Consider the following 288358-nt stretch of genomic DNA (forward strand, 5'->3'; position numbering starts at 1 on the left):
GCTGAAAGAGATTAAAGAAGACATAAATGGAAAGATGTTCCATATTCATGGATTGGAGGACTTAATATTATTAAGATGTCAATACTACCCAAAATAATCTATAGACTGAATGCAATCTTGATCAAAATTCCAACAGCCTTCTTTACAGAAATGGAAAAACCAATTATATGGAATGGCAAAAGGCTCTAAATAGCTAAAGCAATGTTGAAAGAGAAGAACAAAGTAGGAGGAATGACATTTTCTAATTTTAGAACATATTTTACAGCTACACTAATCAAAACAGCCTGGTATTGGCATAACAATAGACATAGACAAATGGAATAGAACTGAGAGTCCAGAAATAAACCCACACATCTACGGTCAACTGACTTTTGAAAACGGTGCTAAGTCCATCCATAAGGGAAAGAAGGGTCTCTTCAATAGGGGTGTTGGGAAAATTGGATTTCATGTAAAAAAAGGAAACAGGATACATACCTCACACCATACACAAAAATATATTCAAAATGGATTAAAGACCTAAATGTGCAAATTAAAATCATAAAATTCTTAGTAGAACAAGCAGGGACAAATCTGTCAGGGCTAGCTTTTAACAATCGATTATCTAATACAATAACAAAAGCACAGACATCAAAAGATAAAATAAATATATGGAACCTCATAAAAATTAAAAAATTTGTTCATCAAAAGACTCCACCAAAAAAGTGAAAAGACAAGCTAATGACTGGGAGACTATCTTCAGAAACCATATATCTGATAAGAATCTAACAACCAAAATGTACATAAAACTTTGACAACAAAAAGACAAACCAATCATAAAATGGGCAAAGAACTTGAATAGACACTGCACCAAAGAAGACATACAAATGGCCAACAAACATACGAAAAGATGCCCAACATCATTAGCCGTCAGAGAGATGCAAATCAAAACCATAATGAGATACCATTTCACTAGCCCTAGGATGGCCAAGATTTAAAAAAAAAAACAACAGAAAACAACAAATGTTGGTAAGGACGTGGGAAAATTGGAACCCTTATCCTTTGCTGGTGGAAATGTAAAATGGAATAGCCATTTTGGTAAACAGTGAGGTAGTGTTCAAAAAACTAAAAATAGAGCTACCATATGACCCAACAATTCCACTCCTAGGTATATACCCAAAAGACTTGACAGCAGAGACTCAAATAGAGACTTGCACACCGGTGTTCACTTCAGCACTGGTCACAACAGCCAAAAGGTAGAAACTACCTAAATGCCCATCGGCAGATGAATGGATAAACAAAATCTGGCACATATATACAACGGAATACTACTAGGCCAGTAAGAGAAACGGGGTCTTGATACATATGGATGTAGCTTGAAGACATTATGCTGAATGAAATAAGTCAATCACAAAAGGACAAATATTCTATGACTTCACTTACATAAAAAGACAAGAAAAGGCAAATGTATAGAGACCAAAGTTTATTAGTGGTTTCCAGGGGCGGGAGGGAGGAGGAAGGGAGAGCTTTTGCTTACGGAATACTAACTTTTGGTTTACAGTGATGGAAAAATCACATTGGTTAAGGGTAGGGTTGCACAGCCCAATAATGTAATTGCTGTCAGTAAGTTGTATACCTGTAAAAAGTTGAATTGGCAGAAGTGTGATAGATACATTTACAACAATGACAAAAAAATCAAGTAGCTGCTGAGGCCGCTTGTGTACAACCAAACACCTCATGGGATTTGTTTCCTTGGTTTGGGGGTTTAGGGTCAAGGTTTCCTTTGACATCCCAGTTAATGGGCCTTATAACATATTTAGTGCTTTTGTTCTACTTCTTAGCTCATTGCCTGGGGTCTTAAAAGCTTGCAAGCAGCCATCCAAGGCACAACAGTTAGTCTCTGTTTGCCTAGAGCAACAGGGGAAGAAGGAGAGTCAGGAATAGAAGGATGTGGAATGTGTGGCTAATTGCCTCCGTGAACAACTGTCTCCCTTGTCATGAGACCAGAAGAACTGGCTGGTGCCAGCTACTATTACTGAACATTTTGATCAAAGGTTCTATAGAAAAATCCCAAACAAAAGGGGGAAAATGCAGAACAGAATTTCAAATCCTCATGGCCTCCAGACTTCCCGAAGCCTGAAGGTTGGATGAACCCTTGAAACTATTGCCCTGAGGTAATCTTTAAATCTTAAACCAAAAATAACCTCTGAAGTCTCCTTAAAACTAAATGATAGTTTAGCTTAACTAATAAAAAAGTTCTGCCTTGAGTATTATGCTCTTTTAAGAACTATTTATATGGGATCAAATTGATAACAGCAACTCAAAAGACTAGATGGGAACCTTAGGGGCAGTGAATTTATGTTAACGGGGGAGGAACAACTCAGAAAAGGAGGGTGAGAATGGTTGTACAACTGGATGAATGAAATCAATGTCACTAAATGGTATGTGAGGGAACTGTTAAACAGGTATATTTTTTGCTGTGTATATACTCAACGACAACAAAATAAATAAAATTAAAAAAAATACACCTCTAGTACTTTCACAGTTTTGTTTTTCAGTTTTAAATTTCTGTTCCATCTTTTTTTCCTGCAAAAAGCTGGGCAATTGTCCCAATACCATTTATTATTCTTTCCCCTGCAAACCTGAAATACCATCTTTATCATGATGCCTGCAAGTTATTCTCAAACAGTAGAGCAACAAACATTTATAATACGTATGTGTGTCTATGGATCCAGACAAAACGAGCGTGGGGAAATGTCAGCACTGTTGACTCAAGGTAGTGCGATGGATATCATTACAATCTTCCAACTTTGCTGCATGCTCGGAAATCTTTATAATAAAATTCTGTTTAAAAAAATCTAAAAGAAATGTGAGAACGCAGGTTAGGTCCCCACTTTCAAAATGAATGGTTAAACAAAAAGTTTTTTAAGGGCAGAACAGCCACGCTGTGGCCAGGGGGAGCTGAGCCCAGACAAGTCCAGGGTCTGTCTAAGAGGGGTCGGGCCTTGGCGAAGACAGCGAGGAACATTTGAAGGGCTTTAGGCAGGGGGTGGGGTGGAGGGGCTGCATTCTAGAAAGATGGCTCTGGGCCTAGTGCCTGGAATACAGATTGGAAAGACCACTGAGGACTAGATCTGTTAGGATGCCATCCCAACTTTGCAGACGAGGCGTGCCTTGGCGTGTGGAGAAGAGATCCGAGGTCAAATCAACAGGTTTTGTGGATATGGGTATGGAAGAGGGGCTCCTAGATTCCCAGCTTGAATGATTGGTGCCATTTACCTGGGGAAGAAATGCAGCAAGAACAGGTTTTGACCCTGTTGCCATTGATAAGCAGGTGGGCGTGTGCAGGTGGCTGCTGGGGGCCCTGTCAGGGACAGAGCTGTGGCTTTAGGGGCGGAGGTAATGAAGGTAGGGAAATGGCTGAGGCCACTGCAGGAGCCGGCAGCGGTGTACACCGCCCACCTCTCCCCTGCAGGAGCCGGCAGCGGTGTACACCGCTCACCCCTCCCCTGCAGGAGCCAGCAGCGGTGTACACCGCTCACCCCTCCCCTGCAGCAGCTGGCAGTGGTGTACACCGCTCACCTCTCCCCTGCAGTTGCTGGGCCACGGCTCACCCACCTTTGTCCCTCCCATCTTGCTGAGCCAGGGCCCCTGTACTGGTCAACAAGCGTTGGTAGAACCAAATTAATTGGCCCTGAGTAGCACAGATCGCTATGAGTCGGAATCGACTCAACGGCACTGGATTTTTTTTTTTTTGTAGCACAGACAGTCCTCTTCTCAGGAAGCCTTAACCCGTTGCCGTCGAGTTGATTCCGATTCATAGAGACCCTATAGGACAGAGTAGAACCGCCCCGTAGAGTTTCCAAGGAGCGCCTGGTGGATTTGAACTGCTGACCTTGTGGTTAGCAGCTGTGGCACTTAACCACTACACCACCAGGGTTTCCTCAGGAAGCGTAAGGGGTAGAAAAGGCAGAAGAAAGAAAAGAAGGTGGGGAGCGTAGGAGAGGGTAAAAGAGGAGGAAGAGGAATAGGAGGAGAAGGAGGAAGGGAAAGGGTAAAACAGCGAAGAGCAGCATGGGGGGTGGGGGGCCGGATCGTGGCCCCAGACCCTGCTGCCCACGGGGCATCTGTGCCCACAGGGCCCGGCTCCCTTCCCAGCACATTCAGGGATGTCTTTTTCTTTTTGGTGCATTTCCAAGTTCCAGAGCAGCTCCGAATTGTTCAGTAGGTAAGAGGTTTTGGATTTTTATTCCTTTCTTCCTAATTACAAGGCCCGTGAGAACAGTAGCAGCTGCCATCTGCAGTGTTCATCATCCTGCTGCAACAGGGAAAATGAGTCATTTTAGCATAAAACGTAGAACCGCCATGAAATCCAAATTGCAGTCAGTTGACAAGAATGATAACGTTTGCAGAAAGGCTCCTCTGGGAGGGCCTGGAGGGCAGGAGAGGAGAGGCTGCGTCACAGCCCAGCTGGGTCTGAAGGCCAGTTGCCGGCATGTGGGGCTGACACCCTTCTCGGGGGCCACGCTGAGGCTGTGTCTTATCTTGCTCATGAACATAAAATGAGACTGAGAAAGTAGAAAGGTGGGGAGCGCTCTGCAAATAACACAGTCACCATTCAACAGACTATCCGCTGAGTAGGCAGAACTCTTGCCAGGCTGGTTGACTGACTGTGTTTGGGAGGAGAAACTTCTCACGCTCTCGGGAAACCAGATATTTTCTTAAAGGGGCCACCAACAATACCCTGGTCATTCCACAAACACCCACGTGGGCCTTCTGTCCAGGCCATAATCACAGGTACAGGGAAATGAACGTTCTGCAGCAGGAGGTGTCAGCTGATACCAGTTATTCAAATAAGGTCAAACGGCGATAAGGAGTGCAGATGCCAATTGCCCCTAACACACCTTTTGGCTTTAATAACTTGTCATTACTTGCATGCAAAAGCTAAACGCATTTAGGTTCTAAGTTCTTCCTGCAGGCTAGAGAAGACAGTGATAAGAGACCAGACCCTTGGGGTCATTCCAACAGAAGGCATATGTGGGACTTCTCTTGGTGGGCAGGTGCAGAAGGGCATGGCAAGTTATAATGTGGCCAGGTGCCCAAAGCCTTCCTGTCTGCCCAGCAAGCCACAGCTCCCAGACCCTGCTCCCTCTGGGGTCTAGGCACTCGGCAGTGCTTCTGTTTTAATGGTCACTGTCACAAAGGCTGGCGTTCCTGAGTTTTCATCAAGCCAGCGATGGAGAAGGTGGAAATGCGGTTTAGTGCCCTGGGTGCGTAGAAGCTAAGGTCCCTCAGCAATTTGACCCATCTAGGTGGTACAAATAGTTCATGAGCTTGGCTGTTAACCAACAGGTTGGAGATTTGAGTCCACCCAGAGGCATCTCAGAAGAAAGGCCTGGCAATCTACCGTAGTCCTCTTATCGGTGGGAGATACGTTCCAAGATGCCTCGTGGATGCCTGAAACCTTGGACAGTACCGAACCCTATATATCCAAAACCCATTGCCATCAGGTTAATTCTGACTCTTAGCAACCCTATAGGACAGAGTAGAACTGCCCCCTAGGGTTTCTAAAGAGTGCCTGGTGGATTCGAACTGCCAACCTTTTGGTGAGCAGCTGAACTCTTAACCACTATGCCACCAGGGTTTCGGGGCAGATTAACCAGTAAGCATGATAGGCACTAGCTCACATCTCTGATGTGGTGAAAAACAGTTGAAACTGTGCAATTAGTAAGTAAACACAATTAACCCTGTGCGTGCCTTGCTTACTGGGTAATCCGTCCCTGCCTACCTATATGTTTTGTTCTATACATATAGATCTGTGATAAAGTTTAATTTATAAATTTGGCACAGTAAGAAATAAACAATAACTAACAATAAAATGGAACAATTATAACAATATACTGTAGTAAGTTATGGGAATGTGGTGCCCAGGCAGGATGGAGGTGGACGGGTGAGATCTCATCACTCTAACATATTCGGACCGCAGTTGACCACAGGTAACTGAAACTGCGGGTAGCGAAGCCGGAGACAAGGGGGACTACTGTATTTCTGAAAAATCAGCCATTGAAAAAAACCTCTGGAGCACAGTTCCGTTCTGACACACATGGGGTCGCTATGAGTCTGAATTGATTCAACAGCAACTGCTTTGGTGTGGTCTTGCCACACCCAGGACATGCCCTTGCAGAGCAGGACAGACTGCTGCAGCCCAGGGCAAAGTCCCTTCCATCCTGGCAGCTTGTCAGGAATGAGCTGTGGCAGGGAGGCTGTTGGGAAAAAAGGACCCACCAATTTCCCCAGATAGCCTTCACTTGGCCAAAGGTCACAAGGAAACAAGAGCTGACATTCCAATCTGCCCTGAAGCAAAATCAGAGGTCTGGGGCTTATCTTGCCCAAGTGAAACTCACACACAGCCCTTCAAGGGGAAGAATTTTTATGAGTTGGTTGAAATTTCCTGGAAAGGGGCCTGTGCCATGTCAGTCTGCACTGGGCTTGTCCCCAGCCGCTTCCCAGAGCACTGAACACGGTGGGGTGGGCCGGGGACCCTGGTGTGGGGTAATCAATACCTACTGGTCATGACAGGCTCCACTGAGGCACCTCAAGAAAGTGTGTATAGTCCACTCACATCTGGGTCCTCGGCAGGGTGGGGTCGGTATGGGTAGGTGGACGGTGTGGGAGGCGTGTTCTGGGCCACAGTCCTGGAGACCAGGCACTGGAGACCGGGCGCATTGGAGGTGGCACAGTCACACAGCCCCAACGAAGAGCAGGTGTGCCTGCCCAGTGTCTGGGAAGAATCCTGGGAGCAAGGTGGTCTCTGCCCCCAAATAAGGTCAAGAAATAAGTGAATGAGTCCAAACCTCCCATAACCACCACCCACATTTAGTGAAACCGAGCATGTCCCTGGAGCCCCTGAGTGATGCAAATGGTTAACACGCTTAGCAGCTAACTGAAAGTTTGGAGGTTTGAGTCCATCCAGAGGCACCTTGGAAGAAAGGCCTGGAGATCTACTTCTGAAAAATCAACCATTGAAAACCATAAAAAACCCAACCCAAACCCGCTGTTGTTGAGTCGATTCCGACTCACAGTGATAGGGAGTAGTTTTACTCTGACACACGAGGCGTTGCCGTGAGTTGAAGTTGCCATGATTTGAGGACAACTGTTTCTTGTTTTTGAGCACATCCCTGGGGTCCAAGTGTTCTCCTCTCTCCTTGGACAAAGTGTACCTTAATGCTTCCTCCACAGTCCAATCGAGACGATTTAGAAGAAACTGGTGCAAAAATAAGAATGCACTTGAAAAGGGAGCTGCGCCTGACCTCGGGGGCTGTTTCCGCAGCCCAGCAGGTGGCTGTTTCAGATAGCTTTCTGACCCTGCCACCTTGGCGTCGCAATGTCCTGGCTTTGCTCCTCTCAACTCTTGGCCCTGCAGGTCATGGCCTCAAACTTGCAAGAAAACCATTGCAGCACCTGGTCTCACTTCTTCGAAGAGGCAGTCATAAACATTCTTTGAGGGGCTCTGGAGTTTGAGGAGGCCTCTGAGGAAGGGCCTCCACCTGGGCTTGTTGGCTTTGTTCACCTGCTGCCTCGAACGCCTGGCGTGTCCCCATTCAGTCTGCATACATGGGGCCCAGGGCAGCTGTAGAGTTCTTCCAGGAGGAAGGCTGAGCCCAGTGCTCTCTGCTGTGAAGGCAATGCAGACGGCACGAGTAGTGAGCCTGCAAGGCAGCAGTTCCCCCACATAAAACAGCTACCAACTAAGGGGTGGCGATGCTAGTGTCTCCTGAGACCAGGTCCTGTCCTAAGCACTCCTCGTGTGACAGCTCAACCAGACCTCACAACTCCTGAAGTAGACGTCACCACCACCACCAACAGGACCCTACAGATGGGGGAGCTGAGGCGGGCAGGAGGAAGTGGTAGAGCTGGGGCCCTGCTCAGCCTATCTCCCAGGTTTGGGATCAGTGTCCAGAGGATCCTCTCTGGGGCAAGCAGGGTGGTCTGTGGGGCACTTCTGGGTCAAGAAGTGGGGGAATCGGCTCCCCATGCCAGCCCAGCCCTGTGCTGCCAGGCCCTTTATGTCCAGATGGTGGGGAGTGTAGCGTGGCCACGAGCCGCCTGCCCAGCCTACAGCACCCCTCCTCATACCCACTATGCACCCTGGAATGAGGAGGAGTCGTCCAGGGGTGCTCAGGTCTCCAGGCCCTCGGCTCCCTGTCACCCTGAGCAGTGACTTCCTCCTCCCATCCAGTGGATGACTCAGTGACCAGGTCTTCCACCCCTTTCTCCCTCATGGTCTCTTAGTATGCACTTGGGGAACCTGATGTCGCTACAGAGACTCCAACAGACACAGACCCTTCCTGCGCTTCTACCTGGGCATGTCAGACGTTGGTGAAGTCCTGCTCCCACCACAAAGCTGCCACCCCCTGCGAATGGGGGCAGCGTAGGGAGTGGTCCTGGCTCCACCTGGGGCTCACTCACTCTGGGACCAGGAAATTGTGGTTCAAGTCTTACCCTGACTCAGTTTCCCTGCCCTATGACACATGTGCTTCTGCAACCATGGTCTAACTGCCTTTTTTGAGCAGAACACTGGCCCAGGAGTCAGGGGATCCTGGTTCCCTGCCCTGGCTCTGCCCAGCTCCATGTACGAGTCAGGCATGTAGCTCTCTGCACCTCCGTTTCTCTTTAAATGGATCCTGAGACTGGGCTGGGGTCTCCAGTTGGCATTCCTGGGCTGAACCCAGCAGGGATCTGCCTTTTTTAAGGAAGCTAGAGGAAGGTGCTCCCCCAGGGCACCTCAGCCTCACGACTCCAAGGTGGGCAGCATCCACAGCACCTCTCGGCACTCCACATTCTGTGCTTGGGGTTGCCACTGTTTGCTGCCGGGTCACAGGTGGGTGCCCCAGGAATGCTTCTGAACTGGACCATGCATAGAATGTATAATGAATAATAATTTTTAGTATTCTATTTACCCACTGGGCAACTGGACTCACTACTGTTAAAACCCAACCCTGGCCTGAGCAACTGGTCCAGATGAAATGACACGAAAGACACATGGCAAATGCAAGTCTATTCTGGATCCTGAACCATAAGGGAGAATGCTATGAAGAACAAATAGAATATGAATAGTAGATTAGATATATGTATGTAAAATTTTCTGAGGTTGGACCTCTGGAGTGAGGAACTTGGCCAAACCTCTCCGGAAAAGGTAACAATAAAACTGGACATTGTCAAAAACAACCATTTCAGGACTTAGGAAATCAGCCAAAGGTATACAATAAATTGAGACATGTTTATTCAAGAAAAAGATCTTGAGTAAAGAAAAGTAGGAGTCTGTGGCTTTTTTGCCTATGACTTCTCATCTCTCTCCCCAACTCCCAGCTCTCTTTTTCTACTAGGGGGTGAGGCAAACCATGAAAACCAACAGCTTTGCTGCCAGATGGCACTGACTGGATCTGAAGTGCAAACGATAGCGATCTTGGGGAACACCAATGTTATAGCTAGCTCAAGGTTGCAGTTCTAAGTGGGCAAAATCAGACTAGCCAGGAACTTAACAAAGAGAAGTCAGGGAATGAGCGTGGCCTTGATAAAATCCCTGGAGGTCAGGAAGGCTAGGTGAACGAGCAAGGTTCTACATATGCCCAGGAGAGGCTGGAGAGGCCCTGAGCTATCTACATGTCCCTGGCTGAATGTGCGGCCTCGCACTTGCACAGAGGAGAACCAAGATTCAACAAAAAGCAAGAGCCGAGCATATCTGTAAACTGCCAGAATTTTTTACTGCATTCCCAAACCCACACACAAATCCACCGAAAAACACTGGAAGCCTTAGTGGCTCAAGGTGTTTGAGCACAACATCTGACCAGTCATTGAGTGACCACTAAGCTATGCTGACTCTGGGGCAACTCCTAGAGAGTCATCCTTGAAAACAAAAACAACAACACTAATTTAAAAAATGAAAAGGAACAACTGAGCAGAGACACTAGTGGCTGCAAACTATGACTGAGACAGATGCCATACGATTTTTTTCAGGGAAGTCACTAAACAAAACTACAGCAACAACCCTCTGGGTGTAAGGGGGTGGATCAGAATCCAGAGTTGCTACAACACATTATTCAAAAGGTCTAGTTTTCAACAAAAAATTACGAGACATGCAAACAAACAGGAACCTGTGACCCATACTCAGGTAAGGGAAAAGCAGTCAACAGAAACTGTCTCTAAGGGGGTCCAGATGTTGGATTGATCAGAGACTTTTATATGTATATATGTTCAAAGGCCTAAAAGGAAAAAACATATACAAACATTGACCAAAAGAGAGGTGGAACAGCCCTACTAACATCAAAATAGACTTTAAGACAAAAAATATTGCTAGAGACAAAGAGGGACACTTTATAATGGTCATAAGGAAGATGAGACAACTATAAACATATATGTTCCTAACAACAGAGCTCCAAAACCCAAAACTGACAGAATAAGGGAGAAATATATTATTTAAAAAAAATTGTTGGAGACTTCAATACCCCACTCAATAATAATTAAGAAAACTAGATAGAAAATAGGCAAGGATATAGAAGATCTGAACAACGCTATCAACAAACTTGACTCATCTGTAACCTAAAGAACACTCCACCAAACAACAATAGAACACATATTCTTCATGGAACACTCTCAGGATAGACCATATGCTAGGCCATAAAACCAGTCTCAAAAAAGTAAAAGGACTGAAACCATACAAGTCTGTTCTCTGATAAGAATGGAATTAGACATCAACAACAGAAACACGGGACAGCCTCAAGTATTTGGAAATTAAATAATACACTTCTAAATAATTCATGGCTTAGAAAATCACAAGGAATATTGGGAAATATTTGAACTGAATAAAAATAAAAACACATTAGAGTTTACAGGATGCAATAAAGCAATGTTTAGACAGAAATTTATAGCTTTGTAGCTTTACGATGCCTATTAGAAAAGGTCTCCTACCATCAACGACCGCCCTGACAGGTAACATGAGTCCCTGATGGAACTGGACAAAAGTGTGGTGCAGGACTCAAGTTTCACGTAAAAAGACCAGACTTAATGGTCTGATTGAGGCTGGAGTGATCCCAGAAGCCATGGCCTGGGATGCTCTGTTAACCCAGGACTAAAACCACTCCCGAAGCCCACTCTTCAGAAAGATTAGGCTGGACTATACAACATAAAATAATATTCCTGAAAAGTGTGCTTCTTAGTTCAAGCAGATACACGAGACCAAATGGGCGGCTCCTGTCTGGAGGCAGGACGAGAAAGCAGGAAGGGACAGAAGCTGGCTGAATGGACATAAGAAACCTGGGTGGAAAGGGGGAGTGTGCTGTCACATTATAGGGATTACAACTAATGTCACATAACAGTATGTGTATACATTTTTGTAGAAGAGATTAACTTGAACTGTAAACTTTCCCCTAAAGCACAATTAAAAAAAAAAAAAAAGATCTTAAAGCAGTAACCTAAGCTTCCTCCTCTAAAAACTAGAAGAGCAAACTAAGCCCAAAGCAAACAGAAGGAAGGAAACAATCAAGATGGGGCAGAAATTCATGCAATAGAAAACAAAACCAACACAGAAAATGAATGACACCAAAGTTCACTCTCTGAAAAATGTCTGAGGTTCTTAACTGTGCTGTGGTTATGTAAGAGAATAGAGGAATACCCTTGCTCTTAGGAAATACGCATCATGTCTGCACCTCAAATAGTTCTGAGAACATTTTCCTTCCTTTCATGTATCTGTCTAGAGCGTGAGCACCTGTGGAAAAATGCTAACACACAGGGAGAATGAGTAAAGTGTGTAAAACAATGGTCTGCATTATTCTGGCAACTGCTCTGTGTTGCTCTTGGAAGTTTTTTGTTGGTGGGAAAATATTCAAAAAAACAAAAACCCCCCCGCCTGCCCTGGGGGTGCCAGGCACCAAGTTGTTGGGCTCTGGTGGGCTGGAGACTGTGCTGTCGACCCTGGGTGACCTTGTGGCCACAAAAGCCCGGTTCTCCCAGTGAAGAGCCCCTTGGTTCTGTAACTGACCCCCTCATGTGCACTGTTCCTCCTGGTTGCACTCTGGACCAACATCCTGCACAAACCTACTGTCTCCTGGCATCTGCCCTGGGTCTCCTGGGTCCTCCGCTCCTGGGAGGACTAAAAAGGCACTTCAACAGGACCCCATCCATGATGTTTCCTTGGAAAACCGGCAGCGTATTAAAAGACCAAACCTAACCTGCTGCCATCGAGTTGATTCTGACTGAGTATAATAAACCAAAAAAACGAAACCCAACTCATAGCGATCCTATAGGACAGAGTGAAACTGCCCCACGGAGTTTCCGAGGAGCACCTGGCGGATTAGAACTGGCCGACCCTTGGGTTAGCAGCTGTAGCACTTGACCACTGCGCCACCAGGGTTTCCTGAGTATATGCCATCATAAATCAACAAGCTGCTGCTGATTCTGACTCATGGTGATCCCACGTGTGTCAGAGTAGAACGCTGCTCCACAGAGTTTTTAATGGCTCATTTTTCAGAAGCAGATCACCAGGTCTTTCTTCCAAGTTGCCTCTGGGTGGACTCAACTCTCTAGCCTTTTGGTTGGCAGCCAAGTGTGTTAACTGCACCGCCCAGCGACTCAGTTGGCACATCTGCGGGGCAGGTCCCAAGGTTTGAAAAGAACACGTCAGCTATGCTTACTTGAAATATTAATAAAGAACAAAATTTAAAACTTAGCTTGTCCCCCAGACTGGGCGCCCTTAGACAGCAGCGATGGGGGAATGTGGGCCCCAGCTCCACAGGCACTAAAAGCTACAGAAGAGCCTCCACTGGGGGTTACCCTTCCTCCTGGATCCTCCCGGGACTGCTGCATTACAGGTCCTGTTCCAAATAACAGTCTGCTAGCAATGTCAACTTCACTTTTTAAAAAATTGCTTGGTTTTAAATGTCCCTGTTCTTAGCCAATCCCTACTGCTTCCCACCCACACTCCAATTTCTGCCCAGTGGGTGCTGTGATGGGCCCTTCATGAAGGTCTCAGGCTTTTTCTTTACACAATATGGAAGAGACTCATTATTAGAGAGGCTGGGAGAAACTCCTGAATTTCCCTCTAGCAACCTGAAGCAGTAAGTTAGTCTTGTGTCTCAGTGTCTTACACATTCAAACACTGTGGTTCCAGCTGAAGGATCCCACCGTCCTCTCCTCTGATGCCAGTCTCTGCCATGCACCAGTTCCCGAGCACTAAAGGGCCGTTAGTGTAAACTCTGTGCTTCTTTCCTCCAACATTAAACATTAATCAGCGTGTTGACTGCATGTGTTTTCCTCCTTCATCAGTTCCTAAGGGGTAAAGATTTATGCCAGAATTTTCACTGCCTTCAAAAAACCAGTCTGTGATAATCAAGGCTCCCAACACACAACAACAGGCACCTCTGCATCCACCTGGCCATGACTTCTCCAGGCTAGCGCAGGAGGGCTGCTCCACACCACAGCTAGCGCCTGTGTTCCACTAGCTGCCCTTCTCAGGTGAACCACGTGAAATCGTGGTGACACATCCCCCAGCCTGGAATTCTTCTCGCAGGCACCTGAGTTTCCAAGGCAACTGGAGAACACAATCCCTAATGGCAGCGTGTACTGCGAATAGGCAGTGCCAAAACATAGTCGGCGCATCACAATCAGCTAGATTTCTTCTCTGAGCACCTCTGTCAACTTCTCATTAACCTGGGTGACCATCCACGATTGGGAGAAAACAAGCTCTTGGGTGCACTTTAACAGCAATTTTAAAGCTATAGTAAAAAAAAAAAAAAAAATTCAAACATTTAAAGTTTTATTCTTTAAGTTTTAAATTAGAAATTCTCTAAGATATACCTTCTCACAGACTTCTAAAACGCACTGGTATTTTTTTTAAAGGTGTGTCTTGGTTCTGTCAACTGGTCCGAACGGGAAGCACACACACAGGGTGAATAAAGCAGTTGAATCAAAAAATGCCATTACCTGAGCTTCCTTTTACCATGACCCACATTTATTAGAGCAAGATGATTCTGTTCAAGTCAGACCATCTCCCAAAGTTCAGCACACATGGTAAGCGGACTTCTCGGCACTGCATCTAGGGTAACCTGAGAACGCGCAGAGTGACCATTCAGCTTCTGTAGCACAGACCGAGCCTCCCCAGGGACTTGTCTTGGGACGTGCCGAGCTCACAGCCTCCTGGTTTGTACTGCCGCAAACAAACGCTGGCTTCCTTCTGCTCCAGGAAGTGGTTTCCAATCTGTGAGCCGAGGAAAAGCAAAAAGACTTTGCTCCCCACTTCCCATCTGCCTGCATTTACTGCCACGCTACTTACTGGTCAACGGCATCCCAGTCTAGACTGCAGCCCCTGCATCTCATTTTGGGTCATCTCCACTTGTACAGTGCCCTCATGTGTTTTGCACTAAGTGAACATTTGCTAAGAAACCAAAAGGAGTCAGCTCAAGTAATCCAAGCGGGGACTCACTAGGTTTTCTATTATACCTACACTGGTAGTACAGAGAAAGGGCAAAAACGGGCTTCTGCCACTAGAACTTGGCAATCGCAGTTATTTCACTGGGCATGCTGCGTATGCGGGAAAATGGTCTGAGAGAACAGATGCCCTCATCCTGTCAACATTAAAAAGCAGTACATTTATATAAAATCTTGCCCAGAATCCATGCTATCTAGTGAAAAGCAGGTAGATAAAAATAACAGACTTGCAAAGTTATGGTCCTTTCACTAGTTTATTTATTTGGGAACATCATGTCTTGTTTGGGCCTTATAAATCTGTGTGTTTTATAATAAGGACACGTTTAAAATAGACTAAATGAATCACAACATAAACCTTGTATTACAAATTCATCTATAGACATAAATATCAAACCTAAAACTAAAAAACTTCTGGAAGAAAACAGGAGAAAAATCTTTGTGCCTTGGATTAAGAAAAGATTTCTTAGATACAAACCAAAAGCACGACCTACAAAAGAACTGATAAACTGAACTTCATAAAACTTAATAACTCCTGCTCTTTGAAACACACTATTTAAGAAAAGGAATAGATTGGGAGAAAATATCTGTAAATTGCATACCTAACAAAATGAGTTTGCATCCACAATGTATAAAGAACTCTCAAAACTCGGTAATAAGAAAACAAATCGCCCAATTAAAAAACTGGGGAAAGATTTGAATTGATACTTTACCAAAGATAAAACCAGTTAAGTGGGTGGCAAATAAAGGAAAAGATGCTTATCATTAGTCATTACCCAGAAACCCAGTGCCGTCGAGTTGATTCCGATTCATAGCGACCCTATAGGACAGAGTAGAATTGCCCCGTAGAGCTTCCACGGAGCGCCTGGCGGATTTCAGATCAAAACCACAAGGAGACTGCATATCAGAATGGCTAAAATAAAAAACACTGACAATACCAAGTGTGGGTGAGGTGGAGCAACCGCAACCCTCAAACTGCTGCTGAGAGTGCAAAGTGGTATAGCTACTTTGGGAAACAAGCTGGCAGTTTTTTGTAAAGTTAAATACACACTTACCACAGAACCAACAATCTAATTTACAGGTATTTAATCAAGTGAAATATAAACTAATCTTCACACAAAAACCTGTGCGTGAATGTTTACAGCAGCTTTACTAGTAAATCTTCAAAACTCAGCAGCTCCCCAAACGTTCCCCACGTGGGGAATGGACAACAAACTTTGGTATAGCCACGCAATGGGATACTACTCAGCAATAAAAAAGGACTAACTATTGGTACTTGCAACATCATGAATGAATCTCGAATTATGCTAAATGAAAGAAAGAATTCAGATTCAAAGGCTATATATTGTATGATTCCATTTATGTGACATCCTTGAAAAGGCAAAACTTTAAGGACACAAAAGAGGGCAATGCTTGCCAGAGGCTGGGGCAAGGACTGAATATAAAGCTTTGGGCAGAAGGGAATTTTGGGGCCCAATGAAACTAGTCTACATTTTGACTGTGGTAATGACCACGCGTTTGTCAAAACCGGCAGAACTATAAACTAAAAACGGTAACTTCTACTGCATACAAATTTTAACTTAATAAAAAACAAATAAAATACACTAAATCCACAAAGATGTTCACTAAAGCACTACAGCAGTGATGTGTCAGTAACAGTGGTGGGTAAGACAATGTGACAATCATGAGGGAATATTTACAAACCCAAACACCAAACCCGCTGCCGTTGAGTCGATTCCAACTCATAGCGATGGTACTGGACACACCAGAACTGCCCCATAGGGTTTCCAAGGAGCAGCTGGTGGATTCGAACGGCCAATCTTTTCGTTAGCCGCCTCAGCTCTTCGCCATTTAGTCACTAAAAACCATTTTCTCTCCCCAGATGTAGTGAGACATGAGTAAAAAACCTATGATACGCTTTTGAGGAAATAAAAGAATACAAAATAATACACAAACTGGTCTTAGGGAACGCAAACACATCAATATAGGCATATGCGTATCCATCTATGTAGCAGAAAGAATACATGCTATAGTTCTGCCTGCTTCTTCTTCCTATTGTCTCAAGGCTTCACTGCTACGTCATTCTAATCAGTACTGCCCGCACACTGACCACGGCGAACAGTCAGCATCAGCAGGACCAGGCCTGACGTGGCAGCAGGGGCCCGGGGTGATGAGGATTAGTGTGCAGAATTTTTAACCAGGATTATCAAGTTGCGTGACATTAGAAATTGAGGGCAGTATTTTCTGAAACAGACCAAACCAGTGCTTTATTTTAAAAACTTTTATTCTGCAGATTTAGAAATTTGAGATTTTTAATAACAGCAAAAGAAATTCAGTCACACCTAATGATTGATTAACAGAATGTAGTGGCATGTTATCTAAACAGACACCGTGCTGATGTGCCATAATAAATTGTCTATTAGTAAAAAAATACACTTTAGGGCACAGCATTGTATCACAAATTACAGTAGGGATACTTTGCAAGAATTTAATCAAACTAGAGAATTCTGAGTAACTGTATCTTTTAAATGCAGCACTTAAAAATGTAACAACTCTGTGCATTCTTTTTCTTAAAAAAATGACCTTGTGTGTCATAGAAATGCTGCTTTATTGCTGCAGAGGTCAAAGTTCAAGGCTCAAGAGGTACAGGAGAGAATACAAAGGTAGCCTTAAGAAACTTAGTTTTGTTTATGTATAAAAAAGGTAAAGTTTATAAAAGTTAATTTACAAACCAAGAACAAAAGTGGTATGCACGCATTATGTACAAGCATCCTTAAAACATGGAAATTTTCAAGTGCATAGCCAAAAAGAACAGAAAACAACCACTAACTCTTGCCAAAAAAAAAAAAAAAAACCTTCCCAAATCACACCATTATTTCTCTTGGTGATTACACATTTCTGAAACCACCAAAGACACAATTTATCACTTACTCAATCTTTTTTCATGATACAGTATTTAGTTGCGCATAAAAGCCATCAAAACGTAGTAATACACAGCGAGAATGATCTAAGAATCACACACATGAGGGTAAGGCATTCCTGCTGGTTAGTACGTCTGTGGTGATATGGTGAACTCACAGATCCAAAGAGGCCACGGAACCGGTCGCACATGCTTTGGTGTCCTTCCCTAAGAAAAATGTATTTCCATATACAGTAATTGTCTTCATTTGACACACACACGAAGCTATAAATCCCCCTTGCTGTACATTTCTGTTAAATCCACTACACTGGTTATATATTCCAGGTGCATTTTAAAAATGTGTGCATATTACCTCATGCATAATAAAATGTATATGCCAGGCCAGGGTCATCCTAAGGTTTAAAACTGTATAGTCTGGAAACAATAGAACTCAAATGCACCCTATTTACTGGCTGGTAATTTAACGGAAACCAATAGGTGAAGTTAGCAGTGACCATAAAAAAGTACAAAAATAATTACAAAGCAAAACAGCTTTGAAACTCTAGCCACTCAATACCAACAGCTCTCCACTCACAAACATGCAGTTTGTGGCGTGTTTTCTGACCACAGTTCAGGGGCATGCTCACTAACCTTCATCAGTTCAAACAAAATGCTTAACACTAAGAAGCTGCTATCAATTCTAAGAAAAGTGTAATACTTGATAGAGTGGTTCCATTTAGATTTAGTAAGTTTAACCCAGTTTCACATTATTTCATCAAGCTTCTATATTTTAAGAATTAAAAGTGGTCAATCAGGACAGAAACACAGTTTGCTCCAACAAGGTAATTTGGATCTCCAGGAAGACACTTGTTCTGCCAGGTTTTAGGATCACCTGTGAGAGAGAAGGAAGTTGGTGTTATTTACAGTTGGCTAAGTCACTATAATGCTTTGCAATCACAGGGCAAACGTAAATGCATGTATTTAGGTATAATTTTCTTCTGTTTTGTTCAGCATACTGCACTTGTATCAAAACTCTCAGTGCTCTATTTCCATGCTGTCTCAGACCTGTATTTTGTTCATCTTGTTTTCAAGTTCATCTCCTTTTAAAAAATGAATTAAAAGTGGGAAGACCATACGCCTGGGACAGTCCCAGTTTGTCCCTGAGTCCACATAATTATTAACAGTACCTTCTTTAACTTTCACAAGTCTGGGAAGTAATTATACGATCACACACTTGACTGAGTATGAAGACACAGTCTCACTCAACTACAGGCCAACGAATGAAACCTCTCAAGTTCCACAGACAATCCTGAAGCCCCTTCTCCCTGACAAAAAAAAATCAGTTCAGACTGGGCCACAGCTCCTCAGCCCTGCCTGTAAACAAAATATTCACAGAGCTTACCAGGAAGCCTGAAGTGGGCTCGGCACTAGGTTTTTTTTTTTTTTTTTTTTTCTCTCCTTAATTGTGCTTTAGGTGGAAGTTTACAACTCAATTTCTCACTTAAAAATTTATACACGTATTGTTTTTTGACATTGGTGGCAATTACCACAACGTGGCAGCACACTCCCCCTTTCCATCCCAGATTCCCTGTGTCCATTCCTTCAGTTCCTGTCCCTTCCTGCACTTTGGACAGGAGCTGCCCATTTGGTCTCATATATTTGATTGAACTAAGAAGCAAGCTCCTCATGTGTGCTATTTTTTATTTTATAGGCCCATCCAATCTTTGTCTGAAAAGTGGGCTTCAGGATGGTTGCAGCTCCGGGTTAGCAGAGCATCTGGGGGCCAGTCTTGGGGGTTCTTCCAGTCTGTCAAATCAGTAAGTCTTGTTTTTTTAAGTGAATTTGAATTCTGTTTTACATTCTCCTCCTGCCCTGTCTGGGACTCTCTGTTGTGATCCCTGTCAGAGCAGTCACTGGTGGTAGCCGGGCACCATCTAGTTCTTCTGGTGTCAGACTGGTGGAGTTTCTGGTTCATGCGATCCTTCAGTCCTTTGGGCTAACATTTTCCTTGTCTTTGCTTGTCTTCATTTCCCTTTGCTCCGAGTGGGATGGAACCAATAGATGTATCTTAGATGGCCACTCAAAGGCTTTTAAGACCCCAGACGCTACTCACCCAAGTGGAATGCAGGACATTTTCTTTATAAGCTATGTCATGTCTATTGATCTAGACGCTCCCTGAGACTACGGTCCCCAGGCCCCAGTCCCTCTAAGTGTTTGGATGTGTCTAGGAAGCGTCTATGCTTTTGTTTTGGTCCAACTGTGCTGACTTCCCCTATATCGTGTGCTGTCCTTCCCTTCACCAAAGCTGACACTTGTCTACCGTCAAATTAGTGATTGCCCCACCTCTCTCTCTCCACCCTCATAACCATCAAAGATTATGCTTTTTTTTCTGTGTAAACCTCTTCTTGAGTTAATAGTGGTCTCATACAATATTTGTCCTTTTGTGACTGACTTATTTCACTCGCCTTAATGCCCTCCAGATTCATTCATGTTGTGAGATGTTTTGCAGACTCATCACTGTTCTTTATCGTTGCGTAGTACTCCATTGTATCTATGTCCTATAATTTGTTTTTCCATTTATCTGTTGCTGGGCACCTAGGTTGTTCGCTCCTTTTTGCTACTGTGAATACTGCTGCAGTGAACATGGGTGTGCATATGTTTTATTTGTGTGACAGCTCTTATTTCTGTAAGGTGTATTTCTAGGAGTGGGACTGCTGGATTGTGTGGTATTTTGATTTGTTTCCTGTTTTACATTCCCACCAGCACTGCATAAGAGTTCCAATCTCCCTGCAACCTCTCCAACATTTGTTATTTTGTGTTTTTTGGATTAGTGCCAGTATCATCAGGGTGAGATCGTGGCATCTCAATGTAGTTTTGATTTGTGTTTCTCTAACAGCTAATGATCACAAGCATTTCTTCATTTATCTGTTAGTCACCGGAATGTCTTCTTTGGTCAAGTGGCTGTTCATATCCTCTGCTCGTTTTTTTTTTTTTATAACTTTTATTAAGCTTCAAGTGAACGTTTACAAATCCAATCAGTCTGTCACATATAAGTTTACATACATCTCACTCCCTACTCCCACTTGTTCTCCCCCTCTTGAGTCAGCCCTTTCAGTCTCTCCTTTCGTGACAATTTTGCCGGCTTCCCTCTCTCTCTATCCTCCAATCCCCTCTCCAGACAAGAGTTGCCAACACAATCTCAAGTGTCCACCTGATATAATTAGCTCACTCTTCATCAGCGTCTCTCTCCCACCCACTGACCAGTCCCTTTCATGTCTGATGAGTTGTCTTCGGGGATGGTTCCTGTCCTGTGCCAACAGAAGGTCTGGGGAGCATGGCCGCCAGGATTCCTCTAGTCTCAGTCAGACCATTAAGTTTGGTCTTTTTATGAGAATTTGGGGTCTATATGCCACTGATCTCCTGCTCCCTCAGGGGTCCTCTGCTGTGCTCCCTGTCAGGGCAGTCATCGATTGTGGCCGGGCACCAACTAGTTCTTCTGGTCTCAGGATGATGTAGGTCTCTGGTTCATGTGGCCCTTTCTGTCTCTTGGGCTCTTAGTTGTCGTGTGGCCTTGGTGTTCTTCATTTTCCTTTGCTCCAGGTGGGTTGAGACCAATTGCTGCATCTTAGATGGCCGCTTGTTAGCATTTAAGACCCCAGACACCACATTTCAAAGTGGGATGCAGAATGATTTCATAATAGAATTATTTTGCCAATTGACTTAGAAGTCCCCGCAAACCATGTTCCCCAGACGCCCGCATTTGCTCCGCTGACCTTTGAAGCATTCATTTTATCCCGGAAACTTCTTTGCTTTTGGTCCAGTCCAATTGAGCTGACCTTCCATGTATTGAGTGTTGTCTTTCCCTTCACCTAAAGCAGTTCTTATCTACTGATTAATCAGTACAAAACCTTCTCCCTCCTTCCCTCCCTCCCCCTGTCGTAACCACAAAAGTATGTGTTCTTCTCAGGTTTACTATTTCTCAAGATTTTATAATAGTGGTCTTATACAATATTTGTCCTTTTGCCTCTGACTCATTTCGCTCAGCATAATGCCTTCCAGGTTCCTCCATGTTTATGAAATGTTTCACAGATTCGTCACTGTTCTTTATCGATGCGTAGTATTCCATTGTGTGAATATACCACAATTTATTTACCCATTCATCCGTTGATGGACACCTTGGTTGCTTCCAACTTTTTGCTATTGTAAACAGAGCTGCAATAAACATGGGTGTGCATATATCTGTTTGTGTGAAGGCTCTTGTATCTCTAGGGTATATTCCGACGAGTGGGATTTCTGGGTTGTATGGTAGTTCTATTTCTAACTGTTTAATATAACGCCAGATAGATTTCCAAAGTGGTTGTACCATTTTACATTCCCACCAGCAGTGTATGAGAGTTCCAATCTCTCCGCAGCCTCTCCAACATTTATTATTTTGTGTTTTTTGGATTAATGCCAGCCTTGCTGGTGTGAGATGAAATCTCATCGTAGTTTTAATTTGCATTTCTCTAATGGCTAATGATCGAGAGCATTTTCTCATGTATCTGTTGGCTGCCTGAATATCTTCTTCAGTGAAATGTGTGTTCATATCCTTTGCCCACTTTTTGATTGGGTTGTTTGTCTTTTTGTGGTTGAGTTTCGACAGAATCATGTAGATTTTAGAGATCAGGCGCTGGTCGGAGATGTCATAGCTGAAAATTCTTTCCCAATCTGTAGGTGGTCTTTTTACTCTTTTGGAGAAGTCTTTAGATGAGCATAGGTGTTTGATTTTTAGGAGCTCCCAGTTATTGGGTTTCTCTTCATCATTTTTGGTAATGTTTTGTATTCTGTTTATATCTTGTATTAGCTCTGCCCGTTTTTTAACTGGATTACTTGTGTTTTTATTGTTGAGGTATTGCAGTATTTTGTAGGCTTTAGAGAGTAGAACCTTATCAGATATGTTGTAGCCAACCATTTTTCCCAGTCTGTAGGTTCACTCTTTTGGTGAGGTCTTTTGATGAGTGTTTAACTTTCAGGAGCCCCCAGTTATCTAGTTTCTCTTCCGGTGTTTGTGTGTTGTTAGCTATGGTTTGTATACTATTTATGGGACACTGGGGTTTTCAACAAGCTCTCGATAATTGAGATTTGCAGGGTGAGGTATGTACCCCTGGTAAACCCAAAATCAAACCTGTTGTCACTGATTCGAATCTGACTTATGACAACCCCACGTGTGCCAGGGTAGAACTGTTCCATAGGGTTTTCTGGGCTGTGATCTTTGTGGCAGCAGATCACCAGGCCCTTCTATGTGGCACTGCTGGATGGGTTTGAACCACCAACCTACTGGTTAGAAGTGCAAAGTGTCTGCAACACCCAGGGACCTTGGAACCCCTGGTCGTGAACACTAAAAGCGAACACTGAAAGATGGGTTAAGTGTATGTCTCTGTGGTGCCCAAGGAAGGTGACAGTCAAAGCTGCCAATTTCTGCCTCCCTTATAGCACTAGTTCTCAACCAGAGGTGAGTCTGCCCCTAACTCATGTTAGATGTTGTTGCTTGTCACATATTATACCTAGCGGGGAGAAGGCCAGGGATGCTACTAAAACATCCCACAATGCATGGTACGAGACCATACGACAGGAAATTATCCAGCCAAAACATTAAATGTATTAAGGTTGAGAAACTCTACCCACAATAAGCTAGATATCATCCAAGTGCAGGTATCTGGGTTCAAGAGCACTTCACAATGGGCTCAGCAGTTCAAAAAACTGATTTCATACACACACACACACGTACATGGGTTATGCGATCCTCTAAACTCTTAACAAATTTTTTAGGCAAAAATATAGAGCTATGACACTCTTTGGAAGAAAAAAGGCTGAAGTTGCTTTCTAAAATAGTAATTTTTGGTTGGATTAAGTCAGTGGCTATCAAAAATCTATACTGAGTTTTTGAATTGAAATGTACAGCAGTAAAGCAATTTAAAGCCATACAGGATTATATAATTTTCTTTTCTGGGTGAATATACTTAAACACAAAGAAGTTGTTTCAATCTAACAAACCAACTTATGTTCTGTGGCATAAGACACTGGAGGTAAGTGGAGAAATAATTTATGCTTCGTGTAATATCTGAAAAAAGTCACTTATGAAACAGGTAACTATATTAAACAGTTATTTTAAGAACCCTGCAAAAACACCTTCATAAAGCAAAAATTCACCCATCCTAATTTGGCTTAGAGGACAATCTAACCTCATACTTCCACCTGACTTTCAGAATACACATTTTAAATGGAGTTTTATTAATGTTAATTCACCAAACTAGGCCAATAAAATATTTCTCAATAGAGTCTGAGGAGAAAACCTGACCCTATAGGACAGAGCAAAACTGCCCCATAGAGTTTCCAGGGAGACCTGGTGGATTCAAACTGCCAACCTTTTGGTTAGCAGCTGTAGCTCTCAACCACTACGCTATCAGGGTTTTCCCTTTAATATCAAGTGTGTTAAAATTGATTTATTAACTTTTTCCAGAAAATGGGGTGCTTGTGAATATGAGAAAATGTGAAGTGTGTGTGTGTGTGTACTCCCCCAGTCCCCGGCCCCTCTTCTTGGGCAGTATGCTCCTATAATCTTTACACCACTGAACTTTCTTTCACACTGTACTGAAGTAAAATTGCATAATGTACATTTGGATTATCAAAAATTCAGAAGTAGTACTTTAAATTCCTATTTTCCTGTATCAGGTTCTCTTCAAGTAATCTACATCAATGATACAGAAGTTTCAACTGGTTATTGACTTAGTCACCCAAGGAAGTGGCAAATATGAAAATATAATGGAAGTTTTGAAAATTATGATCTTACGAGCAAAAAGTCATTAAAAAAAAGTGAGTAATAGAAGTTATTTAGAGTTTTACATTGAAAAACCATGGCCAAGTATGATCACAGTGGAAGAACTTTTGTCTTTCACGTTTCTCTGGTATTTATACCTCGTAGATTAAGAAATTATTAAAACAAAAACCAAAAATTACTATATAAAGGAATCAAATCGTTTTAGTAAAAAGATGAAAATGCCTCTGTGTAGGGCAGTATCAATTCTCCCAATGCATCCTGAAAATATAGGAAGAACAAACAATTTTGTTAAACACCAACCTTTGGCCAAATTATCAATTTTTAAAAGGTAGAAGCTTCTCTACCTGTCGACATTAACTTACAACAAGCAGCACGAATGAATCTGAAAACACTGGTGATGCCCACGAGGCCACGGGAACAGAGGTAGAGATCTGCTAACCAGCAGCACCAGCAGCTGCATCAGCCCAGGTCTTAATCAACGACAGCACCCAAAGCCCCAAAGGACAGAGTGAAGACAGCATACCCGACGAGGAGTTGGATGATTTTAGAGCAAAAGACCAACCGTCAGGAGTCATGGACGCACAGTGTGGTAAGCGCAGCTCCACTGGTTTCAGGAACTTGAGGCCATGGGGCCCACACATCACTAAGGGGCTCAGCAGTGTCTCACCTGGAATCACAGAAAGGGATGGAGGGTGAGAAGATGAGAAGGTGAGATGGTGAGCCTCCTTCTAGACCCAAGTTCTCCTCACCCCTCTTTTCTAGTCATGGGCTTTAAAGCCAAATGGGTTAGTTCCCTAGAGCTGCATTGTCTAATAAAAATACAACGTGAGCCACATACGTAATTTTAAATTTTCTAGTAGCCAGATTAAAAAATAAACAGGTGAAATTAACCTTAATATTTTATTTAACCAAGTATATCTAAGACATTATCATTTCAACTTGTAATCAATATACTAAATCTTTGAAACCAGTGTGTGTTTTACACTTCCAGGACATTTTCATTTCAAAATAGTCACATTTCAAGGGCTCAACAGCCACATGCAGCTATAGCTACTATATTCAATCACACAAGGCTACAGCATAAAACATAAAACAACTATACTTTTTACAAATGTTACTCCTATTTTCCATTTTTAATGTTTTCTTTGCTACAGATTTGGTTCATGGAATTAATGCATGGTCACTAGTCAGTCCTGCTTGTTTTTAATACAGGATATTCCAAAATCACAGCAGAGAATCTGATGTTAGTAATCTGGCAACACGTAAGAAAATGAGCTAATATATTTAAGGAAGCAAAGTGCTGCAAAAAGATTCTAAAAAAGCAACTGTAACATGGTTCGTTCTAATATCATCTTGGTAGACTGAGGAAGCCTACAGAAGACGCCGCCATTCGTAGGCTCCTTAAGCACCTCAGGGACACACACTGTGATATCCTCCAAGGATATTTCACTCACTCGGCTGAGTATTCACTAGCACGAGGTCCCAGGATGATAAATAAGACAGCACCTGTTTAAGAGGCTTACATTCCTCAACCAGGTGACTTAACTAACCCGCCCCTAGAGATGGAAGGGCTGGCTGATTCTAGAGACCAATTTGGCCAAATTATGCCAAGATGTGAAGCAGGCCTAATGGCATTGCCTAAGGTGGCTTTTAATCTCCCACTTAAAATATAGCACAATGTGGGGAAAAACTACCATGTTAATCTCGACCACCAAGGCTTTAACTGCTGAACGCCCCCTTCACCCCGTAATAGCCATCTCCGGGGTCCCTCGCCCTCACCACCGCTCGGGAAATTCTGACACAAACAGTCGTGTGAGGTGCCCCCCGAGGGAAGGAAACATGCTGTGGTTGTCAGTGTGGACAGGTCACTAGAGAATCCTCAAGGAGCCCTGCTGGTGCGATGGTTAAAGTGGTCAATTGCTAACTGAAAGGTCAGCAGTTCAAAGCTTCTAGTGGCTCTGCAGAAGACAGATGTGGCAACCCTGGAAACCTGTGGGGTCACCATGAATTGGAATTGACTTGATCACAGTGGGTGGTGGGAGAGAATCCTCTTAGCTGATCATTATAAACTTTGAAAACACAGATAGGACAACTCTTAAGTTATTAAACTAAGCAGAAAAATTAACACATTTACCTTTCTCTTTATCTAAAGGTGGGAGGATGCTGTTGTCTCGGCAGACCTTGAAATAGATTTCCTGCTCAATTCCCTCGGGAATGGCTCCTTGCGGGATAATTATACTAACACCAGTTTCTATGGAGCTCAACACCCCACCGTTGCTGTTAAATATGCCTCGGGCTGTGGCCACCACAGTATGGCCGTCCTCATCTTCATCCTCTTCCACAGCTGAAGGGCTGAAGAGTTAAAAAATGGCTGTTAATTCCTACTGATACACAGGAGCTCTCCCTTTCATTACTATTTTAAAAGGCAGTTTCGTTTTTATTTCTCCAAACAATCAAGAAATTACTTACTTCAACAAGATAGTTTTTAGCAACAGCTTTTACTCACAGGGATAACAACTAAAAGCATATTCTTCTCACAGAAATCAATTTCATTTTTGAAAGAAACTAACCAAGTTATCTTCACTATTGATTTTCTGCAACTTGAACGTATAAAACCTGACTCCTTGTGCACCCAACAACTACAGTTCATTGGTTTGAAGAAGCACATTTTGACATCCATGAAACTGACAGAGTCACGGTTCAGTTGATAACATCTTTCCTCCTTAGTGATATATAAGACAGGGTAACTGACGGCTTCTTAGACCTGGAAGAACACACTGATGAGGTTCTGCACCTCCTGAGGATTTTAAGTGTGTACACTGATTTGCTGCTGCAGGGAGGAAACTGCTCCTTCTAGGGCAGGCACCACTGGGGCTCTGCAGATACCATTCCACCCTGCCTGACAAAGATCTCAGTTCTTCCATCAGTTAAGCCGATGGATTTCCCTGGCACTGCCTGAGTACCAAAGGCCCATGCTGGCAAAGGCAAGGCTTCCACAGTCCAATGAGGCAAAGACTTTGGTGTGAGTACACACCAAACACCCATGAAAAAAGACAGTATGTGAACTCAGAACACAAAGAATACCAAAGCCAAAGGGAATGTGGTACCGACAACTGCTGCAAAAGTAAGGATATTACCCATGGAAGATTTCTTGAAGTAAAGTTTTGAGCCAGGACTTAAAGGTGAGCAGAAAGATGGACCATCGAAATAGAAGCATGTGAAAGGTAGCCAAGCCTTCATTCCAGCATGTTAGGACCGACAGGGACGGACACTTGTGACAACGGCAGGGAGTGGAGATCATCACCTGACATAGTGATGCCATGTAACCCCTACACAGGAGGGTCCGTTGCTCCACTCCTGCTAACTTGTGATGCTCACATAGACGGAGGTAGCAAACTAACAGGGCTGTCCTTTCTCCTGGGAAGCAGCCCTGGTGGCCCTCAGTTCTATCTGCAAGTGCTTCTATTTCAGTTGTGGTTTGAAAACGTAACTGCAGTTAGGAGATTGAGGTATGCTTATATGAGGCCAGAGTGGGCCTGGTCCATCCCTCTTGAATGACACGACAGAAAAGGGTACAAGAAGTGTGGTTCCAAATGGGCTCACTTTGTCTTGATAGCTCAGCCATCTGTTTTTCAACAGCCATTTTGAGGTCATTACATCATTTCCTTTCAACATCACCGTTGAACAAATAGTGGATGAGGGACATAGACAGGTATGTTTCCGAGATAGTCTCCAAACGTACCTCACCAGTCACAGGTTAACTGGGAAGCCATGGTGGGTTAAGGTTATGGGCTCTGAGGTCAAATGACCTGGGTCTACATCTACTCCCTCACCCTAGTGTGTGACCCTGGGCAAACTGCTCAGTGTCATTCAACCTCAGCTTTCAGTAAAATGGGGGATAATGACAATAGCTACCAACAATACACGACTGTTAGCTTTTATTTCTCATTAATATTATCTTGTGTTCTTGCAGAACTTTCTTGTTAATGGCATTTATTGCCACATTTTGGATAACATTCTGTTCAGCTTAAAGCTACAGCTAAAATTATCAAGTCCCAAGCCATATAAACTACATCAAACTCACACAAGACAGAGCACACAGCCAGTGTCTGAGAGTATGGCAAACTCTTACCTGACAGGAACAGCTTGAGGCACTGTGCTGGTGCTGTGTATCTGATATTTGGGCTTTTCTGCATGGATGGAGAAGGTTTCCACTCCACTGTCAAACTCAGGAGGCTGTGCTGAAGAACTGTGTGCTTTCAGAACGGTCTTTGGAGAAGTGGGGGCTTTTGAAGATAAGTCTGGTTTGTGTGCAGTTTCACTTGGCAAAAGATTGTGATTGAATTTAGGGCTTTCAAACTTGCGTTCAAACGGCCTAGCAGAACTCGTATAAGGTTTTGGTGTGAATCGATTGTATGCTGGAGTGACTGTTTTCTGAGTCTGTTCAGCTCCATTAACTGGAGCTTTATCTGGGAAACTTTTCGGGGGAAAGAAAGTAGTCTGAACAGTATCTTCTCTGTTTGATGGTCTGAAAGTTGCTGGCTTATTCTGCGATGGAGGTGGGTCTGGTTTTGACACTACAGAATTCTGAAAATCCAATGACACTGAATTACCTGAAAAACAAACATATAGCAGCATTTAAAATACTTTCAAAGTTTTAACAGTCCTTCTGGCATCTCTCCCATCTCAACTTGCCCTAGTGTCAGAGTTGAGGCCCAGGTCTAGGTCGCCACTGTCACAGGGTGGCTCTTAAACCCTGGTGGCTGTGTGTGATGTCGAGGGACCAGGAGGCAGTGTGGACACATATGCAGCTATTACTGTACCCTGCTGCCTTAGAGTCAGGGCCATGCTGCTAAAGGTCCTGGCCCCCAGAGACTGAGGAGCAACCCCTCTTTGACAAATCAGAAATCAGAAAAAGAATGACAAATTCAACTGCAGTTTAAGAAAAAAAAATCAGTACTACAAAACTCCCCATAATCAAAGTAAAAAACCACGGATTGGGAGAAGACATTTATGACACGTACAGCCGATAAAGAAGTAACATCTAAAACATACAAAGAACATCCACACATCTATAAGAAAAAGTCAACCTAAGAGCAAGACAGGTGAAGACATGAACAGGTAAAACAGAAGTGAAATCTAGAAGGCCCAGTAACCATGTAAGATACTCAACCTCACCATCAGTTAGGAAAACGCAAAACAAAAACAAAGAACATGAAAGACCATTTCACAGACATTAGATATTGGCAAAATTTTTAAAAAATTTTATGATACCAAAATCGGTGAGGATGCGAAACCGCAGAAACTGGTGTACTGCTGGTGGCGGGTCGAATGCGACCGACGGGATGTGAAGAGGGAGCCTGTTCCAGCTTTCTTTTATGAAAGTAGCACAATCTTGGTATCAAAACCAGACAAGGGCATTGTAAGAAAATCCCTTGAGAGCACAGTAATATAACCTACCACATTAACAGAATAAAGGAGAAAAATCATACGGTCTTCTTACATGCAGAAAACGCATTTCGCAAAATGCTTTCAACAAATCGGAAGAGAAGGGAAATCCTAAACATGATAAAAGGCATCTCCAAAAAACTTACAACTAACATCACAAAGGTCAAACGTTAAGAATCATCTCTCCTTTATGATCAGGAACCAGACAAAAATATCTGCTCTCATTATTTCACAACAATAAGTGGACTAAAGTAAGAAAAAGGAATAAAGACGGAAAAATAAGAATGAAAACGCTCTTTATCTGCAGATGTAATCCTATACGAACAAAATTCTAGCATAAAGTAACATCCATCTACAATTACAAGTTGTCCGGTTGAAGACTTACATATCCTAGAATTTGACTCATACACAAATACCATTGAAGTACTGTTTGCAGTAGCAAAATATGTGCCAAAAGGGAAATGGTTAAACAAATTATGGTAATTATTTTTAGAGTAAAATGTTATACAGCTATTACAATGAATAACCTTAAGCTATATGCTATCTACCTTGCTGAGATGTTGCAAAGGAACGTAAATGCAAATAAAAAGCAAAGTTGTGAAGGGACACATTTTATGTGAAACTTTAAAGCATGCAAAACGAACTTAACGTGATATAAAAACATACACGGGATAACAAATACAAGAGTTAAGGTAGTGGTCACCTCTGGAGAGGGAAGACAGGAAAAAGACAGGATTAGAGAGAGACATACGGGGGATTTAAAATAAAAAAAAAAAGAGAGGCAAATCAGCAAAGCTCCATGTGGGATTCAGGAAGGCTTTATGTTTTCTTCTATGCTTTTTCGTGTTATGAAATATTTCATAATTACTAAAAAAGATTCCATTCATGAAGAGAAAGAAAAAATTCATTTTTAGAGAAAAATTTCTTCTTTTGGAAACGTCATTCATTGCAACAAGTGGGAAGGAAGAAGACTTTCTTCTGTCAGACGCATCATTCTCTTCCTGCACGTAGCTTTGCCACATCCATCAGAGAAGATGGAATGCGGCGACAGTGGTTTTGTAAGTCACCGTTCAGTATTCAGGTTCAGATGTATTGGTAAACAAATACTACTAGAAGATTTAGACTGGCGTAAAATTGGGCTATGTTAATAAAACAGATTAAAAATCTAGCTAAAATATTCGTCTCACACAATGGCCACAGTCATCAAGACTGGAATCGTACTTTTAACAAAGCACTATTTTTCACTGTTCCCAAGCTAAAAGCTTCCAGTGTGGGTTTATGTATAAACTATTTTGCTTAATAATGACAAGAATTTATTAGTTTCCTAACTATGACTCTGCTGTAACCTGTGAACTGTACCTTCCCCATGGGCTCCCTTGGAATGTGTGTGGAGGGCCAGAGAAGCGCTGGTGGCAGGCTGAGCAGGCTGGCTGTACTGGGAGGGCAGTGGAGGAGGAGGAGGGGTCTGGGCTGGGTCGTATCGTTTCTCCCCAAATGACCTATCCGCAGCATCAGCTTCAGTAGGCTTTCCCCTGTTGAAAAATAAAGGGAAAAAAATGCCAACACTTGAAAACGCACTCACTATACAGAGCATGTTCTCATTCCTTCAAGTACCCCTAACTTCTAAAATATCTAGAAATTTCACGATACATTTTTATGAGTATGGGTACTCTACCAAAATATACAAATTCAACCATTCATCAGCACAAGAAATGTCAAGACAGCACAGATACTTTAAAAACATTATAAAACATCCAGAAGATGGCAACCAACAGGCAGATGAAATTTTGGGTATACTCATAATATTCAATTGTACTGTTTACCAAAAAATTGTAATGGTTGGTAGGTTTAAGAAAGTCTTGCAAATATTTTGAAAAATACTGGCCAAATCTTCCTTGGACCCACTCTGATTTATCAGGTACAAAGCTTGGCTTCTGGCACACTCAGAACACCTTAAGAAACAAATGGAATAGGCCAAGGGCTGGCAGACTTTATCAGTGAAGGGCTAGACAGTAAATATTTTCAGCTTTGTGGGCCATACGGTCTGTCACAACAATTCACCTCTGCTGTTACAGCACGAAAGCAGCCACAGGCATGCTGCCAATGAGTGGGCATGCCATGTTCCACTAACACCACAAAAACTGGACATCTTTGACTTTAAAATTTGCCCTTGATTTACCAGATTTTTTTTTTAAATGATTTTTACAGTAGCAGATATTGTGTTATTTTACAAGGCTCATTTAAGTCAAATTGGGCCATGTGTGCTTTTTTTTTTCAAATTGTCAATTGTGAATATGTAATACATAAAATTCACACAAAAGAAATCTTTTAAATAGACCCATAATTGCAACAATGCCATCTAAACCTTACTGCAGAGCCAAAGCGTAACTGGCTTTATGTGCACAAACAGTAACATACACTGGAGCACACTTTCACTTCCACAGAGACTTCTGTTGAAGAAGTCTAGTCTTACGATTAACTTTGAAACTACGCTGTTATCTTGCTTTGGGGCACTGAGACTAAGTCCCTGAAAACGACATTAAAACCTGAAAGTGCACATAATGCCAATGACACGGTGAGGGACACCTTAGGGAACAACCTCACATTAACGCCAGTCTTACCACTTGATGTTCCTTTTCAAGTAGTCATAGCTAGTGTAAGAGCCGAGCGCTCTAGGGGATGGCAAAGCAAGCGCGATAGAAAAATGAAAGAAAATGGTCAATCTACTTAAGCAAATTTACAAGCAAATGGAACTCAAATATTTTAAAATATCAACCAAAAAATACACATGCACCAATTCAGCACAATTTGTTCTATAAAAGAAAATATCACCACTCCTCAAGTAACAAGAATTACCAATAAATTACAACACAGTAACTTATGTCCTGCCTGCCTGCCCGCCTGCCCGCCCGCCCGCCTGCCTGCCCGCCCTCCCACCTGCCTGCCCGCCCGCCCGCCTGCCCGCCTGCCCGCCCCGCCTGCCCGCCTACCTGCCTGCCTGCCCGCCTACCTGCCTGCCCGCCCTCCTGCCCGCCTGCCTACCTGCCCTCCTGCTCGCCTGCCCGCCTACCCGCCTGCCTGCCCGCCTGTCTGCCCGCCTACCTGCCCGCCCGCCTACCCGCCTGCCCGCCTACCTGCCTGCCTGCCCGCCTACCTGCCTGCCCGCCCTCCTGCCCGCCTGCCTGCCCTCCTGCTCGCCTGCCCGCCTACCCGCCTGTCTGCCCGCCTACCTGCCCTCCTGCCTGCCTACCCGCCTGCCCGCCTGTCCGCCCGCCCACCTGCCCGCCCGCCTACCTGCCTGCCTGCCCGCCTGCCTGCCTGCCCACTCACTATGTATTTTTACTGCTGTTCCAGTGGACAGCTAGGGCTTTGAGCTTCACCCCTCCTCTTCCACTTCTGCCCACTTCTGTTGTAGCTGGTGAGCAAAAAATAAAATCAAGGAGATGTAACAAAGCAGCAGGTTCTGAACAAGGTAGTGTCATGTTCCATTATAAGAAAAAGGCTGGGTAAAAGAAATTCTCTAAGTGAAGACACAGCCAGAAATGATACAAGGCCTCACGCCCATACTCCACAACAGCTATACCGGTCCCCTAGTAGGGTAATGATGGATCTGCAGATGGAAACATGCATGACCGTGACTACCCCTAGGTTCCCTTCTAGCAAGACCTTATCCATCCCAAGTCACAGGCTAAGCCCTGTGGTGGGGGGAGCCCTATCTGCAATGCTGCCCTGCTTCACTTTCATAGTATCTACCCTAATAACATCACATGCACACAAAAACAACCTAACACGAATCCTACACTTGGTTCTTATTAGGCTAAGAACCACCACTATTTATGTACTGTGAGACCTGCAAGTCTCATGGCGAGATGAGAATTGAGAGTTAAGACACCCTGGTGACAAAAAATCCCTAGTTGCCTTGACGAAGTCTACTGCCATCTGGTCTGGGACATGTGTGCAAGGTGGTCTTCTAGCCCTGCATCAGATCTAAGAGTGGCTAACTCACTGCGGAGGTGAAGGTTTGAGCTATCACATAACTTCCCCCACTCTCATCCAGCTCTATGGAACTGTAAGACGAGACGGTATTTGTTTGCTTTCTGGGGTGTCTGCCCTATACTAACAAAGACATGTTACCTCTCTAATTCCTACTATTCTCGTGGCCTATTTTTAAGTGGAATACAAGTACATATCATCTGAAAGAGAATTATTTTGCTGTTTCTATATTTTACTGAAGGAAATAAAGGATTGTAGGCAGTCTCTTGGTGATAACCAAACACAGTAAATGTTTCTGAAATGTAGAACAAAGAAAGCCCCATGTTTTAAACTGCCTTCCAGGTGCTGAAGTTGTATTAGTTGAAGAAGAGATTGAAATAGTATCAAAGGGGAAGGCTGGTACAGAAACGACTTCCCTCTTGGACAGTCATCTTCTATGACCCTCATTCTCCCTTCCAACTCTTTAACAATTAAACATCTAAATGGGGAAATGCAGCATAATTATGAAGAGCTTTAATTCATACTACAAAGAATTAAAGTATGTATTAGTATCCAGCCCAAGTTATACTTCTCTGACTCCTACAACACTGAAGACAGTGAGCAGGACAATTAACCTGAGCTCTGAGTGAATTCACAGACCGATGTGACCTACTGCTTGCACAGGCAGTGCTCCTGTATAACTTGCACCCAGCCAGCACTGGCTCCTTCTAGAGCTGGGTGAAGGGAAAGGAGGCAGCGGATGCACCCAGTGCACTGTGCTCTGGGCTGAGCTTCATTCAGTCAGGCGGCTAACAGCTCAGCTGCTAACCAAAAGGTCAGCAGTTCAAATCCACCAGCTGCTCCTTGGAAATCCTATGGGGCGGTTCTACTCTGTCCTATAGGGTCGCCATGAGTCAGATTCGACTTGACGCCGACAGGTTTGGTTTTTTGGTTACCATGTTTAGGACAGCAGTGGTGGCCCAATGACAGAATTCTCACCTTCCTTATGGGAGACCAGATTCAATTCCTGGCCAATGCAACTCATGCGTAACCACCACCCACCTGTCAGTGGAGACTTGGGTGTTACTAAGATGCTGGACAGGTTTCCGTACAGCTTCCACACTAACACACTAAGAAAAAAGGCCTGGAGATCTGTTCTGAATGAAAAAATTCCATGGGTCACAACGGTCCAATCCTATCGTGCATGGGGTCACTGTGAGTTGGGGGCCCACTCCACAGAGCTAACAAAAACACCATAGACCCCGTCTAAAAGTGATAAATCACAAGTTATTAACTCATCTTCTGAGAAAATGAAATTAACACAAAAATAGCTTTTCAGTTAATTTTCTGAAAAAAATTTTTACTTACTTTTTAGACCTAAATGTATTCTTTTAGGTTTGTATTTTATTTACTAAGTATGTAAACACATATAAATTACATCTCCTTAAACTACACCCCTGGACCTTCTTCTGACAGGACTGAATGTGTTTAGTTGTTGTTGTTAGGTGCCGTCGAGTCAGTTTCGACTCATAGCGGCCCTATGCACAACAGAACGAAACACTGCCCGGTCCTGCGCCATCCTTACAATCGTTGTTATGCTTGAGCTCATTGTAGCAATCACTGTGTCAATTCACCTTGTTGAGGGTCTTCCTCTTTTCCGCTGACCCTGTACTCTGCCAAGCGTGATGTCCTTCTCCAGGGACTGATCCCTCCTGACAACATGTCCAAAGTATGTAAGACGCAGTCTCGCCATCCTTTCCTCTAAGAAGCATTCTGGCCGCACTTCTTCCAAAACAGATTTGTTCGTTCTTTTGGCAGTCCGTGGTATATTCAATATTCTTCGCCAACACCGCAATTCAAAAGCGTCAACTCTTCTTCCGTCTTCCTTATTCATTGTCCAGCTTTCACATGCATATGATGTGATTGAAAATACCATGGCTTGGGTCAGGCGCACCTTAGTCTCCGGGGTGACTTCTTTGCTCTTCAACACTTTGAAGAGGTCCTTTGCAGCAGATTTGCCCAATGCCATGCGTCTTCAGTGGCATAAGTAAAAGTGACTGTTAAAGGGCATAGCCTTCTACCTTACTAAAGGTGAGCTCTGAAGGACCGGGGCCTAGCTCACTCAGTCGTGGCACTCGAAGACTCTCATGGGTGCCTCTCCAGCACTGTGTTGAGGGAGGTTCACAATAATATTATAGAAGCCACTCTACATGGACACAATCCCGACTGCAATGCTCAGGTTTACATTTGTATTTCTCATAAACTGCTTTCTTCTAGACACAGGAGAGACTGAAACGGGCTGACAATAGAAAAAATGTTTTAAGCCTTCACTTCAAATGATATCTCAGAGAAAATAGTGGCAATTAAAGTTAGGTTTGCATCCCACTTTGGCAAGTGGATTCTGGGGTCTTAAAGGCTAGCAAGCGCCCATCTAAGATGCATCAATTGGTCTCAACCCACCCGGAGCAAAGGAGAACGAAGACCATCAAAGGCACAAGGAATATATGGGCCCAAGAAAGAAAGGAACACATAAACCAGAGACTCCATCAGCCTGAGACTGGAAGAACTAGATGGTGCCCAGCTACCACCAATGACTGCTCTGAAAGGGAACACAACAGACTCCCTGATGGAACAGGAGAAAAGTGGGGTGCAGAGCTTAAATTCTAGTAAAAAGACCAGACTTAACAGTGTGACTGAGACTGGAGGGACCCCAGAGATCATGGTCCCCGGACTCTCTGTTAGCCCAAAACTAAAACCATTCTCAAAGCCAATTCTTCAGACAAAGATTCGACTGGACTATTAGACATAAAATGATACTGGTGAGGAGTGTGCGCCTTAGCTCAAGTAGACACATGAGACTATGTGGGCAGCTCCTGCCTGGAGGTGAGATGAGAAGGCAGAAAGGGACAGGAGCTGGTTGAGTGGACACATGAGATTCAGGGCAGAGAGGAGGAGTGTGCTGTCACATCGTAGGGAGAGCAACTAGGGTCACCTAACAAGGTGACTATAGGTTTCTGTATGAGAAACTGACTTGAATTGTAAACTTTCACTTAAAGCACGATTAAAAAAAAAAAAAAAAGTAGCCTTGCCCCAACCCATGGCAACCCTAGGGGGAAGAAAAATTTTTGGTTTTTAGTGTCAGAAGTTTTAAAGTATATACAGTAAGAATTTTCACTTGATAGTAAATGATGAGAGGTAATTATGCTCACATAATTCTTAGCATCTAATCCAGTAAAAACCTGCATGGTTTAAAAGTGTAAAACTTGACATAAAAATGAGGGGTGATGGCTTTCTGATGTGTCACCTTGGCTAGGCTGAACTACAGTCCCTGGTTATTCTATCACAGACCTAGGTGCTGGCCTGAAGGGATTTCCCAAACACAGCTCAAGGCCCAGGTCAACTGACTCTAAGTTAATCAGAAGACAGGCTATCTACGGCCTAACCTAAGCAGATGAATGCTTTTGAAAAGAACTCAGGATATACCTGAGCTCAGAGATTCTCAAATAGCTCTAAGTCTTCCCTCCTGACTACCTGCTCTACGGACTTTGAGCTTACTTTGCCAGCCCCCACAATTGTGTAAACCAGTATCTTGTAAAAAAAAAAATCCGTATGTGTTTTTCATTCTCGTGGGTTTTGCTGGGGGCATATACCCACTTGTGTCAGTGTCGGTTTGTAACCCACTGTCAGGACCAAACTGTTATCAATTAGGGTTTTACCAGAGAAGCAAGACCAGTAGAAGAGACAAACCTATACAAGCACAGGTGGGTTCATACCCCAACAAAACCCACAAGAACGAAAAACACACACACAAGAAACAGACAGGCAAGCAAACACAGGAAGCAGTACACAACAGTGAAAAAGTCTGGAGTCAAGAAATCTGGGGTGTAGTCCTAGACCTGCCCGTCACTTCACTTCACTGGATTGTGGTTTCCTCACCTATAAAACTCCATCAGAAATCTCTGAAGCCCCCTTAAACTCCAATAATAAAGACAAGCTCTTTCTTGCCTTGAAAACATTTCTGACTGACATGAGACCTCTGCAGCTAAGCAGCTTGCTAGATTAAAAACTAGAATTAATCCTACATTTTGAGAGGGAGAGAAAAAAAACCTCTCTAGTCTTCCCCCTCAAACAATGTCTACCTCACACCTCTGTTTTTAGATTTAAGGAAAAAAAAGAGGAGCCAGAGGAAAAGAACCATCATTAAACGTGCTGTACAAATGGGGAAAGCTTTGATGATTCAGCTAAAAATCAGTCCACACTTTACTTTCAGTTTGAACATCTTTTCTAATGTAAATTAAAACTCTGTATCTCTCATATCAGATTTTAAGAACAAAAACAAACACACATCCCAGACCTAGAAAGTATATACGATGCTGAACCACTACAGCCAAGAGAAATCACGTACTGTACTTTAGTACTGCCTTTTAAAATATACTGAGCTTCACATGATTAACTCCATTTCATGCAATCAAATCTTTATGTTTTGTCTTATTTTTAAAAATAAGGCTTAGGTGAAATAACATACTTGGAAGAGTAACTAGAGAAATTTGGTTGACTCTGAGAATGAACAGGCTTGGCAGGCTCTGGGAGATGGCCAGCAGGAATGTGTGCAGAGGGTTTGCTCTCAAAACTTCTTCGGTCAAAGTATGAGAGCTGTTTTCGATAATATTCCTCATCTTCCTCAGGGTCGTAATGATTTGAACGAACAATATCTTCAGGCAGCTTCGGCTGAGGTTTCTGAGGCTCTGGGATCCTGGCAGAGAAAGAGTGAGAAACGGAACTACTTAGATGTTAATTTTACAAAGAAAATGGAATATATAAATATTATCTTGACCTTGTTGCTGCTGGCTACCATGATTGTTCAAGACCTAGCGGAGCTGTCCAGCGATTAAAGTGGACGCCCCGAAACCCATGTCCTCATATGTGATACTCAAAAGGAAGCCTCCTTGCACCTCACCAGTCCACTAACACAGTGTAAGATCTTGGTGCTTATCTGGAGCAGGTTAACTAGTGGCTGACAGGTCAGCTCCAACTCGTGACCCCGTGGGTGTCACAGCAGAGCTGTGCTCCATGGGATTGGCAATGGTGAATTTTTCAGAAGTAGATCACCTGGCCTTTCTTCCGAGGTGCCTGTGGATGGAGTCAAACTACCCACCTTTTGATTACCAACTGAGCACATTAAGCATTTGCAACACTCAGGAACTCCAGAGCAGGGAAACCAAAAAAAAAAAAAAAAAAACCAAACCCATTCCCATCCAGTCGATTCCGACTCACTGAGACCCTATAGGACAGCGTAGAATTGCCTCATAGGATTTCCAAGGAGCATCTGGTGGATTCGAACTGCTGACCTTTTGGTTAACAGCCAACGTCTTAACCACTGTGCCACCAGGGCTCCGCAGCAGGTTAGAAATGGTTAAGTAGGAAGAGAGAAGGGAATGTGGTGGAGAGCTTCTAGCAGCACATACCAGCAGTGTCAGCAACGAGGAATAATTGACAGGAATTAAGAACTTTACAAAAGGAGAGTAATCCAGGATCAATAAGTGATCCTGACATGAGCAGACAGCTCTACGCAGTCCAAAGTGCAAGACGGCACAGGAAGCAGGGCAGAAAAGAGAACCAGTCATTAAACAAGTACATACATGGCTATCTGTGCATGCTCTACTTGGTAAATTTCAGAAAATCTGCATCACAAAGGATAAAAAAATGGGTTTCACACCCAAAAGGGGAGGGGGGGTGCCGAAGTTTCAGTTATTATAAAAGTTTATTTCGCACAGAATGGCTCGTTTGCTAATGATACTGGCTAAGGGAGACACCACAGTCGTTTATGTTTTCATGAAAAGCACCAGAGTCATTAAAATGAGAAGAAAAACTTAAATGCAGATAGTAGTTTGTTGCTGTTGTTGTTAAGAGCTGCTGAGTTGTTTCCAACTCATAGCAACCCTGTGGGACAGAGTAGAACTGTGCCATAGGGTTTCCAAGGAGTGGCTGGTGGATTTGAACTGCTGAACTGTTGGTTAGCAGCCCAGCTCTTACCCACTACAAGACCAGGGCTCCAGAGAGCAGTGGCTCCTCCATAGTGCAGGCACAGGTGTATGTCCTTGGCTGACTGTGCTGATGTGCTCGGCACAGAGACAAGCATGTGGAGCACGCTCACGACACGATTTATCTTAACCAATTTGAGCCTGTTTCCTTGCCCCTAAAAACTAGGATTTCACATGTCTCAAAACATTTTTACAACTCAAAACACAGTACAAATGTTAGGGGCTTACAATTTTTTAGTCATTTGCTAGGAAAATCTTTTTGAAAGATTTGTTTTCTGAAGGCTTAACAAAGGTTTGCTACAGAAGGTAAAGCCTTCCACTTTTCCTTCTAGGGCCTCTGTTTTAATCAATTAATTAGGACAGTGGGCAAACAATTCTCTTCCTTTCCATACATCTCAACTAACAGAGTGAGAGGCTTTCTCACTGACTAATGAGGTCACGTCCCCAAGTCAGCTGCATGCCACCAAACGCCTCTGTAAATCACCATCAAGCACACCCACCTGTAGAGTGTTTTGTCATGCTCACTGAATTGATTCTGCGGAGTGGACTTAGGACCAATGATGGGAGGCCCCGCAGGTTTCGATGCTACTTCTGGAGGCTGCAGAAAAATAAGACAAACATGCCTCAGGAGCCAGGCTACATTTAAGAGGGCAGGAGAGAGCTAAGAAGCTCTCTGAGCTACTCTTCACTCAACGTCGCTTCTGCATCCAAGAACGGAAGCCATATTTACCTTAAAGCTGGCTGTGTCGTTTACGTCCTTCTTACTCTCTAACGATGCGGACCTCTTGTTTTCAAACATTTTAACCCTAGTGAGCACAGACTGTGGTTTCATTGCTGGATCTTCCTCTTCTTCAGTCAGAGCTGGGGGTGGAGGCAGCGGTTTGGTATTTTGAGGCGGAACTTCTGGCTTATGTTGGGATGAAGGCATTAGAGGAGGGACAATTGCAGCACCATGGAGAGGCTCATACTGGCCTGCTTTGGAGGTAAATCCTTGCGATGGTACTTGCTCGTAACTTCGTGGGTACTGGTCAAAATACTGCTTGGGCTCTGAAGACTTAGGGCCTGCTGAAGGATAGGGCTGTGCTTCTGGTCTGTACCTGCCATGCACGTCATACCCAGGAGTTGGCTGCTCTTCATGTCGGAGGGTAGGAGTTCTAGGTGGCTGTTCATAGCGTGGCCTACTGTCGTAAGACAGAGGAGCCGGTTCTTCAAAACGTGGAAAATACCCTCGTTCTGCGGACTCTTCAGGATGCTGTCTGGAGTCAAGGTCTCGAGGATGCTGATTATCAAAAGAAGGTCGAGGTTGGTAGGGCTGTTTGTCATCATAATATGACCACTGTTCTTCATATGTAGGGACTCGATCTTCATACCGCAGACGATGGTCATAGTTTCGAGAAAACTGGTCCGTGTAGCTCGAGGTGTCATATCTGTACGGGGGCTGCTCCAGGTCTCTGCTGGCTTGTTTCTCTACATAGGGGAGCTGGGGCTCATAGCTCAGATTAGTCTCTTTGTCTGGTCTTGGCCCTGGGTGACCAACAGCTGACTGCTTCAAAACATGATTCTGTCTCATTATTTCCTCAGGATATGGATCCTTTCTATACGCCTGTATAAAAAAATCCATGTTTAAGTATAAATGCTTGTTTTTAAACTCTGTGTTATTAGATAAGCCTATGATTTAATACGTAAAAATGGTATATTCTACCATTTATTGCCAGGAGAGACCAGATTAGTGAAGAAAGCTAGTTTAGGTGAGAGCTCAAAGTTTATAATGCAGGTAGGTGCTTTATGTTTTAGCATGTACTAAATGAAAGTGAGTTAAAGATAATTAATTACTAAATTTAGAAAAATTACTGCACTGAGCTATTGATTCCATTTGATTTTGACAATGAAAATAAAAATCACAAAAAAAAACTTATGGACACCAAAATTTATAGAAATAATGTTTATGATGGATTTCAACTACAATTAAGAAATTCTGGAAGATACGGAAAACCAAAATTAACAGCTATGAAATAAAAAATATGAAGCACAAATCCCAATTAAAAGGCCTCTTAAATAATCAGTAGACCATGGAAGCCATGCAAACTACAAAACTGACATGATTTGTACCGATTCGAAAGCATTATGATACATAAGCCCACAGTAAAGAAGCAAAAGGCACGCTTAAAGGGTAAAGCAAAAATGATCATGTGCTAGACTGACGGAGAGCGACAATGAGTGCGGCACTGCAGCACAGGTACCTTTGCTGGGTCTACATGCGACGACAATGGTGCTTCTTGATCCCTGAGCATTATGTGAGCTGCCTCAGTGCTTGGTGTTCTTAAAGAATCAGCTTGTGGTGAGGGAGAGGCGGAAGGAGCTGGGGTGGGCTCCTCCAGTTGTACATTAGTTAAATGCACACTGTGATTAACAGCTGAGGTTGATGATGCTGGGTTTGTTTCAGGCGAAAGGTAAGGGACTGGAGATGAGGCTTCTGCTGTCTGTGAAGTGTTTAAAATATTTTAAACATAGTGTTTCTGTTTACTGCTAACTTCCCACTTCAAATTCTAGTGGTTGGTAGGCATACATTTTAAGTGGGCTGAGTAACAAGACTATGACCTCAGGTCCTAAATTTTTTTAAAACTCCAGTATATACTGCTGTGTAAATGAACGCACAAAGTTTAGAATTAAGTCCTTGGTATTCTCAAATTGAAATTCCAAATTAATTCTTAATACGAAGAAAGGACAAAATATATTCTTTAACTTAATCACCACACTCTGAAGTTTAACAATGCACCTCTAACTACGAAACGCCGAGTGCTTGCTGCTTACCTGTTGAGAGGCTGTTTTAAATCCAGGGGAGTCTATTCTATGAATTGGTTGTGGCTGCGCTTGTGGTGAGTAAGGAGGATATGTTTGGTTTTCAGGATGCAGTCCAGAGGAGTCCTCTCTTACAGGCTCAGAGGACCGTGTAATGGCAGACTCCGGTGGAGTCCCAACCTCATCATTAAGGGTTTCATCTAGTTCTTGATCAGTGTAGGCCCCGCCTTCTGTATCTGTGTCTTCATAGTCAGAAGTGTGTCTACTGTCCGTGCTATACATTGAGTATTCGCTACCTGGGGCTGACAGGTAGGACAGACGATCGTCATGCAAATCAAGGTCATCACTTGTAGCACCATCCGCCTGGGTCAAATAAAAGTAAATTAAGAATTTTATTCAGTAGTTCTTTAAGAGATGGCCTATATTTTACAAGGGAGATTGAAAAGGGAGAAACCACATCTATTTCCTTCAAATTTACGGCGAGGAAAGGTCAAGAAGATTGTACAGGCACACATGCAGACACACAGAGCATCCCTCGAGATCTGGAGGGCTTGGATGAATGAGATGTCGGCTGGCTGGCCAGAACAAAGCTGGAACTCTGGGGCCCAGCCCCAGAAGACAATGAAGGAGCCTGGCACCACGTAGGTTTATCAAACCTAACCACAAGCTTCTCAGCCCAAAGCCAGAAGAGGGAGAATGCTACCAAACCAAGCTCACAGAGACAAAGGCACACTGACAGAACAGCGCATGTGAGAATAACTACAAAAATAAAAGCCACAGTTTCAGCTGAATAAGATCTAATAGATATATATTTAGAAAACAATTTTTTTTTAAAAAGTTGACATTTGGCCCTAAATCTTTTATAAAACACAACGGGAAAGCATCACCTAAGCAGTGGTTGCCCCATTAAAAACTAGAAGGATTTTCTTCTTTGTGATTTTTCACAGGGTAGTATCCAATGGATGGAGAGAGGAAAACACAGTGATGCTTCTCTTTTACAAGTAAACAAGAGCTGAGTTAGTTTCTACTAGTCTCTGCTGACCCTTTTCGGAGTAGACCACAAAGAAAAGGAGAAGTATTTGAGGGAACTATAATGCTGAGATCAACAGGTGGTCAGTGGGTATTAATCTGGAACTAGTGCCTGGATTACACACAATAGTCCCTGAAGATCTTGCCTGGACACTGTGTCCAGTCTGGCCCGAGAACGGAAGTATCTGGAACCCAGAGGTCAGAAAATACCTCTTCCATTCAGCATCCGCTGAAGGACACACATCAGGCTCTTGTTCTCCAAACAGATGCGCTGCTATTCAGTAGCAGGCTTGTTGTGGCTCTGTAGGTCTGCTGTACCAGGAACATGTTTCTTGGGAGTTGTATCACCTGAGTGGAGCTTTCCAAGCATTCTCTTGCCTGGCTCTGTCAGTGCCTGGCCCTGAACACTGACTGCCATCCTGATACAGAAGACTAGTCTATGTCAAGCCTCCCTATGGTTCCAGCTTTCAAAAGAGCACCTGCTGGCTGAGAAAGTGAGAATCCCAGGGCTTTGCCTTATGTTAGTCAGATCAGTGTTTCTCATGCTGAAATTTCAATGGCTTCTAAACTCTGTGATGCCTACTGCAGAAGGAAATCTTCTGGCTATCTACTCTCGTTTTTAAAACCTGCCAGAGCCTGAAGTCTAGGACCAGGGAAATATTTACGACCTTAGGGAAGAATAAGCTTGGAACTCACTAATCCTCCTAGCTTTTGCACTTGGTATGAAATGCAGAAGTGAGCATGAACCATGTGCTGCTTTGCAGCAGGAAATGACATATGCCTACATGCTAACAAAGTCTTAAGATGACTCCTCTTGGCTTAGTAGGGAACACACAAGATGGTACCAGATATTGCAAAAAGGAACTCTTCCTAGCAGTAAGGTCAAAGTAGTTAGGTCAGGGAAGTCAATGTGAAATGAAGTGGTTTTAAAGTATATATTCTGATAAATATAGCTGAATGGGGGGGGGGATATCAAGCTTGATTTAAATTATAATGACTTTTTCTAAATTATAAAATGCATCCTCTATCTACATAATAAATGACCTATTTTTCCTCACATAAAAAGCCAGGTGAGTTAGACCTTTATTTAAAAATCCAAGCAAAGAAAGGAAGCATACAATAATATCACAAAGAAGAATTACAGAAAATTAAGATTTATGGACTTAAGAAAAAAAATCTCTTGGATACGAAGACAAGTATACTTTGTGCATTCTGGAAAAACATTTTTATAGACTAATTTCACTTTAAGAATTATCAGTGCAAGCTATTAACATCCTACCTGACAAAGGATGCTAACAGAACTGTGTTGTCACAGAAGATTAGTATGACATAATAGTAAGAAGACTGCAATCCTTTGTATCTAATGCCGCAAGATTAAAAATTAGTAACAGTTAATGTGCTGCTGTAAAGTGGTATAGTGGTTTTTTTTCCACCTTCATTTTTCTACCATGTGTCCCAGCTAACATGTCAATTATTCAAAGTGGTCTTATGATCTCATATGCATGGTGCGTGCCCCAGACCGGTACTGATGAGAACAACCACAGTGTGACACATGGATACAGATGAGACCAGGTGACTACCTCTGGGTGTCAGCGTTCTAACTTCTCGTCTTGCAGAGACTGTGTGTCTTCTGGGCAATGGGCACAGCGGCCCTAAGCATGCAGCATGCATGGCCAGAACAGCTGTAGCCATAGCCAAGCAGAGTGAAGTAGGGGCCATGCAGGGGCAAAACACAACAGAAACCAAACCAATAAGGACACACAAAAAACAAAGAAAAAAAAAACAAAACAAGAGGTATTCTCAATCTTCCCTAACAATCCAAACTTGACAATTCTGCTCTGGTCTGGAGAAGAGCAAAGACACAAAAAGAAAAGGTTCCTTCAACTGTTACTGTGAAAAAGTATTAGTCCTCCCAACAAAATAAACAGAACTTTCCCATCAAAAACTGCTGCAAAACCAGAAAAACCGATCATAGAAAATATTTATTTCAAGACTGGACATTTGGATATACATAATATCAAAATTCAATGCCAGAAAGGATCTATCACATTACCCCACATTTCCCAATGTGTTGGAATAATGTTGACAGGTGCCAAGTGAAAGAAAAAAATGTCTGGTTAAGAACTTGGGGAAATACTGGGTTAAACAAAGTAGGTTCTTTTTTTTTTACCTACAAGATTTCTCAGAGCCTTTAATATGCTGGTGGACACTGGGACATCCTGAGAGGGGCTATGGTTTACAGTAGTTTCTACAAGTACTTGCCTTCAGAGTACCTTCTTCTCAAAGCAAGTCCCGAATCTAGTGTGCTGAGGACAACGCTTTAGGAAACACTCATGTAGCCCATCCAATGCCCCTCATCTTCAGAAAGCTGAAGGAGGAACTGAAGCCCAGGTTCAAGGCCATTCCTCAGTCAGCTGGAGGCAGAGTCAGAACTCAGCACCGTTCTTTTCACTTTAATTTGAGAATTCTTTTTTTCTTCGCTTTGATTTTATTTGTTTTGTTGTTGAGAATATACACAGCAGAACACACACCCATTCAACAGTTTCTACGTGTACAATTCAGTAACGTTCTCTGAGTTGCGCAACCATACTCACCCTCCTTTTCTGAACTGTTCCTCCCCCAGTGACACAGGCTCGTTGCCCACCAGCTTCCTATCTACCTTTCCAGTTGCTCCTATCCACCTGATCCCATATAAACAGTTCTTAAAAGCGAACAGCGCTCAAGGCAGACATTCTTTACCTAGTTAAGCTGAGCTACTGTTTGGTTTTAAGAAAACTTCAGGGGATACTTTTGGTTTAAGATTTAGAGATTATCTCAGGGCAGTAGTTCAAGGGGCTCATCCAACCTTCAGGACTCCAGAAAATTATCTGAGAATTCTTTAAAACAGCATCATACTGAGTGGTAATTCAAAAGGTATGGAAATTTAGGAATCTCCTACTACCAAAAACAACTTTCACAACCCCTATATATACAAACTATAAAAACCTAAAAGTTAACTTTCTCAAAATTAATATGGTAATCCAACTGGAAAACAATGGTAAGTCAAAGGCATCTCTGATTGGCTACATAATCTACTAACAGGTCAAAAAAGTAACAGAAAATTTCTTACCTTTCCCTCAGAAACCCATACCAGCTGGTTCTGTTGTTGCTGAATTGCTTCTTTTAGTGCACCATACCAACCATCATTCATTGAATTTAAATTAATTGTAGCTAAAAATAAAATAAACAATGTAGTTTCATGGTTAGAACTCTGCCCAAAGTCAGGAAAATTCACTCAAACTCACTTAGAACCCAATCGCTACTCAAATTATTTGAAAGATGGCGTTTGCATACACAAATCTTTGAGATCTCTATTTTTGTCCTGTATATTTTCTTTCAACCAAATAACAGCTGTTGATACAACAGGAAGCTGTCCAGACAGAAGTCACAGAAGTTTTAGTACTTGACAATACAACATTCTGCCAACATTTTAAGCTCAGAGACCTTTAATACACTCACTTGTAAAAAGATGATGATTATTTTTACGAAGTTTATGAGACCGCTCATATAACTTCCTGGCACTTTTCCGTGACTCTGGACATAATCTCATTCTCATCGTTTTCACACCTTGCTTAGAATCAGGGTTAAGGAACACGACTATTGGGTACCACTGGGCATAATTCAAACGGTCAACTGCATTTGGTGTTACATCTAATAAAGCGTGCTTGTCCTGGAGACAGAAAGAACAAAATCAATACACAAGGACACAAGATATGGCTAATTTGTGAAGAATCATCACCTTCAGAAAAGAAGTCATAGACTATACTACATTCAACTGGTAAATGGACTTTTAACAAATGTATGATCTGTCTCAGGAAATTTGAGAAACATCAGAAGTTAATGCAATAGAATTTCTAGCCTAATTAAAATACTTATTTTTTAACTAGCTCACTTTTAAAGACTTATACCCAATACTTGCAAGCTTATGGTATTATCTGTGTTCAGTCAGGGATAAATTACGTATCACAATGTAATGTCCCTGACATAATCCTGTAGATTAACGGCACATTCCCTACGCACGTAAACACTGAAGGACAACCCGAACTGTTCTGATGTAAATGCAGTCTTTTAGTATTGAACACTGTAATTTTTTGTGGTAATGAGAAAGATCATCTTTTGATGCATTTAATAACTTTCCCTCAGAAGTGATTATGATAATACCTTTCAGTAAGGGCTTAATTTTCTTATGGTATACCAGTAACCATCACAGAAAAACTACCTTCTACTTTCAAATTAACCAAATCCCATTCCACTCAAAAACACAACATTCACAGCTTATAAAGAAACAGGCTAACTGTTAATAACTTACTTGATCAATTATTTGCTTTATTGTATGAAGGCGAATAATGCCTGAGCTACGTTGGTCAGTTCCAGCATCTCGTGGTTCACTTTCTAGTCATGAAGTCAGGACAAAAACAAAACATTCAATTTCCACTGGTTAGATCAAGTTTTCTCAACACCACGTAATCTATTGTTGTGGGAAGCTGCTCTGTGAATCAGTGGATGTTGGCAGCATCCCTGGCCTCTACCCACCAGTTGCCTGTAGCACCTTTTTCCCCACCATTTCCCCATTTATGACAAACAAAAATGTCTCCAGGTGTGGCCGAATGTCCCCTAGGGAACAGACCACCCTGGCTGAAAACATGGGGTCAGATCAATACTTCCCAATGGAAATGGGGCTGAAATTAGGAAGAGACAAGTAAGGCATCTACCTCAGGCACAAAATTTAAAGGGAGAGGTGCCCCCAAAAACTTCAGTAAGCAAGCAACATTTTGATACAATATCTTTTTTTTTAAGTCAAAATTAATGCAAAAAATACATGATGAAGACATAACAAAATTTTACATAAAGACAAGAGCAGTAAGTGGAACTTGACTGAAAATTATTTAAGATTATCATAAGGTCAAGAGAAACTGTCAAATATGGCAATTTTCTCAATTAAAAACAAGACAGAGAAGTAGATTTTGAAAATATTATTGGTGAGTTTGCTTCATTAAAGTCAGAAAAGTAAAGTTATAACAAACTGTGAGTTGGGAAGAAGTTAAATATTTAAACTTAAAATAACTGAGTTTTAATACACCTATTTTTCATTTTGCCAATATTCCAAACTAATGTTCTGAAAAGAAAAAAATCACCATTAAACAAATACATAAATATATGCATACTTGGATATGCATCTTCTCTTTTGCCTGAGGCTCCAATATGGCCTGGCATGGCACTACCTCTCAACCTTTTCCACACTGGGATATACAAGGAAAATGTTACTTGTTTGGCATGGCTGCTTCTGGTCAGTGGCCCACCGAGCCAGTAAGGGCTAAGGAGAGCAATACCTTGGCACACTCATAACCCAGTAGTCGGAAATATCACTAATGTGTAACTGTGAGGCAGCTCTGCGTGGCCTGGCAGTCATTCCCTCCCTGTGCTTGTACAATGAGCCACCTGCAGCATATGAGTGGCTTCCAGCCAAGAATCTCTGAAGTCAAATTTACGTGAAGTTCTTCAATGAAAAGGCACAGCAATGTCTGTGACTCTCAGATGGGCTTGGTGTTTCAGATTAGACAAAGGCAGAGGCTTGGAAGGAAAAGTCACAGTGAAGAACCAGAAAAATGATTTCAGAGAGTGAGACTACTGCAAGACTAAGCTCCACAGGCGAGGAGGGCAGAATTTCACATTTGGTGGACATAGTGGAGTTAAGAGATCAGCTGGGAGTTTTGGTTGGAGAAAATGTTACCAATTCCTAACTCAAAAGACTCCCATTACACTCAAAGAGAACATGTAACTATGCTACCTGAATACCTTTGAAAACAGCCAGCCTCAAGAGTAAACCAGGTTAAACATACTTATTATCTTTTAGGAAACCCTGGTGGTATAGTGGTTAAGAGCTACATCTGCTAACCAAAAGGTTGGCAGTTCGAATCCACCAGATGCTCCCTCAAATCTCTATGGGGCGGTTCTACTTTGTCCTACAGGGTCACTATGAGTCAGAATCAACTCGACAGCAGTGGTTTTTTTTTAATATTATCTTTTAAGAACGAGCTCTGTAAGTCTTTGCATTAGCTTTTCCTAAATTTAAAAACTTTAAGATTGGTTACAGGTGGGGGATCACCGTCAACTTCTTTAGGTGGAATGTTATCTACCACCGGTGAATAAAAAAGACTTCTTCCAAAAAACCAACAAACTGATCAGGGAAACAAACAGTTTCTAATCTGCTCCAATTTTACTATCATTTGTTTTTAAGTCTTCTGATTTCAGAAAACAAATATCCTCATTCAGTGTCACCAGCAATCAAATAAAAAGCAATATAAAAATAAGGTGATTCTCTGATCCTTTATGAGCACTTCCGTACAAGTGGTCCCCAGCTTACGATGTACTCGAGTTAACATGAACGGCACTGACAACCACCTCTTTATTGTAGACCTTGGCACTAGTACCATGTACTGCACAGTGTTGCATAATCTGCTGATGTTCTCAGATGCTCACTCGCAGATGTTCAATGTTACAAGATTTATAAAGACACTTATTGTAATAATAAAAGGCGGTAATAATGAAATCTAAAAAAAAAAAAAGGTATTCCACTTAAGTCAGAATCCACTTATGACGGAGTTGTTGGAACGGAACCCTGTTGTAAGTCGGAACTCCCTATAGTTTAAAATGTTAACAGGGTCTCTTATGTGCCAGTGGGAACAATAACAACAACAACAAAAATGCACAAGCCTCTGGAAAACAGTAACAATTACACATATCAGCAGGCTTAAAAAATGTTTTTATCTTACGTTTCATCCTTTCCTATCTGGGGGAATTTAGTCTAAGAAAAGTATCATAAATATGGGAAAAGCTACATTCTTGAGTATTTAAACTATTTAGGAAACAAGGCAGAGCATAAACAAGCAAATAAAACGGACAGATTTCTGCAGCCCTTGTAGTAGTAAATTTGAATTTGAAACTATATGAACAACAGAAGGCTAATCAAGCCACAAACCAACTGCAGAATATGTAATATAACGAAAACATGCTATTACCTATTAGGAAAGAAAGCAGGGTATGAACTTTCCTAAAGAGCATAAATAGAACTTTACAAAAATATATTTACAAAGGGTGGAAAGAATGGAAGACACAATGGGGTAAATTTTAGGGTGATAATGATATACTCCAATTAATTTTCTCACTTTTCCAAACAGAGAATGTTATTTTTCTGATTAGATCAGCAGTTTTGAGATTTTACATGTAATTTAAAGCAAGCCAACGTGGTTATAACTAAGTTTGTACATTTATATTATCACGATACCCTCACTAATGAAACAATACAATTAAAGAATCAGCAAGCAAAATCTGTTACACAAATAAATGGCACATTAACGCCAACTTCCTATAAACGTCTGCAATGGTAATAACTGGGAGCTGAATCATGCTTTTACTACTCTTTTTACATATTTATTTCCAACTGTTAGCTTAATGACTAAAGGCATTGGATTGAAGCCAGAAAGGGTTGAGTTCAAACCCAAGTTTTATCGCTCATTAGCTAGGTGTCATCATCAAGAAAAGTTTAAACTAAAGAAGTTGGTGGTGATCCCAGCCACAAAAACCTAAGGTTGGGTTTGCTCATCTTCAACACGGATATCATAATACTTAACACTCCATGGTGTTACTGTGCTAACCAGTTTTCATATGAAGCCAAGAGTTTCATAAATGGTGACTCTTCTTCTTATTAAAGGGAACCGGTAGACAAGGACACGATCGTTCAAGTTTCCCCCCAAATTAAACGCATAGAGTAAAATGCAAATTTTCCCTTACCGAAACCTTTGTTTTTATTAAATGACTGGATGGTACCCATCCTTTAAAGGAGTAACTGATAACGAAACACCCTCAACCTCATCTTAAGTCAGTCGTGGGGCTACTTACTTGCAATCTGATAAATATCTGGTTCTTCTCTTGCCAGTTTTTCTCTGGCAACATCAGCTATTGGTCCAAAGATGGTTACAGGTCTCAGAAATCCAGCTGGGGAGAAATTCAAATGAAAAGTAGCATAGTTCATACTTTTTTCCTCCTCAAACATATTGACATAAAAGGTATTGGGTTACTCTGTAGAAAATAAACTACCTTCTCGAAGAACAACTCTTTCATAAGCTGGAAACTTTGTCTGAACTGGCTGGGCAGACAAATCCTCTCTGCTTTTTCGAAGATTTCTCTTGGAGCTGCGAAGACCTCGGAATCTCCAGAAGTCAGCACGGTCTCCTCCTGCTGTTTTTGGAAGTGTGTACTGTACACTGGCTAACTGCTCAGCTCTGTGTAAGAAAAGACAAAAATCAAGTAAGGGTATTTAAAAACAAAATAGAAAAGACGCACAATGAAATAAAATGTGAAATACTGGATATAAGTTTAAGTCTTAATGGTTAAAATTAAGAGGACTTTGTACAACTAAGTAAGTTATAGGTATGGCAAACAGAATAAAAAAAAATAATTACTTTTATCACCAAATTTCCCAATTTGACTGAAATCTTCTCTCATTGCTTAATTCATTCTATGGCAAGTATGCAAATATTCATACCTGTTCTTATTAGGGATGATGCCTCGTTCTACTTCCTTATGATTTTTGCCAATTCGAATAGCAAGCCAGGAGCCCAGTTTTCCGTTGTACAAGGTATCCACGACACGGAACACTTCTCCTTTGTTAAAACTAAGTCCGTAGGGAGATTCCTTTTCATATTCAAAATGGGTTCTAATATAGAAAGAATCTCCTACATCTGATTCTACAATGCGACGATAAACTAAAAGGAATCACAACAGAATATCAATAGCTAGGGCGATAAGAAATTAATTTGAAGAGAATACACTATGTGAAGATGCTGTTAACATTAGCAACAAAAACAATAATATTAACAAATGCTGAATTATTGTATGTTGGGTACTGTACTGAGTATTTTATCTCAATTACTCATCACCATGACCTCATAAAATGGGAACTCTTAGCACCTCCATTTTGCAAATAGGGAAATCAATGCAGAAACAGATCAAGTAATTTGTCCAAGGCCACATACCTGCATCCTATTTATTAAATCTAGTTTAATTTAGCTGCAAATGTTACAGACATTTCCATTTTTTAAATGAGTGTCTCTCAGATAGGGGCAATTCTACATCTGCCCCAGCAGACATTTAACAATACCTAGAGACATTTTTGGTTGTTACAACTGTGTGTGTGTAGGGGGGTGTGCTACCGGCACCTAGTGGGAAGAGGCCGGAGATGCTGCAAAACATCCTACAACACACAGGACAGTCCCCACCACAAAGGATTATAGGACCCAAAATGTCAATGATGCCACTGTTGAGAACACCTGTTCTAAATGAATGGCATACCTGCTTTATCACAGAGACAATCAGTCATTCTCTTGAATTAATGCTAACAAACATCTGGATGTACTACTTCGAAAACAACAGTACAAAATTTGGAAGCTACCCATATACAATTTTGTATGGTTTGATGGCTAATAAACAAACAGGATTTGTTTAATAACCTGTAAAGGGTAGGATGTTTCACTTAAATCAGAATGTCATAAAGGCTGGTCCTGTTAATGTGCTCTGCTAATAAACACAGTATAAAGCTGTGTGCCCCTTCATGTCTTAAAATAAAAAAAAAAGAACTGAGATTAACACATTCATTTCAACTTTGAGTGATTTACTAAAAAATGTGAAATAAATTCCTATGTAGGCCTTCCAATTCCTACAGGTTCTTGTCTCCATTTCTGACAATGTCTCACCGTCCTTCTTCTTCTGAGCCAATATGGTCACTTCTTCTCCTTTAGGGAGGTCGAGGAGGAAAAGAACAGCTTCTTCTCTTATGATGTTTGTGAAATCTACATTGTTTACCTGTTAAAATAGATTTCTGAAATTACTCTCAGCTGTGTTTTAAGACTATAAAACTATTAACCTACACAGGAAACAAATATTCTCCCCTGATTAATGTGCTCACTGCTAACTAACTGAAAGGCTGGTGGTTCGAGTCCACCCAGAGGTGCCTCAGGAGAAAGGCCTGGCGGTCTGCCTCTGGAAACCAGCCCCTGAGAGCTCCGTGGGACTCGGTTCTGCTCTGACACACAGGGTCGCCACGGGTCGGTCGGCTTGACGGCAGCTGGTTTACCCAATCTGAAAACATCACACATTTAAAAACAACATCCTTTACTTTGGAGAAACAAGTATACTCTAAGCAGAAAGTGAGCAGAAGAGAGAGTGAGGGTGTAAATCCACTTAAAGAGCGTTCACAACGCGTCACGACACTGAGGATCACACTGTAAAATCTAAACGAGGCCAGAAAAGACAATCTCCAATTCCAAATACTTATTACTATTGCAAGATCTCTGGCCTTCAAATTTTAAATTATAAATTCATATGAATGTACAATAGAGCCCTTAGAGCCTTTCACAGGTCTACCTTTCACCGGTCTCTGAGAAAGAAATAAAAGGGAAACGATAAAAAAAAAAAAAAGAGAGATCAGGTATGCACTGTGGCTTCCCTGTAACAGCATCTGTGTGATGCAGGCTCAACGTCTGCCAAGTCAATATTTACTTATACTAGAAACTCCTAACTTCCAAGAGGCAACTTGGCAAAATGTCACCAGTGGCTGTGCAATATTACAGATGTATTTTCTTCCACCTTAAAAAAAAAAAAAAAAAATTAAAGAACATGCACTATACTTTTATAATATGAAATAAAACTGAACTGTGAAGAAGTATTATTTTAAAATAAGGTGTGCCCCAATTAATAAGAGAATAACCGCTTGCCATTGAGTTGACTGAGGCTCAAGGCAACCCTGTGTGTGTCAGGGTAGACCTGTGCTCCATAGGGTTTTCAATGGCTGATTTCTCACAATTAGATTGCCTGTCAGGCCTTTCTTCTGAGGCACAGCTGGGTGGACTCAATGTGTTAACTGTTTGCACCACCCAGGGGCTAGTAAGAGAACAGGCCTCTTTAATTTCCTTGATATGGTGAACATTATTACACAGGTTAGTGTTTAAACGGGTTTTGACTTCACTGGATTGAGAAAAACTTAAGTATCATCAGGAAGAATCACAATGCAATGTCAGGTGGAAATCAGTAAGTCAGAAATGATACTCTGACTTTTTGACATGCTAAGTTTGCAGAAAAAGGAAGAGGACCAATGAAAATGGCCACAGGGGGCTGGCATTGTCTGATGATGCCCAGGGAATAGGTGAGATTGAAAAGATTGTGACTGGGAGTTACTCACTGTGTCACCAAGTCTGACATGAAGGCTGCAGAAGAGAAACGGAGAGCTACTGACATTTCCCAAGCTTTACAAGAATCAGTAAAGAAGGCAGGAAACCAAAAAGCAAACCAGACCCATTGCCACTGAGCTGATTTCGACCCTGTAGGACAGAGCAGAACTGCCCCATAGGGTGGGTCTCCAAGGCTGTGATCCTTACAGAGCAGACTGCCGGTATCTTCATCCTGCAGAGCTGCTGGCAGGCTCAAACCACTGACCTTTCAGTTAGCAGTCAAGCACTTTAACTGCAGCACCAGCAGTGCTCCTTAAAGAAGGCAGAAGACGGCTAAAAAGGCTGAAGAAGTATGGCAGTGTTACGGAATTTTAGGAAGAAAGCACTCCAAGAAGGATTATTTAAGAGGGTCAAAATGCTGCTGCGAAATAAAGCAGACTGAGGGCTGAGGCTGGTTCCAGGTCAAAAACAACTTAGGAAAATTCAGATACAGCAGCAGTTCAAGTGGAAGCCAGACTGTAAGACTTAGTAACAATGACTGAAAAGAAAGCAGAGAAGGAACTTAACTGTACTTCCAACAAACTCAACAGCAAATGGAAAGAAGAGTACAAGACAGAGATGTGCTAGAGGAGAGGGAAAGAGAGAAGGATCGGCAAAGCAGCGAGTCTGGAGCAGACAGGAGACTGAATTCAGGACATGGGCAGGAGGTAGGCTGAACGCAGAAAGAGAGGAGGACAGAGGTGGCAGAGACCCTTGGAGGTGGAGAGGTACAGTAAATGCAGGAACTCGCACCTGATAAATCTAATCTTGTGATGAAAATAGGACAAAGTTTACCTGCCAGAAATTACAGAGGAGTCTAGATATTTTAGAAGAAAAGTAAGAGACAGATACTGCTTACAGCCAGAAAGATCTCAGTGGTAGACGGCATCTAAACCAAACTTCCCTGGGTGAGGTGACTCTTCTAACTGTGTCTGTCTCTTGTGGGGTACAAAGCTTTAAAAAGTCAGGGCAGCTTACATTATGTGCCTGATATAAATCTTGTGTCCTTGCCCCTGAGCTGTTACGTAGGGTGAAGGTGGTCCAGAGGGCTGTGCGGACTGCTGAAAACACTACTCCCACGGGAAAGGAACATCTGATGTTGTCCTGCTGATACCCTGTGGCCCATGACAGACTCTTGCCAGTCTAAACATTTAATTGAACTCTGAGAGACTACCTGGTGGCTATGACAGGGATCTAAGACTTACTTTCTTGTAGATTCTATAAATACCAGTGGCTAAAATAAAACCAAAGCATCGCATCACACTGTGGTACTAACACATAACAAAGCAGTACCCATATCATACCCATTGTCGTGGAGTGGATTCTGACTCATGGTGACCCTGCAGAACAGAGTAGAACTGCCCCATAGGGTTTCCAAGGCTGTAAATCTTTATGGAAGCAGACTGCCACATCTTTTTCCCGTGGAGCAGCTGGTGGGTTTGAACCGTCGACCTTTCAGTTAGCAGTGAGTGCTTTAACCACTGCGCCAGCAGGGCTCGTTAATAAAAGAGTACATAAGAGCAAAGGCAGGAATGGATGGTAACAAGCCCAATACAAACAAGATCTGACAGGTATTTCATCTGAATGATTAGCGTAGCCTCTAATTACAATGACACAATCTAATGACAAGGATCGATTTGCCGTAACTGGTGCTTTTTCATGGAGATCCGAGCACTGTCCAACTTGCATGAGTGAATGTGCTGACATACCCTGAGAATTTGATCACCTTCTTCTAGGCCTTCTTTCGCTGCAGGGCTATCTTCTAGAACTCCAGCCACAAATATTCCGACATCATTTCCACCAGCCAGCCGCAAACCCACACTATCTCCTTTTCTGAATTTTACCAATTTCATACTGGGCCTGTTAAAATAGATTACTTGATTTGAAACAGTTAAAAGAAGCTTGAAAAGTTATAGCAAAATTCTGCAATGAAAACCATATTCAGAATGAAATAAAGTTCCCTCATCTCTAAAATTTCTCACACAGCACCACTCATTTACTCAATAAAACTTAGTGTTAGAATTCAAAATTGCACTTTATTTTCTGATGAATAAATTAATCTTGGAAAATCCAAATGAAACAGATATTTTGAAGTACTGCTTTACATAACTAATTTATAAAATTACTTTTTAACAACACTTTCCCAACTTTCAGAGTCTTAGATACACGCATTCCCAATGGTTACCAAAAAAAAAAAAAAAAACTTCCACTTTTTTCACCCCAGTTCAAACCATTATCGCTTCTATTAAATAACTGAGAAGTCCCTTTTACAAACACAGAAACTGAGACATAAATTGACTAGTTTTCCTAATACAGGACAGTCAAAACCAGACTCCAAGTAGTGTAACCACTATCAAGAAACAGTGGTTTTTAAGCTTGGCAGTTGGTGAATTCTTTCAGTAGTTCACACAGATCACTTACTCTGCTGCCCCTTTGAACTATAAAACAAAAACCTGGTAATACTGTTATCTGGGTAAACAACAGAAAAATCATACCAAATTTTTGTTAAATTTGCACTTTAAATTAGTTGCTGACACCCTTTCAACACCTGTACCCAATTCCATAGCGCTTCACTTAAGTCAAATTTTCTCAGACCAGTCTGGACCATTGCACTCAGCCTTCCTAGATAAGCCCCATTCTTGCGAGAGAGAAGGGAAAGGAGTCAGCCTGTGCTGAGCCCTGCGACGCTAAGACAAATACGGAAGGATGCCTAAGAAGACTGGCTGGTCAAAACAGATCAAAATGACAGATTATCCTTGATATCTCCCTTGCAGGTTTTCACAACTGTCCTGCAGTCCTGGCCTAGAAGACTTAACTAACTCTTTTACACAGTTTGACATGAGGTGTAGAAAAAGTTCCCTTTCCTCTTAATTCACTGAGTAATAAATAATAAGCAAGTTATTAAAAACTAGTAGAAAATAACTAAAAAACACACAACAAATAAAAGAATGAGTTGGGGGATGAGAGATTTCTATTGTTTTTGAACCAACTTGTCAAGGATCGCCTTAGCTTTATCAATTCATACAGTATTCACTCGTGATCATGTTTCCTCACCTGGAGGCTGCATTAAGCTAGACCTAAAAGTAACAGCCAGTAGATCAGACACAGCCACACACTGTCAGGGATGGTGGCTTCCCTGGCCCCTCCCTAAAACAATTTACCAGCTTTACCAAGGCAGGTGTGAGCTCCTTGGTAGTAGTAGTATCCTACTTCTCTGCCTGAGCCAAGAGCCTTCTCACAAGTTCTTCTCCGACATCAACTGTACAGATAAGCCCTCTGCAACAACACTTCCTCAAAGTCCTTAAGACTCCAGGTCCTGGGAAGTCCTCTTCCAGACCTGACCAATCTGCTGTGTTTTAAAAACTAAAAATAGTTTACTGTAGTCTGCACCCTTTAGCGAAAGTCAGCTTTTTAAAACCACTGTCAGAGGGCAGTTTCAGGACAAATCTCATGAAGGTGTCAAATGCCCTAGAAGAAAGACATTTTATACTTTGCCCTATCTGCATCACACAGCTACTTCCAACAGCAAAAAATAAACCCACCACTTCTGCCTCAAATCCACTCACTGCATTTGAATCAAACCTTTCTGGCTCAGCTACTAATCCCACCCACATTATCAAATTTTTGGTATTTTATTCTTCTGTTGTCACGATTGGGAGTGCTACTGACACCTACTGGGGAGATGCCAGGGATGCTGCTAAACATGGCACATTGCACAAGACAACCCCTCAGCAGTTACCTGGCTCAAAATGTCAACAGTTCGGAGGTTAAGGAACCCTGATCTAGAAAGATTTTTTTTTTAATGCTAGGGCATTAGACAGCCTGTGCAAATTCTGGTGTCTAAACAGAAAAGAACATTTTATTTTTGTAATTCCTGATCTAAAAACTAGGCAGGAGACAGGTGTAAAGTGGTGGGAAAGAACTAAACATCCAAGAAGTTTCTTTGTTTTTCTCTAATCTCCAACTGACTCCAGCATGTGAATAAGACTGTTAAATTAAAAAAATGAAATAGCCTAATCATAGTATTATGTGGCATATGCTATAAAAAAGAATATGCAATATGGTTCATAATTCCCACTCTAAATGACGCTTAATAACGGACACACAAGACAACATAACTTAAACCCTATTACCGAAGAATCCCGTCTTCATGAGCTGAGTTTGGGAGGACACCGTCAGATGGGCTGACAGGCAAATCCACGTCTGGCTGTCCCACTTGAGCATACACAGGTTTTGGTTCTAAAAGAAAGAACATTTAGACTGTGCAGGACTCATTTCACAAAAAATGGAATGATAATGTAAGCAATGACTACAATAAATGGATAGTAAAAGGGTTACAAAACATACGTAAGATTCAACAGTAAAAATATAAGTTCAGAGACCTGGTAAGGAACATACATGTATTTGTTAGTATTCGCTTACACGTCATTCTGAAGTGTTTATAACACAGGAAGAGAGGCACCCCTGCATGGCTCTCTTATGGCTGCCAAAGTAGCTTTTTTCTTCATTGTGGTAAAAAAAAAAAAAAAAAGTCCACACTTCTGCCACTAAACAAGTCTTAAGACAGAAGATTTGAGAGAAGGAACTGAGAGGCAGTGTAAAAAAAACCTCCAGGCCTTTCAGGCAACAGGGTGTTGGAACATCGCAGATTCTTATGTCTGCTTCCCATATACAGCTCTACAAGGTATACTTTACGTGAAAGTACTTTAAAGAGGTAAGGCGTCTTTTGTTCTTAAGTGTCTTAAGCCAATCTAATGTTTCTCTTTAACGAGCAGTGCTGCAAAACAACCTTATTTATTGTGCATAGCTATTAATGATGAATAATTACTGTCTTGAAAATAAAGAAAAACATTCATGAAAGCCTCCTGACCAATGCCAACCTTCCACCCATATGGAAAATGCTGGAAGGTAATAAAGTCTGTAAATCCTGACAATTAACGTTAACTAGTCTGACAGCAAATGTTTTTTGAACTTAGCATTTTGCCATGCTTACCTGGAAGAGTGGGTGCTTGTTTTTCATTTCTTTCAACTGTAACTTCTTCTACTGTTTTAGGTGTGTGATCGTCTACATGCTTTACAGGAGTCGAGACAGCCCCAGGCTTAGGAGTTCTCTCTTCCTCTCTGCTCCGCAGACTATATGTTATTAAAATACAAAATCAGAGGCATAAAGATGATCTGAAAATCCTTTGTAACAGTACAAGAACAGCCAACTTTGAAAAACATTAAGATGCTTGCTGTACCAGATATCAATACATGATAAAAACCTAGTAATTAAAGCTAGAGTGGTACTGCCACAGAAACAAATCAATGTATCAAACCTGAAAATAGGGAAATATACCCACAGTAGCCAAGTGTATTATGGAAGTGGCATTCCAAAACTGTCAGAAAAGGACACACTAACAAATGGTGCTAGGATAACTGTCCACAAATTTAGAAAAATTAGATCCTACACACATCAAGGAAACCCTGGTGGGGTAGTGGTTACGTGCTACAGCTGCTAACCAAGAGGTCAGCAGTTTGAATCTGCCAGGCGCTCCCTGACAACTATCGGGCAGTTCTACTCTATCCTATAGGGTCACTATGAGTCAGAATCGACTCAGCAGCAGTGGGTTTTCTGGTTTTTGGTTATGCGTTATCAATGACAAAAATGGATTTCAGATGGAATAAGGGCCTACAACATAAAATATTTTTTTAAAAGTCTGCATCATTGAGGAGCCCTGGTGGTGCAGTGGTAGGAGTCTGGCTGCTAACCAAATGTTGGCAATTCGAATCCATCATCCTTAGAAATCCTACAGGCAGTTCTACTGTGTCCTATAGGTCGCTAAGAGTTGGAATCAACTTGATGCCAACGGGTTTGGTTTATTTTTGTATATCACTGAGGGTATGAAAGGTCTTTTAAATAAGACCTAGTATACAAAAATTGTAATACATAACAAATACAATTATATAAAAATACACAAAGTTAAAAGATATACAAATAATTAGAAAAATGTATGTATTGGGTTGGACCAAATGAAATAGTTTTTTAGTTCATACAATTGCATATAAGCAATTTCATACGGTTCAACCTAACATATAATAAGAGTTCAATATAAAAATACGTACTGACATAAGCACACACAGAGTTTGGTATTTTGAATACATAAAGAACTACAAACCAATTTTAGAAAGACAACTCGAGAAAAATGACTAAATGCTAGGAATAGGCAATTCACCAAAAAGGATGTACAAATAGACAACGAACCTATGAAAACACATTCGACCTCACCAGTAACTGGGGACATACAAACTAAAATAACTACACATCATCTCATCACTCATGAGAACCTGTAGGTAACAGCATCAACTGTAGGGGAGGAGAAGGGTAAACTGACACTCATAAAACAGTGGTAAAAATGAATGTAATCAGTAGTAACTCATCTGAGGACAGTATGGGAGTTACTTATCGAAACAAAAAATGCAAATATGTAATACCCAGTATTTCCACTTCTAGAGTTATCCTAGAGAAATACTTACATATGTGTCCGAGAAGATATTTACTAGGACATTCATTCCAATATCTTTTTAATAACAACAAAAAAATACAACTATATGTTTACGAACAGTTTTCCCAGAAAAATGTAAATTATAAAAGCTGAGTCAAGGCAATACATATTAAAAAAAAGAAGAGGCCAATAAGAAATACCTGAAATAAGAAGGCTAATTCAAGACCCAGTATTTTAAAAGGTATCATGTAGATAGTATTAGAGCTGAATTCTCCCGAACTCTGAGAAACAAGATAATGTTTCTTCAATTATTCTACACCATAGAAGAATACAGAAAGCCAATTAAATTTTAAAGAACTTTTTATCATGAATAATTCCAAACACTGAATTCTAAACACTAGCTAAGCAAACACAGTCGTTACTAGAAGATAAATGTATCATGGCCACAAGTCAGGTTATTTCAAGAGTGCGAGGCTGGTCCATCATGAAGAAGCCGATTCAAATAATTCATTATAACACCCAATTATACAAAAAATGTCAATATCAAACATGCATCTGAGAGAAAAGTTCAGCCACCACTGTTAATATGAACTACAAATAAAGCAGCTACTCATGAATCTGACTATTTTCCAGAAACCAAACCTCAACATTAAATAACGAAATGCTGGATGTACGGACATTAAAATCAGCAACAACACTACCGCCATGCCCGCAGCACCGTTACGCACCACTGTTGTGACTATGCAGGCAATGCGATCATAACAGGCATAAAATATTGGGAAAAATGTTAAGGCCTGTAAGAGACTACCAAAAAACCTACGTGAATTAACAGAATTTTGACTGCATTAAAAAGGCAATAGACTTTTCTCCATATCAACAATCAGACGGAAATGAAAAGGAAACAAATGCTAATGATGACAGTATTAAAAATCACGAAACTCCCTAGAGAAAATTTCTCTAATTTTAGATCACAGTGACCTTCACAGGCCAAACAGAAATTCAGAAGGCATAAACGAATACTCGACTAAATAAAAATGTTTCAATTGCTTAGGAAAAGACATCTCAGACTTATATTTGCTCCATACTTGCCAAAAGTAGTACTACAAATTGATGAAAAAGATGAACAATCCAAAAGAAAAATGAGCCATGGAAATGACCCAGGCAATTTACTGCAGAACAACTCCAAATGGCCAATAACTGTATGAAAAAATACTCAGCTCCACTAGTCATCAGGAAAATGTCAATTTAAAACATGGAGTTACCATTTTTCAACCATCAAATCACTAAACATGGGATTCTGAGAAACCAGTCCTAAACTTCACTCCAAGAAAGTAATCTGGCACTATTCACTAAAATTGTAAAATAACACAAACACACTCTTTAATCAATTTTAAAAATAAGCGTCAGTACATGAAATCATGTACAACTAAGATGCTTACTCTAACACCGCTTCACAGGCAAAAACCTAGGAAGGCTTCTCGCAATACGGAAAGTTCTTCATCAAAAGAATGAGCTGACAAGGATATTATTCACCTTATGCTGTTAAGTGAAGTAAGTTGGAGAATAATGTCTTGGGCCTGAGCTTTTTTATTTATTTAAAAAAACCCACACAAGCCCTGTATGTGATGCTAAGGTCTGTATGAGTATAGAGAAAAAAAGAAAGAGTACAGAGGAAGGCTTAATTCAAGAGGAGTGGGAACAAGGGATGAGGTGAAGTCAGCAGGTCTGAACTATTTTACTTATAATAATAAGCATACATTCCTTTTATAATTTAAGAAAAAATTAAACATTAAAATAAGTTCCAATGAAGTTAAGAGCTATACACACAGACATGAAAATAATTCCACAACAAAATGTGAACTCAAGAAGCACCAACTGCGGGATGTACATGGTAGGATGCCACCTCTGGACAAGTCCTCTCTGTCTATAGCTCCCACGCAGAAGCATGCACACACGCCACACGCAGAAGACGACCTGGACGACAGAGCCACGCACCCTGGAGGGAGAACTGGTCATGGCGGTAGCCAAGAAGAATTTTAAATTTCTCTCTCCTATTTCAATTTTTACAACGAGAATATATTTACATATTACTAATAAAGATTAAAATATAGTTTCTATTTTCATATTCATCTGTGGGATGCATTCTGTTTTTAAATTACATATATTAAACAAGCTGCATACTCATGTATGTATAGCAGTCTTTTAGAGAGAAAAATAAAAAACCCAACATATTTTCTAGCTCAAACAAGGACAAATGACTTTTAAGTCAGAAACGGTGAAAGTTCTTTGCCATGGCTTATATAATAAAATTTCATATACAATCAACAACAAATACAATTAAGCTTTACACTTAATTTGCTCCATGTTCCAAGCGAGTAAATTCTCTCTACACTCTCTGCATAAAAATGCAAATGATATATCAAAATATTAACATTTAAAAAAAGATTAAGATTAAAGATGAAGAACTACATACTTGTAATAGTTTTAGAGATTTCTACTGCTCTGCAGCAAGCAGAATTTAAACATTTGCTTAAAAAAGACTATAAAAAGCAAACACTTCCAATATTCTTTTTCATAACTGAAAAAAAGCTAAATTAAAAATGTGATTATCAACATTGATGACTACTGTCTTATGTCTTAATAACTTAGAATCAATTATAATATTTAACTCAAATGACTTCCCCAATGATAACCGATAGACCTGCCTGTTGTACAATTAGGACTCTTGCTATGTACCTCACACAAAATTTCTGCTAGTAAGTATTTTTATATTCAGCTAATTTTCACATCCCACTCTCTACCAACTTTTTCCGCCAATACAATTATTATGGCTTTAAAAGCAATCAACTTTTAAAATAATATTTCGCATGGTTAGAACATACACCATTTTATTAAAATTTTCATATCTTTAATATTTGGAAAATGATTGCTCTTTTTAGTGTACTTCCATTAACAACCAAAGATGGAAGCACTCATTCAGTAAGGTCTAGGGCAGTGGCGTTCTACAATTATAAAGAGAGCTACTCATATCATTTTTAATTTTCTACAAGCTGCATTAAGTAAAAAGACGTGAAATCTATTAGTAAATTTTATTTAACCCAATATATCAAAAATATTATCATTTTATGATGTTGTTGTTGTTAAATGCCTTCAGGATGGCTCCGACTCACAGGGACCCCATGTATAACTGAAGAAGAAGTTGTGTGGTCCTGTGCCTTTCTCGTAATAGTAATGTTTGCACCCATGGTTGCAGCCACTGTGCCAATCCATTTCATTGAGGATCTTTTCTTTTAATCAATACAAATTATTAACATTTTACATTCTTTTTGTGTACCTAGTCTTTAAAATTCAGTGTGCATTTCATACTTATAACACATCTCAGTTTGATTTTGCCATTTTTTAAATGCTGTAGCCACACACGGCTAGTGGCTATTGTGTCGTACAATGCAGATCCAGGGTTACCTGGCAGAACGAAATAATCAACTTTTCTCAAACATTTAAAACGTTCTACTATGTGCAAATGTGCCAGACAACTAAGTCTACTGCGAGACAAAAACTGAATTTACACACTTGGAACTAGTCTACAATCAGTGGCAATTAATTAAAGAAACTTGGGTCCAGCTGAGAGAAAAGAAAATACACTTTCCCCAGGCCTTACCTTACATTATTCTACCCCAATAGCTCTCAAATAATATTTAAGCTTTTTTAAAAAAATAACTTTTGCTATTATGAGAAAAGCTAACTTTATATGAAAATTATACCTTAAGTCAGACTCATGTTTATCTACTGTGCTCTGGGCACCTAGTAGCCTAGAAGGAAACTTCACGCATTCGGGGGATATGGAGTCAGGTGTTAACTTGTACCTAACCACCCATTTATCTAGAGACTTTGGGCTGGTTAAAAGCTCTACAGAAGACAGTTGTTTAAAAAAAAAAATGAAAGTGGACTTACTGGGTCAACTGTGTAAAGACAGTAACACATTAACACACTCAAACAGATCCTAGAGGTGTAAGACTACTTTATGGGGAAAAAAACTTCAGGTGTAAAAATCAGAGCTGCCTGGGGCATTCGGTGTAGGCAGAGGTCAGGGCGAGGGCAGTTTTGTCAGTAGAGGCCCCCAGAGAGACACTGCGGGAGGACAAGACTCTCCTTCCTGGTTCCAGTGTGTTCAGGCAGCATGCTCCTTGACAACTCCCTCATATGGCTTTTTAGTGGAGCACCCCTGGTCAGACACCTCCCCCCACCAAGAGGGCAGATTTCCACTAAGCATTCCTGGCAAAACACCACAGCAAATTCTCTGCCGTTCAGAGAGGCCTGGTGTGCCCTTTCCAATAAGGTCTGGATCTCAGCCCCTGCCCCCCGGGAGGGGGCCTGGAGGGGGCCTCTTCCTTTGGCATTCTATCTCAGCAAGGGAGGTAGTGGCTGCCTCTTATATCTGCAATTCCTATGTTCATTAGTGGTCTCTTTACTTCCTGCTGGAGTCCCTGGGCGGTGAAATGGTTAATGTGCTCAGCTGCTAACCAAAAAGCTGGAAGTTCGAGTCCCCCCAAAGGTGCCTCAGAAGAAAGGTCTGGCAATCTACACCCCCCCCATGAAAATCAGCCGTTGAAAACCCTATAGAGGACAGTTCTACTCTGACACACATGGGATGGCCATGAGTCAGAGTCACCCTGATGGCTGGTTTTTTTTTTTTTTTTACTTCTTCCTAGCCAATCCCTTGTTACTTCAATCTATATTTACTTTACTTTCTTTACGTAAACTTTCTCTGTTCCCAGAAAACTCTGTTATTTCTGTCTCCTGATTGTTCCTGACTGATACATTAGGTCTCCCATTCTTCAGGAAGCCTCCCCTCATACTTCTAGCTCTCAAATCTTCCTACCTGACCAGCTACAACTGATTTTAAAAGTCACCTTAATACAGAAAATACACAGACTATTATCAAGTCAACTCCTTATTACATACTAAACCATTCATCCCATTTATACATACTTTTCAGAAGCTTATTTACTGCATAAAAGCAGGCACGACTTACACAGCTGAGGATGAAAACAAAAACTAAGTATTAATCCATTTAAAGGCTATTGGATGTTAATTAACACTTACATAAACTATTAACAGTAAAGATACTAAGAAAGTGAGTTAGCCATACTTCAAAGTTCTTTTCCACTGACAGGAAGAGCTCAGCCTGGAGGGCTCTAATACATATGGGGCGCGGGGGCCGGGGGGATTAAAGGCATACTCAAACCTACTACTGAAAATGGTGTAACCACAGTTAATTTGTTAAGTTTTTCTATGAAAAGAAATAGATATTTACACAATGAAGTTCCTCCATGAGAGTAATTAAAAACTCTCTCTGCTCTGGCATGCAGAGAACTCTAGGAATGAGGAAGGAAAAAATTCTAAACCAGTAGGTACAATACTTGACAGAAGTGGGAAGAGCTGCCCAGGAAGAGCTGAGAAGGCACGGAGAATAATTACTGACTACCCACTTTTTTTTTTTTTTCCCACTTTACCATATTTGCAAGCTAACTGCTTACAATGTAAATTTGTTTCTTTACATGAAATCTACTTTCTATAAATATACTATATGTATGTATGCTTCTGAAAAAAATCTGAGTGTACTGCTTATTTTGATAAGTGGTTGTAAGGCAATAATCTACATACATGTTTTTATCATGTTTACTTTACACACAACTCTCATATGTTCATTGACTGCCATGACTAACCCAGTCCATCCAAATTAGAAGGAAAAAAGATCTGTTCTTTGAAACTTCTCATTTTTGTAGAAATGGACATTTAAAAAGAACAATTGAAAAGCTAAGGGGGACTTTTTTCTCGCCATAACATCCTTAGGCCTTACTGATGGTATAATGACTATTCTATATTTTGATTATTAATATTTAGACTAAGACAGTCCCGATTGGTATGTTTAATTTTCTAGCAGTAGACTAATGTCACAATACTCTGTTCTTTTTAATTAAGATTCTCTCAAATGCCACAGAGGATTATCCTACACTATTTAAATCTGTAAATAAGATACACTTTTCATACATTTACTGCTTTTTAGTAATATTAACAAGTCCAACAATCTGTTTCATAATTTCACATTTTATGTTTTATATTGTCTTTGTACAAAGGAACAACTGTCAGCTTAACTTCTGCTTTGAAAAAGTAGATATAAGGTGTAATATTAAAGCCTGCCATTCTGGCACTAGATTCAAGTTCTCTCCTTTCAGAGGTTGAAGTCCATCAGCAATCACTGAACACACCATTACTATACTTGGGTTTCTATTAATGTGAGAATTTATCAAATATGATCTTCCCTCAGCCTGGCCCCTCACAAAGCACATTAAAAACAAAACCTCAGATTGGAACTCCAATCGGTTGTTGTGAGCTGCAACTGAGTCACCTCAGACTCATAGCGACCTTACGGATAACGGAACAAAATGTCACCCGGTGCTGCACCAAACTTCAGCCTGGAGCCCTGGTGGCTGCTAACCAAAAGGTCGGCAACTCAAATCCACCAGCTGCTCCCTGGAAACTTCAATCTAGTAACCTAAAATTCCCTTGGACTGAAAGTAACACTTGGCTCTCAAACAAAAAAAGGTTTAGGATGGGTCATCAACATTCTACTCACTTTGTAATGTTAGAAAAATACTCTACCCCCATTTAGTAACAACTCAAGGAACGAATAATATTCTTTTTTTAAAACTTTCACGTTCTCCCGAACTAAACAATCTTTGCAACACAGAAAAATATCTCTTGGAACTCCGTACCACTGTCTCCTTTGCTCCTGTGATCCAGATACACTGGTCACCTCGTTTTTCCAACAGGCTGAGTGTGTTCCCATCTCAGAAACTGCAAGTGCTAGGTCCTATCCATCAATGGCTTTCAAACGGCTGGACCTTTTTTACTCATTTCACCAAGACGTGACCTCAGAGAAGCCTTTCCCTGAGCGTGTTATCTAATGCTGTCCCCTCCCCTTCACTATCCCATCACCCGTTTCGGTTTTCTTTATAGCACTCACCACTAATGGAAATTACTTTTCGTATTTTCAATCTTATTTAGTTGCATGATTCACTTGGATATAAGCTCTATGACAGCAGGACTCTTGCCTAGATTGTTCCAAGGTATTTGTAATCTTGCCTGATACATAAGTGATATCAATAAATATTTGGTAAAGGAGTAATCTGCAAGATACTAATGCCAAAATTACTGGTAAAACAAAAATCTTTGCATTTTCACCACATAAAACTCACGTGTGCTGCCTGTTTATCACTCAAACCACTGGATGTAAGACACAGGAGCCATGGAAAGAAGTCATCCATCATTTAATTGAGATACTTACAAGCCACAGCCTGCTACCTGGCTGTTTCCACCTTTCACAGATGAAGAGGAAATCAAAATCACAAAGATGAAGGGCTTCATAGTGTGTCTCAGAAGTAAAATGCAGTGGTATCTACACCAAATTAATTACCAGCAATATCATATGAAATTCTTGTTTTGAATAAGGCCATCTACCAACTTGGAGGTAATGACACCTTTTTCACTAAGACAAAGGACTAGAACCAGAAATCAGTAAATAAAATCTGCAATTCACCAGTCAAAAGATGCTCACTTGTCCACATTTTGAAATAGTAAAAACAGAAAAAAAAAAAAACATGTATTGCCCTTCTAGTGAGGAAAGTCATAAAATCAATCTGTTAACTGTAAATACTGAGGAGATTAACGATAACCAAGGAGAGGCTCTGAAAACCAAATGCTCTCTTATTACGATACCAGTGAAACAATCTCTCCAGCGGCAGCCACCTGGAATCACCATGAAGCTAGGCCACCGTCACCTGTGGCCTTTCTCAGGATTCCCAGTTCCTAAAGCACAAGTCTCGGCCCAGAGTGGGCTTTGAAACGATACTGAAAATAATTAAAAAAGAAAACCCAAATAAACCCAGCAAGAAGAAAATCACTGTAATAATCCTCTCTGTACAGATTTTTTTTTTTTTTTAATTTAAAAATAATACAAATTTTAACATTTTAGACCAGGTGTTGGCAAACTTTTTCTGTAAATGACTTGGTGGGCCATACAGCTACTGCTGTTACCACTTCTGAACTATGTCACTCCAAGATGGGTTCCAACAAACCTTTAGTTATAGAATCAGGCTAGCAGGCTCCGGCTTGCCAAATCCTGTTCTAGGCAACAGTGAGGGTACTTTGCTCATCTGTTACAATGAAGAAACAGGTTTGTGAATTTTTCTCAGAACTGTGTCCACATAACATCTGCTCTCTAGGAAAAACGTCATGACAACCATGGAACTCTTTGTAGATTTTGGTTCCCTGAAGAATAAATGGTAATAACTGTCTCCTTTCCAACACTGTGATATCTAATCTAATTCTCACAACTTTGTGATCTATGACCATGCCCACTTTACAGAAGATGGGGAAGCTGAAGCACAGAGAGGTTTCAAAGTTATACAAGTAATCAATGGCAAGCTGGGATTCAAACCCAGGAAGTCTGGCTCCAAAGTCCAAAGAAATCACTATATTCTACTGCCTCTGATAAGATGAAGATGTTACTCTCACCAGACAACTATATATCCTAAAAATATTCAGAAATTTAGGAAAAGAACAGGGCAGGGCTAGTGTTTACCAAGACAGGTCTCTTTACTGAACTGAAGCTTTTCGCACAGAAACCAAGTAAGTCTTTTATGGCTTCTCAATCAGACAGAATTTAAGTAACATTTGTAAAACAAGGACATCTGTACAAACAAAATTAAATTACAAAAATAAAACACTATATGGAGGTCCCATGGAGTTTTTTAATGACGTGGAGCGAGTCGAGCTTTGGGGACCCTGATTTGCTGATGTGGCAAGACTCAGAATAAGAAGAAACAGCTGCAAACATCCATTAATAATTGGAACTTGGAATGTACTATCTATAAATATAGGAAAATTGGAAATCGTCAAAAATGAAATGGAACACATAAACATCGATATCCTAGGCATTAGTGAGCTGAAACGCACTGGTATTGATCATTCTGAATTGGACAATCGTATGTTCTACCATGCTGGGAATGACAACTTGAAGGGGAATGGCCTTGCATTCATCATCATCAAAAAGAACGTTTCAAGATCTATCCTGAAGTACAACGCTGTCAGTGACAGGATAATATCCATGCACTTACAGGGAAGGGCAGCTAATACGACTATTATTCAAATCGAGGCACCAACTACTAGGGCCAAAGATGAAGAAATTGAAGTTTTCACCATGTCTGCAGTCTGAAATTGATCAAACATGCAATCAAGATGCCTTAATAATTACCGGTGACTGGAATGTGAAAGTTGGAAACAAAAAAGAAGGATCAGTAGGTGTAAAACATGGCCTTGGTGACAGAAACAATGCCAGAGACAGAATGACAATTTCGCAAAACCAACTACTTCTTAATTGCAAGCATCTTTTTTCACCAATATAAATGGCGACTATACACATGGACCTCGCCAGATGGAATACAGAAAAACTGATGCCTTTGAACTGTGGTGCTAGGGAAAAATGTTGAATATACCACGGACTGCCAACAGAACAAACAAATCTATCTTGGAAGAAGTACAACCAGAATGCTCCTTGGGAGCAAGGAGGGCGAGGCTACATCTCAGATACTTCAGACATATTATCGGGGGCGGGGGGGGATCAGTCCCTGGAGAGGGACATCATGCTTGGTAAAGTAGAGGGTCAGCAAAAAAGAGGAAGACCCTCAATGAGATGGATTGACACAGTGGCTACGACAATGGGCTCAAGCACAGCAACAACTGTGAGGATGGTGCAGGACCAGGCAGTGTTTTGTTCTGCTGTGCACAGGGTCGCTGAGTGGGAATCAAATGGACAGCACTTAACAACGGAGTTGTTTAATAGGAAAAGTTTCCTCTTGTAATGTATCTAAAGCATTTCTCAAAATGTAGGGCACCTTATAAATTAAAATCAATTAAAACTCCACAGTTATTTGTATTTTAACATACTTTAGGGGAGAAATAAATTGACACCTTTTAACAACTGGTATTATTTTACATCTTGCCTAGAGGCAGGTTACTGAATTTTCAGGAATTAAATTCTCAACACAAAAATCTGGGCGGAATCTGAAAACTTTTGCTCTTCTGCAGAATGAATACTATCTTTTCTTTAGTATATGCTATATGGCAGCTCCTAAAGCTAGTAGGTTACAGAAGACAATCACCCCAGGAGTTAAAAAAAAAAAAAAAAAATTCATGCCCCCATCTCAGGTGAACTGAGAACAGGACCCAGGGGTCTGTATTTTCGAAAGCTGCCAACATAACTGGTATTATCTATAAAAAATATTTGAGGTTCCCAGGAGAAGTAAAACATTCCAATGTAACTGAAGCAGTTAAGTCTTTTTTTTTTTTTTCATATCAACTCTTCAGTTAAGGTTGTTTTAGAAAGTCTAAATGAAAAAAGTAAATACGAGAAAAGAACTTCCTGAGACTTAGAATTCGCTTACACTCAAAACAAGCGGCCAAAATTTTGAGATTTTGATGAATATTTAGAAAAAAAAATTTTTTTAATGGGATATCACGTCCCAATTGCTTGATATCAAACATGGTTTCTAAGTGAAAGAAACGCGTTACAATTATAGCTGTGCGCCATGATCATCAAAGGTGTCAGTTTTATCCCTGTGTATGTGTGGCAGCAGCAATCCTTTTCCTGATAACATCTATGCTGTGTTGCGGAGATTTTTAGAATTAATACATTAACCTGCAGCAGTTAAAAATAATCATCAGTTGTAAGATTAACCAGTTCTGCATATGATATACTACAGCATTCCTTTAAAAAAAAAATCATTCCAATCTTAAAATAAAGATCAGGGTTGATATAATTTTATAAATCTGAAATTACAAAGCCAAGCATGTTCATGAACACACTCATTTAACAGCCTTATCACTACGGTTTTTGGTGAACTTTAGAAACTCCCTCTCCTGGTGAGGCACTCCTCTCTGTTCACTTCTCACTTGTCTCCTCACCTTCCTTAAGGAATGTGCTTCCTGTCGTCCTGTTCTTGGCCTCCTCTCCACATTGTTTCTTTGAGCAATTTCAGTGACATCCGTGGCTTCAGCTAACATCTCTATGCAGAAAAGTCCCAAATTAACATCTCCACCCTGAAGCCTCCCGTCACCTTTTCAAGCGCCTCCAGGCCTCCAGAAGACGTTCATACGGGTCCCTGCTGTTAATCCTAAGTCAGCTGGGGCCTCCAGAGCCCTGGGAACCTCAGAACTTGTATGCAAAATGTGCATGTATACACACACGTGCATTTTTCTGGACAGCAGGATCATGATTTCCTTCAGATTCTCAAAGGTCTACGTAACCCCAAAGACAGTGTAAGATCCAGCAGGTCATATACAACTATCCTAGCAGATCCTTTGACTTAAGTGCTGAACAAATCTATTTTCAAAAAGGAGAAGAAGTCCAGATTCATCTAACAGAGGATTTCTATTATAGTTAACTTTTCCAAGCAGCAAAGTAGATTCCCGAGCCTGTTAGCATCTCCCTATTGCATCCTCTAACACAGGGGTCAATAAATTGCTGCTGCAGGTCAGTTGGTTTTTTGTAAATAAAGTTTTACTGAACACAGCCACACCCAATGGACAAAAGACACATTGTCTATGGCTACTTTTGTACTACAAACACAGAATTCACTAATAGTAACTGAAACTGTACAGCACACGTGCCTAAAATATTTACTACCTGGGCCTTGAAGAAAAAAGTTTGGCTGGCCCGTTATTCTACATAACCCCAAGAAAACCAAACCCATTGCCGTGGAGTTGATTCCGGCCCCTAGCAACCCTGCAGGACAGGGCAGAAAAGTCCCATGGGGTTTCCAAGTCTGTAATCTTTATGGAAGTAGACTACGACATCGTTCTTCCGCGGAGCGGCTGGTGGGTTTGAACAACCAACCTTTAAGTTAACAGCCCAGTGTTATTCTACATAGGAAATGCCAATGATAAGAAGGAATAAAAAAAGCCTAATATTGAATAACAAAAGAAAATCTACTTTCCAATTTCATTTTTAAGCCAGACGGCATACATGTACCAAGCAAACGTAACTGTTCTATTTAAAACAAGCATGCTATTACCTGCCGTTGCTGGGCTGCTGTGGAGAATGTCTGGAATGATCAGAAGGCTCTGACCTTTGGTCAGGAGATCGTGACCGGCTGCGGCGGGGGGGCCTGTCGTGTGATCTATTGGAATGATCTGATGCCAGTGACTGAATTTCTGAAATGTCTGTTAAATAAAAGGGTACTGTTTATTTTCCCATAAAATGATTATAGTAAAATATAAGGCACTCAAATGATAACTGAATAAGCTACTAAATGTAATTTCACATAAAGTGGCTGATTTTAAGCAGTAACTTCATCAGCCAGTGATCAAATTAATTGTGGCAAGCTGCCGATAGGAGAGGGAAAAAAAAGTATACACACACACATATACACATTTTTCAAATATATGTAATTTTTTATAATTTAAAGGTGTTTGGATTGTATAAAATTATCATTTCACTCAAGCATATTAAATCTTCCTAGTACTTTTAGAAGTAAATCACTTAAAGGGAACCTCCAAACAGACCCGTACTCACCATCTCGCTCAGAGGCGTTAGCAGAGTGGATACTGTCAGAAAGATCAGGGACGTTCAGTAGGGTAGCCCGTTCATCTCTTTGAACTACCATTTTCAACTTGCCTTTAGATCTTTCTATCAATGTCTTTGCATCTGTCAATGACATATTTTCTGTCACAGTACCATTTATCTGCAACAGAAAAGAAGCTATAGGTTGAAAGTAAATGACAAACAAAAATTCAAATATTAACTTAGTCTGTTATGGGCAGGAATAGCCAAACTACTCCTTGACTTACTGTAAGAAACAAAATATTTCTATCACATTTTTTAAACTGCTGAAGTATTCCATCTTTTTGAAATAAAATCTTTACTGCACTCTTGCTCTCTTTTTAAAAAAAAAACAAATTAACATCTATTTTTTTTTTAATTTTTTTTTTTATTATTTTTTATCCCCACTCCTACAAAAAAGCCTATCACTTTCTATTACTTATAAGCAAACTAATAAAACAAGTATTTCAATAATACCTGGAGCAATTATCAAAACCACTTATTATGGATGAACAGACACATCTACCTACAAAGTAGCTCCTAATGATTAATAAACATCTATGACGATTAACTCTCTGAGGGTGACTCCATACTTGAACACCAGCGCTGCCATGTAACAACAGGACAGGGGCAAGTCAGGTCCCCCTCCCTTAAACATTGATTTTTAATACCCTGGCAAAACTGGTTCCAATATGTGCAGAGGATATACGGTCAATCTAGAAAGTCTTCTATTTCAGTGCGTTAAAATTTAAGAACACGACTATACCTTCAATACAACATCGCCTTCTTGAATATTGCCATCTCTTGCTGCCAAACTATCTTGTGAAATTTCCTTTACAAATATATGGCTGGCCAATCGAAGACCATATTCTGAAATACATTTAAATGTCTTTAGTGTAAAATCCTAATACACTTAAATAGAACTTAAAAGTTTAAGACTAACAATCATTGCATGAAGAGTTTTTAAATACAATCAATAACAAAAAATTATTCTTGGCTACCTCACGAACATTTCCTCTAATCACTGAAGAATTTGCAATATCAACCTGAAAGCAAATAACATGGTTCAAACAGAAGACTAACACATCATTTCCATTTTACTAAAAGGGAGAAAGTCCTGAAAAGAAGACCATTTCTTACCAACTGCTGCTGTATTGATACACTAGCTTCTGAGAACGGTTAATGAATATAATTCTTAAAAGGAAATTGCCCCATAGTCTCATGGGACAACTCAGTCAACTGGCATAACATAGCGCATAAAGATAATGCTCTAAATCCTAGTTTGGTGAGTAGTGTCTGGGGTCTTAAAAGCTTGCTAGTGGCCATCTAAGATAGAACTATTGGTCTCTTCTTGTCTGGAGCAAAAGAGAGAGAAGGAAACCAAAGACTCAAAGAAGAAACTAGTCCACAGAACTAACAGGCCACAGAGCTAACAGCCCACACAAACCATGACCTCTTCCAGCCTGAGACAAGAAGAACTAGATAGTACCTGACTACCACTACCAACTGTTTTGACCAGGGACACAATAGAAGGTCCTGGATAGAATGGGAGAAAAATGTAGAACAAAACTCAAATTCTCTAAAAAGGACCAGACTTAATGGACTGATAGAGACTAGAGGAAGCCCCGAGACCATCGCCCTAAGATAAAACCCTTTTAACTTGGAACTGAAGCCACTCCTGGAGGTCTTCTTTCAGCCAAATAATAGATTGGCTTATAAAATAAACAGTATCACCCATGAGGAATGTGCTCCCTTAAACAATCAACTATATGAGACCAGTCACCGTTTACCCAAAAGCAAATATGAGAAGGCAAGGACGGGCAGGGAAGCTAGATAAATGGAAACAGAACAAATGCAATGGAAATGAGAAGGCTAACACATTGCAAAAATTGTAACCAATGTCATTACTTGAGGTCTGGAAAAGGTTTGGAAGGGTTAGTGATTTTGTACCGATGAGTCGTCTTACCAAGCATACACAGTCAACCCTCTGTATCTGCTGGTTCCGCATCGTCGGACTGAACCAATCATGGATGAAAAATAATGGGGGGGGAGGGTCCCAAAGAGCAAAACTTGAATTTGCCACATCCAGAGCACTAGGCTGAATCCACGCAAATGAAACGATGTGTAGGCATCCGCTGCCGCAGCCTCCTGCCATTTCAGCTCCTCAGTCTCTCTCCAGCACTCAGAGTTTGAGCACTGTTCTCCTCACATCTCGTTCCTTCACTACCTGTACTGTGTGCCCCCTTTGTCTCTGTGAAAAAAATGGCTGCTAAAAGCAATGAAGTGGTCAAAGCAATCCCTTGAAGGCTAAGAGGGAGTGTAAAATGCTATCTCTCAATGAGAAAATAAGAATCTTAGATCTTTTGAAAAGAATAATGTTGCTTGCGGAAGTGGGCCATAAGGTCACAGGGAAGGAATCGAGCACTTGCATAATAAAGCAGAAGAAGCTGAAATTCCTGGGAATGTTAATGCTGTCCCTATAATGGCAAAAAAAAGGATTTCTCTGGTTCACGATAAAATGCTTGCAAAGACTGAGAAAGCATTAAGTGTCAACTCTAAGCGTTAACAACTATTCACATAGCGCTTACATTGTATTAGGTATTGGAATCATTTACAGATGACTTAAAGAATGTACGCAGATTGTATGTAATACTACATCATTTTATATAAGGGACTTCAGCATCCTCAAATTTTGGTATCCATGGGGGTCCTGGAAGCAATACCCCAGTAGATACTGAGGGGTAAGTGCACTGTTTTTATTTTTCCCCGCTCCTAGAAGAGAAACATTTCTGATCCTACACGGTTTTGACAATGGAGGAACACATCAGAGGATCAAAACAGTCTGCTTTGCCGCAGCACAAACAGGCTTACAACTATGAAGCTGACAGATGTGGGCAAGAGTTAAAACGCCAGGCCTTTCCTTGTAACAAAGAATGAAGTATCCAGGAGTGAGGCAGCGTTAATCTGCATGTGTGCTGAGGGACTGGCAAAAGTTGAGGATGTAAAAGGAGTCTACAGAGCTGCCCAACTGCCTGCTGTAGCAGTACTTTTAAAGAGCTAGACCAATGACGGAAACTGTCAATGTGATGCTACCAGGGAAAAGATCGCCCCTGGCTGTGTTGAGAGCAAAGGAATCTGGGAAAAACCAAAACAGAAAACAGTTTTTAATATGGCATAAGTTAGCAGACCTGCTACTCAAGTGTCTCAATCTACACCAGAGTTACAGTTTAATTTAAGGCAACTATACAAAGAGTGCTCAGGAGCAGAACAGAATTAGGGTGATAAAAAAAAAAAAAATGATTTTAGAGGATTAAGGCAAGGAACTAGACAGTCTGTGCTTTGGTAATGGTCACTACACCACAGATGAAATTTAGTAATGCATAAAAGATTGTTCTTATTCAAAGTTAAAATATATAAATGACCATTACACAGGTGACTAAAAAATATGCCTTCCATATTCATTCATTCATTTCAAATATCTCCTTGGGCACATATAAACTATGCTAAGTACTATAGACAAGGCAGTAAAGAAGACAGCTAATCCTGCACCCTGGCAACTTATCTGATCAGAAAGAAAAAAGATACGTTAATATGGCAATTGCAAGTGTGCTCAAGATTTCAGATGGAGTAAGGTAGGTTCTGCATCTACTAGGGACTCAGAGAAAGCTTCCCTGAGGAAGAAATACTAAAGCTGAAACCTGAAGGGTGAGGGAGGGAGGTAGGGAGGGGGAGAGAGAGAGAGTATATGGTGGTTGTGTGGGTGGCAGTGGCTGTGGAGATGGAATGGTTCAAAACTAACATACTAAAAGGTATGAAGGAAACAACCTGGCAGGCTGATGAAGCCGTAACTCTAGGGTAGCTGAGACTGAGAAGTAATCAACAGAGAGGCAAAAGAACGAGAAGCTTCAAGAGAGGATCCTCTAACTACATGAAGGAGTCTGGAAAATGGACTGGAAGGGATCCAGAGAAAAGTTATGTGCCTGATGCTTGGTAAAACAGAGGTCAGTGAAAAAGAGAAGGACCTTCAATGAGACAGAATGACACAGTGGCTGTAACAACAGGCTTAAACATGGCAACGGCTGTGAAGATGGTGCAGGACTGGGTAGTGTTTCATTCTGTTGTTTACAGGGTCACTATTAGTCGGAACTGACTCCACGGTACCTAACAACAACAAGCAGTGATGGTGGCTTGGACGATGGTGATGGCAGTAGAGTGATATTTGGGAAGTTAGAACTTGTTGACTGGTATAGGAGGGTGAGAAAAAAGACGATAGGGATGTTGTTGTTGTTGTTAGGTGCCATCGAGTCGGTTCCGACTCATAGCGACCCTATGCACAACAGAACGAAACACTGCCCGGTCCCAAGACATCCCCACAATTGCTGCCACACTTGAGCTCACTGTTGCATCCACTGTGTCAGGCCACCTCGTTGAGGGTCTTCCTCTTTTCCGCTGACCCTGTACTCTGCCAAGCATGATGTCCTTCTCCAGGGACTGATCCCTCCTGACAACATGTCCAAAGTATGTAAGATGCAGTCTCACCACCATCGTTTCCTCTAAGGAGCATTCTCTCTGTACTTCTTCTAAGACAGATTTGTTCGTTCTTCTGGCAGTCCATGGTATATTCAATATTCTTCACCAACACCACAATTCAAAGGCGTCAACTCTTCTTCGGTCTTCCTTAAGTCAGGTTTCACATGCATATGATGTGATTGAAAATACCATGGCTTGGGTCAGGCGCACCTTAGTCTTCAAGGTGACATCTTTGCTTTTCAAAACTTTACAGAGGTCCTTTGCAGCAGATTGACCCAATGCAATGCGTCTTTTGATTTCTTGACTGCTGCTTCCATGGCTGTTGATTGTGGATCCAAGTAAAATGAAACCTCTGACAACTTCAGTATTTTCTCCATTTATCATGATGTTGCTCATTGGTCCAGGTGTGAGGATTTTTGTCTTCTTTATATTGAGGTGCAATCCGTGCTGAAGGCCGTGGTCTTTGATCTTCATTAGTAAGTGCTTCAAGTCCTCTTCACTTTCAGCAAGCAAGGTTGTGTCATCTGCCTAGCACAGGTTGTTAATGAGTCTTCCTTCAATCCTGATGCCCCATTCTTCTTCATATAGTCCAGCTTCTCGATTATTTATTCAGCGTACAGATTGAATGGGTATGGTCAAAGGATACAACCCTGACGCATACCTTTCCTGCCTTTAAACCAATCAGTATCCCCTTGTTCTGTCTGAACAACTGCCTCTTGATCTATGTAAAGGTTCCTCATGAGCACAATTAAGTTTTCTGGAATTCCCACTCTTCGCAATATTATCCATGGTTTGTTATGATCTACGCAGTCGAATTCCTTTGCATAGTCAATAAAACACAGGTAAACATCCTTCTAGTATTCTCTGCTTTCAGCCAGGATCCATCTGACATCGGCAATGATATCCCTGGTTCCACGTCCTCTTCTGAAACCGGCCTGAATTTCTGGCAGTTCCCTGTCGATATACTGCTGCAGCCGTTTTTGAATGATCTTCAGCAAAATTTTGCTTGTGTGTGATATTAACGATATTGTTCTGTAATTTCCACATTCGGTTGGATCACTTTTCTTGGGAATAGGCATAAATATGAATCTCTTCCAGTCAGCTGGCCAGGAAGCTGTCTTCCATATTTCTTGGCATAGACGAGTGAGCACCTCCAGCACTGCCTCTGTTTGTTGAAACATCTCAATTGATAGTCCATCAATTCCTGGAGCCTTGTTTTTCACCAATGCCTTCAGAGCAGCTTGGACTTCTTCCTTCAGTACCATCGGTTCCTGATCATACGCCACCTCTTGAAACGGCTGAATATCAACTAATTCTTTTTGGTATAATGACTCTGTGTATTCCTTCCATCTTCTTTTGATGCTTCCTGCATCATTTAATATTTTCCCCATGGAGAATCCTTCACTGTTGCAACTCAAGGCTTGAATTTTTTCTTCAGTTCTTCCAGCTTGAGAAATGCCGAGCCTGTTCTTCCCTTTTGGTTTTCCATCTCCAGCTCTTTGCACATGTCATTATAATACTTTTTCTTCTCGAGAGGCCCTTTGAAATCTTCTGTTCAGTTCTTTTACTTCATCAATTCTTCCTTTTGTTTTAGCTGCTCGACACTCAAGAACAAGTTTCAGAGTCTCCTCTGACACGCATCTTGGTCTTTTCTTTCTTTCCTGTCTTTGCAACTCGTCTGGTCTTTGGTCACTAGTGTTCAATGCATCAAATCTGTTCTTCAGATGGTCTCTAAATTCAGGTGGGATATACTCAAGGTCATATTTTGGCTCTCGTGGACTTGCTCTGATTTTCTTCAGTTTCAGCTTGAACTTGCATATGAGCAATTGATGGTCTGTTCCACAGTCGGCCCCTGACCTTGTTCTGACTGATGATATTGAGCTTTTCCATCGTCTCTTTCCACAGATGTAGGCAATTTGATTTGTGTGTGTCCCATCTGGCGAGGTCCATGTGTATAGTCGCCGTGTATGTTGGTGAAAGAAGTTATTTGCAATGAAGAAGTCATTGGTCTTGCAAAATTCTATCATTCAATCTCCAGCATTGCTTCTATCACCAAGGCCATATTTTCCAACTACTCATCCTTCTTCGTTTCCAACTTTCAAATTCCAATCACCAGTAATTATCAATGCATCCTGACTGCATGTTCGATCAATTTCAGACTGTAGCAGCTGATAAAAATCTTCTATTTCTTCATCTTTGGCTCTAGTGGTTGGTGTGTAAATTTGAACAATAGTCATATTAACTGGTCTTCCTTGTAGGCGTTTGGATATTATCCTATCACTGACAGCATTATACTTCAGGATAGCTCTTGAAACGTTCTTTTTGACGATGAATGCAACACCATTCCTCTTCGAGTTGTCATTCCCAGCACAGTAGAGTGTATGACTGTCTGATTCAAAATGGCCAATACCAGTCCATTTCAGCTCACTAATGCCTAGGATATCGATGTTTATGCATTTCGTTTCATTTTTGATGATTTCCAATTTTCTTAGATTCATACTTCGTACATTCCAGGTTCCAATTATTAATGGATGTTTGCAGCTGTTTCTTCTCATTTTCAGTCATGCCGCATCAGCAAATCAAGTTCCCAAAAGCTTTACTCCATCCACGTCATTAAGGCTGACTCTACTTTGAGGAGGCAGCTCTTCCCCAGTCATCTTTTGACTGCCTTCCAACCTGGGGGGGCTCATCTTCCAGCACTGTATCAGAGAATGTTCCGTTGCTATTCATAAGGTTTTCACTGGCTAATGCTTTTCAGAAGTAGACTGCTGGGTCCTTCTTCCTGGTCTGTCTTAGTCTGGAAGCTCAGCTGAAACCTGTCCTCCTTGGGTGACCCTGCTGGTATCTGAATACCGGTGGCATAGCTTCTAAGCATCACAGCAACACGCAAGCCCCCACAGTACGACAAACTGACAGACACGTGGGGGATGACAGGAATAGCTACCATTATCTGGCCTGAGAAACTGGGTAGATAGAAATACATTCATGAGGAGACTGCATAAGAAACATGTTTAAGAGGAAGAAGATGAGTTGCATTTGTGACGTGCTGTGTTTGAGAGATCTATACGGGACATCAGTGAGAATATGCCTAATAGTCAGCTGGATATACATGTCTGCAACGTAAGTATACAGATCTGAGCTCAAGAAAGAAAGTTCTGTCATCATCAACAGTTACCTGAGGGAAGGGGAGCAGATGAGACTGCCTCCAGAGATCAGGTGAAATGGATAAAGAGATTCTAAGACAAAAACCTACAGAATATTAAAGGTTAGGATGAGGAGAATGAACTTGCAAAGGATACAGAGAAGAGGGAAAAACCCCAGAAGATTACAGCGTCACAGAAGCCAATAGAAGACATTATTTTAAAAACCAGGGAGCGGTTAACTATGGGAAATGATACCAAGAAGGCAAGCAAGGTAAAAACTGAGACGTTTACACTGGGCTCACTGTACACAGTTTTGGAGGCGAGGTGAACAGATACCAAGTCAGAGGGGGCTGACGAGTGAGAAAACGAAATAGAAACAGCAAGTGTGGGCAATCTGAGAAGTCAGCTACAGAGAGGGGTTGGGAGCAAGAACGAGAAAGAGACGTGAGGGTCAGATTGTAAAAGAGGTCACAGTGACGCTTCGTAATAATCTTACCATAAAGTCTTTTTATCAAAAAGATCAGTCATAAATGCTTTCTGCATTTGAGAGAAATGCCTAAAGCAGGAAGGAGCCCAGGTGGTGCAATGGTTAAGTGCTCAGCTGTTAATCGAAATGTTGGCAGTTCAAACCCACCTAGCAGCTCTGTGTGAGAAAGACCTGGCGATTTGCTTCCGTAAAGACCACAGCCAAGAAAACGCTACGGGGCAGTTCTACTCTGTCACATGGAGTTTTGGTGAGTCAGAATCCACTTGACGGCACCCAACAACAAAAGTACCCTAAAGCAGGAGTAAGACACAATCAGATCCACTGTCACCAGATTTGATTAGGAGTGAGGGGAGGCAGCTGAGCTTCAGTCTGAAAAATGTTTAAAGCCCTGAACTATGAAGAAATGCCCCCGAAAGGGTGCCTTACCCTCAATTTCTCCATTTAAAAACTAGTCTGCAATCAAAGAATGAACTCTGATGTAAGCTATGTTGTTGGTGTTGTTAGCTGCCCTCTAGTGATTCCCAACTTAACGTACTCTATGGTTTTAGTTATGATATCAGTATTGGTTCATCGCGTGTAACAAGTGTGCCACAGAAAAGCGGGATGTTAGTAAGAGTGCGAACACTCCCTACTTTAAATACTTTCTGTACACATAAAACTGCTCTAAAAAATAAAGTCTATTACACGTTTTTTTTTTAAGTATGCTAAAAAAAAAAAAATCCAAGATTTCTCCCCACAGTTACACTACAACTGAACCTAACACGTGAAATACTGAATTTCAATTCAGTTGATGGTGTGACCCATCTTGGTAGCATAATTTGTACACCACTGTTCTGAAGACAACGACAAATCCAAAATCAACACTGGTCACTTCATTTGAAGTGCTATATGCTTAAACAAAGTGATTCAAGAAGAGAAAATGGGACAGTCCCTGAAGTCTGCCAAAAATTGACTCACAGCAATAGAACACGAACACAAAGACAACAAGGGCAGAAATATGAAGATATGGCAATTTTACCTCTCACTGAAATTAGTCTTTTAATTTTCAAGTGAAAATGATAAGATAGTTGATACACAATACCTTCATTTTTCCGGGATTTCACCAATGTAACTTTAGTGGGTTTAGCAGGTTGACTAGAAGCCACAGACCGCCTATCTGATCGTGGAGACAAACTCCTCTCTCTACTTGCACTTCTATCCCTTGTCCAACTCTTCTCATTCCTTCTGTTGACCTGGCCACTGCGAACACTTCTTGGGTCACGTACTTCTTCATCATAACTATCTTCTTCATGGTCAGATACTGGCTCAGGATCGGAACGAGCTACTGGTATTTGAATTTTCTTCTTCCTTCGAATGGTCTACAAGTAAAAAAAAAAGACTGCTATATAATCTGATTTTCAAAGACAATGTATTCCCTTCGTCCCATTAATTAATTCAAATACGAATCAATGAGATATGATAAACAAGCCATTACAACCAATTACTAAAGCATACATTTCCATAATGACTATTTTCTGCTTGCTTTTTTTTTACTCCTTTAATCCTGCAGTTTTTTAAATTGTACTTTAGATGAAGGTTTACAGAACAAATTAGTTTCCCGTTAAAAAATTAATACTGATTACTGTTTTGAAACACTGGTTGCCTACTCCATGGAACTTCAACACTCACCCCTTCTTGACCTTGGGTTTCCCCTTAACGGCTTTCATATCCCCTCTGCCTCTTCATCGTTGCCCCTGAGCTGGTGTGCCCATTTAGTCTCCTTTTGTTTTACAGACCTCTCTAATCTTTGGCTGAAGGAGTAACTTCAGAACTGAATTAAAGGGGTATTCAGGGGCCGTACTCTCGGGGTCTCTCTAGTCTCTACCAGACCAGTACCTCTGGTCTTTTTTGTGAGTCAGAATTTTGTTCTACATTTTTCTCCAGGACCCTCTAATGTGATCTCTGTCAGACCAGTCAGTGGTGGTAACCAGGAACCATCTAGTTATGCTGGACTCAGTCTGGTGGAGACTGTAGTAGTTGCAGTCTATTAGTCCTTTGGACTAATCTTTCCCTTGTGTCTTTGGTTTTCTTCATTCTCCTTTGCTCCCAAGCCAGGGCAGGGTGAGGAAGGAGACCAGTAAAACACATAAGATGGCTGCTCAAATGCTTTTAAGACTTCAGACACTACTCACCAAAGTAGGATGTACAACATTTTCTTAATAAACTATGTTACGCTAATTGAGCTAGATGCCCTGAGACCATGGTCCCCAGCCCTCAGCCCAGTAATTCGGTCCCTCAGGGAGTTTAGATGTCTCTATGGAACTTCCATGACCTTCCCTGGGTCAAGCTGTGCTGACTCTGCCAGTATTGTGTACTGTATTACCCTTCACCAAAGTTACCACTTACCTACTGTCCATCCAGTTATTTTGTCCCTCTCCACCTCTTTCCTCCCTAGTAACCATCAAAGATTGTTTCTTTCTGTTTGCAAACCTTTGCATGAGTTTTTATGAGTGGTCACATACTATTTGTCCTTTTGCGACTGACTTATTTCACTCAGCATAATGCCCTCCAGATTCATCCATATTGTGAGATATTTCAGATTCATCATTATTCTTTATCGTTGCATAGTATTCCATTGTGTGTATATACCATAGTTCATCCACTCCTCTGTTGATGGGCACTTAGGTTGTTTCCATCTTTTTGCTATTGTGAATAATGCTGCAATGAACATGGGTGTGCATATGTTTATTCCTGTGATGGCTCTTGTTTCTCTAACACATATCCCTAGGAGTGGGATTGCTGGATTGTACGGTATTTCTATCTCTACCTTTTTAAGGAAGCGCCATATTGTTTTCCAAGATGATTGTAACATTTTACATTCCTACCAGCAGTGCGAAAGAATTCCAATCTCCCCACAGCCTCTCCAACATTAATTATATTCTGGTTTTCTAACTCATGCTAGTAATGCAGGAATAAGATGGTATCTCATTGTAGTTTTGATTTGCGTTTCTCTAACGGCTAGTTATCTCCAGCATTTCCTCATGTGTCTGTTAGGTGCCTGAATGTCTTCTTTGGTCAAGTGTCCGTTCATATTCTTTGCCCATTTTTTAATTGGATTTTTTTTTTTTTCTTGCTGTAGAGGTGATGGATTTTCCTATAGATGTTAGAGATTAGACCTTTGTTGGATTTGTCATAGCCAAAATTTTTTTCCCCAGGCTGTCTGTGGGTTCTATTTTTACTCTTTGGGTAAAGTCTTTTGATGAGCGTGTTTAATTTTTAGAAGATCCCAGTTATCCAGCTTATCTTCTGGTGTTTGTGCAGTGTTAGTTATGGTTTGTATGCTATTTAAGCCATGTGTTAGGGCCTCTAGCATTGATCCTATTTTTTCTTCTATGATCTTTATATTTTTTGGTTTTATATTTAGGTCTCTGATTCATTCTGAATTAGTTTTTATGTATGGTGTGAGGTATGCGCCCTGTTTAGTTTTTTTTTTTTTACCAGCACCATTTGTTAAAAAAACTTTTTCCCATCTAATGGACTTTGGGCATTTATCAAAGATCAGGTGACTGCAGGTGGATGGATTTATATCTGGGTTCTCAATTCTGTTCCACTGGTCAATGTGTCTGTCGTCATACCAGTACCAGGCTGGTTTGACTACCACAGCTGTAGAGTAGGTTCTTAGATCAGGTAGTGCGAGTCCTCCCACTTTACTCTTTTTCTTCAACAGTGCTTTAATTATCTGGGGCCTCTTTCCTTTCCATATAAAGTTAATGATTCGTTTCTCCATCTTGTTAATGTGGTATTTGGATCGGGAATGCACTGTATTTGCAAATTGCTTTGGGTAGAACTGACATTTCACAAAGTTTAGTCTACATACCCATGAGCGTGGTATGTTTTTCCATTCAGGTAGGTCTCATTTGGTTTCTTGCAGTAGTGTTTTGTAGTTTTCTTTGTATAGGTCTTTTAAGTCCCTGGTTAGGTTTATTCCTAAGTAAGTACTTTATTATTCTGGGGGCTATTATAAATGGCATTGCTTTCCTGATTTCCTTCTTGTAATTCTCTTTATTGGTGTATAGGAATCCTACTGATTTTTGTATGTTTATCTTGTATCCTGCCACTCTGCTGAATCTATTAGTTGCAGCAGTTTTTTTGTGCATTCCTTTGGGTACTCTATGTATAGGATCATATCATATACATATCTGCTGAATCTATTATTCCAGCAGTTTTTTTGTGCATTCCTTTGGGTACTCTATGTATAGGATCATATCATCTGTGAACAGGCACAGTTTTACTTCTTCCTTACCGACCTGGAAGCCTTTTTTTTTTTTTTTGCCTTATTGCTCTAGCTAGGACTCCCAGCACAACGTTAAATAGGAGTGGTGATAAAGGGCATCCTTGTCTTGTTCCTGTTCTCAGGGGGAATGTTTTCAGTCTCCCTCCATTTAGAATGATGCTGGCTGTTGGTTGTATAGATGCCCTTTATTATGTTGGGGAATTTCCCTTCTAAACCTATTTTATTGGGAGTTTTTATCAGGAATGGGTAGTGGACTTCACCGAATGCCTTTTCTGCATTGACTGAGACTATCATGTGATTCTTTTCTTTATGTGGCGGATTACGTTTTTTTTTTCTAATGTGGAACCATCCTTGCATACCTGGTATAAATCCCACTTGATTGTTGTGTATTATTTTTTTGATATGATGCTTAATTCTACTGGCTAGAATTTTGCTGAAAATTTTTATATCTATATTCATAAAAGACAATGGTCTGTAAGTTTCTTTTTTTTTTGCCTGGTTTTGGCATCATGGTTCTGCTGGCTTCCCTTTTCTATAATCTGAAATAGTTTGAACAGTACTGGTGCAAGCTATTCTCTGAATATTTGGCAGAATTCTCCAGTGAAACCTTCTGGGTCAGGGTTTCTTTTTTTTTGTTGTTGTTGTGAGTTTTTTTTTTAATTACGTTTCAATCTCTTCTCTTGTTACAGGTCTGTTCAGATTTTTTACCTCATTTTGTGCTAGTTTAGGTAGGTAGTGAGTTTCTAGAAATCTGTCCATTTTTTCTAGGTTTTAAAATTTGTTGGAGTAGTTTTTCATAGTACTGTTATGACCCTTTTTATTTCAGTTGGGTCTGTTGAAATGTCCCCCATTTCGTTTCTTATTTGAGTTATTTGCATCCTCTCCTGTTATTCTTTTGTCAGTTTGGCCAATGGTATGTCAATTTTGTTGATGCTTTCAGAGTTATCAACTTGGTTTTGTTGATTCTTTCTATTGTTTATCTTCTTTCTCATTTATTTCTCCTCTGATCGTCATTATTTCCTTTCTTCTGGTGGCTGTGGGCTTCTTTTGCTGTTCTCTTTCTATCTGAGTTATATAACTAATGTTTTGATTTTATCCCTTTCTTCTTCTTCTTTTGATGTGTATGTCCACTGCTATAAATTGACCTCCAGGTACTCCCTGTGCTGTGTCCCAAAGCTTTTGTTGTGATGTTTTTTCATTCTCATTTGATTCTGGAAATTTTTTTTAATTTCATCTTTGATTTTTCCTATTACCCAGTGCTTTTTAGGCCAAGTGTTATTCAGTTTCCATGTATTGGATTTTTTTTTTTCCTTGCTCTTCCTGTTATTAGTTTCTACTTTTATGGTGTTATGATCAGAGAAGATTTTGTATTATCTCAATGTTTTGGATTTAGCTGAGGCTTGCTTTGTAGCCTAAGATGTGGTCTATTATGAGGAATGTACAATTGGTGATGGAAAAGACTATGTACTTTGTTGCTGGTGGGAGAAGTGTTCTATATTTATCTATGAGGTCAAACTGGTTGACTGTGGCCTTTAGATCTTATGTATCTTTGCTGAGTTTCCTTCTAAGTGTTCTGTCCTTTACCGAGAGTAGTGTGCTGAAATCTCCTATTGTGGAACTGTCAATTTCTCTTTTAAGTGCTGTCAGAGTTTGCTTTATGTATTCTGGAGCCCTGTAACCGGGTGCGTAGGTATTTATTTTGATTAGGTCCTCAGAGTGGACCGTCCTTTTAATCATTATACAATGTCCTTCTTTGTCTTAAAGTCTATTTTGTCTGAGATTAGTATTGCCACTCCTGCTCTTTTTGGTTGCTATTTGCTTGATTTGTTTTGCATCCTTTCGTTTTTTACTATAGTTATGCCTTTATTTCTAAGGTGTGTCTCTTGTAGAGAGCACACTGATGGGTCTTGTCATTTGGGGGTACAGCGCTCAGTGCATAATACAGATAGGCAGCAAGGAAAAGAGAGGATATGATGTGCAGAGCTAGGTGGGTGGGCAAATGAAGAAAAAGGAGAGAGAGAAACGCAAGAAAAAAAAAAGTAAATAAAATGGTAGTGCAGTAGGAATGAACAAACGGCGATGGAGCAGATCCAGCAAAGCCATGTGCTGGTGGCTCTCTAGCAGAGTGGTGTGGCTCAGCCTATTGAGAAGGGGCATGGATGGCGCATGGAGCTAGGTGGGTGGGTGTAAGGAAAAGAAAGAGAGGGAAGAGAGAAGAAACCAACAAAGAAGCTACCTAAATAAATATAAACAACAACAAAAAATGATGGTGGAGCAGCCAGCTGTTGTGGATGGGGTGGAATGGAGGTGGCGGCAAGCTGAAGTCTCTCTCACCATGTGGCATGGCACAGTCTTTCAAGAAGTGGCAGGGGCAGCGCATGGCCTAGGTGGGAGGAGGAAAAGGGATAAGAGCAAATATAAAGAAAAACAGAAAATAAGGCACTGAGGAAGCCAGCCTGTGGGGGTGGCATAGACCTGGAGAGGCTGTGAGCCATAGGCTCTCCAGCAGAGCAGTATAGCACGGCCTGCCAAGAGGAAGGGCGATGCACAGGGCTAGATGGGTGGGAAAAAGGAAAATAAGGAAAGGAGAGAGAGAGAGAAGAAATAACAACAAAAAATAAACAGGTAAATAAAAAAGGAAAAAAACCCAAACAAAAGATAAATGAAAGTGTACTGAGGGAGCCAGTCGGTGATGACAGTACAGACGGGGGCGGGGGGGGGGAGCATATGCAGTGATTCTTCAGTCGAGCGGTGCATCATTGTCCCTCAAGAAGAGGAGGGGTGGAGCACAGGGTTGGGTGAGTGGAAGAAAGGAAAGGAAGGACAAGGGAGGGAGAGAAGAAACAAAAGAACACAGCAAACAAACCAAAAAAACCCACAGCCTGTCAAGAAGGAGATGGGATGGCACATGGGGCTAGCTGGGCAGCTAAAAGGGAAAGGAAGGGAGAGAGAGAGAAAGAAGCAACAAAAAAGGCCAAAAACAAAACAAACGAACAAAAAAATGGCGCTAGAGGGGCTGGCGAGAGGAGGCAGGACAGACCCTGGCGGCAGTAAGCTGGTCACTTTCGCTAAGCAGCTGTGGCCCATTGCGAAGCAGTGGAGGCCACGTAGACAGAATAAGGGTGGGTGGTGGGAAAGCATGTATCCCTGGCCACCAGGTGCTCTGTCTTCTGTTGAGAGCTCTGTGAAGTTGCCTCCCTGCACTCCTTGTCTGCTGAGGTCCAAGATGGTGAATCCAGGTGACAGTGACTTGGTATCTCTCTGGCCAAGAGACTGTGGCCCATTGGAAAGTGGTGGAGGCCTTGTACAGGGAAGAAGGGTCGGGGGTGGGAAAGCATGTATCCCTGGTTACAGAGTGTTCTGTTTCCTGTTGGGAACTCTGTGAAGCTGCCTTCCCATAGTCCCTGTCTGCGTCCCTTGGTGGCTGAAGTCCAAGATGGCGAATCCATGCCACATTAGCTGGTAGAGGACCTTTACTCTGTAGCTCTCCTTGTTTTGTGTCAGTTTCTTATTCCATTTGGTGCTTGATCAAGTTCTTTATTCCTTCGTTTGGTGCTTAGGGTTCCAGGATTGACGTTTATGCCTGTTTTACTTAGTGTTTTGAGTCTCTGCTGCATGGTGCTTCTGTCTACACTGCCACGTTGACTCCGCCTCTCTGCTTTCTTAATAAACAGATTTGGTTAGGCAGCTACTTGGAAAGAGTGGGCCTAATAAAGTGCTTATTTAATTCAGGAAGATCTTTAAGATGTAATAATCACAAGCGTAAAGGGAAAGTAGTAACTATTGCTGGTTTGAATAATGCCATCAAAAATACTGTAGATGCTACCAAAGCCACAGCAACCCTTCAAGCCCAACTTGATTCCTTAAAGATTTCAGAATCTGTCAGTATCAACATCCACAATTGCCATGCCAGGCCTCTGATAGAAATGTATTGTACCTTCACACTAACATTCAACTTAGTATGCTGAAGTTCATTAACTCAGCTACACTTCATCGACACATGTTGCTTTTACTCTACCTCCACAATTTTTAATTTCCGCTCCAAGCTCAAATCCCTTCTTCTGGCATCCGTTCCTCAATGATTCTGGCCAACTGGCTCAGTTATTTCCTTCATCTTCTCTAAGTTTAAGATCTGCGTGTACAACCATCCACTTCTGACACCTGAATCTACTGAAACTTTTCCCTGTCTATCTTATTTCTGATTCCTCCGTCTTCTCCTATTCTCTCAGTCCATTAATTCCCTCCTGGTTTCACTTGCCTTCCTCCAAATAAATATTGGGGCATGAGAGGCTGTGCTCCCATGTTTAAATGACTTTCTAGAATTTCTCAACTGTCTGCCAAGACAAACTCCAGTCATGTATTATCTTCATGTTCAGACCACTGCATTTCCACACTCTGTCAATAAAAAAATCAGCTGCTGTCAAGTCACTTCCAACTTATGGTGACTTCACGTGTGTAAGAGTAACTCTATGCTGCACAGTTTCCAACAGCTGATGTCAGAAGATTGCCAGGTCTTTTTTCCAAGGCACTTCTGGATAGACTTGAACCTCCAGCCTTTCAGTAAGCAGCAGAGTGCATTAACTATTTGCAGCACCCAGTGACTCCACTTCGACAATTAGGTCATCTATAAATTTGTTTTACTCGACAGAATTCTTATTTTTTGTTTAGCAATCTTTTTCATCCACCTCTTGTTGCTTATTTATGGAATCTGCTAATGCAGGTATTCCAAAAACTATTCTCTAAAATCCTAATCACTTGTCCTGGTTTATGGAGATCACAGCCACTTCACTCCCCCTCTACTCTTAATTTTTTTTCAGTATCTCATTTTTTTGGTTCTCCTTCCTCTGTTCTCAAAGATCGAACAGATCTCTTACTCTACGAACCAAACCCTTCCATTTGTGCTCTTATTCTCATCCCTATTCACCTTCAAGATCTTTCTTCAATTACTATGCCCCAAATTGCTTGCAACTTTAATCTCTCCTTATCTACCTGAGTAGATACTTACCCAAGCTTCCCAAGTTCCTCCTTTCCAACTAAAATAATTAAGTCAGAGAAAAAACCATCCTCTGACTTGTACCAAATCCTCCTCCTACATACTGGACCAAATATGCACTACAGGTGGTCCCTGGGTTACAAGTTTCTGACTTATGTACAACCCGTATTAGGAACCAGCTCCCATAAAGCTTATTATATAAAAAATTTGAGGAACGTATAATGGTTCATGATGAAAAACAGGTGCTACTTTGTAACGCATTATCAAAACATTATTACTGTATTACTATGTTAAAAATGTTTTAGTGTTATCTGCAAGTGCTTAATGTTTTTATGCAAAGAAAGGTACGCTATATACTATGTACCATGACAAACATTTGACTGATGTTAAATACGAACCATACCTAAATGTTTCAACTTACATACGAATATGACTTAAACACAAACTTAGGAATGGAACTCATTCATAATCCAATGGCTGCCTGTATTTCAAATACAATATAGGTTTTGAACCTACTTCTTATTAATATCTATGGGAAAAAGTATGGTGTAAGAATACAACTTTCTTGGATGCCTTAACAATGTGGGGTATATGTGCTTAAAATTTTGCATGGAAAAATAAACAAAAAGGTTCCATATTTCCAAGGAATGGAGGGCTTCAAAAGTTGGAGGTATATGTGAAGCTCACAACCTTAGATACGGGACAAAAAAAACAATTTACCTAAGGTGCTCACTTTGGAGTGTGCAGAGATCCATCTGAAAAACACTATGAATAATAATGGTAATGCCCTGGATCGGCAGCGATGGCAAGAAAGCTGCTAAAGCGTATTCCAACATACAAAAACCAACACAACTGGTCATCGTATAGAAGTTGGCAATTTGCTTCTTTCAATACTACAATCTTATATTATAAAAACTATTTAAAAATTTTATCATCTACTAGCCGGTCTGTATTATCTGCCATTGAAAAATGACATTACAGTTATAAAAATGGGATTACAATGAAGTTGTGAAAACAACCTCACCATAGGTAAACAAAATAAAAGATGTCCGTCCCTCGGAACAACGCAGTAACCACATACTGAGTATCTGCAATATGAGCAATGCTCAGCCCAGCACTGTGGAGATAAGCCGTGTGGCATGGCCGCCTACACATGGCCAGAGGGCAACTGTTGAGTGCCCTTTCTCAGCCAACACTTTGTCTAGCTCTCACCAGTTATCAAGAGGTCAAACTCAAACGCACCAGCATCCCCTCACTGCACCACTATCCTTTTTATTGGGTCCACCGTGGTTCTGAGTTCCTGCTGGAAGGGAGAAAGGTTCTCAGTGAACACGGCATGACAGATCACCTATCAACCCAGCCTCTTCCTACTGCTTTGTACACCTGAGCCCGACGCAATGCCTCAACTAGTGCCTTAATCAGTCCTTTCAGAAGCTAAAACCGAAAACCAAGCTCATTGCTGTCGCGTTGATTCCGATTCATAGTGACCCTGCAGGAGAGAGAATTGCACCACAGGGTTCCAAGGAGTGGCTGGTGGAACCGAACCTCCAACCTTTTGGTTGAGAGAGAGACAGAGAGAGGAGCTGTAATACGGAAGACAGCGAGAGATGGCGGTACAGCCGTATCAAGAGCAACAGTGGTGCAAGACAGCTGCGGTGGGTCTTGCCAACCCGGAAAGCTGAGCCGTGCACTTGCCCGACAAGGTCTCCAGCAGGTCCTGGTGGCAGAGGGCAAGAAGAAGCTGTCCTGATCAAGAATCTTCGTCCTGAGTTGTCCCTGTTACTTCCAAGTTGATCGCGATCCCAAGTAGTACCCTATTACTTCCCTAATAAACCACTTAACTCTAAGTACAGTCTGTGAGTACTATGAGACGTTGCAGCAAATTACTGAACCCAAAGACAGAAAGGAGAGTACTGAGGGGAGGGGGAATAGTTGATATTGGAGGTGATGGAGTGGTACAGCAGTCTGGAAAAGTTGGTCATTTGGGACATCTTTAGCTTCTGCCTTATAGGAAATAGCTTTGAGCCGATCTTTACAAAAGAAATTATATGTTTAGTTGGTGGCAGAATGGTGAAATTTGCTGCAATGGCCCAGAATCACCGGAATATGTGGTTTGGGAAAAAAGGGGAATAAACAAGGCAATAAGAAACCTTTGGTTTCTAGATGGGATAAAAAACATCCATGGATTGAAGCAGCTGTTACGCTGCTATCAGTTACCCGAGACAAAAGTTTCCACGGGAAGGAGGAGTGGCGAATCTAACTCCTGCGGGATTGGCTAACAGATGCATAAGGAAATGCAGAGTGACAAGGGGAGGCTGAGTCACACAATTCCTTGGTTGCTGTTATCAGTAATACTTGCAATAACAAGGAAAAAGAACATAGGGGCAGACTGTAGTACTGAACCAAGCTCAGATCCGGTCTGGCTGGAGTTTCATCACGAGTCTCAGGGCTGACCTAGAAAGGAAAAATCATGTCTGGGGCAGCAGGGAGTACGCCCACAACCACTGGTCATTGAGAAGGTAGTACGGAAAGGGAAGAAACTATTGAAACCAGAGGGTACAGTGTAAAGGGGTTGCTTCAACTTGTAGACTTGTATCGTCAGCTGCCTGAAGAACTGTCACTAAAATAGACTGTGAAAGCGACTAATTTAGGAGCTGTATCTTTAGTTTTGAGTGCCGCAGAATGGAAGAGTACATTTAAGTTGATGCAAGACCAACAACTCACTACGGAACAGTCATGAATGATGTTACAAGATCTAGTTACACAGCAGGTTAACCTGGAGGAGACAGCCGGCCCGGCAGACCGGATGAGATCTGCAGTGGAGAACCGGTTTACCCCGAGACGGGGAAACTGCCCCTCCCTCCAGGTTAACCTGGAGGAGACAGCCGGCCCGGCAGACCGGATGAGATCTGCAGTGGAGAACCGGTTTACCCTGAGACGGGGAAACTGCCCCTCCCTCTCTAAATTGCCAACTGAACGCTCCAGAGGGAGCCGCTGATGTGCTGCTTACGCCAGCCATGCTGGACTGGCTTTACGGCGATCAGGGCAGGCATTCAATGAGTATGCCTCATACAAGTCATGGTAACCCACTGCCATCAAGTCGATCCTGACTCATAGCGATGCTACAGGACAGGGTAGAACTGCCCTATAGGGTTTCCAAGAAGTACCTGGTGAATTCAAACTGCCAACCTTTTGGTCAGTAGCTGTTGCTCTTAACCACTACACCATCATGGTTTCCACAAGTCATGGCAGATACAGTAGTAACCAAGGGAAGCCCTTCTACACGGGCACCCCATGTAACCTTGCTACAGCAGAACAACACAACAATACAAGAAACCTTGTTTGATTTGGTGGCACAGCTTGCCAGTATAGGTCTTACAGATGCAAGAAATGTAAGGATGATTCACAGGAGAAGGGGAAGAGACAACGGGGAAAGAACTTACCTAGGCAGGATGAAAATTTTTAAATGGTACTGAGAAATGGGATGAGTATAGCAGACATTGATGGAGTTGAGACAAAGGTTCTAATGCAGCACTACAGGAGGCTGGGTGGACCAACGGAAACTCCTACTGGTCCCCCATTGTTAAGGAGAACTAAACAAGTCCATTCTATTCACCCCAGTCAGAAGGAATTTAATGATGGGAAGTCCCACCTGGGACCATCTGAAGCAGAAGCTCAGCTAGTCTATCAAGATAAGGGCTGACAGAGAGCTAGGGTCTTCTGGTCCAGCCCTTAGAAGGGGACTCGAGGCCACATGCACATGTGTGGGTGAAATGCCCTGGAGGTGGGGAAGAGACATTCTTGGGACTCCTGGGGGCCTAAGGTTAGACCAGGGGAACATGGGAATTTAACGGTTGAAAGGACTAAGGTAAAAGTTTGGATGAGAACTGACAGATTTAAACAACTTATATGGAAGTAGTTGCATCTCCCTTACCTGAATGTATTACTGGTATGGATATTATGTCTATTAGGGGAACACTCCCTCTACCTGATATTGTAAAACTGAAGGCCTGGGAGTCTGCCCTTAGGCCAGTATTGATTGGACATGCTAAATGGGAACCATTAGAACTGCCCAAACCCACTCTGGCTGTTAATTTGAAACGGCATAACATACCTAGCGGACAAAAGATTATTGCTTTGATTAAAGAAATGCATAACAGCCCTGTAAGGCCCATGAAAAAGCAGATGGCTCATGGAGGCTGAAAGCAGACTACTGAGGCCTAAATAAAGTAGTGCCCCTGTGGCTTCAGCTGGTCCAGATATTGTATTGATGCTGCAGAAAATACTGCAGGCTTAAGGAGACGGGCACTCAGTAACTGATCTTGCAAAGGTCTTTTTCTCAATCCCAGTCTCGGAAAGAGTCAACCAGTTTGCTTTCACATGGGAAGGATCCCGATTTACTTTCACTGTATTGTTACAGAGTTACTTGAATTCGCCAGTTACTGTCATAATTTGGTTAGAGGAGACTTGGTGCAGATTTCAAGTGTAATGATACATTACATTGATGATATTATGTTAATATCAAACAGTGAAGAAAAGGCAAGGGCTGATTTGAATACAGTGGTGGCCCACACGACCAACAGAGGCTGGTTAATAAGTACAGCAAAAATCAAGAGCCCTTACCAAATGGTGAAATTCTTAGGAATAACTTGGGCAGGAGCCACCCATGACATTCACAGGCAACCAAGAATAAGTTGCTATCGCAACCTACCCCCAAGGCTAAGCAGGAGGCCCAACATCTGGTTGGTCTACTTGGATTTTGGAGAACACATATTCCACATCTGGGAATATTGCTGGCTCCCATCCATAAAACCACTTGGAAGAAAACCGCATTCGAGCAACAGCAGGCTGTGTCTGAGTTACAGAAAGCAGTCTCAACTCTCCCTGCCTTTAGGGCCTTACAATCCACATTCAGACATGACTCTGGAGGCATCTGCCACATGTGCTTATGCAGACTACAGTTTATGGCAAAAACCTGAGACCACCACTCTATGGTGATCATTGGGATTCTGCATTAGAAGTTTCCAAGTTATACAGAATGATACATGCCTACTGTTGGGCGTTGATTAAGACTGTCTCAATGACGGAAGGATGTAAAATCATCATTAGACCTGAAATACGTATCTTAAGTAATGTCCTTAATAAGGAAGGCAGTGCCCAAAACAGTTCTATAATAAAATGGAAATGGTTCATACAAGAACAAGCTACTGGGGTAATACAGGGAGGCAGCCATCGTATCCACAAGCAGGTAACCTCCTTTCCCGTAAGTCCTACCCTGAAACCACCTGAGGAGCTGCCAGAGCCCACTGCTCCGTAGACAGCGCCCTGTGAAGAACTTTCTGCTAACCAGCAGAAGGCTGCCTGGTTCACAGATGGCAGTTCCAGGGTACATGAACAACATCTGATGTGGAAAGCTGCTGCGTTAAGACCAACAGATGGAAAAACCCTGATTAAAGGGGGTAAGAACAGGTCAGCTAAATAGGCTGAACTGCATGCCGTCTTCCTAACCGCGATGGAAGAACGGTGCAATGTTGAGAGCCCATATATTTGGATTTTTACCAACTGCCTGGCTATGTGGTCAGGCAGATGGGCAATGGAAAACTGGGCTATTAAGGAGACACCCGTGTGGGGCATGGACCTATGGAAAGCACCCTGGGAATTTAGAGGGCGCATTACAGTAGGACATGTCAATGTCCATAAGAAGAACCCCCTTCCTGGATCATAAGGCAATTGCAATCAGCAAGTGGACCTGCTGGAATGCTCACCTGAGGTGGCCAATTAGGTCCATGAAATGAACAGACATGGGGTGCTACAGCAATGTGGAGATGGGCTGAATCTAGACATATTCCTCTTGCACCCTTTGAGGCACAAAATGCCAGTATGGACTGCTCTGCCTACCAGCCAGAAAGACACAGATTACAGAAGGCTATGGGGCAAATTCCCCAGTGGGGAGGCCCTGACATAGCTGGCAGGTTGATTATATTGGACCAATGATGCCGGTGGCACAAGGTGGCTACAAATGGGTCCTCACAGGAATAGATACTTTCTCTGGACTGGGCTTTGCACAGCCTGTGACAGATGCAAATGCCGGCAACACCATTAAAGGATTAGAACAAAAGATACTATACCAACTTGGGCCAGTGAGTTATATTTCATCAGACCACAGCCCACACGGCACAGCAATGGGCCAAGAAGCACCACTGTTATATGGACATACCATGTTGCATACCATCCTCAAAGTAATGGCTTAACAGAGAAATGAACGGGCAACTGAAACATTTGTTATCTAAAATGTAGAGAGATGAAGGCATGAAGAGCTGGCTAACACGCCTTCATGAGTGTGTGCTCACACCCAACATGAGAGGGGCAAAGGAAAGATCACCACTGGACAGAATCTTATACTTCTCTGGGGGTCCTGAGGAAGAGGGTGTGGGGAAGGATGATGGTATCACTTTACAGTTCTTCCCCAAGTAACCTAAAATTGCTTTTTTCCTGCCAGATGCTGCGATCCCTGTGCCAGGGATGCAGCTGTGGGCACCAGAAGCAGGGGTAATCCCTAAGCAAGAGACTGTAACTATACCACTGAACCTGTATGCCAGAATTCTCAAGGGCTTGATGGCATAGATTGTACCTTACCCTCATCTGGCAAAACTAGGGCTAACAGTGAATACTGTAGTATTGCCTAGTGGTGGAGACAGCCCACCAGTATTGCACCTATGTAATCCTACCCAACATGAATGGGAGTAGACTATGGGGGAAGCACTTGCTAGACTGGTCTTGCAACCAGCAATCTGGACCAACACAGTGGCTAAACCTGATTTCCCTTCCCAAGGTGGAAAAGTTTGGGTTAAAAAAAAAAAAAAAAAGGCAAACAGAAGGAAGGAGAAATAATAGCAGAAGGTAAAGGAATGAATAAATGGGTCATACAGTGGTGGAAATCTAACATTAAGTTAATACCTCAAGAGAGACTCACAGCAAGGAAATAATTTTCCCTCAGTTAAATTTTACCAGAAGCAAGAGAGGGTGAAGCCTAGATGACTTTTGGGGAACCTAATTAGATCAGATGGATACCTGGCAGCAGACCTGAATGGCTGGTGCACTGGAATAACCGTATCCTGACGACTCTTTGCCCTACTGAAGGACTAATTGTTAATAACTGTTTTGGACTAGTAAAATGATTGGGAGGAGAAAATTAATTCTGCAAATATGAAAGGGCCAATGGCTAAAAGAGCCAGGAGGTAGCCTGCAGTGCAGTGAATTACTTAATTTGGTTCTTCTAGTCATAGTCTTTCTAACTCCCACTAAGTGACTGGGTAGGACTATGCAAATGAGGTGCTTGTGGCCCACCAAGGAGATTGGACAGTTTGCTAAATAATGTAAACAAGGTGCATGGTACCCTTATGGGGGTGGAGCCATGCAAATAACTTGTACAGAACTCTAACAAGGATTGGTCAGTTCTGCCGTACCACTGGGCTTAAAGGGAAACATGGACACAGAGAGAAATGAACTGTTGTGTGGAAGACAGCGGGAGATGGTGGTACAACAGTAGCGAGAGACGGTGGTGCCAGCTGGCTGCAGTAGGGCTTGCCAATTCACTGAGCTAAGAGTTGTACACTTGCTCGAGAAGGCCCCCAGTAGGGCATAGCAGCAGTAAGACCTCAGCAGAGCCCAGCAGGAGAGGACAAGAAAAACCTGTCCTAATCACGGAACTACATCCTAAGTTGTTCCTCTTACTTCCAAGTTGATCCTGATCCCAAGTTGTAGTCTGTTACTTCCCTAACAAACCACTTAACTAACTGGAAGTACAGTTTGTGAGTTCTGTAAGATACTGCAGCCATTAGTGGATTCAAAGATGGAAGGGAAAATACTGAGGGGAGGGAAAGTAGTTGATATTGGAGATGACGGAGTGGTACTGCAGTCTGGAAAAGCTGGACATTTGGGACATCTTTAACCCCCACCGCACAGGAACCAGCTTTGTGCTATCCTGATAAAAGAAATTATTTGTTCACCCATTTAAGAAATAACAGAAAATAGCGCTGTTTATTTTAAACTGATGACATGCCAAGATCTAGTCTAACTTAAGTACTTAAAAAAGAAAGAAATGGTGAGCCATAAAGATGTAGCCATTCTGCTGCTCCTGTTTCTTTTTCAGGGGAAATAATCTTGGTACCAGAACTTCTGGGAAACACACACATCCACAACAAAACACGACCCCAGCATCAGAAGAAACTATCACCCGCAAACAACTGCCCATGGAACTACCGTTCTAGTTCTTCACTTAAATAACGAGGAAGGATAAATTCAAACTCCAGAAATACGACAAACAATAACGTTGGTACTCTCACATTACTAAATTAAAGGTAAAAGATACTTACAATTTTTGCATTTTTCCCACTTTTCCTTAATTGCTGAACAGCAAAAGCATGTTCAACATTGTCCATTGAAACGCCATTAACCATCGCTACGCGATCATTTTCCCTAGGGAAGAAACAGCCACCAAAATAAGGTATTACATTTGTGAAGGTATTTTCAAAATGGATACTTCCAAAAAATATTTTTATTATTAAATAGGAAATATCTAATTATGATCTACTTGTCTTCAGATCAATGACAACATAATGTGCCTTTACATTATGTTATCATTGATCTGAAGTAACTAACCATAGGTCATTAATTGTTTTTAACTATTAACATGATGTTTCTCTAAAGGACTGAACAGGTACCACAATGAATTAAATCATCTGGGGTAGTGCAACTACAGGGCATTAAATGACATTAAGTCGTACAGTGGGAAGTAGACATTATTCTTTCAATTATCTTCCAACCCTAATGATTACAGTCTTATTTTTTGCTAGTGTATCTTTTGCCTCTCTTATCTTGCTAATCTCCTTATGGAACAAAAAGAGCAAGACAGGGTGAAAGGCTCCTGAAAGCCAGACTAAGTAAAACTGAGAAACAAGTTTTCTTTTCACTATTTTTACACTTACCTTCTATTTACGGCAAGTGATACTAACTTTCCACTTACGACAGTGATGAAGTTTACTTCTTAAATAGCCATAAATGTATGTTAATTTAAGGAAAGCCATTACATAAATTATGGCATAAGCGATAGGCGGATACGGCAAAATCATTAACATGATGCCAATGTTAGGATATGAACAGTGTTTGTAACAGGCTCCCAAGAGAAGAAACATGCTTACTGTAACTGGCCTTCAGCTGGTCCTCCTTTCAGCACATCTGAAATTACTATTGAGGTTTCCCCACTCTGAAAATGAGGATTATCTCTTCCACCAGATATTGCAATTCCAAATCCAAATCCAGGCGCCTAAAGCAATAATTACAGTCAAAGGTTGGTATTAAGGGCAACAATACTTGCTCTTTATTTCATAGTCTACCATCGAGAATAGTCAAGATATAAAAATTATACTCTTATTCCATCTATGATCCAAACACTCACTTGTATAGTTACATACCAGAAGTACTTATTTTTGTAGTGCTTTGCATGCTCTAATATATGAAATTAAATCTAATAAATTAATAAATTAAATTAGGCGCTTGTTCGAGCAGAACAAGAGATACAGCACGGTCAGGAAAGGTGTGCGTCAGGGTTGTATCCCTGCACCATACTTATTCAATTCATATGCTGAGCAAATACGCCCAGAAGCTGGACTAAATAAAGAAAAACATGGACAAAGTTTATTAAGAAAATGTTCTACATCCCACTTTGGTGCATGGCATCAAAGCTTGCGAGCGGCCAGCTAAGTAAGATACATTAATTGGTCCCATCCCACTTGGAGCAAAGAAGAACGAAGAAAACCAAAGACACAAGGAAAATATTAGCCAAAGGACTAAAGGACCACATGAACCAGACTCTACCAGCCTGAGACCAGAACAACTAGACAGTACCCAGCTACCAACCAACGACCACCCTGACAGGGAACACAACAGAGAATCCAGGAAGAGCAGGAGAAAAGTGTAAAAGAGACTCAAATTCAAGTAAAAAGACCAGACTTAATGACCTGACAGAGAATGGAGGAATCCCTGAAACTACAGCCCCCAGGCGCACTGTTAACCCAGAACTGAAGCCATCTCCGAAGCCCACTTTCAGATAAATGATTAGACAGGACTGCAAAACAAAAAATAATACATGTGGGGGATGTGCCTCTTAGTTCAATTATATATACGAGACCAAATGGGTGGCTCCTGTCCAAAAGCAGGATGAGAAAGCAGGAAAAGGACTGGAACTGGCTGAACTGACGTAAAAAACCAGGGTGGAAAGGAGGAGTGGGCTGTCACATTGTGGGGAGTGCAACTAATGTCACAAAACAGTATGTATATACATTTTTGAATGAGAAATTAAGAGAAAAAAGAACACGGTATCAGGATTGGAGGAAGACTCATTATCAACCTACAATATGCAGACGATACAACCTTGCATGCTGAAAGTGAAGAGGACTTATAGCACGTACTGACGAAGATCAAAGACTACAGCCTCCAGTATGGACTGACTGCACCTCAACATAAAGAAAACAAAAATCCTCCCAGAGGACCAATAAGCAACATCATGATAAACGGAGAAAATACTGAAGTTGTCAAGGATTTCATTTTACTTGGATCCACAACCAATGCCCACAGAAGCAGCAGTGAAGAAATCAAACGATGTATTGCACTGGGCAAATGTGCTGCAAAAGACTTCTTCAAAGTTTTGAAAAGCAAAGATGTAAGCAAAGATGTCACTTAGAGGACTAAGGTGCGCCTGACCCAAGCCATGATGTTTTCAATTGCCTCATATGCATGTGAAAGCTGGACAAGGAATAAGGAAGACCGAAGAACTGACGTCTTTGAGTTACGGTGGTGGCGAAGAATATTGAATATACCATGGACTGCCAGAAGAATGAACAAATCTGTCTTGGAAGTGACGACAGTGAGACTTGGTCTCACATACTTTGGACATGTTATCAGGTGGGACCATTTGCTGGAGAGGGACATTATGCTTGGTAAAGTGGAGGGTCAGTGAAAAAGAGGAAGACTCTCAACAAGATGGACTGACACAACATTGCAACAGTGGGCTCAAGGAGAACAAAGATTGTGAGGATGGCTCAGGACCGGGCAATGTTTCATTCTATTTTACACAGGGTCGCTATGAGTCGGAACCGACTAGATGACACCTAACAAAAACAGTAACAACTAAGTATTTTATCTGATTGCTCAAATTTTTAAAAATAAATCATGTAGTTTCTTAACTCAGAAATAAAAACAGAATAAGATTACATAAATAACAACTAAAAAGGCTATATGAAAAAGTAATCATGCTCACGTTTGACCTTAGAGAATTTAAACAAAGGAATACAGAAATGTTTTTCCCTTTTCTTCTGACTTCCTGACATCTGGCTTTCCTCTATTGTTTTAAAAAGCTGCCAGTATCCTGAGTTATACACAGATTATTTACTGCAACTTACCCTGTGAAGCGTCACTGTGTGTTGTTCCCATATAGCTGTTTCCTCCATTGCTGTATTCTGATAAAGGAAAAGAAAAGCAAATCATTTATCTTTTAATACTTATAATACCTTTAATAAAGTCAATGAGAACATCCAGCAAGCAGTTCAGCACACAAAAATACCAAAATTCATATGTTAACGTTAGAGATACTCTGCAAGAAGCTTAATAATTATGGAAAGTTTTTTGTTTGCTTTTGTTTTTGTTGTAAGAGACAGGAAACTACATACAGGAACTTCCTTTGTTTTTAACTTAATTTGGACAGATGCCTCTCCGTATTCATTTCATGCCAGCTGAAATCCTGCAAAATTTGGTATTCAGGCTAATTCTTCAGCTTTATACTTAAAAATTACATCGAAGAGCATAAAAGCTGGGACAGTATTATTTTAAAATATCTAATGGTATATTAAAATTTTTTAATTTTTAAATAATTCCTGTATAAAGGGAAGAAAAGTCAAGTACCTGTGAACTCAGCAGTTGTAAACATACATGTTAGAAACAGAAAAGACCATTCGACAGGTTTAGTCAGTGGTGGCTGCAGTATCAAAAGTTGAACACTATGCTCCCCTAGTTACCTTCTCAAACTGCATTTATAACCCTAAGAGTAAAATACCTTTTCTAGTACAGTAACAGAAGAGCTCTGGTGGTGCAATGATTAAGTGCTCAGCTGCAAACCAAAAGGCCAGTGGTTTGAACCCACCAGCCACTCTGCAGGAGAAAGATGTGGCAGTCTGCCTCCATCAAGATTGACAGTCTTTAAACCTTAAGGGACAGTTCTACTTGTCCCACAGGGTCTCTATGAGTTGGAATCAACTGGACAGCAATGGGTTTTGGTATAGTGCTGTGTGGCACATGCACACACACACACACGAAACAAAAAAAGACAAATACAACAACCAAAAAAAAAAACCCCAAGAATCATCATAAAATAAAAGCAATACTGGTCCTACTTAAACCATAATATAGTTCAGGTTTACCTCCTGCCATGAACCTCTCAGTAAAAAGGAAGATAACTTACTACCTAAGGGATGAGCACTGTCTTAGTCATCTAGTGCTGCTATAACAGAAATACCACAAGTAGATGGCTTTAACAAAGAGAAGTTTATTTTCTCACAGAAAAGTAGGCTAAAAGTCCCAATTGAGGGTGTCAGCTCCAGGGGAAGGCTTTCTCTCTCTGTAGGCCTTCTCATCAATCTTCCCCCAGACTAGAGCTTCTCTGCACAGGGACCCTGTGTCCAAAGGACACGCTCTGCTCCTGGTACTGCTTTCTTGGTGGTATGAGGTCCCCAACTCTTCTGCTTGCTTCCCTTTCATCTCTTTTAAGATAAAAGGTGGTGCAGGCCACATCCCAGGGTAACTCCCTTCACATTGTATCAGTGATGTAACCTTAGTAAGGATGTTACAATCCCACCCTACTCCTCTTTAACACAAAATTACCCAGACCCCCAATGCCATCGAGTCGACTCTGACTCATAGCTACCCTATAGCACAGAGTAGAACTGCCCCATAGAGTTTCCATAAAATTACAATCACAAAATAAAGGACAACCCCACAATATTAAGAATCATGGCCCAGCCAAACTGATACACACATTTTTTGCTGGGGGGGGGGGGGGACCAAATTCAGTCCATGACAAGCCCTAAAGAATTTTAAATAAATAAATCTCTTATAAAATGTGGTTGAATTAACTGCTCTTGGAAGCTTGAAGTAATTCAGTCACTCTTAATGTTACCATTTTATGGAGTTAGGGTTCCTAAAAATATATGGTTTACAAACAAATTAAAAAAAAAGATTTTTCAGAGTTAACAAAAAGTAGGGTGGTAGAGAAGAACGCCAGGCATATGACATTCTCAGAACGTCGCCAATTACTGCTGTGAAGTGCCTATTTCACAAGTGAGATCTGTTTTGGGGCACACACTGCTGTTATCAGCATCCTGAGAAATGCCCACCAAGGTGCCACGGGCCCATTTCTCCTTTCCCACGGAACTTTAATCCAAGATTAATGCCACTTTAGAAAACGAATCCCTATAAAGAAAGCCTGCTTCTCTAAATTCAAAGCAACTAGATTAACTCTCCTGCCACATGAGCAAGAGAAAGGATCCCTCTGTTCACTCCCAGAGATAAGAACTGCCAACCTTACCAGTTTTGTTTCAATCTTCAAATCAAATGCAGCAAAGCTTCCCTATAAGGAGGCTTCTGCTTATAAACAAAGTTGTTTTATTTTTTAATAAGAACTGACCAGGATTTAAAGTATTTTAAAAATTTCTCCATCCATGTGATGACATGAATAATCCCATTAAACATCTAGAGTCCCACTAAAACATACATGATAAAAATATCTACGATAATTGCTTGCCTGTCCAACCTCAGCAGTCATTAAGAATGAGAACTGCTTGCACAGGTCTAAGCTCGTCTTTTCTTGATCTACTCCTGTAACCAGTAACACTGCCTCACTGACTTTTTAATCCTTTTCCATCAGCCCTAACTGAAAGAGCTGTTAACAGTCACTTACTCTCCTTGAGAACACTTTTTGGTATGAAACGGTTTATCATTCTCCTTATAATGTTAAAGGTCCCTGATTGGCACAAACGGTTTGTGCCGACTAGCAACCTAAAGGTTGGCAGTTCAAACTCACCCAGCGGCACCATGGAAGAAAGGCCTGGCAATCTGCTTCCATAAAGGTTACAGTCAAGAAAACCATATGGAACAGTTCTACTCTGATAACCATAAGTTGGGACTGCCTCAATGGCAAGAGGTTTTTTTGTTTTGTTTTATATGGTGTTAACGACCACACAGTTCAACAATTTGCAAAAGAATATTAATCAAATAGGACAATTCATTTCATGCTGAGGGGAAAAAACAGGTTCTGGAACAGCTTGTACATTGTCATCCTGCTGTTGTTGGGTGCTGTCAAGTTGACGCCAACTCTGCTCACGTGACAGAGCAGAACTGCCTCACAGGGTTTTCCTGGCTGTAATCTTCACGGGGGAATATCGCCAGGTCTTCCTCCCATGAAAGGCTGAGTGGGTTCAAACTGCCAACCTTCTGGTTAGCAGCTGAGCGTTTAACCATTGAGCCAGCAGGGCTTTTTTACCACATGAGGAGACTGCACAAATGAAAAGACTGTGGCTGACATTTTTTCATCAAGTGGTTTATTTTTTTTGCTTTCTTTTCTCCATTCCCAATCAGAATAAACTGCCAACATATTTTAAATCACATTAATCAAATTCCATTCCTACTTGAAATTTCAGGTATATATTTTTAACTCAGCTTGAAGAAAATCAACTATTTTAAAAGACTATTTCACATTTTGAATTTGTACAGGTATTTATCCTACTGTAAGGGATCTATACATACGGGCTTAACACACAAGCCGCAGCAGTAGTGTAATATGAGAGATATTTTGTTTGCACAAGAGTAAAAAAAATACTAAAACATAATTGTTCTCAGCATTCCAAGTCAACATCAATATGATTCTCCTTTGCTCAGAAAAGGGCACATCTCAGGAAACTCAATGGTTTCCCCAAAGAGGGAAACAGCTTGATTTATCTGAAAGTGATCTATACACAGTATGAAACACTAAAAAAAGGAGGGCTACTTAGGCTCTCAACTGCTTACTAAGTGAACGTAATTCATAATATAAATGTGTTATTATGCCTTACCACTCCTTTTTTTGTTTTGTTTTAAACAGAGTAATGTATTCCTAGTTTATAAATCATGGGCCACGCCATTTCTCTCCACTCTCCGGCCTTTGGTTTCAGTGATAATAGCAAAATTCTATTACTGGTTGCTTATATGACCAGGCAGTCCTTACAAGGCGTTCTGGACGGACGGAGGGATGAATGGGCAGATAGATATGTGATAATACAAATACAGTAAGATGATAACGGTACAATCTTAGTAGTTGGGATGATACAGGTATCGAGTATAAAATTCTTTCAGACTTTGCTCTATGTTTGAAAATTATCACAAGAAAATGTTGAGGGTGGGGAAACTCCGGTGCTTCTAATAGCAAATCACTCAGAAACTGAAGCTAAAATTGACGTAAAACATTTTTAGTACCAGTAAATTTATTAAACACTATTTTCATCACCACTACATAAAGAAAAAAATGTTCATTAATGACTGAGAATTGTGATGCTTTAGAGAAAGGGGGAGAAAGGCGGAAACCCTTCTTTGGACAAATGACCTCTGGGGTGGAGAAATGCAAACTAGGGTGGAAGGAATCTTACTTTTTACTGTGAGTCATTTTGTATTGTTTTATCCTGTTTATCTATTACCTACTCAAATAAATAACTTTTAAAACCTAATATCTTAATTCGGAATCAATTCGATGGCAACAGGTTTGAGTTTTTTGATTTTTAACATCCTAATTGTAGACTTCCTTGTCATTTCTCTCTCTTCAAAAAACAAAAAGAAAGAAAGAAAGAAAGGAGGCAGAGTGCACAATATGCCTAACGTGCACACAGACACTCCGCTGAGTGCACAGCTTACCGTCAAGGCGTTCAGGCCTGTGGGGACCAAGGAAAACGTGTCCTATTCCTCTCCACAGGATGCCAGCACTATCATTCCCTAGTCAACGCTGAAAGATGCTGTTAGAAAATGAGCTGGACCAACAACAGTGAGACCAGAACCCAAACCTGCCATGAACTACTTATGTGACCTCAGTTTTCCTCTCCTGTTTAACACTAGGCAACTGAATAAAATAATCTCAAGTAAAAAGTCCTTTCCTGCTCCCAAACTGTTAGACTTTATAATTCCCATGAACAGGCTCCAAATTCAGTAAAGAGGAGAACACCGCAGGAGTACGCCTGAGTGCAGTTCGTGGGGGATGGGTACATCCTGCGCACAATTCTAAAGTCAGCACCAACTGACTAGAATCACAATCTCTAAAGAAGCAAAAAGCTGCATTTTAGAATCTGCCAAGAGTTTGTTTGGTTTCTTTGTTCTATGCTCCAGCTGGCAAAGACACTACACAGATCACCAACTCTGGAGGGCTTCCTGCCAAAATTTCAGATCCCGATTGTAGGCAGTTTCACCATCCTTTAGGCCTGATTACAGGTCACATAGAGGAAGACAGGAAGACACAAGAACTGGCAAGACAGGATGAGCCCAGAATTGGGTGATGACCAAACACAAAATGTGATAAATAAAAGTCAGTGCTCTCCAAATAATCGGAAATTTTAACTCCTGAGCATTATCTATATACACAGCCAGCTAAACAACACCAACCTTACAGCTGTAATTTCAAAAACAATCCATTCATTTATTCACTCAAAACACATTTAACAGATATACCAGGAGACCAGAGTAAAAACAAGACAAGCTCCTCCTATGGGCTTCACAAGGAGCTACACCACTAAGTGTTGTTAGGTGCTGTCAAGTTGATTTTGACTCACAAGTGACCTCACGTGCCAGAGTAGAACCTCCCCCAAAGGCTTTTCCAGGCTGTCACCTTTACAGGAACAGATCGCCAGGTCTTTCTCCTGTGGAGTCCGCTAGATAAATGGCGTATAAAAGGTGTTAGGGAGGATGGATGTCTGTTGTGAAGATGAGAGACCAGATTCCCTGAGAGAGCGATGTTGAAGGACAGCCAGGAAAAAGTGGGGAAGATGCCCCAGGAAAAGAGACGGTATGTAAGCCAAGGCTGTAAGCGGCTGCAGAGAACGTTGGCTTAGGCATGGCTCAGATGTACAATTTGTGGAATAGGGAAAGAATAAAAAGAGAAGCTTCAAAGGTACCACATCACAAAGGCCTTGTAGTGTAATGCTAGGGCCTTTAAGCTCAATGAGAAGACTAGGGTATTTTAGGCAACTGAATAACATAACCGGAACTCACTTTGAAGGCTGTAATATAGAAGACGGATTTGAGGCAGGGAGACTAGTTAGAAAGTTAAAGTGAAAAAGGAGGCAGGAGTTAAAGAACCTCTTAGGTTTCTGAAATGAGCAGCTGGGCGAAAAAGCAAGAGGAAGAAAAGATTACATATTCAGTTCTGGACATGCTTAATTTAAGGTGCTTGCAGAAATATTAAAACAGAGATATAGGCAGTTGGAGATACAGGCCTGGAGATCAAGTCTAAGATCTGGGGTAGACAAGGACCTAAGAGTAATCAACAAAGAGGGAGTATGGAAGCCATGAGAAAAGAAAAGATTCAATTACTAAAGGATAGCGTATGGACTAAGATGACACCATGGACTACAACTAATTTAGGGCGGGGAAAAAAGGGAAGAACTAAAGGAACCTGAAAAGAAGCATCCAGTGAGCAACAGAAGCCAGCGAAGACACATGAAAACCAATTAAGAAAGCTAATACAAAACTTGATTTATCATTCGGAGAATGCACCAAAACAAAATACAAAATATGAAGACCTCTCAATTTTTTAGATCAATATACCTTACTTATCTGACAACACACAAGAATAAATTTCCATGAACATTTTAAATTTTGGACCCTTTATTATTAAATACGTTTATCTCTAAAACGAAGCACGCTGAACACTCTTTGTTGAAGACTCGCAGTCCCCCATTAGGAAAACCAAGTGGCGAAGTGAGATGTTCTGGCGCCTCCTCTGGGCTCTGCGAGCAATGCTGCTACACTGAACTGTCTGAACTCTTCTGCACTCCAAGGTGTTCTTGTTTGTTTTGTTTTGGGCTGTTTCCCCTTCGAAACAGAAAGCAAAATCACCTACTGAGTCAGAATCTTAAGGAGAGGTAAAACATAAGGTTTAGTAAATAAAACAGATGGTCCCTGCCCCTCAATGACCTTTCAATAAAGTATTTCGAATTGTGATCACTGCTATGAAACAAATAAAGTACAAAGTAGGAGAACAGCGTATGTGTTAAAAGGTAGGAGAAAACATATATTTGGATTGCTCTAAAGAGGTGTCATTTTAATTCTCAAAATGGAAATATCCAAGAGGTAGTAAAAAAAAAAAAAAATTAATCGAAGATCAAATGAAGAGAGGTCCTGGATACACTCAGAGATTCAACAAGCTTCACAAACACAAGGTAAGAACTCACTAAGAATTAATGATCAAAATAAGAGTAGAGCAAATAACTGTTTACAAAAGCAAAAAGATGGAAGCAACCAAGGACGAATGGATAAATAAATTATGGTATATTCACACAAAGGAATACTACGCATCGATAAAGAACAGTGAGGAATCTATGAAACATTTCATTACATGGAGGAATCTGGAACGCATTATGCTGCAACAAATTAGTTGCAAAAGGACAAATATTATATAAGACCACTATTATAAGAACTTGAGAAATAGTTTAAACAGAGAAGAAAATATTCTTTGATGGTTACAAGAGGCGGGAGGGAGGAGGGTATTCGCTAGATAGTAGATAAGAACTAGTTATGGTAAAGGGAAAGACAACACACAATACAGGAGAGATTGGCGCAACTGCACCAAACCAAAAGCAAAGAAGTTTCCTGAATAAACTGAAAGCTTCGAAGGCCAGCGTAGCAGGGGCGGGGGTTTGGGGATCATGGTTTCAGGGGACATCTGAGTCAACTGGCATAATAAAATCTATTAAGAAAACATTTTGCATCCCACTTTGGACAGTGGCTCCTGGGGTCTTAAACACTAGCAAGCGGCCATCTAAGTTACACCAATTGTTATCAACCCACCTGGACCAAAGGAGAATGAAGAACACCAAGGACACAATTATGAGCCCAAGAGACAGGGCCACACAAACCAGAGACTACGTCATCCTGAGACCAGAACTAGTTGGTGACCGGCTACAACTGATGACTGCCCTGATAGGGAACACGACAGAGAACCACTGAGGGAGCAGAAGAGCAGTGGGATGGAGACTCCAAATTCTCATAAAAAGACCAGACTTAATGGTCTGAATGCGACCAGAAGGACCCTGGTGGTCATGGCCCCCAGACCTTCTGTTGGCCCAGCACAGGAACCATTCCCAAAGCCAACTCTTCAGACAGGGATTGGACTGGACAATGGGATGGAGAGGGATGCTGGTGAGGAGCGAGCTTCTTAGATCAGGTGGACGCTTGGGACTATGTTGGTATCTCCTGTCTGGAGGGGAGATTGGGGGGGTGGGGTTAGAAGCTGGTGGAATGGACATGAAGACAGAGTGGAGGTTGAGAGCGGGCTGTCTCATTAGGGGGAGAACAATTGGGAATATGTAACAAGGGATTATGTAACCAGGTGTATATATAAGTGAGAGACTGACTTGATTTGTAAACTTTCACTTAAAGCACAATAAAAATTTTTTAAAAAGAGTACAGCAAATATAGGATGAAATCTTAATAGAAATTCTGTAAATTTAGCATCCAGCACTCCACTGTACTCAATGCCATTGAAATTTTCAAATGCTTAATTGTATCTAAGGCCTCTGACAATTTAAAAGAGAAATAATGAGATTGGTATGATTAGGAAATATTAAGACTCTGAAGAAAGACGTAAGTGGACCTGGGATTTTTTTTGTGTGATCAAAGCTGGAGATTTGCGTAAATGTAAGTTAACAGATAAGCTGCTATATTAATTGCTGACCTAAGAAAGAATGAAAGGAATATCAGCTTAAATAATTTTACTATTACATGCACATTAAACATTGAGAAATTCCCATCAGAAAAAGTTACAGATACTCTGGAAAACTTGAAATCTAGAGTGCTACTCACTTGTCATGAATAAAACTATTTTTAGGCATGGCATTTCTAATGGCTGAAGATGGATAAAAGACCTCTCAAAATCTTTCCAGGTAAAAAGAATGCAGGGAAGAAAAGGAGCAGCAGGGATGAAGTCACACTTCTGAGTATATCTTTTTGCATAGCTCTATTAGAACCAGAGTACTGTTTCACAACGTATCCTTAACATATCAAAAATATGAACTGTTAAAATCAACAAAGATGTGGGGGGAACCCAAATGGAATACAGACAGTAACAAAGGAATCTAACTGTATTAATAAATGAATAACATACCATACTGAAGAAGGTAGAAATGAAAAGAACTAACCTAAATAACTAGAAAACATGATCTTGACTGGATGTTTTAAGGCCAAAGATGAAAACAACTGTACATACATTCTACAACCCATTTACAGTAAGCCTTTCTCCCGGACGTAGGGTAAAATTCTGAAATTATTTTATATGTATACTAGAAGTGAACAAGTATATATAAGTAAATATATAAAATATGTCAAGTAAATTTATTTATTTACAAATAAATATAGTTATTACAGATAACGAGAGCTGAATTTCTCACTGTGAGCTAAAATGAACTCTAAGGTATGAGACTGAAATCAAGATTATCAGTATAAATCTATGGTTTTTAATCTATCTCTACAGACACAAAGACAAAGGAAAACATTTGTAAATATACGCAAGGGTTGGATAAACCCGAAAAACCAAACCCGCTGCTGTGGAGTCGATTCCGACTCATAGCAACCCTGTAGGGAGGAGAACTGCCCCACAGCTTCCACATAGCGACCCTATAGGGCGGAACAGAACTTCCCCACAGCTTCCAAGGCGCGCCTAGTGGACTCGAACTGCTGACCTTTTAGGTAGCAACCATAGCACTTAACCACTACGCCACAATATATACATCTATTTCCTAGCTCTGCCTGCTGAGGCCTACAGACAATGAATGTCCAATAGTAATGAGCACACTTAGCATGGTGATCTTAATTTCTAACAGCAGTCACCGATAAATAAACCAGGGCTCTTTGGAGAAGTGGTTGATTCCAGGGCTGGGGCAGGGAAAATGCAAGATGAACCTGTAATACTGTCTGGCACCAGAAATTAAGGAAATGTTGGGAAAAAAGGGGGCGAGGGTAAGTGGTCCAAAGAACACAGAAACCTACCTGACAAAGCTTCTAATCACCAAAGCCGTAGCAATTTGAGCAAGAAAATAAATGATAGTTTGGATTTTAACCCAAAGAATAAAATAAACATCATTAAGTACGCAGGGATACAATCAGATAGATAAATACACGGAAAAGAAACAGCGCTTTCTTACAGAGGAATTCCAGTTACAAATGGAGAAGGAACAAGGGAAACAGAGTTCTAGGCAAGCCCCGTGAACTGCTGTAGATGAGGCCCACAGATGGGTGCTAAAACTAGTGAGCAACGTCTGAGGTGTAACAGGGTTAGCAGTCTCAAAGTACCTCCCCCATGATCGCTACCAATTATAAAAACATTAACTTCACAGTGGTGAAACACCATGGGACCCCGTAATCAAGGTAAACATCGCCAATAATAAGAAATCGATATCAGAAGTTCTTGATATGAAGCACCAAGGACACAACATCATTTTTATTGTATTCTTGCCACAAATGCATAAGCTCATACCAACGATGAGAAAATATCAGACAAAAAAAACTGAGGGCACGTTACAAAATCACTCATCAATTCCTTTGAAAAAAGTGTAAAGGTCACAAAAGGGGAAGGAAGACTAAGGATCTGTTACAGATTGAAAAGAGACCAAAGAGAAGTAACAATGTGGGCTCCTGAAATAGAAAAACGGAAAACGAGCAAAATTTGAAACAGTTCTATACTTATTACTGTATCAAATAATTATTCCATAGTTATTTAACATGTTAACATTAAGGCAAGTGGGGCAAGAGATCAAAAGAAACTAGCATTTTTGCAACTTTTCTATAAGTCTAGTCTAGTATTAGTTCAGAATTGTACAAAATCCCTCTGGTTTCTAAATAAAATACAGTTTAAAATAAAACATGAAAAACCATGATACCAACACAACAAAATACTCAATGAAAAACAGACTAGATTTCTGGATTCATCAGGCCACACTTCCTTGCAAACACTAAATGTCTAAGTTAAAAACATCAAAAGGTGTGTTTCAATTGCTAAGCTTCACTTGGGCACACCCATGGGTGAGCTCCCTCACAATTTAATTTGCAAAGGGAGTAAACAACTCAAAAACTTAACCATTATTTTGCTCAAATAGTAAATACCAGTTTGACAGGATGAGATAAGGAAATACAAGTTTACTCAGGTAAGCACCTTCCAAGCTAACTGTAAGAAGATTCAAGAGGTCAGTCACAACATTTGGGCTTTTAAGGGCCTCCTAATCCAGTAAGTCACTATGATTTGGAACTGATTCAGTGGCAATGGGTTTTCAAGTAATCCAGGAATTGGAGGCCTGGTGGCACAGTGGTTAAGAGCTCAGGCTGCCAACCAAACGGTTGGCAGTTTGAACCCACCAGCTGCTCCTTGGAAACCCGATGGGGCAGCTCTACTCTGTCCTACAGGGGTCACTATGAGTTGGAATTGACTTGACAGCAATGGGTTTGGTTTTGGTTTAATCCAGTAGGTCACCAGGAACCAGGAGGCTGAAAATCTCACCACTAAAGTAGCAACAGTAAAGGGCGAAGGTTCAATTAAAAAGGGCGTAAACATACCACATGCAAGACATTTATGTATGAAAACTGAGGACTTTTTCCACACACAGCAAAGGAATAATATCATTTACTTTCATGTCAACAGGGTTTTAATAGTAAGTAACCTGACAATATATGTATCCAATATAGTACTGATATCCAGAATAAAAAAAAAAAAGCTACCAATAAAGATAGGCAGCCCGATAAAAAGGGCTTGAGGAAACACTTACAAAATAGGATAACCAAATGGCCAATAAGCATGTGGGAAGTGTTCAACTTCAAATGAAATGTTACTGGGCACCCACGCAATCAAGAGGTTAATAAGAAAAAGATAATACCAAATGTTAGCGAACAATCTAACTGTTGGAACGAACACTGTTAGTGGAAATGTAAACTGGTATAATTGCTTTGGAAAGCTGGCAGTATTTAATAAGCATGATCTATGATCATTCAACAGCGATGTGTACGTGTGCTCACTGAAGAGTCGTACGTGAATGCTCACAAAAGCACCATCAAGTGTTAAAAGCCAGGAACAATCCAAATGCTCACCAACAATTGTGGTGAAATGAGTTCCTGTACGTGGCCTTTCGCCCTGGTGCTTTGGAAAAACAGCTTGAGAGATTTCTCCATAAGCCCTGAGGAGTTCCCTTAGCCCAGTTTTCTACCCCAGAGGATCCGCTACTTTTGTCCATGCTGACTGATGTTTCCTGGGCAAGCTGTAAACATCCTGACTTCTTGTCTGGCACTGGGTTGCAGCCTGCCCTGTGACTGGTGTGCACCTTGTAGAGAATGAGGAATAGACTATGCAAATGAAGTGACTACAGACTATCCAAATAAAGTGTCTGCAGCCTACGATGCAAATGAAGTGTCTCTGGCCTATCGAGAGGAAACTCGCTAGTTTGTGGCCCCCGTTGGGAGGGGCCACGTCTTGAAATTGACAAGGAATTACGGATATATACATGCAGCCAGCCCCACTAGGGTTTTTTAGACAGGAAGCAGCAGGAATAGAAGCAGCAGAAGCAGAATTAAGTAGCAGCACGGAGAGAGGAGGCAAGAAATCTCCTAGGAGAGCTGTAACACTGAAGGCAACAACAGGCACGGAAGGGGCCCTGCGGCAGTCACTGGTGACAGATGGCAGGGCTAGGAGGAGCCTGTCCTGAGGGGGCTGAGAGGAGCTTGTTCTGAGGGAGCCAAGAGAAACCTGTCTTGAGGGGTTCTAAGATGGGGCCTGGCCTGCCAAGAGGGTCTGAGAAAGCTATCCTGCACTAAAGAAAGGACGCTTTGCCTACACTCCAGATGATCCTGAGTTCCAGCCTGTTGATCCCGATCCTGAGTTGTACCCCATTATTCCCTTAATAAACCATTTACCTTAAGTACAGCTGTGAGTTCTTTGAGATGTGGCAGTGAACTGATGAACCCAAACGAGGGAACGAAAACTGAAGGGGGAAGGAGTGGCTGGTGACTGAGATGGAGTGAACAGCAGCTTGGAGAAAGCGAGAATCTGACCTCTGACCCCCGCCTCACAAGAACTGGCTTTGGGCTGATTCTTATGTTTGAAGTTATTTGTACAACAATAAAATAGACAAATTACGCGACACTTACAGAATGAAACACACACAGCCATGAAATGAGCGAGGCACAACTACACAGCCCATGTGGGCCAATCTCACAATTACAGTATCGAGTGAAGAAGGGCAGATATAAGAACACACACTGATGTTCCCATTTTGGCTTAGTAATGGGCACAATGTGGGAAACCACTACACAAGAAAAACTGTTGGGTACTACACTGAGGAGAAATTAAAACATACTAAAAAGGGAGAATTCTGGGAAGATGGCGGCGTACACAAACCATCGTTCCTACCCTTCCCCACAAATACAAAAAGAAATACAACAAGGAAATGGTGCTCGGCTTTGAGGGACTCTGAATCGGGGAGCAGAGGAAAGCAGTGGGGAACTGCAGGCAGGCAAAAATCAACAACGAGTTGCATATGGTGGGAAAATCGCTTCGCCCACTTTCCCGCCCCTCCCCCAGTCACAGGGGCAGCCGGCTGCTGTGAATGGTGTAGTGGGCCCAGACAAGGAGCCTACTTCCCCTACTACCGCAGCCCCTCCCAGACAGAGAGATCAAGATCCTAAGCTTCTGCACTAAAATCAACAAGGCAGACCTCCCTGGGGCCCCGTTTAGAGTGTGCCATCACCTCCTCCATCCAGACACTGTCTGTTGCAAGCCTACTGCGAATTGCTACAAAAGGCTCCTGTAGTGGAGTCTGCTCTCACAGTCAACACTTTACCCTGCCTCCCTGCACACCCCGTGGCTCAGACCTCTGAAACCAACAGGACAGGCCTCCCAGGAAGTCAGTTCAGGTCTGTCTGCTCCCCTTTCGGCTGGTGCTAAGGACTGCTGACTGAGGCTACTGTGTGCTAACAAGCAGGAATCTTTAATGGAGGCTACACCAGTTCCTGCAGAAGGACATCATGTTTGGTAAGGTAGATGGTCAGTGAAAAATAGTAAGATACTCAACAAGATGAACTGACAGCGGCTGCAACAATGGGCTGGGCTCGAACACAGCCAACTACTGTGAGAACAGCACAGTGTTTTGTTGCACGTAAGGTCACTATGACTTGGAACTGACTTGATGGCACCTAACAAAAAATGACAACACATTATAGCCAACATACTCCAGGGACGGCTCTGACAGCAACAAGGAAGACCTCCCTGGAGGCCTGTTTGAAGCGTGACCATCCCTCCCTCACCGACACTATCCCCAGCAAACCTGCTGTGAACTGCTACAGAAGGACCCTGCAGCGGAGTCTGCTCCTACAGCGGGCAGCACTCTACCTGCTTACCTGCGCACCCTACAGCTCTGGCCTCCGGAACCAAGAGGATAAAGCTCCCTGGGGTCAATCAGGGTCAGTCTGCCCCCACTTCCAGTTGGCACCAAGGACTGCTGACCAAGGCTTCTCCGTGTTAGGAAGCAGGAGTCTCTCGTGTGCAGGCTGCACTCACGGCCAACAATCTAAAGGGGGGACTCTGACAGCAGCAAAGCAGACCTCCCTGCTGATCTGGCCCTGGCATGACACCACCCCACCACCACCTAGTAATTGTTGGTTACTAGGCTGCTGCAAACAGCTACAGAAGGCTCCCGCAGTGGAGTCTGCTCCCACAGTCAGCTCCCTGCGTACCCCACCCTGCAGCTCAGGCTTCTGAAACAAACAGGACAGGTCTCCCTAGGGATCAGTTTGGGTCTGTCTGATCCCCTCTTGCAATCAGCACCAAGGACTGCTGACTGATGCTGCTGTGTACTAGGAAGCAGACATCCTGAGTGGAGGCTACACTCACAGCCAACATACCACAGGGTGGGCTCGACAGCCAACAATGGACCTCCCTGGGGGTCCACTCGGAATGTGACTACCTCTCTCCCAACCGGTACTGCTGACTGCTGGACTGATACCAACTCCTGAAGAAGGTTCCCTGTAGTGGAGACAGGAGGTAGGTCACCTAAGTATACAATGTTCCCCCAACCACCACAGGGCCCCTGGGGCTCTGAAACCAACAAGACAGAACTCTCAGAGGTCCTCCAGGGGGACTGTCAGCCCTCATCATCCTGAAATAGAGGTAAGTCTGCCTGTGCTTTCCCTGAATGCCAGCTTAGACATAAGCAGCCCCCAGAAAGCAGGGAAGGAAACCTCGGGCAAAACCAGAGGGCAACACCCAGCCCCTGAAAGGGGCTCACAGAGTGTGGGTTTTCCAACTATAAATGTAACTGCAGAAACAGAGAAGGGAAGGTAGTAAGAACCAGAGGGAGGGGACGGTGCCCCTTGGCGGACAGTTTGATTAGTGTGTGGTATCTTGTATGAGCAGCACTGCCTGCTCTTGGACAGACTGACCACAGTGTGTTCAATGGTGTGTCTGGAAGTTGAAAAATGAGACCTGGAACTTTTGAATCCCAATTAAACCAGGGAGGAAGAGGGAGCTATCACAGAGAGAGAGAAGAAATAGTAAGCAAAGGCTTAAAGACCTGCTGACGTAAGAGTTTCTTGCAGAAAGCAGTGAGAGCAAAAATATCAAATGCTGGGGAAAACAGAAAGTTAACAACACCCTCAAAAATTCCAATGCCACAACAAAAAAAATCATAACACACACACACACACAAAGAACAGAGAAACAATGGCCCATTCAAATGAACATGACAAAGGGAGTGAAAGTGCATGGAAGGATGACCAAATCATGAAAAAAAATGAAAGAATAGAATACAACAACATTAAGCATAATTAAAGAACTAAGGAAAAATAGACAAGGAGCTAAAAGAAATAAGGAAAACATTGCAAGAGCAAAATGAGGATCTAAAGGAAGAGATATTATAACTGAAAGGGCCAATAACAGAAATGAGAAACACAAGAGAAGACTTACCAACAGATTTAATCAGGCTGAAGAAAGAATTAGCGAACTAGAGGATAAGACAGTTACAATTACAGTCACTGAAGAGCAAAAAGAATGGAGGCTAAGAAGGCTGAGCACAGTTTAATGGAATTATGGAACAAGGGACCAAATATATGCATCACAGGAAGTCCGGAAGGAGATGACAGACAGAAAGAATATTTGAAGCAAGAATGACAGAAAATTTCCTCAAACTAATGAAGGACACAAATCTATAAATCCAAGAACCTCAAAGAACCCCAAGCAGGATAAACCCAAAGAGACCTATAACAAGATATATTATAGTTAGGCTCTCAAAAATTAAAAAGAGAGAATTCTGAAAGCAGTGAGAGAAGCAAACAGTCACATAAAAAAGATCACCAATACGATAAAGCACTAATGTTTCCTCAGAAACACTGGAGGCCAGAAGGTAATGGAATAACATATTTAAAGTGCCAAAAAAAAAAAAAAAAACAAAACTGTCAACCAAGAATACTATACTGAGTGAAACTACCCTTCACAAATGAGTATGAAATTAAAACATTACAGAACAGGAGTTGGCAAAGGTCATATCCACCAGACTGGCCACATAAAGAATACTAATGGGAGTTCTGTAGATGGAAGAGAGAAGAGACTAGAAAGTAATTCAAAGCTATACATAAAGATTCCTAATAAAAGAAAATGCACAGACAGGTATAAGGGCTAGTAATAAGGTATTCATGCTTGATAATTCAAAATGTTTTATCCTTTATTTTTTTTAAAACAACTAGTAAAAGGCAAGGGTAAAATTATGTTACAAGGCACATGAATTATAAAGACATAATTAGTGATAACAACAAAAGGGGGGAAGAGAAATGACACAGATGTAGAATTTCTTATATGTTACTAAAGTTGGTACCAACTTACCCTGAAATGCTATAAATACAAGCTATTAAATGTAATAGTCATTGTTAACTGCTAAGAAAATATACAGAGGCACACACACAAAAGGAAAGAAGAAGGGAACCAAAATGGCTCACAAAAGCAAGCAGTAGCAAAGGAAAAAAGACAAAGCTTAAGACACAGGAGAAAAAAAAAAATGGCAAAAGTCATTTCTTATTACTAATTACAATGAACGTAAATGGATCAAATACTCCAATCAAAGGCAAAGAGTGGAAGCATGAAGGAAAGAAGAAAGAGACAGAAGTACAATAATAGCTGGAGACTTCAACACACTGCTTTCAATACTGGACCCATCCACTGCCATCTAGTCGATTCTGACTCATAGCAACCCTATACAACAGTATAGATCTGCCCACAGGGTTTCCAAGGCTGTAACTTTTTACAGAAGCAGCTGCTCCAATGCAGCAGTTGGTGGGTTCTCACTGCCGATCTTTTGGTTAGCAGCCAAGCACTTTAACCGCTGCACCACAAGGGCTCTTTCAATATTGGACACAACATCTAAAATGAAGATCAGCAAGTAAACAGAAGACCGAATGACACCATAAAACTACTAGATATAATAAACACAGAGATGTGAGGGTAACAAGCATCCAGGGACAATCCCTAAGTTTGCACCGACCCTCCTACAACAGCCTCATCACTGGGGGCGGGGGAGCGGTTGATCTGTCAGCCAGCTTCATCAACTGGGTGGGAGTGATTTACCAGACAGCCTCGTTTGGCACCCCATGCACTTGCACTCGGGGGCAAAATGCACCTCCTGCTCCCACCTCATGACACCTCTGCCAAGAGCAGCACAATACACTCTCTACGTCACTGCATTGGATCATTCTCCCTGATAGACCACATTTAACGTCACAAAGCAAGCCCTGATAAATTTAGAAAGACTGAAAACACACAAAGCATTTTCTTCAACCATAACAGAGTGAAGCTAGAGAAAACCAAAAAACCAAGTGCCGTTGAGTTGATTCCAACTCATAGCGACCCTATAGGACAGAACAGAACTGTCCCATAGAGTTTCCAAGGACCGCCTGGCAGATTCGAACTGCCAACCCTTTGGTCAGCAGCCGTAGCACTTAACCACTACACCACCAGGGATCAGCAACAACAAAAAACCTGAAAAATTCACAAACACATAGAAATCAAGCAACACACTATTAAACTACCAAAGGATCAAGAAGACAATCAAAAGAGAACAAATTTCTTAGAGTCAATGAAAACGGAAGCACAAAACTGATGGGATGCAGCAAAGGCAGTACTCAGAAGAAAACAGGTAGCAATAAATGCCTACATAAATAAATAAAGATTTAAAATTAACAGCCTAACTCAACAACTCCAGTGACTAGAAAGAGAAAATTAAGGTTAAACCTACCAGAAGAAAGGAAACAACAAATATCAAAGGAGAAATAAATAAAATAAGAAACAGAAAAACAATAGAATCAATAAAACCAGAAGTTGGTTTTTGAAAAGATCAGTAAAACTGACAAACTGTTAGCTAGAGTGACAAAGAGAACAGATGCAAATAACCAAAATAAAAAACAAAGAGCGGACATTACCACTGACTCAATAGAAATAATGAGAATTATGATAGAATATTACCAACAACTGTATGGCAACAAACTGGATAACCTGATGGAATGGATAAATTGTTAGATGCACACAACCTACCAAAACTGAATCAAGAGGAAACAGAAAATCTCAACAGATTCATAACAAATGAAAAGATCGAATCAGTGACCAAAAATTTCCCAACAACAAAAAAAAAAGCCCTGGACCAGATGGTATCACTGGGGAAGTCCAACAAACACTTAGAGAAGTACTGACACCTGTAAGTGTTTAAACTCTTCAAAAATACAGAGAAAGAAGGAATACTCCCTAATTCATTCTATGAAGCAAGCATAACCCTGATACCAAAACCAAAGTCAAACACAAGAAAACTGCAGGCCAGTATCTCTTATGAATATATACATGAAAATTCTCAAAAAAAATACTAGCGAACAGAATCCAAAAATACTTTAAAAGAATCATATACCATTATCAAGTGCGATTTATTACAGGAATGCAGGGATGGTTCAACATTAGAAAATCAATCAACATAACACACCACATCAATCGAAAAAGGGAAAGAAACATATGATCATCTCTACTGATGCAAAAAAGCTTTTGCTAAAATTCAACACACTTTCTTGATGAAAATCTTAAAGAAAACTGGAATAGAAGAAAAATTCCTCAATGTAATTCAGGGCATATATGAAAAGCCAACAGCCAACATTATACTTAATGGAGAAAGACGAAGACATTTCCCCTTGAAATCAGGAACAAGACAAGGGTGCCTGCTCTCACCACTTCTATTCTATATTGTATTAAAAGTCCCAGCAAGAGCAGTAAGACAAGGCAAAAAAATAAAAAGTATAGAGACTGGAAAAGAAGTAAAATTATCTCTATTTGCAGATGACATGATCCTATACACAGAAAATCCCAAAGGGTCCACAAGAAAATCTCTAAAGCTACCAGAGGAATTTAGCAAAGTTGCAAAGATCAAGGTCAACAAACAAAAATCAGATGGATTTCTACACATCAGCAACAAGAAATCTGAAAGTCACATTAGGGAAGTTCCATTTACAACAGCATCTAAGAGAGTAAAATACCTATGAATATAGCTAACTGGGGACATGGAGGGCTTATACAATAAAAACTATAAAATACTGCTCAAAGAGATTAAAGAAGACGTAAACAAATGGATTGGAAGATTTAATGTTATTACAATGTCAATACCATCCCAAAGTGATTTATAATCCTGACAGAAATTCAAACAGCTTTTCTCACAGAATGCTCATTAGAAGCAAGGACAGCAAGATTTTGTCTCACATATTTTGGACGTGTTATCAGAACGGACCAGTCCCTAGAAAAGGACAACACGCTCGGTAGAGAGTTAGCGAAAAAGAGAAAGACCCTCAATGAGATGGACTGACACAGTGGCTCCAACAATGGGCTCAAGCATAACGACCGCGAGCACAGTGCAGGACTGGGCAGTTTTTTGTTGTGTTGTGCACATGGTCACTGTAAGTCTGAAGTGACTTGATAGTGAACAACAAGGATGAAGTGAACAACAAGGATGGCAGAGAGAAGGAAAGAAAGGAAACAAGCTGCCAAGGATGTGGGGAAACTGGAACTCTTATTCACTGCTGATGAGAATACAAAATGGTACAGCCATTGTGGAAAATAGTATGACCGTTCCTCAAAACACTAAAAGTAGAACTAACCATATGATCTGGCAATTCCACTCCTAGGTACATACCCAAAAGACTTGAAAGCAGAGACTCAAAAAAGGACTTGTACACCAATGTTCATTTGAACACTATTCACAATAGCCAAAAAGCATAAACAGATGCCCATCAACAGATGAATGGATAAACAAAATGTGATACATACATACAATGGAATAGTACTCGGCCAGTAGGAGAAATGACGTCTTGATATGTGCTACATTATGGACAGAGTGTGAAGTTATGCAGAGCAAAGTAAACCAGTAATAGGACAAATAATGTACAACTTCAATTACATAAAAAAAGAAAAATGTACAGAAAACAAGGTTTATTAGCGGTTACCAGGGGCGCGAGGGATGGGAAAAACGGGGGTTAAAAGTGATAGAAAATTGCACAGATTAAGGGTAGGGTGGAAACCCTGGTGGCATAGTGGTTAAGTGCTATAGCTGCTAACCAAGTTGTAGGTAGTTCGAATCCGTCAGGTGCTCCTTGGAAACTCTATGGGGCAGCAGTTCTTCTCTGTCCTATAGGGTCGCTGTGAGTTGGAATCAACTTGACAGCACTGGGTTCGGTTTTTTTTTTGTTTGTTTAAGAGTAGGGTTGCACAGCCAATTACTGTAATTGCTGTCAATAAGTTGTAAACTTGTAAGACGTTGAATCTGCAAAAATTGTGATATATTTGTAACAATTACCAAAAAAATAAAGGAAAGAAACTGAGACGCTTGTTGTTGTTGTTAGGTACCACTGAGTTGATTCCGACTCACAGCGACCCTATGTGCCACAGAACGTAACAATACCCAGTCCTGCACTATCCTTATAGTTGTTGTTATGCTTGAGCCCATTGTTTCTGCCACTGTGTCAATCCATCCTCTTGAGGGTTTTCCTCTTTTCCACTGATCCTGTACTTTACCAAGCATGATGTCCTTCTCCAGGGACTGATCCCTCCTCACATGTCCAAAGTAGGTAAGACACGGTCTCCCCATCCTTGCTTCCAAGGAGCATTCCAGTTGTAATTCCTCCAAGACAGATTTGTTTGTTCTTTTGGCAGTCCGTGATATATTCAATATTCTTTACCAACGCCACAATTCAAATGCCACAACTCTTCTTCAGTCTTCCTTATTCACTGTCCAGCTTTCACATGCATATGATGCCACTGAAAATACCACAGCTTGGGTCAGGCGCACCTTAAAGTCTTCAAAGTGACACCTTTGCTTTTCAACACTTTAAAGAGGTCCTTTGCAGTAGATTTGCCCAATACAATGTAATGCGTCTTTTGATTTCTTGACTGCTGCTTCCATGGGTGTTGAATGTGGATCCAAGTAAAATGAAATCCTTGACAACTTCAATCTTTTCTCCATTTATCATGATGTGGCTTGCTGGTCCAGTTGTGAGGATTTTTGTTTTCTTCGTGGTGAGGTGTAATCCATACTGAAGGCTGTGGTCTTTGATATTCATCAGTAAGTGCTTCAAGCCTTCTTCACTTTCAGCAAGCAAAGCTGTATCATCTGCATAACAGAGATTGTTAGTGAGTCTTCCTCCAATCCTGATGCCCTGTTCATATAGTTCAGCTTCTCAGATTATCTGCTCAGCATACAGATTGAATGGGTGTGGTGAAAGGATACAACCCTGACACACACCTTTCCTGACTTTAGCCATGCAGTATATCCCTTCTTCTGTCCAAACAACCACCTCTTGATCTACGTAAATGTTCCTCATGAGCACAATTAAGTGTTCTGGAATTCTGATTCTTCAGAGTGTTACACATAATTTGTTATGATCCACACAGTCAAATGCCTTTGCATAATCAATAAAACACAGTTATCCTTCTAGTATTCTCTGCTTTTAGCCAGGATCCACCTGACATCAGCAATGATATCCCTGGTTTCACATCCTCTTCTGAATCTGGCCTGAATTTCTGGCAGTTCTTTGTTGATATACTGCTGCAGCCGCTTTTGAATGATCTTCAGCAAAATTTTGCTTGCATGTGATATTAATGAGATTGTTCAGTAATTTCCGCATTCTGTTGGATCACCTTTCTTGGGAAGAGGGCATAAACGTGTACCTCTTCCAGCTGTTCGGCCAGGTAGCTGTCCTCCTAATTTCTTGGCATAGACGAGTGAGCACTTCCAACACTGCCTCTGTTTGTTGAAACATCTCAACGGATATTCTGTGAATTCCTGGAGCCTTGTTTTTCGCTAATGCCTTCAGTGCACCTTGGACTACTTCCTTCAGTACCATCGGTTCCTGATCATATGCTACTTCTTGAAATGGTTGAATGTCGGCTAATTCTTTTCGGTACAATGACTCTGTGTATCCCTTCCATATTCTTTTGATGCTTCCTGCATAGTTTAGTATTTTCCCCATAGAATCCTTCACTATTGTAACTCGAGGCTTGAATTTTTTCTTCAGTTCTTTCAGCTTGAGAAATGTCGAGCGTGTTCTTCCCCCACTTGTCTGTCAGTCTGTCGTACTGTGGAGGCCTGCGTGTTGCTGTGATGCTGGAAGCTATGCCATCAGTATTCAGATACCAGCAGGGTCACTGATGGAGGACAGGTTTCAGCTGAGCTTTCAGACTAAGACAACTAGGAGGAAGGACGCGGCAGTCTACTTCTGAAAAGAATCAGCCGGTGAAAACCTTATGAATAGTAACAGAACATTATCTCAGGCGCTTACGTACAACCAAATACCTCATGGGAATCAGTTCCTTGGTTAGAAGTTTAGGGTCAAGGTTTCACAGCACATCCTAGTTAAATGGCCTAATAACACGTTTAGCACTTCTGTTCAACTTTCTAGCTCACTGTGTAGTGCTTGGGGTCTTAAAAGCTTGCACACAGCCATCCAAGGCACAATAATTGGCCTCTATTCACCTGGAGCAACAGAGGAAGGAGAGTCAGGAATAGAAGAAGGATATGGCATGTACAGCTAATTGCCTCCGTGAAGAACTGCCTCTTTTGCCATGAGAACAGAAGAACTGGATGGTGCCTGGCTAATGTTACTGAACATTTTAATCAAAGATTCGACAGAAGAATCCTGATCAAAAGGGGGGAAATGCAGAAGAAAAATTCAAATCTCATGGACTATAGACTTTCTGGAGCCATGGAGAGTAGATGAACCCCTGAAACTGCTGCCCAGAGATAATCTTCAAACCTGAAGACAAAAATATCCCCTTAAGTTCCTAAAAACTGAACAATAGTTTAGCTTAACTAGTAAAGAAGATTTGCCTTGAACAGGTTCTCTTAAGAGCTATCTATATGGGATCAAACTGACAACAGCAACTTGAAGATTACACAGGAGCCTTAGGGAATAGTGAGTTTACGTTATTGAGCGAGAAGCAACTCAGAAAAGGACAGCGAGAATGGTGGCACAACTCAAAGAATGTAATCAATGTCACTGAATTATACATATAGAAACTGTTGAATTGGTAAATGTTTTGATGTGTGTATTCGCAACAACAAATAACATTTACAAGAAAAAAAAAAAATCCCATACTAGCCTGTTGCCGTCAAGTTGATTCCAACTTACAGCACAACCCTACAGAACAAAGTAGAACTGCCTCATAGGGTTTCCAAGGAGGGCCTGGTGGATTTGAACTGCTGACCTTTTGGTTAGCAGCCTGAGCTCTTAACCACTGTGCCACCAGAGCTCCAAAAGCAACGTCTTTCAAGCCTCCACAATTAAAACAGTGTGGTACTGACAGACAAATAGACCAATGGAACAGAACTGAAAAATTCAGAAATAGACCCACGTATATACAGAAAAATTGGTGTATGAGGAAGGTAGAATCTCAAATCATGGGGCTTTTTGTGCTAGAACAACTGAGAATTCATTTGGAAAAAAAGATAAAATTTGATCTAAATGTCACCATGCTCAAGAATAAACTCCAAATGGATTAGTGATCTATATGTAAAAAAAATACAACCATACAAATATTAGAAGAAAACACGAATTCCTCTTTAACTTTGATATAGGGAAAGGCTTTCTAACGACTCAAAATCCAAAGCCGAAAAACAAATATGAGTACACACAAATAAATGTCTGTATGATCAGACGAGCGAACAAAAAATAAACACGACGAACAAGTCATAAGACAACTGACAATCTAGGAGAAAATATTTGCGAGCTATACCACAACGGCTAATATCTCTAATATGTAAAGAACTCTTAAAGGCTGCAGAAGAAAGGGCCACCATTTTCACCTACCAAGATGGCAAATTACAAAGCTTGACAGTACACACTTTCGGTAAGGCTGTAGGAAAGCACTACTCTCATACATTGCTGGTAGGAATATAAACTAGTATAATCTTTCCTGGGGGAAATCTGACAATATGTAACAAATGCCCTCAGGGAGCCCCGGAGGCACAATGGTTAAGTGCTCAGCTGCTCACCAAAAGGGGAGGGGTTTGAACCACCGGGGAATTCCTGGGAGAAAAGACCTGCTCTTGTAAAAAAAAAAAAAAAAAAAAAACAAACCTGTTGTCATTGAGTGGAATCCAACTGATAGCAACTCTATAGATTACAGCCTCTGAATCCCTATGGGACAGTTCTCTTCTCTGTCATACAGGATTGTTATGAGTCAGAAGCAAGTGGGTAGCACACAGCGAAACTACACGTGCACTTACGTTTTCACCCAGAGATCCCACTTCAAAAAACCTACCTTGAAGATACACACCTCTAACAATGTAAACATACATATGCACAAGGCTACTCACCGTAGTAGTGTTTGTAATCACAAATACTGGCAACCACCTAAATAACATATAGGACAGTGAGTGAATAAATTACAGTACATCTACACAAGACTATTATGCAAGTGAAAAAAAAAAAAAAACTGATAGGGAACAATTTCCAGCACACACTTTCAAGTAAATAAAGCAAAGTGCAAGAGTATCTACAGTGCACCACCCTCCGTGTCCGTGAGAGGGGGTGTAAGATGATACATACCCATCTACTCATCTGTGCAAAAGAAATGAGGGAAAGATAAATTGGAAACTAAAAAAACAGCGTTACCTACAGGGCATGAGTGGAAAAGGGGGGGAAAGAAAAAAGAAATGGGATTAGGGTAGTAAAAATGATGAAGGCATTAACACTTCGGACCGTACATTTTTGTACAGCTCTGAACTACAGTAATTTACATCCCTACAAATAATAAATCAATAAAATCAACCAGGATGAAGTGGTGGTGGGAATCTAAAAAGGACTAGCAACATTTCCAAATAAATATCTATTACAAATGAATAATATAACCACACTCAAAAGGATGGAGAAGAAAAGAACTAACGTTAAGTAGCTTTGGAAATCAGTATTTTGACTGGTTACTACAAGGCTTAACACAAAAAGAATGCACGCAAATACTGTACTCTAGTAAATCTGTTCCTCACAAGGATAGGATACGTTAGCAATCCTGTAACTACGTTATGGGATTAAACAAATAAATTAATATATAGTGTAGATAATGAGTCAGGTTTCTCAACATCAGAGAAAGTTACCCCCACCCCCAAAAAAAGGGAAAGGGTAAAATGAATCTTCTGCTGGATTGTAATCAAAGGTGTCCCTATTAAAAAAAAAAAAAAAAGTCATGGATATATACATATAGCTACACACACTGAGTGGGGAGAGGAGGGAAAGGGAGTGAGAGATAAAAATAAATATGTATAAATATAGACTTCCTTGTCTAGCTCTGTCCACCGAACAGGCCTGGGAGAAGTACCACCCCAGAATCAATGAGCACACCTAACACACACTTTACTTCCTAAATTCTGTTCTCCTATAAAAGGAATCAGGACTCCTTGGATAAGTGCAGGCTTCAGTGCCAGGGTAGAGAAAACATAAGATGAACTAAGAACATCGTGTGTAAAAAAATAAGGAAGTGGTCAAAAAAGGAGAACCTCTAATAGTCAAACATGGAACAATTTGAGCAACAAAACAAGTAATGAGAGTAACAGATTGTAACTCATGGGATGGAATAAATAACTGTGAATGCATACTGATATAAATAATCAAGTAAATCAGAAAAAACAACTCTTCCTTACAAAGGAATTCCAATAAATGTAGAATGAATGAAATACAAAATCACCATTAAGCAAATACAGTAATAAGAGCTGTAAGCAAGATCAATAATAATAATCAATGGGCCAAAGTTTAGGAGCCCTGGTGGCACAGTAGTGAAAGCACTCAGCTGTTAACGAAAGGCTGGCCAATTCAAACCCACCAGCTGATCCTCAGGAGAAAGATGCGCAGTCTGCCTCCCTGAAGATTTACAGCCTCGGAAGCCCTGCCAGGCAAGTTCTACTCTGTCCTGTACAGTCACTATGAGTCAGAATCAACTCGGTGCTAGTTAAGTTTGGTTTTAGGTTTGGGCCACAGTTTGAGGGGAAATGTAATGTCAAAGTATAAAGGGAAAAAGAATAACCAACCAAATGCTCAAGGTTAACATCATCGGTGTACTTCCTCCTCAAGGGTTTTTGCCAAAAATGTCTAACCTCAACCGAATCATGAGAAAACATCAAACTCAAATTGAAACGTTCTAAAAAATAACTGACCACTGTTCATCAGAATTGTCAAGGCCATGGAAGACAAGGAAAACTGAAGGAACTGTCAAAGATGGGGAGAGACTAAGGAGATATAATAATCAAATGCAGTGTGGAATCCTGGACTGGATCCAGTAATAGAAGGAAAAAAAAAACTCTACAGGAAAAACTCGTGATATTGCAAAAAGGTCTATGAAACAAAAAAACCAAACTCATCGCCGTCGAGTCTATTCTGACTCATAGCAACCAAATAAAACACAATAGAACTACCCAGAGTTTCCAAGAACGCCTGGTGGATCTGAACTGCTAACCTTCTGGTTAGCAGCCGTAGCGTTAATAATGCTGCATTAATGTTAACTGGCTGGTTTTAAAAAGTATACTATGGTTATGCAGGTTGGTAACATACACGAAAGCCAGGTAAAAAGTATACGTGAACTCAGTACTATCTCTACAACTTTTCTATAACTCCGGTATCTCAAACAAAAAAGTTTAGAGAAAAAATACTATGAAGATATACAAAGATAATCCAGAAAGATACAATCTTAATTATTTTAGGAAGCATATTCATATAACCAAAAAAAAACCCAAACCCACTCCCAACGAGACAATTCCGACTCATGGCAACCCCACAGGACACAGAAGAACTGCCCCATAGAGTTTCCAAAGAGCGCCTATTAGATTCAAACTGCCGACCTTTTGGTTAGCAGCCATAGCTCTTAACCACTACACCACCAAGGTTTCCACATATTTACATACTCACAGGAAAAAAAGATTGGTTATTTCAGAGCAGTGTATTTTCTTTTTTTTTTTGTATTTCTGCATATATTCTCCAAAAAAATACATAAATTTTGCAATCTATGAAAAGCAGTAAATGCCATTTTTGAAAAACAGAACAAGGAGAACTGATCTACGCTGCTGTACTGGTTACTCTTGTGTACGCTCAATGACTGGAAGGGCAGGGCACCTCGGGGACGCCGGTAAGGTTCTTCCTTGACCTGGGTGCTGGGTACACATGTGTACTCCCTTTGATACACTTATGATTTGCTTACTTCAACGGACAGCGAAACCTGTGAGATGGAACTCAGTGGGACTGTGCTCTTTGCCCAGGTCTCGCAAGTTTTCCACCTTTGACAGGGTGCAGTCTTGACACTTTTCTGTCACCAGTTGTAGCAGAAAATACTTGAGTTTTCCTTCTAACAGGTTTCTGCCTTACACGAGTCCCAGCTTTCACAAATTTTACTGTATCGTGTTGCAAAAAGTCCACAATAAAAGAAACTGACAGTAAATTCCTATAAGTGACTTGACCGCAATGGACTGAAAAATCAAATATGCTTCCATCCATTGTTTATAGTGATTTTTAAAAACGGTAAGTACTAGTAGAACTCATGATTTTGAAAATTCGCACACAAAGGGAAGAATCAAGCATTTATGCTGCCTTTTCTATTTTTTTCTATACAAAAAGTACTGCTGGGTAACCAATTAGTACATGAAAGGGCATTTCTCAGACATATTCTGACTAATAAAGAAGCACTAATAGACTATCACCACTTTGCAACATCTAGTGAAGAAAGAGAGTACCTAGGTGGTACAAAGGGTAAGTGGTTGACTGCTAACTGAAAGGCTGGTGGTTTGAGTCACCCAGAGGCGCCTCGGAAGAAAGGCCTGGTGACCTACTTCTAACAAATCAGCCATTGAAAACCCCATGGAGCACAGTTTTAAACTCTGACACACACAGAATTGTTTTGAGTCTGAATCCACTTGATGGCAACTTGTTTGGTTTGGGTTTGTGCGGTGCAAACGGTTAACATGCTCAGCTACTAACTGAAAGGTTGGCGGTTCAAGTCCACCCAGAGGCACTGTGAAAACCTACTCCCGAAAGATTAGCCAATGAAAACTCTATGGTGCACAGTTCTACTCTAACACACATCAGGTTGCCATTAGTTGGAGTTGACAGGATGACAATGGCAAAGGGAATTAAGCCACTGATCATCAATGGCTGCTAGCATCATTAAAAAACAAAAACCCTTGGATATCACAAGCATTCTGACAAAAGACCATAATACCCCTTATGAAGTAGTCTTGTTTAAAAAAAAAAAAATTAAATTTGAATCTCATCAACCCTCTAGATCTGTGCAGTCCAACATGGTAGCCACCAGACACATGTGGCTACCGAGCACTTAAAACGTGGCTAGTCCAAATCGAGATGTGCTACATGCGTAAAGGAGCCCTGGTGGTACAGCAGTTAAGTATTTGGCTGCTAACCAAAAGGTCAGCAGTTCGAATCCACCAGTCGCTCCCTGAAAAGCCTATGGAGCAGCTCTACTCTGTCCTATAGGGTCAATATGAGTCGAATCGACTCGACAGCAATGGGTATATATGTAATAAATTGAAAAAAAGACTGAAGTTGTCAAGGATTTCATTTTACCTGGATCCACAAACAACGCCCATGGAAAAGACCTCTTTAAAGTGTTAAAAAGCAAAGACGTTACCTTGAAGACTACAGTATGCCTGACCCAAGTCATAGTGTTGTTGTTTTTTTATTCTACATTAGATGAAGGTTTACAAACTAGTTTCTCATTAAACAGTCACTACACATATCGTTTTATGACACTGGCTAACAACTGCACAACATGTCAACACTCTCCCTTCTCGATCTTGGGTTCCCTATTACCAGCTTTCCTGTCCCCTCCTGCCTTCTAGTCCTTGCCCCGGGCTGGTGTGCCCATTCAACCTCGTTTTGTTTTATGGGCCTGTCTAATCTTTGACTGAGGGGTGAACTTCAAGAGTGACTTCATTACTGAGCTAAAAGGGTGACCGGGGGCCATACAACAGCAATCACTTGTATGGTTTACTTACTTACTGTTCTAAGTACTTCACATATTCTGATTTATTTAATCCTCACAACAGCCCTATAATGTAGGCACTATCATCATCCAATTTTACAGACATAAAAACTGAGGCAGAAAGAGGTTAAGTGATTTGCCCAAAGCCACACATCTATTAAATGGTGTAGTGGAATTTAATGCCAGGCAAACTGGCTCCGGAGTCCATGTGACTAACCACTACCCCACCCTCACTGTCACCTCTGAGGTGTCTTAGCAGTTTGTCATATGCCAGACAGGGGTCACAGGTCATGTGCTTTCAAAGTTCACAAGACATCCTGCAAGTCCTGATAACTCAAAGATATAACTCCTTATGTCCTATTTTGGATGTTTTTGTCATCTTCCTCATCATCTTTGCTAATAGTGGCGGGATCTATCACTTGATCTAAGTCGTCTGTTGTAATGAAGGAATCAAAGAAATTTTCCATCACAGGAGGAAAAGCCTTTGGGTCAGCCACAAAGGGGAGCCAGGCTCCTCCCAAAGCTAGGACCTGCTGTCTCAACTGCTTCTTTTCTGTAACTTCCTCATGATGTATTTTTCCCCCATTTTTTCCACTTGGGTATTATTTGTGCTGAAGGAGGCCAAGTGACGCAATTGTTAAGCACGTGGCTGCTAACGAAAATGCTGGTGGTTCAAAACCACCCAGCCACGCCACGCAAAAAAGACCTAGTGATCTGCTCCCATAAAGATTACAGCCTAGGAAATCCTATGGGACAGTTCTACTCTGCCACATGGGGTTGCCATGAGTCAGAATCGACTTGATGGCACACAGCAACAACAAGCTGTGCTATTATTTTCCATTTAACTTTTACAAAGTGATAGTTGCTTTCCTGTCACGGTTTTCCAATGGCCGCTAGACAAGGAATAAGGAAGACGGAAGAACTGACGACTTTGAATTACGGTGTTGGTGAAGGATACTGAATATAGTATGGACTGTCAAAGGAACGAATAAATTTTCTTGGAAGAAGTACAACCAGAATGCTCCTTAGAAGCAAGGACGGCGAGATTACATCTCACATACTTTGGGAAATGTTATCAGGAGGGATCAGTCTTCTTAGAAGGACATCATGCATGGTAGACAGTCAATGAAAAACAGGAAGACCCTCAACGAGATGGACTGACACAGGAGCTACAACAACGGGCTCAAGCATAACAAGGGCAGTGCAGGACCAGGCAGTGTTCCGCTCTTTTGCACACAGGGTCACTATGAGTCGTTGGAGCTGACCTGAGGGCACCTAACAGCAACATATGTGTAAAATAAACGTGGAATTTCAATAACCTAGCATGGAAAAAAAAGAATATAAAAATATCTCGTTTATCATTTCTATATTATTACATGATAAAATGGTAATATTTTAGATATATGGGCTAAATAAAATATTAAAACTAATTTCATTTGTTTCTTTTTACCTTCTTAATGTGGCTACTAGAAAATTTTAAATTACATGTGTAGCTCAAAGGGTATTTCTATTAGAAAAGACCTGCTCTAGATCTAACTACCAATTTACAGGAAATAAAGAGGGCGGACAAACACTGTAACCACCACACAGATCCAAGTAGCAAAGTCCAGACTCTGAGAAATTCTATAGGACAAACGATCCTGTGCCTTCAACCAATAAAACTGCAAGGTGGAAAGTGAAGGAAGAGGGCAAGGGAAGGGGGGAGGGAGGGAGAGAGAGAGGAAGGAGGGCTGAGAAAGCAGAGGGAGAGAGAGATATGGGGGAACCCTAGACTTCCAGGAGACTTAAGAGATTTGTAAAGCAATCACAGTGGGAGCACCTTATTTATAAGTACCCTGTTTAAAAAACAATAAGCCTATTTAAAAAGGAGTTGATATATAAGACAATCAAGAATTTGAATACCAACTAAACATTCTATTTAGAATTTATTTTTTAAAGTGTGATAATGGCAATGCGGTTTTATGTTTTAAAAAGTTCTCAACTTTAAGAGACATATACTCAAACATTAACTGATGAAAGATGTGACTGGCATTTGCTTCAAACTACTGAGGGAAGGAGGATACAACGGGCAGGAATACAGATGACCCAACTGACCATGGTCGGTAACTGCACTGGGTGATAGTAACATGTAATTGTTGTTAGAGGCCTTCAAGTTGGCCCCCAACTCATGGCACCCCATGCACGCTGGGATCATACTCCTGTGACCCACAGGGTTTTCAGCGGCTGACCTGCTGAAGTAGATCACCAGACCTTTCTTTCCTGGTCTGTTTTAACCTAGAAGCTCTGACAAAACCTGCCGAGCATCATAACAAACGCAAGCCTTCCACTGACAGACGGGGTGGTGGCTGCGCTTGAGGTGCATCAGCCCGGAATCAAACCTGGGTCTTCAGCATGAAGGTGAGGACTCCACCTAAGGATCTGTCATATTTGTCATCTACTTTCATATGAACTTTTCCCATGGTAAAAACGTTTTAAGAAAAAGAAGACTAAAAAAGAAAAGGAAAAGGAGATAACTTGAGGGGACCAGAAATTAATTACTGACCTAGGAAAGACTCAAATTAAGAATGCTGCTGCTATGGTGCCAGGCCTCAGCCAAATTCCATGGCCTGGCTGCTCCAGCTACTGCCCCTTCTTTCAAAAAAGTAAGAAATAAGCAGCTAGGCCTGGAGATGCATTAGTACCTACTAGGAGTTCGTAGGCTAAATCTAAGCTGGTCCAATGTTACCAGTTCGTTAATAACCAAGCAAAAAAATGGAATTCTGATCTAATCAAATAACCAGTAGACAAATAAACATAAGTTATTATAACTGCTATATGGGGAAAGCATGAGAAATTACGTAAGCTTAAACCAGAGGTCTGCTTTAGTTTCTAGGCTGAGAGCAAGGTTCTTAGGGAAAGATCCTTGGGTTCAGTTCTAAAGGAAAGGAAAATGTGCTAGGTGAATGACGGACGGAGATGAAGAAAGCTTTTCAGGCAGAGAACAAAGTGGAGAAAGAGGCAAGGTGAAGTTCGAGGGTTAAATCAAACCCATTGTTGTTGACTCATTCCAACTCATAGCAACCCTAGAGGACAGAGTAGAACTGCCTCACAGAGTTTCCCAGGAGCAGCTGGTACATTCGAACAGCCGATCTTTTGGTTAGCAGCCATAGCACTTAACCACTATGCCACTGGGGTTTCTGTTAAGAGAGGCAGGCAGGGCCAAATAACCCAGTAGGATTTTATGGATCATACCAAGGATTTTGGTCTTTTACCTATAAAGGCAATGAGAAGCCTACAAATTTTCAGATGAAGGTGTGTGTGTGTGCTTGAGGGGCAGCGGGGTGGTGAGTGGGGGGAACTAATCAAACTTAGATTTTGAAAAGATCATTTCAGAAAAACAGACTGTAAGGAGAAGAGGGGGTATGATACTACCTAAAACCAAAGTAAAACAAAAAACCCCCAAACAAAAAAACCAAACCAACTGCCATGGAGTCAATTCTGACTCACAGAGAACCCCCATGTGTTACAGAACAGAACTGCCCTCTGTAGGGTGTTCAAGGCTGTGACTTTTCAGAAGTAATTACCATATGACCAAGAAATTCCACTTCTAGCGATATACCCAAGAGACTTGAAAGCAGGGACTCTGACACCTGTACACCAATATTCATTGCAGCATTATTCACAACAGCCAAAAGGTAGAAACAACCCAAGAGTCCATCAACGGATGGATGGATAAACAAAATGTGGTGTATACACACTGGAAACCCTGGTGGAGTAGTGGTTAAGTGCTACAGCTACTATCCAAAAGCTTGGCAGTTCAAAATCGCCAGGCGCTCCTTTGAAACTCTACAGGGCAGTTCTACTCTGTCTTATAGGGTTGCTATGAGTCAGAATTGACTCGACGACACTGGGTTTGGTCTGGTTTTGGTTTGGAATGTTGCTGTTGTTGCTGGCTGCCGTCAAGTTGATTCCAACTCGCAGTGACCCCACGTGACAGAACACAACTGCCCCACAGTTTCCTTGGCTGTAATCTTTACGGAAGCAGATCACCAGGTCTTTCTCCCATGGAGCTACTAATGGGTTCAAACTACTAACCTTTCGGTTAGCAGCCCAGCACTTTACTCCTGCAATACCAGCCATAAAGAGACACTAAGTTCTGGTACATGCTACGGGATAGATGACCCTTGAAAACATGCTGAGTGAAATCAGTCAGACGAAAAAGGATAAACATTATATAATCTCACTTATAGCAAGTATCTAGACTAGGTAAATACACAGAAACCAAAGCTTACTACTGGTTACCTAGAGCTGGGGGAGGAAGGAATGGGAGGAGTTCCTGCCGAAGGGGCGCTGCGTTTCTGTTCAGGGTGACACAGAACGTTTGGAAATAGAGGTGATGCTTGTACGACGTGGTAAATGTCACTAATGCACTGGATTGTACACTTAAAAATGGGCGAAACGGCAAACTTTTTGTTATATTATTCTAACACAATAAAAAAAAAATTAAGAGATCCACCAATGGGAAAATACATCTACATTATGATCAACTGGCTTATAACCAGAAAATATGAAGCAAACCAATATGAAAACAATAACCCCAAAGAAAAGCAAAGCAACTACTTGAACAGGCACTTTTCAAGAGAGGAAACCCAAATGGCAATAAATATGAAAAGCTCCTCAACAACTTCATCTCACCAAACAAATGCAAATCAAAACTACGATAAAACTAAAAAAAAAAAAAAAAAAAAAAGTAGAAAGGAGACAGGGAGTAAAGGAGGGAGGAAGAGAGGAGAGGAAGAACAACAGGAAAAGAAGGGGGAGAAGGAAGAAAATGAGAGGGAAGGGAGGAGAAGAGAGAATGATCTGGAAAAAGACGGTGTCATTAGAAGAGTCACAACGTGTACATCTCGCGATCAGGGTACCAGCCACCTTAGGGAAGGCAGGGCGGTACCTGGAAGAGGCAAGGTGGGGGGAGCTCTGAGGAGCTGCCAATATCCTATTCTTTGACCTAGGTAATGATTACATGGGTGTTTACTTTATAATAATTCAATAATGTACACTTGTTTTATGTATTTTTACACAGGTGGTATATTTCACAATAAAAAGGGTGTTAAAATTTAAATTAGGTTGCAACACTTAAGTCAGGGTAATTTATGTAAGTCCAGATTTGCAACTTGTTTGGAAAAACTGGAAGATCTGGCCCGCCTTCCTCTATGAAGACAGTCAGCTGGAGCTGACTGAATCACTACTTCCTTCAGGCCAACCTGCACTCTGGCTTTTCTTCTCCACCTGCTCTTCCAGCATTCATGATTCATGCTACTTGTCTGGTTTAAGACTCACCTAACGTCATTCCATACTCATTTCCTTTACACAAATTTAAAACACAGGAACATACACGTGTTATGAAATGTATAGGCACATGTGCCATTAGCGATAGTAAAAACATTTAACCTAAAATTCGTCATCTCTAAAACAGAGATAAGAGTAGCATTTAACAGAGTTATGAAGACTGAATAAAATAATGCACGTAAGACATTTAGCTCAAGCCTATCACAGAGTCAGCAAGCACACAATATTAGACTTACAACTAGAATGTCGATCTACTTGTCAAGGCCACTGTCTTCTGCTCATTTCATAGGCTACTCTGCATCAAAATATGATTAGTGTACTTCTGTTTAAGGTAATACTGCAACAATTGCCACTGGTTTAAAAAAAAAAAAAAAAAAAACCAGTTAAGAAAATCTCCGAAGTTCCTTTACATGACAATCCTGGGAAAGACTTCCTACAATTATACTTTGAAAGGCAGACTTGTTTTTACTCAGTTCTGTCAAAAACACTCCTCCTGACCATGGCTTTTAGTGGTCTCACAGGTAAACGGGTATCTTCTAAAACACACTTTAAACGGATGGACTTAAGACCTTAGTCATAAAATATTCTCAAAAATAAGCCTGACTTGACTTTCAAAGGTAAACATCGTAGGAACACCAAAAGCAGCTAACTACCTCTCACACCATTGTTAGTACTCCAACGGCTAATACATTTATTTAATTCTTATTCCTCAGATAGACAATATATTTCTTCCAAAAGGCACTAAAGTCTAATTCAAACTATCTTTACCCCAAAGCCAATTTGATAATAAGCCCACTGATATTTCTCAAGATCATATCTTCATATAATGGAATACTATGAATTTCACAAATATAATAATGAAACAAAGAAGTAGTTACCCAGAACATGGATCATTTAACAAACAGTGCTGAGCAAAAGAAGCCATATGTAACAGGACCCACACTGAAGAGTCTGTTCATGTAAAAGTTAGAGACAGGCAAAACTGCAGCGTTTATGGAATGCAAAATTAGGTGGTGAAATTATGAAAAAGCAGCTGGAAAGGAACACCATAGAAGACAAGGTAGTTGTAATCTTTGGGAAAAGGAGGTGATAAGTGCTAGAATAGGCACATCAGGGATTCTAGCACTTATCATCCCGTATTTCATTTATGTCTACCTACACCATCAAAATGCTCCATCAGTACAGGGAATTTGTTCCCTGCTCGCAACTCCTAGAACAGTGCCTGGTACCTACTGGGTATGGGAACAGTATCTGCTGAGTGTAGAATACCATTAAAAAAAATACAAACTGTTACATTTCTCAGCTAGTTAGGCCCTAAATACAACAGTAACAGCTAAGTATAAGGTCCATTTTCTATGTTAGTGCATTCAAGGAGTTCTAAGTATGTATGAAAATGCCACTTATTTTATAATTTTTAATCTTTTTCTCCTATTGAGATACAGCAAACACAGGCAAAAACACCTAAATATGGATATATCTAGATTCTATTCAAACACACACACAAACAAAATTTAAGGAAATAATGCAGAAACTCCATGCTACAGTAAGCCCAGGCTCTAGATACGACTCCACTATCTCCCCCAACCAGGAAAGCTTACCGGAAAGCTGTATTACAGGATGGCCAAAAATCTGCTCATCTTTATTTTTTAAGAGTGAACACTGGGTTTTTAAACAACAAATTACACATTTCGCAATTGATCGGTATAGTGTAGAGCAGCTGAGAACTATAAACTTGTAGAAAATAGGGACCCAAAACAAAATGCTGAGCTAACAGAAAGAACTAGTCATTACTGGAATCCTCCTGAATTTTAGAATTATGTACTGAATTAGTAAGGCTAATCTTAAACTAATACTCAAACCAAAAAGAAAAAGCCAAACCTGTTGTTTAGTTGATTCTGACTCATAGCAACCGTACAGGAAAGAGTAAAACTGCCCTGGTTTCCAAGGAGCGCGTGGTAGATTCGAACTGCCAACCCCCTGGTTAGCAGTTGTAGCTTTTAACCACTACACCACCAGGGTTTCCAATTAATACTCAGTTATCAGAAATAATTGTACAAATCCCAGAGATACTAGTAACAATTCTAAAGGTGTGAAAATTCCTAAGATAACCAAGAAGCAAAATGAACTTTTTGCTCTTGGGGAATGTTTACTATTTTAAATAAAACAATTTCAGTATCTCTAAAACACATTTTTTATTAGGCACATGCTAATCTTACCTTCCTAATTAGTATCCATATAAAGTATTAACTCCTGTTCTCACCTCCCTTCTGGGCATGATATCTAGAATGATTGAGGCCATGTATCTGTCAACTCACTTCCCAGTATTCTGCTAGCAGTTAAGTTGTTCTGATATATAGCTGATACGTATTTCTAACACATACTAATAAAAATTCATCTTTGGATCTATCCCTCGAGATTCAGTATTTAATGCGCACTTTATACTTATCACATACATATTTAGTATATCTAATGCAGATATATCAATGTTTTGTTATTAAATCTTCAAATGGTATGTTTTATGTTATGAATTTTGGCAACACCAGTATTTTCATCATCAAAAGCTGCTCTTATGTTATAATCGATCATACAGAATCTGTTTATTTTCATACATTTTAGAATATAAAATGAAATTCCCTAATCATGTGATCCCCACAAACTTATTATGATTAAGAATTTATCTGTTTTAGAAGGAACGGAAATAAAGCACCTAGCTAACCCATAAACAAGCAACCTGAAGCCACTCTTCTCTGCAATAAATAAATAAAGAAGCACTCTAGGTCAAAGATAGCAAAAGGCCTATTTTTTATTGCCAGCTTATATTGGAAATACTGATCTTAAACACATGAGCCAATTTTAAATTACCTTAAACATCTGTAAACTATCCTAATGTCTACTATTTGCTACAAGGTTAAAAGTTGTTAAAATAATCAAGATTTTTTTCCCTAAAATTGCCTTTGGAAAAAACCAAAGGTGCAAGGCAAGTTTCGGTTAAATACTTCAGGAGTATACCAGACACAAACAACTGTCTTTTAAACTTATTTACTATTTGATCAAAAATGTTTGCTAATAAAAAATAACTCTGCTCATTCTACTAACTTTTCTTCAGCCACCTCAACGGTCAGCCAGCACTGGGCGCTGCGTGAGTGGCCGTGTGAGTGGGTCTGGAACGCGCTGTTACTGAGCGCCCTGCACCGCACAGGAACTTACAGCCCGACTCACGGTCTTTCAGTAGACTGCATTTTACCATGTCAGGGCTATGTCCAGGAACAGGATTAAGTTTCCAACTTTTTCACCAAAACTGTATTTTTTAAGACATTTTTCCTTTAACAACGTGTTGATTTATACTTTTTTATTCTTAGAACTGTTTTATTTTTAGGACTGTACTGAGAGGTTTACATTTGGTCTCTAAATAGAAAAAAGATTAAAGAGCAAGTAAAAGTCAGAGTCAGTACATTGTTTCCAGGATTGAAAAAAAAAAAGAACAAAACCACTGTAATCTTTTTCCTTCAAACCAAACAGGAAAACAGTGCTCTATATACTGCACGACAGTCCTCAAAGCCACAGATGAGTCTCATCCTCCTTTTGTTGGTGTGGATGGCTGACCTTGTCCTCCCTGATGAAAACTGTATTAGCACTTACTGACAGCCATCAATGAGCAGCATAAGACTTCCTTAAACATGAAATAAAATGTACTTCTTGTCTTTAAAGTCCTAACATAAAAACGTAAGTATTAAAAAAAGAAAAAAGGATCTTTCCTAACACTGTAGTCAAATCTGTGTGACTACACAACCTGGGAGAAAAAACTCTGTATATATTCACAAAGTAACTGTCTTATTATGTGGCTGTCCTAAAACAAGCTTCAAAGTCCTAAAATGTAGTTAGGATTATGAGCCAACTACACAAATTCAAGGTTTAACCATGAGTGTCTGAAATGCCAAACATGCTAACATAAAAATCAAAAGCCATCACCTAAAATACTATAAATGCATTTCTAATGAAAAATAAGTATTGTACAAACTTAGCAGGCCCAGAAAAACAGTACTATAGTGAGGCTCATTAAAAGTTGCCTAAGATAGTCAAGTGAACTCTCATACAGCATAGTAAGTTCCTATTTTACTTTTAAAATAATATGGAACAACCATGCATTGGTAAGAGAGCACCCAAATTAAAAGCTATATTAAAACAGCCACTAACAGAAGAAAATCAATCTAAAATCATTGATTTTTGTAATTAATTTTAACTTTCAAATGGTTCTGCTAGTAAGTCCACTGCTGTGCCTCACTTGGTAGGATAAATCTACTCCTGAAAAGTTGTATAATAACTTTCATACTAACTTACATTATAATTTGAGATAACCACAGGAGAAAAAAAATACCGTCCCACAAGACATAACGAAAACGTTCAAGTATGCAGCAAAACCTAGTAAGCCTACATAACAGTACAATCTTAAATTAGATTTTATTGCTTCCTCCAAGTGGAATGTTTTGAAAATCTAAGCTTTCCACTTTTGAATAATTTGGTGTCAGAGGACACTAAATAAACCAAATTCCCTTTACAAATTCTTTACACATGTATGCGTCTTTTCCTTTACTGCTTGTTAAGTTAGTGACCTACACAGAAGTCCTTTCCGACCTAAGTACATTTTTTAAAAACTCTACATTTTCTTCCAATATTTTATATGCTTTTTCAAACATTTAGATTTATTCCATTTGAAATCTGCCTATGGCCTGAGGCAGAAAACTAACATTTTAAAAAATGGATAGCCAACAGTCACAGCCCAGTGCTACTTACCCATCCTTTCCCCAATAATCTATAATGTTATTTTTATCATATATTTGTAGTTTCCCCTCTCACTAGTTAACTTAGGAAAATTATTTTATCTCTCTGCACTTCACTTTCCTGTCCAAAAAGTAGGGTTACCAGCAGTGCTGACTTCAGAGGGTTACTCTGAGGCTAAGTGAGTTAAGTCGCGTGAAGCACTACACTAAACCTACACTAAGAGCCTCCAAACACACACACGTGCCTGGACGCCGTGGCTCCACTGTATACCTACTCCTGAACTGATGTACTCCTTTCAATTACTTTAGCTTTACAACACATTCCATTCTTTGATAGGGCCTTCTTTTGCCAAAATTTCTTGGCTATCATCACGCACTTATTAGATAAACTTTTTAATCAATACGTTGAGTTTTCTACAACAGCGCACTATAATTCTATTCGCAACTGCATTACCTGTATATGCCGACTCGTGGAAAACTGGTATGCTCTGCAACATTCACTCCCCTCATGCAGAAAATACAGTCTCATCTCATTTATTCAAATTTTAAGTCCTTCATTAAAATTCAAATAATTAATCAACATATTTATTCCTAAATATGTTCTTGGAGATATACATAACATATATCTCATAATTTTAAACACACACACCGTTTCCCTCAGTAATTCCATTTTGAAGGACATACAGTCATAAAAATACAGATATAAAAATATAAGGCTACTTATTACAATAGCAATATCCTGAAAACAGCTTTAATGTCTACCAATAAGGTGATGATTATCTAAAATGTAGCATATTCATGGGATGGAATATTAAAAAGCTGCAAAATTAATGGGTCCTTTAAAAAAAAATTGGGGTTGGAGGGTAATAAAAGAAGCATGGAAGTGTGGAGAACAGAGCCTGGCTCTTAGCATTTTAATAACCTTAAAAAATTAAATGTCACTTAGAAAAACAGTGGTTAAGAATTATTTTATCTCACCTTATTTATGGGCTGCCTTACTCTACGTAAGATTTCAAAGTGGTCTTCCATAGTACAGCATTTAAAAAAATAAATTTTCAACTTGTACTTTACTAGTGTAAAAATTTTAAGAATGCAAACGCCCCTACAACACAGTATTTAACTGGAGCCGCTTTCTAATACGCCACAAAATTGGAATACCCCATCGACTCGCCGGCAGGGTGTTTGGAGGAGGTCATTCATGAAGCACTCCTCCCAAAATCATCTCCCTGCGGTAAGCTACCGAAAATTTTCTCTGCATACTTTAAATAATCTTTTGAAGTGTGCTGTCTTGCCTATCAAGTACCAGAGATCATACTTCAGGAACAAACTGACACTATGTGTAACATGGAAAAAAAAGCCTTTCCCATACGAAAAGCCGCTCCAGAAAAATGCGTACTTATTTAAAAAGTCAAGGCAAAATCTTGCCTTCTATTCCAAACCTCTGGATCAAGTGTTATCTTTTGATTGTTCTTCATCAATGCAATTTCAAAAGAGTACAAAATCATTTTTTTTTTTATTAAATGCCATACTCCTTAAAAGACTACTCAGCCCGGAATGTAACCGCTAACTTCTGCCAGCCCGAAGTCCTCGCGGGGCTCAGAAGCTCCGAGGCCATATGATAACCTGCTCCCAGATGCTACGAACCGGTTTTTAAAAGCGAAGATTCTCACTCTTCAACATTTACGTGTTCTTGTAACTGGTGCTACTTTATAATCAAAAAGATTAAACTGTACAAAAGGGAAGGAGGATTCTCTTGTAATTCATCATAAATCGAAATGACTTTCAGGAGTTGAAGCTTTTTAGTAATGCACAAGTTGGTGTCAAACGACATAATACATCAAGGCACATGGAAAAACTGACAAATTACTTTTTTTTTTGCTAAACGCACGGGTCTTTGCTAAATCTGTGTTAAGAGTTCATTTTACTGTCCGTTTGTTGGTGTACTTTCTATTACTTTTAAAGTTTAAAACAAATTAAATTATTAAAAAGAGTCAAGGGTTTAGTTTTTTCAAATAAACAACAGGCTGAGTGTTTTGCTGTCTCAAAGCCTTATCGCAGAGCGCAGTGACCTCAGACCGAAACCACGCGGTTTCGCCGGGACCAACCGCTTCTGCGGCGGCGGCAGCTACCGGCCTCCCGAACGGCCACGGGCCCGACCCGGCCCCCGGCAGCCCCAGCCGGCGCCGCTCTCCCAGCGCGGGACCTGTTGCGCGTCCCGCCCCGCCGGGCACGGTGCGGGCCGCGGGCCGCGATGCACCTGCCCGGGGCGCGGCTCGGCTCGGCTCTGCCCGGCGCGGCTCGGAGCGCCCCCGGCCCCGGCCCGCAGCCCCCGGCCCCTCCCCCACCGCGGCCTGCGCGCCGCCTCCGCCACCGGACACCGGCCCGGCCCGACCCGACCCGCCTCGGGGGCTCCCCGCCCGGCCCGACCCTCCTCCTCGGGGGCTCCCCGCCCGGCCCGACCCTCCTCCTCGGGGGCTCCCCGCCCGGCCCGACCCTTCTCCTCGGGGGCTCCCCGCCCGGCCCGGCCACCCCGGGGGCTCCCCGCCCGGCCCGACCCTCCTCCTCGGGGGCTCCCTGCCCGGCCCGGCCCGGCCCGCCTCGGGGGCTCCCCGCCCGGCCCGACCCTCCCCCTCGGGGGCTCCCCGCCCGGCCCGACCCTCCTCCTCGGGGGCTCCCCGCCCGGCCCGGCCCGGCCCGCCTCGGGGGCTCCCTGCCCTACCCGACCCGCCTCGGGGGCTCCCTGCCCGGCCCGGCCACCCCGGGGGCTCCCCGCCCGGCCCGACCCTCCTCCTCAGGGGCTCCCTGCCCGGCCCGGCCCGGCCCGCCTCGGGGGCTCCCCGCCCGGCCCGACCCTCCTCCTCGGGGGCTCCCTGCCCGGCCCGGCCCGCCTCGGGGGCTCCCTGCCCTACCCGACCCGCCTCGGGGGCTCCCCGCCCGGCCCGACCCTCCTCCTCGGGGGCTCCCTGCCCGGCCCGGCCCGGCCCGCCTCGGGGGCTCCCTGCCCTACCCGACCCGCCTCAGGGGCTCCCCGCCCGGCCCGACCCGCCTCGGGGGCTCCCCGCCCGGCCACCCCGGGGGCTCCCCGCCCGGCCCGGCCCGACCCTCCTCAGGGGCTCCCCGCCCGGCCCGACCCTCCTCGGGGCTCCCCGCCCACGCCCTGCCGCCCCCGGGGCCCCGGCCGCCCCCGGCGGGGAGGAGCGCTGGGCCCGCGGCCCGACGCCGGCAGCCGGCAGCCTTAGCCCCGGGCCTGGCCCTGACGGCCGCGGAAAGCACTCACCTTGGCGGCCGCGCCTCTGGCGGACATCTTGTCTGTCTGCCGCGCCGCGCGAGGCTCCGCGGACCCGACACTGCGCGCCGCCCGCCGGCCGGCTCCTCACGCCGCGGCCCAAATAAACATCTCCCGGGAGCGAGCGGGCAGGGGCGGGGGCGGGGGCGGCCGGAGAGGCCCGGCCCAGGGGGAGGGGAGTCGCCGCGGACAAAAGTCCGGGAAGCGCCCGCCCGCCCGCCCGGCTCCTCTCTGCGGGCGCGCCCGGCGCCTCCCCCGGTGCGGCCACCCGCTCGGCCTCCCGAAGCGCTCGCGGTCGAGGCCACGTCGGGCCCCCGGCGCACTCCCGGCAGCACCGGGACTCCTGGCCGCTCCCCGCTGGCGCCCGGGGGCTCCTCGGGAGGCGGCTTCCGCGCCTAACTTCCCAGTAACCGGCCGCCGCGCAGAGACGCGGCGTCGGAGCGCAAAGCCGGGCCGGGAACTCCGGCGGCCACGCAAACTTGCCGGCCAGGCCCACTGAGCATGCGCGAGGCGCGGGGGCGAGGCCAAGGCGGGGGCGGGGCCGGGGCGGGGGGCGGGGCCTGGGCGGGGGCGGGCGGGGCCCGGCTGCCCCGGGTCCGACCCCGCCTCGCGGAAGGAAGACCCCGGTTACCGACGTAACTCGGAAGAGTTTCCGCTGATGTGCGAGTCTTCGTGTTTCCGCTTTTTTTAAATCAAAGGTCCGGCAGAACTTGTCCCCGGGGAGGAAGCCCCTCGGTACAAAAGCTTCTTGTAACAGAGCCCAGTCCACTTTCCAACCAGCCACGCCTGACTGTCCCCACGCCGGCGTTGGCTACAAAGCCTGCATAGCAAATAGCTGACAATTTCCTCCTAACTTGGTGAGTGTCACTGCTCACAGAGGGGTGACCGCATCTTGGGGCGTCGTTGCCCCGCCGAAGGGGGAATGCGCTTTGTAAAGCGCGTCTTGGCTTCATCCCTGAGAAGCTGCAAAGGCGCAGAATCGCTGCTCTGGTGCAGGCAGCAGGCTGCCCTAACTAAAAGTGGGAACAAGGGCCTGGGCATTCCTGGGCAGTCTGAGAAACACCCACTCACATAGGGCCCAAGGGGCATCCAAAGACTTTCTCCCACTCATCTAGACAGGGATCTGAAAGGCATATTATTGGCATCAAAATTTGTGAAAGCCATAGTGGTGAGCAAAAGGGTCCAGCTGCTTCCATTTCCAGTCCAAATGGATGTAAAGACAGGTATCCGCGGCGCAATTTCTGTACTGGGCCAGTAAATAAACTTCCCACAATGCTGACCCCCTTGCTAAACACCAAGAAACATGTAAGAAACCATTCTAACCTCATTAACTGACACTTCGTAAAATATGAATCTCCCCAGAAATGTCAAATTTTAGTAACATCAAATGAGATAACATCCCTAAAAGGACCTAAAACAGTGCCACCATAGGTACAGCCAGAAACGGAAGAAAGCATAAACATTAGGTGTTAAACCATGGTTTTCTCTCCAGAACTCAAAAACATGAAAAGATTAAATTTATGTTGAGATATCCATATATCATCATAAATAACATGAAAGGTTCCAAAATAAAGTATCATATATCATGCAACCCAAAGCTATCTGAAGTAGGAAAAAAGCCTTCCACAACCCAAACTCGTATTCCTCCCCCCCTTGTTTTTCCTAAATAAAAATGCTTGAAGTCATTTTTATTGTAAAATGTTGTATGTAATTTTCATGTTTGTACAAGCATTATTCTTTTAAGAACTGTGATTAAAATTTTCTCATGCAGAAAGATCATTTTAAAAAACTTTGAAGATACTGCTTTTTATTTTACAAGGTGGCTGTGGAAGACTTTTCACATTGGCTATATTATTCTTACCATTTAATGAGACCCACAATAGTCCTTATCTGCCTAGAGCCAGGTATGGGATCTTTATGGCAGCTAAACTTAGACGCAGTGCCTACAAATGCACTGAGATCTTTCCCTTTTTCATATTTGCCAATTTTGCATCAAGTTTCCCAATGTATAACTTAAGAACTAGATTACAATGATTTGCCAAGGATCCAATACATCTGAAAACAGTTTTATTTCATTTTACCACCTTCGCCACAGATAAAAAAAAAAAAAATGAAATCAGGCAGAAATATTTCACCTTGTAACTCCATCCATTGAGGATATTATGCTTTAAAAATTATATTAATACAAATATTTCAATGAAATATTTGAAAGTATAACTTTTAATTTTTTCAATAGGTAGTCATATTTAAATTAAATTGTATAGTGTATGTTTTATGTCTCTCCTGTTCTCTAAAGAACCAAGAAAAAGCTTCATGTGTAAAAATAAACATAAAATACAGTTGTCAGGAATTTAAAACAATCTCTATTCCTATGGTTTATTTTGGGGTAGATGCTTTGACAACAAGTGGAAAGCATAAAACATAATCTCAGAAGATCACTCCTTTAACAATTAAGAGTTTATCCGTCAAGTACCAGAAAAAAAAGAAAGTTAAATTATACCAGAGCTTTAATGCTTACGTATGAATGTAGTCATAGCTCCTCTCGATCAATTAGATGGAAGGAAATACAAGCAAATTAGAAATTCTCATTTAGAGTTAAGGTTTAAGAATCTCTGTGGTTTGAACAGATTTATTTCTGGTTATCTAATGCAAACTAAAGAGGAAACTGAAAAACCGCAACCCTTACAAAGGCAACTTCCTGTGGGATTTTTGGTGTCTGTGGCTCAGAATAGAAAAACACTCCGTGTGCAAAATCCTTTTAAAGGTTACATAGACATTGATTAAAGCAGTCATGATCAAATGAACAACCATATCCATACCCACGTTTTATTTATACCTACTTATGCTTCCTTACAAAAATAACCTTAGAAAGGCAGATACTTATGTTATTTTTGGTAAGAACTGTGGGTTTACACATGAAAGGCAAAGGGGAAGTATTAGGACACTTGAGAGGAACATGAGACAACCATGATAATGTCACAGAAAAGAATACATGCAAAATACTAGAAGTAGGAAAACTTCATCAAAGCCTTGTAACAACAAAAAAGTAAGCAACCCTAATCTTGCTCCTACACCATATCTTTAAAGATTCCTTAAATTGTTCCAGAATGTTCCTCTGCGAATAAAGCCACATAACAATGTTAAATGGGGAAGAGCCTAAAGGCTCATATAGTTTCCTAGATTTCACAGACCAGTACAATTTCAAAAATATATTTTAGGGGTGTAATGTAGGATCACCAACTTTTATTTTATTTTGCAAAGAAAAAAAATACCAAACCCACTGCCATCAAGTCAATTCCAGCTCACAGAGACCATACAGGACAGAGTAGAACTGCCCCGTAGAGTTTCCAAGGAGCACCTGGCAGATTCAAACCGCCAACCTTTTGGTTAGCAGCTGTAGCACCTAACCATTACGCCACCAGGGCTTCCTTGCAGAGAAAAGACATTTAAAAACAAACATTGTATTACTGGTATCTTTTCGTTTTTTTTTTTTTTAAACCACTTAAAACAAGTCTTTTTTTTTTTTTTTTTAATACAGTTTTGAATAGAAGTCTTTCCCAAGAAGAACTCCTCCTTTGGGGCCACCCTTCCTTAGACTGGGATGAGGTGGCGGTTTCTCTTCTTCGGGTCCTAAATGTCACAGTGTCCTTGGCTGGTGCAAACAGTTAACACACCAGGCTGCTAACCAAAAGGCTGGAGGCTCAAGTCCACCCAGAGGTGCTCAGGAGAAAGGCCTAGTGACCTATTTCCAAAAAATCAGCCACCGGAGACCCCGTGGAACACAGTTCTACGCTGACACACACGGGCTGTCCCGAGTCGATGTCAACTCGACGGCCTCTGGCTTTAAACATCACACGGCCAGGCAGGCTGCAATCTCCATGTGTCCAAGACCCTGAGTCCAGCCCAGCCTCCACTGGGCCAGCAAGCCTTGGACTACTTTCTGCGTAGTCTGCTCCCCAACCTTCACAGCTCCTATTTCCCATCTTCTCTGGCCCCTAGTGACTCTCTGAAGACCTCCTTCTGCAGGACCCCCTACCAGCCCATGTGAACCATCTCTTCTCATAATCCATACAGAAAAACTGATGAATGGCAACTCCCTAAACCTCCTGCTGGCACACTGACAGCCCGCCCCCCCGACCCCCCAGCATCTGCTGCTCTTCCTTCTATTCCTTCCCCTTGTTCCTGGGTGGCACAAATGATTTGTATTCAACCACTAACCTAAAGGTTGGTTATTTGAACCCCCCAGTGGCATGCAGAAGAAAGGCCTGGTGACCTGCTTCTGTAAAGATTACACCCAAGAAATCCCTATGGAGCTCAGTTCTACTCTGTAATACATGGGGTCTCCATGAGTCTGAATCAACTCAACCCAGTGGATTTCCTCCTTCCCCTGGATGGTGAATCCCATCTGGGGCTTGAACTCCATCATCTTAATCCTCTCTTTAGCTAAAGGATTCAAGCCTCCGTAAGTGTCTCCCATCTACACACAGAAATGAAACCCCTGGCCTATGCAGTGCAGTTATGTAAGCCCACAAGCTCAGAAGGGCCTTACACATGGAGTTGAACAATCTGGAGTTGCTGGCTTGAATTTCTTACTAATTTTACCTTTCAGTTTGTGTTTCCTAAGTGAATTTCAATGGGACAAGGAAGCACACACTGGGGGCCTGCAGCCTGGGCTCATGGTGGTACTGCTTCTCAACATCTCCCAGAGAGGTTCTGGGCAGCTCACACCCAGGTCTCCTGATGCCCCACCAGCAACCACTGCCCTCCTCTGCCCCTGAAGGGATCTGTGTGAGGGGTGGAGTCAGAGGATGGGTCTTAGTACACACATTAGCATCTCTGGCCAGGCACACTCCCAGGCAGGCAGTGTTCTTTCTCCTCTGGCGAGCAGCTGTGTGGAGGCCCAGTCCAGGCAGGGGTGAGACTCACATCCCAACGTGGAGGTTAGATCCTTGGTGAGTGCCATCTGCTGCGGGTTGCAGCAGCTGGCACAAGGCTTGACTTTCCCATACCTCATCCAGGCCAGGGTACATCGGTCCTGCGAGAAAGGGATCCCAGCAAGCCATCAGGGCCAGCACATGTGGGGTGGGGCCCCAGGTCCCTGTGGGGTCTGAACTTGCTGTAATTATCCCCATGCCCCGCAGTGCTCCTCTGGTCAGGGGACAGGATCCTCTCCTTCCCACCTTCCTGTGACTGCTGTGTGTTTGTCTCTTCTGGCCAGCTTGGCTTGTCGCTTCCAGGGACAAACCACAAAAGGTAAATTGTGTCATTTCAGTGATTCCTCGTGCAAGTTAAATGTCCTGATATTTGCATTTAAAGCTGGCATTGCAAAATATAAAGATAAATAGCACATTTCGTGCTACAACTTCAGTTTTAATTTTTGTTTACTTACCAAAACCCATTGCCGTCAAGTCGATTCTGACTCATAGTGACCCTATAGGACAGAGTAGAACTGTCCCATAGAGTTTCCAAGGATATAATCTCTATGGAAGCAAACTGCCACATCTTTCTTGTGGAACAGCTTTAGCCAGTGTACCACCAGGGCTCCTGTATTTCCTTAAACAACATTAAATAACTCGTTGCTATCGAGTAGATTCCCAACTCATAGCAACCCTACAGGACAGGGCAGAACTGCCCCCATAGAGTTTCCAAGGAGTGGCTGGTGGATTCCAGCTGCCGACCTTTTGGTTAGTAGCCTGAGCTCTTAACCACTGCGCCACCAGGGCTCCTTTATTAGAACACCATTAAATCACAAATAAAAAATAGGCAAGATAGAGACCCTGGGGGAAAAAAAGAAAAAGCTTCATATGTATTTTCAACGGCACTTTTTCCTTGCTGTTTGAATAAAGGGCTCCACGTTCCAATTTGCACTGGACCCCACAAATCATATAGCCAGCCCTGAGCCCACATCTCTCTAGATATTATTCTATCAGCTCATGTCAAGCTTCTCAACACTCGTCTACCACCTGTAGGTCTCTTTGTTGTTCATGGTGCCCAGGTCTTTTGGCATTTTCCCCCCTTTAATTTCACAAGTAATACATAAATACATTACTTCTATAAAATATTCAAGAATAGATATTTTTTTAAAGTCCAACGGTACCACATCTACCCATTCTTCTTACCCATAATACTATTATTTAAACCTAACTAGAAAGTATATTTCCAAGCTGCTTTCGGTGCATTTGCTTACATATACATATAGAAATACACAGACACATCAGGATACATGGTTTTGTGTTGTTTTGACAAATGATAGACTGCACTTACTACTTCGCAATTTATTTTCTTCACCTAATATTCTTAGAGATTAGGCCAAACAATGAAGCTTTACCCTCATCATTTTAAAACCGCTATCTAGTACTCTAGAATATGGACTTATTGTAGTGTGTGTGTGTGTGTGTGTGTGTGTGTTAAATAAAGTTTTTATTTTCGAGTAATTTTAGCTTTACAGAAAAGTTGCAAAGATAGTACAGACACTTCCTGTATATCCTTCACCCAGCTTCCCCTGATGATAACATCTTGCATAGCTATACTGTATTTGTTAAAAACTAAAAAAGTTACCATTTGTACAACACCATTAAACTAAATTGCATTAAGTTGTGCCAACTTTAACTTTGTAATTTCTCTCGTATTCTTCCAATTCCTCCTCCTTTCCAAATCTTATAACAATTATTTTGGACATATGAATTTTGAGCCTCTAAGATTTCTCCTGAGTTCAGGTTTGTGAACATGCCTATGGATGTAGACAGTATAAGTCACAAAGCCATGGAGAACACCACAGATGGTACGTACACGCCGAGTTTCACGGTTCTTACTGTGTTCATGAAGCTTTGTCTCTCAGGTCAGCTTTGAAAGAAATGCTGTGAGGCATTTTCTGAGCCTCAAACAATAAATGGAGATTAGCCAAAGTCCATCCACCACTCTTTAGTCCTGAGTCTGCCCTCCCAAACTGGCGGGGAGTACCAAACTAGTTGGATTAAAAAGAAAATGATATATTCCTTAAAAGAAACTAAAGAGTACCCCAAAGTATAATGTTTGGATTTATTTTTACAAGGGGTATATGTGTGTGTGTATAACACCTTTATAATAACAGATTTTAAAAAGAATTAAATAATAAACAAAATAAAGGTAAGTTAGCAGAACTCCATAAAACATTGCATTTAAGAAGAGGGAAATCCTTTTAATTTTTTAAAATAATTTAAAAAGAGAAAATAAATTTATGCACAGTTTGCTTATATTTGCAAAAAGAAACACTGCAAGAAAAACTAAGAACAAATAAAAATAGTTAGCTACAGGTGGGGGTGGGGACAGAGCGGGAGAATGGCCATGATGATAGACGACTTTTCTAGATGTACCCTGTGATACAGTTTTGATTTTAGAAACAAAATGTTTTATGTATTTAAAACATGAAACAAAATCAAAAAGAAAAAGAACAATCTGTAAAAATGGAAACCAGACTGAAACAAGAAAACTTAATATATATTAAGTCGGTGTCGTAACCATACAGAGAAAATGATTATTCCAAGTAACTCAAGCACAGAGTGTTTTGACTGCGTATTCTTAGTGTAATACATTCTAGGGAAAACAGAGCTGCAAAGAAATCTTAAATTTCAATCTGAAGTCTGTAATAATATTAGCAATATTACTTTGCAACCGTTATGTGTGTGTATAATAATATGTAACATATTTATTGTGTTAACTAATATGGTAAACTGTTTTTATATATAGATATGTGTATTGTTTAAAATACAGTGTATTTAATATAGATCAGCATTATTAACATGCACTAATATAGACGAACATACAGAATATACACTAATATATAATTATATACCCATTGCTGTCGAGTTGATTCTGACTCACAGTGACCTCATAGGACAGAGTAGAACTGCCCCATAGAGCTTCTAAGGAGTGTCTGGCGGATTGAAACTGCTGACCTTTTGGTTAGAAGTTGTAGCTCTTAACCACTATGGCACCAGGGTTTCCTATAATTACGTATGTGTAATATATACACTAATATATAATATTCAAATTATCACATGTATATAATAGTTTTGAAGTTGTAGACATACATATGTAACACTCTAGGTAATAATACTAATATTATTATGTATGTATGCTAATAGTGCTAATATACGTCATTACACTAATATATATTTGTGTTAGGAACCCTGGTGGCACAACGGTTAGGCTCACAGCTGCTAACCAAAAGGTTGGTGGTTCAAACCTACCCAGCAGCTCTGCAGGAGAAAAATTTGGCGATCTGCTCCCGTAAAACGTAAAAACACCAAAACCAAACTTATTGCCATCGAGTCAATTCTGACTTATAAGCACCCTGTAGGAGAGAGTAGAACTGCTCCATAGGGTTTCCGAGGCTGTAATCTCTTAGAGAAGCAGACTGCCACATCTTTCTTCCACAGAGCAGCTGGTGGGTTCGAACCACCAAACTTTCAGTTCACAGCTGAGCACTTTAACCACTGCACCACCAGGAAAACCATATGGGGCAGTTCTGCTCTGTCACATGGAGTCGCTATGGGTTGAAATGAACTCAATGTAACCCAACAACACAATAACGTTAATGTTGTTAGGAACCAGGATTTTCAGTTTAAGAGAAGTATAAAATCAAAGAAGTTAAAAAAATATGCAATCAATAATTTGAGTTAAAAAAAAATCAGTGTCGCTGAATTTAAAAAATATATGCGTATATATTTCCTAGCTCTTGACATTGAAAAGGTCTACAAATGATAAAAATTCAACAGCAATGAGCATACCTAGTGCCTATATTGTAATCTCAAACCAAGTGTAACTGATGACAGATTTAGAGCAATAACCCTGGGATATTCCGTGCCAGAAAGCCAAGATAGCTCCGAAAGAATAATGGATAAAAAAAGATATGGAAGCCAACAACAAGTAACTACCATTGGCCAAAGATGGAACAATTTGAGCCTCAATTAAAAAAAAGAATGCAATTGACTGAAACATACCGAATATCTAAAACACCACGAATTCCTAATTTCATAAAAACAAAAAAGAGAGAACCACAGAACAAACAGGTAAGTGAACAGCCATGGATATAATTTGGTCACCATCTCCTTATTCTATAATCTGGCCATTAATAGGAAAGGCTGCATTCTGTATGAACTCTATTTCAGATAACCAAATAACTCCAGTTGATAAGAAAAAGATCCTCATAGGAGAACTCCTGCTAATAGATCTGGAAGGAAGGACAGAAGGAGACAATCATCATCTTCTAACACTTACTGAAATAACAGATTCAGGCAACGATCATCAAAAGGTCAACTATTAGAATAAAGGCTGATGAAGAGCTCTATGACACAGGGAGAAGGCCACCGATCAGTCCTGTTCGTTGTCAGTTGCCCACTCCAGCTCACGGTGACCTTATGCACAACAGAAGGAGAAGTTGCCCAGTCTTGCGCCGTCCTCATAACCGCTGGCATGTTTGAGTCCTTTGTTGTGGTTATCGTGTCAATCCACCTCGCTAAATGTTTCCCTTGTTTTCCCTGACCCCCTGCTTTACCAGATCAATACTAGCGTCGTTAAAGGACAAGCAAACATTTACATTTCCCTGTGTGCTGCAACGGAAACCCTGGTGGAGTAGTGGTTAAGAGCTATGGCTGCTAACCAAAAGGTTGACGGTTCGAATCCACCAGGCACACCTTGGAAACTCTATGGCGCAGTTCTACTCTGTCCTGTAGGGTTGCTATGAGTCGGAATTGACTCGAGGGCAACAGGTTTGGTTTTTGGTACGTGCTGCGGCTGGTAACACACAGCACTACCTATGAAAGTTTCTTGTCAAAAAGTGGAACCTGAATGAAATCCAGCCTATAGGGCTAATTTTCAGGTAGAAATACAGGGATGGGAGTATAAGTTAAATGACTGCACAAGGTAGCAAACAAACACAGAATGTCGGAGGTCCTATGTGGGGCAACTGATCTAGTTTTCAAAACAAGCCAATAGCAAAACAATAAAAAGCAAGTCAGGACTGCTATGGACCTTAGGTGACTCCCTTTTCAGATCTAGCTACTGGAAAACGGCATTTTTGAGACAAACAAGATCGTTTGATTGTGGACCAAGTATTCGCTGATACCAAGACATGACAATGGCATTGTGACTGTATAAGGAACACATAGCTTTTTAGGACACGCATACTGACGAATGTAGACTTGAAATGGCATGATGTTTGGGGCTTGCTTTATAATACTTTAGCAAGGAGAAAAAGAATACAGGAGGCAAATGGAGCACAATGTTGAAAATCAGTGAATCCAGGTGATGGGACATATGTGAGGTTTACTACTTTTTTTTTTTACTTTGGATTATGTTCAAACACTGGTGTACATTTGAAAATTTTCATCACGAAAATGAATAAAAACAGCAATATTCCTGTCAGCTAAGGTATGCTAGATTGCAAATAATTGTCACAAATTCTTCCCATCCCTGTTTACACACCCCATTGCAACCCCATTGCAGCTCTTCCCATGAAGAGGTAGAGCCTTTTTCCCACCCTTTGAATCTGGGCCAGCAGTTTGACTTGCTTTAGAGGGTGTCTTAGCCTGGGTTCTCTAGAGAAGCAAAACCAGTGAAGTATATATGTACATAGAGACAGAGAGAGAGATTTATATCACAAAAATGGCTCATGTGGTTGCAGAGGCTGTAAAGTCCCAAGTCTATGGGTCAGGTGTCAGGCTGGAGGCTTCTCCTGACTCACGTAGCTGCAGAGGCTGACGAACCCAAGATTGGAAGGTCAGATGACAGGCTGCTGGCTCACAGGTTGTAGAGGCTGATGAATCCAAGATCAGCAGCTAAGACGGCAGAGACTGCTGCCTCAAGTCCCAAGAGCTGGAGTTCAGATGATGATAAGCCAGGTGCAGGATCCAGAGCAGAGCAAAAGCCAGTGACCTTTGCCAGAAAGTCCACATATACTGGATGCAGGCCATGCCCCCGAGGAAAAACCTTTCAACGGATTGGCTGCTCATAGGACATGTCATCATGGAGGTGAATACATCATTACTTAACTGCCAAACTACATCCTAACTGCCAAACCACTGAGAATCATGGCCCAGCCAAGTTGACACACAACCCTAACCATCACATAGGGCAAAAATGACATAAGAAGAGGCTTGAAAAGCACTTGGACATTGGGACCTGCCCTCTCTTGATGCTGGGAACCCTGAGACCACCCTGGGAAGAAACCCAGATTAGCCTGTGGGAGACATCACATGGAAAAGAAATGAGATGCCCTGGTTGACAGCCTTCTAACCTCCAGACACATGAGTGAGGGAATTCTAGACCATCCAGCCCCAGCCAAGCCAATACCTGTGTCTTAGGCTGAGTTCTCTAGAGAAGCAAAACCAGTAAAGAGTATAAATATATATAGGGAGAGATTTTTATCAACGAAATGGCTCAGGCGATTGTAGAGGCTGGAACGTCCCAAGCCCACGAATCAGGATAGAAGCTTCTCTTGATGCATATAGCCGCAGGGGCTGAGGAACCCAAGATCAGCAAGTTGGAGAGCAGGACTCTTGCTCACAGGCTGTGAAAATCCACGAATCCCAAGTTGGCAGATAAACCAGAGGTCAGACCAACAGGAGATAGCCACAGGATCCAGAGTGAGCAAAAAAGCCAGAACGTCTGCTTATATTCAGATGCAGGCCACACCCCCCAGGAAACTCCCTTTCAACTGGCTACTCACAGCAGATTCCATCATGGGAGTGCACATATACACAGCTGAGAATCAGGGCCCAGCCAAGCTGACACACAATCTTAACCGTCACAAGCTGACTGTATCTGCATGACTGAGCCCCAGGCAAGACTAGCAAAAGAACCACCCAAGTGAAACAAGCCCAAATGTCCGACCCACAGAATTATGACTGTTTAAAATACTACCCTATAGCTTTAGCTTTATGTACCAGTTAGTCTTTGCTGTGTAACAAACCATTCCAATTAGTATTGGAATGGTTTGTTACACAGCAAAGACTAACTGGTACATAAAGCTAAAGCTATAGGTGTAATATATACACCTGCACACATATGCAAAAGACCAGCTTCTTAGCACATAGGGTACATGGCATGTACTCAACAAGGGTGGATGACTGGGAATTCCATGTCACAAGAAAATGGTATATAATGGAAACTGCACAAAAGATAATGGAGGCTTAGGTAGACTACTTCCTTTTATATATGGTAAAGCCTATATGGAAGCCCTAGTGGCGTAGTGGTTAAGTGCTATGGCTGCTAACCAAAGAGTTGGCAGTTCGAATCTGCCAGGTGCTCCTTGAAAGCTCTATGGGGCAGTTCTACTCTGTCCTATAGGGTCGCTATGAGTTGGAATCAACTTGACAGCACTGGGTTTGGTTTTTTTTTTTTTGGTAAAGGCTATATAGCCAAGTAGGAGACATGGTGGGACAGTGGTTAAGCACTCGGCTACTAACTGAAAGCTTGATGGTTCAAACCCACTAGCCACTCTGCGGGAGAAAGATGTGGCAGTCTTCCATAAAGAGTTACAGCCTTGGAAACGCTATAGGGCTGTTCTACTCTGTCCTGTAGGGTCACAATGAGTCAAAATCTACTCAACAGCAGTGGGTTTAGTTTTTTTGGGTATTTAGCCAAGTAGTGATAGAGGCAGGTACAGTAGATGAGCTGCACAGAACTTTTTTTTTTTTGAGGATTGAAAAGGTCTGGCTCTGCCTCTGGCCGCAATGGCCAGTCACTATAAAAATAGCCTCTGGGATTGCTGGCAGAGGGCCCTGCACATCTCCGCAGGCATGCTATTCTGCACCCCACGTAGCCAGTGTGAGGAGAGAGTACACGTCTCCTCTGAGAGGCTGGCTGGCCCTCCCTCATGGAAGGAATCCCACCGGGGCTGCCCCCAGCACACATGAACACCTCTGACACACACTCCAACAAGGCAGATCCCACCCTACGTGCTTCTGAGAATAAATCACTGTCTTGGATTGAACTGTGTCCCGCCAAAAAAGTGTGTATCAATTTGGCTGGGCCATGATTCCCGGTATTGTGTGATTTTCCTGTATGTTGTAAATCCTGCCACTATGATGTTAATGAGGGAGGATGGGCGGCAATTGTGCTAGTGAGGCAGGACTCTGTCAACAAGATTGGATTGTCTTGAGGCAGTCTCTCGAGATATAAAAGAAAGAAGTAGGAGAGAGACAGGGGAACCCTATATCACCAAGAAAGCAGTGCTTGGAGCAGAGTGAGTCCTTTGGACCCTGGATCTCTGTGTGGAGAAGCTCCTAGTCTGGGGGAAGATTGATGAGAAGGCCAACAGAGAGAGAAAGCCTTCCCCTGGAGCTGCCACCCTGAATTTGGACTTTTAGCCTACTTTACTGTAAGAAAATGAACTTCTCTTTGTTAAAGCCATCCACTTGTGGTTTTCTGTTACAGCAGCACTAGATGACTAAGACAATCACTTTCCTCTTTACAACAGTTTTTCACTTGCAAAGTTGAGCATATACCAGATCTAGGCTTACAAGTTAATCAGTATTTAAAACCCAAAACCAAACCCATTGCCATCGAGTTGATTCGACTCATAGCGACCATATCGGACGGAGTAGGACTGCCCCATAGAGTTTCCAAGGAGCGACTGGTGGATCCGAACTGCCGACCTTTTGGTTAGCAGCCATAGCACTTAACTACTACACCACCAAGGTTTCCACAGTTACTGTTTAGAGTGCCACAAAAAACCATACAAAACATGTTATTTTATTTTTTATCTTAGAAGTCACTGAGATAAGCATGAAGGTTTTAGTAGGGCATTTTTCACTGAAAGAAAATATGAAAAGATTTTTACTATCAAAAGCTCAAGTAAATTATGACTGATTAATTAAGCTGAATCCTGTAACTTTAAAATAATTCTCAAAAGGACTGTATAGCTCATCCTAGTAACATTAGCAAAATACTGTGCTTGTAAAAGAAAACTTCAAGCTAGTTAAATACTTCTCTTCAACACTCGCTATTTATTTGGAAAACATTTTAAAGCTAATTTGATAATTTAATTTTTGATGACTACGCTATTTTCAGTACACTAGAATTACTGTTTGTACAAATACCACCCACATGTACATGCCAATTTATCCAACCTCCTCCTTTATATTTTTAAAGATAAAGTATAATTTTGTTTTTTAGAAGTACATTTTTAAAGCACAGGAATCTTAGGAATAAACGACAATATTTTATACTATTAGACATTAAAAAAAAAATAGCAAACTCTTATTTAGTAAATGTTGCAAATGCCTTTTTGGACTATGGTTTTGGATTAACATTATTTGAAAAATGATCCACAAAGATGAGTAAATGTGATATTTGGAATGAATGGACTTAAAAAGCTAAGAAAAAATGGTGGCATCTTCATCGCTTGTAAAATTTATCTCGAAGGGACAGAGGAACCCTTGGGGCTGAGCCTGAGTTTGGAAGAGCAGAAATCGGAGCACCACAGCCACCCTTTACTCTGGGGGACACTTTTGTTGTCCTGCTACGGATGGTCCTGCCTTCTGTTTTGAAAGGGCAACACAGACAGGTGAGGAAAAGTCATTACATTCATTATCACTCTACCTAACACTGATGTTCTCTCTGGTTAACAAAGCGTGGACACATATGGCAAAAGCATCAGGGAGAACGTGATGGAAATGTTCCGGGAAAGGTCTTCTGGGAGTAAATACTCCTCATCTGCTCAAGGGGGAGGCGTGTAAAAGAGGATGGGCTGGGATCAGTTCTAAGACCCTCTCTAGCTCTGACTTTCAGTGATCTAAATAAAAAGACAGTCAAAAGCTGAAGATCTCTTTCCCACCAATACTCTGAGGCCCTTGTGGGATGGGGTAAGTCACACAAGTTTTGGAAAGATATATATTACAAAGTTATATGCTTTGTTTCCATGAAAAGCTCTGATTTTAGATGTGTTTAATTTTAAATGGGATTAATACTTCCATAAGGGAATACATAGTATTGGAAAACAGAAAGTTTTATAAGGCTCGGCAAATTAAAAAACACGTAAAAATCCAGCTATGCTTAAGAATGTGTGTGAGAGAGTGTGTGTTTTGAAAGGGTGTGGTTTCCTGTCTCTGGATTGTTTGGAAACATTTTGACAAAGCCGAATTCATTTCTCTGATATCCTGGACACAGCAAGGAACTGGCGCCTAAAATAGCATAAAACATGATATTCCTACATCCAGAATCAGTTTAAGTCAACTAAGAAATGTGATAACATCCAAAAGATTTCAAATCTGTATTCTCTGATGTTTTTTGTGCCAGAACCTGAATTTCTTCTAAATTCCTTTTTTCCAGGTTTTTTCTTTAAATTTCATATTCCCTTTCTCTCGCTCCTATCTTTCCATGTTCAGATTATTCAAGAAGGCATTTATATTGTGGTACGAAAAGCAGAGTGCTCTCTTAGTAGGAATATAAAAGGCACAACCAATATCGGTCAGTACTTAAGGGAAACAAAGAGGTGGACCAGGAGGCCAGTTCTGGCTGGCCTCACTTCTGCTTCACTGCCACTATTGTTGAGAAGTTGTATATGTGACGACCAACTCTTAGAGTGCCAACTGGAAAGCAGCTAACTATAAGTTGTAATATATGATAAGCAATTATATACATCTGTTATTACTTTAACCCAGTGCCATCCAGTCGATTCCCACTCATAACAACCCTATAGAACAGAGTGTAGAGTTTCCAAGGAGCGCCTGGTGGATTTGAACTGCTGTAGCACTCAACCACTATGCCACCAGGGTATGAGTCGGAATTGACTCGATGGCAGTGGGTTTGGTTTTGGTTATTACTTTAAGATAAAAAATAAATGCTTACTTGAAGTTATTGTATATTACTCTGCACTCTTTACCACTGTGTTATGTTGAAATGCTATTATTTAAACAAAACAACCATAGAGCTAGTTAGCAGTGGTGGGTGTTATTGGGTGCTGTCGCGTCCATTCTGACTCATAACCCTACATGACAGAGGAGAACTACTCCACAGGGTTTTCCTGGCTGTAATCTTTACAGAAGCAGATGGCCCAGTTTTTCTCCCACAGAGCCACTGGGTGGGTTCAAACCACTAATCTTTTAGTTAGCAGCCAAGCACTTAACCATTATACCACCAAGGCTCCTTTTAGTTAACCGTGCCAATTAGTAGTAATTAATAGTAGGACTAATCAAGCAAGTAAAATGTGTGAGAAGAACATAACAATATTTTTTAAATGTTTCTTTCTGTCCTCTGATAACAAAAATCTATTTTAACTCTTTTAAAAAAGTTTTTCATTGGATATGTAAGTTTTACAGGCTTTGTATTATATATTCCAGCATATAAATGTAAGGCCTTTTAAAAGGAGAACATAAACACAATAGGATATTATGAATATTAGCTATATTAAAAATATGACATGCTTCTTTCTGCTCCATGATATAGTAGAATATTTTTACTCCTTCTGTTTCCTTTTCTAATAATACTACTCTGAACTGCCTGCAGCCATTAGGGAATCCTTTTCCTTATGTAGTGATGAAACTGAATACAGGCAGTCCCTGGGTTAGGAACATCCAGTTTATGTACAACCTATAGTTACAGACCAGGCCCTGTAAAGCCTATCATTTTAAAAATTCAAGGTACAGAGAATGGTTTGTAATAACAAACAGGCATGACTTTGTGATGTGCATCAAAATATTTTCATTACTGTATTATTAAGTTAAAGATGTTTTAATGTATCTAGAAATGTTTCTTCAATGTTTTTTATGCATAGAATAGTACACTATATACTACATACTAAGACAAACATTTGACTAACTGATGCTATATATGAACCGTATCTAGCCATTTCAACATACATGCACAATTTGACTTAAAGACAGGCTTAGGGACAGAACTCCTTGGTAACCCAGGGACTATCTGTAAAGTAAAATGTAAAATTCACCTTGATTTGCAGCTCTGCTCTTTTCAAGCAACATTGCACTGATCCCTGATGTCAGCGCAATGTAATGACATCAAGTTAAATGCTGTCTCATCAAAAGCATTTGAGAATGGAAAACTTAGGATTTCACTTAACAGCAACAGAAGGATTTTAGACTCATAGGAATTATTTCCAGCTCTCCAAAAATGCCCATCCACTTTGTATCTATCCAGGTCATTTATATTATAAATTCATCATACAGCCTGTGCATGTCTAAAATATCCATTGTTTTACACAACTTTTTGTCTTGAAAGAAATCTAGATTCACAAGAGATGGCAAAAGAAATGTACAAAGAAGTCCCATGCCCCCTTGACCCAGCTTCCCCCAGTGTTAGCATTGTCCACAACTCTAAAATAATATCAAAATCGAGAAACTGACATTGGTACGATCCAGAAACCTGGCTCAGACCGCAGCAGTGACACACCATTGGTGCATGTATGGGTGCAGCTATACGCAGCTTTATCACCAGCAATAAGACGTTCAGCTGCACCATCACTAGAAGCCTCTCCCATGTCACCCCTCTCCCCAGTCCCTAACCCCTGGGTACTACTGATCTGTTCTCCAGCTCTGTAATTATGCTACTTCATGAATGTTTCATAAATAGCATCATACAGTATATATAACCTTTTAGAACTGGCTTTTTTATGCTACTCATCATCATTTCTTTGAGGTTTATCCAAGCTGTTTTGTGTATCAATATGTATTCATTTTATTACTGAATAGAATTCCATGTTTAACCATTCACCTTTGAAGGATATATAGGTAGTTTCCACTTTTTGGTTATGAATAAAACGGCTATGAACATTCATGTATAAGTCCTTGCATAAAAATAACTCATTTCTCCGGGATAAATGCCCAAGAATTCCAACGCTGAGTCCTATAGTAAGTCCATTTTTGGTTTTAAAAGGAATTGCCAGACTACTTCAAGAGTGGCTGCAGCATTTCACATTCCCATCAGCCATGTGTGAGTAATCCAGGTTCTCCGAATCCTCACCGGCATTTGCTGCTGTAACTATTTTTCATTTAGCCATTCTGATAGGTGTGTGGCAGTATTTCATTGTGGTTTAATTTACACGACTCTATGGCTTATGATGTTGAGCAGCTTTTTGTGTGCTTAATTGCCACCTGTATATCTTCTTTGGTGAAATGTCTGTTCATGTCTTTCGCCCATATCCTAATAGAATTTTTTAACTATTTAGTTTTTAGAGTTCTTTGTATATTGTAGATAGGAATCCTTTGTTAAATAAATGCTTTGCAAATATTGTCTCCACATCTATAGCTTGTCTTTTCATCCTTATAATAGGTTCCTCCACAACCAAAGGTTGGTAACTTTGATGAGTTGCAATTTATCAGCTTTTACACTTGCGTCATGTTTTTGATGTCAAGTTTAGAAACTCTTAACCTAGTCCTAAGTCCCAAAGATTTTCTCCTATGTTCATTTCTAGAAGTTTTATAGTTTTACATTTAAGTTTGTCCATCATTTTAAATACTCCGAATGAGTATCATTAAGTTAAAGCTCTCTTTCAGGGTAAATGGTTTCAAAGCAAAGACATAATTTGAACTTGTGAAATCAAAGGTTAGCTGAGAAAGTCATGTTTAACTTGTTTGCTCTATTCTGGTCACTTTTTTGTTTTTTGGAGGTAGGAGCTGGTTGAATGGACATGGGATATCAGGGGTGGAAAGGGGGAGTATGCTGTCATATTATAGGGATAGCAACTAGGGTTGCATAACAACGTGTGTATAAATTTTTGTATAGGAAACTAACTTGAGCTGTAAACTCAAGGACAATTTAAAAAAAAAAAAGGACCCCTTTTGTTCACTCACAGGGCAGTTTAGTGGCAACTTCAGAACCAAGAAATATAACTTTGCTCAGTTTCACAGAGCAATACAGGAAGAATACAGTAATGTGTATTCATTCCTGTGTTATGGTCAGGTTAAGTCAGGGGCTGCTATTTTCAAGTAGGCATTGGTGTCTTTTTGAAGACAACAACAACAACAAAATTTCATTGCTGTTTAAGTACCTGCCTATCTCAGCCCAAATTTGTGAGCTTCAGTCTCCGTATGTGCTTTCGCATGGCCTTCTCCACCACACCCAATCACAGATTTCTGCAGGTTGTGCTGGACGCGGGTGGTGCCAATTCCTTCCTACATTTAGCACCCTAATATAGTTATAGGTGCTCTTCCATCTGTTTTTAACGTAGTTGTTTAGGCTTCCTTTTCAGGATGTCTGGGCCATTTGGCATTATAACCACTCCACTTTAATGATCTGAACTCTTAGAAAAATGGTCAGAATATTCACAATGTTAACATTTTGATGAGCACTATCTTGATACAAAGCACAGCAGCTGATCAACAGGCAAAGTCAAAGAAGGATTTCTCAATGCTCACGATTACAACGCCCTTAATTACACACTTAGGTCCATCTCTCGGAGTGATGCAACGATGATGACCCAGTGCTATGAGCCGCAAATCATGGCAGCAGTCGGGGAACAACAGTGACAGCAACTTCAGGAGGCAGATAATTTGGGGGCCGCCAACTTTTCCCCCAAACTTTGGCATCCATCACCAAAACCTGGGGCTTTTTGCATCTCAGGGAGTGGTCTCCTGGGATGCAAACATGTCTGTCCGAAAATCATGACAGTCCCAGGCATATGAGGACAGTTGGTTACCCTAGTTATACAGCCAGTAGAGTCACTCTAGCGAGCTCTCCAAATAGGACCATTCCATTTCCCTGATTGCCTTAGTTCTAGAAGACTAGGGAGAGGAGTTTGAAAGAGCAGTTGAATTGGCTTATTTCCTTCTCTGCCTCTTTCTCATTCCATTTTTAGTTCAGAAGTTGAAATTGTGTGCAGTCTCATTGCCTTCCCCTTCTCCCAGAAAGTAAGAGACAGAAATTGGAGGAGCAAACTCTAAATTAGTAAGGCTGTGGCACGTATGCTTCCAAACCCACCCAGGTATTTATGCTACAATGCCGCGGAGTAAGGTCGCACACACAGGACCCCCTGTATGTGTAGACCATTATTCTCCATTGCTCATTAACTGCTCCCTTCCTAACAGCTAGGTTTTGGGGATAAAAGAAGAAACAAAAAGGTCTCTGTTCTCAAAGAAGGACCTTCACTGGCGAAGGAGACAAAGTAGAGCATGTACCAAAGAGCGAGGGCTACGCACAGATGGGGGCGAGGAAATCAAAGAGAGGGGAGCTTAACTTAGACTGGGGCTTAGGGAAGGCTTCCCTGGAAGATGACCTTCCAGAATTGTGGATACCTGAAATAGAAAACTATGAACTTGAGAATAAGAGTTCCTGTAATTCAAAGTCCTTGAAGTAAAATTCAAAGGGCACCAGTTTGAGGGATGCCTTTCTAAAAACAGGAAGCTGGCCTTTCCCACTACCAGCAAGAAGACCTCAGGCACGGGTGGAATTTGTCTGCAGCTAAGGTGGACAGGTGTGGAAGCCAGCCTTACACTCTCCATCCACCTTGGAAAACCAGACTTTAACAAAAGAGACCCTCAGGGCACCAAGCCCCAGCACTCTCAGGTAACCTAGGCCAGGCTGGAGATTAGTCTGGCTAGTCCATGACAAACCGCTTAGCAGACAGAAATGTAGGAGGATATTTTTCAGCAAAAATATTTTACCTACTGGAAATAATTTATACTTGTTCATATGTGTACACGCAACCTGCTGATTAAAACCGATTCGTAACTACTCATTAAAAGGAGGTCCACCCTTTAGGACCTATACTTTGCAACACTTGGTTACCATTTAATTGGAGTTACAGTATAAGCAAAATATAAAAAGGCTGTATTTCTTTGTACACTGTAATTTCACTTTTTTGACTAATTCTAGCTTTCTCTGTCCTCAATTAGTCTGACCTTTTTTTAGTGATGTTTTATGGTGTATCGCCAATAAAGTCCTGATTTGTCTCTAAACTTGCCAGCCAGAAGCAGCACGATTAGTAAATTCTCAAGAGTTTAAAAAGGTCAAAACTGCTGCCCTTCTTTTTCTTTTTTTTAATTTTTTTTTAATTTTGTTGTTGTTCAGAATGTACACAGCAAAACATGCACCAGTTCAACAGTTTCTACACAGACAATTAAGTGACATTGCTTACGTTCTTCAAGTTGTGCAACAATTCTCACCCCCCTTTTCTGAGTTGTTCCTCCCTCATTAACGTATCTAACCTTTTCAGTTACTGTTGTCAATTTGATACCACACAGATAGTTCCTAAAAGAGCATAATGCTCAAGGCAAACATTTTTTTACTAGTTAAGCTAAACTATTGCTTAGTTTTAAGAAGACTTCAGGTTTAAGGTTCAAAGATTATCTCTGGGTGATAGTTTCAGGGGCTCATCCAACCTTCATAGCTCCAGGAAGTCTGGGGTTCACGAGAATCTGAAATTCTCTTCTGCATTTTCCCCTTCTTGATTAAGATTCTTCTATAGAATCTTTGATCAAAATGTTTGGTAATGGTAGCCCAGCACCATAAACTTCTTTTGGCATCATGGCAAAGGTGGTAGTTATTCATGGGGGCAGTCGGCTACATATTCCATATCCTCCCCCTATTCGACTCTCTTTCTTCCTCTGTTGCTCCAGGTGAATAAAGACCAACTGTTGTGCCTTGGATGGCCGCTTGCGAGCTTTTAAGGCCCCAGGTACTACCCAACAAACTAGGAAGTAGAACAGAACATTAAGCATGTTATTAGGCCAACTAACTGGACTGTCCCATGAAATCATGACCCTAAACCTGCAAACCAGGTCCCGTGAGGTTTTTGGTTGTACACAAGCAGCCTCAGCAGCTATTCTCTCTTTTTTTTTTCATTGTTGTAAATTATCTATCACACAACTTTTGCCAATTCAACTTTTTACAGGTGTACAGCTTATTGACACCAGTTACAATAATTGGCTGTGCAACCCTACCCTTAATCAATGAGCTATTTCCTTTACCATTAACCATTCCTTTTCCCCTCCCTGCCCCTTGTAGCCACTAATAAACTTTGTTCCCTAAACATTTGCCTTTTCTTGTTTTTTCACAGAAGTGAGGCTATAAAATATTTGTCCTCTTGTGATTGACTTATTTCACTCAGCATAATGTCTTCCAGCTCCATCCATACTGTAGTGTATCAAGACTTCATTTCTCCTACTGGCTAAGTAGTATTCCATTGTATGTACATACTACATTTTGTTCATCCATTTGTTTACGGGCATTTAAGTTGTTTCCATCTTTTGGCTATTGTGAATAGTGCTGCAATGAACACTGATATACACATCTCTGTCTGAGTCTCTGCTTTCAAGTTTTTTAGGTATATACCTAGGAGTTGAATTGTTGGGTCATATGGCAGTTCTATTTTTAGTTTTTTGAGGCTCTGTCACACTGTTTTCCACAATGGCTGTACCATTTTGCATTCTCACCAGCAATGGATAAGGATTCCAATTTCCCCACATCCTTGCCAACATTTGTTATTATTATTATTTTTTAATCTTAGTCATCCTAGTGGGAGTGAAATGGTATCTCATTGGGGTTTTGATTTACATCTCTCTGATGGCTAACAACGCTGAGCACCTTTTCATGTGAACATCTGAATGTCCTCTTTGGTGAAATGTCTATTCAAGTCATTTGCCCACATTATGATTAGGTTATTTGTCTTATTATTGTTAAGTTGTCAAAGTTTTATATATATTTTGGTTTCTAGATTATTGATGGATCTATTGATTCTAAAGATATTCTCCTAGTCAATAGCTTGCCCTTTCATTTTTTTTGGTAGTGTTTGATGAGCAAAAGTTTTTAATTATTATCAGGTCCCATTTATTTAGTTTGTCTTTTGCTGTTTGTGCTTTTGTTTTTATATTAGATAATCCATTGCTAAAAGCTAGACCAAGACAGGATGAGAAACCCAGGGGTGGAAAGGGGGAGTGTGCTGTCACATTATAGGGATTGCAACTAACGTCACATAACAATATGTGTATAAATTTTTGTATGAGAAATTAACTGGAGCTGTAAACTTTCACCTAAAGCACAATTAAAAAAAAAAAAAAAGCTGGGCCTAACATCATTGCCCCCACTTTTTCTTCTAAGAATATATAGTTTTAGTTTGCACATTTAGGTCTTTAATCCATTTTGAATTTTGTGTACGGTGTGAGACATGGATCCTGTTTCATTTTCCTGCATATGGAAATCTACTTTTCCAGCACCATTTATTGAAGACTCGGCCTTCCCCTTCGAATGGGCTTAGCACCCTTATTAAAAATCTACTGAACATAGATATATGGATTTATTTATGGACTTTCGATTCTATTCCATTGATCTATGTGTCTATTGCTATTCCAGTACCAGGCTGTTCTGATACTTTGAACAAAGTAGTGAGTCCTCCTACTTTGTTCTTCTCTTTCCATTGCTTTAGCTATTTGGGGCCTCCTGCCATTCCATATAAAGTTGAGGATTGGTTTTTCTATTTTTGTAATGAAGGCTGTTGGAATTTTGATTCTTTTTCTTTACTGATTTAAAATTACTATAAGCCATTGGGAAAATAATATTTAGCATCAAAAATACAACATGTCTGTCTTAGGTTAGGTTCTCCAGAGAAGCAAAACCAGGAAAACATATAAACATATACATATATATACAGAGAGATTTATATCAAGGAAATGGCTCAAGCAGTTGTAGAGGCTGGAACATCCAAAGTCCGTGGGTCTGGCTGGAGGATTCTACTGATTCATGTAGCCACAGGGGCTGGCAAACCCAAGAGCGGCAGGTCAGACACTAGGGCTCTTGCTCACAGGCTGTGAAATCTGACAAAGTCCAAGACTGGCAGGCAAGATGGCAGGTAAGCTTCTAGCTCAAGTCCCAAGAACTAGAAGTTAAGACAAACAGGAGCCAGCTACAGAATCCAGAGCAAGCAAAAGCCTGTGAGCCTTGCCAGGCAGTTCACCTATACTGAATGCAGGCCACACCCTCAAAGAAACTCCCTTTCAACTGATGGATTACTCACAGCAGATTCCATCATGGAAGTGATCACATTATATCAAATCTCATCATGGAAGGGATTGCATCATCATATGACTGTCAAACTGCATCACAACTGCAAAACAACTGAGAATTACAGCCCAGCCAAGTTGACATGCAACCTTAGTTATTACAATGTCTTCCTTGAACATAACTTAGATTGGATTAAGAATCAAATTAAAGGTGGAGCCAACATGGCTCTATATACAGAAGTACCACACTGTCCCTCGACAGGAAAGAACAGAAAAACTAAGTAAAACAGAGAAATGACAACAATGTCAGAACAAAAAAAGAGGGAATAAATGATGTAAGCATAGAACTTTCTAATGGAGAGGAAGGCAACACAATACCAAGTAATAATAGACTGGTTCAAATCTAGGAAGATAAGGGTAAAATTCAAGATAGCCACAAAGAAAGTTACAAACCTACTGATCAAAATAAAGAAGAAAAACATAGTCTCAGTAAAAACAAAATCTACAAAAACAAAAGAAATGAAAAAAAAGTCCACAAACAAAAGAAGTCAGCACAGACGAGTAAGAGGAACAAAGAAAACATCAGCATCACAAAATGATAATAATAAACTCACACCTATCAATAATTACACCAAATATAAATGGTCTAAATGCACTCATAAAGAGACACAGAGTGACAGAATGGATAAAAAAACAGGATCCATCAATATGCCTTCTCTAAGAAGCATGCCTAGAAACAAAGACACGAATTTATTAAAAATCAAAGGATGGAAAAAATATATCAGGCAAACAGCTACCAAAAAAGAGCAGGGGTGGCAATACTAATCTCAGATAAAATAGACTTTAAAACAAAATCCACCATAAAAGTCAAAGAAGGTCACTATATAATGATTAAAGAGACGATCCATCATGAAGACATAACCATAATAAGTATCTATGTACCCAAACAGGGCTCCAAAACACATAAAACAAATTCTAACAGCACGGAAAAGAGAAAGCGACAGTTCCACAATAGTAGGAGACATCAACACACCACTCTCAGTAAAGTATAGAACATATAGAAACTCTACAAAGACACAGAAGCTCTAAAGGCCACAATCAATCAACTTGACCTCATAGACATATATATAACCCTCTACCTAACAGCTGAAAAGTATACATTCTTTCGAACACGCATGGAAAACTCTCCAGAATAGATCACGTCTTAGGCTGCAAAACAACCCTCAACAAAATCCAAAACACTGAGATAATACAAAGCATCTGCTCTGATCATAATACCATAAAAGTAGAAATTAATAACAGGAAGACCAAGGGGGGAACAAAAAATCAAATACAAGGAAACTGAATAACACCCTGGTTAAAAACCACTGGGTAACAGAAGGAATTGGAGAGGGAATCAAAAACTTCCTAGAATCAAATGATGTGAAAACACATCATACCAAAACCTTTGGGACACAGCAAAGGCAGTGCTCAGAGGTCAATTTATAGCAATAGATGCACACATCACAAAGAAGAAAGGGACAAAGTCAAAACATTAGCTACCAACTTGAACAAATAGAAAGACAAAAGCAAAAGAAGCCCACAGCCACCAGAAGAAAGGAAATAATAAAGATCAGAGCAGAAATAAATGAAACAGAGAACAGAAAAACAATAAAAGAATCAACAAAACCAAAAGTTGGTTTTTTGAAAGGATCAACAAAATCAATAAACCACTGGCCAAACTGACAAAAGAAAAACAGGAGAAGATGCAAATAACCCAAATAAGAAATGAAATGGGGGATATTACAACAGACCCAACTGAAATAAAAAGGATATAATGGAGTATTATGAAAAAATATACTCCAACAAATTTGAAAACCTAGAGGAAATGGACAAATTTCTAGAAACACACTACCTACCCAAACTAACATGAAATGATGTTGAAAATCTGAACAGACCCATGACAAGAGAAGAGATTGAAAAGGTAATAAAAAAAAAAACTCCCAACAAAAAAAAAGCTCTGATCCAGATGGTTCCACTGGGGAATTCTACCAAACATTTAGAGAAGAACTTACACCAATATTACTCAAATTATTTCAGAACATAGAAAAGGAAACAATACTTTTGAATTCATTCTATAAAGCCAGCAAAACCCTGATACCAAAACCAGGCAAAACAAAAACCAAAGCCCACTGCCGTCAAGTCGATTCCAACTCATAGCGATCCTAGAGCAAACCAGGGAAAGACACCACAAAAAAAGTAAACTATAGGACAATATTTCTCATGAATATAGATGCAAAAATTCTCAACAAAATTCTAGCCAATAGAATTCAGCATCATATCAAAAAAATAATACACCACAACCAAGTAGGATTCCTAACAGGTATGCAAGGATGGTTCAACATTAGAAAATCCATCAACATAATCCACCACATAAATAAAAGAATCACATGATCATCTGAATCAAAGCAGAAAAGGCATTTGAGAAAGTGCAACACCCATTCCTGATAAAAACCCTCAATAAAATAGGCATAGAAGGGAAATTCCTCAACATAATAAAGGGCATCTATACAAAACCAACAGCCAACATCATTCTTAATGGAGAGAGGCTAGAAACATTTCCCTCAAGAATAGGAACAAGGCAAGGATGCCCTTTATCACCACTCCTATTTAACATTGTGCTGGAAGTCCTAGCTAGAGCAATAAGGCAAGAAAAATAAATAAAGGACATTCAAATTAGTAATGAAGAAGTAAAACTGTACCTATTTGTGGAAGATATGATACTACATAGAAAACCCAAAAGACTTCATGAGAAAGCTGCTGGAACTAATAGAATGATTCAGCACAGTGGTAGTATACAACACAAACATACAAACATCAGTTGGATTCCTATACACCAATAAAGAGAATGACGAAAATGAAATCAGGAAAACAATACCATTTGTAATAGTTCCTAAAAAAAAAAAATACTTAGGGATAAATCTAACCTGGGATGTAAAAGACCTATACAAAGAAAACTGCAAAACACCACTGCAAGAAACCAAAAGAGATCTACATAAATGGAAAAACATGCCATGCTCATGGATGAGTAGATTCAACATTGTGAAAATGACAATTCTACCCAAAGCGATTTACAAATACAATGCAATTCCGACCCAAATACCAACAACATTCTTTAAAGAGATGGAAAAACTAATAATTAACTTTATATGGAAAGGGAAGAAGCACTGGGTAAGTAAAGCACTATTGAAAAAGAAGAATAAAGTAGAAGAACTCACACTACCCGACCTCAGAACCTACTATACAGCTGCGGTAGTCAAAACAGCCTGGTGCTGGTACAGTGACAGATATGTTAACTAATGGAACAGAATTGAGAACTCAGATGTAAATCCATCCATCTATGGTCACCTAATCTTCGACAAGGGCCCAAAGTCCATCAAATGGGGAGAAGACAGTCTTTTTGACAAACGGTGCTGGCAAAACTGTCTATCTGCAAAAAAATGAAACAGGACACACACCTCACACCACATACAAAAACTAACTCGAACTGGATCAAAGACCTAAATATAAAGCCCAAAACAATAAAGATCATAGAAGAAAAAATAGAATCAATGCTAGAGGTCCTAATACACGACAACAGGATACAAATCATAACTAACAACACACAAACTCCAGAAGATAAGCTAGATAACTGGGATCTTCTAAAAATCAAACACTTATGCTCATCTAAAGACTTCACCAAAAGAATAAAAAGAGAACCTACAGATGGCAAAAAATTTTTTGGCTATTACAAATCCAACAAAGGTCTAATCTCTAAAATCTACAACAAAAAGACAAATAATCTAATTAAAAAATAGGCAAAGGAAATGAACAGACACTTCCAAAAGAAGACATTCAAGCGGCTAACAGACATGAGGAAATGCTCGCGATCACTAGCCATTAAACCCAGACCAAACCCATTGCAAAACAACGAGATACCATCTCACCCCGGCATTACTGGCACGAATCAAAAAAACAGAAAATAACAAATGTTGGAGAGGCTGTGGGGAGATTGGAACTCTTATGCACTGATAGTGGGAGTGAAAAATGATACAACCATTTTGGAAAATGATATGGTGCTTCCTTAGAAAGCTAGACATAGAAATACCATATGATTCAGCAGTTCCACTCCTAGGAATATATCCTAGAGAAATAAGAATCGTTGCATGAATAGACATACGCACACCCATGTTCACTGCAGCATTGTTCACAATGGCAAAAAGATGGGAACAACCTAGATGCCCATCAACAGATGAATGAATAAACTATGGTACATACACACAATGGAGTAATATGCAACAACAAAGAATAATGATGAATCTGCGAAGCATCTCACAACCTGCATGAATCTGGAGGGCATTATGCTGAGTGAAATAAGTCAATCACAAAAGGACAAATATCTTATAAGACCGCTACTATAAAAATTCATAAAAAGATTTACACATATAAAGAAACAATCTTTGATGGTTACTGGGGAGGGGAGGGGTGGGGATGGAAGAACACTAACTGTACAACAGCTAAGTGGTAACTTTGTTGAAGTGTAAGACACTCCGCAGTACTGGAGAAGCCAGCACAACTTGTACAAGGCAAGGTCGTGGAAGCTCCATAGACACATCCAAACTCCCTGAGGGACAGAATTCCTGGGCTAAGGGCTGTGGGACCATGGTCTTAGGGAACATCTGGCTCTACTGGCATAACCTAGTTTATAAAGAAAATATTCTAGAGTCTACTTTCGTGAGTAGCGTCTGGGGTCTTAAAAGCCTATGAGAGGCCATCTAAGATACTCTACTTGTCTCAACCCTTTGGGAGCAAGGGAGAATGAAGAAAACTAAAGATCCAACTGAAAGATTAGTTCAAAGGACTAATGGACCACAACTACCATGGCCTTCGCCAGAGTGAGTTCAATACAACTAGAGGGTACCCAGCTATCACCACTGACTGTTCTGACAGGGATCACAATAGAGGGTCCTGGGCAGAGCTGGAGAAAAATACAGAACAAAATTCCAACCCACAAAAAAAAGACCAGACTTACTGGCCTGACAGAGACTGGAGAAACCCTGAGAGTACGGCCCCGAGACATCCTTTCAGCTCAGTAATGAACTCACTTCTGAGGTTCACCCTTCAGCCAAAGATTAACAGGCCCATAAAACAAAATGAGACTAAATGGGCACACCAGGCCAGGGGTAAGGACTAGAAGGCAGGTGGGGACAGGAAAGCTGGTAACAGAAAACCCAAGGTCGAGAAGGGAGAGTGTTGACATACCATGGGGGTTGACAACCAATGTCAGAAAACAGTATGTGTACTGTTTAATGACAAGCTAGTTTGTTCAGTAAACCTTCATCTAAAGTTCACTTAAAAAAAAAGAAATTAAAGTTTGTGGTCCCTGTCTTCTACTGTCTTACATGCACTATACATAATAAAGCTAGGTTTGTCACTGTAACTGGGGCTTGTAAAGCTCAGAATACCTTAGAGAATTCCCATAAATAGGGACATTTCAGAGATGATAGGATAGAGAGAGGTCTCTGATCTCTTGGTACGCTTCAAGTAGGAGGTCCAAATTAGCTTATTTTGAAACAGGGATGCAATCTGTAGAAAAGTCTAAGTAGAAAAGTAATGCTAATACGTGACCAGAAGCGCAAACTTCTTTAGGAAGAACCATTTTGCTGTTCTCTTAATACCTGCTGCCCACATCAACAGCAGTAATAAACTTTCTTAAATTATGCAGTTCTTCTTCACATGTGATAAAAATTTCACTTTTGAACTGTAGAATAATCTGTGGTCCCAGACAAGCAAAGGTTCACAATGGTGCTGGCTTTGCCAGGCACATGCTAAGTTTGGACCAACTACCTACCTTCTCTGAGCCTCAGTTTTCTTACCAATAAAAATGGGGACAACTGCTGCTTTTTATAAGTTGGTGTTGTGAGGATCAAATGAGCTAATGTATGAATGTATCTCACACAAAAGAATTCAATAAACATCTGCTCATTTTTACTGAATTATTCTTATTTTAATTTTGACCTGCTATTTACTGATGCTTTTCTCTTTGATTTTTATACCAGTGTAAAGACAGAGAAGTTAAATAACCATTCTAAAAATGACAAACATTGTTTTCCAAACCAAATCCAATTACTGACCACCCATTACGTTCTACGTGCTGGGGACCCAGCAGAAAACAAAGCAGACAACAAAATGTTTCCCCACAACAGCTTCCATTGTAGTGGAGGAAGGCAGACAACAAAGAAAATAAATAAGAAAAATGTATAAAATGTTAGATGGTAGGATGTGCTAGGAAGAAAAATAAAACGAAAAAAGAAAGATAGGGCGTCTGTTGGGGAGGTAGGGGAGGGCCCAGTTTTGAGATGAAGGAAGGTTTCATAAGACTAGAAGATGATGTGGAGTGAACCCCATGTACTTGTGGGGAAGAACCTTCCAGAGAGAAGTCCGGCAACTGCAAGGACGCTGAGGTAGGAGAGGACTTGGTATGTCTGAGGGACAGCAAGGAGGCCAGCATGGCTAGAATAGAGTGACAGCTGAAGGGAAGGAGATGAAGGATGTAAGGGAGCTGGGGTGGGGTATGGCAGCCCATGCTGGGCCATGTAGGACACTGAAAAGGCTATGGCTTTTTTTTTTGTTCTTTGAATGAGATGCAAAGCCACTGGAACGGTCTGAAATTAGAGTGTCACTGTTGACTGTTTCATAGCACCACTCCACTGCTGCGCTGAGAACGAATTGAGAGCAAGGGTGGAAGTAGGGATACTGGTTAGGAGGTTCCTACAGTAATCTAGGGGCAAGGTCATGGTGGCCTGGACCAGGTAGCATTAATGGAGGTCCTATAGGTTCCAGATATATCCTGAAGGTACAGCAGACTGGATGCAGAGAATGGAGAAAGAGAGCAGTCAAGATTAATACTAAGATTTTTTATCAAAGCAACTGGTAGGAAGATGGGAAAAACTGGAAAAAGGAGATTTTGGAGGCTAACATAGCAGCTCAGATTTGGATATGTTAAGTGTGAGGTTCTAGATTCCAGTAGAAATATTGAGTAGGCAGTTGGATATATGACTTTAAGGAAGAGGCCCAGATTACATACATTTATACTCATCAATTTAAGATGTTCCTTAAGGTCATGATGTCCTTGATATCATCCCACAACTCATCTGGTCTTTGGCCATAGTGTTTAGTGCAGCAAATCTATTCTTGAGATGGTCTCTAAATTCAGGTGGGATGTACTCAAGTTTGTACTTTGGCTCTCTTGGACTTGTTTTAATTTTCTTTCAGCTTCAGCTTCAACTTGCATATGAGCAATTGATGGTCTGCCCTGAGTCGGACACTGGCCTTTTTCTGACTGATGATATTGAGCTTCTCCATCGTCTCTTTCCACAAACATAGTCAATTTGATTCCTGTGTATTCCATCCAGTGTGGTTCACATATATAGTCACCATTTTTGTTGTTGAAAAAAGATATTTCCAATGAATAAATTGTTGGTCTTGCAAAATTCTATCATGTGATTTCTAGCATTTATATCACCAAGGCCATATTTTCCAACTACCAATCCTTCTTCTTCATTTCCAACTTTCGCATTTCAATCTCCAGTAATTATCGATGCATCCTGATTGCATGTTTGATCAATTCCAGACAGTAGAAGTTGGTAAAAATCTTCAATTTCTTCATCTTTGGCCTCAGTGGTTGGTGTGTAAATTTGAATAATAGTCATATTAACTGGACTTCCTTGTAGGCATATGGATATTACCCTATCACTGATAGTATTGTCCTTCTGGATAGATTTTGAAATGTTCTTTTTGACAATGAACGGAACACCGTTCCTTTTCAATTTGCCATTCCCAGCATAATATACCACATGATCGTTTGATTCAAAATGGCCAATACCAGTCCATTTCAGCTCACTAATGCCTAGGATATCATACATCTTTAAATAATCCATTTTCACATTTACTGGCTTCCAAATTTCCTAGATTCGTACTTTGTACATTCCACATCCCAATTATTGATGGATGTTAATAATCATACATGAAGAAAGCAAAAGGTCGTTAAAAAGATAGGAAAGAAAGAAAAGGCCAAAATGGATGTCAGAAGAGACTCTGAAAGTTGCTCTTGAACATAGAGTAGCTAAAACAAATGAAAGATGATGAAGTTAAAGATCTCAGCAGGAGGTTTCAAAGGGTGGCTCAAGAAGACAAAGTAAAGTATTATACTGAAATGTGCAAAGACCTGGATTTAGAAAACCGAAAGGGAAGAACATGTTTCTCAAGCTGAAAGAACCGTAGAAAACATTTCAGCCTTGAGTTGCAACACCGAAGGATTCTATGGGCAAAATGTTGAAAGACACAGAAAGCATCAAAAGCAGATGGAATACGCAGAGTCACTGTACCAAGAAGAACTGGTTGACATTCAGCCATTTCAGGAGGGAGCATGTGATCAAGAACTGATGGTACTGAAGGAAGAAGTCCAAGCTGCACCGGAGGCACTGGTGAAAAACAAGGCCCCAGCAATTGACGGAATATCACTTGAGATGTTTCAACAACTGGATGCAGCACTGAAAGTGTTCACTTGTCTATGCCAAGATATTTGGAAGAGCAAATGGGGCTGGAGCCACTGGACATTCATAGGCAAAAAAGAAGGAGCTTCGACCTATGCTTCACACCTATACCATGCAAAAATTAACTCAAAATAGATCAGAGCCTTAAATGTAATATATAAAGCTTTTTTTTAAAGGAGAAAATCTCTGGGATCTAGAGCTAGGCAAAGAGTTCTTTGATGTGACACCAATACCAAATTCATAAAGTAAAAAATTGATAAATTGGACATCATGAAAATTTAAAACTTTGCTCTGCCAAAGGCCCTGTTAAGAGGATGAAAAGACAAGCTATAGCCTGGGAGAAAATATTTGCCAATCACATATCCAACAAAGGACTACTATCTGGAATATACAAGAATTCTCAAAACTCAGTAATAAAAAAAACAAGCAATCCAAACAGAAAATAAGCAAAAGACAAGAACACACATTTCCTTGATGAGGACAAATATGCACACGAAAACATGCCATCATTAGCCATCCGGGAAATGCAAATTAAAACCAAGTGAGATATCACTACATACCTATCAGTAATATACCTATTAGATGACAACACCAAGTGTGGTGAAGATGTGGAGAAACCGGGTGGCTTGTACATTTCTGGCAGGAATGTAAATGGTACAGCCACTCTGGAAAACAGTCTGGCAACTTCTTATAAAACAAAACATGCTATTACCATACCCAGCATTTGCACTCCTGGCCACTTATCCCAGAGAAATGAAAACATGTTAACACGAAAACCTGTAGTAGCTTTATTTATAATAGCCAGAAAGTGGAATCAGCACAGATATCCCTCGGTGAATGAATGGTTAAACAAATTGTGGTATATCCGTACCGTGGAATACTACTCGGTAATAAAAAGGAACAAACTACTGATACACAGGAGATCATCTTGAGTAAAAACAGCCAATCCCTAAAGGTTTACACTGTATTGATTTCTTTTTTCAATTTCTTTAGCATTCTGAGGAGCTGCAGAGTGTGGATGTGGTTATAAAAGGTTAACATAAGGGATCCTTGAGGTTTTGGAAATTTTGAGTATCTGGAATGTGGTGATAGATACACAAACTTAAAAAAACCAAAAACCAAACCCGTTGCTGTGCAGCCGATTCCAACACATAGTGACCCTGTAGGACAGCGTAAAGCTGCCCCACAGAGTTTCCAAGGCTGTCATCTTAACAGAAGCAGAATGCCACATCTTTCTTCCGCAGAGTGGCTGGTGGGTCCAAACTGCCAACCTTTCGGTTAACAGCCCGGTGCTTCACCACTGCTCCACAAGGGTTCCTCTACACAAATCAATTTTGGTATAAAATTGTATAGAATTTAATGCATACAGAGATACACACACACATAAGTACAAATAAAACGGGAAATCTGAATAAAATCTGTGGATTGCATCAATGTTAATATCCCGGCTATGATACTGTACTATAATTTTGCAAAATGTTACCTACCACTGGGGAAAACTTGGCAAAGCATACAATGGAACTCTCTATTTTAATTCTTACAACTACATGTGAAACTATAATTATCGATAAAAATTTAAATTACAAAATATGTGAGGTTAGATAATAAGAAATATACACTTTTAGGTGGCTCTATTTTTTTTTCCATAAGCATCATACTTAACATAATAGCCATGCTATGAAATTGAATAAGAACTGATGCCCTGTGGTTACTTATCAACATCTCAAAACTAAAATAAATACAAGTACATTCTAAAAGAAATTTCAAAGCTTTCCAAATGTAATTCTATATGGGTACTGTCTTACTTATCTAGTGCTGCTATAACAGAAATACCACAAGTGAACACCTTTAACAAAGAAAAATTTATTCTCTCACAGTTTAGGAGGTTGTTGTTGTTGTTGTTGTTAGGTGCCATCAAGTCCGTTCCGACTCATAGCGACCCTATACACAACAGAACGAAACACTGCCCGGTCCTGCGCCATCCTTACAATCGCTGTTATGCTTGAGCTCATCGTTGCAGCCACTGTGTCAATCCACCTTGTTGAGGGTCTTCCTCTTTTCCGCTGACCCTGTACTCTGCCAAGCATGATGTCCTTCTCCAGGGACTGATCCCTCCTGACAACACGTCTAAGTATGTAAGATGCAGTCTCGCCATTCTTGCCTCTAAGGAGTATTCTGGCCGCACTTCTTCCAAGACAGATTTGTTTGTTCTTTTGGCAGTCCATGGTATATTCAATATTCTTCGCCAACATCACAATTCAAAGGCGTCAACTCTTCTTCGGTCTTCCTTATTTGTGATTGAAAATACCATGGCTTGGGTCAGGCACACCTTAGTCTTCAGGGTGTCATCTTTGCTCTTCAACACTTTGAAGAGATCCTTTTTTTTTTTTTTTTGCAGCAGATTTGCCCAATGCAATGCGTCTTTTGATTTCTTGACTGCTGTTTCCATGGCTGTTGATTGTGGATCCAAGTAAAATGAAATCCTTGACAACTTCAATCTTTTCTCCATTTATCATGATGTTGCTCATTGGTCCAGTTGTGAGGATTTTTGTTTTCTTTATGTTGAGGTGTAATCCATACTGAAGGCTGTGGTCTTTGCTCTTCATTAGTAAGTGCTTCAAGTCCTCTTCACTTTTCAGCAAGCAAGGTTGTGTCATCTGCATAACGCAGGTTGTTAATGAGTCTTCCTCCAATCCTGATGGCCTGTTCTTCTTCATATAGTCCAGGTTCTCGTATTATCTGACATTGCTGATGTCAGATGGATCCTGGCTGAAAGCAGAGAATACCAGAAGGATGTTTACCTGTGTTTTATTGATTATGCAAAGGCATTCGACTGTGTGGATCATAACAAGCTATGGATAACACTGAGAAGAATGGGAATTCCAGAACACTTAATTGTGCTCATGAGGAACCTTTACGTGGATCAAGAGGCAGTTGTTCAGACAGAACAAGGGGATACTGATTGGTTTAAAGTCAGGACAGGTATGCATCCGGGTTGTATTTTTTCACCATACCTATTTAATCTGTATGCTGAACAGATAATACGAGAAGCTGGTTTAGGAGGTCAGAAGTCCTAATTCAGCCAGTTCTAGGGGAAGGCTTCCTCTCTTTGTCAGCTCTGGGGGAAGGTCCTTGTCATTAATCTTCCCTTGGTCCAGGAGCTTCTCAGTGCTCCTGGCTCTTCTTGCTTGGTGGTTATGAGGTCCCCATGTCTCTCTGCTTGCTTCTCTTTTTTGTATCTCAAAAGAAATTTACTTAAGACACAACCTAATATTGTAGATTGAGTTCTGCCTTATTAACAGAGCTGCCTCTAATCCCACCTCATTATCATCATCCCATTGCCATCATAGAGGTAGAATTTACAACATACAGGAATATCACATCAGATGACAAAATGGTAGACAATCACACAATACTGGGAATCGTGGCCGAGCCAAGTTGATGCGCATTTTTTGGGGGGGACACAATTCAATCTGCAACAGTTACGAAATGTGTTTGTTTAAGGATTGTGAAAGCAATCTCCTCCTGGAATAAATATCCTTTGTTGAGAGTGACTTACACAATGCTATTGTGCATTCCATGATAATGAAATGATGGGGTGTCTTATCACAAAAGCAAACACATCCAGGGAGCAACAAGGCATCTGCATTTCTGGCCGATGATGGCTGGACTTGCCCCACACCACCACCAGACTTCCAGGAATCCTGTATAAGAAAACTGGTATGTCACAGTGCCATGGAAAAATGACATAGCCATTTTCTTGACCTGTTATTTCTAGAAGAACTCAAATAATTTCTTGGAAAATACGTATTTCACCAAACTGTAAACCCATGTGCAATATTTTATATACCATATAAAAATAAAGAAATAGGAAAAATATACTGAAGTTAAAAAAAAAAAAAAAGAAACATGATAGTCTATGTACCAGTCATGCAGGCAGGCTCCTGAAATGGGGTGGGTGGACGGTGGTCCCCAAAGAGATATGTCCACATCCTAATCCTTGGAATCTGTAAATGTCATCTTACTTGGAAAAAGGGTATTTGCAGATGTGATGAAGGATCTTGAGACAAGGCAATCAACTTGGATTATCTGGGTTTTACAGACGTGATGAAGGATCTTGAGACGAGGCGATCAGCTTGGATTATCTGGGTTTTACAGACGTGATGAAGGGTCTTGAGATGAGGCGATCAGCTTGGATTATCTGGGTTTTACAGACGTGATGAAGGATCTTGAGACCAGGAGATCAGCTTGGATTATCTGGGTTTTACAGATGTGATGAAGGATCTTGAGACGAGGCAATCAGCTTGGATTATCTGGGTTTTACAGACGTGATGAAGGATCTTGAGACAAGGCGATCAGCTTGGATTATCTGGGTTTTACAGAGGTGATGAAGGATCTTGAGACGAGGTGATCAGCTTGGATTATCTGGGTTTTACAGATGTGATGAAGGGTCTTGAGACGAGGCGATCAGCTTGGATTATCTGGGTTTTACAGACGTGATGAAGGATCTTGAGACGAGGCGATCAGCTTGGATTATCTGGGTTTTACAGATGCGATGAAGGATCTTGCGACCAGGCGATCAGCTTGGATGATCTAGGTTTTACAGACGTGATGAAGGATCTTGAGACGAGGCGATCAGCTTGGATGATCTAGGTTTTACAGACGCGATGAAGGATCTTGCGACCAGGCGATCAGCTTGGATTATCTGGGTTTTGCAGACGTGATGAAGGATCTTGAGACCGGGCAATCAGCCTGGATTATCTGGGTGGGCCCTAAATCTAATGACAAGTGTCCTTATAAGAGTGAGGCTGAGGGAGATTTGACAGAGACAGAGGAGAAGGTGCTGCGGACACAGGGAGAGACTGGAACGAGGGAGGCCCTGGAATACTTGGCAGCCACCAGAAGCTGGAAGAATCAAGGATCGGACTCCCCACTAGGTCCTCGGAGGGTGCACGGCCCTGCGAGATTTTGGACTTCCGGCCTCCAGAACTGTGAGAGAAAAAATTTCTATTGTTTTAAGCCACCCAGTTCGGCAGCCACAGGAAACTAATGCACTCCCTTTTACAGGGAACGCAGTCCACACGCTGCCAATCAAAGCAACAAAGTATGGAAATCACTGTCTTCTAAAATCAGGATAAAATAGACCTTAAAAATACATTAGGACTCTAGTTATCTAGAATCTAGCTTATGTAACCATGTTGCTGTTATTATTAGGTGCCAGCTGAGTCAATTTTCAACTCTTAGCAACCCCATGTGACAGAGTAGAACTGCCCCATAGGGTTTTCTAAACTGTAATCCTTATGAGAGCAGACTGCCAGGTCTTTTCTCCCACAGAGCTGCTGCGTGGGTCCCAAACCACCAACGTTTTGCTTAGCAGCTGAGTGCTTAAGGGTTGTGACACCATGGCTCCTTATATAACCAAGAGACCTCCCAGTTGGCTTTGACTCCAGGAGAAATAAGAAATAACCAAACAGAAAAGTATATTTGAGACCCCCTACCTTGGCCCCCCCAAAAAGTTTAGAAACAATCACTTTTTAATTCTGTTTAAAGGGAAGCAATACTCTCCAAAAATCAAATAAACAATTCTTTAATTAACAAGCATTCAGCAAAGAATAGCATAAATAAAAACTACATTGATGCCTTTACTATATACCAGAAAGGCTAGTTAGAAATATAATGGAAAAACATTCCATTCACAAAAGTATGAAACAATATCAGGTAATAATTTTAATCAATAATGCATGGACCGATATGAAATAAACAAAGAAATAAAAAATAAAGATGAAAAAACTGACTTGCGTAAGTCAGACAAGCCAAGTTGTAGGTAAGAAGACCAAATACTGCATGACACCAATTAGTTTCCAGTTTGTTGACAGGTTTGACACAATGCAAAAAATACCAAATATATCTTTTGAAGGAACTTGATCAAATGACTCCAAAGTACAACTGGTATAAAAATGTGGTGAGAAAAAAAAAGTTATAAACAAACAGATATGATGGCAAGATCTGCTAACTATCAAAACACAGCATAAGGGTACAATTATTAAAAACAAGGAAGAACAAACAGCTAGCTGAAGCGCAATAAATAACACAGAAATAAACCTCTTGATATAACCCAAAAAAAAAAGAGAACTTAATATATGGTTAAGCAAGCAGCAGGAAATCAATTAACAAACTTTGTGAGGCCAACGCACTAGCAATTGGGTGGGACGTTGTCGTTAGGTGCTGTTGAACCGGTTCCAACTCATAGCAACCCTATGTACGACAGAAGGCAACACCGCCTGGTCCTGTGCCATCCTCACAATCATTCTTATGTTTGAGGCCATTGTTGCTGCCACTGTGCCAATCCATCTCAGTGAGGGTCTTCCTCACTTGCTCACCCTCCAACTTTATCAAGCATGATGCCCTTTTCCAAGGACTGGTCTCTCCTAATACCACATTCAAAGTATGTGAGAAGTAGTCTCACCATCCTTGCTCCTAAAGAACATTCTGGTTGTACTTCTTCCAAGACAGATTTGTTCGTTCTTCTGGCAGTCCATGGTATATTCAATATTCTTCACCAACACTGTAATTCAAATGCATCAATTCTTCTTCAGTGGGATGGGCACAGGGAATCAATCAGGTCTTTATAACTACAACATATATGAAAATAAACTGCAAATTAATTGAAGACTTAAATGTTAAAAAATTAAACAACAAATAAGCCAGAAAGGAGTAGAAGGGAAAATTCACCAAATTTGGAGGCAATAAACTCACTGCCATCAAGTTGGTTCCGACTCATAGTGACCCTATTGGACAGAGTAGAACCGCCCCAGAGGGTTTACAAGCTATAAATCCTCACAGAAGCAGGCTGTCACATCTTCCTCCTGCAGAGTGGTTGATGGGTTCAAACCTCTGACCTTTTGGATACCAGCTGATCACTTTAACCACTGTGCCACCAGGGCTTCTCAACTTTTACATGCAATGAAAAAGCCAAAAATGAAAAAGAATGATAGACTTTTGTGTTAGACATTAGAAAAAAATTGAAGGACAAATGAACTAAAGAAAATATCTACAATAAATAAGGCAGGAAAAGGATTTATATCCTTAGTATCTAATAAATGAAATCATTGTGAAGAGGACAAACACTAAGATCCCATAATAGAAAACAACAGACATAAACAATATAAAAAAGAACAAATCATCTTATGACTGAACAATAAAAAGACAAAATAACCCAATTAAAAAGTGAGCAAATGAACAAGAAGCTTAGGAGGCAGTGAGCTTACGTGACTGGTGGAGGAATAACTTGGAAAGGGATAGTGGGACTGGCCCCACATCTGGAAGAATGTAATCAACGACCCTGTACATTGTACATGTAGAAACTGTTGAATTGGTATATGTTTTGCTGTGTGTAATTTCACCAAAATAAATAAATATCTTTTAAATGAGCAAAGGATTTGAATAGACATTTATCCAAAAAGACATACAAATGGCCAAAAAGCCCAGGAAAAGATGCTCAACATCATTAATCATTAGGGGAATGCAAATCAAAACCAAAGTGAGATACCACTTCACACCCACTAGGATGGCTACTACAAAAAAAAAAAAAAGATGAACAATAACGAGTGTTGGCAGGATATGGAGAAGCTGGAATCCTCATACAGCGGTTATGGAAATGTAGAACGGTTCAGCCTCTCTGGAAAACCATTTGGCGGTTCCTCAAAATGTTAAACACTGAATTACCAGCAATGCCACACCTAGGTATCTACCCAAGAGAACTGAAAATACTTGTCTACACAAAAACTTGTACACAAACATTCACATCAACATTATTCCATAATAAGAGAAACACCCAAAATGTCCAGAAACTGAGGATGGATAAACAAAATGGTTTGATCTTAAAACAGAAAATTGTTTGGTCACAAAAAAAATGATACGCTGACATGCTACAATATGAATGAACCCATCACACTAAGTGAAAGAAGCAGTCACAAAAGGCTACGTATTATGTGATTCCATTTATATGAAAGGCTCAAAATGGGCAAATCCATACAGAAAACAGATTAGTGGTTGTTAGGGGCCAGAGGGAACGGAGAATAAGGACTGACTGCCAATGGGTACAGGGTTTCTTTTAACAGTGATGAAAATGCTCTACAATTATATGGCTATATTCTTATACTATGTCATGAAGTAAATTTCAGATGAACAAAAGATTTAAAAATAAAACCACAAAAGTATAATCTTGGATTGGTGAAAGCCACTCTAAGTATGACATAGATTAAATAAATTACAAAAGATGGATGGAGTTAAGTTATAAAAATACAAACTTCCATAACACAAGAGCTTTTCAGAATGAATATAGTTGGATTTTTTTTAAAAAGGAAATTTGATTTACACTGTATAAAGCCTACGTAGTAGGCACCTGCTAGGGGGTCTCCCGTCTCAACCGTCCTGCCCCAGTATTACACAGATCTGCCCTCAGGACTTCCGCCACATGGACAAGAAAAGCAGCAGAGCCCTTTCTACAGACAAATGAGAAGAACAGAAGATAAATGCAGACAGGGCAGGCATAAATGACAGAAATTAGTATTGATGTCATTTGGGTTCCCTGTTCCAGCCTTTTTCAAGGGCAAAATGCAAGGGTTATGAGATACTCTGGTATCCTTGGCTTCTTCTCTTGCTTTTAACAAAAGATGTCTAGATGAATAATTTTATTATATTTATAGATGTTTCCATTCCATTGACTCAATAGTTCTGCTATTCAATATCTTAAATGTAGAAACAGTTACAGATACAAACTGTTAATCCAATGATTATTTATTGAGTCCCTACTATTTCTTTTTTTTTTTTTACTATGCGCCAGGCACTGTCTAAGGCACTGTGCTTCCTAAGACAGGTGTCACTGAAGCATTACCTATAATAGCAGAAACTATGTAGGGAGATGTCCGATAACTCAGGACTGATCGTGGCTTATATACCAACAAAAGTGTTACTTGAGCATTAAAATGCTATTTTGAATAACAAGGAAAAGTATATTATTTTAATAAGTGAAAAAACACAAAACATATATTTTGTTAAAACATAACCTTCCATTATATGTATTTTACCACAATAAGAAATTTTAAATTAACATATATTTAAATCATGCTTATATAAAAAACGTAAACCTATACATAGAACAAAGATTGGAAGGATCAAAGTGTTGGCAGTTATTATCCTTGGATGGTGAGAGTATGGTATTATTTTTCTATTGTAGAAAGTTTCCAAACTTTCTATAATGAGCAAGCTAACTTTTGGGACTAAAATAAGCTTAAAACAAAGCCAAATATTAAGAAAAGCTTTAGGAAAATGGAATCAGGATCCACACAGCAGAGCTATCTGTTGTCTGATTACAGACAATCTGGGGGCTCTCAACCTTACCCCCAAGCTCTCCAGCAGAAACTCTGGGCAAAGGGATGGTCCTTCTGGCCCCACAAATAATGGTAGCCCAGGTACGAAGGAAGAGAGGTTGACAACCAATGTGGAAGTGCCACCCACAGGAAGGGGCTTTGGAACTGTGTTCCTTGGAGCCTTATGGGTTCTCTGGAGGTGACTTGGGTGGGGGGGTAAAGAGGAGGTAAATAGGGGTCTGACTTCCTCTCCCTTCTCCACCCTTTCCTCTCAGTCACTGCAGTACAAAGACTCCTTTTATCTTTTTCTGTTCCCCACCCCAACCTCACATTTTACATTCTGAGCGAGCATCGGAGATTTCATTTGAAGAGTGAGTCCTGGTTACTGAAGTATCTGAAAATCCCTGGGATGATTCAGGAATCACAAATGAATGTTTTGAACGGTGCCTTCCATCAAGCGATATTAATAGCTCCAGTGAAGAAAATTCTCTAACGGGCAAGAACATTTGCTTTTATTTCCAACTCAGTTTGTGGAAAGCTACCTGTTCACTCCTCCACTTGTCTGTCAGTTTGTGTTGCTGCATGTAGTAGTTTGCATGTTGCTGGGATGCTGGGAGGTATGACAAATATCAGCAGGGTCACCTATGGTAGTCAGTTTCAGCAGAGATTCCAAACTAAGATAGACTAGGAAGAAAGGCCTGAAGAGCTACATCTGAAAATTAGTCAATGAAAACTTTATGGATCACAACAGAACACCGTCTGACCCACTTGCTATGAACACGTCTTTGGGGGGGTAAACTTCTAAAGGAAGACACAACATTTGGTGATGCAGAGGGTGAGTGAGGGCGAAGGAGACCCTCGGTGAGATGGATGGACTGGCACCACGCCCACAGTGATGGGCTCAAACATGCTGGCGATTATGAGGATGACACACGACCAGACAACTTTTCATTTTGTTGTACGTTAAGTTGCATGAATCGGAGCTGACTTGAAAGCAGCTAGCAACAACTCTTAAAATTGCAAATTAAGCAATGACATGGTGTATTTTCAGTTGATGGCTCTTACCAAATGCTGCTTCATTTCCAATAGTATTATTATTAGAAAGTGAAAGTGTTCTATTAATGACTTTTCATTTTTAAAATTTTCAAACTACTAATGTTCATGTCTTTGTTTTGTCCAATGTCTTTGTATTGACATTTTTTTAAACTGTGCTTTAAGTGAAAGTTTACAAATCAAGTCAGACTCCCATACAAAAACTTATACACACCTTGCTATATACTCCTAGTTGCTCTTCCCCTAATGAGACAGCACACTCTTCCTCTCCACCGTGTATTCCCCGTGTCCATCCAAGCAGCCCCTCTCCCCCTCTTCCTTCTCATCTCCCCTCCAGACAGCAGCTGTCCACATAGTCTCATGTGTCTACTTCAGTCAAGAAGCTCACTCCTCACCAGTATCATTTTCTATCTTGTAGTTCAGTCCAATTCCTGTCTGAAGAGTTGGCTTTGGGAATGGTTCCAGTCTTGGGCTAACAGAGGGTCCAGGGGCCAAGACCTCTAGTGTCCCTCCAGTCTCAGTCAGACCATTAAGTCTGGTCTTTTTATGAGAATCTGAGATTTGCATCCCACTGTTCTCCTGCTCCATCAGGGATTGTACTGACATTCTAATTTTAACATTTCGGCTGGAAATAAAGCTATGCAAGTAACAGTCCACCTAACTTTTATAAGAGATGTTTGAAAGATTTTGAAATAGTGTGGGAAAACAGCTTTAAAGTACAGGAGATACCCTCAAGGCTGGGGTACTCCGGCAGCATTCATGCAAGGAAAAACAGCATAGTCAAAAAACAATTCAAATGCTTTCACAGTCAACATGATTTTTCAATTTTTATCCTTCAGTTTTATTCATATTAACATCACCTGTTGCCGTTAAGTCTCTTCCGACTCATGGCGGCCCACGTGTTACAGAGTAGAACTGCTCCATAGGGCTTTCTTGGCTGTAATCTTTATGGACACAAATTGCCAGGCCTTTCTTCCGCAGCACTGCTGGGTGGGTTCTAACCATCAACCTTCAGTTAGTAGTTGAAGGCAAACCATTTGCGCCATCCAGGGACTTTTATACCAACATCACAGTATACCTTAAACCTGGGGTCGGCGGGAAGAAAGCAGTATAGCCTGAGTGGTTTCTGAGGTAGACTGTTAGACTTTTAAGATAAAAATGGGAAAAGGCAATTTCTTATTATCAACCTGCTATTTTTTTTTTTTAATTTTTCCGAAGCCCTGTCGCTAAGATCAGTTCTAACGTCACATCCAAAGGGAACATCAGATTGCTACTCTCACGACCTTCTTATAGCCACGTCATCTTGATTGCCCACTTTAGAAAGCAAACTGTTTTGTGCTATCCATCTCTCCCTATGTTGGGAATTAAATAAATTTTATGGTTCGCTTTTATTTTTACTTCTTTGCTCAATGATTTCATGTCTCAACAAGAAAATATCTTGGGGGTAGGGGAAGAATCAACCTCAGAACTTCCCCAGATATCTAGGCCAACACCCCAATAAAGCCACAGGCCTAAGCGTCTTGAAGGCAGGCACCGTCTCATCCACTCTGCCTCCCCTGAGCACTCAGACACACTGTGAAGTGGCAGTGATACTATCCCTCTAGACCCACATCAGAATCCTCACTCTTGGACCAGCCCCAGACCTGACCACATCCTTAACTCGGACCTCAGGAGGGGTTGCTCGTCTTCCTCACTCTCCTTGGGAGTCCTGCCTAACCGTTTGTATGTTGTGTGCTGCTTTTCCTGCTCGCCTGTTTCCTGGTTCCAGACAGCAGAAGGCAATTACAGGACACCTACGCTCTCCACTCCCAACTGAAGGAATCCAGAGGCCTCCTTAAAGCTGCACAGATAGGCTTAAATATCTAGAAAACACTCCACACTTGCGCTGGGATAACCCAGGCGTGCCCATTACTAATCAGAATTTTTAATTCACAGAGTCAGGAAACAGGCTCACAGGTAGAGCTGAAGAGACTTTCAGTTCTAATGAATCCAAATCAACAGGAGAAGATGCTGTAAGTGTATTCTAGAAAAACTTTCCAAGTGATTTTTTTTTAATAACAGCTTTATTGAAGTACACTTCACATAAAATTCACTCTTTTAAAGTATATAAGTCAGTGGTTGTTAGTATATTCACAAAACTGTGCAGCCATCACCATTATCTAATTCCAGAACGTTTCTGGGATCCCAAAAAGAATCTCACACCCATCAGCAGTCCTTCCTCACCCCCACTCCCATGTCCCAGCAACCACTAATTTCTGTCTCTATGGATTTGTCTATTCTGACATTTCATATAAATGGAATTATCCAACACGCTGTCCCTTGTGACTGGCGTCTTTCCCTTAGCAGAATGCTTTCATGGCTGATCCACACTGTCGCATGTATTAGTACTTCATTCCTCGTTATGGCCAGACAATACTCCATAGTATGGATACATTACACTCCATTAACCCACCCATCAGTTTATGGACATTTGGGTTGTTTCCACTTTTTGGCTATTAGAAATTAATGCTATTATGAGCATTTAGGTACAAGTTTTTATGTGCACATGTTTTCAATTTTCTTGGGTTCCCTTGGTGCTTACATTAACTTTACCCAAAGAATTTGGTCTGTGTCCTTGGTTCCTGAGAGATAATCTCTAAAACTTTGGAATTTCCCCAGACCATACCTGAGGGTTTATGCTAATGAGGTGACTCAAGGGGGGGGCGGGGCTGGCCAGGCCAGAAGAACCACCTCATGATGGCAGCTCATCTCAGGGTAGGTGGGCTGATCCCATCAAACATGCCTACATAACGAGCCCCAGTAAAGGCTCTAGACACAGAAGCTCCATGACTTCCTGGTTGGTGAAAGATATCAATGGACGTGGGGGGGTAGTGGGTCACTTTTTTGGGACATGGAAGCTTCACGTTGAGAACTCTTCCTGAATTTGCCCTCTGTCTCTTTATTTGTATCCTTTTTGCTATGCAGTCAAAAACCAGTGCTGTCAAAATGATTCCAACTCATGGCAACCCCATGTGTGTTAGAGTAGAACCATGCTCCGTGGGGTTTTCAACGGCTGACTTTTCAGAATTAGATTGCCAGCCCTTTCTTCCTAGGTGCATCTAGTGGACTCAAATCTCCAACCCTTCATTTAGTAGTCAAGCGCCTTAACTGCACCATAAAACTGTAATCGTAAGTCAGCACTTTCCCTGAGTACTGTGAGTCGTTCTAGTGAAGTGGTAGCCAGCAGGTCGGAAGTGAGAGAGTGCAGTGAAATGAATTACTTAATATGGCTCTTCTACCATGGTCTTTGTGACCTACACACAACGATTGAGTGGGACTATGCAAATAAGGTATATGGAGCCTGTGATGGTTGCGGCTGTGTGTCAGCTTGGCTAGGCCGTGATTCCTAGTGTTGTGTGGTTGTCCTACATTTTATACGTTGTGGATCCTGACATCTACATGTTGATGAGGCAGGACTGGTGTAGGATGTGTCCTGAGTCACAGCCTTGCAGGAGAGCATGACTCAAGTCCCACCCTTACTAAAGTTACACCCTTCCCTGAGGTGGGGCCTGCATCTAAGATACATGTGTGTGTTTTGGTGAGGCTCTCTCTCTTTCTGCATCTGGATCCCACATCCAGTTCATGATCAACTGACCTCTAGTTCTGGGACTTGAGCCAGAGGCCTGCTGTCTGACCTGCTGATTCTGAGATTCCCTGTGGGCTGGTGGCCTATCGTCTGACCGGATTCACCAACTTGCACAGCCTTGTGAGCCAGCAGCCTGTGGTCTGAACTGTCAGTTTGGGTTTGTCAGCCCCCGCAGCCATGTGAGTCAGGAGAAGCGCACACCTGACCCACGGATTCGGTACCTGCCAGCCTCCACAACCGCACAAGCCATTTCCTTCACACAGTTGGTGAGTTCTGTGAGACGCTGCAGTGAATCAGGGAGCCCCGAGGCGGGAGGCAGAGTGCTGCAGGGAGACGGAACAGCTGATGTCAGAGATGATGGAGTGGGACAGCGGCTTGGAAAACTTGGACATCTGGGACACCATCAACCTCCGTCTCACAGGAATCAGCTTTGTGCTGATCTTCCTAAAAGAAATTTATTCATTTAGAGAGTCTGGGGGCCCCTGAGCTTCCAGCTGGTATCCTGACAGGATGGTGGGAAAAACTCCACATCTATAAGCAGCAGGTGTCAGAAGCGAACGTGTCGTGGGGACTCCCACGCTTGTAGCTGGCATCTGAGGTCTTGGGTAGATGCCAAAGTCTGGAGGACTGTGTCCTTTAACCTGTGAGATCTGACCTAGCTCCAGGTGTTTAAGGTAAGAGGAAGAAGCGTTGCGTGTGCACCTGGCGTCAGATGAGAAGTGGAACGGAACTGATAACAGATTACATTGATCTCTAGTTTGGTGTCAGAAAAGTGGGATTTGTTTGATTTCGATACAGTACCCCTAAAGCGGAATTGCGGAGTCATATGGTAGTTCTAGGTTTAGCTTTCGGACTAACTGCAAACTGTGTTTTTCCAGAGCAGCTGCACCATTTTACATTCCCACCAGCAATGTATGGAGGTTCCAATTTCCCCACAATCTCACCAACACTTGTTATGATTCATCTTTTTCATTACAGCCACCCTACTGGGTACGAGGTGGTATCTCACTTTGGTTTTAATTTGTATTTCCCTAGTGATGCACCTGGGTGGCACAAATGCTAAAGTGCTCCACTACTAGCTGAAAGGTTAGTGGCTGAACCCACCTGAAGGTACCTCGAAGCACAGGCCTGGCAATTTGCTTCCAAAAGGTCACAGCCTTGAAAACCCTACGGAGCACTTCTCCTCTGCACACAGGGGGTTACCATGAGTCACAATCAGCTCAACAGAAACTAACAACCATGACGACTAATGACGTTGAGCATCTTTTCACGGGCGTATTGGCCATTAGGGTTGTCTTTTTATTGCTAAGTTGTAACAGATCTTTACATATTTTGAATACAAGTCTTTTATCAGATATATGATTTCCAAATGTTTTCTCCCATCCTGTGGGTCATCTTTCACTTTCCTGATGGTGTCCTCTGAAGCACAAAAGTTTTTAACATGATGAAGTCCAATTTATCTTTTTATTTTTTGGAGGGGGGCTGTTTGTACTTTGATGTCATATCTAAGAAATGATTACTTAGTCTAAGGTCATAATATTTATTCCTGTGTTTTCTTCTAAGAGTTTTATAGTTTTTACTCTTATATTTAGGTCCATGATACCTTTTGAATCAATCTTTGTATATGGTGTGAGGTAGGGGTCCAAATTCATTTTTTTGCATTTGGATATCCAGTTGTCCTAGCACCATGTTTGAACTCCAAGTGATTTTGATGTGCACCTACTTAAGAACCTCTGAATTCTGTCCAACACCTTTGTTTTACAGATAAATTTAGATCCAGAAAGATTAAGTTAAAATTGCTCTGCATTTAGAATAAAGGAAGATACAGTAGAGGAGAACATTTGGTTCCTGCTCTTTAGAATTTTTAAGTCTAGTGAGGGAAGCAGACAAACTTTAAACTGCAGCACGTTCAGGACTAAGAGCAGAAATATATAAAGTGGTGCGGGATCACTGGTGATTTCAGTGAAGACTCACAAGGGAGAGCCATTCCAGGCAGGAAAAAGTTCATTTACAGAAGGCTATCCGCCAGGTGCTCCTTGGAAACTCTATGGGGCAGTTCTACTCTGTCCTATAGGGTCACTATGAGTCGGAATCGACTTGACAGCAGTGGGTTTGGTTTTTTTTTTTTTTTTAGTTTCTAGACTGGAATGTTGTGGGAAGCACAGGCATTCACCAGTGTGGTGAGATTTTAATTGGGGCAAAAGGGAAAAGAATGGGAGACAAGGCGGCGGCAGAATGTGAGCCAAACTGCCAAGGGCAGTGTATGCCAGGCTAAAGACCAGCTGAGTTGCCCTCCCCAGGCAGGCAGGAGGAAGTCACCCCAGGTTTTCAGCAGGGAGTGGCACCTTCGGATTGGTGTTCTAGAGTGATAACTGCTGGTAATATGGATGATGGATCACAGGAGGTAGAGCCTGGAGGAAGGGTGGCCTTTAGGATTTCATGACAGGGCCTAATGAAGAGTCTTCAAGCCCAAAACCAGTTCTTAGATGCAACAGGCAGGTATGTATTATTTGGCTAGAACCATGTTTTTAAAGCATCTTGAACTTGAATATCTGATTGGGGAGGAGGGGGAGGCAAACACCCCCTGGCATGCCTTAGCCCAGCACTCCCCCTTTCAGCTTGTCTAGGTTGTTGTTGCTAGCTGCCACTGAGTTGGCACCTGACTCATGGCGACCCCATGAACAAATCCGTGTGATCCACAGGGTTTTGACTGGCTGATTTTCAGAAGTAGATCACCAAACCCTTCTCCCTAGTCTTAGTCTGGAAGATCCGTTGAAACCTATTCAGCACCATAGCAACATACAAGCCTCCAATGACAGATGGGTGGTTATCTGCACTTGAGGTGCATTGGCCAGCAATCAAACCCGAGTCACCGGCTTGGAAGGGGAAAATTCTACCAATGAACTACCACTGGCCTCCTGCCCCAGTAGAAGCACCCATTTATGTTACCAGCCTGGCCCTGTAAGCATTTCAGTTTGACATCTAGGTCTAAACTAAGAGAGAGGAGAGAACAGATACTCACAGGATCATTTAGAACATGGGTTGACAGCGGCTCTTTGGTGGTGGGAGGACACAGAGCGAAGTTAATCTCCGAATTCAATGTACCCAACCCACACCCCATCTCCCAAGAGATAACAAAGCCCTTGCTGAACTTGCTACTCTGAACAGCTTGCACTCCAGCTTAAGGCCTCTCGTGGCAACAACAAAAATATGTAAAGTCTTTCAAAATATCTTGGGAACCATGTTTTTTTTTTTTTTTATTTTTCCCTGCTGAAGGTTTAGACAGGAAACATTTGAAAATAGATCTTCCAGTTCTCTGGGAAGCAAAGGTACTTTTAAATTATAAGCTTTAACTTTTCCAAAATTGAGGATTCTGGTGCTAGTCAGTGATACGGTGTTACTTTGTCTTAAATTGATGCCTCTCAAAAATTTATACCTCTGATGATTAAAAAGATATCGCCTAGCTCTGATATAACATTTTCTTTTCTTTTGAACTTTGTTCACCCAACTCATTCTTTTCGAGTCTAAGTTCCTTGAGGATAGGGACTGTGTGTCTCATTTAGCTTAGTGACCCAAGGGCTGAACGTAGTTCCTGGCACAGGGGAGGCTGTTCTTAAGAAGTGTGCATGTTTCCTACTGTTACAACCGTTATCTGTAAACTCTTTTCAGCTCCAGTTACCTGCAGATCTCTCTGCCAGGTTCAATTCCAACTGGCTGTCAGCCAGATAAGAGAATAAAGAAAGTAGAGGGCTGGACCTGGAAGCTGACCCATGAGGGTTTCTAGATCTTTTTTGCGCTGCTGGTATCGTGTCTCCTGGTTCTTGCCTGTCTGATCAGTATCCCCACATTTCTTATCACTTAGCTATGTGGTACCTTCTCCCCCACAAATCTTTTATTTTGGATACTTGGCATCCTTTTTTCCTTAGCTTCCTGGGTACCAAGTGGTGAACATTTGTATGCTATTTATTATTCCTTTAAGTTTTTTCTTTACAAATACCTACATTTTGTTTGTAAATCTTTTCTAAAATTAAAAAAAGTTATACAATGTAAGCCAAACATTAAACTAAATTTTGTTTAAATATTAAACTAAAACATGCACAATTCAGAAAGGGTTAAAATAACCTACTTTTCTCTAACTCCAGGAGTGACACATCTCAAGAGGATCCTTCCCACTCTGTGATTTTAAGGTTTGGAAAACCATAAAGCTTATGTGAGCCAAGATCTTCATAATCTGCTGCGTTGGAAATCTACAAACTAATTTTAACAAGACCAGTAAGCTATTCAAGGACGAGATTAGATGGCTGTTTTTCTAAAAGAATTAACACCAGTATCTCAGGGTTTCCTGATCTTTGATGTGATAAGAATTTCTCTTTCAGCAGTTACTGACAATAGCAAATGCCATGAAAATATTAAGACCACTGATTTAAAGCCTAGGTTCAAACGGAATGAAACCAGCTGATTCTCACCAATGTTAAACTGTGAAGTTTATTCCATTCCATCTTGTTGGAAATTTTACCCTCCTGGGTTGGTTTTGGGTCTACTGCAACCTCAAAATAAAATACCAAAAAACAAAACAAAACCAGTTGCCATCAAGTTGACCCCAACTCATGGCAGTACAGTCTTCCCAAAAGAAAGGGCCACAATTTCCTTTAATTTCAGAGTGACTATTACATGGAAGGAAAGCTGCAATATTTGTAAGAACTTGGGGGAAATGTAGAATATGATCATGTTCAGATGCAGTGCATTTTTTATTTATAAAAATTATTTAATAAATATTTGTCAAATAAATGAATGAGTGAATATACATAATCATGTACAACATATGAAATATCTCACGTCTACCCAAAGAAATACTAACATATGTAGGAACCCTGGCAGCAAAAAGAATAAAGACCTACATGAATTGAGCAAGCACTTTGGGCAAGGTCTGAACTAGACATTCTGACAAATACCAAACAAAAAATGGACCTGGCCTTCCAGACCCTTAAGAGCTGGTTAGAGAAACAAGTTCCAGGTGATATGTAAAGAAGGGTGAATGTAGGGGAAAGTGAAGGAGTGAGGGAGAGACAGAAGCAGAAAAACTACAGAAATGGAAGGCACAGTTCAGAGAAACAAGCACCCAGTCTTTCTCAAATCACAGGCACCAAGCTAGGCGCTGGGGACACAAGGATGCTTACTAGAGGCCTTCTGCCACTGACTGGTCATGAAAAAGAAGTAAATTTACAAACGACAATCACAAAAGTATACTTTCATCATAGGCCCTTGGAAGGAAGGAAACACAGAGCTGACGTTAAACTCTGATGTAAATACAGCTTTAAGCATTTTTCCTTTCCTTTTAGTGATCTGACACCTTCACCTTTTCAAAAATAGCCGTATATTAATTCTCTGTTAAATCTTCTCTTTGGAGTTTGCGTTTATGTCTGGCATGACTTTATCCCCATGTCACCTATTTCTGCCCCTCCCCCCAACATTCCTGTTCCCTCTGGCAACTCCTACCTAAATTTCAGCACATTTTTCCTCACAAATTTAGCATTAAGTCATTAGCTGTATTTAGAGCTTGCTTACATCCTCACTGAAACATAAAGGATAGCTGCAAGAATGGGTGTGTTTTGTTTATGAAGAAAAAGTGTCCATTTTAAACCAGGATGTTTAAAGATTCCCTTTTTGTATTTAAACGCAGCTCTGACAGACGCAGGGTACAATGAAAACTGCATACTAATCAGAAAATCGGCGGGCAGCATTCTTCAGTTTATTATGTGATCTCCCCACACAGTATGCCATGTGGAATTTGTGTGGGATCTTATTTACTATATCACAAAAGCTGTCCTTAGAGTATGTTTATGCAGGGAAAAAACAGGATGCTTTCACATAAGTCAAATGTCACATTAGAAAATAATATTCTGGAATGTTTGGAAAGCATTCCAATGTTTTTGATCTGTTGAAAAATATAAATAGCCTTTCACAATAACAGATTAACTGAAGGATGAGGTATATTTAATAAAAATAAAGACACCTTCTGGTCGGAGACCAAGGTGTCAAGAAGCTGAGGAAGCCTCCACAGGCTTCCTCCAGCACTGTCTCACCTGAGACAAACTGGGGGACAGTGGGGAGCCCCAGGGGCACAGGGCTACCGTGAGCCACCATCGATCGCCCTGAGCCTCCTGGGGAAAGGAGAACACTCAGACTCATCCCATCTCATTCACACGTGTTCACTGGTGCCTGTGCTTCTAGTTGCTTCTTAGGGGAGGTCTTTGTGTTCACCTGCAGAATTTACTGAACTGGACTTACGATATTTATTTAGAACAAATAAGATAAAATATGTATGAGATAAATATTTCTGACTGGCACTGGAACACCCCTGGACATAAGAAAATTCAGCCCATCAAAGCTGAGTGATGCCCAGATCAGACAATGTATTGTTGGTTTGAGGTCCTTTAACTGTAAATGCAAAACGGCAATTATGAGCAAGAAATCAACTGAAAAAAAAATTATCTATGGTTCTGATAAGATCACCAAAGGCAAAAATGCAAACCTGTTTATTCAAATGTAAAAGCAAGCAACCTTGGATGAGGTAAAAGCAGGCAACCTTCACAGGGGCCCTGGTAGTGCTAAGGCCACCATGTGCACCCATGTTACGGGAAAAGCATCTTTCCCTTGAGAGTTCTCCACTCTCTTCCTATGGGTTTCTGGGGTTGTGTATATTCCTTTGAAAATTGTATGTAAAAAAATTGTTCTAAAAATATTTTTAAGAAAAGCTAGCACTGGGTTAGAGCAATAGCTCCTAATTCTTTGTAATTTTCCAGGTATTAAAAATAACTAGCAATTTATGAAGGTCCCTGGGTGGCTCAAACGGTTTGGTCTCGGCTATAAACCAAAATGTTGGAGGTTCAAACTCAAACAGTGGCACCGCAGAGACAGACCCGGTGATCTCCTTCTGTAAAGATTACGGCCAAGGTTACTGTGTGGGACACAGCTCTGCTCTGTAATGCATGGGGTCACCGTGAGTCAGAGTCAACTCGATGGCAACAGGTTTATTCTGTTTTGTTTTTTTAGTAAATTATGAGGTCACTAATTGTGCAACAGCTTAGGATAAAATACAGAAATAGGAGCTGAGGGGGCTTCTCCCCCTCCCCTTTTTTTTTGGCTTTGTGGCTTCATATAAAATCTACATCTGAGCTGTAATACTGGTACCTGTACGTCTGTGTGACTCTGAGAATCACAGAGGACAAGTCAAAGCTCACTACAGGATAAACTTATTCAGGGAATGTCTGAATCTAACGTGAATCCGTAGTCACGCACAGTGTCAACACACAGCAATGTGCAGTAAACGTTCATAGAAAGAAAGCAGGAAGAGAGGGAAGGAAGAAATAAATCAAGAGGATAAAACGGCTGGCTCATGTCTGGCACTGGCCTATACTAGGTGCCCAACATTTATGGAGAAAACTCTAGCAAAGTAGCTCAAATTTAAGTTGTTTTTCAGGCTCCCTTTAAAGACTGGCTCCGGAGACCTAAGAGGCAGATTTTGCTAGCAGAACAAACTTGGAAAAGAAGGATTTTTACCCCGGAAAAGTCTGAAAAAGAATAATGAGTAGAAACTAGCCCTAGCAGAAAATAAACACACTGTGAAGCTTTAAGGAAACCCCCGTGCCATAGTGGTTAAGAGTTATGGCTGCTAACCAAAAGGCTGACAGTTTGAATCCACCAGGTGCTCCCTGGAAACCCTATGGAGCAGTTCTATTCTGTCCTATAGGGTCGCTATGAGTCAGAATTGACTTAACGGCAATGGGTTTTGTTTTGTTTTTTTATGAAGCTTCAATAACAAAAGGAATTTGGAACTGAAGAAGAAATAAATGAGACAGATCAATGGATCACAATAAAAAAGTTAAAAAATATGTAGGGCAATTTATAGTAAAGGTAACATTTCAAGAAAAGAGTTTATGCAATAAATGTGTTTAAAGAAGCTAGGTAGCCATCTGGAAAAAAGAAATAAAGCCAGATTCCTACCTCATGTCTTACATCACAATTAATTTCAACTGGATCAAAATGTCTAAATGTAAAAACGAAGTCATAGAGAAAGTGTGGGTGAGTAGTGAATATATGAATAATCTCAAAGAGGGCACAGTATTTTTTTCCTTTATGGTAAATACATATGTAACAACACATTTGCCGTGACAACATTCTTCACATGAATTGTACACGTGAACATTAATTATGTTTATCACGTTGTTCAGCCATCATCATTACCCGTTTCCAAGTTTTTCCATCACCCTGAACAGAAGTTCAGCGTCCCCTAAGCAAGGAGGTCCCTTTTCCCCCCTCCTTCCAGCCTGGATGCTGTCTTTCTAAGGAGGACATGACATCAATAAAATCAAACAACAAATAGGAAAGATTATTTGCAACATGGATACAGACACAGGGCTAAATTCCTTAGTGTAGAAAGTACTCATACTAACAAAAGATAAATGAACAGAATAATGAAGAATACATACAGAAAAACTGCAGGGAAAGGAATACAAATAGCAAAAGCAAAGCAAAAAAAAAAAAAAGGTAATACGATGCTCAACTTCACTCATATTGAAGAGGTAAATTCAAATCGACAGTGACATACTGTTTATTTTACCCATCACCATGGCAAACTCCCTGAGACACTGCTGGAGGGAGTGTTTATGTGATGTAACAGTTCTGGGAAATTTAGCAATGTTTATCTTTTTTTTTTTTTTTATTGTATCTTAAGAATCCCCAAGCCACAATTTACCTTATAAATATACTCCTGTGAGCCTAGGTTCCACAGCCAAGGTTCTAGAAAGAGCAGCAGTGTCTCATTTCATCATTCATTCCTGCTCAGGACACTGTCATCAGGATTCAACCCCATGCCCGCTGAAACTGCGCGTTTGGTCACTGGTGGCCTCCTTGATGTCAAAGCCGATGGGCACCTAATAGATGCCCCATCATTATGAAGTTCACCAAATTGTGCTGTAACTTCTGACACATGTGCCTGAGCCAGCCTCCAGCATCCTGAAGGTAGATGATGTCCTTCCATTTTTCTAATATTTGCATAGCCCAGAGCAGGTACACAAAATGTCATTGTAAAATAAATGCACAAATGAATGAATGTGTAATGAGACAGACTAGCTAAGTGAGAATACCAACGGGCAGATCAGACCCAAAAAACTAAACCCATTGCCGTCCAACTCATAGCAACCCTGCAGGACAGAGGAGAACTGCCCCATAGAGTTTCCAAGTGGCACCTGGTGGATTTGAACTGCCGACCTTTTGGTTAGCAGCCGTAGCACTTAATCACTATGCCACCAGGGTTTCCGAGCAGATCAGAGATGGACTAAAACACAGGTGAAAGGTTAAAAAAAAGATCTAAAACTTTAGAATAGTTTTCTAACAAATTTTATGTTAGTTTTGTCTGTAAAAACTATACATTAAGTATGCAAATTGTCTTATACTACTTTTTTTTTTTTTTCCACAGAGAAGCTACATGAGTGAAAACATCAGTAATAAATCTGACAACTTTAGCAGGTTGGGTTCGAGTTGATAAAACTGAAGTCTTTTAAGCTTCGGAGACTGGCTTGTTAAATAACAATTTTCCTGTAAACAGGCAGGCTAGATTTATTGTGCCCCTGGGAAATTCTCTGGAATGAACACAGAAAATGCTTCTGTTGATTAGCCTTTTTAGCTTGCGGCTGAGTGTTGACCTAAAACGGAAAGCCTTGCCATCCAGATTTTACATAATGTGCCCTTATCAGTTTCTTGTCAGGAGAACTGTCCCTCACAGGAAGCGAGAAGGACAACAACTCTGCGGTTTCCGCATCAGTGAGGCATCACTTTCCCAGGAGGGCGGCTGCACAGGAGAAGCTCATCTCGAGGACTAGTAGGAAAAATTTTTAATTGAGGGCAAATCCAACAGAAGCACAGAAGAGATTAATAAAACAAACAGGTTTATTGGCTGATGTAATCAGACAAAGAGGAAACTAAGGCCTTGCATGTGTGATGACTTGCCCAAAAGCATCAATAAGGTGGGAGTGACTGGCTGTTCTCCTCCACTTGGGCCTTCTCCAGCCACCTCCTTAAAAGCTAGCTTGGGCAGCACAAAGGAGGCATTTCCAGATGGTATTAGTAAGCTCTGAATACTCTACAGTGTTTTTACTGGGACAAAGGAAAGATACTCCTCTAAAACCAAACCAAAAACCAAACCCAGTGCCATCGGCATTTCCAGATGGTATTAGTAAGCTCTGAATACTCTACAGTGTTTTTACTGGGACAAAGGAAAGATACTCCTCTAAAACCAAACCAAAAACCAAACCCAGTGCCATCGAGTCTATTCCGACTCGTAGCAAACCTATAGGACAGAGTAGAACTACCCCATAGAGTTTCCAAGGAGCGCCTGGTGGATTCAAACTGCTGATCCTTTGGTTACCAGCCGTAGCACTTAACCACTACGCCACCAAGGTTTCCACCCCTCTAAAAAAAAGAAGGCACTAAATGCTCACTTAGAGCTGGTGACGGAAGCCTCTGTCTGCAACTCAAGGCTCACTTAACAGTCAACATGGGAGTTCTTTCCCATAGGGTTCTAAAAAAGTATGCAAAACAGGAAAGCCATCAAAGAGAAGCCTTTAAAACTGAGAGAGTAAGAGTAAAATTAGGACATTTTAATGAATGCACAAAGCATTATGAAATGTGAAAATGTATGTAATTGGTTTTTCTGGCTGTGCTAGCTAGTCTCCAAAGATGCTATTCTCCTACATCCCCAACCTCATTCTGCCCCAAAGAACCAAACCTTCCCGCATTCACCCGTGTAGTCTCCTCTCCTTGAATGCAGTATAAACGAAGCTGTATGACTTCTCGGACTTGATCATTAAGAAGCCTTGCAGCTTCTGCTTCAGCCTCCTGGAACACTTGCTGTGGGAGAAGTCTAGCTACCTGAATGGCCTTCCTATGAGGAAGTACATGCTAGCCATGTGCAGAGACCTCTCAGAGAGACAGCGAGAGATGCCAGCCGGCCCCAGGCTGTCCCAGCATCCAAATGAGGCCCCAATATGCACATGAAGACGCCATCTTGGTCATATAGCCAGTTGAGCATTCACAATCCTCCAGCCCAAACACCACGTGAGGGCCACCGCATGAAAGAGCCCCACTGAGAAGCACCCAACTCACAGAACTGAGAGAGACTAATCAAGGAGCCACGAGGTTCCGGGGTGGCTTCTTACTCAGCAATGGGCAATTCCAACATTAGCTAAGCAGAATTTGAAAAAAATATTAAAACAGATTTCTTGTTATATGGCATGAGAAACGTAAACAAAAAAATGTTAATAAACATCTAGTGTACTCTTCTGCCTCTTCTATAAATGGAAGGTCTTAGAAATGCTTGTGTTAGCTGGGGTGTTTTGAAGGAAGGCAGGACTGAACATTCAGCATGCAGCTGTGGGAAGGAAGAGAGGCGGAGAAGAGAACTCCTCTGCAGGGAGAACAATGGTGAGGTGACCCAGGAGGGTCCAAGAGGCCGTAAACTGAAGGACTTGGTGATAACATTTAGATTTCAATTTGAAACACATTTACCCTGGTTGTTATTTCCCTGACAAACTCTAGAATGCTCTAGGGTTAGAGAGGTATTTATACTATGAGCATAAATGTGGAATTAACTGTACTATCCTAGATTATATGGCAATTCCTTTTATTCTTTATTTTCCCTAGATATGTTTTATTTTATTTCAGTCAGATGATTATGAAGTGCCTGGAGCTCCAATTCAAATTTAAAATATAAAACAAAGACGAAACAATGAACTAGAACAGAAGATAGAAAACAAACAAAACACAATTCAAAGATAGTATAAAAAAAAAATCAAAGTTCAGATACTGGAAAAAGCTAGTGCTTTGTTATAGGAGATCAAGTCCCACTGACATCTCATTCCCTCTTTAAGATTTGAGATTGAGAACTGTTTTGAGACTATGTCTTCATCTGTAAGAAAAAATGGTTCTGTGGCCCTCAGTGGTAGGATAAGTTCTAGGTAAGAGCCCTGAGATAAAGATGAAGAACAGGGAGTGTGATTAAGGAGCTACCATGTGCTGAGCATCTCCTCTGGTCCTCCCAGCAGTCTGGCAGAGAGGGCTTGGTTGTCCCCACCTTGAAGGAGCTGAGGCATAGAGAGGTCCAGTCAGTAACATGGGGGGCCTGCAGCAGGTCCAGTCTGAGCAAGTGTCACAGGAAATCTAAAACTCCCTCTTTTCACTCTGCTATGGAGCTCTGGCGGCACAGTGGTTAAGAGCTTGGCTGCTAACCAAAAGGTCAGCAGTTGGAATTCACCAACCACTCCTTGGAAACTCTATACAGCAGTTCTACCCTGTCCTATAGGGTCGCTCTGAGTTGGAATCTACCCTAGTGCAACGGCGGGCTTAAAGGGTATGAATGACCTTACAGCATTCCTGGGATGCATGTGGGATGCAGGTCCTGCCTCCCAGAGCTGACGGTGGGGTGGAGCAGACATGTAAACAAGTCATTTCAACAGAAAATCATGTGCGAGGTTCAAGCTGCACTTGAAATGGACCTTGCTGGCTGAGTGGGATTTCACAAAATGAAAGCTGGTGGAAGAAGCCTGCATTCCTTCAGCAAGCACACACAAAGGGGCAGCCTGTGGGTGAAAGGAGAAGTCGATTCCGAAAGAGCAGAGTGAGCTCTGGGAACTCAAGCAGCTCTGAGCGTTTCTTTTGATGTCTATTTGGCAAAAGAATTTATTAAATAGACCCACTCACTGTAGTTGGCTAAATATACTAAACTCTGAAAGAGACTGCCTCTGTCTCTCAGGTTTAAATATTTTAACTCTGTATCTTAGGTGTTCCCAAACTCAAGGTGAAATCCCTCACAGCCAAAACCCAATCCAGGTGCTGGGAACATGGTGGGGAGGCTGACAGTGCCCTGATGCTGGACTCACACTCTGCATCTCTGCCCCCAGGGCACGCTTTGGCCCCCACGCTGCTCTGCACAAGAGGAAATCATGCCTCGAGATGAGTACGTTTCTTCTCTGCTCCAAATGAGGAATGTAAGGAAAACAGGGAGGACTAGTCTATTAAGATCAAGGTAACATCAGCTATGTTTGATACTCCTTTTCAGTTTTATGTTTTAGGATTCTCACCCTGCGGACACCTAGTCGGGGGTATCTCCTCTTCCAGGTGGGGTGCGAGGCTTCTCTTCCAAGTGGGGTGCAAGTCTCCTCTTCCAGGTAGGGTACAACCCTCCTCTTCCAGGCAGATCGCAAGGCTTCTCTTCCAGGTGGGGCGCTAGGCCCGCTCCGACTTGCACAGAGAACACACGGGGCTTTGCAGCCTGGGCTTTCCTTAGAGGGTGTACTTTTTCCTTACCGTTTCAACACAAACAGGCATTTCTCTCCAGATAAATCTTGAAATCCTTCTGGTGTAAATGGAATTGCAGATCATTGTTTGACATTTTGCTCAGACCAAGCAGCACATTAGATATTACACAAAATATTGAAGGAGACAAAGCTCATGCCCATAGGCTCAAAAATCTAAATTAAGAAAAACAAAAAGCTGGGACAGAAAGAAAAGCAGCTTCTTCTCTCTTATCTCCTTTTCCTCTACCTCCTCTCCTCCCAAACGTACCACCCACGGGGGAATTTCTTGGTCGCACAGTTTTGTGTTTGGACAAATGTGACATCCCATGTTCCTTTTCAAGTTTCCCATTCGTGGGTGTCACCACCATCATACTAACTAACAGCAAGGGAGGTGCAGTCCCACTAATAAAACAACCAGGGTTGTTCTAGGGCAATGCTGGGCCAGCGTCACGGAGTCCTTTCTCTCTGAGAAGGATGGTGACAGGGAGAAATGCTTGGAGGGTGACAATGGGGAGAATGACAGAGCTGGGACTGCAAAGCGCTGTGCAGTCCCCACTGTGTGCTGTCAAAATCAATCAGACACCGGCTCACTGGAACTTGATCCCCATAGCAGTGGGGGCAGGAGGGCAAAGCTCAAAAGCAGCACATCGCCGTGGCAGGACAAGATCAGGGCGGCATCACTGGCCACAGGAGACAGGATTCAGCAGACCACATAAACAATGCCCTGGGTTAAACCGGAATCCCCCTATTATGAAATAGAAGCCTCAGCAAGCTGTTGTCTACGCTCTTTCTAAGCTGGTAAAATGGCATTACAATGAAATAAGCATAGCTAGCCCCTCGTTAATGAAACTCTCTAAATCAAGTAAAAACTAGCAAAGCCATTATTTTAAACAAATTTGGAATTTTTTTATTTTTTGCAAACTCGATCGTGAGCTCTTGAGATAAAAAAGTCAAATTCCTTATTTAATGAAGAATGAGTTTGAAACAACTTAATGCAATGCTATATCCATATTACGACCATTACTATAGTTGATGCTTCTAATGATATTGACAAACATCACATAAAAAAGCATGGCCTACTTGATTTTTACATGCATACACATAAAGTAGGTCCATTAAGGTAAATACAGAGCTCTTAATTGCGGTAAGCAAATAGTTCCAATGAAAACTGTTTTGAAAGGGTTTTAGATTTTCACGCTCTTCCTCACTGCAAAGCAGCATTTATTGAGTATCGACATGCAGCTGGGACTGCAGTAAGCACAAAACTGACGAAACGAAGGGCACAATCTATTATGTAAGGATCATTTTAAACGTAGGCCCACTCACCACACCCCCACACCCAACAGTCACTGGCAGCTCCTTAGAGGCAGTGCTAAGTCTAAGTTTAGGCAACTCACTGGGGTCTTCAAGCGAAACCTTCTGCCTGTCCTAGTAACAGGCTGCCCTGGAGACGCAGTGACCAAGTGTAGGCCAAGGGTAAAAGCAAGCAAAGCAAGCCTCTAGTCTGTACTTTTCAACCAAACCCCTGGAAGGGTTTTAAGAGTGATTTTGACTTTGTTTTCATTGGTTTGATAAGGTATCACAGATGACAACTATAGCTGACCATAACTTCAATTTATCCTAGTCCTCTTTTCCACCCAGAGGAGTCCTGGTGGCACCGTGGTTAAAGCATTCGGCTGCTAACCCAAAGTTTGGTGGTTTGAACCCACCAGCTGCTCTGTGGGAGAAAGATGTGGCAGTCTGCTTCCGTAAAGATTTACAGCCTTGGAAACCCTGCAGGGGGCAGTTCCACTCTGTTCTACATGGTTGCTATGAGTCAGAATCAACTTGATGGCAGTGGTTTCGTTTTTTGCTTTTTTCCGTCTGCTGTAAGAATTCCCAGAGCAAATCATTTGTGCAAGTATCTGAGGACTTACTTTTTTCTCCTTGTGGAGATGCGTGTTCAAGTCCATCAATTCTCCCCAGATACGGGGTTTGTGTTTTGCTTCTCCCGTTGGGAGGAAAAGTGTCACCATTTTCCCTGCAGGCTGCATCTCAAATGATTAGATGCACTTGCTACTTAAGCCAAAACCACGTGGCTGGAAGAGACTTTGAGCCTGAGCTGTCCAATACAGTAGCCACGCGCCACTCGTGACTACTTAAAATTAAATGGCTCAGAATTACATAAAATAAAAAAATTCAGTTCCTCAGACACACCGAAGTCACATTTCAAGTGGTCCATAGTCACAGGTCCCCAGTGGCAACCACGCTGAACTGCATTACTCTACACAACAAAAGATGGGGTCTGTGCTCCTGGTTCACATAAAACTGGCTTCTAGCAGGCACACACAATGGGAGAGGCTGAAACGAATAAAAACCACAGGAACTGCTGCAGGCCCCCACTCCTCTCCAGTGTTCTGAGGCAAAGCAGCACCCAGTACAAATCTCAGGAGGCAACACACTCCCTTCTATCTGATGCCGGAAATCACCCCAAAGCTTCTCCTGTGACAGGTTTATATCCCTCCTAACTGCTTAAAATAAACATTTCAAGTGTAAACGGGAACACAGTGCAGCCTCGAGTGACCACTGTGCTCACAAAATGGAAGAACTGCAGTTAATTTAAGTTCGGCATCAGCTCAGTTTTTCCTCACCTTTGTTAAAATGTTCTGTATAATGAATGCATCCGTTTAGTCAGCCACTTTGACAAGGCAGAATTCTAAACTCAATCTTTATTAATTTGGAATTTTACATTCATTAAAGTTCACTCTTCCTATAATTTCATGTAAAGCAGTAATAGATAGAAAATATTTCAGAAGATTTGCCTTAACGTTGGACTCCAGGACACAGAATGGAAGGTTGTATTCTTTTAAAATACTTTGCCTTTTTTTTTTAACTGCAATTTGCCTGTTTTCCCTAAAATTATAACTTAAAGAAGTTGGCTAATTGTGACCAACCAAGTGCAATCTAACTGATTTGCTCCCTGGGCAGCCCGTGGACTTTTCCCACAGCCATTATAAACTCCTTGGAAGAAAGTGACATACTCTCAATATATGTCATTTGTGTTAGTCAGAACATCCTGATATAATCTTATTTTAGAAAAACAGGCAATAGTTCAGTATATGACAGCAACCTTTCTTAAAACAGAAATTTACAATGGAGAAAATCTCTAGAAGCATTCTTTGAAATTGTTCTTACATTGCAGAGCTCCACAGTTCTGTAAAATTTCTAATCACGCAAGTACACAACTGAAATGAAAGAGACATCTGCTTCCACGTTTGCTTTTATAATATCTCCATCCTGCCTGGACCAAGGGTTGGGAAACGGGAAGGGCCGGGGAGCTGATGCCAGAGGAGGGGCGCCTAGGATGAGTGATGAGATGCCAGAGGAAAGTGACTTGCATACTGATTAAATGCCCTTGCCTCTTGCAGTATTCCTCTCCTTGCCTAGATTTGTAGACCAGGGACTAAAATAGGATAGAGTATCAAATACAGTTTTAGCAAGGCAAAGCACTGTGCTGTCTTGGGCTGGGAAGAGACCGCCGATAAGCCTCAAGGCTGTTGGCTGGTTCCACCTGGCTACTTGACACAGCAGGGTACAGGTTCGCCTCAGTCTTCCCCTCCAGCTGCCTCCGTAGCACCCTGCCCAGGAACCTCCCCAGAGACAAGATATGAAAGCTTGATTCTCTAATGGTCTTTTTTTTTGGTCATTTCCTTAGGTTGACATTTCTAATGTTGCCTTAATGATTCAATCAACTCAACTTTGACAGTGGTTAAAAAGTCAAGTCTGGATTTTTTTAGGAAATGTCTACCCAACAATAGCAATCCAGTCATCGTTGCTGTTAGTCACACTCCTTGGACCTGCTAGTACTTTAGTGTCATAACTGTGACATTAGATGGGCACTCTTCTAGACAGATCTTGGACCAGTTTACAATAGTAAATAAATGTACCAGAATAGCAGTGAAGAAGATTTCAATCTTGTTAACTACTCTGAAATATGTTAAGGGTACCACCTTAAGAAAACAACTGTTTCTGATATTAATACGTAGTTAATTTCAAAATTACAAAAGCTTTTAATATTTATTGCTTCCCTCTTCCACCAGATCTTCAATAATTTCTTTGTTGGTGCCATTTATTGCAACAATTTATTCAACGCTCTCTGAGTATGTAAATTCAGGCTGGTGCATTCGTTGGAGGCAGTCCAGTGCAGTGGTTAGGGGTGAAGCTTAGAGTCCCATTGTAACACAAATAAACCAAACCTGCTGCTGTGCAGTAGGCCCCAACTTGTGGCTATTCCATGTGTGTTAGAGTAGAACTGTGACCCATAGGGTTTTTCAGAGTTCAAATCCTGCCCGTATCTGCATGGTGTAGAATCACATTGCTAAAAAGCAATTTGGCCTTTTATCCTGGTTCCCAACCCCACCCCAGGCTAACCTTTATCCAGCTTGACTAAGGAACCCCACCCAGGCTGACTTATATCTGGAATGGCGGGGGGGGGCACCCAGTAATTGACTTTTACTGGGATTGGCTGCCCCCTCCCCCCCCCCAGACTGACCTTTGGCTATGGAGCTCCACCAGGCTGACCTTTATTTGGATTGGCTAAGCTCCTCCCCCTCCCCCAGCTGACCTTTACCTGGATTGGCTTGGGCGCCTGCCCAGTAACTGATAAAAACCCTAGAACACAGTGGTTCAGAAGGGACCTCCTGATCAACAAGAGCCCCAAGTGGATCTGGATGCCTGGGCTCTGCACTATAACCCCCCCAGACCAGGTAAACTTGCAACAGGTTGGAAGCAGCAGCTGCTATGGTGCCAGAAGAGATGGAGACAACAAGCAGACCCAGATGGTGGCAGCAGAGTGTAAAGGCCAAACCCCAGCCACAAACTGTAATACTCGGATAGCGTCCCCACTTGGGGCCGCTCGCAGAGCAGGGAGCCATCTCAGAGCTGTTCGCCTGTCACGGAGGAGCCAGGAGCCAGCTGACAGAAGTGGCCAATAGCGAAGACCAACAGAGGAGCTCGCTGAGTAACATCACAGATCAGTTCCTCCTTGAAAGGTTGCCTGGTTAATGATCATGAACATCAATTTTCAGGAAGGACAGGCAGGTTCCCTTTGAGATTAAGTGTGTATCCTTTGAGATGCTGAGGCCCTACGCTGGTACACTCCCATCCTCATTTCTGTTTATATCCTTCTCTGTTATTACAGTTGTTACTGCAGTTATGGTGTTTCCATGAGTTCACTGTGACCTTTGTAGTGAATTATCGAACCCAATAGAGAAAGAGCGCCATGGGGGAACAGCTGCTGTCAGAAATGGTGGAGAACAGGGGAATACTTAACCTCTGCCTCATAGGAACCAGCTTCCTGCCAATTTTTATGCTCAGGGTTATCATTTCAGTTGGTGTCCAAGAAAATTCTCTTATTTCAATATCACTGTTTAACCTTGGGTAAGTAATCTACTCTTTATGCCTGGTTTCCTCTTGTGCTAATCTGAGACCTTATCACAAAAGGGGACAGGATAAAATGCATTAAGACTTTATCCAATTAATGTTCATCACCTGTTGTATCAGTAGATTCAAATTTGATCCACATACTGGTTCAACACCTTTCATCTCTATTTAGGAAGTTTTTGGCTATTTGTTAATATCTTCCAGATACTCAGGAAATAAAAATTTTAAAAAATGTTCCTGGACAATAAAATTATGACAATACTTTTTAGAATGGTCTATCCCCTAACACTACTTATATACCAGTCCTAAGATATTTTCTCTGCAAGGATGTTTATTTGCAATCAAAGAGCCTTATAGGTTTAGTTGAGGTTATCGAGAGTTTGTTTTGTTTTTAATTACTGAATTCTGCATTTTAAGGAAGATTTAAAATGGTGAGAATTTTATTTCTTGACATAACTAACATTAAACCCAGGGATAGCATCATCAAACACAATTTCAAATGAATATGTTGTTGTGTGGATGTTAAGAAGTTACAAAATACACAACTCCATACTCATATCAGCCTTAAATTCCCCAAGTGCACTGACTTAAAAAAACCAAGTGAGTCCCTCATTAGCACAATCACCCCAGGAAGCAGGGATCATGAAGAGTCTTTTGTTTGCTTTTTTTCTGTGGCTTTGGTTTTAGGGAAGGGGGAAAGACGTATCAGTAGGTTCAAAACGGTATTACAGAGCAGACCTTAAATATGAAATGACTCTCATGCCCTCATTATAAATATCAACAATCATGGACTTTCTGGCAATACTTGGAGGTTTTAGAGGCATTAATAACAATCTTTCTAAAGATGATTTTGTGATTGACTAAGTAAACAAATTATTCAATATAGAAAATAGGCCACAAAATGACCAGGAGGCACACAATATCATGCACATTAAGAGGGAACTGGGCCAAAATACAATTTGTAACTAGGTTTAAACACAAAATTCCTAACTGACTGAGATGGCTAGATTAAACCTGTCGGGCAAGTGGAAGAGCAATCGCATCTACATGTGTAACAGAGAAAGTCACTCTCTAATATCTTCCCAAAGTCAACGGTCATTGGTCCAATTAGTTTGAGGCACTTTGTAGCCTCATCAATAAAGGTTAAAAATAACCTGTGGAATCAGTTTGTAACTAGAGAAGGTTAAACAGACCCAAGATTTGACCAAAACCAGTGGTTACTTACTCCTTTGGTCTTGGCAATGCTCCATCACTCTGAAGTGCCATCTAGACTTTTGCCTTTGCCTCCCTACTACCCCTTTTGTTCTACCACTCCTAGGGCTTCTAGACGGAAGGAGTACAAACATGCCTGAAATATTTAAATTCTTTTAAATGGGTTGTTTAAAAGGCCTGATCTAATTAATGAAAACTAAATGTGCCTCCACTTGAACTTCAGGACAATTGTTCCTGCTAGGAGAAAAACCTCTTAATAGTCTTTCTGTGCTAAGATGTGGAGTCCCCTGTTTGAAGACCACTGAAAATCTGCCTGCTTCCTTTGACCACTGTCAAATTTAATTTGGAATCTAATAAAGTAAAATATTCCTTCCAAACTCTAGGCTTGCCTTGGGACTTACAGTAATGTTAGATCTATTTCCTGCAGCCTTGGATAGCCAGCAAGTGAGGATCTTAAGGAAGGACTCCTTGATTGCTTTGTATAAGAAGCACAGGTCCAGGTTCAGTTGTTCTTTTGTGCTTTATTTTTTACTCTGAATTATTTATACATGCTTAAATAGCCTAGGAAACCCTGGTGGTGTAGTGGGTAAGAGGTACGGCTGCTAACCAAGAGGTCGGCAGTTCAAATCCACCAGGAGCTCCTTGGAAACCCTATGGAGCAGTTCTACTCTGTCCTACAGGCTCGCTATGAGTCGGAATTGACTCGATGGCAACAGGTTGGGTGAATTAAATAGCCTATATTTGCTCCTCAGTTGGAGATTGAAATTTTTAACTTTTATATCATTACCAAGGCATAAAATTAAAAAATAATTCTCTCTCATACATTCCTGCCAGCAACTATCTCCCTGTCTTCCTCCACACACAAACAACTTTTAGCAATGAAATGGTGGATTTTTTTTTTTTTAATCCAAGATCATTTACTCTATCAATACTATTTAGTGGAATGGCCAAATGACCAGGAAGAAAAAAAGAAATGTTTTGAGTAAGGATTTCTTTTTTTATTTCTGGCTTACCAAAAAAACAGATCTACTGCTGTCAAGTCAATCCCAATGCATAGCAACCCGACAAGACAGAGCAGAACTGCCTCACAGGGTTCCCAAGGATCACAGGGTTCCCAAGGATCACAGGGTTCCCAAGGATCACAGGGTTCCCAAGGATCACAGGGTTCCCAAGGATGGAGCTTTTTTAAATTAATTAAAAAGAAAAAAAACAAAAACCTCTCTTACAAAAGAGCTGTAGTTCAATGAATGGTAACTTTTTTTTTTTTTTAAAGAATTTGTGGATGTAGTTTATTAATAGACAAACTATACACACAGCTTGAAAGCTCATCTGTTTTGTGGTAAAGTTCTCATAGCCATGGTCCGCTTCTAATATGCTATTAATAAAGTGAGGAGCACACAAATATGCAAACTCCTGAAATGTAAAAACTCCTGGGAAAAAGTTCTAGACTTAAAGCTGTACTAGTGTAACTCTGCTAATATAAGGATTTTCCTCTTAAGAGAACTTGAGGCATGTCTTTTGCTATTTAATTATGTGATATATGCTCATTATTAATCTTGCTATTGGTCATTCAAACAGAAGAGATTATTTTAGCATTCACAATAGAAGTAATAAAGTAAACATCTTTTGAAAGAACTTTAGAGCTCATTTTGCTCAATGGTTCCCAACAAATGACCCCTAGAACACCTGCATCAGAACCTTCTGGGAGGGAGGTGTATTTAACATGCAGGTGTTCAGCCCCCCCTAGACTCCGTGACTCTCAGAAGATGGAGCCTGGTCTGCTACACTTTTAACAAGCACCTATTTAATTCTTCTATACAATAAATTTTTAAAATCTCTATTAATCTACCTCTTCCACCTTCACACATGAAACTCTAACCCAGGTATGTTACTCATCCAAGGTCAGAGTAGGAGAGCTAGACAAAACTTAATCCAAAATCAAAATACTACATGTCTCTGTAATAAAACATTTACTAAAAGCTCTCTGGTAAGCAACTGTCTTGGTCATCTAGCAGCGCTATAACAGAAATATCACAAGCGGATGGCTTTAACAAAGAGAAATTTATTCTCTCACAGTCCAGTAGGCTAGAAGTCCGAATTCAGGGCACTAGCTCCAGGGGAAGGCTTTCTCTCTCTGTCAGCTCTGGAGGAAGGTCCTAGTGATGCATCAGTCTTTCTTGGTCTGGGAGCATCACAGTGCAGGAATCTCAGATCCAAAGGACACGCTGTGCTACCAGCACTGCTTTCTTGGTAGTATGAGGTCCCCATGTCTCTTTGCTTGCTTCTTTCTTTTATATTTCAAAAGAGATGATAGGATTTACAACACATAGGGAAACCACATCAGATGACAAAATGGTAGAAAATTACACAATACTGCAAATCATGACCTAAACAAGTTGACAGATATTTTGGGGGGACACAATCTATGACACTCCACACTTTGGCCCCCCAAAATTCATGTCCTTGCCACATGTAAAACATATTTACCCCATCATATAGAAAAGGTCTTAAATCAACTCCAAGTTCAAAATCCAAAACTTCCTCTTCACTGTGAAATCTAGAATACAAGTTATCTGCTTTCAAAGTACAATGGCAGAACAGCCACAAGGCAGATATTTCTATTATAAACGGGAGAAATTGGAGGGAAAGAAGGCATAAGAGGCACCAAGCAAGTCAGCAGAAGATATTACATTAGCCCTCAAGGCTTGAAAATAATCCTCTGTTCTCTGAGACAATTTACACAATGGCCCTGCCCTCCAGACTCCAGGTATCGGCCATACTCTCCGGATTCTGAATGGAGGCCCCTAGGCTCTGGGCTTCAGCTCCGCCTTCCAGGCCCAGGCTCTGGGCTTCAGCTCCGCCTTCCAGGACCACTGGGACAGCAACTCCGCTCCCTAAGCTTAAGCACACCATTCTCCTATTCCATCTGGGTGGAGACTCCATCCTTAGAAACACCAAAGGCCACAGCTCCACCCTTTGAAATTCCAGAGGTCTTGGCCATACCTTTTGAGACTGAGGCAGCTTGGCTTCCTGTGTTCTTGTCTCTTCAGCTTCTGCTTCCTAGTTCCTTGGCCTCTTGGCCCTTGGGCCTCACATTTGCATCTGCCCTGCTGGGGCAAGTGTTCCAAAGCTCTGTAGCTCCACCAATAAGTGCCTGGAGGCACCCCACTCCACCAGAAAGCCTCCTGTGCAAGGGCAGTTGGCTCTCTTGCTCTGTGGGTCAGCTCCAGTGCCGTGTCATGCTGGTTTCCTGGTTCTGGTGCTGCCGGTCCTCGGCTGCTGCCGGTCCTCGGCTGCTGCTGGTCCTCTGCTGCGGTCAGTCCTCTGCTGCTGTTTCTCATCATCTGCACCTTCTTCAGTGTTAACAGTTCTCCTCACTTCCTTCTGAGTTTTCTATCCATTCACAGTTTCAAAACTGCTTCCACATTTTAGGTATCTGTTAGAGGAGTACCCCACTCTCTTGGTACCAAATTGTTAGTCATCTAGCGCTGCTTTAACAGAAACACCACAAGTGGATGGCTTTAACAAACAAAAATTTATTTTCTCACAGTCTAGTAGGCTAGACGTCTGAAATCAGGGTGTCAGCTCCAGGGGAAGGCTTTCTCTCTCTGTCAGCTCTGGAGGAAGGTCCTTGTCATCAATCTTCCCTGGGACTAGGAGCATCTCAGGACAGGAACCTTAGGTACAAAGGACTCCCTCTGTTCCTTGCACTGTTTTCTTGGTGGTATGAGGTCCCCATATCTCTTTGCTCACTTCTCTCTTTTATATCTTAAAAGAGATTGGCTTCAGACACTATCTAATCTTGTAGATCTCATCAATATAACTGCCACTAATCCATCTCATTACATCATAGTAATAGGATTTACAACACATAGGGAAATCACATCAGATGACGAAAGGGTAGACAATCATACAATACTGGGAATCATGACCTAGCCAAGTTGACAATTATTTTGGGGGGACACAATTCAATCCATGACAGCAACAAATGAAGAAAACTGAGAAACAATTTTAATTAAACTATAGGAAGGCAGCAATATATTAGGCCTTTCTCATAAATGACTCATTGATTCTTTTATTCAAAAAATCTTCATTGACTGCTCACAGTACATAAGGCATCACTGTTGTAGCACTGGGGGCTACAAAAATGCCCTAGAGGAGTTTACAGTTGAACAGAGATAAGACATGTATGCAAAGAGGTTCAACTGAAGAGGGGCCAAAACAAACATCGCAAGAGCAAGTCAACTAAAAGGATCTGAGTTCTACTAGCTGTTCTACTAGCTAGCTCCCTTGTTCAGATGATCAAGGAAGACTTCATAGGAAGGCAGGCGAGAAACTCACCTTACCATTTTCATTCACCACCAAGTGTAAACACTGAAGACTTCCATCATCACTCTGCTATATACTAAGGCCCCATCTGTGGTCCTTAGAAACTTCTTATCTACAAGTTGGGCTTAAGAGATTCAAAAAAGAAGGGGAAAAAAGGTTGAGGAAGAGGAGGAAGAGCAAAAGCATTCAGAATTTTCAAGACATTAACAAGCAGAAGTACATTCGACAATTTCAGATTTGAAAATTCTCAACATCTATTATCCAGGCTGTGCTCCTTCCTTGAGCCAACTAAGCCAAGCCGAGTGAGCTGTCAAATACGAAAGACTGTGTGCTCTAAATAAATTTAAACATCAACAGTATAGGAAAACCATGTTATGTCAAAACATTGTTTAAGGTTCTAAAGACTTCTTCAATATTTAATATTTTCTTTAAAAAGTCTATCATGTCACTATCACTGTCATTATCTAAATTTTTATTATTTATCATTAAATATTTTTATTGTTTTAAAATTTTTCAGGAAATTCAGGCAATACTAAAAGACAAGAAACAGAACTCAAAATTTAAATACGAAAAAAGGTAACAAAATATCCCTTATTTTTGGATGATATGTTTATAGAAATTAATGGGACAGTTATTTGATTCATTTTAAAAATGGGTGAGTACACGATACACAAAAATTAAAATACCAGTTATCACCAGATTGGAAATATGATGAAAAGAGATCAAAACGCAAACTATGAAATTCGTTGACTGCCATAATGATAAATGTGTGTGACCTATGTAAAGAAAGTTAGAAAATTTTGTGAGAAGCATAGGAAATGAGTTTTGAGCAAATGCATAGTCATACCATATGTTTGACTGGAAAGACTAAACATTTTTAAGTGTTCAATTTTTCCGAAATTAATTTGCAAATTCAAAGCAAATACTCCAAAGTTCAACACAAAGAACAAGTAGGCAAGAAGAGTAAAGAAAATTTTGCAAAAGAAGAGTCCTGAAGGGGATTAACACTATCAGATATTATGTGCGTAAGTTAAACAGTGAAGTATTGACAAGAGACAAGTAGAACAATGGACCAGTGGACCAGAGTAGACAGCCCAGAAACAAAACCTGTACACAGGTTTTAAGAAGATATCACAAATTAATGAAATAAATTTGGGGAAAGATTTGAGTCCACTGGCCAGCAATTCAGACAGGGAAAAAAAAAAAGATCTCTCAACTCATTCTGTATACGGAAATAAATCCCGTAGGAATTAAATAATTTAACTACAAAAAATGTTTTAAGGTAGAAAAAATATATTGGATGTTTAAAACAGTTCTGGAAAAGAAATGGCTTTCTAAGCAAAGAAATATTAGAAGAACCTGAAAGGAATAGAGTAACAGATTTTATCATCTAAATGGTTTAAACTTCTATTTTTATTTTGATTATAAAAAGAAATGTAAATGCCAATGCCAAACTGGAAGCTATCTGCAGTAGAGTGACTATTAAAGGACTAGTAACTCCTTTAACTAATGACTATAAGATTTGTGTAAGATTTGCTAGCTGCCTATAAACTACTGTAAACGTTTAGGAAGGCAATTTGATATTACGTGTAACTGGAGCATTAAAATATATTCATATCCATGATCCAGTAATTCCACTTCTGGGAATGCAGCCTAAGGAAACAATCACATACAAAAAATAATCTCTGTCTGCAAAGATTGCTCATCACTATGAAAAACTGAAGATAATCTACAAGTGCAACTAAAGGATGGTTAGGTAAAGAATGCAGCCTTTCACACACTTAGAAAGTGTGGAACAACTAACTAGATAGTAGATAGTAAAAAAAAAAAAACTAGATAGTAGACAAGAATTATCTTAGGTGAAGGGAAGGACAACATACAATACAAGGGAAGTCAGTACAACTGAACTAAACCAAGAGCTAAGAAGTTTCCTGAATACAACCAAACAATTCGAAGGACAGAGTAGCAGGGACGGGGGTCTGGAGACCATGGTTTCAGGGGACTTCTAGGTCAACTGGCATAAAAAAATTTATCCAGAAAATGTTCTCCATCCAACTTTGGTGAGTGGCGTCTGGATTCTTAGAAGCTAGTGAGCAGCCATCTAAGGTGGATCAGCTGGTCCCAACCCACCTGGAGCAAAGGAGAATGAAGAACACCTAAGACACAAGGAAAATACTAGCCCAAGAGACAGAAAGGGCCACATAAACCAGAGACTCTATCAGCTTGAGACCAGAAGAACTAGATGGTGCCCCACTACCAGCAATTGCAGCCCAGATAGGGAACACAACAGAGAGTCCCTGATGGAGCAGGAAGAAAGTGGGGTGTAGAACTAAATTCTAGTAAAAAGACCAGACCTAATGGCCTGACTAAGCCTGGAGGGACCCCAGAAGATATGGCCTCCAGGCTCTCTGTTAGCCTGGAACTGAAACCATTCCCGAAGCCAAATCATCAGACAAAGATTAGACTGTACTATAAGATATAAAATGATGCTCGTGAAGACAGTGCTTCACATGAGACTAAACGGGCAGCGCCTGTCCAGAGGCGAAGTAAGAAGGCAAAAAGGGACAGGAGCTGGATGAATGGAGATGGGAAATCCAGGGTGGAAAGGAGGAGTATGCTTTCACATTATAGGGAGATCAACTAGGGTCACTGAACAATGTCTGTATAAATTTTTATATGAGAAACTAACTTGGACTGTAAACTTTCACTTAAAGCACAATAAAAAAAAAATATGGAATGATGTAAAAAGATGTTTATAATATAATGTTAAAGAAAAAAATCAAGATCCTAGATTGCACATTCAGTAATGAATATTTTTTAATACCTAGATCTATATTTAAAACTACTAAAATATTAGAAATAGTCATTATATGTGTGTGTATATATACATATATGATGTATACACACACCCATCACCTGCTTAGTGTCTGTTTTTTTGGAAGCATAAATGTACTATTACTATTTATTTCAAAGTATAATATTGTAATTAATTCACAGAGCATCCTAAAGTCTCAATTTTTTTTCTCAACAAAATGAAGTCATAAAAGAAACACCTGATTGGTACAACAACGGGCACATAGACCAATGGAACAGAATTGAGAACCCAGATATAAATCCATCCACATATGAGCAGCTGATATTTGACAAAGGCCCAGTGTCAGTTAATTGGGGAAAAGATAGTCTTTTTAACAAATGGTGCTGGCATAACTGGATATCCATTTGCAAAAGAATGAAACAGGACCCATACCTTACACCATGCACAAAAACTAACTACAAGTGGATCAAAGACCTAAACATAAAGACTAAAATGATAAAGATCATGGAAGAAAAAATAGGGACAACCCTAGGAGCCCTAATACAAGGCATAAACAGAATACAAAACATTACCAAAAATGATGACGAGAAACCAGATAACTGGGAGCTCCTAAACACCTATGCTCATCTAAAGACTTCACCAAAAGAGTAAAAAGACCACCTACACATTGGGAAAAAATTTTCAGCTATGACATCTCTGACCAGCGCCTGATCTCTAAAATCTATATGATTCCGTTAAACTCAACCACAAAAAGACAAACAACCCAATCAAAAAGTGGGCAAAGGATATGAACACACATTTCACTAAAGAAGATATTCAGGCAGCTAACAGACACATGAGAAAATGCTCTCGATCATTAGCCATTAGAGAAATGCAAATTAAAACTATGATGAGATTCCATCTCACTCCAACAAGGCTGGCATTAATCCAAAAAACACAAAATAATAAATGTTGAAGGGGCTGCAAAGAGATTGGAACTCTTATACACTGCTGGTGGGAATGTAAAATGGTACAACCACTTTGGAAATCTATCTGGCGTTTCCTTAAAAAGTTAGAAATAGAACTACCATACAACCCAGAAATCCCACTCCTTGGAATATACCCTAGAGAAATAAGAGCCCTCACACAAACAGATATATGCACAGCCATGTTTACTGCAACACTGTTTACAAAAGCAAAAAGCTGGAAGCAACCAAGGTGTCCATCAATAGATGAATGGTTAAATAAATTATGGTACATTCACACAATGGAATACTACGCATCAATAAAGAACAGTGATGAATCTGTGAAACATTTCATAACATGGAGGAACTTGGAAGGCATTATGCTGAGCGAAATTAGTCAGATAGAAAAGGCAAATACTGTATAAACCACTACTATAAATTCTTGACAAATTGTTTAAACTGAGAAGAACACATTCTTTTGTGGTTACGGGGTGGGGAGGGAGGGAGGGTGGGAGAGGGTTATTTACTGATCGGTAGATAAGAACTACTTTAGGTGAAGGGAAGGACAATACTCAATACAGGGAAAGTCAGCTCAACTGGACTGGACCAAAAGCAAAGAAGTTTCCGGAATAAACTGAATGCTTCGAAGGTCAGCGGAGCAAGGGCGGGGGTTTGGGGACTATGGCTTAAGGGGACTTCTAAGTCAATTGGCATAATAAACTCTATTATGAAAACATTCTGCATCCCACTTTGGCGTCTGGGGTCTTAAATGCTAACAAGCGGCCATCTAAGATGCATCAATTGGTCTCAACCCACTTGGATCAAAGAAGAATGAAGAACACCAAGGTCACATGATAACTATGAGCCCAAGAGACAGAAAGGGCCACATGAACCAGAGACTTACATCATCCTGAGACCAGAAGAACTAGTTGGTGCCCGGCCACAACCAATGAATGCCCTGACAGGGAGCACAACAGAGAACCCCTGAGGGAGCAGGAGATCAGTGGGATGCAGACCCCAAATTCTCATAAAAAAAACCAGACTTAATGGTCTGACTGAGACTAGAGGAATCCCGGTGGTCATGGTCCCCAAACCTTCTGTTGGCACAGGACAGGAACCATTCCTGAAGACAACTCATCAGACATGGAAGGGACTGGACAGTGGGTTGGAGAGAGATGCTGATGAAGACTGAGCTACTTCTATCAGGTGGACACTTGAGACTGTATTGGCATCTCCTGTCTGGAGGGGGAGATGGGAGGGTAGAGAGGGTTAGAAACTGGTAAAACGGTCACGAAAGGAGAGACTGGAAGAAGGGAGCGGGCTGACTTATTAAAAAAAAAGGGGAGAGTAAATGGGAGTATGTAGTAAGGTGTATATAAGCTTGTATGTGGCAGACTGACTTGATCTGTAAACTTTCACTTACAGCACAATAAAAATTATTAAAAAAAAAAGAAACACCTAGCTAAAATTAAGAGTACATTAAAGAATACTTCTCACTTTAAAACCACAAGTCATTTAACTTAAGGGCAAAAATATAATTACTTTGTTCCTTTAAATGGGCGAGCAACACATAAACATTCTGGATAAAAGCACTTTATCGCGTCTACTTCCACTGGCGTACAACCGAAAGCTGCATCTCGACACAGGAGTGAAGAAAATCGTCGCTGCAGCTTCAATGGCACCTTCTGGATTCTTCACTCCTGTCATTACTCATTAGAATGACTACAGAGCGGGGCCTGACAGGCGGACAGAAGCACGACAGGAATGCAGAGTGCAGTGGAATGTCATTAGAAGGACCACAGCCTGTGGCGCTGAAAGCCCAACAAGGATAATACGAGAACCAGAATCCAGAGAGGCAGCGGAGAAGCAGAGTACATCTAGCCAAGTGCTAGCTTTAGCTAAAAAATGCTCAGAAAATTAGCTCAGCCGAAGGCCAAGCCCTCGAGAGCCTCGAGATCAAGAGAGAGCAAATCGGTTCCCAGAGCTGAGTAGTCAACCCTGGGAAGATAAATAACAGAGGCCCACAGCATGTACACTGTCTTAGCATTAAGTACAGGGTGATCTTTGAGTGACTGTTACTTAAAATCTTTGTAATATTTAAGAGAACCTGTCACAGTAGTCTTGTCATCTGTAAACTGAGATATTTATCAGAAACTAAGTTTGTAAATAACCCTTATGTTTGAGATAACTGGAGCCCTGGTGGTGCAGTGGTTAAGTGCTCAGCTGCTAACCGTAAGGTCAGCGGTTCAAATCCACCAGCTGCTCCTTGGAAACCCTATGGGGCAGTTCTTCTCTGTCCTATGGGGTCACTATGAATCAGAATCGAGTAGATGGCAACAGGTTTGGTTTGAGATAACTAGATTACTGTATATATAAATTTAATTTATTAGATTTTGCTTGAAGCAGTTTTTCTTATTAGGATTTTAAGTTTGCCATTCAGACATTTTAAATACTTAAAAATAAAATATATTAAACCTATAAATGTAGCTTAAAATGTTTGAGGGAAATGCAATTAACTACAATTAATCAATGATTGGTCTTGCTTTATATAAAATAATTAGGTTCATTAATGGAGTAACAACTCCTGTGAATTGAGTTAAAGGCTTACAGAAAACTAGCTTTTAAAACGTATAACTTCAAAAAACTAAACATTATTTAACTTTAAAGAATTCTTAGTAAAGACTGCAGCCCCTCTTGGACAATAATCCACCCTCACAGACAGCCATAGCCAAGTCCCACAGGTACTACCATTTACCCATCCTTCCCCCTCTCTAGCTCCCCGGAAGCGAATAGGTAAATTAGGACGCACTAAGCAGCCACAGCCACACCGACAGATGTTTAAAACACTTCTCGGAGACTGACATACAGAGCAGGGCAGGCCCTGGCTTCTCTGGGCAGCTAAGCCCTCAGATTTCTAGCTCCTTAAGGTCAAGGTCGCACTTCTTAATTCATCCATCCTCCAGAAGAGATCCAGTGCCTCAAGGCATTACGGAGACATAGGCAAGTGGTTAGGAGAATAAATATTTTCTCTGCATACTGCAGCCATAAATTTTAAATTCTCCATTACATATCTCTTTTTTTCTGCCCAGGATCCCAGGTGGCACAGTGGTTAAAGCACTCAGCTGCTAACCAAAAGGTCGGTAGTTCGAACCCACCAGGCATTCCATGGGAGAAAGATATGGCAGTCTGCTTCCATAAAGATTTACAGCCTTGGAGACTCTATGGGGCAGTTCTCCTCTGTCCTACTGGGTTGCTATGAGTTGGAATTGACTGGACCACAGTGGGTTTTCTTCTGCTCAAAGGTTCTCTTTCATGCGAGTTTCACTATCTTTTCTCCTTTCCCACAGGTCCCCAGTTACAGTTCTGACCCTCAGTTGCAAGCCCCACTCAGCAACACAAAAGTTCAACAGTCAGCCGGATAGTGACAATTTACTATTCCTCTTCACCCAACAAGGAGCGGATTATCCAATAAGGAAGGTAAGCATGGTGCTTACTTAGAGGATCGTCTGTAGGGAACAATTTCACATTTTTTCACCACACCAAAGATTCTGCTTCCACGTATGGCTAGCATCTGTCATTCTCCCAATCCCATAGCAGTCTCCTACAGAATCAAAGCCTCTTTTCAAATTTCTAATCCCCGACAGGGGCAGATGACCCCGTAAGCAAGGTAAGCACAGGTTTACTTGTGCTTGCTTACTAATCTGTAGTGAACAATTTCACGTGGGTCTCACCACATCACAGGTTTCACCACAGAAACCCATGTGAAATTGTTCACTACAAATGATCTGGTAAGCAAGGTAAACACTGTGCTTACTTCACGTATTGGTTAATCCTCCACTTCATCCAACAAAACTGGGTCTACCAGGAGTATAGGAGGGTAGAATCTCCCTGCCAAGGAAATGAGATCTTCTCCATATAACTTACAATAAAATGACTGTTACAGGCCATGTGAAGCAAAATGAGAGATAAAGGGCAACACCGCATTTAGGAGAGCAGAAAAGAAGAGCCACTTCACTATTTAGCTTCATTCTTAACACCATCAGTATCAATCTTTAAACTGGAAAAGGCTGGAGATAGGGAAGGGGATTCAGTGAAGTTGGATATTCTAAGTGACTTCAAGGTCCAACGGAATGACTCTCACTACAATTAAGAACAATTGCATATGCTGCTGTGGGACCATTGTTGATGCGGTTTCCTAAAGGAAAAAAAGGACAGCTGTCAGGAAATGGAAGCCAGAGGAATGTTTTCCCAGTCTTCCGAAAAGAACAAGGAAAAAGATTCTGGAAACTACAAACTGGTAAATATGGCATCAGTCCCTAACAAAATTCGAGAACAGACTGAATAGTGTTCTAATGTGAAAGGAATAAGATCTATAGTATATTTGATACAACACATGTTGAAAAATTGTTAGGCCCTGCTTTGTTGTTCATAGAGAACTTGATGTGATAGTAAATCTCTAAATAATTGCTAAATGAAGGAAGTTAATCCTCTTTTACTCTTCCTTTATCTACAATCAAAAAAGCAGAATCACTAGGAAAGCACTGTCACAGAGGAATGCAAAAGCTATAAATAAGGAGAGGCTTGACCAGAGAAAATGCCTGCTCGTTCTAGTGCAGGGCAGCTGAAGCTTGTGCTCTAGAGCTTGGACCACATGGGTGCGCTGCACAAAGCCACCAAGCCTGGGGCTCTGAGAGGGTGCTGACATGGCGCTGATATCCTGCCCATGCTCCACTTGCCAAGCCAGGTGCCTTCCTAGGACGGATATCATCTTAGAGGCAACATCTTTTCCCAAGATGCTTTTTGTGGTCCTATGCACACCTGAGGAAACCCTGGTGGTATAGTGACTAGGAGCTATGGCTGCTACCCAAAAGGCTGGCAGTTCAAATCCACCAGATGCTCCCTGGAAACTCTTATGGGGCAGTTCTACTCTGTCCTATAGGGTTGCTTTGCATCGGAATTGACTTGAAGGCAATGGGTTTGGTTTTTGGGTTTATGTACACCTGAAGCCATGAGTCTGGAGTTCAAATCCCTCTTCTTCCACCCAAAAACCTGATCCCCTCTCTGGATTCCAAAGCTGCTATGAATGGGTGTGAGACTGCCTTCCATACTGATGGTGAGGACTAAAGGCCAACGGTCCAACAAGCACAGAAAACAGTAGGTGGTGCGCCATCTTGGGAAAGTCCTGGGTCGGCGGGGGGGGGGGGGGGGGCGGGAAGGGAGGACTAGACAAATTCTAAGATTCTATGAAATTTTTTTTGTTTTTTTTTATGACCAGAGTTTGCAATCAGAAACACTTAACTCAGATCCTTTTTGGTCATCCTCTTTTCTTTGCAGTAAAAATGTAAAATGTCAACTACTGAAAATAAGAGGATCACCTAAATGATATTTTATTTTTTAATTCTTCCCATCTTATATAGTATACCATAAAAAACTTCTGAAGGATTGTATTTGTTCCCTTGTAGAAGAAGGTGTAAACCAGTCCTAAGACCTCCTCTTCATTGCCTCCATCCATTTCCATTGCTGTTTTATCAGATACTATGAAGCAACATTTATGTATGAGGTAGACTTTTGCACATTAAAAAAAAAAAAATCCCGTATGATCATGTCTTGAGAGGCAACTTGTTCACTGGTAATTTCATTAATTATGTGTTCTGGGCCAGATGAATAAAAATGAAGTCACTTAAGGGACGCATACTTGACAGGCAGTGACTAGAAAAGTTTCAACATGTATAAAGGTATATACATACAAAGATGTGAACCAGAGCTTCAAAGGGTTCCTTCAGGATGGAACCTCTGCTGAGAATGTGCATTTCTAACAAGTTCCCAGGTGATGTTAACGATGCTGGTTAGGGACCAATTCTGAGAACCGCTCAAAGAGCAGTGGTTCTCAAAATTTATTATATATAAGAACTACACAGGGATCTTATTAAAATGTAGATTCTGATTCAGTATATCTGCAGTGGAAATGCAAATTCTCATCAGGGGTTCAAACCGGAAAGAACCGATTCGAAGTTCTAACGTGAACGAACACAGGAAACAGCTATATGGAACCCCTTCAGATGTTTTTGAAAGCAATAATTCTTTAATTTCAAGAATGGAGTATTAAAATAAAAAGAATGGAGTATTAATAGCTATATTTAAAATGATTATGTTTCAGATAAAATCTATTAGGTAAAATAAATACAGGAGATTTGATGCTAATAAAAACAAATTAGAAGAATTATTTCTACCCTCGAATGCTCTTTGAAGTGAGACTACACTAAATAGATAATTATTAAATATATGAAAATATGATAAGGTAAAACATACTTAAATTTTTGGTTCATTTGGATGAGGTGTCAGCTAGAATACTTAAATGAAGTATGCACAGATAAAAGAAGGGCAAAGTTAAAGAATGTTATGGTTGGTCGCTATGAATGCAATGTGGAGAATTCCAAGGATGATACTGATTATTAGACCTCTAAGTGTTATTTTTGTACACTCAATTAGTAGCTCTGAAAAAATAGCCAATGTTTCATCAGGTTGAAAGTGACTCCCAAGGAGATGACCCCCAAAAGTCATGTTCCTCCCCTCTGTTCGCTGAAAATGCACCTCCACTAGTCTATGGAAACGAGCATCTGTCTTGGTCATCTAGCGCTGCTGTAACAGAAATATCGCAAGCGGATGGCTTTAACAAAGAGAAGTTTATTCTCTCACAGTGCAGTAGGCTAGAAGTCCGAATTCAGGGCGACGGCTCTAGGGGAAGGCTTTCTTCCTCTGTCAGCTCTAAGGGAAGGGGAAGGCTTTCTTCCTCTGTCAGCTCTGAGGGAAGGTCCTTGTGATGCATCAGTCCTCCCTTGTTCTGGGAGCATCTCAGCGCAGGAACCTCAGGTCCAGAGGACGCACTCTACTCCTGGAAACTGCTTTCTTGGTGGTGTGAGCGTCCCATGTCCCTCTGCTCGCTTCTCTCTTTTATATCTCAAAAGGGGTTGGCTTAAGACACTATCTAATCTTGTAGATCTCATCAGTATAACTGCCACTAATCCATCTTATTACATCATATTGATAGGACTTAACAACGTATAGGGAAATCATATCAGAAGATAAAACGGTAGCCAATCATACACGGGACTCATGACCTAGCCAAGTTGATAGGCATTTTGGGGGGGACACAATTCAATCCACGACAGCATGTATTCTGTTTTTAATTACATATGGACAGAAAAATCTCAAATCCTTATTTTATTTCCTCTACTTAGATTATTCCTATTCAATACAATTTAAGCTCATTCTCTTCTCTGTTCTCAATTATTAAGAAAAGTCATGATTTTCCCTTCAATCATAATGTTATTATGATCCTATTCCAACTTCTTAGACTTCTTTTGCTTCCTCACTATTATTTTTGGGAATATCTGTCCCTGCTCTTTCTCTTTCCAGCTGTAATGGCCAGCTCTTGCCAGGGAAAGGGGCACAGGTGAATGGAATTTGCCTGGCAGGGAGTCAAGGCCCATCTGGCCAGATGTGTGATCTCAGGCAACTTGTGTAACCCCTCTAAACCCCAATTTCTTCTATGTGAAGTAGAAATAACAACGTCTACATCCCTACGGTTTGGTGTGAGGTTTAAAGCCACTGGAAGGCACAGGAGTTCAATAATCATAATCAGGTCACTGAGAAATGTTAGTTTTACGTTTTCTTCCTAATCAAGGTATAGTCTCTAAATAAAATCATACAGCTAAGAAGATCCCACCCACAAAAAAAAAAAAAAATCACCTCAGCAGGAAGGTGGGCTAGCTGATTCATTTGTCATTTATTCAACAAACATTTATCAGTTATCTACTCTGTGCCAGACACTGTTATAGCTACTGAGGATACAGCAGTGACTAGGCAAAAATTCCTGCTCCCGTGAAGCTTATGCCCCAGTAGGGAAATACAATAAAATAAGTAGACTGCATAGCATGTTAGACAGTGGTAAGTGCTATAAGGGGGGACGGGGGGAAGAAAAGGGAGAAATTCAGAGACGGGAAATGAAATTTGAACAGGGGCCCAGGAAAGGTGGCATTAAAACAAAGACTGGGAGTGGTGAGTGAGTGAGTGTGTAGCTATGCAGACAAAGGCAGCAGCCTACAAAGGCCCTGGTACGAGAGCGTGCTTGGCAAGGAAGTCAGTGTGGTTGAGCCAAGTGACCAGGGAGACAAGTAGGAGAAGACAGGTAAAGGGAGATAAGGCGCATGGAGTTTGGGGGCTTTCTAGGCTGTGGTGAGGACTTTGGCATTTACTCTGTGTCAGATAGAGCCCTTGCAGGGTTTCGAACAAAGGAGTAACACAATGTGGCTCACCTTTTAATAGATCCTTCCATTCACTGAAGGGTTCCCCTGGGAATAGACTGTAGGAGGGCAAGGGTGAAAGCAGAAGGCTATTAATAAGCTATTGCCACAATCCAGGTAAAAGACAACGACAGCTGAGATTCAGTGGTGAATGCAGGTGGTGACAAGTCACACACTGGATGTGCTCTGAAAGTACAGCCAAGACAGGATTTGCTGGTAGATGGGACACAAGTAGAGCATAACAGACAGAAGTGAAAGATGATCCCAAAGCTTCTGGCCTGAGTAATGAGATTATCATTAACAAAGATAAAAAAGACTGTGGGAGGAGGAAGATCAAGATCTTGGTTTTAGACATAATGAATTTGAAATGCTATTAGACATGCACATGATATATAAAGTAGGCAGATTGGTAGCATGACTCTGGAGCTCAGGGAAGCTATAAGGCTGGATAAAGTCACGAAAGGAGTGAACATAAACAGAAGAGCAAAGTCCAATGACTATGCCCTGAATAACAGTTCCAAAATCAAGGTGTTTGACTAAAATAAAACGGCTGGCCTGGGTTGAAATTCAGACTCCATTTTAAGTTTCTGCTTTCTTCCTAGCAGCTGTTAACCTTCAGCAGACTTAATCTGGCAACTAAGAAAATATTTTTGTCTGTGGTTAAGCTAAGGATATGGAAACAACGTTTCTAAAGGGAAGGTCTTGATGCAAGACCCTTGTGAGAAATCTCCTGCACAAGCAAATCTTAGGGAGTGTTCACTAAGGATGCTATCTTGGAAAAACATTCTCAAAAAGGAAATGTCCCATGATTGTTTTAGGACCCTCTATAAACCCCCCCCTTTAGTCATAAACTTCTGCAATTACGTGAAATAAACAATCCAAGAAGCCTACATACACACTTTGAACCAATCCCTATTGATTCCTCACTTTGAGTTATCCCGCCTCCTGCCTCCTTACATCACTGAGCACCAATCAGGAATTTTCCATTGTTAGACCCTGATTTAAGCAAATAAATATGTCTTTGTAACCTCCCTACCTCAGAGCATTTAATTTTCATTTCGTGAGATCAGATATCTCCCCAGTTCAAACTGCTTTGAACCTTCAATAAATCTCTTTACTCTTTCTTTAACAGTCTATGTGTTTTACTCTTGGACATTTTCTGGTGCCAGAAGTGGGATTTGAAGGTGCATTCTCTTCAGCGACCTCCAGGGGCATCGTGAAATGGAGGTCTGGTACCATGCACTGGACCCTTGTGCCCTTTCTGTCTCCTTGAGTTCCCAGGAACTGTCCCAGGTAAAAGGCCTCTCGAATTGAGCTCTGCTCTCCTGCATCAAGTTCCTTCTATCCTGTGCTTTCATTTTCAGTTCACTTTTTGAATGGTTTGATGAGTTTGCTGCCAAATTAGGTTTGGGGAGGTTGACATCTAGTGGCAAATCTCTGATAAGACTCCAGTCTGATCTCGGGAAAAGGCAGAGGTTTGAGCCCATTAAGTTTGAACTCATCTTTTCTTCAGTGCACATTCAGGTTTCAGCATACATTTAAGTTCAATGCACATTAACAGTTTCAGTGCGTTCAAGTTTTTTGGTACATGCAGTGTACTACCTTAGTGGAAATGAAAAATGGCAGCTCTAAAGATTCGGCATTGATGCCTTCAGGCACACTGGCCACTTACATGAACACGCACTTTGGCCCCAAACCTGCCTGTTTCTGAGCACTGGCATGATTTTATTGAGGACAGTTTAGAATATCAATGGCCCACCTGGGGTTCTCTTGACATGGGCAAACTTATTTTTCTGTACAGTAAATTAGAAGGAAAAGGGTCCTGCATTAAGTAAATGCAACAGGGCATTTACTTTGATCGGTATATTCTCTTGACATGGGCAAACTTATTTTTCTGTACAGTAAATTAGAAGGAAAAGGGTCCTGCATTAAGTAAATGCAACAGGGCATTTACTTTGATCGGTATATTCTCTTGACATGGGCAAACTTATTTTTCTGTACAGTAAATTAGAAGGAAAAGGGTCCTGCATTAAGTAAATGCAACAGGGCATTTACTTTGATCGGTATATTCTCTTGACATGGGCAAACTTATTTTTCTGTACAGTAAATTAGAAGGAAAAGGGTCCTGCATTAAGTAAACGCAACAGGACATTTACTTTGATCGGTATATAGAAGGTTCTAAAAGACAAGAAAGTCAAATGGCCTCTACACAAAATAAAAAAAAAAAAAATACTTCTTATAAATTGATTAAAAGAAAAAAGGAACTAGAAAGCCAGGCTCCTGCCCCCACTCCCCCTTGCCCCTATTCCCTCTGCTTCCCTGCCAGATGTTTCTTCTTTGTATCTATCCCTATCTCCCTAACTCCCCTACTAACACTCATAACTCCCTTTCTCTCATAAAGAATCCAGCGAGAAGGAAAAACCTGTTTCTGAAGTGCCCTTTAAAATCTGCCCTGCCACTCCAGGTATAGACACTAGGGAACACCCCAAAGAACCTAGCATGTCTTTTGTTCCTTGGACTCGCACTGAATTACATAGTATTGCTAAAGATTTTTAAGAGCTGCAAAAGGACCCTTATAAATTTGCTAAAGAATTTAAAATTCTCATTGAAACTTACCAATTTGGCTTGCCCAATTTATATCAACTGGTCCACATGTTAGTAAGTCCAGGAGATGCTCAATTATAGTTAGAACACACCAAATGGAGAGACCCTCAGGCCAGCCTTGCTTTAGATACCAACAAGATGGGTGAGGATCTGCTCCAGGAATGCTCAAGAAAAAGGAAACAAATTGCTTGATGCCCCTAATAAAGGTTTCCCTCCAGTAGTTGATTGGGCACAGATTCACTCTTGTAGTCAAAATAAAGATGAAAGTGTTTAGACTACCAAAATAGATTGTAACACAAATTTGTTGCTCATTCAGGGTTAGACCCAATGACCCTAGAAATTTCAGGCTCTTTTAATGCAGCTTTTATATCTGGCTTTAATCCCTCACTTTCAGTCTTAGTATAAAGACAACGAATTGACTGGAAAATAGTGCCCATTGCTGAGCTGATGGGGTTAGCCCATGAACTGACTCAGACTATGGAAACTAATCACTGCAACAAAGAAATTGATGGCTTTACAGTTACGACAGCTACAGAATAAATTCAAGGCCTATGCAGGCACCAAGCCAGGGGGCACTAAACCTGGAGTTTGTCACTATTACAAAATAGTAACTATTTGTCTCTACTTAAAAAAAATAAAAGATTGTATAATATTGAAAAACAAATTTGGCAATCTGTCATCCAAAACTGCCCAGATACAAACAGAATGAAAGAGCTACAGCGACAAAATGGGGGCTTTTTCAATGGTGGTCTTAGATTCTCAAGGAGAAACTACAACTCAAGGTAATGGAGTATCTTGCAAATTTTAATCCCATGTGTTTAAACAAAAGCTTCTGTCGCAGAGTACTAAAACCTTAAAAACTGTGGGGGTTGCTAAGCAAGAACAAACCCTAACCCACTCTAAACCTGTTCTCATCTCTTTCAATTCTATGAAAGATACACACTCCTTTTTTACTTAGTAATGATACCTCAGTAAACTTAATAGGAAGAGACTTACTAGCTAAATGGCAGTGCCATATACAGTTTAATGACAGGATAGATGTTATTAGAACTCCCTGAAATACCCCTGAGACTGAGGGAAACTCACAAGAGGAAGCTTTTTGTTCTTTGAAGGCACTTACTATACCCCTGCAGGAAGGCAGCTCCTCTGCCCTTTCCAGTCCTTTAGGCTGTCTCTCATTGGTGCCAGAAACCCTATGGGGCACTACTTCCACAGATATTGGCTGGGTGCTGCCAGCAGGCCCCACTGAGATCCAAGTCAATACTTCCAAATCTCTGCCTAAAATATCTGAGTACCTTTTAAAAGGGGAAGAAAAAAGAAGGGTCTGCCCCTATAATTGAAGATTTCCTTGCTAAGGATTTAGTTATTCCTTGCATTATCCCTTGTAACGCTTCTATTTTCCCTGTTAAGAAGCCAAACAACTGAGGTTGGAGGTTCGTACAAGATTTTTGCATTATTAACTGCATCCTAATTCCTAGATTGCCTATGGTTCCTAATCCACATTCACTTCTCTCTAATGTACCTCCTGAAGCGAGCCACTTTACAATAGTTCATCTCTGTAGTACATTCTTTAGCATTCTGGTTCGCCCAGATAGCCAATATTTGTTCACTTTTACTTGGGCGACCAACAATACACCTGGACTGTGATGCCCTAGGGCTTCACTGAGTCCCTACCCACTTTTCTCAAATTTTACATGCTGACTTATAGTCCTTAAATTTGCCCATAGATATACTTCATTACAATATGTAAATGGTCTGCTCTAGTTCTCAACGAGCTTGTTTTTAGGACAGCACTCTTTTATTAAAACATTTGGCTGAAGGTGAGCATAAACCCACTGCTGTTGAGTTGATTCCAATTCAAGGTGAGCATGAAGCCTATAAATAAATATTAAAATTGGCTTAGCTGTCAGTCAAATATTTAGGACATATAATTTCAACAAAGGGTATCACTACTGATCCCAAGAGAAAGGAAAACATCTTAGGCTCTTCTGTCTCTACCACAAAGAAGAAATCGAAAGGATTTTTAGGACTCTGCAGTTATTGCAGAGCCTGGATAAAAAAATTTTCATGGTTGGCACAACCATTATATCAACATTTAAATATCTCAGAGCCTGATCCTTTCACTTATCAGAAGATGGCAAGAAGGCCATGACAACATTGAAGGACTCATTAACACACCAGCTTTAGGATTTCCCAACTATAATTTAGATTTTCCCCTTTTTGTACATGAAGTATCTGGAAATGCTTTACAGGGCCTTGCACAAAAACACAGAAGCCAACAAAGGGCAGTTAATTATTATAGTCTGCAACTAGATTCAGTTGCTAAAGGTTACCCTTCTTGTCTTAGGGAAGTAGCTGCCACTGCAAAGCTAGTAGAAACAACAGCAGATGTGGTTTTAAGAAATTTTCTTGACATTTACATACCCCATGCAGTCTCTGCTATTCTAAATTTCACATTGACTCAACACCTTTCAGCTAGCTGACTGACTTCTTATGAAGTCCTCCGTTAAGGAGCCTTTGATATTCGACTATACACTGTGGCCTACTTAAATCCAGCTACTCTTTTGTCTCTACCCAATAAGGATGATTATTTGCCTCATGATTGTTTGCATTTTACAGACCAGCTTTTAACTCCTAGAAAAGATTTACAACAAACTCCTCTTCTTAATCCAGATCTAGTTTTATTTGTAGATGGGTCATACCTGAGACTTGGCCCCACCAGTTTCAATTACCAGGGAGGATACGTAGTCACCGCCTCTACTGAAATTCTTGAAAGTGGCACCTTTCCTGAAGTCACTTTAGCTCAACATGCTGAAGTGATGGAGCTCACAAGTGTTTGCAAGCTGGCTTCTGGATGGTTGGTAAATATTTACACCGTAGTTTACAAGGTATGGATTTTGAGTCATTCATGATTTTGGTATATTATGGAAACAAAGGTGGCTCCTAACTTCTTCTGGAACCCAAATCAAAAATGGCCCTTTAGTGGAACACCACTTAGAAGCCCTTTTGCTCCCCCCCGAGATTGTGGTAATTAAAACTCAAGCTCACCAACCTAAGGGGGTCCCTAAAACGGAAGAAATCAAAGGGAACGATCTGGCCAACAGGGCAGCTAAGCAGGCTGCTTCCCAATCACTCCTCAAAAATCTCACTCATGCTTATGATGACTTTAACCACCTTACTCGTGACCATGATGAAAAAGAGGGACATAATGAAATGAATAAACTGCTTACAGCCCCTACACTGTAAATGACACTATTAAAAACTATTCCAAAATTTAATCCTCATGCAGCCTCAGAGTTGCTTTTCCAATACCAACAACTAGCTTTAAGGGATAAAATTAAATGTTGGAAAGAGGCTGGTTGTTATCAAAATATGACCACCAAATTATGGACTGAACCCAATGATAAAATTGTTTTATGAGGATGCTTACATATCCCTGTAGTCTGAAGCTATTTACATGAACATTTGGAACTGGATGGAAATGAAATAATATAAGCCCTAGAAGAATACTGGTGGGGAGATTTTTCCACAGCTGTGGATCATGTGCTTTCCTATTGTCCTACTTGTTCCCCTCACATTGTTTTAGCCCTCATAATTCAGGGCATTTTAAGCTATGATCATGATGGCAAGAGTCCTTATTATCCCTCTGAAATGATAATAGGTCTCTTTAGAACATCTTTATGCAAATCAATTACTGGCCCCAATGGAAGAAATATAGATGTGGAAAAGATATTATTGTTCCCAGAAACTACTTCAGGGATATGGATGGGACCTAATAATTTGCCCATTTTTCCAAAGTCCCTCCAAATCCCTATGATGAAAGCTTTACATGTAAACTCCCACTTAGGGAGAGACAAGGTGATAGACATATTGAATAAATATAAGTGGAGATATTTTTGGGACACTGCTGACCAAGTTACCAAGCAATGCTCTGTTTGCTCCAAATTTAATTCAGGGAAGCCTTATAAAGTCCCACCTGGGAGACATCTCATGCCTTCAGGATCCGTACTTGAATGACAAATTGATTTTATTCAGCTGCCACCTTCTAATGGTTATAAATTTGTGTTAGTAATGATTTGTAGGTTCTCACATTGGGTGGAGACTTCCTAGCCATTGAGCCATGGCCATTTTTGTAGCAAAAATGTTACTTCAGAATTTATTCCTACCTGGGGAGCTCCCAAGACCCTCTGCAGTGACAGGGGCACTCATTTCACTGGACAAGTAATAAGGTAAATATCCAAAATTTTTCCTATTTTTCAAAGACTCCACTGCCCCATCATCCTCAATCATCTGGCCTAATGGAAAGAACTAGTAGTATTATAAATACTCAGTTGGTCGCATTTTCCACATCCTTAGATTTATCCTGCATCTAAGTACTCCCTCTTGTTCTTTTAAATTTAAGATCTACTCCCTTTGGACCACATATATTAACATCTTATGAAATTATTACTGGATGTCTTATGGCCCTCCCTTATTGTTCAGCTTGGACTGACTCCAATCTAATTCAAACCAGTTTACTGAAATATTGTCAGTCCCTGATTCAATTCTCCCAGGAGGAGTACTCACAAGCGAAAGCAGCCTTTGACAACCAGAAATTAGATGTATCCCAATAGCCTCCTATTGAACCTGGAGATTATCTGTATTGGAAAAGACATCAATTAAAAGTTTCCCTTGAGCCTCACTGGGAAGGGCCATACTTGGTCCTTCTCATTAACCTGTGTGCTGCTAAATTACAGGGAGTTGAGACCTGGATATATCTGGCCTAGGTAAAGAAAGCCAGAGTTACCCCTACCTGGACTATTCATCCTGCAAAAAGACTCAAACTAAATTTAAGTTCAAATGCTCTGGGGGCCAGAAGCATATGACTCCTGAAGCAGACAGTTCTCCCTAAGATTATGAAACAAGATCCCACACAGACTACTGAAATAGTTGGACTTTGCTTGATACTTATTGTTTATAAAATTGCCCTATTTTACCAATTAAGTTTCATTGACTGGTAAGGTAAAAATTGCAACTGTTGTTCATCTTGATGACATTCATCCTTAACTTTAGTAATACTTATCACTGTTATAGTCTTAATAATCATACTGTTGTGTTTTGACTAGAAAATCCCTCATGCCTTTTTGGGCTGAAATCCTTAGAGTGATAGTGTTCATCATTTTTTTCTTAGTTGTTGTGTTACACTAGTTTGACTCTTTGCTTTGCTATTTCTTTTTCCCCAAGGAAATAAGTGGAGGAATCTACTTTATCATAGTTGTTATTTTTATGATATTTGCCTTATTATATTACTTTTAGTTTTTCTTCATTATGAAGCTTAAGTATTGTGTTACCATTTTTCCTAACTTTAATTCATGCCTGGCATAAAAATGCCTTTGTCAGATAGCTCAATCAGTAGATAACACTGGTAATTCACCTGATTGCTGAATTTGTCATCAAATTCCAAAATCTGGACATAATTCTGATTCACCAGTATTACCCATTTTCAACTATAGCCTCATACCTAGTGATACTATCAATAACAGTGCGGTTACCAAGTGAGCCATATGTGGCAAACCATGGCATCCACCTGGCTCTCACACTTACACTTCGGTGCCTTGCTTTCCTCTCACTCATGTTTGGACACACTCCAAAATTATTTATGCTGATGGATGCTCAATTCTTTTCATTGATAATAACTGATATTACACAACACTGGTAAACTTTTGTAATACAAACAACCAATGGGCTTCAATCTGTCCTCACCTTGGAGGAAAATGAGCTGAATTAGGGGGGACTATCCATTTGTAACAACTCCCTTACTGAAAGATGGCTTGAAGAAACAAATCAGACTATCTGTTCCCTAATAGTCAGACTTGAGCAAGGATGATGTGTACACAACCTGGGTATGTATTTTTTATGCAGAGGATCAGAATATCTGAGGAAAAGCATCAATATTGAACCCTTTACTTGGGCTCTGCCTTAGACAGGCAGAGCATGGATGGCCAATGCACCGGAGGAACTCTTGGAGTCCCATTAAATCTCCACTCTTATAATGAGAGTTTGCATTGGACTAATAGATTAAACATTCTAACCCAACATGGAAGAGATTATACTATAGAATTTAATAAAAACCCTATAATGAATGAGTGTTCTTCCAAGGTCTTTTACCACTTGTTGATATCTCTGAACTTGAGAAATCTAGTCACAATCTGTCTGCTAAAAAAAAAAAAAAAAAGTCTGCTACTATGTTACAAATAACCAATGAATTTGCTGATAACATAGAAGCTCAACAAAAATCCTTAAACTCTCTTCCTAAGTTGTATTAGACAATAGAATTTTCCTTGATTTTATTCTAGTCCAGCAAGGAGAAGTACGCACAGTTACCAATCCTTCTTGTTGTATTCGGACAAACACATCAGAATAAGTAGGATATGACATCAGACAAATCCACCAAAAGATTTGTTGTTGTTGTTGTGTGCTGTGAAGTCAATTCGGACTCAAACTGACCCTATAGAAGACAGCAGAACTGCCCCATAGGGTTTCCAAGGAGTGGCTGGTGGATTCGAACTGCTTACCTTTTAGTTACCAGCCTGAGCTCTTAACCCCTTCGGCACTACGGCTCCGCTAAAAGGCTACCTAGCTTCAATTACCTCGTATGCATAACTCCCCCTTCTTAGATATTTTTAGTTGGTTTTCTTCTGGAACAGGATCCTGGATTAGGTCTATATTGCTGACTGGATTAATGATACTTATTGTTGTTGTAATTATTATTGAAACAATCAAATGCTGTACGAAGGTTACTTCTAATGTTGTGACTCAAAGAACCAATCTGATAGCTATGAAAAGGATTATGTATATAAATGAAACTCATTTTGATGACTTGAAGGACCTTTTGAAAATAGTCATACCATTCCTCTGATACGGCCTTACTCCCTTCAAACCCTCTGACCCAAGAACACAGAAGCAGAATGCTAAGTGATGGCATGGCGAAGACACTGGCAGTGGTGCCTGGCTATCTACATGATGGCTTCTGGGTACTTAAAAGCTTATTAAAATAAGCGGCCACTGAAAACAGATGTGCCCAGCTATCTTTCATAGACAGTTTCTGGGGTCTTAAAGGCCTATTCTCGATAGGCAGCCATCTAATAAACCCAGAGAAAAGAAATGATAAATCCATTCAGAAGAAAGCATTCTTATTATAGTAATCAAAGAATGTACATGGAAATCCTTGACCAACGGGAGACAGTGAGTAAGAGTTCCAAAATCCAGGTATGTGGCTAAAGTAAAATGGCTGGCCTGGGTCAGAATACAGACTCCATTTTAAGTTTCTACTTTCTTCCTAGCAGCTGTTAACCTTGAGCAGACTTAATCTTGCAACTTAGAAAATGTTTTTCTCTATGGTTAAGCTAAGGATATGGAAACAATGTTTCTAAAGGGAGGGTCTTGATGCAAGCCCTTTGTCATGGATTGAATTATGTCTCCCCAAAAATGTGTGTATCAATTGGTCTGGGCCATGATTCTCAGTATTGTGTTATTTTCCTGTGTGTTGTAAATCATGCCTCTATGATGTTAATGAGGGAGGATGGGCAGTAGTTGTGTGAGGCAGGACTCAACCTGCAGGATTTGATTGTGTCTTGAGGCAATCTCTTGAGATATAAAAGAAAGAAGCAAGCAGAGAGACAGGGAGACCTCATACCACCAAGAAAGCAGCACCAGGAGCAGAGCATGTCCTTTGGACCTGGGTTCCCTGCACCTAAGAAGCTCCTCGACCATGGAAAGATTGAGAACAAGGACCTTCCTCTAGAGCCAACAGAGAGAGAAAGGCTTCCCCTGGAGCTGATGCCCTGAATTTGGACTTTTAGCCTATTTACTGTCAGGAAATAAACTCTTCGTTAAAGCCGTCCACTTATGGTATTTCTGTTATAGCAGCATAGGCTGGCTAAGACACCCTTTATCAGAAATCTCCTGCACAAGCAACTCTTAGGGAGTGTTTGCTAAGGATGCTATCCTGGCAAAACATTCTCAAAAAGGAATGTCCCTTGATTGTTTTATGACCTTCTATAAACACTCCTTTTAGTCACAAACTTTTGCAATTATGTGACATAAACACTCTAAGAGGCCCATATATACACTCTGAACCAATCTCTATCAATGCCCTGCTTTGCGTTATACTGCCTCCTGCCTCCTTACACCACTGAGCACCAAATGGGAATTTTGCATTGTTAGTCCCTGATATTGTTTTTTAGTCCCTTTTTTTTTAATAAGCATATGTCTTTGTAACCTCACCACCTCAGAGCACTTGGTTTTCACTTAGTGAGATCAGACATGTCCCCAGTTCAAATCATTTTGAACCTTCAATAAATCTCTTTAATTTTACTTTAACAGAGTATACGTTTTACTCTTAGGCAGGCCCAATGTTTAGGGGCTCAGAGATGAAAAAGAGCTGCAGTATGATAGAAATGTGGGTACTGAGAACATGTTTCCAGGAGGAGGGAGGTGCATCCTTGCTGGTGACAGGTCAAAGAGGATGATGGTGAACTCCCCAACATAACCACGTCAGTGGCTTCAGCAGCATGACAGTCACTGGTGACTAACTGCAGCAGTATCAGGGAAGTAGTGGATGCAAGAACCTGATTTAAGTGAATTTGAAAGAGAAGAAGATTCAACTGGTTCTTCTGGGCTATAGTCTTTATTCTCTTCTTAACCTTCTAGCAATGAAAACTCCAAAGACTCTTGATCTTAATTCTCAATAACTGCTTCTTTATTTCAAATGGAACTTTCCTATTTTAGTTTTAAATTCCATCTCCTTGTATTTGGTCCTTTATGAACTGGGGACACACATATTCTGTATTCCCCTGAATAGAAACAAAAATCCACGACACTTTATTTACTTAAAAATAGTGGCCAATAAGAATATTTACAATTCTTTACAATAGCATCAAGAAGAATAAAATACTTGGGAATAAATTTAACAAAATAAGTACAACACCTGTACACTGAAAACTACAAAACATCACTGAAAGAAATTAAGGAAGATCTAAATAAAGGGAAAGACATCCCATGTTCATGGACTGGAAGACTTAATACTGTTAAGACAGAAAAACTCTCCAAATTTATCTACAGATTCAATACAATCCCTATCAAAATTCAAGCTGCCAAAAAAGAAAAAAAAAAATCAAGTGGCCTTTTTTTCCCCCCAGAAATTGACAATCTGATCCTAAAATTCATATGAAAATATAATGGGCTCGGAATAGACAAAACAATCATGAAAAAGAAGAACAAAGTTGGAGGACTCAAACTTCCCAATTTCAAGTTACAACAAACCCACAGTAATCAAGATGGTGTGGTACTGGCATAAAAAAAAAAAAAAAATTAAGGATAGATATATAGATGAATGGAATAGAATTTAGAGTTCAGAAATAAACACTCATATTCATGGTCAATTGATTTTCAACAAAGGTGCCCAGAAATTCAGTATGGAAAGAAAAGTCTTTTCAACAACTGCTGCTGAGACAACTGGATCTCCACATGCAAAAGAATGAAACCGAACCCCTACCTCACACCATATACAAAACTCAAAAAAGATCAGAAACACAAATTTAAGGGCTAACACTTTATAGTTCTAGAGTTTTTTTTAAATCTCTTTTTGTAACTCATAGAAGAAAACACAGGAGTAAAAAATTGTGACCTTGAACTAAGCAATGGTTTTTCAGATATGACACCAAAGCACTATTTAAAAAAATAAAAACTGATAAGTTGGATTTTGTAAAAATTAAAAACTTTTGTGCTTTAAAGGACACTGTCAAGAAAGTGAAATGACAATCCATAGAACGGGAGAAAATATTAGCAAATCATATATCTGACAAAGGACTTGTATCCAGAGTATACACAAAAATTCTTACAAATCAATAATAAAAACACAAATACCATTTGAAAAATGGCCAAAGAATCTGAATAGACATTTCTCCAAAGAAGATATACAAATAGACAATAAGCACATGCAAAGATGCTCAACATTATTAGCCAAAGGGAAATGCAAATCAAAACCAGAATGAAATACCATTTCAATCTACTCTAAAACCAAAAGCAGATGAGTTGCTGTCCAGCTGATTCCGACTCACGGCTGCCTCGTGTGTGTCAGGGTGGAGCTGTGCTCTGTAGAGTTTTCAGTGGCTGCTGTTTGGGAGGCAGATCACCAGGTCTTTCCTTCTGAGGTGCCTCTTGGTGGACCTGAACTGCCAACCTTTCAGTTAGCAGCCAAGCATGTTAACTGTTTGTACTACCAGGGACCCCTCACATCTACTAGGATGGCAACAACAACAACAAAAATGTTGGCAAGGATGTGGAGAAATTGAATCCTCATACATGGCTGGTGGAAAGGTAAAATGGTGCAGCCACTATAAAAATCGTTTGGCCGCTTCTGGTAAAATTAAACACAGAATTACCACGTGACCCAGCAATCTCATGCCTAGGTATATACCCAAAAGAACCGAAAGCAGGGACTGGAAGAGATACTTGTACACCAATGTTCACTGCAGCACTATTCACAATAGCCAAATGGCAAAAACAACCGAAGTGTACATCAAGAGATGAACAGATTAACAAAATGTAGTAAACCCATACCAGCTGCTGTCAATTCTGACTCTTGGTGACCCCATGTGTGTCAGAATAGAACTGTACTCCATAAAGCATTTTTTTTAATTGTTGAAAAATATACATAGCAAAACGTACCAATTTCACAATTTCTACATGTACAATTCAGTGACATTACATTCTTCAAGTTGTGCAACCGTTCTCCCCCTCTTTTTCTGAATTGTTCCTCCCTGGGTGACATAAGCGCACTGCCCCTAAGCTTCCTATCTAACCTTTTGAGTTGATCTTGTCAACTGGATCCCCTATAGGTAGCTCTTTAAAAGAACACAATGCTCAAAGGGGACATTCTTCCCTGGTTAAGCTAAACCAAACTATTTTTTGGTTTAAAGAAGACTTCAGGGGACATTTTTGGTTTCAGGTCTAAAAATTTCCATAGGGTTTTCAATGGCTGACTTTTCAGAAGTAGATTGCCCGGGCTTTCTCCCGAGGAGCCTCTTTTCAGTGATCAACCAAGTGTATTAAGCATTCATACCACCCAAGGGCTACTATATCCATACACCGGAATGTTATTCAGCCATAAAGAGAAATGAACTTCTAATCCATGCTACGATGTGGATGAACCTTGAAAACACATGCTCAGTGAAATAAGCCAGACACTAAAAGGCAAATATTGTATGGTCCCCCTTACCTAAGGTATCTAGAATAGGTAAACTCATAGACACAAAATTTTATGGGTGGTTACTAGGACATGGGGGTGGGGTGGAGAATAGGAAGTTACTGGTTATCCAAACGACATGGGGGCAGTGTCTGACCTAACTTCACAAGGGGAAGGGAAATCAAGACCAATAGCCCAAAGCCGATTCCTAGGAAGCAGAGGTCAGACATGCCTCCTCTCTCTGCCATCTGTACCAACTCTGACACCAACCATCCCTTCCACAGCACCCTCTACTTCTCTGCTGGGTTCAATAAATCATTGCAATGGCTACACAGAACTCACAGACAACACTCGCCATTACGGGGTTTATTCACAAAGTAACAGTTACAATTCAGGCTCAGAAAGAGTCAAGAACATAGTTCCTCCCTCAGGACAGCCTCTTCCCAGCTGTGCTTGAAGGCATGCCTCTCCTGGGCCCTCGTCTCTGCCCAACGGCACTCAGCTTTCTTACTCTGTGGGCCAGGAAGTCCACTGTGCCATCTCCTGTGGGTCTCTCCTTCCTTGGTGGTGGTGGGCTCTTCTCTTTCCCATATCTGGGGTGGCTCATTTCAAGCACAGTGGGATGGCAAAACTGACCAATTCCTTCAGTGAGCTGCAACTACCCCATCACACAGTCCTGCCCAATCACTTGGGTGGGAGTTACAAGACCATGGCTAGAAAGGCCACACAAAAGTGACCTATCAAACTGTATTGCTTAAGGGGTACTGGGTTTCTGTTTGGGGTGATAAACTTTTGGAAATGGACAGTGGTGATGGTTGCACAGCATGGTAAATATAACGTCACTGAATTCTACACTTAAGAGTGGTTAAAACAGCAACTTTTTGTGATACACATTTTACCACAATTAACAAAAATGATCAGAAAACTGGAAAGTATTCCTTCTTCATGTTCCTTTTTCGCCATAAACCAGTTATTTAGGAAAGAATTTCTTAATAAATTACACTAAGGTGCCCTTTGGCCTGCCCTAAAGGAGTTTGATCCAAAGGAAACCGATAAGAACTAGAGAATGTGGAAACCAACAATTCAGGAAGTTAACATCTCGGTTGTTACATGTCATTCATTTCTAAGCCTGAGCTTACTAGTGCTTATTTACTAATCTGTAGTGAACAAATTCACATGGGTTTCACCACACCACATCAAAGTGAAACCCGTGTGTAAAAATGGCTTGGGGCGGTGTCTGACCTCCTCCAACCCCACAAGGGGGAAGGAGAACCAAGATCAACAGCCCAAGGCTGACTCCTATGAGGTGGAGGTCAGACATGCCTCCTCTCTCCACTATCTTTACCAACTCTGACACCAACCGTCCCTCCCACAGCACTCCCTACTGGATTCGGTAATTCATTGCAATGGCCACAGAGAACTCAGTCAATTCTCATGACCTGTGGGGTTTATTAGGGAAGTAACAGTTATAATTCAGGCTCGGGAACACTCAGGATACAGTTCTTCCATCAGGACAGCCTCTTCCCAGCCATGCTCACTGGCATGCCTCTCCCTGGCCCTACACCTCTGTCCAAAGGCACTCAGCTTTCTCTCCCCATGGGCCGGAAAGCCCGATGCACCGTGTCCTGCAACTGGGTCTCTCCTTCCTTGGTAGTGGAGGGCTCCTCCTCTCTGCTCTGGAATTGGCTTTCTTTAAGGCAAAACTGACCAATCCCCTTGGTAGGCCACAATCACCCTATCACACAATTACCTGGGAGGGAGTTACAAGACCATAGCTAGAAAGGCCACACACAGAAGTAATTAATCACACTGAAGGCCACGCCCTGGCTTTTCTAGCCATGGTTCTTCCATATTTGGAGGATAACTTTCCCCTCCCAATCATTTTACCAGTCCAAAACAGTCTTTAACAATCAGTCTTTCAATAGGGCAAAGAGTCCTCAGGGTAAGGCTACTCAGGTACCAGCCATTCAGTTTTGCTGCAGGTGTCCATCTGATTCAATCAGGCTCTCCAACAGTTCATCTCATCTTTGCTCTTTCTGGCCTCTGATAAAATTTAACTGAGAGGATTATTACCTTGCTCTGAGCCTCAGGAGGGATCAGCACAGCAGAACCTTTTACGGGACTTTAGGTTCGGCCACTGCACTCCAATCCAGCAGTGCCTCCCCCTTAGTCTACTCTTTTACAGTTACAGCTTCTGCAATTACAGTTTTTACAATCACAGTTAACTCTGTTAACAATCAGCACTCACCAGTGAATCATATAATTCTATCAGCATCTTCCCCACCCCCTCTTCCCCAGACCCATCAGCAAAAGAGGAATCTATTCAGTGGGGATCCTCCCTTGTCCCCCTCATTTAATGTAAACACACCCACGAAAGCATGTAAGCCAGCCACTTCATGCCTTTATTTCCCAGGTAATGTTTAAATTGCCCATCCCTATCAAGCCAGTGCCCTGAGGAAACAGGCACATTGGCTGGTCTTGAAGAATCTTCTCTTCCGGTTGGGACTTTGAGCGTCTGCATCCATAAGCAAAGTCCAGTCCACAGCACGTCATCAAATTGCAGCAATCTTTTTTTATACCAGCTCACAGTGTCAAACATTTTTCTCTTCATTTGGTTGAGTTCTGGTCAGCTCATCCCTAGCCATCCATCCAAGCTAGGTCACAATGGGTACCAGCCTCAGGCTGGAGAGTTCACACACACAACTCCTGGCACTTCAGACAGCTCCTTCACACTTTCTTATCCCTAGCCCCCTTGGGCTAGGTCAATGGGTCCTCCCTTAAACTTCAAGAGTCCAACGACTCCTTTTACTTCTGACCAGCCAGCCCTTCCTCTCTCTCATCCCTAGCCCCCCATGGGCTGGGTCAGTGGGTGCCAATGGAACATATCCAAACTCAGCCATCTCTTCACTGCTGCATTTTCCCCACTTGTACTCACTGAGGGGACCCAGCTGGTCACCACAAGCGAGTCTCATGTTTCTAAGCTGTCTACTTGCTGGCTTACTTTAACTTCCAGTCCTGCAAGGGGGCTCCTTCTGATGGGCACTAACTTTTCCTGCCTTCATGCATCTAATAGCAAACCACTTGCTGGAAATTCAGAAGGCGAAACAGCCACTTTTTTTTTTTTTCCTTCAAATGTAAATCTTCCATTCTCTCAGCAGTTCTGGGTGGTTCTGCACCATTTTTTACATGCAAATCTGGGTGGGGCTCAGGTTTTCCACCTAAGCCCCCACTCTATATGCAGGTTACTGGCTTGAAATAAAAAGCCTGTGTTTCTCCCAGGCAAATTCTAGTATCCCTTTTAGCATATTCAGTCAAGTATTGGCTGAAGAAGTTATACACTTTCTATAATCTATAATACCCAATATTCATTTCTTGTATACATTTAGGTCTGCTTTACAACATTAGGTTAGAGAAACATTCACTATCTATAGTACATTCATATAAACGCATAATCCTAAACACATAATCCTTTTAAAACATTTCAACTGCATCTTCTCTTCTTTACACCTTACCTATCTTCCCATTCATATACATATGGCCTTGGACCCTGGCCTCCTATCAATCATTCTGCTTATCTGGCCTGGCTTTTGCCCCAGGCCACTGCAGGTGCAGCTTTTCAGCCTTTACAGGTAACAACAACCAAAGTAACAATCTAAGAATCCAAAGTTTCACTTCCCAAGCCCCTTCCTTCTTTCTCTTACAAAGTCTCATGTTCCGTGCATCTGGAACCACTGCAAAGAATTCCACTTCTGACACCAACTGTAAAACCAGTTTGGGGGTGGTGTCTGACCTCCTCCAATCCTACAAGATGGGAGGGGAACCGAGATCCACGGCCCAAGACTGATTACTACGAGGCGAAGGTCAGATATGCCTCTTCTCTCCACCATCTTTACCAACTCTCACACCAACTGTCCCTCCCACAGCACTCTCTGCTGGGTTCGATAATTCACTGCAGTGGCCACAGAGAACTCACAGTCAATACTCATGATTATGGGGTTTACTAGGGAAGTAATAGTCACAATTCAGGCTCAAGAACACTGAAGGATACAGTTCTTTCATCAGGACAGCCTCTTCCCAGCTGTGCTCGCAGGCATGCCTCTCCCTGACCCTGAATCATGTGAAATTGTTCACTACAGATTAGTAAGTAAGCACAAGTAAGCCTGTGCTAACTTGCTTGCTGAGTCGTCTGCTCCTGTCAGGGATTGTAAATTTGAAAAACGGCTTTGATTCTGTAGGAAGGTGCTGTGTGGCTGGGAGACAGACAGATCCCAGCCATACCTAGAAGCAGAATCTTTGATGTGGTGAAAAAATGTGGATTGTTTACTACAGATTAGTAAGTAAGCAAAAATAAGCCAGTGTTTATCTTGTTTATTGGATAATCCGCCCTGGCTTGGACAAGGGAGGCAGGGGAAAGGGCAATGAGACATGATCAGATTTGAGATACAGAGGGGAAAGTCAACAAGGTGTACTGACACAAGATGGGAGAGAAAGTTACAGCTCTACCTCGTATCATAAAATAAAAATAAATCTCAAATGGTTCCACATGTTAGGACAAACCGTTCAAATGAAAAATACATAAGGGCTATAAAGAATTTACAAAACAAGAAAAACAGGCAAAAGAACATATCGAAAGATTTTAACATCGCTAGTAATTTTTTTTTTTTTTTTTTAGTAATTACACCCAAACCAAACCCACTGCCATCGAGTCGATTCCAACTCATAGTGATCCTATAGGACAGAGTAGAACTGCCCCGTAGAGCTTCCAAGGAGTGCCTGGTGGATTCAAACTGCCAAGCTTTTGGTTAGCAGCTGTAGCACTTAGCCACCACGCCACCAGAATTTCCAGTAATTACATAAATGAAAATTAAAACCAAAATGGAATGCTGTTATTGTCCATCTGTTCAGAAAACAATGAAAAAGATAATATGGAGTCATCGAGAGCATGAAAAGCATTTTCTCTCATACACTGTTGGCAGAACCATAAATCAGTAACATAGCCTTCGGCAAAGACAACTAAAAGCAGAGGGTCAGCAAAAGAGAGGAAGACCCAGTGAAAGAGAGCCCAGGACCAAGCAGTGTTTCGTTCTGTTGTAAAAAGCAGAGTATAAAACAATGTACAGCATGACTAATTTTGTTTTTAAAAAAGTGTATGGTGTACATATATATTCATGTACTAAACATGTATTACTTTTGTAATCAGGAACATACAGTTAAAGCCACTTAAAAGCAGTAACACATGCAAGGGTATGAGAAACCAAAGAACATTAACATGAGAAATAGCAAACCTTTCCAACTAAGCTCTCAATGCCGTCCCTTTGGTTGTTTTAACTTAACCTATCACATTCCTCTTCCTAGCCTTTTACACACCTTCTCTATTCCTCCCTAAAAGAGCCCCAGTGGCACAGTGGTTAAAGCACTTGGCTGCTAACCAAAAGGTCAGTGGTTCCAACCTACCAGGCACTCTGCAGGAGAAAGATTTGGCAGTCAGCTTCCATAAAGACTACAGCCTTGGAAACCCAAGGGGGCAGTTTTACTCTGTCTTATATGGTCACTGGAAACCCTGGTGGTGTAGTGGTTAAGAGCTATGGCTGCTAACCAAAAGATCAGCAGTTCAAATCCACAGGCATTCCTTGGAAACCCTATGGGGCAGTTCTACTCTGTCCTATAGACTATGAATCACAATCGATTCTACGGCAATGGATTTTGTTTTGTTTGTTTGTTTATTCCTCCCAAGCACCCCCCGGGTTCCCTAAACCTCCTTTTCTCTTACCAGTTAACCTGTCCATCTATTCAGAGATCCTAGGATTCATCTAATAAGAGCAATCTCTAATCACCTTGCTTGAACCATAAAGTTTCCCAGAATTTCTACCCACCGTTTCTTCCACTCCTCTTGTCATTTTCTGCTCTTTGAAAAAAGAACTGAGAACACAAAAGTGCTCTTGAGAATTGAAAATATGGGAGAAGGGGGAAAATCAATAGAAACTTGTAAGACAAAGTTGAGAAATTGCTTCATAAAGTGGAACACAAGGAAGAAGGGGTGGAAAATAAGAAATAAACAGAAAAAGAAATTAAAAGATCATCAGTCCAAGGAATCCATTAACTGACTAAAAGGGGTGCACATCAGAAAGGAAGAAAATACCACTAAACAATTTCCCAAACTGTGAAAAAGTTTTCTAGTCTGAAATCACCTACCCACAAAGCACCCATCACAATGAATTAAAAAAGCCCTAGTCCGCAGCATCAGAGCCCCAGGGGTAAAGAGAAAGAAGATCCTCAAAGTTTCCAGGGAAGGGGAGGAAGAGAACTTACAAAGGACTGAGGATCAGAATGCCATTGGATTTACTGAGGACACTGAAAATAGAAGACAATGAGCCAATGGCTACAAAATTAAGAGGCATGAATTTTCCAGCTAGAATGCTACAGTCAATCGAACTACTAAGTGCACAGGAAGATAAAGATGTTCTCAGATATTCAATTTACCTCCTGACACCACATCAGACACTGTTGATGGTCAAAAACAGTTGCCCCTTCTTCCCTGCTAACAAACCTCGATTTTATTCAGATATTAAGTGGCCTTAGAGGAGGGAGGGCTCCAGGGCCAGGAGGGTGAATTCTGATTCGTGGAAGCCAGTTATGGAAATCCCATTCCCTTAGCTATAGGCTGAGATTTGAAGTGAAGCTGGCTGGGAGGTTTTGAGAAAAAGATGCCCTGGCTTTTATAAAGAAGCACAGGAGAAAAAATGGCTCATTTTTTGTTTCCAGATAATGAGGCCAAATCTTGATACTGATGCTCAAAGAGAAGGAAGGCGGAAAGAATCTGATCTAGGTAACGCCACTAAGCCCACCCTGGAGCCATCCCAACTCCAGACTTACCTGAGCTAATATATGACCTTTCTATTTAAGTCACATTTGGTTGGCTATTACCTATAGCTGGAATCATCATAAACTGATCACCTACTTTCTCAGAAAGCTAAGAGGCATCATTGGATCCAAGAAAGAGTAGAGGTGAAGAAAATTCCTAGGGTGATAGTGAAGGGACATCCAAGGAAAATGGCTCTCTGCAAACGCCTAGAGAACAATGAACCCAGGCTGGAACCCAGGATGAGGTTCCAGGAAGCAGGTCTCAGGGAAAACCAACAGACTTAGGGTGTGTGACTATGGGAAAAATAACATTAAGAAGGAATCTGCAATTTTCTTGGACAGTTTAAGAAAACTAAGTAAATTAAAAAACTGAGGGTATTATTAAATCCAAGAAAAACAAAAATTTGCACAGGAAAGGAAAAATCATAATACAAATATCACCACAATATAGGTAGTCCCTGACTTAAACGACGGGGTTCCATTTCAACGTCTCTGTCATAAGTAAGTTCTGATGGAAGTCAAATACCTCTTCTTTTTTTCATTATTATTGCTTTTTATAATAAGTATCTTTATAAATCTGATCTATGTTTGTCTTTGGGAGTTGCAAACATTACATACAAATATACAGACATATTTTAACATTATATGTAGTATATATTACTAACGATAATATATAAAGGGAAAAAAAACAGTCGTATGTGCAGCTCATTCTAACTTCAGTACATTCAGTGACTGCCTGGAGGGTCAGCTCAGAACTCAGGGAGGATGGGAAGAGGGAAGTGACTGCCTGGAGGGTCAGCTCAGAACTCAGGGAGGATGGGAAGAGGGAAGTGACTGCCTGGAGGGTCAGCTCAGAACTCAGGGAGGATGGAAAGAGGGAAGTGACTGCCTGGAGGGTCAGCTCAGAACTCAGGGAGGATGGGAAGAGGGAAGTGACTGCCTGGAGGGTCGGCTCAGAACTTAGGGAGGATGGGAAGAGGGAAGTGACTGCCTGTAGGGTAAGCTCAGAACTCAGGGAGGATGGGAAGAGGGAAGTGACTGCCTGGAGGGTCGGCTCAGAACTTAGGGAGGATGGGAAGAGGGAAGTGACTGCCTGTAGGGTAAGCTCAGAACTCAGGGAGGATGGGAAGAGGGAAGTGACTGCCTGGAGGGTCAGCTCAGAACTCAGGGAGGATGGGAAGAGGGAAGTAGAAGGGAGGGGGAGCACATAGCGAGGGGTGTCTCCTCATCTTCTATAACAGGAAGTCGGTGGACAGTATCTGAAGTAGATAAATCAAGAAACATCAGAAGTGTGTTATTTAGCAATGTGGAAGTAAATTCTGAAGAAATAGTTAAAGGCTGAAAGTGGTTGTTTCTGGGAAGCATGGTGGAAGAAGGAAGATGGCAGGGAGAGTGAGGTACAAGGCTACTCCTTTGTTCACTTTGAATGTCCTGGCATGATTTGATTTATTTAAAAATTAATTTTTAAAGGATAAAAGAGTAAACCTTATCATCTTAACCACCAAAGGATCCTGGAACACAGTCTGAAGGTCTGTGAAGTGGAGAACAAGGGCTGGGGCAGCCTTGCTGATGACCAGACCAGTGAGGACTCCAGCAGGGAGCATCCTGGGTGCAGGGGAGGAGGCTTCTTGGGATTTCTTCTAGTAAAATGTTATCCTATAATAAGAGGATTTCTGTCAGGGAAGCCTGGATAGACAGGCTTTATACAGGTAGACTGTCATTTACTTCCACGTTCTCCAAAATAAATGTCTAGAGCTTGCCTTATGGCTGAAGTTGGTCAAACGTTACTCTGTGAAAAAAGCAAAGTTTGTTCCTAGCATCCCCCCTTCTCCGGATATTCCTTTCTCCCCCTGCAGGCACCCCCCACCTGTCCAGGCCAAACACACGCTCCTTTCCAGGTGTGCTCTCCTCTCTGCTCCCAAATCTCCCTTCGCTTGTTATCCTGCTCCCCTTCAAAACTTGAAGAGCTGGTTTCGGTTATGTGGTAACAGGAACGTGATTAATTCACATATAAGGCAAATGACTGCTTATATAGGTTTTTAATGTTTTAAAAGACAAGATTGGTTAACTAAAGAATGATACTTCAGTGTGATAATCCAGAGAGAGGGAAGGGCTCATTCTGACGCTCTTCTAACCAATTTACAGACAAATTGCTCTGACTCAAACACAAAGCTAGCTGTCCTGGTGCCTGTGTCCTCAGCAGACTCAGGAGCAAGCCTGGTCTGCCCCTATGGGAAGACCTGCCATTGCTCTGCGAATACTGCTCCCTGGCATCTCCAGCCCTCACATCACACTCACACGGTGTTCTGAGGGGCACTGGGCAACCTACCACCCAACGTAAGGTCTTTGTGTGCTGATGCAAAACAGGAGTCAACAGGAACGGGGTGGCTGAACCCCTTTCAGGGTCAGTCATGAGGGCTAAGGATCTGGCGAAGGCCTGGGCTTCACGTGGGGCCCACCCACAGGTTAAGCTGTAGGAGGCAGAGGCGGGAACTTAGCTTAGGTCTTTGTTTTAAATATTCTGTAAATCTTCATCACTTATCTAAGTCAGAGCAGCGTTTCTAGAATGATCCAGATTCGTGCTCCACAAAGGGCTGGGATATCTGCATGGAAATCAGAAAACACTCTAAAAGGCACTGTGATATTTATTTGTACTACTAAAAACCACTGGAGAAAACGCCTTATCTGGAAAAACAACTTGAACTTTTATTCAACCTGCCCCCAAATCTAAATGGATATCTAACACCCATTTTCCTAGCAAAACAATGGCAGGCAGCCCACAGTCTTTTTTACGAAGAAATGTTAAAATGTCACAGAAACCTGAGAAGAAACAAATACAGTACTTATTTTCTATGCACGCTTACTTTCTTTTTTAACATCAAAGCATGTTTATATTCTTAGACATTAAAGTGGAAAGAGTGGCTTACTGTGTTCACTCCACCCAAGTTCTTTGCTACAATACCTGAACCTTTGCCAAAGTGTCCCGGCTTATTCCTAGGAAGTCCTAAACAGCCCTGTTTTGAACACTATCACCACTCCTTTAACCTTTCCACTTTTAAAATATTTTCTTATATCATGTTTACTTTTATATTTTAAACTGTGTTTATATGAAAGTGTTTTAATTACATCAAGCAATTAAGGCTATGCTGACAATCTGAACATAGGTGATTCTACTGTATTTTATTAAAGCTAAAAATCGCTATATTTGGGGGATAGCTCTCACATTGCTAATAATACTAGTCATAAAAATGGGCTTGTGAATCAGTTATGTGCAATCGTTGAGATGTATCTAACATAACCTCTGCTCTAATAACTTTAAAGAGAGTTATCGCCTCCTCTCCTGAAAATGACACACTCCAAACACTGGAAAGCCCTAACTTGAACATGGATTATATCGTCAATTATATATAATGGGATAGATTGAAAAAGGGATTACCTGAGGTGGAATGAAGTGAGCTAAGAGCCCTGAAAGACAGAGGGAAAGCAGAGCACACAGCTCCTTGTAAGAGTCATTTTGAGATCAAAGGGATTCCTGTACTGGTCTCTAGCAGGCCCTTTCAGCTCCAGATATCGCTGCTGCTTTCAGAGCAAGGAAGCAGGGAGTTACCAGTGCCACGATAACCTGGAGGAGAGCCGAGGCTGAGGAGGAAAGTGGTGACGAGTCAGTGATATTCCTCCTCTCCTCTCCTTCAGATCACCATGACACAAGGCACTCACTCAGTGCCACAATGTGTTTACGTGCAGGTGTCTTTCCTGACACCCACCCGCATGCCATCAAGCCCAGCAGTTCCCTATGGCCACACACAGGTTGTCCCAAGCTGAGGGCTCAGAACCAGCATGCAGCACACCGGAAATGCTCAGTCTCATAACTTCATTCCAAAACCCAGTGGCTGAGGGAGCTAAGGTTGCTTTTTCTGTCAGGACTGGCTCAAGAACTGGCCAGGGCCTGGTGGAAGCCATTAGCTGATTCAGCTGAAGGAAGAAAATGAGGATGAGGGAGATTCAATCTCATAATCCAAGAAAATCTCGAAATTATTTTCGTTAACCATGCATCCATCCATTAATTCAACCGAGACCTGGCCCCTGGGAATGTACACTGCACCATGGTGAACGTTAGGGACTATGGGGCAACAGCAGCCTAAGGCACGGTCTGGATTCTCAGGGAATTTACAGTCTAACGAGGACAAAGAGAAGCAACAACTACTTAGTTTTGGAGTGAACAATAGGTTGAACCACAGAAATTACTCTCTTTTTAGTGAAAAACAATTCGACAAAGGAGTAGCATGAAAGAAGACTTTGGAAAGTAATGGACTGTTCAGTATCTTGATTATGGTTGTGCACTTGTCAAAACTCACGAAACTGTCCAGCAAAAAGGTTGAATTCTGCTATATATAAATGTAAAATACATTTAAAACCAGCTGAATATCAGCAATTTCATCTAGCTCAGCCTAGTAGATGATACAGGACAGGGAGACAAACCTGCAGGACCCACAGGAAGCAGAGATTAACAGAGATCATCAGGGGAGGAGAAGACAGACCCACAACAGACATTTAATCAGAGTCTTGAAAATACAAGGAGGCTTTCAAAGGAAGGGGAAGCGGGTGCGTAAGTAAGCATTCTAGGCGTCGGGACAGTGTGACCAGGCAAAGTTACACAAACTCACAGTATGTCTGCAGAGCAGAAAATCAAGCAATAGAACCTTCGTGAACGTAGGAAGGCACAAAAAGTAGGGGTAAAATTAGGTTATGGAGGTCCTTCAAGATCATGCTAGATAGATAAGACTTTATAGTCAATGACTAGTCAGTCAGTGTTTAAGCAGGGAACAGCAACATCAAGTCCACTGTGCACAGATAACCTTGGTAAATATACGGAGGGTTTATTTGTTGCCGAAGAGTAGAGTCAGGAAAATGACTCTTAACGGGGGGTCTGTGACACTCTTGAAATGGTCACAAAATTGTGTGTGTGTTTTCATGGTTTTCACCAGAAACTTAAGCGGGTTCATGACCTCAAAGGGTTAAGAACTAAAGAGTTAATAATGTTCAAGTGGGAACATTGATGGAGCAGGAGCCCTAAGTGTACTGAGAACAAATTCATGAGACACTTTATAGAGACTGCATTTCTGCACTTTCAATTAATTACTGAGTGACAGTGAGGGAAGGACAACCTGAAGATGACAACAAAGTCTCTAGTTGGTGACTTGGGGAAGTGTCAAGGGAGATGGAGGGAAGATGGAGAAAAGGGAGTATTATTACACTGAGAACCAAAAATGATTTCACTTCCAAGAATCGAATACTTAACCTCCCCCCTTGTATCACTCTTAGCTGGAAAATTTTTCCCCTTTTTTACGGGCCAAAGTATTTCTGGCTATAGACAGAGATAAGATGAGCTGCAGAGGACTTTGCTTGATATAAAAATAAAAAGCAGATGATAAAACAATCTTCAAAGTGTTCCTCAGAGTGACTCCTCACCCCATGCAGGCCTGCTTTCCATATTCTCATGGCATTAGGAGACCTCAGGGGGACGGCAGCAGCCTCGGCCACATAAGGGAATGAATTTGTCACATGAGGAAAGGAAGCTAAATATGGGAATCAAAAGATGATTAATTTTTTTAAGTGTGCAAAGTATTTCATAGCACTTAAGGGTTCTACAAATTAGGAATCTGGCTCACCCATAAATGAATATAGGGAGCCCTGGTGGCACAGTGGTTAAGCGTTTGGTTGCTAAATGAAAGGTCAGTAGTTCAAACCCATCAGCCGTTCGCAAGAGAAAGATGTGGCAGTCTGCTTCTGTAAAGATTTACAGCCTTGGAAACCTGATGGGCCAGTCCTACTCTGTCCTATATGGTTGCTATGAGTTGGAACCCACTTGACAGCCATGGGTTGGTTTGTTTTTTTTTTTTTCGGTAAGTGAATATAGCTTCATTTTTTCAGATAGTGAATATATACTTCATGACACACACCATGTTTAATAGAACAAATTTGTATTTCTTAGTAAACATTTGTTAGGCCAAGCCTTTAGTTATTTTCTATTTCTTCCTTTCTTCCCCAAACTCCAAAGTTAAAATTGTGACTGACACACAGCAGCGTTTAAGGCTTGGTCCAGAAACAACGTACCTGCTCACCTCTAGCATTTTCATTTCTAAATTGTTGTTTTTTCCTTAGTTGCCTTACAGTCAGAGTTCATTCCAACTCACAGCAACCTCATGAGTACAGAATAGAATTGCTCCATAGATTTTTCGAGGCTGGGCCTTTTGGAAGCAGATAGCCAGGCCTGTCTTCCGAGTTACCTCTGAGTGAGTTCAAACTGCCAACCTTTTGGCTAGTAGTCAAGTGTTTAATTATTTGTGCCACCCAGGACCACCATTATTTCTAAGTAAAACTTAAAATGTTCTGTGTATTTAAAAACTATTTTTTCTATTCTCTGTTTTTATTACATAAGTAATGCCTGACAGAGCTCCAATTTAAAAATAAACCAATATTAATTAGCCTAGTATGTATTCCATTACAGGGGCCAGCAAAGTCTTTAGCTCCGAGTGCCACAATAGTCAAAGTATGGTCCAAGAACCCTCTGATCAGAATTGCCTAGTGTGCTTGTTAGAAATGCAGATTCCAAGGTCCTACCCCTACCCATTGCCATCGAGTTGATTTTAACTCATAGCGACCCTATAGGATAGAGCAGAACTGGCCCATAGCATTTCCAAGGAGCAGCTGGTAGATTCAAACTGCCCACCTTTTGGTTAGCAGCTGCAGAGAGGAGAAATGTCTGACCTCCACCTCATAGGAATCAGCCTTGGGCTGGTGATCTTAATTCTCCTTCCTCCACGTGAACTTAGGGGAGGTCAGATGCCACACCCAGGCCATTTTTACAGTATGCACCATATTTTACTTATCCATTCATCTGCCGATGGGCATTGAGGCTGTTTCCACTTTTTGGCTATTGCGAACTGTGTTGCAACAAGCACTGGTATACAGAAGTGTGTTCACATCTCTGCTTTCAAGTTCCTGGGTATATATTCCTAGCAGCAGAATTGCTGGGTCATATGGTAGTCTTTTATTTAGTTTTTTTTTTTTTCAGGAACTGCCACACAGTTTTTCACAATGGCTGTGCCATACTGCATTCCCACCAGCAATGGATAAGGGTTCCAATTTCCCCAGGCCCTCACCAACACTTGTTACTTTCCAATTTATTTATCTTAGCCGTCCTAACTGGAACGAGATGCTTTCTCATTGTGATTTTGATGTGCATCCTGATGACTAAAGACATTGAGCATCTTTTCATGTGTTCGTTGTCCATCTGAATATGCTCTTTGGTGAAATGTCTATTCAAGTCCTTTGGGCACCCATATTTTTAAGAGTATCCCCACCTCCCCCAGAATCTCGTGTGCTAGAGGTTGAAAGAGGATGTTCTACAGATGGTCCTAATTGCTCTGACCATCTCCGGAGGCCCTGGGATCCAAGTAACTGCAACATAAACTCAGGAAGCCTGGAGAAATCCAAGCCCCAGAAGGCCAGTGAGAGTTTTTTCAACAAACATGCATTAATAACCTAATACTATGATGGGCATCAGAAAATACAAAAATGTGGGGAGCTCTCAGTTTGTCTTTGAGTAGTCAGGGTGTGATAATAGAGTCGGGCTCAGTCATGCAGGGAGCAAACCACAAGGAGGAAGGCAAGGACTGCGAGGGAGGCGATGGCTACTGCATGAAGATGAGAGGGACTTGGAAAAGGGAACCTTTAGGAAGAGCACTCAAGGTTTCCTAAATGCTCATATCTAAACACAGCAAAAGTGCTCTGACCTGAACTCCGTGCACACAGCTCTACCAGATTACCTGTGACTCTCCTGGCCTCAGTGAAATCTACACTCATCCCCCAACACACGTGTACACACATACATACACACACACTTCGTTCTCACCAGTTGTGCTGTTAATACAATGAACAAACGAGTACAAAAAGGGTTGTTCCTATGAGGCCTAAGCTGAATGCTTTGGAGACATATTTAAAAAAAAAAAAAATAGTGAAGGCCAATTTCTTAAAAATAAAAAAAATTGTCAAATTAGGTGTGGAAGAGATTAACTCAACAGTAAAAAGGAAAAAGAAAAAATTGTTAAAAATCATGAAGAATTTTCTACCCCAAATCTTAAGGTGTGCTTCAGTCTTTCCACTTTAAAGAAACCCCAATCGTAATTTGGCTGTGATTAGGGAAGAACAAAAAAGAGGAACTAAGTAGATCCATATTAAAAAAAAAAAAAAAAACAGCCTGGGATCTACATCAAAAGGCAGGTGAATAAACATGGATTTACATATATTTAATTAAAATAAAATGTTAAAGAGACTACATCAGCCTAAGACCGGAAGAACTAGATGGTGCCCGGCTACAATCGTGACTGTCCTGACAGGGAACACAAAAGAGAACCCCTGAGGGAGCAGGAAAGCAGTGGGATATACAGACCCCAAATTCTCATAAAAAGACCAGACTTAATGGTCTGACTGAGACTAAAAGGACCCTGGAGGTCATGGTCCCCAGACCTTCTGTTAGCCCAAGATAGGAGCCATTCCCAAAGCCAACTCTTCAGACAGGGATTGGACTGAGCCATGGGATAGAAAATGATACTGGTGAGGGGTGAGCTTCTTGGATCAAGTAGACACGAGACTATGTTGGTATCTCCTGTCTGGAGGGGAGATGTGAAGGCAGAGGGGGACAGAAGCTGGCTATATGAACACGAAAATAGAGGGTGGAGAGAAGAAGTGTGCTGTCTCATTAGGGGGAAAGCAACTAGGAGTATATAGCAAGGTGTATATAAATTTTTGTACGGGAGACTGACTTGATTTGTAAACTTTCACTTAAAGCACAATAAAAATTAAAAAATTAAATGTTAAGGGATGTATGGATTGTTTTTTATGATTCCCTCCTTTAACTGCCTTGCTATAATCTTCTGGCCAATTACCACAGGCATTAACCAAAGCTTTAGCAATTCTCCAATTCCTCTTCTATTGGCATAGTTATCGCCATTGCAACCACCCCACCCCAACCCACCGCATTACTAGCTTTACTCCCTCTCAACTGGAAAATTCCTGCTTCTGTTGCTGGACTTTATCAAAGATTATTCTCAGACTGTAAAACCTCATCACTGAGATTCAGATGTGGCTTTACTTGGTAGGATTTTGTTTTAAGATATAAACCTTAACCACTGCCAAATCCACCTTCAATTTGCCCAAAAGGAGTTCACATAACTTACAAGAGAATTTATAGATTGAACAGATGTATAAAGTGCTTGTATCAGTCAGTTTCCTAGTGCCTGTTATCATTTGTACTCCAGTTGCACAATTTTAAAAATTAAAAATACAGCTAAGAAATGTAAAAAAGAATTTTGAAAGGAAAGTATGTGGTTACTTTGTTTCAGCGTATTTCAGTCTGAGATACTATGAAGTAGATGAAACATTCAAGTTGTAGCTTGTTGTTGTTGTTAGGTGCCGTCTAGTCGCTTCCGACTCACAGCAACCCTATGTACAACAGAACAAAACACTGCCCGGTCCTGTGCCGGCCTCACAATCGTTATGCTTGAGCCCATTGTTGCAGCCACTGTGTCAATCCACCTCGTTGAGGGTCTTGCTCTTTTTCACTGACTCTTTACTTTACCAAACATGATGTCCTTCTCCAGGGATTGGTCCCTCCTGATAACACGTCCAAGTTGTATCTACTGAAATTAAATTTGATGAGAAATCTATTTTGTTAGATAATTGCCTTGTTAATTTTTTTTTTAATTTATTCATTTAGAGGAGTTGCCCTCCCTTAAAAATTGATCTTTTAAAATCCATATTATAAAATGATTATTAGTGAATACCAGCTAGTCAGTACCTCTTCGTTCATAATGGGAAACTGGTGGTGTAGTGGTTAAGTGCTACAGCTGCTAACCAAAAGGCTGGCGTTCGAATCCACCAGGCGCTCCTTGGAAACTCTATGGGGCAGTTCTACTCTGTCCTATAGGGTCGCAATCGACTCACCAGCAACGAGTTTGGTTTGGTATGGGTTTGCACATAATGTATTAAAATATCAATATATTATTATTCATCATATGTCTAGAATTTTTCTAAAATCTCAGAAGCCCTATGGAATACTCTGGGCTAGCACTAAATCTTTACAGACAGGACTCAACATAATAAAGCAACCTGAGAAGGCAGCACTGGGTTTCCCATATGGGTGATGAAGTCTCTTACATTTAGTCCACCAGAGGCTCAAGAACTTCATCCTTAATTTAAAAAAGGAAAAAACGGTACTATTAAGTTTACATTTACTCTGAGTGATAAGCAGTCCAAATGGAAACCACCAGGGCTTTGTGAATTTTAAAACCCTACACAAATGTTGTTACACAAGCTCATTTTCCTCTAGTCCTCAAAGTCTTGTTCTTACTTCTCAGCTCCTATTGACCTGATGTCCCAGGTTCCACGTTTGTTGCCAATTTTAACATGGAATTCTTTCTTAGAGACTTGACATTTAACAGGGTAGATGTACCTAAATATTATATATGGCTAACAAAAGTCAGGCTTAAAATCAATTCACTAATTTTAAAATGTGTTATTCTGCAGTATTAAATAACTGGAATAAACCATTTTGAAACCATCAACAACACAGTGAGTTGTGACATTATGGGGGCATGTCCTTTTAGGCCTTCCCCTTAATTTACCCGCCACCCTCCCAACCCCACTCCCAACACCCACCCACCCACATACACACACATAAAACAATCTTTCCTGGCATATGTTTATGGTTTAAACTTAGTCGCATTAATTTTAATTTCTTCTGACAACTTGAAGTATTTTTCAACCCCCTCTAGATAACTGACCAAAAGATAAAACATTTTGGACTTAGTTCTATGGATGTTCTGTTGCTGTGGTTTTCTGTTTTCTTTAAGAAATGCTTCATCCTATCAGGACACAGAGTCAGGCTACCTCAGCTATAAACAAAAGGACATGACCTTGAAGGAGCCTGTAGCTGTGAGAATGAGTCTGGGTTAGATGCTGACTCTACATGTTGATCACGGCTCCCAGGTGATGGCTGTGTTGATGTGGGCAGTAAGAACAACACAAGAGCTGGCTAAAATAAGCATTTTGAATTTCCATTTGTATGTGAGTAGATAAAAAGATTAAAGTGGTATATCCATAATTACATGTTTACAACTATTAAAAAATACCTGTGCCAACTTCTAATTAAAAAGGTGAATAGTGCATGTAACTTATCTCCTCTCCCTCCTGAATCCCTACAAAAAAAGGACATAAAGCCACAAGGAAAAACAGATCCAAGGGAGTGAGAGACAGCAACACAACTCTGCAAGCGGGAAACACGTACAGGAGTACACAGGAATAACAGTACACAGGCTGCAACTCTGAGCCTGGGGAGGGGTACACCACAGAGAAGCCAATTTGCTCTGAAACCCAGGAAAGGCTTCAGGCTCAGAGGCACCAGAACCAACCAGAGGGTGCAGGGGTGAGTAGAGGAGGGGCGGGGCTAAAAACAGGGGGAGTCAATGAACGTCATCTATGGGACAGATATATCCCCAGCTCCCCCGCTCCGCCCCAACCTTGCACATATACTTTCTCCCAATGAAAGATCTGGTGTGGTCAAGAACTCCCAACTTGCTTTTTAGTGACTCACTCTTACCTATGAACAGATAACGAAGGATCAGAGGACACTTAACTTCCCAACATTAAAGACAGAAACCAAAATAGGTAAGGAGGAAGGACGCTTGAAAACTAAAAATAAAACATGATAAATTAAATAAAACTTTAGAAGGATTGGAAAATAAACCATAAAACTCTCCCAGCAAATAGTATAAACAGAGAGATTAAACATAACAGCGAAAAGATAAGAATCAATGCACATGGTACAACATCATACTAAGATTTCAAGAGAAAAGAGTAGGAACGTGTTTATCAAAGCAACAATAGAGGTATTTTCTCAAAATTGGAAGCTATTGGTGTCTTAGTTATCTAGTGCTGCTGTAACAGAAATGCCACAAATAGGTGCTTTTAACAAACAGAAATTTATTTTCTCACAGCTTAGAAGCCCAGATGTCCAAATTCATGGCGCTGGCTGTAGGGGAAGGCTTTCTCTCTCTGTCAGCTCTGGAAGAAGGTCCTTGTCTCTTTTTGAGCCTCTGCTTCTGGGCAATTTTCATATGGCTTGGCATCTCTCTTCTGCCATCTCTCTGCTCTCTGCTAGCTTGTTTAATCTTTCTTATAGCTCAAAAGAGATTGATTCAAGATATACTCTATATGTGCTTGTTAAATCATTTAAGTATAGGAGACTATATAGGCAATACCTGCCCAAAAGCAAAGCTCAGAAGGCAGGAAGGAACAGTAAGACTGGACATGTGAAAACAGGGAATCCAGGATAGAAAGGAGGAGAGTGCTGACTCTTTGCAGGGATTGCAACCAACAGCATGAAACAATTTGTGTGTAAATTTTTGAACGAGAAATTAATTTGCACTGTAAACTTTCACCTAAAGCACACACACACAAAAAAGAATCTTCAAAAGTGCTACACAGCTGGGTCAGAAAATGAGAAGAATGTGGCATTTGGGGCTCAACCAACCCACACAGGCATTCTGACTCAACCTTTTATCAGCTATAGACCAATAACACTTATTTTCTCTGAGTCTTCATTTCCTCATCTATAAAATGGGTACAATAATATCTGTATTTTTGGTAATAGTGTGAATAATAAAAAGACAATGTATGTGAGGTGCCATTCAAGTCTAAGTATTTATGACAACGTCATACTGGAAAAACTAACGACTCAAGATATACCCTATAGTAATCCTGCCTCATCAATATAACAAAGACAACCCATTTCCAAATGGAATTATAACCACAGGCATGGAGGCTAGGATTTAGAACACATATCTGGGGGGAGGGGGGCATAATTCGATCCATAACATGAGTTTCCACCATGGCTTCAAACTGGCTCTAAACAGTTCAGTCATGACTGATGGAAACAAGGACACATATGCACTGCATAACAACCACATCTCTGTACTTCAGCTTTTGATACAAGTAGGAAACACGCAGCAGTGCCTACTCAAAGATGGAGGCTGATTGTGTCACTGAACGTGTGTTGCTCTCCACAGCCGGCCAATAATCCAATCTCCCGCATCAGGAAACTTTCAGGAGCCAACAATCCAATCTCCTGCGACAGAAAACTTTCAGTATTCAAAGCTGGACAATGAATAAGGAAGACCAAAGAAAAACTGATGCCTTTGAATAATGGTGTTGGTGAAGAATATGGAATATACCATGGACTGCCAGAAGAATGAAGAAATCTGTCTTGGACGAAGTACAGCCAGAATGCTCCTTAGAAACAAGGATGGTGAGACTTCGTCTCACACACTTTGGACATATTATCAGGAGGGACCAGCCCCTGGAGAAGGGCATCATGCTTGGTAGACGGTCAGCAAAAAAGAAAACAACCCTCAATCAGATGGGCTGGCACAGTGGCTTCAACAATGGGCTCAAATATAGCAATGACTGTGAGGATGGCACAGGATGGGGGGCTGCGGTTTTTTTTTTTTACTGTGGTTAAAGTGTAAGTTTACAAATCAAGTCAGACTCTCATAGAAAAATTTATAAACACCTTGCTATATACTCCTAATTGCTCTCCCCCTAATGAGACAGCACACTCCTTCCCTCCTCTATTTCTTTTTGAGTCCTTTTGGCCAGCTTCTGGCCCTCTCTACCCTCCCATCTCCACTTCAGACAGGAGATGCCAACTTAGTCTCAAGAAGCTCATTCTTCACCAGTATCATTGTCTATTGCATAGTCTAGTCCAATCCCTGTCTGAACAGTTGGCTTCGGGAATGGTTTCTGTCCTGGGCCAACAGAAGGTCTAGGGGCCATGACCCCCAGGGTCCTTCCAGTCTCAGTCAGACCATTAAGTCTGGTCTTTTTATGAGAATTTGGGGTCTGCATCCCACTGCTCTCCTGCTCCCTCAGTGGTTCTCTGTCATGTTCCCTGTCAGGGCAGTCATCGGTTGTAGCCGGGCACCATCTAGTTCTTCTGGTCTCAGGATGATGTAGTCTCTGGTTTGTGTGGACCTTTCTGTCTCTTGGGCTCATAATTACCTTGTGTCCTTGGTGTTCTTCATTATCCTTTGCTCCAGGTGAGTTGAGACCAATTGATGCATCTTAAATGTGGGGCAGTGTTTTGTTCTGTTGTACATAGGGTCACTATAAGTTGGAACTGGCTCGACAGCACGTAACAACAACTCTGTGTGCCAAGCACTCTTCTAGGTGCAGAAACACAAGAGGTGGATAAAGCAAAGTCCCTGCCCTCAGGGAGCTTTCATTCTAATGGAAAAGGACAAGAAACATAAATACGTCACGTTAGCAAAGTGTGATAAAGAAAATGAGCAGGGTAAGGGAATAAAGTGTGACAGGTGTGATGCTCATTTAGACAGAACGGGATCTGGGAGACCTACATGCAGCGAGGGAGAGAGCCCTTAGGGGATCTGGGGGAAGGGCAGTCAGGCAGAGGGGGCAGTAAGAGCCGCCTCCAGAAGCAGGCCTCCCTCACTCAGCCAAGGACAGACTTTACACTTTGGGGTTCAGGAGCCCCATTTACCACATGGCTGGGGCCCTTCTCAAGCCAGTCCTTTCTCCCCCATCCCAAAGGGGGAGATGACAACAGAAGATCTTGCAAGGGATATAGGATCCTAGACAGAAAGAGCACAGTGGTTAGGTGCTTAAACAGTTAAGTACAGGCCCCAAACTTGTCTAGGCAGACATACCATGCTTAGGTAGCTCTTTATATGTACGTTCACAAGCAAGCGGCTGGTAGAGCTGCCAGTATCACTATCTTCGTCTACAGACGCAGACACTGAGGCTCTGCCAGGTAAGGACCTCACCACGGTCCCAGGTCACGTCAGTCACAGAGCCCAAACTACAACGGGACTGCATCAGAGAGCAGTTCTGAGGCCAGACTTTTAAGTGTATAAGGGTTTCTCTTTACTACTTTTCATTTTTTCCATTGAGATAAAAATAAAACGCACGTGGTAAGTGGGTCTTGAGAACAAAAGATCTTCTTTTAGCCTTTAATAAAATATACGGTTACTCCTCTCAGAGTTTCTCTTTGAGTTGTCATTTTCTGGCTACTCACTGTAGGAGACAGGCCCCCCCCAGAGCTAGGCTAGACTTAGCCCCCCTCAGATTAGAAACCAGTATGACCCTGGAGGAGCACTGGTGGCACAATGGTTAAGCGCTTGGCTGCTGGCTGAAAGGTCAGCGGTCTGAACCCACCAGTGCTCTGAGGGAGAAAGATGTGGCAGCCTGCTTCCGTAAAGATTAAACCCTCCGCAGCAGTTCTACTCTGTCCTATAGGGTCGCTATGAGTCAGAACTGACTCGACGGCAATGCAGAATCAAACTAAACTTTCCAAATGATTCTGGAAAGTTTAGTTTGATTCTGCAAACTAAAGGAAAGAATGAAGTCTCTCTGGAAGAAGGAAGGTGTTTCAATTGTTGGATTACTAACATCGCTGCGAGTTCCCTCTGGAATGTGCCACCTTAGCCTTCTCTCCTAAACACATCTCCTCCCTCTTCTTTACCTGTGGCAGGTTGCAGTTATGCCCTAAGAGCAGAGGAACATTTTCCCTGCCAGGTGGGGGGGTGGGGGGAGAAGGAGTGGCAGTGGGGGTAGGGGTGGGGGGGTGGCAGCTGCAGGCCCACGTGTGCAGTCAGCAATGAGGGCCACTCCTGCTGAGCAAGGAATGGAGGGCCCGGCTCCATGTGGATCTGGCTCGACTCCTGGGGCTGATTCACGAATTGAGTCATCACATGCGACCTGAAGTCAGGCAACTTGTTCCTGGCCGGATTCGAAACACTGTGCATTTCTATAGTATCTAACAGTTTAACAAACACCCACATACTTAGTCCTCAAAACTCCCCACAAGAGAAGTGTACTGGTGTTTGTAATGTACTTTGAAATGATTCAAAAATATAAAATGGACAGAGAGATGGGCGGATAGATGGACACGCAGGTGATAAAACAAGTATAAACCAAAAAACCAAACCATCAATCGGACTCTGACTCAGGGACATCCATGTGCACACAGGGTTTTCAAGGCTGTAGCCTTCTGGAAGCAGATCACCCGGCCTTCCTTCTGAGGCCCCTCTGGGTGGGTTCAAGCTGCCAACTCTTCAGTTAGGAGCTGAGTGCTTAACCATGTAAGACACCCAGGGCCTCCAAAACGAATGCAGCAGAATGACGAAAAGGAATCCAGGTGCTCACTGCAGAAGTCTCCTCTTAGTGAATATCTACTTCTTTTCATCTCCTAGGGTTTCTTTCTGCTTTATGAAAGCTGCTTCTGTGTTATTTAGAGCATAACTCTTCTTTCTTCATTGTGAAGCGCAGCCTTTAGCATTACACAGTGTACCTGTGTCTCATGTAATGTGTCCTGGGCCTAAATTCTGCCTTGTCTGATATCAAGACTTCGCAATCTCATGTAATTTGCCTGGTACATTTTTTCCAATCCTTGATTTATAACACTTCTCAATCACCTTCTTTTAAATGTGTCTCCTGTGCACAGCACAGAAATAGATTTTACTTACCTGCAAATCTGAGAGTTTTTAACTCTTAATAGTAAATTAAGCCCATTGACATTTATTGATATGACTGATTTATATAATACTTAATGTATCTTAGGAGGCCTGTTTTCTTTGCTCTTTTTTTCTCTTTTGGATTTCTTTTGGTACTTAGAAACTTCTGCATTTTTATCCTGCTAGCTCCTTTATATTAATACCTCTATATAACAAACGTAGTCATCTCTTTCCTCAGATAGTGCCCATTGGCCTCACAGCTGAAAAATTCCAAAATGATTATTCAGTGTTGGCGAGCTCTCTGACTCTGATACAGGCTCTTCCCGCCATGACTACTCCTCATAAATAATGCATGGAATAAAAAGGAAGATTTTCTGAGGAAAGTTAAAAGAAGACAGCTTTTCTCTCTTTCTAAAGAAGGAAATTAGGAAAAATTAAGAGGGGAATTACAGAAATCATAAATAGAAACCATACAGGAATATGGAAAATGAACACGAAGGTCACCAAAGTTACAGTCTACTAGTATTTTTTTTGGCAAATTAACAGATTAACCCTTAGGCTACACATAAACATCAGGTTTGTAAAGGGCTATGCTTTCTCAGTTTCTAAAAAAATCTTCTGCTAGCAGTTTAGCGTCTTCTAAAATTAGTTAAGTACAAAGAATTAATTGGTGTGAAGATGCAAGGGTTAGCTGTGTGGAAAAATGTCTAATTGAGGGTTGTAAGTTTCTTGTATCTTGAGAAGAATAAATATTTTGAAGAGTAGCACTGAAGGTGGCATTTTTAAAAGACATTAAATGGTTATTAGAAGCCACAGGAAAATCGTGGAAAGGAAATGATAATGGGATAATAAACAGGTTAACAGTGGAATAATAATCATTAACAGTAATAAAAAGATATCCCTAAATTTTTAATTAAACTTAAAGTAGTGGAAGGAAATACTGAAAAAGCCTGAAACACCTGATTATATAAAAATTCTAAGCTTCCACTTATAAATTTCTAACCTCATAAACTGTAAAAGAATAAAATACAAATGGTCAAAAAACATTAAAAAAATTTTTTTTCAACCTTAAAAGTGCCCAAAAATGCAAATAAGGACACTGATGAGCCATTTTTCACTTATCAAATCCCCACAGATTAAGAAGAATGGCAATTTTAGTGTGATGAAAACGTGGAGAAATGAGTGTTTTCCTGCACTGTTGGTGGGAGTGTAAATTCCCTTTGCCTTTCGGGAACTGACACATTTTGGTACCGTGTGTCAAAACGGAAACTGATCATACCCCTTCACCTACCAAATCTACTTGTAGAAATTTACCCCAAGAAGATAATCACATAAATGTTCAAAGATATATCCATAAGAGTGTCTACTGAAGCACTGTTCAAAAGAGTGAAAACCAGGAAAAAACCCGAAGCTCCGTTAATAGTGGATAGGGTAAACAAGCTGTGGTACAGCCACAAAACGTAGTATTGTGACAGTCATTAAAAGTGCAAGGCTGGTGGAGAAAGTCACACAACAGAGAAAAACGGTGCCACTATAAATTCATGATCACTGCTCTCAGATGCACCCTCCACACTGTCTCCAACCACAGCCTTACAGGTCCTTGCCGCTGACATGACAATGAACAGGGACATAAAAGTAGCATATCCACACAATGACATATTTATTGTCCAACCATAAAGAGGAACGAAGTACTGATTCATGCTACAACATGGATGAACCTTAAAACCATTGTTAAGTGAAAGAAGCCAGACACGAAAGGCCACATACTGTACGACTGTATCTACGTATACCATAGATTTGCTGAACAGGCAAACCTATAGGGCAGAAAGTAGATCAGTGGGTGCCTAGGGCTGGGGAGGGAGATGGGGAGAATGGGAGGTGTGCACATTTTCTCTTTAGGGCAATAAAAATGTCCTAAAATTGACTGTGGTGATAGGTGCACAACCCTGTGAATACAATAAAAACCACTGAATTGTACACTTTACAAGGGTAAATTGTATGCTATGTGAACTATATCTCAGTACCAAAACAAAACACTAAGCTCCCTGCCTTCAAGTCAATTCTGACTCATGGTGACCCCTGTGTGACAGAATGAAACCGCTCACTAAGGTTTTCTTGGCTGTAATCGTTATGGAAGAGTCCCAGGCCTTTCTTCCACAGTGCTGCTTGGTAGGTTTGAACGAACAACCTTCAGATTAGTAGCCAAGAGTGATTTAGGAGATAATATGGGAGCCATTATTCCCTGTCCTTGAATAAAAAGAATCTGACCCAGCTAGAGCTGGACTCACAAGGACTCACGAGGACACATCAGCTGGGCCCTGAAGCATAAGGACAACAGCTAGGACTATCTTGGAAAACTTCTTTTAGGGAAACTTTCACAGAACCAAACCATAAAACACAGCACAAAAGACCCACATACTTTCCACTCTTACCTTTTTCTTTTAGTATTTAGTGAATAGTAAGATTTATTGGACGATGAAGACCCTCCTGACTGTCGTTACTGAAACTTGCACCAATGATCATTAATAAAAATTAAAGACATACAAAATGTAGAATCACGATGATTTGGCAGTTTTAAGCCAACCTGTGAAATGGTGAAACCTTCGATGGTTTCATCCATTTGTAATGTTAATACATACGAATCATTCTGTACCATTCCTTGGACTTGGGCAGACACGGCTCTGGCAGCATGCTTGTCCATTTCTTACTTTTGCCTCTTTAAACATACGCAGAATAAAACCTTTCTTTTTGCTTTATCATAACTTTGTGGTGATTTTGCCTGAGAACAAGAACGAACCCTTTGCACCACCCAGGGGCCTACACCTCAATAAAGCTGTTAAAAGAAAGGCCCTCTCATATGCTGGAAATTTTTGTATGCCCCTGTGCTACCTCAGTACCCTTATCCTTAAAGCTAAACACACCTGACTTGTTTATCCTAATGTGTGCGTAAGTTCCAACATCTGTATGCAACAAGCCAGCCCTATATTCATCTGTATTCCACCTTTCCAGAAAAGAGGAAGACCTTCAATGAGGTGGATTGGCATAGTGGCTGCAACAATGAGCTCAAGCATAACAACAATTTTAAGGATGGCGCAGGACCGGGCAGCGTTTCGTGCTGTTGTGCATGGGGTCGCTATGAGTCGGAGCCGACTCGACGGCACCTAACGACAACAGCATCTAACAATACATACCAACAGCAAAAAAAATTTCTTATCCTTGGATTCAGAGATTGTCTTTCTGAAATCTATTATAAGAAAATACAAATTTAGAGAAAGATTTATATTCAAAGCAATAATTTTCATAATTAGGAAAAACCACACGTAATCTAAATGTTTAACAATAGAAGAATCAAGAAACTATAAAATGTCTACACAAACCAAACCAAAACCAAACCCACTGCTGTCGAGTTGATCCCGACTCACAGCGACCCTACAGGACAGGACAGGGTAGACCTGCCTCACAGAGTTTCCACAGAGCGCCTGGCAGATTTGAACTGCTGACCTCTTGGTTAACTGCCATAGCACTTAGCCACTACGCCACCAGGGTTTCCATGTCTACACACGGGATACCATAAAACCATTAAAACGTTTTTGAAGGATATTGAATATAAAGAAAAAGTGTTTATGATTTACATGTGAGAAAAAAAGAACACAACATTATTTAGTAAATATTATTAAATTATATTATATCCCTATTATTATTCACATATATAAAAACATGGATGTGGGGACATCTCTTGCTTTGTCTGAATGCCATTCCCCTTCCTTGAGAACTGCTGCGTGAGTGTGATGTGACCACAGACCCTAGCTGCAGAGAAGGGGACTGCTATGGGAGTGGGATGGCCCAATCACAGTCCACTCGCCAGAAATATGCAACTGAGAGTAGGAGGTTCCATATGGCTGCTCTGTGAGAGTGAGGAGGCTAACCCCTGGGCCAGTTTGCAAGACCGTTTCACTTTGCAGTTATCTCAGGAATGTTGCTAGGGTCCAGGCCCACCAGGGCAGCAAAGACTCCTCCCTGATACTCACTGGGCTTACATTCCAAGGTTCTTAGCTTTCATTGGAATGCAAAGCAGACAGTTTCCCAGCATGCACTGGTTGTAAACAGCAAAGCTAATCCCACAGGAATGCTGCCAGCCGGCCTTCACCTAGGCCAGCAGCTCCCTGTAGCATCTTCTTGTTTAACCTGCTTCAATCACAGCAAATAATCAAAGGGCTGTTTTACAACTAGAGTTTACACCCATCTAAAGTTTCCAGTCACTTGTCTACATGTACTTGGTCCACAGGTTCACCCCTTACTGTAGCATCTTCTCTAGACTGGACACAAAAAAAGAAACTTGCTCACCTTTATTTTATAACATATCATGTAAACTTTACTTGAATTCTTCACGTCTTGAACATTTACTCTACTCTGCAGAGCGTCTGCAGAGCCTTCAGAGTGAGGAGATTGAGCACTGTCTGCCCAGGGCCTGACACTTGGCCCCCTTCTCCACTTCAGGATTGCACCCCAGCCTCCATGGAGACCTCCTACCAGCACAGCACAAAGATGGCGCCACTTGCAACATGGCAAGGAGCACCATACCTTGTGAAGGTCAATCTTCGAAAGCTGTATTACTCATTCAACAGCCTCTGGAGTGGAGCACCCTTCTTTGAGAGCATCAGAATCTTTAAGGCTTGAGGGGTGCTCTCCAGCCCTAACTACTCTGGCAAGCCGACCACAGGCCATGTAGTGAGGTATAGTGTAGACGCTCAAGTCCGTGGGGCCTGGGTTCTACTTCTCTTTTGACTCTGGTACTTAACTAGGTCATTCAGCACCTCCAAACCTATGTTTCCTCATCTGCATAATACAGGTAGCAACATGTACCTCACCACAGGCATCCATTCATCAAATGCTATTTCTATCCCTCTTTTGTACCACCTCCTTTTCTGTAAAAAAGGACATTTAAAAGCAAAAATGCAAATTTGCTGCTATAAGCATAATGATTACAATCTCTAAGCCATGGCATTCACCAAGAGTCCAGAAGCTTATAAACACAGCACACTTTTCTTGTGCGTATTGTCCTGGCTTCTGGGACCCACAAGCAGGTCAGCAGTCTCTAAGGCATTCCCCTTGAACTCTTCTGACAGGTAGACCTCTTTTTAATACTTTATTGAGATAGATTTCACATATGATACAATCCACCCAATTAAAGCGGTTTTTAGTACTGACAGGCAGATCTTGACCAGCACAGAAAAGGAGAGAAAACAAATGAGATAAGCTCCTTCCCTCATGGCCGGCATCCTTTGTTCTCTGCCTTGCCCTCATCTTCCCCTCCCCTTTTATTTTCCTGGTGCTCCCACTTAACCTCGGCCACCTCCTGACCCCTGAGCAGCACCTCCTGTGTGGCCAACATCCTGGGAGGTAGCTGGTTGAGAAGCTAGCGCAGAAGCTGCTCCATGAGTCCACGACCCCACCACGCCCCGCACTGGAACGAAGCTGAGGCTGAGAATACATAGCTTACTGAAAACCAAAGACACAGGATAAAAATGAAGTGAAAGATATAAAAGCATTTTAATATACTTCTAAAGTATAGGGAGCAAGTTCAGAATTTACAAGCAACGGCTGAGATTTTTTTATTGCTTATACATAACACATTTGCCAAATTAGCCTCCTTCACATGAACAGTTCAGTTACGTGAATCATATTATACATTCATCACCAACATGTTGCCAAATTTTCCATCACCATAAACAGAAACTCAATGCTTCCTAAACAATGACGTCCCCCTTGCCTTCTTCCTTCCAACCCTCATAATGGCTAATAAACTTTGGTCTCTATACATCTGCTTATTCTAGATATTTCATATGAGTGAGATCATACAATATTTGTCCTTTTGTGATTGACTTATTTCACTCAAAAGCTGAGAGCCCAAAAAAAAAATTTAGCTGCATAATCTTGTACTTATTCCCACAGATAACTAAAATTCCACAAAAAACCACATGGATCTATCCAACAGTAAAAAATTATTTGGGGACAAGGAATGAATTCATATGTATAAAAGAAAGATTTAATCCTCAATCTGACTCTATTTTTTTTCACCTTAATTTCTAGTTTTGATTGGTTTCTACCCTCTTAAGGAATATTTTCTGTTACCTAGTTTATTTTTTTTTCCACCACTCATTTGTCAGTTTGTCATACTGTGGTGGCTTGCATGTTGCTGTAATGCTGGAAGCTATGCCACTGGTATTTCAAATACCATCAGAGCCACCCATGGTGCACAGGTTTCAGCAGAGCTTCCAGACTGAGACAGACTGGAAAGAAGAACTGGCAATCTACTTATGAAAAAATCGGCCAGTGAAAACCTTATGAATAGCAGCAGAACACTGTTTGATGTAGGGCTGGAAGATGAGCCCCTCAAGTTGGAAGGCACTCAAAAGACTGGGGAAGAGCTGCCTCTTCAAAGCAGAGTTGACCTTAATGACACATATGGAGTAAGGCTTTTGGGACGTTCATTTGCTGATGTGGCATGACTCAGAATAAGAACAAACAGTTGCAAACATCCATTAATAACTGGAACATGGAATGTATGAAGTATGAATCTAGGAAAATTGGCAGTCAGCAAAACTGAAATGGAACACATAAAAGTCAATATCCTAGGCATTACTGAGCTGCAATGGACTGGTATTGGCCATTTTGAATCAGAAAATCATATGGTCTACTATGTCAGGAATGATAAATTGAAGAGGAATGGTGTTGCATTTACAGTCCAAAGGAGCATTTCAAGATATACCCTGAAGTACAAGGCTGTCAGTGATAGGATAATATCCATACGCCTACAAGGAAGACCAGTTAATATGACTATTATTCAAATTTACATACCAACCACGAATGCCAAAGATGAGGAAATTGAAGGTTTTTACCAACTTCTGCAGTCTGAAATTGATTAAACATGCAACCAAGATGCATTAATAATTACTGGTGATTGGAACTCGAAAGTTAGAAACAAAGGATTGGCAATTGCAAAATATGGCCGTGGTGACAGAAACAACACAGGAGATCACATAAAAGAATTCTGCAAGACCAACAAATTATCAATTGGAAACACCTTTTTTCGACAACATAGATGGCGATTATACATGTGGACCTCACCAGATGGAAAACACAGGAATTAAATCAACTACATCTATGAAAAGAGATGATGAAGACGCTCAGTATCATCAATTCGAACAAGGCCAGGGGCTGACTGCTGAACAGCCCATCAATTGCTCGTATATAAATTAAAGTTGAAGTTTAAGAAAATCAAAACAAGCCCATGAGGGCCAAAGTATGACCTTGAATATATCCCACCTGAATTTGGAGACTATTTCAAGAATGGATTTGACACAATGAACATTTATGACCAAAGACAAGTTGTGGGATGACATCAAGGCATCACACATGAAGAAAGCAAAAGGTCATTAAAAAGACACAAAAGAAAAAAAGGACAAATATGGATGTCAGAATAGACTCTGAAACTTGCTCTACAATGTAGAATAGCTAAAGTGAAAGGAAGAAATAATCACATAAAAGAACTGAAGAGACAATTCCAAAGGGTAGTTCAAGAAGACAAAGTAAAGTATATCATGAAATGTGCCAAGACCTGGAGTTAGAAAACCAAAGGGGAAGTACATGCTGAGCATTTCTCAAACTGACAGAACCGAAGAAAAAATTCAAGTCTCGAGTTGCAACAATGAAGAATTCTATAGGCAAAAAATTGAACGATGGGGGAAGCATCAAGAAAAGATGGAAGGAATACACAGAGTCACTGTGCCAAAACGAATTGGTTGACATTCAACCATTTCAGGAGGTAGCATATGGGCAAGAACTGATGGTACTGAAGGAAGAAATTCAAGTCGCATTGAAGACACTGGCAAAAAAACAAATCTTCAGGAATTGATGGATTACCACTTAAGATGTTTCAACAAACAGATGCAGTGCTGGAGGTGCTCACTTGTCTATGCCAAAAAACTTGGAAGACAGCTACCTGGTCAACTGACGGCAAGAGATCCATATTTGCGCCCATTCCAAAGAAAGGCGAACCAACAGAATGCAGAAATTATCGAACAATACCATTAATATCACATGAAAGTAAAATTTTGCTGAAGATAATTAAAAAATGGTTGCAGCAGTACACTGACAGGGAACTGCCAGAAATTCAAGCCTGATTCGGAAGAGGATATGGAATGAGGGATGTCATTACTGATGTCAGATGGACCTTGGCTGAAAGCAGAGAATACCAGAAAGATATTTACCTGTGTTTTATTGACTATTCAAATGTATTTGACTGTGTTGAGCTTAGCAAATTATGGATAACGCTGCAAAAAACAAGAATTCCATAACGCTTATTTGTGCTCATGTGGAACCTGGAAGTAGACCAAAAGGCAGTAGTTCGAACAGGACAAGTAGATAACTGCAGGGTTTGAAATCAGAAACGGTATTTGTCAGAGTTGTATCCTTTCACCATACTTATTCAATCTGTATGCTGAGCAAATAATTCAAGAAGCTCAACTATATGAAGAAGAACATGGCATCAGGATTGGTGACGAGTCATTAACAACCTTCGATATGCAGATGACACAAACTTGCTTCCCGAAAGCAAAAAGAATTTAAACCACTTACTGATGAAGACCAAAGACTACAGCCTTCACTATGGATTACACCTTAACATAAAGAAAACAAAAATCCTCACAACTGGCCCAAGAAGCAGCATCATGATAAATGGAGAAAATATCGATGTTGTAAAGGGTTTCACTTCACTTGGGTCCACAATCAATGTCCATGGAAGCAGTCAAGAAATCAAATAATACATTGCATTGGGCAACTCTGCTTCAAAAGACCTCTTTGAAGTGTTAATAAGCAAAGACATCACCCGACCCAAACCACGGTATTTTCAATCATCTCATATGCACGCAAAAGCTGGACAACCAGTAAGAAGTCCAAAGAAGAACCGGCACCTTTATTATGGTGTTGGTGAATAATATTGAATGTACCATGGACTACCAAAAGAACTAACAAATCTGTCTTGGAAGGAGCGCAGCCAGAATGCTCCTTAGAAGTGAGGATGGAGAGACTTTGTCTAACGTACTTTGAACATGTTATCAGGAGCAGAGGCAAATTAACCAGCAAGCAAGGTACACACAGGCTTACATTTTTGATGTGGTAAAAACAGGTGAAATTATGCACTACAGATTAGTAAGTAAGCTTGTCCATACCTTGCTTATTGGGTAATCCATCCCTGTCCCTGGAGAAGGACATCTTGCTTGGTAAAGCAGGGGGTCAACGAAAAAGAGGAAAACCCTCCACGAGATGGACTGACACAGGGGCTGCGACAATGGGCTCAAACTTAGCAACAACTGTGAGGATGGCGCAGGACCGGGCAGTGTTTCGTTCCGTTATACATATGGTCGCTATGAATCTGAACTAACTCTATAGCACCTAACAACATAACACAGCTTATTTTTCACTGGTTATCTTTGGCATCTTTTCTGCATCTTAGTGCTGAAAATGTGAAACATATTTTGGAATAAATGTTTAAAAACTCTTGCCTGAAAGTCACCCAAGCACTTGAGAATATTAAAGAAATTCAAAAGAATACTATCACATTATCTCTGATAATAGCGTTGTTAATTGTTAGGTGTGGTCAAGTTTGTTCTGACTCATAGTGACCCATCGTACAATAGAACGAACTTACCCCGTCCTGCGCCATTCTAACAATTGTTGCTGTTTGAACCCATTGCTGTAGCCACTGTGTCAATCCATCTTGTTGAAGGTCTTCCTCTTTTTCACTGATCCTCTGTTTTACCAAGCATGATGTCCTTCTCCAGGGACTGGTCCCTCCTCATAACATAATAACACATACTACTAATATCAGAGGAACACTATAAAATAAATACATTTAACATTACTAAAGACCCAAAGAAATAAAAATTCCTGAAAAAGCAGCGTAATTACACAGCACACAAAGACAAGACAAATATATCTGAATAGACCATTAATCACAATAAGTAAAAATGGATAAATTTTATAATTCACAGGTTATAAAATGGGTATAATAAAATTATATATAAAATGGATATATAAATTTATCCATTTAATTGGATAAAAACTTAGATGGCGTATAAAGCAAAATCAAAACCCTCAGAGACACATGCAGATATAGAGGTTAAGAAGAAAATTATATATACTGGAAAAGTATCAATTCTAGGAATGGTGGACTAGACCACTCAAACTAACCTTCCTGCTGAACACAACTGGAAAAAAATATAATCTTGAAGGCATCAGAGAACCAACAAGACAGCAAAGAACTGTCAAGCCAAGATCCTGGGAGAAGAGAGGTTGGAGACAGCGAGCCAAGCCTATGGGGCTCATTTTCCCTTAGGGTTATCCCCAGATTCTGGAAAGTGTGGCTGAGCAGCACTTCTGATTGCAACCAGGGCTCAAAGGACAAATACTGGAGTCCAAGACCCATGCAAGTTGGGGAGCCCTGGTGAATCCTCCTTAATTTGGACTGGGATCCTGAAAGAGTACGCCTTATAAATAAAGATGAACCAGAAGTCAACAGGCTCTCATAGGGACTACAGCTTAGTTTTGAATCATTTCAGTGCTTGAAATTGAGCTGATCCTGATTGCTACTACTACCAAGCGCCTGTGCAAAACAAACACAGAGCCATTGTGGTAGACAACTGGGTATAGCCAAGACCTCAATTTATTTTTTAATTTTTTCATTTTTCTGACAGAATAAAAGAAGGGCAGAAATCAGTGAAACTGAAAGCAAAGAAACAATAAAAAGAAGCAACAAAACCAAAAGCTTGGTTTTTTTTAACAGACCAATTAAAAATAGAAAAGGTGCAAATAAACAATATGAAGAACGATAAAAGGAGTCACAATATAGATACAGCTAACATTAGAAAAGAAAAAGAGATAGACTATACGAGCAACTTTATGCCACCACAGTTGAAATTTTAGGAAAAAAAACACAATTTTTAATGAAAGTTATAATGTATCAAAGTTGACTCAAGAAGAAATATAAAACTTGGATAAACCTAGATGCACTAAAGAATTTAATCATTAGTTCAAAATCTATCACCTCAAAACAAACTACAAACAAAAAACCCTAGACATCAGCCTTGGATTATATTATAGGTAATTTATATCAAACATTCAATTTGCAGATAATTTCTTATTTACATAAGCTACTCTTTTTTTTTTTACTCTAGAAAACACACAGAGAGAGAATTATCCTGAACTCATATAATGAAGCTAAGATAACTGACATACCAAAACAAAGACAGTATAAACATTTCACTCATAAACATGGACATAAAAATCCTAAATAAAATGTTAGAAAAACCAATTCTGCAAAGTCTTAAAACAAGAACATCATCAAGTAGAATTTATCCAAGGAACCAAAGACAGTACCATACTAGAAAATCTATTTGTATAATTACGGAGCTCACCTTACTGACAGATTAAAGGAGGGAAACTGCATAATCATCTCCACACCAAAAAAAAAAAACCCCACTGCCATCAAGTTGATTTCAACTCACAGAGACCCTACAGGACATAGCAGAACTGCTCCATAGGGTTTCCAAGGCTGTAAATCTTTATGGAAAGAGGTTGCCAGCTGGTGGACTTGAGCTGCTGATCTTTTGATTAGCAGCTGAGTGCTCAACAACTGTGCCACCCAGAAAACCTATTCTTTAAAATTTAATACTGATTCGTGACACAAACCCCTAGGAAACGAAAAAGAAAACAATTTCTCTAACCTGATAAAAGGTATCTATAGAAACATACAACAAATATCATATTTAAGGATGACACATTAGAAGCAGTCCCTTTAAAACGTGGACTAAGATAAGGGTGCCCACTATCACTGCCTCCATTCATCATTGTCCTGGAGTCCTAAACATGCAGTAACACAAAAAAGACTGGCAGGAGGATTGGAAAAGAGACACAAGTCTGTGATAACGTGCAGAGAATAGGAGAGTCTACAACAGAATAACCAAGAAAATCTATAAAATATTAGAATGTAAAAGAAAAGTTGCTGCTTATAAAATGAAAATACAAAAGTCAATTACATGTCTATATACCAGCATAGTTAGAAGATGAAAATTAAAATATAAGCCACTTATAATACCAAAAAAGGTATATAACAAATCTAACAGAAGATAAAACTTTATTGAACTTAATTTAAGAAGAATAGAGATATGTTCAGGGAGCCGTGGTGGCACAGTGGTTAAGCGTTCAGCTGCTGGCCAAAAGGTCAGCAGTTCAAATCCACCAGTCACTCCTTGGAAACCCATGTGGCAGTTCTACGCTGTCCTATAGGATCGCTTTGAGTTAGAATTGACTCGACCGCAAAGGGTTTGGTTTTGGTTTTAGAGATATGCTTTTTCCACACATAGCAAGAACTTAAATTATAAAGATATTAATTCTACTCATACTAGTCTATGCATCTAGTGTAATTCCAGTGAAGCTCCTGATAGGATTTTTGGGTAGAAGCAAACAGGCTTAATACAAAATGTACAAAGAAAATCAAATGTACCGCACCCCCTCTACATTTGTTTGCCAACTGCATTCTCCTCCCTTGAAGTATTTTCATAAGCATGCCATGTTAATTTTTTTCTACAGCAACATGAAAAAAAAAAAAATTGGCACAGTGGCACGTATGAAAATACCTCTCACAGAGAGGGCTTAGCTGGCAAACAAACACAGAAGGCATGCGTTATTTGCGTAAAAATACGGCAATCTCTGATGCATGTGTGTGCACACACAAGATAATATAATTAATGTGTTAATATATGCACACACACATACACACAAGTTGAGCCTGAAGTGATTGCAGGTCATTCAAGTGATAACCCCCATCAATAAGTACACGATCTTGCAGGCTAATGGGTAGGGAAGAGGCTAGGTCTGGGAATTTTGGCTACAGAGGTCATTCTTAGGTCAACAAAAGCTAAGAATCACTCCTGGAGGAAGAGACTGTAGGAAGAAAATAAGACTGAGGACTGAATGATGAGATAAGCACCATATTAAAAGGTCTCTTAAAAGGACTCTTAAAAAAAAAAAAAAAGAGGGGAGGTAGGAGGAGAGTGATGTCATGGAAGAATTTCAGTAAGTGTTTTATTAATCAATTGCCAACTCCCACAGAGAAGTCAAGGAGAATGGGCACTAAGAACAGACCACTTTAGTTACTATCATGAAGCTGTGGTGAAAATATCACATTACAGAAACGTAAAGAAAGCAGACTGCTGAGTCAGAGACAAGTGTTTGTAGACCACACACTCAATAATACAGTAGTAACGGGCAGGTAAAAAGTCAAGAAAGCAGAGATGAGTTTAGCAATCGGGAGAAAAGCCCAGTACACTGAGGGACCAGATATGATGGAGGAGAGAAGAGAATAAGGCACAAGGGCCTGAAGGCAGTGAGAGAGGATGGACTTGGGAAGGAGGAAACATGACTCATCCTCTGACACACAAGAAAAGAACTGGTGTTATAATACAGGTATTTCAAGCTGATGACAGGAAGAGGAACTGTGGGCAAGGTAAACTTGGTACTTTTAGTACTAAGCTATGGCATGGGACACAACTCAATTTACATCAAGGAACACCCCACATTAAGCTATATATCTGAGACCTTATTAGAAATATACGTATATACACACATACACATAAATCCCTTAACATGTCTTTGTTTCAACTTTCCCATGGTATGAGAACCAAGACTTCATAAAAATTGATTCTAAGAGGAATTTTTTAAACTAGTTAACCACTGACTCACGTGAGTGACAAGGACCTATTTCCTTAAAAGAAGCAAAATGATGGTTTCTTTTTATATTATTTTTTGATAGGAGTGTCTATTGTAGTGCCTCATTTAGAGTGGGCTGTCAGTAAGTACTGGTGAATGCTACATGTCATTAATGTTTTGGTACTGCACGGCCAATTGCACAATTGTTAGTTTAAGATACAGAATTAAAAACAAAACAATTCAAGGTGAAATAACCCAACCCATGTTTTCCTGAACGCCTGTAATTAAACAAGGCATACGATGATTCACAGTACTCTTATTAAGTTATATTGATGGTGCTCCTTTCTAACACAGAAGCAGGGATGGGCTGTCCCTCTGATCCTCCCAACCCCTTGCACATCTGAATTCCACACTCCTCACCTACCAGAAGTCAGCCCCACCTTGAAAGACGCCAAGTTAATTCGCTCATGTAGACATTCTTGTGCTATAAACCCAGCAAACTGGAGAAACAAGAATGCTTACTGGCCTCCTTAATTGCTCCATTAAGAGGGATCTAAAATTTATGAGAAATATTTTTTCCTGTTTTTTTCGTTTTATTGTGCTTTAGGTGAAAGTTTACAGTAGAAATTAGTTTCTCATTCAAAAATTTACACACAAATTGTTTTGTGACACTGGTTGCAATCCCTGCAATGTGTCAGCACTCTCCTGTCCACCCATTTGACCAGTTTTCCTGTCCCTTCCTGCCTTCTCCTCTTTGCTTTTGGGCAGGTGTTGCCCATCTGATCTCATACACTTGACTGAATTAAGCAGTACATTCCTTACATGTATTATTGTTTGTTTTATAGGCTTGTCTGACCTTTGGCTGAAAGGTGGACTTAGGGAGTGGCTTTAGTTCTGAGTTAGCAGGGTGTCTGGGGACCAGAGTCTCAGGGGTTCTTCCAGTCTCCGTCAGACCAGAAACAGTCTCTGTCAGACCAGAAAGTGTGTGTGTGTGTGCGTGCGTGCATGCGTGCGTGTGTGTGTGTGTGCGTGCGTGCATGCGTGCGTGTGTGTGTGTGTGAATTTGAATTTTGTTCTACATTTTTCTCCTGCTCTGTCCGGGACTCTCTGTTGTGATCCCTGTCAGAACAGTTGGTAGTGGTAGCTGGGCACCATCTAGCTCTGGGCTCAGGCTGGTGGAGGCTGTGGTTCATGCGATCCATTAGTCCTATGGGCTAATATTTTCCTTGTGTCTTTGGTTTTCTTCATTCTCCTCTGCTCTGGATGGGATAGGACCAATAGATGTATCTTAGATGGCTGCTCAGAAGCTTTTAAGACCCCAGACACGACTCACTAAAGTAGGATGTAGAACATCTTCTTTATGAACTATGTTACGCCAATTGACGTAGATGTCCCCAGAGACCAGGATCCCCAGCCCTCAGTCCCAGTAACTAGGTCCCTCAAGGTATTTGGATGTGTCTAGGAAGTTTACCTCCTTTGAATTACATGTTGGTGAAGAATATTGAATGTAGCATGGACCACCAGAAGAACGAATAAATCCCTCTTGGAAGAAGTACAGCTGGAATGCTCCTTGAAAGCAAGGATGGCAAGACTTCATCTCACGTACTTTGGACATTTTATCAAGAGGGACTAGTCCCTGGAGAAGGACATCATGCTTGGTAAATCAGAGGGTCAGGGAAAAAGAGGAAGACCCTCAACGAGACCAACTGACACAGTGGCTGCAAGGATGGGCTCAAGCATGACAATTGTGAGGACGGCACAGGACCAGGCAGTGTTTTGTTCTGTTGTACACAGGGTCGCTTTGAGTCAGAACTGACTTGATGGCACCTGAGGACAACAACAACAGGAAGTTTCTATGACTCTGCCTTGGTCAAGTTGTGCTGACTTCCTCTCTATTGTGTGCTGTCTTTCCCTTCAGCAAAGCTGTCTCTTGTCTACTATCTAGTTAGTGATTTACCCTCCTTGCCCTCCCCTCCCTTGTAACCACCAAAGATTGTTTTTTTCTGTGTGCAACCTTTTCTTGAGTTTTTATAATAGTGATCTCATGCAATATTTGTCCTTTTGTGATTGACTTATTTCACTCAGTATAATGCCCTCCAAAGTCATCCATGTAGTGAGATATTTCACAGATTCATCACTGCTCTTTATTATTGCATAGTATTCCACCGCATGTATGCACCATAATTTATCTGATGGGCACTTAGGTTGTTTCCATCTTTTTGCTATTGTGAAAAATGTTGCAATGAATATGGGTATGCAGATGTGGATATGTGTGTAATGCCTTTTATTTCTCTAGGATATAATCCTAGGATTAGGATTGTTGGATGGTATGTTATTTCTATTTCTAGCTTTTTAAAGAGGAGCCATATCGTTTTCCATAGTGGTTGTGCCATTTCACATTCCCACCAGTAGTGCATAAGAATTCCAATCTCCTAGCAACCTCTCCAACTTTTGTTATTTTCTCATTTTTCATTAGTGCCAATAATGCTGGGGTGAGATGATATCTCACTGCAGTTTTGAGTTGCATTTTCTCTAATGGCTAATGATCACAAGCATTTTCTCATGTGTTTGTTAGCCAACTGAATGTCTTCTTCAGTGAAGTGTCTGTTTATATCCTTTGCCCATTTTTTTAAGTGGATTATTCGTTTTTTAGTTGTTGACTTGTTGAGATATTCTATAGATTTTAGAGACTAGACCCTTGTCAGACATGTCGTAGTCAAATTTTTTCCCCCAATTAGCAGATTCTCTTTTTACTTTTTTGGTGAAGTCTTTTGATGAGCTTAAGTGTTTAATTTTTAGGAGCTCCCAGTTATCTAGTTTATCTTCTGGTATTTGTGCACTGTTAGTTACGGTTTGTATTGTATTTATGCCATGTAGTAGGGCCCCTAGCATTGTCCCTATTTTTTTCTTCCATGATCTTTATCATTTTAGGTTTTATATTTATGTCTTTGATCCATTTTGAGTTAAGTTTTTGCATATGGCTTGAGATTTGGATCCTGTTTCATTTTTTTACAAATGGACATCTTGTTTTGTCATCATTCTGTTTTCCATCAGTTGCTTTTTCCATTTGGTGTCTGATCTAGTTCTTTATCCTTTCATTTGATGCTTTGGGTTCTAGGACTGATGTATCTGTTCTACTTAGTTTTTTAGGTCTTTGCTGCAAAGGGATGGCATGATACTGCTGTCTAGGGTGCCAGGTTGGCTCCATCTCTCTCTTTTTTTAAAAGTTTACCTTTTACCTATATGCATAAATAAGTCTACCACAGATATATCTGGAGCTTCTAAAGTGGTTTTCAATTCAAATACAGAGGCAAAGCTAATTAACTTCATTTTACGTGCCATGTGAAAAGTTAATGTGATTTGTGGAAGTAAAGCTTGCAAACATTATCAATGGACTGTAGCTTTACAAAATGTTCAACAATTTGTTTTTGAAATAGCTGTTATCTTTTGTAGATTAAAATGAATTAGTAGTTATTACAGAAATATCTGAGATACTATCAAAGAGATGTCATTAGAGGGAAACTGAGAACTATTACTCCATTAGAACTACGTGGAGTGACTGTCAGAAATGAAGTCACAAAGGAACTATTGTCTTCACATTTATTCCACATTCCACAGATGATGCTTCTATTTGCTCACATGAACCTTTTGCTCTTTGCTTTCATGCCCACTGGCCTCACAGGAGATCTCCTAGGTCATTTTAGCAAGACACAGCTTTCATGCTTTTAAACTCCCTAGTTAGCTCAAGGGGTTCAGTGGTAGCATTCCTGACTTCCATGCAGGAGACCCAGGTTTGATTCCCGGCCAGGGCACCTCATGCACAGCCACTACCAGTCTGTCAGTAGAGGCTTGCATGTTGCTGTACAGCTGAATACGTTTCAGTGGAGCTTCCAGACTAAGACAGACTAGGTAGAAAGGTCTGGTGATCTACTGCTAAAAAAATCAATTATTAAAAACCCTCCATAAGTCAGAATCGACTTGATGGCAATTGGTTTTGGTTTTAATTAGCTCAAAATACCTCCACAAAATGTTTCTTCAAAGGTTCCTTACTCTTAAATTACTCCTTGAATCTCAACCAGATTTGAAGACTTTACCTTCTAAAGTTTTTTTTTTTTTTTTTTTTTACTCTGTTCCACTGATCAGTAAAGAATCTCTAAGCCCCATCTCTTACAGCAATTGTCAAGCCTTTAAAATTTTTTTTTGCTCATCTCCTGTGAGGTACTCGTAGCTTTAGATGGGTCTCTAGGAGCAGCACAGGAAAGGATATTCAGGGACTGCTGAAGACTCTAATTTGCACTTTATCATCCACCATCATCAAAATCCCTGGCTTTACCAGTCCAGGAACGATCGTGGCCCCCACTCCATTCCAGCAGCTCACTCCCAAAGACACACTTGGTCTTTGTTGCCATTGCTCCCCTTCCAACCTCTTACACTCCCAAACCCAACACTCAGACCAAAGCTCTGCTACCTCCCGACCTTCTCTTTTACTCTGCATTGACACCTTAAACCACTCCTTGCCTCTCTAGTCTACAAGCCCCCTTTTGATTTCACTTCCTTGCATCATCAGACTGGTGCCATGGGCCATCATTTCAATCACCCTCTCACCTTTAGTTTCAATTCTTTTCTCCCTTTGTCTTCTACCACACGTGGTCTTCCTTAACTGCATGTGACAGCTCTCTGCTCCTATACCCAGGCTGTGAAGCCCTGCTGGTGTTGATCACACAGGATGGGCCCTGTACAAAATCATGGTCTCTGACCTCTGCTGTTGCTCAACCACACCTGGCAATCTTACTCATGTTCCTAGTCATTTCCCTCTCTTTTTGCCTCTCAACAATAATTCTACACCTTTACCTTTCTTTAGAATCACTACCTTGCTACCTTCACCCTCTTCCTTAACCGGCAATCCCAATACCCATTTAGAAAATTAAACTACCTACCTGTCCCCAAACTCATCTCTCTATGTAACTATGTCTTCTCCTCCCTGGAGGAATTCTCCCAGTTCCTGGGTTTGGATTCCACCGCTCCCTTCCCATCTCTCAGCAGCAGAGCCTTGGCTCTACTTAGTGTCCTTCTTGCTGTAGTAGCTTCTTAGGTTTCTTCTAGGTATATAAAGACCCTCAATACACTTCCCTCTTAAAAACAATGGCTCATGCTAAGAATCAAAAATTTCTACGGAGAGCACTAACACTCCACTAAATACTGGATGCACTGGTCTGCTAAATCTTCGTATTATTTCACCTGTGCTGTCAGTACCTGCTTCCTGGTCCAGCTATTGTAGACACTGATGTTCATTCCTGGTTACTTCAGCCCTAGCAAGTTCCTAAGCCAACCCAGCCCTCCTATGTTTGGACTAGAGAGCCTGGGGGTAACCTGTCCAGCCACTTGCCAGCTCTCAAACTGATGTACACTTGTAACTCTGACTGCTCGACTCCTGGCTTGGTTTCTGATCTGTCCTCCAGGTATCTGCTGGGACTGCAGTCTGACATTAACCCCAACTTACTGCACTTGTGTCTCAACAATGCCCTGACAAAAGACCAGTTTCTTTCCCCTGGGGGCTGGATCCTGACCTCAGCTCAAACCCAGCAGCTATTAGAGATCCTCCTGTCCCCAGGTTCACATCACTACCACTTTGCAGCTGAACAAAAATACTACTATAGCATATTGCTCTATCCTGGGCTGAAAGGATAAACTATACTGGGAACACCGGCCACCCTGGTGAAGTCCAGCTGCATGGCCAGTTACCTTCACCCAGGGCCCCTTATTTCAAGAATCCTCTCATCTTACTACTGATCTTCAACAAATTTTCCATCACACTTTACGGGCAAACACCAGTGTTTTAACAAGTGGGTCATTTCATTCACTTCTTTCTTGAAGTTATAGTAAGTGTTGTAATTGAGTTCTAAAATTTACACACTCTTTCTAGTAGTTAGAAAACAATACTACTATTACAGACTCAATTACATATCATGGTTATATGTTACATATAATATGAGTATCTATCATATGTGTGGTTAGAGAAGGTCACCATTTTAACAGCTTGGCTTAAGTACAATGTTTGTGAAACTGTTCAATCAGGTCAAAAATAAAAGGAATGCCAAGCAGTAATATACTGGAAAACCAAATCTTTTTCAAGATATGGGGATCCTTAGGCTTATAAATATATTAGTTTCTTTCAGATAAATTCTTGGCTTTGTCATTTTATATCACCCAAAAGAACTGAAAATGTTTAAAATAAAATTCCATGAACCAAAACAAATCTGAGAAAACACTAAGAAAAAAAAAAAGGCAGTAAACTTACGTATTGTATCTTCTGAAAAGTAAGAAAAAATGGCATACTGAAATCCACTGGTTCTAAAGTAAATTCCTGATGAGCGTGCCGTAGAACAGTGCTTGACAGCTTCAAAAGCAGTCACTGCAGACCTACCTGCACGTGGAGTGCGAAGGAAGTAACAAAAGAAGTCACAGATAGACAACCTAAAATAGACAACGTAGGCCCAGTCAGAGGCCGAAAATGGTACATGCTTAACACAGTTATCAGCTGGAGAAGAAGAAGGGCATGAGCACGACACTCGTGAAAGTTAAGAACCTGAATCCTTTCCTAAATGACTGAGCTACACAGTTACGTAACTCAATAGCTCCAGGTGGGCTATTCTTTTCTCTGGCCCAAAATGGACTTAGAAATGAGAAAGTAAAAAAGGAAACATTTTTCCTTTATTAGAAAGAAATGTAATTATTAAAGGCCAAATCTAGCATTAACACTAAAAAAAAAAAAAAATGTGATGGATTAAAATATGGCCCTGCACCAAGCATTAGTGTTTGTAGTACAGTGAATTAATTTTTTCTAGCCATAGTTTTTGTAACTCCCACCAAATGACTGGGTGGGACTATACAAAAGAGGTGCTTGTGGCCCATCAAGGAGATTAAGCAGCTTGCTAATAATATAAATATGGCACATGGCACTCTTGTCGGGGTGGGGCCACGCAAATAAGGTGGGGCTTGCTGACCACAGAGCCAAGAGTTGTAACACTTGCCCAAGAAGACTCCCAGCTGGGCCCGGTGGCAGCAAGGTCCCAATAGGGCCTGGAGGCAGAGGGCGAGAAGAAGCTGTCCTGATCGAAGAACTGTATCCTGAGCGTTACCAAACCTGAACTGTAATCTGTTACTTTCCTAATAAACCCAGCAGAGAAGTAGAGAGTCATGAGAGGGACAGTTGGTGTCAGAACTGTAAAAAGGGGAAAGGAAGGAGGCATGTCTGACCTCTGCCTCATTGGAATCAGCCTTGAGCTATTGATCTTGATTCTCCTTCTCCTTTGTGAAGTTAGAGAAGGTCAGACATTGCCCCGTCACTCCGTTTTTATACAGATCTAGTGTTACACTAAAAAAAATGTGATGGATTAAAATACGGTCCTGCCTCAAGCATTAGTGTTATTTCCACTCTTACTGTACTTCACTAACAACATTTTCAAGGGGAAAAAAATTAATATTTAGAACAAGTTAAAATTAAATACAGATATGTGCTGCATAACATTCATGCAAACAATGTCCATGGTCCCACAAGGTTACGACAGAGTTCAGAAATTCTGATCAGAAAACAAGACATAGTGGATGTACTTTGCTAAGTACCATAGAGCCTATCTGTCTCTCACAGCTCTCAGCATCCCATGTCAGTCCCAGCCTGGGGCAGCAGGAGGAGGGGTTTCCCGCACCCATCTGTGGCTGCCTGTCCCACTGAGCTAGCCTCAGGCAGATGCCACCAAAGTGACCAAGGGGGATGCCCCACAAGGCTGCTGCCCCACTTGGCCAGGGCGCCTTGTGCATCACACCCGGGCCCAAGACTGCTGCTGCTGCTGCGGTGGCGGGAAGAGGAGCAGGAAAGGTAGCCAGGTGAGGAGGTGGAGGAGGAGTAGGCAGGGCTGAAAGAGTTTAAAGTCCCTTAGAGGGGGCGGGGAAGGCAGGCAGAGAGGAAGCAAGAGAAGGGAGCCAGCAGCATGACTGGAAACAGCTCTTTGGACGGCAAGTGTGCTGTGGTGGGGGCTGGGCGTGGCTTTCAGGGGTCGGGTGGTGTCTTAGTCACCTAGTGCTGCTATAACAGAAATACCACAAGTGGATGGCTTTAACAAAGAGAAATTTATTTTCTCACAGTCTAGTAGGCTAGAAGTCCAAATTCAGGGTGTCAGCTCCAGGAAGGCTTTCTTTCTCTGTTGGCTCTAGAAGAAGGTCTTTCTTATCAAGCTTCCCCTAGTTTAGGAGCTTCTCTGTGCAGGAACCCTGGGTCCAAAGGACACGCTCTGCTTCCGGTGCTTCTTTCTTAGTGGTATGCAGTCCCTAACCCCTCTGCTTGCTTCCCTTTCATCTCTTATAAGATAAAAGGTGGTGCAGCCCACACCCCGGGAAAAATCCCTTTACACTGGATCAGGGATGTGACGTTAGTAATGGTGTTACAATTCCACCCTAGTCCTCTTTAACATAAAATTACAATCACAAAATGGAGGAAAACTACACAATACCAGGAATCATGGGCTAACCAAATTGACATATATTTTGGGGGGACAATATTCAATCCATGACAGGTAGTGACCATGCAAGACCCGCAGTGGCAGAGTCAGAGTTTTTGAGCAGTCCTTCGGCCCAGTGGTGGGAGTGCAGGTCCCAGGCCTGCCTGGTGACAGTCCCATGTGCCTCTCTCCTGTATATAACATGGCATTCGCATAACCTCCAAATCACACAACGTCCTATTTCACAGAACATATCAGGGATGTTAAGCATACGTACAGTCCATTTTAAACATTCTGCTC

General features: G+C 41.2%; 1 protein-coding gene across 5 annotated transcripts; it reads right to left on the reverse strand.

Moving 5' to 3' along the window:
• Positions 1–16720: 16720 nt before the first annotated feature.
• Positions 16721–145662, reverse strand: TJP1 (tight junction protein 1). Of its 5 annotated transcripts, none has more exons than XM_064296232.1 (28): positions 145579–145662; positions 102794–102850; positions 100535–100659; positions 99710–99812; positions 83150–83426; positions 74675–74778; positions 73882–74050; positions 73382–73529; positions 59756–59895; positions 58896–59001; positions 56472–56622; positions 53251–53359; positions 52044–52263; positions 51596–51780; positions 51398–51493; positions 47808–47890; positions 46958–47168; positions 46569–46669; positions 42443–42793; positions 41872–42111; positions 40362–41234; positions 40132–40229; positions 38116–38343; positions 30978–31150; positions 28303–28783; positions 26305–26522; positions 24754–24837; positions 16721–18245 (listed from the first exon to the last, which is right to left on the reverse strand). In XM_064296232.1, the coding sequence occupies exons 1-28, from the start codon at positions 145603–145605 to the stop codon at positions 18151–18153; spliced, it is 5253 nt and encodes a 1750-aa protein (XP_064152302.1). In that variant the 5' UTR covers positions 145606–145662; the 3' UTR covers positions 16721–18150. The 5 variants fall into 5 exon arrangements, with proteins under 5 accessions (XP_064152302.1, XP_064152301.1, XP_064152300.1 ...); XM_064296231.1 differs by having other exon boundaries at positions 24733–24837; XM_064296230.1 differs by having other exon boundaries at positions 24694–24837.
• Positions 145663–288358: the final 142696 nt, after the last annotated feature.

Source organism: Loxodonta africana, chromosome 13 (genome assembly GCF_030014295.1).
Source record: "Loxodonta africana isolate mLoxAfr1 chromosome 13, mLoxAfr1.hap2, whole genome shotgun sequence".
In the NCBI taxonomy this organism is placed as follows: Eukaryota; Metazoa; Chordata; class Mammalia; order Proboscidea; family Elephantidae; genus Loxodonta; species Loxodonta africana.

Bases quoted from the DNA above. Each gene is read 5' to 3' on its own strand.
- TJP1 (XM_064296230.1), bottom strand. From the start codon at position 145,605: ATGTCCGCCAGAGGCGCGGCCGCCAAG. The intron at 47,169-47,807 runs GTAAGTTATTAA...TTCTGTCTCCAG, and splicing joins TAAAGCAAATAATTGATCAA to GACAAGCACGCTTTATTAGA. The intron at 46,670-46,957 runs GTGAGTGTATTA...TTTTATTTTTAG, and splicing joins TAATCATCATCTTTTTACAA to CTACAATTAATTTAAATTCA.